The 205,421-nt window shown below is 45.6% G+C and overlaps 12 protein-coding genes and 2 pseudogenes across 23 annotated transcripts; 1 reads left to right on the top strand and 13 right to left on the bottom strand.

Annotated features, from left to right (window-relative positions):
- Positions 1 to 1,522: 1,522 nt before the first annotated feature.
- Positions 1,523 to 16,311, bottom strand: LOC120951351 (hornerin-like). Of its 3 annotated transcripts, none has more exons than XM_049605895.1 (6): positions 16,051 to 16,311; positions 12,887 to 14,532; positions 9,748 to 9,962; positions 4,523 to 4,621; positions 3,312 to 3,491; positions 1,523 to 3,141 (listed from the first exon to the last, which is right to left on the bottom strand). In XM_049605895.1, exons 2-6 carry the CDS (start codon positions 13,923 to 13,925, stop codon positions 2,629 to 2,631), a joined length of 2,046 nt encoding a protein of 681 aa, XP_049461852.1. In that variant the 5' UTR covers positions 13,926 to 14,532; positions 16,051 to 16,311; the 3' UTR covers positions 1,523 to 2,628. The 3 variants fall into 3 exon arrangements, with proteins under 3 accessions (XP_049461852.1, XP_049461855.1, XP_049461854.1); XM_049605898.1 differs by having other exon boundaries at positions 9,748 to 9,956; positions 16,051 to 16,310; XM_049605897.1 differs by lacking the exon at positions 16,051 to 16,311 and adding an exon at positions 14,794 to 16,034.
- A 9,730-nt stretch (positions 16,312 to 26,041) lies between these two features.
- Positions 26,042 to 27,950, top strand: LOC120950762 (E3 ubiquitin-protein ligase parkin). Its single transcript, XM_040369041.2, has 5 exons — positions 26,042 to 26,438; positions 26,521 to 26,931; positions 26,993 to 27,141; positions 27,208 to 27,544; positions 27,623 to 27,950. The coding sequence occupies exons 1-5, from the start codon at positions 26,181 to 26,183 to the stop codon at positions 27,935 to 27,937; spliced, it is 1,470 nt and encodes a 489-aa protein (XP_040224975.1). The 5' UTR covers positions 26,042 to 26,180; the 3' UTR covers positions 27,938 to 27,950.
- Positions 27,951 to 28,230: 280 nt separating this feature from the next.
- LOC120950763 (uncharacterized) lies at positions 28,231 to 30,303 on the bottom strand. Its single transcript, XM_049605619.1, has 4 exons — positions 30,142 to 30,303; positions 29,869 to 30,066; positions 29,267 to 29,448; positions 28,231 to 28,485 (listed from the first exon to the last, which is right to left on the bottom strand). The coding sequence occupies exons 1-4, from the start codon at positions 30,206 to 30,208 to the stop codon at positions 28,426 to 28,428; spliced, it is 507 nt and encodes a 168-aa protein (XP_049461576.1). The 5' UTR covers positions 30,209 to 30,303; the 3' UTR covers positions 28,231 to 28,425.
- A 260-nt stretch (positions 30,304 to 30,563) lies between these two features.
- Positions 30,564 to 32,351, bottom strand: LOC120950765 (uncharacterized; annotated as a pseudogene).
- A 1,667-nt stretch (positions 32,352 to 34,018) lies between these two features.
- On the bottom strand, positions 34,019 to 34,673 carry LOC125906526 (chymotrypsin-elastase inhibitor ixodidin-like). The gene is made up of 2 exons (XM_049605618.1): positions 34,434 to 34,673; positions 34,019 to 34,354 (listed from the first exon to the last, which is right to left on the bottom strand). The coding sequence occupies exons 1-2, from the start codon at positions 34,498 to 34,500 to the stop codon at positions 34,137 to 34,139; spliced, it is 285 nt and encodes a 94-aa protein (XP_049461575.1). The 5' UTR covers positions 34,501 to 34,673; the 3' UTR covers positions 34,019 to 34,136.
- A 1,439-nt stretch (positions 34,674 to 36,112) lies between these two features.
- On the bottom strand, positions 36,113 to 38,477 carry LOC120961418 (uncharacterized; annotated as a pseudogene).
- Positions 38,478 to 39,265: 788 nt separating this feature from the next.
- Positions 39,266 to 39,676, bottom strand: LOC120951304 (cysteine-rich venom protein 6-like). The gene is made up of 2 exons (XM_040369937.2): positions 39,580 to 39,676; positions 39,266 to 39,499 (listed from the first exon to the last, which is right to left on the bottom strand). Exons 1-2 carry the CDS (start codon positions 39,647 to 39,649, stop codon positions 39,294 to 39,296), a joined length of 276 nt encoding a protein of 91 aa, XP_040225871.2. The 5' UTR covers positions 39,650 to 39,676; the 3' UTR covers positions 39,266 to 39,293.
- Positions 39,677 to 41,084: 1,408 nt separating this feature from the next.
- LOC120947292 (uncharacterized) lies at positions 41,085 to 41,781 on the bottom strand. Of its 2 annotated transcripts, none has more exons than XM_049605472.1 (2): positions 41,648 to 41,781; positions 41,085 to 41,209 (listed from the first exon to the last, which is right to left on the bottom strand). In XM_049605472.1, the coding sequence occupies exons 1-2, from the start codon at positions 41,733 to 41,735 to the stop codon at positions 41,085 to 41,087; spliced, it is 213 nt and encodes a 70-aa protein (XP_049461429.1). In that variant the 5' UTR covers positions 41,736 to 41,781. The 2 variants fall into 2 exon arrangements, with proteins under 2 accessions (XP_049461429.1, XP_040218429.2); XM_040362495.2 differs by lacking the exon at positions 41,085 to 41,209 and adding an exon at positions 41,304 to 41,568 and having other exon boundaries at positions 41,648 to 41,732.
- Positions 41,782 to 42,697: 916 nt separating this feature from the next.
- Positions 42,698 to 43,848, bottom strand: LOC120947291 (SCO-spondin-like). The gene is made up of 4 exons (XM_040362494.2): positions 43,720 to 43,848; positions 43,442 to 43,642; positions 43,071 to 43,157; positions 42,698 to 42,982 (listed from the first exon to the last, which is right to left on the bottom strand). Exons 1-4 carry the CDS (start codon positions 43,787 to 43,789, stop codon positions 42,771 to 42,773), a joined length of 570 nt encoding a protein of 189 aa, XP_040218428.2. The 5' UTR covers positions 43,790 to 43,848; the 3' UTR covers positions 42,698 to 42,770.
- Positions 43,849 to 44,607: 759 nt separating this feature from the next.
- LOC120947288 (protein still life, isoform SIF type 1) lies at positions 44,608 to 143,413 on the bottom strand. Of its 2 annotated transcripts, none has more exons than XM_049605003.1 (30): positions 143,306 to 143,413; positions 142,855 to 143,039; positions 142,664 to 142,782; positions 141,554 to 141,725; positions 141,331 to 141,477; positions 140,885 to 141,150; positions 140,710 to 140,800; positions 140,407 to 140,620; positions 140,112 to 140,331; positions 139,807 to 140,023; positions 136,763 to 136,943; positions 136,432 to 136,686; positions 135,362 to 135,491; positions 64,918 to 65,063; positions 64,424 to 64,835; positions 62,882 to 63,493; positions 62,610 to 62,796; positions 62,411 to 62,525; positions 62,189 to 62,340; positions 61,708 to 62,021; positions 61,426 to 61,620; positions 61,232 to 61,340; positions 60,834 to 61,151; positions 60,475 to 60,632; positions 60,191 to 60,378; positions 59,073 to 59,247; positions 58,793 to 58,979; positions 58,556 to 58,706; positions 58,359 to 58,462; positions 44,608 to 49,892 (listed from the first exon to the last, which is right to left on the bottom strand). In XM_049605003.1, exons 1-30 carry the CDS (start codon positions 143,410 to 143,412, stop codon positions 49,813 to 49,815), a joined length of 5,907 nt encoding a protein of 1,968 aa, XP_049460960.1. In that variant the 5' UTR covers position 143,413; the 3' UTR covers positions 44,608 to 49,812. The 2 variants fall into 2 exon arrangements, with proteins under 2 accessions (XP_049460960.1, XP_049460959.1); XM_049605002.1 differs by having other exon boundaries at positions 141,554 to 141,752.
- Positions 53,719 to 58,352, bottom strand: LOC120947289 (serine/arginine repetitive matrix protein 1-like). The gene has a single exon (XM_040362492.2). It carries the CDS (start codon positions 58,315 to 58,317, stop codon positions 56,194 to 56,196), a length of 2,124 nt encoding a protein of 707 aa, XP_040218426.2. The 5' UTR covers positions 58,318 to 58,352; the 3' UTR covers positions 53,719 to 56,193.
- A 285-nt stretch (positions 143,414 to 143,698) lies between the features above and the next one.
- Positions 143,699 to 158,976, bottom strand: LOC120947294 (uncharacterized). Of its 3 annotated transcripts, none has more exons than XM_049605010.1 (3): positions 158,889 to 158,976; positions 146,202 to 146,916; positions 143,699 to 143,813 (listed from the first exon to the last, which is right to left on the bottom strand). In XM_049605010.1, the coding sequence occupies exons 2-3, from the start codon at positions 146,262 to 146,264 to the stop codon at positions 143,715 to 143,717; spliced, it is 162 nt and encodes a 53-aa protein (XP_049460967.1). In that variant the 5' UTR covers positions 146,265 to 146,916; positions 158,889 to 158,976; the 3' UTR covers positions 143,699 to 143,714. The 3 variants fall into 3 exon arrangements, with proteins under 3 accessions (XP_049460967.1, XP_040218430.1, XP_049460966.1); XM_040362496.2 differs by lacking the exon at positions 158,889 to 158,976 and adding an exon at positions 153,312 to 153,391; XM_049605009.1 differs by lacking the exon at positions 158,889 to 158,976 and adding an exon at positions 147,930 to 148,179.
- Positions 158,977 to 166,000: 7,024 nt separating this feature from the next.
- Positions 166,001 to 171,397, bottom strand: LOC120952461 (protein lin-28 homolog). The gene is made up of 4 exons (XM_040371791.2): positions 170,517 to 171,397; positions 166,668 to 166,771; positions 166,413 to 166,588; positions 166,001 to 166,327 (listed from the first exon to the last, which is right to left on the bottom strand). Exons 1-4 carry the CDS (start codon positions 170,623 to 170,625, stop codon positions 166,168 to 166,170), a joined length of 549 nt encoding a protein of 182 aa, XP_040227725.2. The 5' UTR covers positions 170,626 to 171,397; the 3' UTR covers positions 166,001 to 166,167.
- An 8,972-nt stretch (positions 171,398 to 180,369) lies between these two features.
- LOC120948310 (uncharacterized) lies at positions 180,370 to 205,221 on the bottom strand. 6 transcript variants are annotated; one of them, XM_049605005.1, is made up of 6 exons: positions 205,188 to 205,221; positions 187,515 to 187,739; positions 187,281 to 187,397; positions 186,068 to 186,106; positions 183,281 to 185,921; positions 180,370 to 183,211 (listed from the first exon to the last, which is right to left on the bottom strand). In XM_049605005.1, the coding sequence occupies exons 2-6, from the start codon at positions 187,725 to 187,727 to the stop codon at positions 182,775 to 182,777; spliced, it is 3,447 nt and encodes a 1,148-aa protein (XP_049460962.1). In that variant the 5' UTR covers positions 187,728 to 187,739; positions 205,188 to 205,221; the 3' UTR covers positions 180,370 to 182,774. The 6 variants fall into 6 exon arrangements, with proteins under 6 accessions (XP_049460962.1, XP_049460963.1, XP_040220443.2 ...); XM_049605006.1 differs by having other exon boundaries at positions 187,515 to 187,736; positions 205,188 to 205,220; XM_040364509.2 differs by lacking the exon at positions 205,188 to 205,221 and adding an exon at positions 197,669 to 197,755.
- Between the last annotated feature and the right edge of the window lie 200 nt (positions 205,222 to 205,421).

The raw sequence follows: 205,421 nt of genomic DNA on the forward strand, positions 1-205,421 counted from the left end.
TCTGCAAAACGGTTCCCGCGGCCCTAAAGGAAACGATACGCGAGCCTCACTGATACTCTACTTCAATCTGAATGTGGCAAGGGAAGCCAACCGTAGGGAAGTAGATGTATACCGGTGGAAGAAATCTCTAAAACAGTTTATGTTTCTGTAAACTCCACGTAACGAAGGAATATGGTTTTGGGTGTGTTTGTGTATGGTTGTGTTAAAATGATATCGTTTTTCCGGCCGTTCCCGAGTTAAGCCCTTTCTTTGGGACCGCTAAATGGCATATTGTGGATGTTTACTTTTCAATGCAGCTTTGGAACTTCTCCATTTTTGTTTCGTCTTTACTACACGGATTGGTTGGTTGACTATAATCGTGGTGTAATTGGAGCCTCGTTATCGCACAAACAAGAGATAGGGAGAGAGAGATAAATAGCTACGCTTTACACCTGACTGGTAAAGCTGACCCGCATTGGCTAGTCAGTGAAACGTGGGAGCGGTTTAATGGCGTCGTAGGCGCTACATGCACCTGTTGCTTACCGGCACACGGACCACACTTGCACGATGAAGTTGGCTAAGCATAGCGCGCGTTGGAATGTGTCGGGTTTGTGACGGATGTGCTCTAACGCATGTTATGTACAAAACACGTAACGATGTTGATGCTAGTAGGTTGAACATCGCTCTTACAATAGGTATATAGGTAATATGTCTAATGCATGAACTTTAACTAACTTTGGCTTTGCATCATTTCACTCTGCAGTTTCCTTTTTCCATCTTGTTTTAAATCGAGCTAGGCTAACGGGGTAAATATGCCAACGGTGGTGTAGTTTATCGTTGTTGAAACAGGTATATGATTCATTAAAAAAAGAGTAATAAAACTATATAGTGTAACATATATCAAAAACATGTTTTAGATGAGTTAGAACCACATGATGACACTTTTCTAATCGTTAGTGCACAATTGCACCATGAAAGTTTGCTTCACGAAAGTAAGGATAAGGGAAAATTGTACAAAGTATCACGAGAATGGAACTAGCAATGGAACGTTTGCCTATTTTAGTAGAAAAAATAAAAGATTTTACAATTTTAAAGATAGCTACGGAAAGCTTAATGTACTGAGCGCTATCGCAGACTTATGTATACTGGGTATTGTAGTCCGACTATAATAAGCAATGCTTCATAGGTAATTGCATACTTACTATTTGAGCTAACTATTCATAAAGGGCCACTTAATACATCGTATTCAATTCGTGTGCGATTTTTTCAGTGAAGCATCGTTTTTTTTGCATCGTTCAACATACTTTGATAGCATCAATCACAGTCCTGTTTTGTGATCAAGTTTCTTTTTTAAATTAGCCTCATTTAATCATTAATCAGCCAGGCTGGTGTCAAGACTTTCTACCCCTTATCGAATAAAGTGAAGTCGATCTCTAATGCAGCCTCAACGAGATGGATTGTTGAACATTTTGACGCCTTCATCGTTTTCCATACATATTTGTCTTTCTATAAGTACGTCAAGAAGTAAAGACACTTTTAAAAAAAAAAAAAAGAACGTTGTACAATGTCTTTCTTAACTGTTTGTCCCTTCGAGATACATTCTAAATAGACTTGACTGCATATTGCATATGTAAGAAATTGTTAAATAGGATACAAAATAGAGGTGCTTTTCGATAAGTTAGCTCAAATATAAGTATGCAATGTGCATTATTCTTGAAAACGTTTAAGAAAATTATTGTTTTCGAGCTATAATGCCAAGCATGACCTTCTGTTTACGCTGAGTACATTAAACTTTTGGTAGTTTTGTTGATAAATGTTGAGCTTAATCTTTTGCTGATCTAATTGTGAGCGTTGCAGAGGTCGCTACCTATCTTACACCAGGTTCTTGTAGGTTTGAATTATTCTCCTTCACATACGATAGTCAAACAAACCTTGAAATGCAAAAAACGGTGCAATTATCCACTACCGATTAGAAACATTGGATCAAGTGATTAAAATTAAACTTTTTCTGATTCAGTAACAAGAAATCAAATTAGGTGTCTTTTTCTGCTAACAATCAATACTATTGCAACGACATATACTGATACAGTAAAAAAAGGCAGTTTTTTTCTCGTTTACGGTATTTTTACAAAAGAGCAATGGTAAAATTAATAAAATTGACAAAGTAGTGTCAAAAATGGGACTTTGCTCGTATGAAATTAAAAGCAAACTGGAATTATGGTGTTACATTTTTGTAAATTAGTAATCTTTTCAGCCTTTTTTTGGATACTATTGGCCGTAAATTGATGTTTTCGACGCCTTAGGGAAGGTCAGAGAACACTGCATACTGGATTCACCACAACCACTATTGACACGTTTACCCTAGCGCCTCTAACATGAATCAATTTGAGATCTTTTTTACATGACACTTCTGCTCTGCCCGCGGCTCCATTGCTACCGTTGCAGAATATCATTTTTTTTTTTGCATTTTCGCCTCTTGGCGAGCTCCGTTTTGCCTTTGGCATTAAAACAACTCTTTGGATTACAGCTACAAGGTTTGTGGGAGTTTTTCCAGCTTTCGCCAAACTGTTCCTTTGGACGTTCCGTTATGCTGGGCTCGAGGTCCCAATCATCTAGCTTCACCAACTAAGCCCCGTTAAGGTTGTCTCTTTAGTTCACAAACTCGTTGCATGTCATTTCGCTGAAATAGTTTCCCAGCGGCGAGTCGACGGCATGGTCGGAGTAGGATGACGATTCGTAGTACGACGGATGAAAGTGGCTGGCACTGATCGGCAGACCGTACCCGCTGGTGCCCGGTGTGCTATCGTACGCGTCCACCGGTGGAGCCGCACCGTGCGCCTCCCAGGGCTGTGGGCTTAGCGTATCCACGTCGGATTCGTACGCATTGAGCGATTCCATGACGAGCTGCTGCATGGTGGTTGTGCCGTGCTGGGATTGATGAGCCACACCCGACTGCTGCTGGCCCTGCTGTTGCTGCTGCTGCTGATGTTGGCCGGACTGGTGATGTTGTTCTTGTTGCAGCTGGAGCGGATGGTGATGAGCCGGTGGCGTCGGTGGACTGTGGTTCGCTGACGTTGGACTGCTGTTGAAGAACACCTCCGAGAACTTGCCGATCTCGGTGGAACCGAACGCTTGCTGGAAGCCTGGCAGCGGAGTGACGTGCTAAAAATGGTTGAAAAAACGAAGTAATTAGTGCCACGGGCCACGAAACCAGTTCAGTTGCACCAAGTATATTTGGTTTTCAGGTGCAGTGGGGATGGCTGTGAATTAAAATCGATTTACGATGATAAAAAGTAACGCAGCGCGCTATTCACCCAACCCATCGTTCGTACCTTGATTTCTACCGGTGGCGTCACCGTGGTGGCACTGTTGTTCGTTTGCTTTTCCCTACTTTCGGCGGACGTTGATTTCGTTTCCTTCGACTGCTTGCTGGTCTGCTTTTTCGTGCGTCTCGTTGGGCCGGCAGTTCGGCTGGGGGACGCCGCGGGGGCACCTTCCAATTCGTTGGTTTCCTGCGGCAGGAAGTGAAATTATTGTCAGTGAGTGTGTGGGCAATCTGTAGGCATGGAGCATTTTTTTTTGTTTAGGATTTTTAGAGACAACAAATTGATTTCCGATTAGATTGCAGATGTTGCCAAAAGCATTCGAATCATTCTTCATTTCATTTGAATATGTACTGGTGTGATTTCATTTCAAATTTCAGGTTCGTTGTTTTGAATCCTTCAAACAATAACAATCTGTCCGTAGATACTATTACGGTTATAACGTTATGATTGATTTGTTTATGACAAAATATATAAAATTTTCAATTTCAATTATTAAGCCAGTAGTGTTTTCTCTTATTTGTTGGTTTTATGTGGTACAATATGTTGTTGTTGTTGTTGTTTATTCTTATAGGTCTTCGGTGGGGTTTCGTTCGCCTCTTATGCAGTACAATATAATTGCTGTAATCATCTAATAGTCAAGTATGCTCCATATCGTGCATGGTTATTGTTGAATATTGCTTGATTTCCTTCATATTAAAAATAAAAATTATTTAAAAACTGTTATGTCCGCATGTGGTATGGCGAGAGGTGGACAAGTACACACACACACATAAGATGTTTTTCAACAGCTGTATTTTTTTTAATTTCAAAATGAAATTTAAGTTTCAACACATGATTTTTAACACATAACAAATAACTGTCAAACTAAATTCAGCTTGAAGCGTGTTGAAAATCATGCTGTAGAAAATTAGCATGATGGAAATGAAATGTCAGATTGATGTGGAACAGCATTTTGCATGCGGTCAATAACCATGTTTGCATTCGAAACTGACTTGGAAAACCCTGTTTGAAGTAATAAGTAACTAAAAAGTTTGGTTTGAAGTAATACGTATCTAATAGAGAATAGTTAAGTGTTACGTGTGTTCGATGAATTTTAGTAGGAACATGTATATTTCCAATTCTTGGCACGTGTTTTGTTGTTGCTAACGTGTGTCTACCTTTTTGCTGTTGTTTTTATTCGGAAGGGATCATTCATTGTCCCTGGTGACAATAAATACCTTTCTACTGTTGTTTCCATCTCTGCCTTTCAATCCATTGGCGGTTGAGTATTTTCGCATTCGTCCAGGAAATTGATCCTCTTCGGGCCAGCACAAATTCTAAAAAAAAAACATAAAAAACAGTATAAGTGTAAAGCTCCGTTTCGCATGTAAAGCGGAAAGCAAACCGCAAAGCAGAGAATGAGTGCGGGATTAGATTAAGCAATTCCACACTACACAAGCTGATTAGTATGTAAATATTGCCTTCCTTTCTCGTCATAAAGCACGCGGTATATAATCGCGGCATCGTTATGATGCATTTGTTTGAGAGAACGGCACTCTCTCCGTTCTCTCTTGGAATGTTTTGCTCCCTAGGCATGTGCCGCGCAATGGTAGAAGCAACAAGTGTTGTTCCATTTTTGTATACAAACAAGATACGTAGCACCCGAGGGGATGATACATAAGCGGCAATGCAGCACATAGACACCCGGGAGCAGTGTGAGCGTTCTCCTTCAGCTACTGGAGTTTGTTTGTTTTAGAAATGCTCTCAGCGGCGCTGGTGCTTTGCTCTCTCTCTCTCTCTCTCTCTCTCTCTCTCTCTCTCTCTCTCTCTCTCTCTCTCTCTCTCTCTCTCGTAAGTTTGCCCTTAACATAGTTGTGCACTGATGGCGCGCGTTTTTTCGGCATTTCCCGAGTTATGCTGAAACGTATTCGTTTTCGCTTTTGCAGGGGTTTTCGGTCGGTTGTACATGTTCCTGTTGGGTATTTTGGTAAGCCTGATCTATTAGTTTGACTGTTAAGAAGAAGATTTGAATCTCCTGGTTTTTTTGTATCTAGTGTTCTAATAATATTAAACCTATATATACTAAATATGATACACTTCAATAGAGTGGAATTTCATATTCAGCCAAGATGTTGCTTTACCTTTAGCCGAAGAGGTGTTTAATTTGCGTTATTTGTATTCGTTTTATGTTTAAAACATAAAACATAAAAGCAAATGCAAACAGTTTAATTGTCTTAACTTTTTTAAAAGTACAGCGCAATACACACGACAACCTTTTTGCTGCCATGCATACACACCTAGACAACTCGTGCTGCTTGAGGCTTAGACGATCGATGAAATTATCCTACCTCGCAAACGGCGGCAGTGTTGGGTCGATTACAGGCGCCCAGAATTTACCCCTTTTCTGAGTAACAGCACACATTTTCGCACCCCAAAAGTGGCGCCTTTCTTGGCGCGCTCGAATCGATCGAGTCAATGCTTTCTTTCCCTCTGTTCGGCTCCGATGCGAGGCTTAAGATTTTGTACTGGGAGGCAGTGGCAAACGTCAAGGATACGTTGACGTCCATCCCGATGGTGAGGAATTGCATGTAAAACTTAACCAAAAGGGCGATACAACGGAGCGCGGGGAACGCGTGTGCGGTACAAAGGCCTAGGCTAGGCAAGGCCGCAATGTGTGTATGTGTGTGGGCAGAGACGGGCAGAACGCCAAAAACCTACGCACGAACACACCACACCCCGTCATTATCTCTCCCCAACCAGTCCCCCCCGGGCCGAGCGACTTGGACTGCGTTGGCTCGATCGATCCGGAGCGGGAGAAACAAAAAAACCTTGCTAGCGAGAAGTCGCCCACCGCGGTCGGTTGCGTTGGCGCGCGATGGATCGATCCGTTCCGTCCGGTTGGTGGTGGTGGCGCTCGCTGGTCATGGAATTGGAAGGCGATTACTGCACGAGCAGCCTCGGCAGCCCGGGAGCATTTCTGGCTGGAAACGGCTGGAAACCCAAAACCGTACTGCGGAAAAGCCAGCACGCTGTACCAACACCACCAAAACACGTCCGCCCCCCCCCCCGGGGGTGTCGCTGGGAGGCAAAAAAGGACAACATTTCGCGACATACCCACCGCACCCCTTACCGCATCCTTCCGGGGATGGTGGAGCCTACCTCTGCGTGTACCGGCGGCGGCGGTAGCAAACTGGAAGCAAACTGGTTTGGCCCATTTTTACTGCGCAGGATCGATAATGATTCGCCGAACCGATCCGACGACGACGACGACGACGACCACGAAGACGACAGGCGGCAAGGAGGACAACATTCACAGCAGGAAACAGCAGGGCTGTGTGCAAGTGGCATGAGCGATATGCTGTATGTGTGTGTGTGTGTGTTTGTGAAGAAAGGAAACAGGATCGATCGGTGCAGGAACTGTGGACAGATAAGGGCGAAACGCGTGGACGCCGGGCAGGCGATAACAAGGATTTTCCCGCTTTCACCCATCGGAATCTCAGTAGAAATGGGAGAGAAAGAGCAAGAGCATGAGAGCACTCCTGCGGGTGTGCGGGTGTGTGTGTGTGAGTGTCGTCCCGGTGCGATGGTGTTAGTGTCCCGTTGCCATGGAAGCTTTGCCGGTTGTACCTTCTTCCAGCCGTTTTTTTTTTCTTTGCTCTTACCGCTTCGGATACAAAATACCGCGCGAAGCTGCGTTGTACATAAGCAATGCACTTCCGGTTGTTTGGGAGGGAAGGCGCAGGGACGACACTTTGCCCGTTGCCAGCACGTTGCACATACACCTGTACATACACATTGTGCATAATGTGTGCACTTTCATCCCCCGTTCCATACGCTGGTTTACATTTGCAGTTGGAAATAACGCTTCCATCGATGGTGTGCAGCCCTCTAGTGCCCATAGTGACTGTCCGGAATTGTAAGAAGCTCCCGATGCGCGTTACAAAACAGAAAGAATCCCTCTTTCCCGGCAACGAGTTAAAGCCCCATTCGATGAAGCACACTTCATTTGTTTTGCGCTCCCCGACCCGACCGACCCGGGGAGGAATTGTGCTCGTGGCGTTTAATCGATCATGTGCCGTTTGTTCGAATATCGATCAGCGGCAATTGGGGAATGGGGCAAACACGGACGCGTCGCCAGCAGTCACTGGGCATCACGCGAACACAGTGTTGCAACTGTTTGTGTGTGTGTGTGTGTGTGTGTGTGTGTGTGTGTGTGTGTGTGTGTGTGTGTGTTGAAGGTGTGCTGGTTTCGGGCAAATCAACCGTAATATTTTAATCAACGCTCGAGGAGCTAAGGGATGGCGGAGTGGGGTGATTCCAGCTCAATTATCAACGCGCGAGTTCTATAGCGCATGCAGAGAAAAGGATATGTTTGGCACAGTATTTTGTGGTAAACATTGCTTCCAATGGTCTGTTTTTTAGTATAGTGTTTTAGTATATTTAAAATTAATTTAAATTTTAAGTAAAACGAGAGTTCATTATAATTAAAACATTTGTTTTCTTCGTATTTTGTAATGACGATCGGAACAAAAGCGTATCGGAGTCTTCAGTGGGTTATGCTTGCATGTTGATTTACCAACATAGCACATTTTATAATACGATAAATAGAAAATCATGTGTGAATCACTTTTTTATTTGTTGATACACCACCAAATCGTATATTTTTTTGAATTGTAGCATATTAAATAAATTTTTATCTTTAAATTCATCAATTTTTACCTCATTGTCATCAATATAAGACATAAATTTTTGACAGAATGCCAAGCGCATTGATATAATGTGTTCCAAAATTAATGACCATATTTCTTTAATAATTGATTATGAATAATTAATAATGTAAATTAAATTATTATTCAAATGTTGAATTATTGAACTAAAATAACAAACCATGTTATTATCATATTAATTAAAATGCTAGTTTTTTTTAAACAAAAGCACATACATTGAAAAGCTTTAATTCACGCTTTCTAGTTTAGTTAAAGAAAATTGAAAATTGAAAATACGAAAATTGATAAATACTGTCATAAATTGGTGCCTTAAAGAACTAATTTAACGGCAACGGCTAATTATACAGCAATAGGCCAGCAACTAATTCATGCGTTCATGACACAAAAATCGAATTAATGTGATTCTTTAAATGTAACACAAAATGTTACTAAAAGATTCGATCGAATGCGATTATTTTTAATTTTGGGTACATTGTCTTGAGAAATTACAGGTAAAAACCTTAAAAACAAACAACACAACAAGATACTGCCACTGTTCATTCGAATCAAAGCGCAAGGGCGGATTATTCACTGCCCAAAACTAAGCGGCTGCGTGGGTCAAGATCGCTAGAGGCGGCTAATAAGATTCTTTTCAATCTTCATTTGGTTAACAATATTTCAATCCAACCATTCCTCTGATCTCCCTTGTCGTGACTTACATGCGTGAGAGACCGAGTATGACCTCATCCCTTGCTCTTGCCGTCACTGATAAAGCGATAAATTTTGGCACTGACCGGTTTCTTATGTTGCAGCAAACGAGATCAGGTCTTTTCTATTTTTGAAATCGAGTTGACGGTGCGTGTTGGTAATTGTTCGGGCAAAACGGTGTACTATTGAAATCGTTCTGTTAACATGACGTAAACGATATTTAGATGATTTTGTAGTGACATTCTTACGTGTTTATCATACCGTGAGTATATTTTAAATTCTTCCTCCGTAGGTTGGTCTGTCGATTTGATGTGTATTTTTATTTCAAATGCCCGTCTCGATCGATCTGCTCCTATAGACTGGATTTTCATTTAAATAATAAATCAAATCTTCGAGCGGACAATCGATCATAATGTCCGGCATCAAATATAAAGTTTGAAAATGGAACATGCTTAAATGTTTTTATGTTTTTATGTAAAGGCGGCATTTTACAGAGAAAGTTTCTAAAATAAAAATCAAGTTGTATGTAGTATGTGGTAAAACATGTGTATACACAAACACTAACACACACATCAAGAGAAACTCCCAAAGCGCAATGTATTCCCATCCGGTACATGCAACACTCGCTACACCCTTGGACATGGCAGCGACGTGCGAACACCAGCGGGACGGGAAAGGACCACGAAATGACGCGCTGTGCAGACTTGTTGAAAATAAATCAATATTTGACAACGTTCGCTCGTCGTTCGCCGTTTTTTTTTTGTTGTTGGTGTGGAAGTAGTTCCGGGCGAGGCATAAAGCCACACCACTCTTTGCCGTGTTCACCATCCTCCGGGGGCGGGATAAACAGTGCCCAGGCGGAAAAGCAAAGGAAACAAAGCGGGCAGCAACAAAAAAAAGTTGTCCCGGAGGTAGAAAATAAAACTGCACAAACACAAAGCGGAGCGCACTCACGACGCTACGCTACGAAACAATCTGCATCGCACGGTGCATATACCAGGCAAAAAACCCGCCCCTGCCCACAAAACCCTCTAGTGCCATATACTTACTGTAAGTGCATCCAGCGATTTCATCCTTGTCGCACCGTTGCTCCCGCTGCTTAACCCGTTCACGGTTGCCGATGGGCTGCCGGACCGGCTGCCATGGCCACTGTCACCACCAGCTGCACCACCGTTTCCATTGGCGGTACGCTGCAGTTTGCGCTCCTTGGGCTTTCGCATACGGGTATCCTTTGTGCTGAGCGGGAACTCGGCTGCTGCTGCTGCTGCTGCTGGGCGTCCATACAAACACACACCGATGGGGTTGATGATGGTGATGCAAGTAGCAGAGTAGAAAATCCAAAAGAAAAGAATGTTAGTAGGAAAAAAAATCAAACATAACTGCTTCCATGAAAGAGTGTACGCAAAGAGCCCCTGCGAAGAAAAGCGAGGAGTGTTTCGACATTTCCGTTTGGGCGACCGTGGGGAGTGAGAGCGGTGATGGTGAAAATTCGTCTCGTCCCCATGACGGTGTGCCGTGTGTGTGTGTCTGTGTATTTGTGTGAAAGGGTTCGCATCGTTTGATGGAATGGGTGCTAGGGTAACGTGGGACGTTGCTGCCTGACGACGCAGTATATAGGACGGGCAACCTTCACCTCCGTGGCTTTTTCGGAACCGTGCACCGTGGGCGGTGGTATCAGGTTTTTATACCAACACCACCACCCCCGCCCACCTCATCCCACGGGGGTTGGGTGGTTGTGGGGGATTTCATTTTGCCATGTGGAGGATGTATGTGGGCTTTGGGAATATAAGATGATGCTCGCCAGCGCTGTACATAACAGAATGTGGCGATGCTGGGGACGGGATGTCACCGATAGACGAAAGCAAGCCCGGTTCGCCGAAGAGAGGCTGGGCATACAGTGTGAATCGATTCGTGTGTAATGGGGAGTTTTTGGAGCTGGAAAAAGAATATGTGCTCTTGGAATAACCTAGACTCGCCCGGGTTGATAGCGCTTTGCAGCAATGCAGCTGTACCAGCAAGTGAAGGGTAAAGAGTCTACTCCGATTCGACTCCGAAAGTTTCGGCACCGACTTCGGAAGGTAGGTTCGTCTAGCATTATCCGGAGTCGTCCGGAATCATCCGGAGCCGTCCGGAGTCGTCTGGAGTTGTCTGGAGTTGTTCAGAGTCGTCCGGAGTCATCTGGAGTTCTTCAGAGTCGTCCGGAGGCGTCTGGAGAGGGAGTCGTCCGAAGTCAGAGTCGTTCGAAGTCGTCCGGAGTGAGACGGAGGGGCCCTTTATCGTCTGGAGCGGTGTCGTCTGCAGTCGGAGTCGTTCGGAGTCGTCCGTATTCATCCGGAGGCGTCCCTCGGAGTCATTCAAAGTCTTACGAAGTCAGTCGGTGTATTGTTTTTATGGTCAGTCATTTCATATCCAACTCCGACTCCTGCTGGCCGTTATTCTCAGAAAGAAAAGTTTGTTTAAGAAGCGCACGAGCAGATTGAAGAGGGATAAAACACCAAGAAATGAAATGACTCCGACTCCGGATGACTCCAGACGACTTCGAACGACTCTGACTTCGATTCTGAAAGACTCCGGCTGACTCCGGATGACTTCGGATGACTTCGGTGGACTCCGGACGACGCCGGGCGACACCGACTCTGGGCGGAACTATTGGTTCCGATTATGCCAAGGTCGGAATCGGACTAACAATAGCCGGAGTCGCAGTTGTGGGTGCGCTCCAAAGAGACCAGTACAAAGTCCAGTAAGGCGCTTTTCGTCAATTTTTGGAATTGTCTTGTTTTGGAGCAGGAACATTTACTGTTTAATGCACTACAGCGGTGTGTGAAGTTCCACGACCAACTACAACTTCCTACAAAGTACCTCAAATCGTCACCTGTCGCATGTTTTATCAACAAAATTAAAAGGCAGCTGGCAGCACCACTTATGATATTCTCGATAATCTTCATCTTATCGTGGAGCCCCTTCAACGCGCATCTTTGGGAATGCCATTGTCCGGCCCAGCCAAATCCGCAATTCGCTTGACCGGTCGGGACATGATAATCGAATTGCAGACCACCGCAACATTGTCCCGTTTTTTGGACGCTAGCGCACGCCAGGGTTGTAGGGCTTCGGCTTTCTCTTGTCGCCCTCTAAACGACACGATTGGCACAAGTTTCGACTCGTTTCGGGGTGACGCAGTATGTGCAAAAGAAAGGTGGAAAGCAAACGCACAGAAGCACAAACAACACCCCCTTGCTCAAAGCATAAACCGTCAAATTCTCGCCTGCTGCTGCCACTGCCGAGTGTTGGCGTGCTTCTATTGATTTTTGTCCCATGTTTCTCTCTCTCTCTCCGTATCGAAAGTTCCCGGGTTGCGCGGTCGCTCGCTTGTCCAGTGGAAGCAGCAGCAGTAGCAGCAGCAGCAGCCGTAGCCGTTTGCTGGTCTGGTCGCACTCAGATGCAAAACAAAAACAGGTTCCATTCCGCCACCGCGCAAAGCTTCACACGCGCGCAATGTGTGGTGTGTAGCATGTGCCAAGCCTCTGATTAACTGAGGGCGCTTGGTGTGAGTGTGGTGGACTCTGGCGCTTATTTACTAAGGGTGCGAAATTTGGTACAGCACCATTACAGCAGGAGAAAGGGAGAGCGAGAGAGAGAGCGAGAGCGTGCTAGGTGAATGCTATCGATCGGTTGTGACAGGATTCAATGGTGCTACGCGGTCTCACCAATACCACCGCACTGCAAAAGCAAAACCCATCGGAGGGATTTGGGTGGAAACTTCTTCTGACAAAACCCACGGAGAGAGAGAGAGAGAGAGAGAGTGACGTGTGACGATGGAGGCGCATTGTTTTCGTTTTTTTATCGCTCTCATTTCCCTTGTCACGCTTTTCATCAAACACGCACACACAGCACTATCTGGAAAGTGACTGCTGGTTGCCATGCTAACGGAGTGTTGCTGTGTGTATGTGTGCATGTTTTACATGGTGTGTTGTGTGTAAGAGCAGCATAAAGAGCAAAAGGAAATGCGAATTATCACATCACGGAGAGCGGGGGAGAAAACGCGGACGAAAAGGGTAGAAGCGGTGTGGTAGCACTTGGTAGCAGCAGCAAAATGGCTGCCTTCTCGCTCAAACTCACACACCGCTGCGGTGTGCGGTTGTGTGGGTAAGCCAGATTCGCGATTGTTGGCGAGCGCGCGTGTGTACATACCTGTTGCTGCACCGAGAGCGAGTGCCGCTGCTGGTGTGGGTGTTGCGGTGGGTGTGCGGGAGGTAGCACTCGACTCCCGCTCATCCCCGCCGGCTGGTGGATGCTGGTGGGGTGGACTGTCCCCCGAGCTGTAGGAGGAACCGGGCAGCGTGTAATCGGTGCCCGGTGACCCATACCCGGACGAAGCAGTATTGGTGGTGGTGTTCGACGGTGGACCATCACCGACCACACTGCTGCCGCCGTTGCTGGTGTGGCTGTTACTGCTGCTGCTGCCGCCGCCTCCTCCACCCGTCGTCATCCCCCGTTCGTTGTGACTTCCTGGGAAGCTTTGGTGCGCTGGAAACTGCTGCTGCTGCTGCTGCTGCTGCTGTGGGTGGTGATGGTGTGATTTCCCCCCAGCAGGATGATCAGGATGCGTGCCGTTCCTGTACGGTGGCAGGTGAGGGTAGTTGGCGAAGCTCGAATACTGTTGCTGCTGTTGGTGTTCCCGCTGCCCGTGATAGGGGTACGGGTCGCGGGACCCACCGAACGGATGATGCTGCTGCTGCTGCTGCTGCAGGCTGGAAGTGGCCCCATAATGCCGGCCCGCCGCCGATGGGTACAGGTAGCCACCGTACATGGGCGAGGCCGCACCACCACCGGCCCGAGCGTACGGTGACTGCGATTGGTGATAGTAGTGGCCGTTGTAGTGCCCCGGACCATAGTCCCGGTAGGCCGACGGATGGTAGTTGCCATAGTAACCGCTGCCGTAGCCCGACGGTCCGTGATGCCCGTAGCCGCCGCCGTAGTACTTATCGTACCCATCGTACGGAGCATGCGGCGAGGCGGCCCCATGGTAGCCGCCACCACCCGGCAGCGGGGAAGATCGATAGCTAGTGCCGTACCGGGCGCCTCCACCGCCGCCGCCGCCGCCAGCCAACGGGTACGGTGACGCACTGCGCAGCATGCTGGGCGCGTACGGGTAGCAGAAGTTGCCGTTCATCGCGTGCTGCCTGTAGTCTGCGTAGCTGGCAGTAGTAGTGCTGCTGCAACAATCCATGCCGCCGCTCCTCCGGGAGTGAGCGGGATTGTTGTTGGTTTTCTGTTTTTCTCCCCTTTTTTTCCTTTCCCTGCTGGTGCGACCCGCGACTCCTGGGGCCTATTTTTAGCCCAATCGCTTCCCCATACACACACACACACACCCACTCACACAGTAAACCAATTATGCCACTATTTATAGGCAAACGGTGGCGCTTGCTAACCACCGCGTGAACCAGGGTTCGGGAGCTTTTCCTTGCATCGGTCGCTCATGAGGAGGGAGAAAGGGGAGCGACGGTTTGGCGGCTTTGCGTGCGTGTGCGGTGTGCGAAGGGTGTGGTGGCGCCTTAGCGGCGCATCCGGGAAGCATGAAACGGGTGTGCGTGGACTGTTCGGTTTCGGTTGTCTTTTAGCTGAGACGGGAGACAACACACACAGACACATGGGAAGGTTGTTACATGTTTATAATCACGGCTTGGTTCTAGCCACTCCGCGGCTCGGGGGGGAAACGGATACCACACTCGGGCTCAACACTTGTCCAGCAGTTTGTCGTAGCACATGGTATCGTTTTTCTTTCTCGTGTGTCGTTTTATGCTGGATATACTTAATTCACTTTCACCTTATGTTAGCTGGAATGGGAAACAATACTTAAAATTACTTCACACGGGTCACCGATCAGTTTGGGTCAATTTGTGTTGGATTTTTCGGGAGGGTTTTTTTCACTTTCACTTTCTAACACACATTCCTTTTTCGCACATGCATACACGGACACAATAGATGGAAAATAAATCCCCCATGCACACGTTCTAGCAGTCATCCACTGTCCGGTGACGTAGGTTGATAAGTACACCCTGTGTCTGGTGAACTGTATGTTCATTGGGCACACACACCTTCTGATGATAGTAACACCATGTTTTGTAGACTTGTTTTCATTCTCGATCCATGCATGGTTTCCACTTCTTATCACTACAGTTGGGTGTTGCTTTTGCAGCCATTTAAGTCGCACATGGCACAGCGCACATATGGCGCTGGCTAAACTTAGAACACAAGAACACACACAAACAAACACAACAGTGGGTAAATCACTAACGATTATCGTACTCTTTCGCGCACCGCAGGGACGCCTGCCGAAGCGACCCGTACTAAGCGAGCGGGTTTATGAATGATTGCCAAACCACGTACTGACCTTCTCATCGCTGACGGAGGCGCCTAGTAGCGGTGCTGGAAAACTGGCAAATAGTACAGCTTTTCAAGCAAACACACACACACACACACTCACGCACACTTACACAGACACCAACCCATCACCATTCTTTCTCTCTCTCTCTCTCTCTCGCTGAGGCTACTCTCTACCCGGTTAGGTTACTCACACTTGTGCACCGGGCGGAAAACGAGAACCTTTTCCTACGCGACCGGCCACATTGGAAGTTTATCGATCACAAGTGCCGGAAGGGTGAAAAGGGAAAGGGGCGGGCGTACTTTTTTCATTCATAATTGTGTGCTGTACCTTCCAGCTCTTTCTCTCCGCGAGTGTGCCTTTGTGCAAATTTGCCCACCCCGGGGAGCGCGCGGGGAGCTGGACCGAAGAAACGTCACTACATCGCGGCTAGTTGGCACGAATCGACCTCGGTTTTGGCGCGCAGAGTTGTCCTTATGAATTAACTGATCTGTCGGGATTCTTTTTCCTCTATCACGCAATAATTAATTCCTTTATCACACCCATGCTGAATGCACAACACTGCAGCAACATTGCTAAAGCACACCAAGGCACCAAGGAAGGAGAAACGAACCACGAACTGCTGCGCGCGTGTGTGTGTGGGTGTGAGCTGAGCACAAAGCTTAGCAGACAGAAGAAAGAGAGCGAGAGAGAGAGAGAGAGCACGATGGTGCTGCGGGACGACACACCGATAAGATGGAAAATAAATTTTCATCCCACCCCCGGAGGATGCTCCCCACGCAAACACATACGCGCGAGAGCTTGCACTCACACACGCACACGCACGCACCCACATATGCAGGAAACGCAGCTTCGTTGGTGTTTCTTGTTTGATGGACACACATACACAACCTGTTCTTGGACAAATCGGCACGTTTTGCTCCACTATCGCTGGCAACTGACCACGAGTCGCGAACGCACTTCCCATTACCATTCAAAACGTTGTTACGATGCTAGAAAACACACAGAAAACAGAGCTCCGGACACACTACCACTGTATAATATCTTTACTCTTCCTGCGTACGACTCAAACGCAGCGAGATTCGTGCGTTTTTTTGCTCATCCTGGCACGCGGGTTCCCACCGGAAATGGTGACGTATCGTGGCGGCGATTGCTTCTCAAGCTATGTGTGGTCTACGGCACAGCCCTATACTAACTAAATCCGTACCCGATGTGCAACCGGGCGATACCAGAGCGAGCTGCAGTTACAGAGAGAGCGCGAGCGTTATTCTGAGAGCGGAGCATGTGAGACAGGGCTCTTCAGCTGTGTTGTTGACGGCTAGTGTATAAAGAGAGAAAGAGTGTAAGCTGCTCAAATGCTCACAAAACGTCCAAACGCGGGCTTTTGCCGTCCACGTTAGGAAAAAATAGATTTTTGGTTAGTACCGACGAGACAAACCAGGCGTTGGACACGGGAGTTATTTGCATGTGTACAACCATGTAAGTTTGCCAGCTTCCGCATCGACATTCGTGTAATAAGTTTTATTATGTACACTTTATTACGGATACGTCTGTTGCTCTCTAGTTCCCAAGCACGTCTGCTGGATCATTCCCCAAGCAGCCAGAACTGTCATATGCCAGTGTTGCCAGCAACCTTGCTTATTACACGCTTTCTTTTTCTTTTTTTTTTTTTACAAATATTTACAAACTTATTATTAAAGCTAATTATCCTAATGCACTTAGTCTAATCCTATCAATATGAATCTATACTAACTAAACATCAAATATTCTTGGAGCACGAACGACGCGTCCACTTCGAGTTTTGTATAGGTTATCTGTATCTGACCCATCTGATTGAGATTCGTTATTTTCAAGGTCTTCATTTAATGTTGATTCTGAATCACTCGCTGTACAACACGTGTCATAATCAGATTCTGTCCCTGTAACTGTTTCGTTTGATTGATTTTCCAATGCCTCGGTATCTTGTGTTTCTATGCTTTCAGTTGGCTGATATCTATTTTCAACGTGACATGCGGCCATACTTATGGGTAAACCTACATGAATCTCATCTTTTTGATAGAATATGTCATTGCTATTTGGGATCATATTTGCAGTTTTCACCAGAAATCTTCTATTCCGTCGAAAATGATTTCCAAAATTGTCTTGAACTATGTACGATCTACTGTTTACCTGACGAACGATTTTACCATTATTCCATTCTTTTCCTGTCTTTTTGAAATTCACTCTATCTCCTATGTTCAGGACTGGCAATGGTTTTGAAGCTCGATCATAGAATTTCTTTTGATGTTGTCGCTTGGAAAATATTTTCCTTTCGATGAGTTTTTCATCAATGCAATTGCGATGTAACAACGCACTATTTGTGGGTAAGCGAGACTTAAGCTGGCGACCAAAGAATAATTGTGCTGGAGAAAGACCCATTGTCGCTACTGTTGTGGTGTTATACTCTAGAAGCCGATATTGAAAATATTTGATATCGTCAGCTTCATAGCATCGTTTGATTATATTTTTAGCAATAGCTACACCTTTTTCTGCTAATCCGTTACTTTGAGGGTTTCTTGGGCTAGAAAATGATATGTTAATATTTGTATCATTGCTATACGTTACAAATGCAGTAGAATTGAATGGAACATTGTCACACCTGATTTGCGTGGGATACCCATATTCACAAAACACGCGATCTAAGACTTCCAGGACACATCTTATTGATTTTTCATTTAACTGCTTAGAAATAAGATACCCTGAATATGCATCTATAATTACGATATGGTCATTCCCTGCGTATTCATATAAATCTATACCCACTCTCTCAAATGGATAACTAGGAGGTGCGTCTTGTAAAAGGGGTTCTTTTTGTTGGTTACGTGTAAACTTTTCGCAAACCTGGCATGCTTTAACAAGTTCAGTGATGTCATTCGACATACCGGGCCAAAAAAACTGGGACCTGGCTCTTGCGAGAGTTTTTTCTATGCCTAGATGAGGAGCATGCAACCATTTGGAAATAGTTGGTTGCATGAGAGTAGGAACAACCAATCGATGCTCTTTGAACAACAATCCATTTTCAAAATGAAGCAAGTGTCGATGCTTATAAAACAATTGTCCTAATGAATCTAGTTGATGATATGACGGCCAGCCCTGTTTGACATAATTGACAATTTGTTTGTATCTTTCATCATCATTGAGTTTACCTACATAGTAATTATAATTATCAGTCGATAAGCATGCTTTATTGGATATTGCATGAATTATCCCCGATAGCTCGTTGCTAAAGTCTTTATTGTCTGGCAGTGCTGCTCGTGAGAGACAGTCAGCTATAAGTAATTCCTTACCAGGTGTGTATTTTATGATCATTCCTGGATACTTCAATAGATGGAGGAACATTCGTTGCAAACGAGGAGTAACATCATCAATATCACGTTTAACTAGAGCTTCTAGTGGCTTGTGGTCCGATTGAACAGTGAATTCGTGACCATATAAAAAGTGATGAAATCGTTCACAAGCAAAAACAATAGCCAAGAGTTCTTTTTCTATTTGTGCCCACTTTTGTTCACTTTTGGATAGTGTGCGAGATGCATATGCTATGGCCTTTCCATTCTGCATTAAAACACTCCCTAAGCCATCTTTAGAACTGTCTGTTTGAACTATTATAGGCTTGTCAATATCAAACATTGCTAGCACAGGTTGATTGGTAATCGTCTCTAATATATCGTCAACCTCACGTTCGTGTTGTTCGGTCCAAGACCATTCAACATCATTGCGAGACAGTTGTCGCAGTAAGGCGGTTCGTTTGGATAGATTTGGGATAAATTTACCTAGATATTTTAGCAATCCCAAAAGACGAAGCACCTCTGACTTATTTTTTGGTCGGGGCATATCAACAATTGCATTTATGTAAGATTGATCTGGTCTTATTTTACCATCAGATAATATGTGACCCATGAACTTGATCTCATCAGTTCTGTATTGGGTTTTGCTAGAGTTAAATTTTATGTTATTTTGTCTAGCTCTTTCAAGAACAATTGATAGAGTTTTGTCATGTTCCTCAAAATCCTTTCCAGTAATGGCCAGATCATCAAAATATACTTCAACTCCAGGAATATCCCCAAATATTTTTACCATTCTTTGTTGGAACATTTCTGGTGCACTACTTATTCCAAACGGCACACGATTCCAACGGAATCTACCATACGGTGTCATAAACGTGGTTAGATCCGAACTTTTTCTATCTAGTTTCAACTGCCAAAACCCATTTTTAAGATCTAATACGGTAAATATTTGTTTTCCTGTCATACGACTTAGAAGATCTTCTGACTTTGGGATAAGAAAATGTTCCCTTTTGATACATTCATTCAATGGTTTCGGATCTAGACAAATACGTAAAGCACCATTAGGTTTTTCGACAATTTGCATATTGTTTACCCAATCTGTAGGGTATGCAACCGAACTAATAATCCCTAAAGATTCCATATTTTTAAGCTCATCTTTTAAACGAGAGTGCAGGCTAATTGGTATGCGCTTTTTGTAGTGCAAGGAGGGAGTGGAGTTTTCTTTAAGCGCTATAGTGCATTCCCCTGGAAGGTTTCCCAGGCCTTCAAAAAGATCTGCATTTGAATCAATGAACGTTTTCCTGTCTGATGGAAAAGACTGAGATGATTCTATACTATTCAAGCGTTTCAGCAATCCAAATGCTATACATGTTTGTAATCCCAATATTGGTTGAAGATTGTCATCTACAACAAAGAAATTAGCTGATAATGCGTTTTTGGTTTCCTCGTCAACACAAGTAAGACGAATCTGACCGTGTATTTTTATACGATTATTATTATAATCCACAACATTAAATGTACGCTCTTTCGACAACGGTAAGTTCATACGGGTAACCACGCTAACAGGAATGCAATTGACATCTGCACCGGTATCAAGCTTAAATTCCACTGGCCAATCCTGAATTAGGTATCGTTTAGTCCATTTGTAATTGGAACCCACTGTTGCTACGTTACAGTTTACTCTACAATAATAATTATTTTGAAATTCATAAGAATCCCTATTTTCCATACCCTCACAATAAACATCTCTAACAATGTTACCTGAATCAGCCCACGCGATCATGTTTACATCTTTGTCGTTCCTTTGCTTCACTTCATGCGTTGTTCGTACCGGTTCCCGTGAGATGTCACTGTTGCTGTTGATCTTCGGAGCTTTGCAGAATTTCATGAAATGTCCCCGCTTTCCGCAATTGTTACAGGTCACATTCTTTGCAGGACAATAACGACGATGACTCCCGTTAAAAGGTTGTCCACAGTTATAGCAGCTTGCCTTATGAAGTTTACTACGCTGAATTGTGTCTATTTTCCAATTTCCAGCATCTTTTTCTACACTATTGAGGTGATGTACATCGTTGGTCTGAATTAACTGCTTGTGTTTTGATGCAGCCTCATACGTTTTACACATTTCTACGACGTTTTTAAGCGGCTCGTCTTTTGCATCCAACAATTTTAGCTGCAACGTTTTATTCTGGATGCCGACTATAATACGATCACGAAGCATTCGGTCAGCATAGGATGCGTGACAATTTGCACACTCAAATTCGCAAAATGCCATTTGTTTTCGTAGTGCCGTTTCAAACTCTGCAAAGGGTTGATTTTCATTCTGCTCTATGAGGTTGAATTTGAACGCTTCGATGGCCAAATTTTTTCTTGGAAGACAGTAAGAATCAAAAGCAGTAATGACGTCATCCAATGTTCTGCCTATTTCTTCTTTTTTAGCAGCATCTCCTTTATCATCTTTTTTTGCATTGTTTTCGACAATTTCACCGAACATTGCCTTCATGTCTCCGTTGCTGGGAAATAATGTGTTGTATATTTCAACTCCGTGATCACCAACTAGCCATAAAAAGATCGCGATCTTGTTCCGCTCGTCCTCGTTGATTTTGTTATTCGCAATCATAAAGATGTGAAACTGCTGCTTCCATTTTGGCCATTCTTTTGCCAAATCTGAGCAATCCAGCGCTCTTGGTAAGCGGTCTGCTGAATTTGCCGCCATCTTGCTGCTTCTTTTCTTCTCTTGATACACGCAATATGCGACTTTAATATGCGTTTGTTCTGCTGGCAAACGACAATAAATCCACGATTTACCGGATATTGGACGATACTTTCCCGTTTGCTTTTAGGTTCCGAGAGTTCTTACACTTCTGACACCATGTAATAAGTTTTATTATGTACACTTTATTACGGATACGTCTGTTGCTCTCTAGTTCCCAAGCACGTCTGCTGGATCATTCCCCAAGCAGCCAGAACTGTCATATGCCAGTGTTGCCAGCAACCTTGCTTATTACAATTCGAACCCGTCGTTTTCACTGTACGTTGATGTTTGTTGCAGAATTTGAAATTGCTACGATGCTATATTTTTATTGGTTTATATACAACCAAACCATCTCATCATGCATACACAAACGCTGCACGCCCTTTACTGAGAACCCTACATGACATTATGCGTTATGTTTCCTTCCCCCAGGGGGGAAGAAAGCATTGCCACCTACCCAACCTCCCCATTACAGCGTCATCCAGCGGAAAATGGCAATCTGTCAGCACCCACGAGTCTCGAGGAACGGTTGTACGGTTTCTCGGGGTAATTTTTTTGGTTTTGTTTTCCACTCTGTCGCGCTCCTACTGCACGGCGCGCTGACCATGCCGCAACGGAAAAGGAACGAAAAAAGGACATGTGAAAGGATAGCACAGCAACCACCGAGTGTGTGTGTGTGTGGTCAAATCTGTGCGAACTGATTTCTACAATCCATGTGTGTGTGTATACATTCGTACACTCAGCTCTAGGCGGGGAATATACAGGCGGAGTGTTAAGCGGAAATCAGTTTCCAATCAACTCATACCCCTCATACCGGCGCGATGGCAGTAAATTAATCAATGTCCTTTCCAACCAACCAACAACGGCCACACGGTCGGCGAAATGATGCCTCGGGAGCAGCTATGCCCTTCTCTTCCCTTGTCAGCAGTCGCGTGATATGATCGAAGCTACCGGAAGCCGGCATCCCAGCCCTGGATTGTCCTGCATGATGTGGGTAGTAGCCGTTGGAAGTTCGTCGGTAGCAGCAAACGAGCCAACACAGCGAGCTGTGCGCAAGCGAGGACAAATGAGCAAGAGAAACTGGGGCCAGCGTGTTCAATGTAGTGATGGGAAAAATGAATCTCTGAAGGGATTCGAGTCTTCGATTTAGTTAGTGATTATAACTTCTCATTATACGAAACATTACACGAAGATTTCCTATATTTTGACTGGATACTGCGTGATTCGACTTCGGAAATTTGAGATACGCGGTTTCTACTCGACTCCCATTAACAGCGTATCTCGGGGACAGCCTGTTCTAATTTCAATTAAATTGTGTATTGGTCTTATAGATAATACGGGCATGTTAAAATATTTAAGTTGAATACACTGAACTCCATCTAATCTAAGAACTGTCCTATTCAAAAAACCGCTCTTATTTCGCAGTCCTATCAGCTCTCAAATAAAAGAGAATTGACTGTAAAAGATTGTGTATTGCTCTCCTTAAATATGTTCAAGATTTAGTGAATTGTACAATATATTTACGGAATAACACTGGTTTTATTGTGCTAGACTGCAAGACCCTTGTTCAATATATGTTTAACCCTTTAGAAGTCCCACGATTTAAAAAAAAGGCACAAACCCATAATGAAATTATGGAAATCGGCAATCGACGGGCGAAATCGACGGTTTGAATTTGTCGGAATCGGAGCCGGAGTAGCAATGCTCGGAAGCGATTCCGAGCCGTATTTGCGATTCCGATGACCCATCACTAATGTCAAGTGACGAATTTTCAAAATGCTCTAGATTCCACCAATTGATCTCCTTAATGCACCTTGCTGAACAACTTCACCTTGTCATGCTCATACACCTTGAATGTGACGCATTCGCAATCGCAATCCCAGTCGCATTCGCAACCCCAATCGCAATCCCAATTCTATTCAGAATCCCAATCCACCTCAGAATTCCAATCCCAAACAGAATCCCAATCCCAATCCGAATCGCAAACGAATCTCATTCCCAAACGAATCGCAAACGAATCCCAATCCCAATAGAATCGCAATGGAATCTTTTAGGGATTTAAATCCTAAATCCGATCCGACCGAACCTTGCTAGGGATTGAATCTTCGAATCTTCCGAATCCTGAATCTCCCAACACTAGTTCAACGCTCGCGTCTGTGCAAGCGGTGCGTTATGGCGTTACTTGTGTATGTTTGCCATCGGGGACAACCATCAGTTTTTGGGCGGGCAGTGCTAGGTTCTGATGGTCGATAATATTTCGCTTTCCTGTACAATGTGCGGTAGTCAGTGTATGTGTGTGTGTGTGTTGTTGGATTATTTTTTTCTCCCTATGAATTCGGGTTGGGATTTGGTTTCCTGTCCCTATGTCTTTTTGGTTTGGCTGTGGCGCCTTTCGGAGCGAAAAATTGCACTCGAAGCGATAACATTCTACACCGCATTGGTTGTGATTACGATGAATGATTGTGAGGAGAGGGAGAGGCCGAAGTGAATTGCTGTGTCAATACCGATTGAGTTACCGCCGTGGAGAAACCGTGGCTCCCCACTTGAAGCTGGCATGATCTTCGTGATGAACGTTAAGTTTTACCATTTGTTGATGATCGATTTCAGTGAAACCGATGTGGCTTTTTCTTGAAATGATCGTGAAATGATTTTTCTTAAATATTTGAGGGGATTTTTGCCTTAATTTTCCCATTTCTAATGAAACAGTGCCCATGGAAGCGGGCACAACTATGGGTCACATGTTGGACCTTTGTTTTCGGAACTCGCCATATTAGCAACAATCTCCCAGTAATTGGGAACAAGATCTGTTACCGCTCGATTATTACTCTCGATTGCTATTTCGATCGATGGTGAATCACGGGCGGCTTGTGAACGGGCAACAACTGCATCTAGACGAGCGTGTGTTTGTGGCGCGCGTGTGTAAGACACGTATATGTTTTTTTACATGTGATTTTTAATTCCACGAGTCGCTACAGCTGGGCACATATTCGCACCCAAACGCTGTTCGAGGTATCATTATAACATGACTCAGACACAAAAGGCAGCTCTCTATCATGTCGTGTGTACACATTTTCTGACCGTTTCGCTTGCAGCATACATTCCACCTGGTAAAGCGAACACATCATCGATCGTTCTATCACTATTCCCAACACAAAAGGGCGGACACACTTCGTCCGATAGAGTCCGGTGGCGTACGCAGTTTCCATCCGCTCCTGATGCATACAGGTGAATTGGAAGCGTTTTTGGAAGCCGCATGGCATTGCTATTTCTCTCCCGGTTTGAAACGGTCGTTTATTAGGCAGAGGGAAAACAGCGGTGGAGGAGTAATTAAAGCAACGCGCGTGCAAGCGGGGTGGTTGGTGTTTGTGAGCGTAAATCAGACGTCGGGAACCGACCATTTGAGCACTCTCTGGGCATGGCTTGTACTTTTGCCTGCTTTGTGTGCTCCGCGTGCATGCTTTCAGGCCTATAAAGAAAGTAAGAGAGAGAGGAATTGAGAGAAATGTTCGTTTCATAGGGAAGAAAAAGCAGTAGCAGTGTGATGCTATCGATTTATGTTAGTCTGTTTAGTTTGTACTCTGTATCGTATTGGCTCCGTGGCGGGAAAGTTTACGTCTTCAAAAATAGACCAGAAAAAAACGCGAGGTGGCTCTTGCTTTACAATAGATTATCTCTTATGCTGTACATCGTACGGATTTTTAAACCATCGGCTTGAATAAATAGCAAAATTATGAACCTACGTGTTTTGTATTGCGTTTTTCTGGGAGTTTTCTTCCGTGAGATTTATGACTTAAATTGAGAAATAAAGTTTAAAGGGTGATTTAGCACTGTATATTACCGTTTCAATTATTTAAAAAAAAGCCGGCATCGCGAAAGAAATGGTTAAAAATTAACATTCGTTAAAAATGTATCAAATTTCCCATCGCGAACGCATTGAGTACATTTGTTAATTTTAACGACTGGTCCTATGCCGTCGTTAAACGAACGATCGTCAAGAGCGTATGCGATACAAACCGTCGTTTAATCATACTGCTCGATTATTCCCACTGTATACACTTATATGTGATATCGATCAGTCGTTAATTGTTTTGACGATCGTTTATGTTAACAGGAATGAACAACAAATGAACTCGTTTAAATCAAAATGAACTACAAATGACTGTTAAAATGTGGCTGTTTATTTGCGAAGCCGGAAAATGTTTTCATAGATTGTCTCACTGAAGAAGATGACAATTGTTGTGTACTTTACGTCACTGAAGATTTAAACTTAGGCCGTATTTCGCAAAGTTAATAAATGAAGACGTATGCATAGATAAGCATGCGACTTGTGTTCAGTGTACAGTAGATTTTATTTATACATAATCATTTTATAAACATTTCCGGTAGTCAGTAAGAACACTAAAAGAAAACAAAAAACGAACTAGCGAAACCACAGGAACAAAAAATGGTAAAAATAATAAATTAACAAGAAAAGTAAGCCCAAATTTAAATAAATGTACAAAACATATCTTTCAAAACTTTGCTAAAATTAACTAAAATAATGAAGGATCTTTGCAAAGTATTCGTCAAATTTATGAAGCAAGTAGTGTTTTGTTATATTTTTTATTAAGATCATTAGAGATTACTACGATTAATATTAAGTTTGATTTTTATTAGTTTCGAGACAGCAGGAAAAAATAGCTTCGAAAGCGAGCTGCCAAGAGCATTAAAAAAATTATAATCAAAATTAAATTAAATTCTCTCTTTCACTACGCCAAGTCCATTCCATTCGCATAGTTCGCTTCAAATTGCATTGAAAAGGCTTTTTCGCGCAGTGAAACAATTTCCTCGCGTTGAAAAGCCTTTTCAATCAGCTGTTTTTGACAAAGGCGGTGCAGCATTCCGGGCACAAAATCAAAACAATGCAACTTTTTTTGCGCAGAACATAACGAAAGTGAACCAGCCAACGAACAGCAAGGGTGCATCGCATTAAATGCACACAGTAACTCCGTAATTCGCCCGCGAAAACGACCACCGGCGGTGATGTTCGATTTGTTCGGGTTTATTAGACAACTGATCGGCAGCATGTTGGCGATATTTTCCTTCGGCAAAAAGAAGCTCTCCAACTCGCTGAGCGTGTACGTGAAGACCAACACGGGCAATACGCTGGCGGTGGACCTCGAGCCGCACATGGACATAAAGGACGTGAAGGAGATGGTCGCGCCCCGGCTGGGGCTGGAACCGCAGGAGCTGAAGATCATATTCGCCGGCCGAGAGCTGTCCGATACGACGACGATCAGTGTGAGTGGTGGTGGTGGTGGCGAGCTTTCGTATTTCCCTTGTTTTGCTTGGTTACATCATGCGGGCTTTTTTGACACCGTAGGAATGTGACCTAGGCCAGCAGTCAATAATACACGTCGTAAAAAGTAGACCGACCGCCATTACGACACCGCAGAAGAGACAGGCAAAACCGGCACTGAATGCAACCATCTCGGAGGAACCGTCGCCGGAGGAACAGCAGCAGCACAACAAACCCCTCTCGGAGACGATGTCTGAACTGACGGTGTTGGACGAACGGAATGATGACCGGTCCATCTCAATCGGCCGCACAAAAGCACACTTTTTCGTGTACTGCTCCCAGTGCGAAAAGGTTTGCACCGGCAAGCTGCGTGTACGGTGCGGCATTTGTGGCAGTGGAGCGTTCACCGTGCATCGAGATCCGACATGCTGGGACGATGTGCTGAAGCGGAAGCGCATTACGGGGCACTGTGAAAATTATGAGGTTCCTTGTGTGGTAAGTGTGGCAAAGCAGGCAAGTCGTGTGGCTCGGGTTTATTAGCCTTAAATCGTTTTAGGAAAATGACGAAGGAGAACCACCGTTTACGGAATTTTACTTCAAATGCTCCGAACACTCGTCCGGTGGTGAGAAAGACTTTGCCGCTCCCCTGAGCCTGATCAAGACGAACCACAAAAATATCCCCTGTATTGCTTGCACCGATACAAGGTAAGTGTTCAATGTCACTGCTGTGTTTCTTTCTCAAATAAACCACTCCTATCTTGCTCTCTCCAGTGAAACAATTCTCGTGTTCCCGTGTGTTGCCGGCCACGTCTCCTGTTTGGATTGCTTCCGCCAGTACTGTGTTACCCGGCTGCTAGAGCGCCAGTTTGTGGAGCATCCCACCGGCGGCTACACACTGCAATGTCCAGCCGGATGCGACAATTCCTTCATCGAGGATGTGCACCACTTTAAGCTGCTGAACAAGGAGCAGTACGAGCGGTACCAGCGGTTCGCGACGGAAGAGTTTGTGCTAAAGAACGGCGGTGTGCTCTGTCCCCAGCCGGGCTGCGGTATGGGACTGCTGGTCGATCCCGAATGTCGACGGATTCAGTGCCAGAATGGCTGTGGTGTATGTAGCTACCGTGTATTGACTCCGATTGTTGCGCTCGCACTGCGTACTAATTCCTATCGCATTCCCTTTTTGCAGTACGTGTTCTGTCGCAGCTGCCTGCAGGGGTACCACATAGGGGAGTGCTTCGAAACGCCCACCCCCAGCACGCCCGGCAACGAGCAGGGGTACGCGATCGATCCGCTGCGCGCGTCGGAAGCGCGCTGGGACGAGGCGACCAAGATCGCGATCAAGGTGACGACGAAACCGTGCCCCCAGTGCCGCACCGCAACCGAGCGCGACGGTGGCTGCATGCATATGGTTTGCACCCGGTCTGGCTGCGGGTTCGAGTGGTGCTGGGTGTGCCAAACCCCGTGGACGCGTGACTGTATGGCGGCGCACTGGTTTGGATGAGCAGTGTTTGTTTTGTACGTTTGCGGTTTATTATCGTACAGAAATAGAGGATTTTTTTAAAAGAAAGGTTCATATACACGTGGTACAGCATTATGTTGCTCTACGGATTATTTTTCTATTATTCCCGACAGATCTTTGGGTCAATGCATTTTCCAGCCTGGGCACCCTGGTTGACAACCGCCGTAATTTTCCTCAAAGCGTGAATTAAATGCATTTGTAATTGAATTTTACGATGGATGCGATCGAATCGTGCAGGTGTAGCTGGCTTTAACCTTAAGCATAATCGCTGGGTGGGGGCCAAACAGTGCACAGATAGATTTATTTGAAAGATGGTTAATTACATATTGTGCGTTTGATGTTGCCAACCTACTTCGGACAGTCCTCCAGTGGAATGCATTTTCCGCCTGGCCAGCTATCTCGAATGTATAATGGTTTGCAGGTGCACCCTGGTTTACATCCAAGCATTATCTCGATTTGATTAGCGCAGGTCATCGGTTCCTTAGGGATACATTTTTCGTATTGTTCGTTTTCACCTTCACATGTCTCTTCTGTGTGCGAAAAATACATCAAAGGATAAGGAAATTAGATTGAGAATAGAATGGTTAGGATCACCGTGATCTTACCGTTAGCGTCCACACTCATCGTGGTAAGGATAAGCATGGCGAATGCGAACAGCACAGTTGTAGACTTCATCGTTCAGCGTTGGTTCAAGTGTAATAGCTCACCCGAAAAGACTCGTAGCCCTATTGAAAACAACTGCTTCTTTTATATGAAACAGCCTGGTAATGAGTGTGCTGCAGCGTAACTAATTTGCTGTTATTTTGTTGTTATATATTTTAGATTGTTTGCCGCCACATGGACCTCATAATTGAAGCTTATATTTAATTAGTAAAAAGAACAATGGTTGCGAGTAGATCAATAAGTTTCACCGCTGATGGTTTGTTGATTTGCTTTGGTAAGTTTGACCGTTTGATCTTGATAGAGGTTACACGTAGAGTGGCGGGCACACGAATAAGCGTTGGATAACGGTCCTCTTGATTTGCTGTTGTCCTTCCAAGACTTGGACTTGGTCTTCAGTATCTGTCTAATCGTTTTGTTGGTTGGGTGGTTTACAAGCTGGCTATTATGATCCATCTACAACATCAATATCAATCCTCTGCGTCTGGAGTCCTTGAATTGTTGCTGGGTACGTTCCATTTTGCAAAATTCTCCTGCGTGTATGGGAAATTGGGATGATGTCCAACGAATATTTAAACCGGCCTTTTTCCTCCTTTGACTTTTATGCTCCTCTTCACGCGACAGGGCCTCTCTCTCTCTTTATGTACTTACTCGGCTCACAGCTCGAATGTATCCGAAAGCAGCATTTTTATATCGGAAGTTCTCCATTCGATCCATGATGTGGTTTACTGGATTCGAGCCAATGTTAACACGTAAATACAAACAAGGTGTAACCAATCGAACGAACAGTATGGCTGTACTTGTTTTTGATAAGGGCATGTTTTCATTGGAGCCTAAAAGCATGAGTTATTTATTTCGATTGATTGCAAGAGAGTCTCGTAAAGTTGGTCAATGCGAAAGATTCAACAAGCAGTTTAGTTGGTGTGGTATTTATGAAGTGTTTTATTATTGTTTGATGAAATGTGAATGCGTGAATTACTTTGCTTATGCATTACTGTTCATGTGCATTCTCGTTTTCGACACACGACGCGTCTGAAACGCTATCGAGTGTTTACATAGGCGCGCTAGTTTAGTGGTTATCCTGACTCTTACTTCTTCAACGAAAGCGCTTTTGTTTGAACTCTACTTTCCCGCCCATGGTGATAGTTAACTGGTGCTATTATTGCTCAAAGTTTATTCAAACAATAACGCTCACAATGAGCTTACAGTAGCGCCAAAGCAAACTCTGCCATTCTAATAGCAGGGGCACTCACATTTCGGAATACATTTGCCTTCCTTAGACTCTCGAACAAACCCAGGTTTGCAGAAGCATCCCTGAACACATTGCTTGGTGCACGGTTTCTGTTGCTCGTTCAGATCGGCACAAGTATTAGGACAAGCGGTACCACACGTTTGGTACTCTTCGTTTGGTCCACACACGTCGTACGGGTAGGGATGCGCATAAGGACAGGCTGTAGATATAGTACAAATAAGTGATTTGAGTGATGATCATATGGTAGATGTGTGATGAAGTTTGAATAGCTTACCACAATGTACGTTCTGCAGAGTAAAGATCAGCACGATCAGACACGCGAACATTGCCACTGGTTTCATGTTGTTAGATTGGAATAAGTGTTGCACTTCTGTAACAGAATGTTCGATGTAGAATGATCATCTGATACAAGCACAAGCATATTTATACCTGTACAAACAATGCGTTCATCGAGAATAGGCTGGGCTGTGTAAGCACGTACTACAGTGGCGCATAGTAGAGGGATTATGGGTATGAAGGCATATCTTTATGCGCAAGGTTTACAGTTAGTAGTGATAAGTACATAGTAAGATGTGTTACAGCGAGTCTGATGATTAGTCATATTCATTCACATGGGAGATTTAAACGCTGGGTAACAGTTAAATGGAACATAGCCCCACTAGCGATCTCCATGCCGTATAACATCGTATTTTTGTTTACCGTAAAAACTGTTTTAAATGAGCGTTTTATTATCTGTGCTAATAAAACACATTGTTGCAATATAGACATTCTACTACCTATTACGGGCAGTTGTTTGTAGGGATGCATGGCCCCCATCCGAACTTCGAATGTAGCTCGGTTTACAGAAGCACCCTTCAGTGCAGTTATAGGTGTCCCTTTCATACCGTGAGTCGCAGGCCAATTGATACACAGGACCACACTCGAGAAAGCGCTCATTCGCATCATTACACGTATCTTTTATGTAAGGGATACAAATAAGAAGAAAATATTATTAGAATGAGGATAGAGCGTTTCTGATCGACAAGTTTTCACCTATAGCATTTACTATCGCCACACCGAGGATAAGCAGGGCGAATGCCAACAGCACAGTTGCGGACTTCATCGTTATGAGTTGGTTTATGTTTAATGCCCTCGTAAAGATTCATAGCGCTGCTACCGACAACGAGTTCCTTTTTAGGGAATATAGAGCGTACCCAGCAAATGTGAAACAACAATTCGCTACGCACGATGTACGCGGGTTGAGCTATAAGTTGTAAAGCCCGTTTGTTTGTTACTGTGAGTGATGATGTTGTTAGTCGGGGGAACAAGTTTTTTTTTTAATTTTATTTTGTCATGAGATTAATTAAATGATTGAGGAATTTGCATAAATTTGGCCACATTTTTAACAACTGGATCCTAATGCAGGAAGTAGGAAATAGTAGGCAGGAAACACCGGAGACTACTGACAGACTTCACATATCCTTCCTTCCACAAAAACGGAAGAATGGCATTCAAGGCACGGTGGTCTGGTGCAGTGCTCCTCGCAGGTTATTTCACATCTATCGCACTCCTCATCTATTCCACTCCTCATCCATCGTCTGTAAATAGTTAAATTACAAAGAGTGAATTACAACGGAAACAGCCTTCCAATGCAATTCCTTTTGGTTTCATGCCTACCGCCATCAGCGATAACGACGTTAATCAGCAGTACCAAAACCATCAGCAGCGACTTAAAAAACGAACAAGCTACAAAGGTGAAACCGACTTTTATACAGAGACGAATCGCCTTGAAAGGCGTGACAGAATCGTTATTCGATGCAAGGAATCTATTACTTGAAAACAGAAATATTATGAAATCCAATGAATGTATTTCTAAAACGATTCATTTGAACAACAATAGTATATTGCCCTTAGAATGCGTTCCTTAAGGCAGTTGCTCACATTTATTATTACCGTATGGTTGAATCAATGGCTGATCCTTTTCTTCTTTTGACACTTCAGTAGCAGGGACACTCACATTCCGGAATGCATTGGCCATGTAGAGACTCTCGGACGAATCCTGGCTTGCAGAAGCATCCCTGTACACACTGCAGTGTACAGGCTTTGGGTAGATCGTTCAGATCGGCACACGTCTTAGGGCAAGCAGTACCACACTCCTGGAACTCTTCGTTAGGTCCACAAAGGTCGTACGGGTAGGGATGAGCATAAGGACAGGCTGTTGATAGTACAAATAGGTGATTTATATGATGATCATATGGTAGGTACGTGTTCAAGGTCGAATAGCTTACCACAATGTGCGTTCTGCAGGGTGAAGATCAGCACGATCAGGCACGTGAACATCGCCACTGGTTTCATCTTGTTAGATACAATAAGTTAAAGGTGTCTTTTGATTGGATGTTCAATGCAGAATGATCATCTTATAAATAGACAGCCATATTTATACCAGTACAAACAATGAGTTGATCGAGAGTAACAGATCATACATTAGCTGTGTAAGCACATGGTACAATGATAGTTAATAAAGAGATAAATGGTATTTCTTTATGCGCAAGATGCACGATCAAGGTGACAACAAAGCTCATTAGGTGCAAAAAAAAACACAACTGCTTTACTGTTATCACTGGTTTTTTCTTATTTTATTATCTACACTAATACAACACACTGTAGCAATACAGACACTCTACTACCTATTACGGGCAGTTGTTTGTAGGGATACATGGTCCACCTTCCGAACTTCTAATGTAGCTCGGTTTACAGAAGCACCCTTGAGTGCAATCAACAGTGTCCTTCTCATAGAGTGAGTCGCAAGCCAGTTGGTACACAGGGCCACACTCGAGAAAGTGTTCATTCGCATCATCACACGTATCTTTTACAGTAAGGGAGACAAATCAAAAGGAAAATGTCATTAGATCAAGGATAGAACGTTTTTGGTCGACATGTTCTTACCTTCAGCGATTGTATTCGTCACAACGAGAATGAGCATGGCAAAAGCGAACAGCACAGTTGCACACTTCATTGTTAAGAGTTGGTTTACGTTTAATGCCCGCGTAAAGACTCATGGCGTTGTTACCGTTAACGGGTCTATTTATAGGGAACAGCTGGTAATAAGTGTAAAGTTCCAATTAGCTATGGCGCGGTGTTTAGGAAATTGAGCAAAACTTGTAACGCTGATGCCATGTTCGTTTGTTGTTGTGAGTTATGATGTTGCTAGTCGGACGTACATGAAATTTATATTGTTCTATGTGTTGTGCACTTGGCGCCAGATGTGTGTTGTGCAATCTTCGTCATATTTCAGTATCGTTAACCTAAGTTACCTACCTTAGACAGTCGAGTATTTAGTTAATTCTATGCACGCCGTGTACAAACATTTTCACTTTCTCGCTACCTCCAATTACTGATCACAAGTGTTAGAAAGGATCAACTTATTAAACAAGTAGGTCATTATTGTGGGGCTTATTAAGGATTACTTTATTAAAATTTAATTATATCTTTGAGTATGTTGAATGATGCAAGAACGTGAGCTAATAAAACTTGTTAAAAATGTAGTAAAACAAACTTGCATAAAGATCTTATTTATTGGTAAAATTGATCCTGAGGTGGAGAGTAGATAACATCGATACTATTGCCGGATTCAACATATTTAACTCTCAGTATGCTTGCACTAAATTTACTGTTTGATAATCTCACCAGGAAGTGGACAATCTCTGCGCCGAACGCAGTTCCCCCCATCGTTGGTTTTACGCAGAAATCCTTCCTTGCAAAAGCATCCTTCAATGCATTCCAACGAGGGACACACGATTGTTGCAGTGCTCCTCGCAGGTTATTCCATGTTGCAGTGCTCCTCGCAGGTTATTCCACACCAATCCCACTCCTCATTGGGAGGGCATCCATCGTCTGTTGAGGAGTGGATTAGAACGGGAATGGCCTTCCAATGCAATTCATCAGAAACTTACCGCCATCAGCGATAACAACGCTAACCAGCAGGGCCGCCAAAAGCACCAGAGCTTGGGTAGATTTCATCTGGAACATATGTGATTAGCAGGCACTTCAAACACGTGCCTTTTGTTACGAGCTACAAAGATGAAAGCGACTTTTATACAGAGACGAATTGCCGAGGCATGACGGAATCGGTATTCGGTGCAAGGAATCAATTAATAGAAAACAAAATCCTATTAATGTATTTCTCAAATAGCTCAATTGCCCTTAGAATGCATTCATTTAGGCAGTTGCTTGCCTTTATTATAAGCGCAAGGTTGAAATAGTTTCTGGTGCTTTTCTTCTTTCGACACTTCAATTGCAGGGACACTCACATTCCGGAACGCATTTTCCATGTTGGGACTCCCGGACAAATCCTGGCTTGCAGAAGCATCCCTGTACACATCGCAGCGAACACACTGCAGGTGGATCGTTAAGATTGGCGCATGTCTTTGGGCAAGCGGTACCACACTCCAGTAACTCTTCGTTAGGTCCACAAAGGTCGTACGGGTAGGGATGAGCATAAGGACAAGCTGGTGATAATACAAATAAGTGAAGTATGTGATGATCATATCATGAAGGCACACATATCATGAAGGTCGAATAGCTTACCACAATGTGCGTTCTGCAGAGTAAAGATCAGCACGATCAGACACACAATCATTACCACTGGTTTCATCTTGTTACAGTAATACAATAATACAATAATAATACAAGAGTAATACACAGTACAGTTGTATAACAATTGAATGTTTAATGTAGAATGATCATCTGATACAAGGATAGGGAGATTTATACTACAACGAACAATGGGTTGGTCGAAAGTAAGACATCACGCATAGGGTACGTGAGAACTTGGTATATTAAGACATAATAAAGAGATAATTCTTATAAAGGCATTTCTTTATGCGCCAGTGCTAGAGTGTGTAGCGAAGCGTACATGAGATGCGTTATAGCGTGTCTGTTGATGAATTGTAATCATTCTCATGAGAAATGTTTAATTATAAAGTGTTTTGAAACGCATCGTGCAGGGATATCCAAATGGCTCAAGATTGCGATCAATGGGCAGACGACCTTTTCTATGCGGCTACGGATCGTGAAGTGAACTACGAATGGTTTGATTGGTACGGATATGACGCAAGGTTTCACATCGTAGCTCATTTTCACGCATCGTTTTGAAAGAGGATTTTTTTCTTCTTCTTTTATTGCCTCACCAACACAACACACCGCTGAAATATGATCTTTCAAATTTGTATATCTAGCAGTCGGTAATTGGAATGCAATGTCCGCCTTCTCTACTGGTCAGTTCTATCTCAGGACCACACTCGACTAAATACTCCCTGTCATCTGTACATGCATCTTTTGGGTATAGTATATAAATCAGAGGAAAATTTCATTACCATAAGAATAGAACGTTTCTGATCGACATGTTCTTACCTATAGCGTTTACTGTCGCTACACCGAGGATAAGTATGGCGAGTGTCAACAGCACAGTTACGGACTTTATCGTTATGAGTTGGTTTATGTTAAAGGCTTATATAGAATCATGGTGCGGGTAGTGAAAACAGGGCTCATTTATAGGCAATTTACAGTTGGTAATAAGTGTGAAGCCACAATACGCTATGCACGATGTTTGTGAAGTACAACGAAATTAATTGTACCTTGAAGTTGAAGGGTGAAGAAAATTATCTGTAATCATAGCTAAAGCAATAGATAATGTACTTTCAACAAGCTGCGGACAGAATCAGTATCGCAGAAACGGCTATGATATGTTCAAAAGCCTTTTACATTACAATGTGCGATCATTCAATAGATCACAACATATTGCTATGTTGTGGTTTTGATATGTATGTTTGCATTTGTGATTGCATATTGAATGCTAAGACTCTAAGACTTACTAAGAGTGCTAAGAGCTTGATTGGATGTTCAATGTAGAATGATCATCTGACACAAGGACAGGCAGATTTATACCAGTACAAACAATGAGTTGATCGAGGATAAACGATCATACATTGGCTATGTAAGCACATGGTATAGTGACAGATCATAAAGGAACAGTTTGTAAGGAGGCATTTCTTCATACATGAGATCTCATATGGGCAGGGTGTCTGATGATGAGTCATATTCATGCACATGGGAAATCTAAGCGTTTGGACATTTGGCTTAATGGAGCATACTACTATTTGCGAACCTGAAAAGCACGTCAATTGTGATAATGGAACAAAACGAAATAAAGGAAATAGCAAAACTCCTGCTCGCTCCCTTACCGCATACGATTGTAAAACATTGACTTTACGTTTTGATTTAAGTCAGCCTCTCTTTGCTTGTTTTATTTACTGTACAAATTCAACTCGAATAGTGGTTTCTCCTACATTTCAAATAGTCCACCACGTTTAACGCCAAAATAATGCTTCTTTATCGCGCTTTTTCGATTGCTTACGATGGAATACGTTGCCGGATATTACACTAGTATGGATAGTTGTTACACTAATATGAGCAGACATTTATGTGTACACATAGTCCGCCTTCTGCATGTCGAATGTAGTCCGGCTTACAGAAGCACCCTTGTGCACAGCCAATGAGATCGTTCTCTACCGATGGATGGTCACAGGTCGGTTCTTGCACAGGACCACACGTAAGGTAGTGCTCGTTGTCACCACCACATTTCTCTGCTGCGCATGAAAGATAAATCAAAGGGCAACGAAATTAGATCGAGAATAGAATTGTTAGGATCAACATGATCTTACCAGCGTGAACACTCGTCGCGGCAAGGATAAGCATGGCGAATGCCAACAGCACAGTTGCAGCCTTCATCGTTCAGCGTTGATTTGCGTGTAATGGCTCCGTGGATAGACTCGTAGTACTGTAGAAAATAACTGGTTCTTTTATATGAAACAGCCTGGTAATGAGTGTTGGGCGGCTAAAACTCACAATTCGCTACGCACGATGTTCGTGAATTGAGCGATAATTGTTACATTTCGTTTGTGATTCGGAGTGATGTTGCTAGTTGGACGAACAAGAAGTGTGATTCATAATCGTCTTTTGGTGTTAATGTATGGAGCGCAAAAGAAATAGCAGAGAGTGAGAGCATATATGAGCCGGAAGAGCTGGTCGACAGTTGTTACCGAACTTTTGGCGAGGGTTGTCGAATAAATGTAGCATCGCATCTGTGTGAAACTTGGCCAGGTGGCACTATTGTAACGGACGAAAATGTAACATTCTGGGAGAACGAAGATTTTGATGTGTTTTTAATTAGTGAGGTGCGATCAATACAGCTGTTCCAGTTAATAACTCTCATATGTTAAGTTGGTGTTATTGAACACCATGTGCATCTGTGTTCCAGCTCAATGGCATAAAGGAATTTATGTCAACAGCAGTTGTGGTGTGTGAAACTTGAAACAGCAAGTGCATGAGAAAAATGGCAGAAACGCGTGAGCCCGGCTAAAATCCGTAGCATTGCCCGAACCATTGACCGAAGTGGGACAAACCAAAAAAAAGCAACTTTATTTGAAGGCCATAGCTCATACCGGCCGCCCAATTTCCGCTAAAAGTAGGCGCTAAAAGTCAACGATTGCTAAAACTTAGTCGATCGCCAAAATAAGCGACTCGAAAAGGTGTCACAAACGTATTCGAATAACCGGACGGCTGTTGCGAAAACGATCGCTTGTTCTACGGTTAGAGCCTGCATAGAAACAAGAGTTTGTTTTGCTTAAGCTGGCCATTGTCAGCTGTTTGGATTTAGTTGTGGTGATAATTCTTAGCATAGTGTTGTGATAATAGCAATATAAATGCTTTATCAATGGGCAGACATGTGGCCTTCATTCTGAAGTGTAGTGTATGCGGCCCTTCCAACAATTGTGAAATGATCTATATTGACGATATTAAATATCTATAACTAACTTACTACCAGATGCAAAGCTGAAAATTTTTAATCGTTTATTAACGCATGATTACGAACCACTTATCGCATCAAGACCGAATGTTACTCAAGATACATAGAGACTATCTCTTAAAGAAATTGCATTCAATGTAGCCCAGCGAGAATGATAAAGAATATAAAAAATATCTTAAATGAAGTATAAAAACTCTTAATTATTTTGTAACGCAAGTGAAGAAAGCTTATTAAATTAATGTATTGCTCGCATAACTCGCTAGAACAACTAGAAAAAGTATACCTTAAGGTAGTCGATCGCGTTTATTGAAAGGGCAAGGTTTAAATAATTGCTAATGTATTTTTTCATTGGTCAATTCAGTAGCACGGGCACTCACATTCCGGAATGCATTTGCCATGTAGAGACTCTCGGACGAATCCTGGCTTGCAGAAGCATCCCTGTACACACTGCAGCGTACACACTTTGGGTGGATCGTTCAGATCGGCACACGTCTTAGGGCAAGCGGTACCACACTCCAGTAATTCTTCGTTAGGTCCACAAAGGTCGTATGGGTAGGGATGGTCATAAGGACAGGCTGTTGATAATACAAATAAGAGATATATGTGATGATCATATCATGAAGGCACACTTATCATGAAGGTCGAATAGCTTACCACAATGTGCGTTTTGCAGGGTGAAGATCAGCACGATCAGGCACGCGAACATCGCCACTGGTTTCATCTTGTTAGTTGGAATAAGTGTTACACTTGCGTTGTAATTGGATGTACAATGTAGAATGATCATCTGATGCAAGCATAGGTAGTTTTATAGTTGTTGTAAACAATGCTTTGATCAGTACGAGAAGATCATCACGAGGTGCGTGAAAGTATGGCAGTATATGCTGAGATAATGTACTGGAATACTGGCCTTTATGTGAGGTCTTTATACTTTGTAAAGCTCAACTCATGTGTAACCATTGTTAGCGTTTGCCGTTGAGTCACTCTGTAACCGGTGCAAGAATGTTAGTATCTTTTGTTACAACGACTTCGGTGAGTTATTTATTAGATCATAATCGTAGTATGATGTCGGATTACTATGTTGCAAACTTTTGCTCTATCTGATGGGATCTTTACACCTAACTTAAACATTGATTTGTTTAAACATTGTTGTCCTCTTGCTTTGTAGTCTATAATGCCATCTTGGGCATCTAGAAACAGTAGTTAGACATTCGTTAAATTTGTGTTATTGTCTATCTTATCTTCATCCTCAATATACGGCAACTTAATTATGTGTTAACAGTGATTTTTACGCTGATAAACAATTCATCGAGTGGATGTTTTGATGATGTCTACCGATGTAATTTTGTATCATTGAACCATTTAGAAATACCTACGTGAAATACAGACAAAACTCTAAAGAAGGCTTTTAATGGGAAAAAATAACATTTGTTCAATGTTTATTTTGTTTTGCGAATCTTTGACTAATTATATAATTATACAACGCGTCAGAAGCAGAACCTCGCATTGCAAGTGTGACACAATCCATCAACAACATCTAGAAATTCTTAATCACTTATAATCAGTACAATTGGTTTGATTTATTAGTTGCTGAACAGAAAGCCTTCTTCTTTACAATCCTCATGTTTGATGCATTCTCCACCCTCTTTGCTTTCACGAACGTGCCAGGGTTTGCAGATGCAGCCGGCTTTACACGGTTCATCGCACGGAGGAAGCAGTGGGCCATAACAGTGCGGCTGACATCCGACACCGCACTCATGCCAATATTCATTGGCAGAACAGCCAAAATCTGTTACAAAGGACGACACTTTGTAATGTGGCGTAGGGAACGGTGGAAGCTTTTTGAAGCGATGTACGGGAACTACTTACCCTCATCGTCGGCCATCACTGCAACCACGACCAATAGGGTGACAAACAAACAAAGCTGCATGGACTTCATCGGGAAGATGCACGTTGGTATTTAGAAGCTTTTACTGTACTGTGGCCTATAGCAACGGGAATAGGATGTTTATATAGACGAGCGGCAGTTTATACAACATTCGATTTGCCAATACAGTTTCGAGAAGTGTAACGAAAGGCATAATACTGTTTTGGGTTTTTCTTTACAATTTTCAATATTGATTTTGATTGCTATTGTATCTCGTGGTAAATTTTGTGCAGGTATAGGCATTTCATTAATGATAGGTTTATATCTATGTACGCTGTTTTGTCCTTATTTACCTAAATGTCCTGAATATCCTCAAGTCTTTTTCTGTTCCAATCCGGACGATTGAAAGTGATCTGGCTAGTTCTCCCCGTAGCAGGCATCTACACGAATGCGTGTTACAAGCAGTTCTTTAAAGTAAACAAAAGTTCGGATGTTTAACAACCAGCTACAATAATTTTATAGCATCAGATGATTTTTAATTGGCAAGCAATTTCTCCCTAATAATATCTTCCTTCTTGTTTAACATTCATAGCAATCCAAGGTTAAAAAGGTGATCTGTGACAAGGTAGCAGCGATGATAAGAGTGGAGAGTTTAAAGAGGAGCTTGTTTATGCTCGAAAAACAAAAAGAAATAAACCTACTTTGATTAACGTCCACAACGACGACTCCCAGCAGCGTGAGAAGCAAAATAACTTGGGTCACCTGCATCGGGAGCATGTATGCTTGGGTCATAAGATAAGAGTGAACATTGTGTGCACCTTGCGCCGTGAAACTGTACTTTTATAGCGACGAATCGCTGTACCACCGAGTCCGATACGATCGACTTTGTTTGCCATACTTTGAAGGCAACGAATGGACTGGGTTGGGATGATGAATTACTCCTTTCAATGAACTTGTCAGGGAGCTGTGGTGAGGTGTTGAAGGTACTAGCGAGTCAGATAAAATCATTCTTCTCACGCATTTTAACGAACCCCACGACACTCATCCACTATCCCGTTAACCTTTATTCGCATTCTTACATGGAACCATGACCATCACCTGCGCTGTTCTATCAGGGAGATTGAACAAACTTCAACAGTAACTGCAAACACATATACCCTACCAGCTCTTTGTAGTGGAATAAATCAACAAACTTGTATATCCAATCGAGTAATAGCTACAGGGCAAAATCAATTCGAAAAATACGATAGAAAATTGTAGATGAATGAAAGCAACGAGCCATTCTTCTAAAGAGAAGCATGTTAGGTTACGCAGCATGGTGAGTAACGCATCTTTTTGCTTTATTTTTGCTTTTTTGAATTGAACGTTTAATTAGATGTTATAAAATATAAAATTATAATTTTGTTCAAGGCTAGGGTAAAGAGGATGAAAAGCAATAAGGTTGACCATTGGGTAGCTGTTCGACAGCGGTGATGCGTTTCGAATCCTCAAGAGTTAGGAAGTGCTTTCAATATACATTTTTCAGCACGAATACATACAACGTCTTGCGATCATCAACCACAGAACTGAACCGAAATTTAACATAGAAATAGACAATCCTGTTTGTACGATGATCGTTTTGTGTGGGCTTGCCTGTTAAACATTTGTGCATATTTGGTAGCAAAATGCATGCAAAAGCCCTTCGATCGGAACTATAATGCTCTATAATTGATGATGAAAACTCATGTTTTGTATATTTACATTCATGCATTTTCTTATTTATTGCACTACTCGAAAAACACTCAGAGTGCAGCGAGTTTAAGGCCCATAAAGACATTCGTCTTCGGTAATGCATGGTCCATAAAAGTTTTGTTTACGAACGTATCCTTCGTCACATTCGCATCCTGCCTGGCACGGTAATGTACAGGGCGACGGTCGAGGTGGTGAAAAGCAATAAGGTTGACACAATGCAGCACAGTCTGACCATCTTCCATGGGGTCCACAATCCGTAGCTGTTTGACAAACGGTTACAAGGGTGAAGCGTGATGGTGAGTGTGGAAACGTCAACGGGAATGTGTGCTAAAAACGTACCTTCCGTATTGTTGGCAGCATCTACGACCACCAGTAGACCGAGGAGTAATGTTACTAGCACAGACTTCATCGAGGGCTTGTTAATCATACTGAACAAATAGTACACAGTAAGGTGGATGGATTAAAATGCGGGTGTTTTATACACCGTTCAATCGTGGATAGGGTGGATTACGATGGAAACTGCGTGTAATCAATCGGATGGTCAATTTAATACACAAACAAATATTAACAATAAATCCAATGTAATCAACCATCGCAGCATTTCGAATGGTAATGGTATGTAAGTGGTGGACATTTTAGTATGTTTCCATATTAAGCTAGCAAAAATAGAATTAATCAATGAAGATCATTTTAGCAAATCAATCTCAACGAGACTGCAATATGTTTTCGTTTTTTTAAACAATTTATTTCCGTTTTTGGTTCTTGTGGCAATCAAGCAAGGAGATTTCCGATTTCGGATCTGAAGGTAAATATACACAGTGTTCAGATAGAATGCATTTTTCATCATATTTATATTCACGATCGTTTTCTTCTCGGCAGATGCAATCAATACGGAAATCTACAAAGGACAAAGTGGGAACTTTGGTTCGAAGCAATAAGGTTGACATGAATAGGCACAATAGCCCCAGCGTTTATTGGGATACCAGCACTCGGACCCTATTAAAACAGGTTAAACGGGCTTGCCAGTGATTATTAGAATTCAAAGAAAACAGTCATGACCAATTCCCAGTTTTAAATCGCGTCTATTTAACACGGAGCAACGTGAAGTTGATAAGATGTGACCAATGTGATATTCGATTTCGAGTGTGAGCAACGAGAATAAACATAACGAAACTGGAAATAGGTTAACCTGATCGCTGGTTTATAATATTGGGCCCGCAAAGGACGGATCTGTCTTTCTGGATGTGTTATGTCTAATAACATCAGGAAGCTTTTACAAACCACAGTGATGGCGTAAATAGTAGTTACACCAGAGAAGATGAGTTCAATACTTCATTTTAGTTCGGGGTTAATGTAATCTTTACTAAATAGCATGACTGAATACTACCGTACAGGAGCATAAATAACAATAGGAGGTAGAACAATGTTGATCACAAAGTAATGTCTGCACTGTCGCTTTAAGTTAAGAGACGGGAGGATCGTCCCTGCAACTAAATGCACACAACTCAGTACGAACGCAGTCCCCACCATCCTTATCAACACGAACGTATCCTTCATTACAGAAACAACCAGCCTTGCAAGCAGAATTACACGCTTGATCGTCTAGTTCAAAACAGTATCGCGGACATCCGGGTCCGCATTCCTGCCAGACCTGATTGGTACCGCACTTTTGATCTGTTATATAGGGAAGACAGCGTAGCAAGGATTAGCCTGTAGATTCAAAAGAGGAGCTTGTGTAAATTACATTGTTCCACAAACTTACCGGCATCGTCCGCCATCACTGCTACCGCCAAAAAGGTAAGTAGGAAGACGGCTGAGACAGATTTCATTTGGATTTGATCGTGTAAAGCAAGTCACAACTGAATAGCTACAAACGTAACACACTTTGTGATTTTTATACGTACTAGAAGCTGACAAGTGGTGATTAAAGTGGAACTGGATATAAATAAGCCATATTTTTTACACACGAAGAGAAACGAACCGTTGTGTAATATTTTGTTTAGATTACTGCCAATGCGATCAACGGCGATTGGATTTTTGAATTATAAAATTGAAGTTTTAAAAATAAAAGCAAATACCATACATAGAATGTACTTTTTTATTTTATCAACAAATTATTTTAGCGGGGAAAACTGGTTCTTCCAGTTAACCTAGACTCACAGGTGTCAGGGCGAACGCATTTACCGCCATCCAAATATTCGCGAACGTATCCTTTCTCACAGAAACAACCAATATTGCACTTTTTATCGCAAAGTTCGGCCGGTGGCTCGAAACATATATCCGGACAAGAACTTGCGCAATCGTCCCACACCTCATTTTTCCCGCACTTTGTATCTGTTAAACAGCGGATATGGTGTAGCAATGTTTATTCTGCAGATTTAAATGAGTTTAATGAGTTTCAATAAACTTACCGAGATCGTTGTCACCCGTCACTGCTAAGGCCAGCAGGGTGAGTAGTGAAAGGGCTTGTACAGATTTCATTTGGATTTTGATACTAAAAGAAAGCTAAAACAAAATAGCTACGATCGCAAACACACTTTGTAACTTTTATATACGCAGGTCACTGAAATGGCATGACTAACGGTAAATTCGATGTAGAGAGTTGGCAAGGCACAAAAGCTGTGGAAATAGGTTGTTTTATTTTCTCACACATAGTGTCAAACGAACGAATATGTTGTTAATTGCAGATTGCCTTGTAATTATAAAAGGTTTTAGTCTTGGTTTAGCGTCTAAGCTCGAGGTTCTGCGAGTGCATTTCGAGTTGCTCGAGTGAGACTTTACTGTACAATAAGCTGTTGTTTAAAAACAAAAGTCGTTGTGTTTTAAAATTGCGACCCTACTCAAATGGGATTGTTATTGTAAACAGATATGCTACCATAGCAACAACAAACCAAAGCCAATGCGCATACTTTGCGTTTGGTTGCTCGCTCGCGTGGTCTCACTTGCTGAAACTGCCGACAGGCGCGTGACACAGTTCATGTCTGGCGCACTCTAGTTTCATACAGCAATGTGTCGGAACCTCACGTACAAAATGATAGTCGTCAATTATTAGATTGTCGTCGGCTGAGTATGACCTCATAATTGTAATTGTGCTGCTCGTAGAGTCGAACAAGAAAACAAATTCCATAACTACCAGCTTACCGGTGACTCAACGAGGTTGAACTTACATAGTAACGCATAGTAACGCAAAGTAACGCTGGCATGGAAGAAAAAACGAAAGAGAACCAACACTACTTGCACTTACCGTTTAACCGTGAGTCATTTTCTTTCCCAAACAAATAACACACCAAAACCACACGTATTCTTAACGACTTCAGAACATTGGTTTTTGTTGTTGTTGGTTTTTGTTTTGAGTGTGTGTGTTTGTGTGTGTTTAGTTTTTCCATAATGCTGCATGTTTGGTTTGCATCCTTGTTTGTTTGCTTGTTTGTTTGTCTGTTTTGCTTACTTCTTTGTTATCTATTTCGTTTAACCCATTTTGCGTTGGCAGCTTTTGCCATTTTCATTCATGGGTGTAGTTATTGTGTAAGTGTGTTTGTGTGTGTCATTATTTCTGTGTATATTTGTGTATCAATTTGCGATGTTCTAACGTGTAACTGTGTGGTTGTGTACGTTTGTGTGTGTGTGTGTGTGTTTACATTATCTTTATTGAATACTTAGACATTTCCAAAGGAGTACAAAATCCAACTCAAGAAAGTCAGGAAACTCGTTCACGTGAGCGCAACCATTGATGGTGCTTTTACAATGCTACGTTTCCTACCTTTATGCTTTTTCTCGCTCTGTCTCTCTCTGTCACGCTCTCTCTCTCTCTCTTTCGCTCTTTCTTCACCGTTTTACCGTTTTAGCTTGTGGGATTTACCTTCTCATTGCTAGCTTTCGACACTTGTGTTTTATATCTTTTCCTTTCATTTTGAGTTTTTCCTTCGCCTCCGGCTTCCGCTTGTTTCAGCTCTGACTAACTAGACTTTATTCTCTGCTTGCTTGTTTCTTTTTTTTCTCGCATACCGTTTCCTCGTTCGCATCTTCATTTCTCGCATTGCGTTTCGAGGATTGTGTTTGCTAGGGTGCCGGTAGTCCGGCGCTTAAAGTTAGTTTTGCGGGTAAAATGAGTATTTAGTTAGTTTTGTGTTTTTTGTTTGCTTGGGTGCGTGTGAGTGTGAATGTTTTCATTTTGTTTTGTTTTTTCCTTCTCTCTAGTATATCAACGCTTATGTCGTCAACAAAAGTACGGACAGAAAAATGGGAAGTATACAAAGAACGTTTTGTGGATTTCACTCACTTGTTTTGGTATTCGCATTTCTCTCAATCTCAGCTGTTCGATTCTGCCTTTGTAAGAAATTCGTTTTGCATGTGAAGGTGTGTATGCGTGTGTGTAAGGTTGAGTGTCTAATTGTTTGGTGTGTGTGTGTATTGATTTTTACTTTTTTTAGTCTGCACCCATTGGCCCTGTTTAGCAAAAAACGGGGTGTTTCCATCATGCACGACGGGAGGGGAGGATGTACCACCAGCTTCGTACATTCCGTGTATCAATCGCTAGTAAATCTTATTAATAATTGGCACAAGGTTTTAAGTGGTAAGATCTGTGGTTCGTTTGTTTGGAGTGTTTGCCTTTGTGTCGTTCTGTTCATTTTGTGTGTGTGTGTGTGTGTAGTAATGAGTAGGAGATAACCGATACAGACGATAGAAAAGAATAAATTGGCAGCTCGCACTCGTTTCTGCTTTGGAATAGAACGTGAAAGTGCTTATTTACTTCGCTCCAGTTCAATGATTTTCTCTGCCCCTGGGTGCTCACTAAGCTGCCGTGAGGCAGTCCTTGGATCGCTGTGTGTGTTTGATCGACCATTCTCTCGTTATAAGGCTCCCAACACAATCAATACAAACTCTATCAAAATGAACACACCTTGAACAACAAACCTAATCGATTGCCGATGTGCTGCTTCAACGCTTCGTGCCTTTTGCTCTCTCTATCTTTCTCGCGCAGATACAGATGATGATCGATACGAAACGTCGTGTGGGTGTGGTGTAGTATTAAAATCCTAATGCCAAGTAGTGCGGATATCTGGCATACTTGCTTGGAATGCACAACAACGAACCGACTGTTTGCTGGGTAGCTTGCATATTTGGGGGTTTTTTTCCGTCTGCACTGACTGCCTGGTCTGGCTTCTCCTGTTTATTTAACTAATATATTTCTATAAACTGTCAACGTTTTGTGTTGCATTGTTCTAAGTATGTGTAGTTTTGCAAATATCTTAATTGTAGAGTGTGTTTTTGTTTGTGTTTTGTATCTTTTTTTTTATTTGCATTATTCGATTACTTGTGGTGCAATAAAAAGGAATAAAACATACTTTCTTTTTAAAGCAGGAGAGACAGACAAAGGAAAGTAGTAGTTTTTAATTTTAAAAACATTAAATAAACATTAAAGTTTACATTATGAAGCAAAGTAAAGAAAATATGAGAAGAAAAGGAATAGAAATCAAAGAATAGCTAAAAGAATTCAGACGTTAACAAGTAAAATTGATACATTGCATAATTTTAAATCAAAGTAGCCAAATTGCATCGCGCTATTTATCAGCGTGTTTGTTTTGTTACCGTGTTTGCTTCTACACTTTGAGTGTGTGAGTGTGTGTTTTTTCCTCCCTCTCTCTCTCTCTGCGTGTTCATGTGTGTGTGACGCGCTTTCGTGATTTTGGGCTTGTGTGTGGTAATCATAATAATCATTAGTATTTAGTAGTTTTAATAGTGTTTTAGTAATTTTGTATAGATTTGCCTTGTTATATTGTTTTGTATTGTGTTGTTGCTTGTTGCCGTTTTTTGCTCTTTATTTTATTGTGCAATGGTTAATTGAGTGTTTGTTTTTGCTTTGCGCATCGGATCGATCTGCTGGCCGTTTTGAATTTCGTACGAGCTGGCTTCCTAGTTCACTTGTATCAAGTGTATGTGTTCTGTCTGTCTGTGTGAGTGTATATAATTCTTTGCTATCTGTTAATTTGGCTTACTTTTTTTATTTCTTTTTGTTTGTTATAAAATTCAATTCCCTTTTCCATCGTAAATGTAGGTTGTTGTTTTTTTTTTAATGCATGTATGAGTGTCTGAGTGTATTGTATGAGTGCACAAGGCTTTTATATCCTTTTTATGCCCACTCATACGCGCTACGTCTTCACTGCTCTGCTCCGAGTGTCGCTCACACGATCTCGCATCGTTAGTGACCGTGCCATGAGCTGCTGTTTGGTTTTATCTTTCTCTTTAGTTTTATTTCCTTTTTTTGACTTCTATTTTTAAGGTATAGTACGATCAGTTCGTTAGTGTAAGTGTCTCTGACCGATCGACCGATGCAGATCGGCAGATAAAACCGAGCAGCTGTACTGAAACGACGGGTGGGGCAGAAGGGCTGACGGTCCATCCGAACTGATGGAGGTAGGATCCCGCTGCTCGTTTGCGATTCCGATCCAGGAAAACGGAAAATGTAAACACACACGCTAGGGTAAAACACATCTCGCTACTGGGGTTTGTCTCACGTACACGAAACGGAGCATTTAGTATAAGTGTTGCTTTTAAGATTGATTGATTTGCTTTACTTCCTACTAGTGGGGAGGGAACAGGGGGATGATGAGTACGCAATTTTCTGCAGAAGGAAGAAAGAGTGTGCAAATAGTGGGAGGGGGTGTCCTTCTTTCGCTTAGTTACTACTTTGCCTCCCTTTTCTTGCTCTTCCTTCGTTGCTAGCCACCTTTCCGCCTGTACTAGCTTCTCAATACGCGATGTCAAAGTCGATCTTCTTTCACTCGATTATATAGATTTAATATTTAAATTCTATTAGTTTTGTAGGATTAAAAATGATCAAAAATGTAAAACAAACTCTAAACATCTTTACCCTCCGTCTCTCCGTTCTCTCTTCCGCCTCTTGTAAGATCGCGCCCGGCGCAGCACATGCACTATCAACTGCATGTGTCTGCGCCATTATGAGTGTCTGTCGGTCGCACGAAAAGATGTCTTCCCTTACTATACCCATTAACTTTTCGCCGTGTGTTGCTCGTCCGTCCGTAGGTCTAGGTCTAGCTTTCCGAGAAAAGCTCATCGCGATCGATCGCGTTTATGTATGCTTCTTTACGTCTTTTCCCGTCCAGTGTTAAATGGTTTCGTTCGGCTTGTTTCAGCCCGTTTCCTTCCTTCCTTGTCTCCGGTCGTTGCGGTCGTCCGTGCCGTGAGTTAATGAAAACAGTAATACTTTTCTATCGCAATTTGCAAGATAATTCTCATTCACTATGTATCTACGATCAACGTGTTGATCATTATCGTTTCCTTTATCGCTAATACAAACATGCTTTTACGGGATGTGTTTCTCTTTTTTGTTGTTGTTGGTTGGTTTCGTTTAAACTTTACTCCCGTTTCTACTGCTGCTGAACCTTCTCGCTCTCACTATATATCGGTTTACTTACGTGTGATCAACAAACAAATGGCTGCCGACATTGTGTCACGCTTTCATTAATTACTCTCTCATCGGAGCTTTCCTTGCAGCTTTCCTGTTCTGTTTCAAGAGAAATATTGCCTCCTACACCTGTAGCCATGTGGGTAGTAGCGGCTTAGGTCAGGGTGTCAGCCTGTGCAAGTCGATCCTGTGCCATTTAGGATACAATCACACGTGCTGATGTGTGTGTGTGTGTCTTTATCTGTCTAATATGGCAGGGTATAAATGATTTCGATTACGATGAAAACGGTCATATCTATAAGAGATACCGTTCACTGGAGAGGGAGGAAAAATGAGCATCTCGGGACGACACCATGGGCTTCTCGTCGCCGCAGCTTCCGCCAGATACTTCCGAATCGGGAACACAAAGACAAGCTGCTTGCCTCGTTGTTTGCTGCCCATTCCAGGGCACGAGGTCAACCTGTAATGCCCATAACCATTCAACCCTAATGGTCTACGAGTTACTGCATCCTGCCCTTTGCGACACACGAGTGCATTTGTACGTGAGTGTGTTCTTGAACGTGAAAATTGGCTACGTGCACACAGCGCGCTAGACACATGGTAATACCTTCCGCTCTGTTGGTTTCATCCTCTACGCCCTAGCCCCTTTTACAGCTATTGCGCTATTTTCTCGAATCAACTGCTCTAACCGGCCGGTGTGCCGATTCCATTACAATTATTTGCCTTCATATTGTGGGACACCTATATTTACTTCCTCTTTATCGCTCTCCCTCTACCATTCCCGCACGGATGCATGAGCTGCTTCGTTGCTGTGTGCCGCTACGGGAACATGAGTATTAGTATTCGTCTCGCCGTCTTTTAGCCCACCCAACTACCAACCGCCCCAAAAGCCTTGTGAACGGGATGTGATTCCAATGAGTTTCGGGTCACGGGAGGTATCGGTAATTTGGGGATTTTGGTTTGGTTTTTGCGTTTGCGTGTGTGTGTGTGGCGTGTGTATGTACTTTTTTTTGTAACTTCCTCCCTTCTGCTCTTTTGCTTCAAAAAGATCGAGGATGAGTGTAACGAGAAAACGAGCTTATTTACTTTCATCTTTACGTGATGTCGACGGGGCGTCACTTAAACTAATCATGTCTCTAGGCTTCCACACCGGGGATCCTACAATTAAAAAAGAAAAACAAATGGCCAGATTTAATGACATTGTTCGAATGGTTGGTGTTTTATAAGTAAGAGGGGTTTTGGTTTGGATTTTGGTTTGTAGTATTGGTTGTATTTTTTTGTTGTTCTTTTGGGAATGGTTTGATTGTTTTAGTATCATTATCAATTTGGTGTAGCTTTCGCTTCGTTTTTTTTCTGTGTGTGTATTTTTTGGTGTTTGTGTGTTGGTATAATTTAGTATATAGATTTTTTGCTGTTGTTGGTTAATTTAAATGTATCCAATTTTTGCTAACTTAACTTAAGACCTAAAAGGGGGGAAACATTAGGAACAGGATGGATGTTAAGAAGGAGGATTCATGAGAGACAGTTAAAACTGTTGGAAAGCAAAGGGAAGAGAATGGTACATAAGAATAGAACACGGTCGAGAAAAGAGGGATAAATGAGATGTAAATTTTGGGTATAATGAAAAAAATATATAGTAAACGTGGCTAGTAGAATACGCAAATCGAAACCAAACGCACAACAAACAAACAGTAACAAAGCATACTTGTAACCGTGGAAAGTATCTGATCGCGTACGCAGCTAGCGCAAATAAACAGCATAGGGAAGGAAATGACAGTGACGTGGTTGCAAACTACAGGTTCGAGAATCTAAGAGCCTAAGCCAAGTGGGAAGTAACCATTGCTCACCTTCAGCTCGTATGCTTGGTGTGGCTTGGCTGGTGGCTTGCTAAGCGCAGTGGGTGAGTATTTGTACACACGCACACGCATGATGAATGGGGGAAGTTTTGAGTTTGGTGATCTATACTGCTATACAGGTTTAATGTGAAATAATCGCAAAAGAAGTACTTTTTTACTGCATCAAATCTTTATCAAACATACTGTTGTACTGCTAACGCTAACGATTCTTCACACGACAGGGTGGGACGGGAGTACTAGTTTGTTGTTAGTGTTTTTAGCTAACAATACTGATATATATAAGATACGCTAAGGGTTTGGGCTAACTATGTTGTTGGCTTATTTTTCTTGTTTATTTTAGTGAACTTTAAGGCAAGTACAGTCGCGCGACTCATCAGTCTCTATGCCGTTGGTATAACAGGAACGTACACAACGTACACAACTAGTCTTAAAAGCTTGAGGTAACAACGTACACACAGATACATAAACGGTAAGTAGGACAAGAAGAGCATCAATAAAACAAAATTATGCCAAAACTAGAAAAAATAAAAATAAACCACAATAACAAAAGTCATAAACTAATTGCACTATACTAGCAAACGAAAGGAGTTTCAGGAGGAATCAACAGGAAAGCTTTCCGATCGTTCGAATATACATTCAGGATGCAGAGGGCAGGACAGTCAATTCGATTGGAGCGGGACCGGGCAGGGAAGCTAAAGTAGGTGTGTTAACCATCGGGACACTTTCGTGCAAGTACCCGCCGTACGTTTCAGTGGTAGCAGGTCACTGTTACTTCGCAATTCTACTCCTATAACTTTGCTACATTTCTCGTTTACTTTGCCTGAGAGCGCGTGCAATTTATCGCGCAAACAGTTCAGGTTATTTATACCCCTTGCCCCTTGACGAATATGCATCGTTGGTGGTTAGTGGAAGGTTTTGAACAACATTGCCACCAGGGCTGGGGAGGGGCTACGCATTCGCACTACTACGCACTACTACTGGCCTACGGTGGGGGGAGGGCTGGGTGTCGGTGTTGCTACGTGTCGGCAAATAACAGTCGTTCGGTTTCAGAGGCAGCACGCTACCCGTCTGCATGTAAGGCTGTTGGGCATTAGGTTTCGGCATCTTTGTTGTACACCTGCGATCACTTCCGCCTTTATCCATTTCCTCTGCTTTTTGTAATGGTTCTACAAGGGTTGGGGGCGTCCGTGGGGACACGCTACAGTGCATGCAACTCACAAGTAGCTAACAGTAGCAACTACAGTCGTCTTGTCTAAGGGCTGGTGTCGTTCGCGTACAGTTCAGTCCCATGTCATGTCGCTAGCGTCGTGTACAGTGTGTTGTGTGGCGTTTCTGTGTTGTTCTAAATCGAGTTAGTGTTAAAATGGCGTCACCTCGTACATGCTTACACTACCGTTAATAGACTTCTCATCCGTATCTCATCTCCTGCTGCTGCCGAGGGTAAGGAGAAATTCGCTAAACAACGCATTCGCTCGTGACTTAGTGAATAGTTGCAGCGTGCAGTTTATAGTTGACCAAAAAGGCGCAGGAAACAGTGTAACAGCATAATATGAAAAATCTCTCGTTGTCCTAACTAAATCCCGCTTTCCTCTCAACCTAGTGAGCTGATCTAGTGTCTCCCGCTGTGGCGGCGTCCATTCATGCCATCAACACATCGAAATCGTAACAAATGCTAAAGGGTAGTAGTTCCATTCGATTAAAACTCTAGCTAGCTTTCCCCTCCTACCGGCTCTATCTAGTCCGCGTCTCCACTCCTAAACCGTGCAAGCGATAAAAAGATGCATTGTAGAAAAATAGAATTCCTCGTGAGATTAGTTAAATTGTTTTAAAGTGTTCTTTGCTGCTGCTTTTTTTCGACTTTTTGTTTTGTTTTTCATAATCCGTTAAAGAGTGCAATGTACAGTTGTAGCATTTGAGTTGAAAGTTACAAGATCAGTGCTGAATTGGGTTGCTTTACTTTTTGGTTTTTGGTTTTGATTTTTGGAGTAAAATGTCGCTGACAATTGCCGTTCCTTGTGGCATGACGATAGCGGTTGTGCATAAGGAAGCTGATCGAAGAATCGATTTTCTTACTCTTCTTTTCCTCGTTCAAAATCGTGTAAGTAAAATGTATTGAACGAACGAACCGGAATGTGTCTCTATCTATAAGTTACGCTACAAATTCTTAATGCTTGTAAAAAGGTTTAATGTTGTTTTTTTGTTCTTGTTGTTTTATAAAACGTTGATTCGCTGCTCTTACCTATGTATACTATCATTTAAACGGTACCGATCGATCCTTACCACTGTGTCCTGTGACTCTTACGCCTTAAATAGAGATAGAATTAGACGTTAAAAAACAAAACATCGAACGTAGCGGAATGGATGGAAGAGATGTACTTAATACACTTTGGCACGAACCGAAAACACAAACGCTTTTGTAATAATAAAAACACATGTTACGTGTCAAGCGCAGTGCGTTACCACAGCCGAAGGTAACAGCCGTAACGCTTTGTCGAGCTTACGCTTCTGTGGCACTTGAACAGTCGAACAACAACGAACAACGCAAAAGCACAATAAGACGATACAGTCAGTGCATTCTCAACCCACCCGATTGTCGATAAAGTGTTACATTTGGCAAATCCTTTGCTACAACCATTCCGATTCCCTACCGTGCGGGTTCGCGCGTCCGTTACGTCTACTCGACTCGACTCGCTGTGAACGCTGTTAGGGGGGCGCTCGCTTTTTTTTCACTAACGTTTTGCTAACGAAAACTGCCGCGCCACATCTGGTGAGGGGTGGAAAAATTCGTCTAAACTAAGTCGTACCTTTTCGCTAGTGTTAAAATCGTGTTACGCTTCTTTCTTTTTTATCATATTAAATACCGGTAATCAATCCGAAATCGGAAAGGTCTTACAAGATAATTGGCACAAAATCACAACATTTTTCCCGCTCCCCATTGCTGGTTAATATAATGTGTATGTGTATGCACACTGCACACCGTCAGAGTAGCTTTGGTAGCGGTGTGTTGCTTTGGTTTCTGTCCGCTGCACCCTGTTTCATCGATCAACTGATCATCGATCTGTTAGATCAACTCGGTCCCGCAAGGGCGGAAACTTAGGAACCCCGTGGGCCGTGTGCCTTGTGTGTGCCTTGTGTGTGTATGTGTGTGGAACTGAAAAGTGGTAGTAGGTAGTAGCTGAATTGTCATCTCACCTCAGCTCGCTTCAGCAAAACGAGAGGTAACTTGCGTGTGGCGTGTGCAATTCAATTCCCTTTCGCTTACTCGAACGGTTCGTCGTTGAAAACGGGGAAGGGCTGTATTTGCTCTATTTGCTTCTGGTGCAACACAACTGCACTTACTAGTATTATTGTTGTAGGTTTTTTCTTGCAGTTGGTAGTTCTATCTGCTCGAAGGGCTACGAGTTTCGCTTCGCTACGTTAACATGCTAGTTGGAGGGGGGGGGGGGGCTATAGTTGCGTCGCGTACGCGTCGTCGCTTTGACTATCTGTTGTTTGTTGTATAAACTCACCTGTATTACAATTGTTACTTTGGTATATATGGTATGTATATATGTATATATTAGTACGAATATTGTTTTTGTTTTTGGCTAACAGTTTGGCTCTAACAGACACGCGATACGGGGTACGGGTACCACACCACTATTGCTCTAATCCATCTCAGTAGAAAGTTAGGGAACTGTCCCGCTACGGTAAGGATGTTTGGTGTATAATTGCTTTATATGTGTATATATGGGTGCTGTGTATGTAGCTGTGTAGTACTGGATTATTATTAGTATATTCGGTTGCTGTTTTGCTTTTCTTGTTTGATTAACACGGGCTGCGCCATTGTATTTATTTTGGTTGTTGTTTGGCTGTTGTTGTTGCGATTATATAGTGTGTAATATATGTATAGAGATATTGTTTGAATATTTTTGTTGTACGGGGTATACGTATAGCTGTTTGATTTGTAACCTGCAGCAATGCTACTACCTTCACCTATGCGTCCTTGTGTGTGTGTGTGTGTTTGTTTGGTACGGTATATATGGGAACACATTAGGAACCTCCCTACTGGTTCATCTCGAACCGAACAGTTAAGTGTTGTGAGGGTCGTCCCGGGAGTTTGTGGACCTGGCACAAGAAAGGGGTTAGCTAGGGCAGGGAAATGAATGGGACCACACCGAGGCGAGCAGAAGCCAAGAGCCAATCCACGTTGACACGTCGGTCGATTGGGGCGACTGCGGTTTGCGTTGCAGTTTCGTAATTGAATTCCTGAGCCAGTCACGGGGTGGGGATGGGAGCGGGTTGCAAAGTTTCGTTTCCGTGGTCATTCAATTTTCTCACGTCACCACCACCATCCACGCTTCGGAAGCAAGCAGCTCTGGCTGAAGGGCAAACTGTGCGGTTTTGCCGGTAATTTAATTTCGCAACCATATTACCCGCTCCGTAGGAGGGGAGATGAGGTCCTGCACAGTGCAGGACGGGGCTTGGGCGTGTACCGTGAATCGTTCGCTGTTGTGCCCGGTGCCTGAGACGTTAGTTTAGGGCGAGGGATGGAGGTAGGAAGGAGGCAAAACCAGATTGTCCACCGTCACGCTAGTACGCGCGGCGCTGGTTTACTTGTTGCAAATTTGAATATTTAACCCAATCGACGGGGGAGATCTAGCTTCGCAACCCTAACCGTGACTGGTACACACAACCCTGGGAAAGGGTCAAACCTCTGCCCAGGTTGAAACTGCACGGCGCTGGTACGGTAGTGTCGAAATTAGTGTCACTTTTGAAACAAATTTGAATGACTCGATGCTTCCGCTCCGGTCCTCGGATCAGGATGTGTCCCCAAACAAAACAAACCGTACCGTGAACCGAACCCAAACACTGAAGCGTGATAGGCGCGTTGAAATGACACCGATACCAGTGAAGTTCCAGCAGGGCTTTTGCGATGTTGTGGTGGTGAAGTAGGGGATGATTTGATTTCGTTGCGACAGCAGTTTGGGGTGAACTACTGCTTTGATTATCAGTTGTTTACACACCAAGCTGTCTAGGTGTCGTGTTGATGACACCGTACGGACATTAGCACCTTGTTCAACACCTGTCTTCCTTTGTCCGCACGGTTGTAGGATGAGTATATTATATTGGGCGTACTGCGCGTACACTAACTATTTCCATCTGTAGTTGTTTGATTTGACGCTAGGTGGCGCGCCGGAGCGCTGCTGCACTGTTCTCTTTCTCTTCCTCACTTATTCGTGCGGTTTGATTTACTATTTTTGATTAAGTTTAGTTTTGATTTTACTGCTACAAAGCCATTTGACGGGGGAAAGGGGTACGATTATGCTTGGATGTGTGGTGGAAAACCAGCTGTTGCTGTGCATTGTAGTATTCCGGGTCTATATTTCCTTTGGATGTATATGGTATTTTGGGAAGAGTCATCATACACTCTTGCAGACTCATACTCTTCGTGGAGTGTGTTTGTTTGAAAGCAAAATCGAACGTAAAATAAAACGAATGCAAGCTTAAACGTGTATCTCGTCGTGATCGAACGACGGCGACTTGTCGAAGCTGGCCTGATGGTATAGTCGGGCCCGGGACGACTTCTTCCGCGCACGGCTCTGCCGTGCGCGGGCTTTTTGCTATGGAGGCTTCATGTTGTCCTGCATGATGCACTCCATACAAGAAGCGTGCGTCGACTGGGAAGCGTATTGCTGTTGCTGCAGATGGTGCTGGTGTTGCTGCTGGAGCTGCTGCTGGTGCTGCTGCTGGTAGGCGCGCCGATCGTGCTCGATGCGGGCGTAGTGCAGGTTCGGATTTTGATCGTAATCCAGAAACGAGGAGCTGTCGATCGACCGGGACGAGGTAAGGCGGTACGTGCGCTGGGGCGATGCACCGCGGCTGTGGCTCTTCGGTAGGGGCAGTGGGCCTCGGGCTCGCTCGTAGTGCCGCTCGGGCGACGGTACCCGGCTGTAGAAGCGCTGCGGCGACACTGGGCCACGCGAGGAGTGGTGCTCTTTCGGGGGTGAGTAGTGGCGACTACCGCGCCGTTGTGGGGATAGCCCTCGTGGGTAGTTGTTGCGAGTTGGGGACGGCCCACGGCTACTGTAGCTTTGCTGCGGGGATAAACCTCTACCGTAGCTGTGGGGGGAGGTACTACCGCGGTAGTACGCACCACCGACACGCATCGGAGAAGCGCCGCGGCTGGCGTGTCCAGAGGAGCGTTGGGGCGAGGGGCCACGACTGTTGTAACCGCGCTGCGGGGAGGGACCACGACTGAATGAACTCTGCGGCGAGATGCCTTTGAACGAGGACTGGGGCGAAAGGGATAGACCGCGCGTTAGGGAAGTTTGCGGGGAAAGACCACGCGCGTAGCAACGGTTCGGGGACACATCGCGACTGTACACGTTGAGAGGGGAGCTGGAGCGGCTGTACGAGCCCTGCTTGCGGTACTCCCCGGTGGACCGCTCGGACGAGATGCTGTACCGCTTTTTGCTGCCCTCGACCGAGGACGCATCGAAGCTGGTGTTCGGGGAGTAGCCACAGGACGACTCGTACCCTTCGACCGAGCGCATCCGCTCGGTGCTACCGACCGAGGCGCTCCGCTTCGCCCGCCGTACCTTCTCGTCGCGCGTCGCATTCTGGTAGATATGTGGGTAGTCCTTCTCCACGCCAAGATACTCGCTCGACAGCGATAGGTAGCACCGATTGCCCGTGGCCGTTTGATACTGCTCGTAGTCGGACGACAGATTGGCGTCCGTTTTGGACGCCGTGCTGTCCGAACTTTCGGACGGTTTGCTCCCGACGGAGGGGCTCACGGAGCGCTTCAGAATGCCTCCCACGACACCGCCTCCGTTCGGTTGCTTCTTCTTCAGAATGCCACCTTCGGGGGGCTTTTTGTTGGAGGTTGCAGCAGTCGCACCAGCACCAGCAGCCGCACTCGGGCTCGATGCACGCCGGGCCCGGTCGGGGCTCTTCTCGATGCGCACGTGCCGCTCGATGTCGATGCTGTTCCGCGGCGACTTGATCTTGATGATGCGAATCGGGCTCTTCTCACGCTCGACCGACTTCATGCGCTTCGGTGACTTTGTCTTCTCGGGCTTCGGGCTGAGCGTACCGTCGGGCGACGAGTTGGCCGACGATGCGCTGAGCGTGTGGTAGCGCTGGTCGCCCTGTGAGCCCCCGTCACCCTCGGACGAGCTGAGCCGCTCCTTGCCGGGCGCTTTCTCGCCCGCCCGCTCTGAGCAGCTGTCATCGCTCTTGCCCGAACCGGAACTGGACGACATCTCGGGCGGTGGCGCCACGGCGGAGTCACTGGAATCGGTGGACGATTTCAACGCGCACTGGTTCGGCTCTTCAGCTTGGGCTTTGGGAGTGGTGGAGGAGTAAGCGATCTGGGGAGGGGACGTTGGATGGGAGGCGGTCGCGGTCGGTTGCGTCTGGTGTGCGGTGGTGTGAGTAGTGTCGTGTGGGGTCGCCGGCGACCGTGCCCGTGTCGGCAGTGGGGAGGCGCCGACGGCCGGCGTAACGCTGCCGGGCTGGGACGGCGCCAGGCTGCCGGTGGTCGGCAGCCCGGTCTGTTCGCGCTCGTAGTGCTGCTCCTTCAGATTCTCCATGTACTCTACTATGTCCGTCTGTATCAGACTGTCGAGATTGAGGTTCTTGAGATGCTTATCCATCGCACTGTCCACCTGGTGGTCGGTTTGGGTCGGTTTCGGCCGCTCGGCGGTGGTCGCGCCGGCCGCACCCTTGGTCGGGTCAAACATCTCTACTACACTCTTATCGCTACTGGGAGAAAGTCGCTTACCTAGATCCTTCATCAGCACCGGATGGTAGGTGGCCGGCGGATGGGACGACTGTATCAGGCGCGCCTGGCTGCCGGTGCTGCCCACGGACAGCGTCGAGGTGGTGCTGTGAACGGGAGAAGGTGGAAGAGGCGGACAAAAGTTAGCAAGCGACGAACCTTTCCAAAAAGCGAGCAGAATCCCTGCCACGACATCATACCTCAGCGTCAGATGGTTCGGTGTTTTGCCCAGGGAAGATTTCGGCTTCACCGTGCCCTGCTGGGAATCGTCCTCGCCCTCCGATTTGGTACCGGGGTCCGGTTTTTCCTGCTCACGCTCGTTCATGTTTCGTCGGCAGGCGGCCACTTGCTCTAGAAATTCCACACGGAAGAGCAAAGGGAGAACAACTCACGTGTTTAAAATGTACGCAAAAAGGTTTGATGGTTCCCTCTCTTACCTCCAACATCGCCCACCGTCTTGCTGCGCATGCGGAACTGTCCACTGTACTGCGGTACCGGCGGGTCGTCCGCCTCCTGGCTGCCCGAGGTCGTGTTATCGTAGTCGATGTTTCCGGACGAGTGGCGCTGATTGATCTTGGATTTCTTCGGCTTGCCGAGCGTCTGCGAACCTTGCATGATCTGGGGCTGGGAGGGAAAAACGGGGGTTAAAACTTTGCCGCATACTGGTTTTGTTGGTTTTCGCAACCCAAAAAAGGAAAAAGTAACAAACACACTAACCTGCTGCTTTGGTCGCTCGAGGGTTTGCGAATTGCCGGAAGAAGAGTTGCCGACGCCCGTCATCGAGTTGGTGCTGCCGCCCATACTCTTCAGCGACGGTATCGACATGTTGCGGACGCTTTCCCTTATAATCTGCCGGATCGTCTTGAGGAACGCGTTACGGAACTCGGCGGTGCTGTAACAGGAAAGGAGAGATTTGTACAAACACATGCCCCGGATGAGACGCATTACGCTAGGAGGCGTAAACACGGGGTAATGTAACAAGCGCTCATGTCGATGGAAAACGGATGTTTGGGGGGTAAAATGGCGCCGGAATACTGTTCAAAGTATTTCCGTACACTTGCAGCATCTTCCGGCGTGCAAAAACAACTCCTTCGCCCAAGGATGATACAAAATCACTCACAGAGAAGAGTGTTCGTTCCAGTGATTTACTTTCCTGGCGTGTGTCGTGTACTCGCGGACCGAAGCGGATGTTTGCGACGGGTTTGAGATTGAGATTGTTGAGAGCAACTGAGGCGCTGGGAGTTTGTTTTCTTCAATCATCGTTCAATGCGGGAGCTATTACGCCGGCTTCCCTCTGCTAATCCGCAAAAATTGCACAGAGTGGCGCGGCTCTCGTCTCTTGGCCGGCAGTGAATTGGATTGGCGCTTTCTTCCCTCCAGCGCGACAGTTTCTTGTAAAGGAAGCTCGCAACAGCGAAGGAGAAAAACATGCTCCAACTATGGATTGGAAAGTTTTCCCCTGGCAGAAAACGGTGCGTGGAGCGTCCGAACGGGCAACGACTCACCACCTTCTTGCGTGTGTAATGCCCTTTCAGGGCAAGCATCGAGCTGCATCGTAATCCGATTTAAATTAATAGATTTCTGTTATTCCGTGCACTTTCTACACGGTGTACCAGCTTACAGCGCCGAAGCAGCAGCAGCATATGTGCGCTTTGTTTGTCTTCGGTAAATCCCTGCTTTCAACCGAGACGTTGAAATTGTTTTTTGCCTTTCTTTCAACTCCGGCACTCTTGTCTCTACTATGTATTTATGTATGTGTGTGTGTGCTTCAATTGAAACTTTCCATCCATCGAATGAGCAACTTGCCAAATCTAGTTTAGTGGATTAGCGCTTACCTGTTCGACAGTACGTAGACTTTCTCGGAACGGCGCTGCAGCTGGGACCGGAGGTGTATCAGCTCCCAGAGGAAGTGCGAATCCATGTCCTTGGCGGAGGAAGCCCTTACCTGTACCTCGGTGACCGGTATCAGCACCTGGTAGCGGATGATCTCCACCTCGTTCGTGGCGTTCTTGCTCGAGACGCCCTGTTTATTTTGTTTTGGGAGTAGCAAGAAGACAGCAAAGTTTGTTAAGTAAACTCCACTCCTTTGCTGTGCTGCCACCATAAGCGCTACGCTTACCATGAGCTTTTTCTTCTGCCGCAAGCGCTCCTTGCACAGGAAGACGACCGCCGACTTGAAGACGAAGCACATCGCGTGCAGCTCCAGCCCCTTCTTGATCTTGCCGAGAAAGTCGCTGATGTTGAGCCACTCGACGCCACCGTAGTAGAGCAGATCGCCTAGGTCGTTTGGTGGGTAAGAGAATGGGCAAGATTGTAGATCTGTTGTAGTTTTTTATTTGCAATCTCAAAGAGGCAAAACGAGTGGAAAGATGGCGATGGTGGAATAAAACGAAAAGCAGAAACCAAAACAGGACAACCGGGTAGTAGGAGCGCGCGGGATAGTCAAAAGCCTGAGGGGACGGTTTGTGTCCATACTACCAGGGCTGAGATCGATCGGCTGCTTGCAGGACTTCTGGTGCTGCCGGAACAGATGGTCAAAGATGGCACCGTACTCCTCGTGGATGCGCTGCATCTCGTTGATGTGCTCGGCCACCTTCTCCATGCCCTTCAGTGCCTCGACCAGGTGCAGATGCTCGGCCGCGTTCGGATCGGTCAGGTTGCGCAGCTGCTGCAGCAGCAGCGGATACTTCAGGATGCGCTGTATCGGTTTGATCAGGAACGACTCGAGGGTGCTGCTGTGCTGCTGTTTGGGATTTCTAGCGGCCAGGAACTCCTGCAGTGCCTGATTGCCTTCATCTGAAGGTTGAAGGTGACAGAAAGCAGAGCGTTAGAATGTGCTTGAGACATGAAGATATGGTCCAACAGCAGAGTCTTACTTGGATGCAGCACTTTCTGGGCCTTGCTGTGGCTGGCACAGAAGGACGAGTACAGCTTGAAGTGGTTGACGTAGTACAAAAATGCGGATCCAATGGCAAACAGTACGTTCTGAGGTGTAAATGTTAAGTTTAGAAAACAGAAATGTTCAAGAAAAAGTAACCGCAGCAAGTCATCGGCACTGCAATATCCCTACCTTAAACTGGCTCGGATGCTCCAGCTGATGGAAGTCGGGCTCGAGATCCAGCGCTTCCTCGAGATTGTTCAGGAACTGGCGCTGGAATGTGACGATCTCTTGAATGTTGCCGAACAGTGCCGTAATCTCGGCATTTGACAGGAATGTTTCGCGCTTCAGCGGCTCCAGATAGTACTCGAGCAGATTGTTCAGATGCTGCATCCGTGGGAATCAATTTGAAATGGTTCAAGCTCACCGTACAACCTAGCTCCCGTTGTTGTTGTTGTTCCGCCCCTAACCTACCTTAACGTACGATTTCTCCGTGTCCACCAGCTCGAGGATGACCTTGCGCAGCTTCTCCGCATCGGTCAGCTGGCGCGACGGTGTGAGCATGACGTTCGACACGGACGATGCCACCGAACCGGTGGGGCTGGATTTGCGCGTCTCCTGCGGCGAGCGACAGAACCCGGTCACCTGTTCGGCCGACTTGAGCAGATTCTCGATCTCGAAGCTGCTGGTGCGCGACGACGGCTTGGAACGGTCCATCGACAGCAGGTGCGGATCGTTCGACGAAGGTGCGGGTGAGCTTTCGACCTCCGGCGAGTACACCTCCTTGCCTGCAATACACGAACGTCCTTTGAACGTCAGAAGCGGCAGAAGAGCACAAGGTAGGAGTGTGTGATTGTTTTTGCGGTTTTGATCATTGTCGGCCATAGGCAACTTGCACGCACAGAGAATAGGAGAGAGAAAGAGAGAGACGTAGTGCTTTGAGATGGATACTTACGCCAGCCGGGTGCGGGAACGATTAGGCCTGATATCATCTCCTCGCTAATGACGGGTGGATCCGATGGTGGCGGTGGACACACCAGCGACTCGATGATGTCGTCGGTCGAGCGCATGATGCCGACGAGATCCGGTGGTTCCGTGCGGGAAGATCTGGTCATGAGAGGGCGAATAATGCATTAAAGTTTCAAGCGGTGGTGCGTTGAAAGCACTTCGAACCTACCTCATCATCATGCATAAGGCTTGTTCTTCCTGAAGCACACTTTCCAAGTACATCATGTCCAGGTCGGAAACGATTGCACCGTTTATCACAATTATTTCATCACCTTTAATGACACCTGGTGTGAGAGCGATTGGAGAGGGGAGAAGAATAGGTAAGACACCGTAGGATTGAGCATTAACGCTCCTCTGCACAGACGTACCGTTCTGCATGGCAACACTCTTGTCCTCGACGCGGCTCACGTAGCAGCAGAGCTCGTCCTGCCGGTCCGCATTTTCGATCAGCTCCGCCTCCACCGAGAAGCCCCACATCTGCTCGAGCGTTGTTCGTTGTAGTTCTACTTGATATAAAATTTTCGCGCACACTTCCACTACCTCATGGGTGTGTAGCTGAGGGATGAGTTGAGACATGGAAATGAGGATTAGAAGATGTTGCCACTCGATCTCCGTTCCTGCCCCCGTTCCAAACACTTACATATGTTTCAATCAAATCGTTTCTGTGAGGAACAAAGTAGTTGTGATCTTCCATATCCCGGCGCTTCTTCACCCGCACGAAGTGCTCCATCGGGTTCAGGTTCTTGCGGCTGCAGGCGCTCGCGAGGAACTCCTCCACCGACATGCCCTCGCGCAGGTATACCGTGGCGAAGGTGTTCTCCGGCAGCGCCACCTTGTAGCTCTTTTCCGGCTCGTCGCGCGAGTTGATCTGCATCGAGCGCCGGCTGGAGCCGCTGTTCGAGCGCGACAGGATCGGGGGGCGCCGCTTGGTCGCACCCCGGCCCGCCAGCAGGTTGTTTAGCAGCGAGGGCGACCGGGCGCAGATGAATGCGTGGAACGACGACACCGTAAAGACGCCGAGCTTGTTGAGCGTGTTCTTGGTGGGGCGCGACACGTGCGTCAGCAGTGACTTCGGGTTCGGCAGCTCGCCGTTCTGGAGCGACGCCATGTAGCAGCGCAGGCGGAACTGTTCGCAGTGCAGCCGCTCGAGGTTTTCCTCCCACTGCAGTATCTGCTGCTGGATCTGGTGGCGCGTGTCCGCATCGGTGACGACGCTCTGCTGCAGGTCCGCCATGTGCTTCAGCTTGTGATCCTGCGGGATGGGGCGGCAGGGTAGGGGTAGGGAATGTGGCCAGAAGAAGGAGGCAACAATTAAGTTATTAAAATATTGAGAATGTTTTTTCTTGTTATAGCTTTAGGAGGTTCGTTACTCAAACTATAAGAATAACGAATTTGCCTAAAAGTATGCAACACGTATTGCCTTATAAAGCGCTATAGCATTATTTTGGAAAGGATCAAATATTCATTAAGGTATGCAATTTGAACAGCAATGCTACTGAATACAGTTACTCATTAGTAGTAATATGTTTGATTTAGTATAAATTCTGGCATTTTCTTACAAGAATTGCATTAAAAACAAAGCTGGTTAAAAATATCCATTATTCTATACATAAGAGAAGTAGTACTTTTGCTGTAGTTTAAAGTCTATTTCACATTTTAATGTTGAATTGTAAATAAGCCTAAAAGTATGCAATGTATAGAAGTATGTGCGCTTAGATACTATAACATAGTATAATAGAAATAGAGTTCTAGTTATAGTCCTACTTTAGGCGGTTTGTCTCACAATTAGCTTGAATGAAAAATCCGCCTTAAAGTATGTGATGTGTAGAGCAATATGGGCTAAATAATTGTGTTTGGAATAGTGACGTCTTTATAGTAGTATAAGTTTAGGCATTTTGTCATACGATTTAAAACAAAAAAAATTATAGGGACTTTGAGTCAATTGGCATTATTCGCCTTTTAATCATACGACTGCAATGAATTGCAGAGTGCCTTTAGATACTACATGGTACTAATACCATTTTTGATATGTTATGACTTGAAGCGTATTATCACACGAATTGCATGATCGACAAGTACGCCTAAAAGTATGTGATTTGTCGAGCAAAACGCCCCAAGTTATGCATTTAACAGCACAAAACGTTCACACAGGTATGTTGTCCGCACTCACGTGGTCACTTACCGATTCTATTGCTTTTTCGAGGCGGAAGATCTCCTCCTGGAGCAGATGCAGCGTACCCGTCTTGCCGCGGTGTCGAGCGAACGCGGCCGCGCAGGCACTGTGTATACTGTTGACCCAGTTCTCCAGCTCGACCTGGCAGGGCGCCTGGAACAGGTACGCGTCGCCGAAGGCCGTGCTGAGGCAGAAGATGTAGTCCCGCTTCGGATGCTCCGGTATCGGCTGCATGATCGCACCGTCGACGATGATCAGATGCTTCGGGGCGGCCTCGACCGAGCGGCCCTCGCGCGAATCGCACGGATAGAACAGCAGGGTCGTACCCTTCAGGCACACCCAGTAGCCCTTCCAGCCGCGCTTGCGGGCCAGCTCGATCTGGTGCTTCTTGCGCAGCAGCCACTTCTTCACCGACAGGAAGCTGCAGGTGAGGCAAAGCGAAAGGGTCGCGCGATGGTCAGAACATGGCTCCAAGGGGACCGTTTTACCCTTGCGATACTTACCCCGCCTTTCGCACAGCGCCAGTACAGTTGAAGGAGGCGGCCGCCGTACCGGTCGCCTTCGCTTTGTACGGTGAGGCCATCACGCTTTCTCCGTCGTCCTCATCCGAAACGGCTGTCGTAAGGCTCATGCGATCATCGTCCGATATCTGGAAAAGAGCGGAAAATGGGAGAATGCAAATGTAGAGCGGATAAGCAGGTGGAGGCAAACGAGCCAGAGGCCTTTTTGAACGGCTGGCGTGTAATCCTGTCGTAAGTAATTCCCTCACGCCTCCGGGGCAATCCAGCAATCCAGTACGGTGGCGCATTATTTATGCAGCAAAGGCCGGGAAACGAAACGAACGGGGCGAGAACGAGACACGGCTGAGCCAAGAATTCATTGTAATTTGTCACCGTGGATCAGCGCACGGCAAGCGCAGGAAATCCGTGTGATCCGAAGCGTGAGCATACATTTGCATTATAGGGCGGGCTTTTGCCTTTCGGGGCGGGGATGGGGAATGATTGATTAGGGACAGGCGCGCGTACGCTAGCGAATCCACAGCTGGCGTGCAACAAAGTGTGTAAAGTGCATTGTGTAAATTTGTGCCCGTGCCCCGTGGCGGCGGCTATCGATGGCGGAGATTGAAGGCGGAGAAGACGCACGTGACGCTCTGTTCCGCGGATATAATAATGATGCCCGCCACTGACTGCCAGCGGCACGGTACAAAGCATCACGCATTCAACCGGTTGCAGCGCGGTGCGCGATCGGTATGCGATTGGAAAATGTGGTAGAAAATGATAGTTTTGCCAGTTTTGCTGGTTGATTAAGCACGTAGAGCACGCTCGATGACTTGGGGAGGAATTGAACTGGAAGCTGGAGCTAGTTTTAGAGGTTGATTGAAGGGATTGAAGGAAAGGACGGCAGCAGGAGGGAGTTCGATATCGTTTAATTAAAAGCAGCGGTGTGCACTGAGTTCGGTTGCAAATGTGTTGGATTTTAATTTGATGCTAAATTTAATATCGATACGAGATAGTTTCCAATCGAATGATTCATAAACTCCTGTTAAATGTGCAGGATACAATTATTCATTGCAAAACAAACAAAACAAAAAACAACGTGAAGCAGCAATATTTTTATATCGATAAATCATCTCGTCGTCCGTTTGATTGGTTTTGAAAATGAGAACAAAATCATGAATAAATAAACAGACAGAATGAACGAATCCATTAAACCAACAATGCAGTCGAGTTGCATGCCCAAGAAAACTACGCTGCAATAAACAGTGCTCCTTTCACGGGGCACAAACTCGAAACAATGGCACAGTTATGGAAAGAAAATTTCTTTTGTCATTCCGCTTCCCGCAGGGTAACAAAGCTGCGGCAAAATGTAAATTTTTGTCCTACATTCCAGGATCAGTTTTGCGAAAAAAAAGACCGGGAAGATATGATTACTCCTTCAAAATGTCAGCAGCGCTTTAAGTAGTGCGCCGAAAAGGTCAAGCACGTTGAAAATCTACCAGGAATGGGCGGAACAGGTCTCCCAAGGGAGAAAGGTAAAAAATGTAACCTGCGAAGCGACAGTCCAAAAAGGTGACAGCTGGAAGGAACCGAATACGTATGAACGGTAAGTAAGGTTGAAGAAAAAAAAAACTCATAAATCTCTCCTATCATATTTCCATATCCTTCCACTACAACACCAGCAGGAAATCGGGTTCGGCATGGTATGATTCGAGTGGAGCTTCAAGTGGATTGCACAAGGTGCGCAATATTGTGCGATTAGGAGTGGAAACTCATACGCACACGCTACTTGCTACGCCGCTGCTTACTGTCGCAGCCGACCGGGCAAGGATGAAGGATTTATTTGTTTCTGGCCGTGGAAGCCGCGCACGACGAACGGTGAGTAAATACCGCTACCGTTCACGGTTGCATCTGCTGGGGCACGTGATTTATGGTTCTGGTTCTCGGTTGGCAAGAGTAGCAGCAGGCATAATGTTGCGCACGTTGCAACATCCCGCACCTGCACCTGCCACAGTATACGACCCCCGCTCTCGACGATGGGTAGGGCCTGTCTCTGGACCGGGTTCGGGTGAGATGCCAGCACGGAGCGCCGTGCCATTGTGGTACGATGTACGGGATAGGGGACAGGCGTGTAGGGACGGAAAAAGCTACCTCATGTGGATATGAGCAAAGCTGTGTAAACAAGATAATAGTCCACTATCTTTTTGCACGGTCGTCGTAGTTGTCGTCGTCATCGTCGTCGGGCTCCGTCGTCGTTGGTGAAGTTGCGATCCCGGAACGCGGGCCAGAAACAACAGAAATCATGTTGACGACGTTGACAACAATCCTTCTTCATATGCTCGCTGCCCGAGATCGCTGCCGTCATTTATGTACAATCTCGGGCGATTTTTTCCCTTGTTGTTGCTGCTGCTTCGCTCGCTGTCGACGGGATGGATGGATTCGTTGTTGACAAACTCAGCTCGTTTGGGTAGGCAGGAGCGGGGTGGGGTTGCGAAAAAAAAACAATATTCCGCGCACTCAACCCGAGCGCGGCTCAAATCATGCCGTCGTCGCATGGTTTTAAGCAATGCACCGTGTCGCGCTGTAGTTTTCATCACAAATGAGGAAACTTTCAGGGCTGTCAAAATACTTTTAGTTTAGGGGGAGTTAAAGATTTGAAGTTTCTTGCTGGTAACAGTTTGGAGGAACTGTTCAGAAAGAAATGCAATTTTCTTGCCTTTTGGAAAAATGGTTCTTGGAACTTGTTGTGCTGAGATACATGTTAGTGCGGAAGTTATTTTTTACTAAGCAATACGCTTTTTCATTTCAGTCTAGTGAGTGCTTTACTTTGAGTAAACTATTCGTTGAACATGAAAATTGAAAAGCCGGAAACGTGAAAATTGGAAAAAAGGCAAAAAGTCAACAGATGCAAGTTCCTAAATTTGGACTGCAGTTGCTGTTGGTTGGAATTTGTGATGCTTTACAAGGCTTTTAAAATTCCTCCCGAATAAAAAAAGACTTGCAAAAGATATTCGAAACGCTTTTAAATGCTTTGATTTTTTTCCGAAAGTGTAATTTAATACAACCTTATAGATAAAGTGATTCAATGAGAAAGGTGACACAATATGTAAAATAGTAGTTTTGTAATGTGATATTAACAAAATAGCTGAAAACTCATCTTTAAATCATAATTTTCTATTACTCCGTTCAATCTGTACAGTAATAACTGCAAACGAAATCGAGTTTGACAGCACTGGCCGTACACCGTTGGCATCGCCGAGCCACAGGAACGTTTGGGATGAAAAATTGCACACAAAAACACATGCAGCACACACACACACCCACCCATTCGCGAAGCCGGTGCCGGTGGCCGTTATGCAAGCAGCAGAAAATTGTCCGCCATTAATTTTCACCCCGCTGTGCAAAAGGAAAAGCTCCCAGAGTAGCGTGCAGTAGGAACGCTGGCGCCCAGTTGGCGACCAGTAGCAGTAGGTAGTCCGGTACGGCAAAGGTTCAAAGTTTCGTTTGCGTACGTCATCACTTTCCGAACGTTTGGAGCGTTGCTTGGAATTGGGGCGGTATATGGGAAATGAAACCACCAAAGAGAAGAGGCTGTCAGCAAAAGCCGGTGGGGATGTTATTCTTAGTGTATATGCCACCCGGAAACTTTGGTCCTGCCGAAAATTGGGCCAGCCTCTTCGGGGTCGGTCGGTCGTTTGAGGTGAGCAACAATGTGCCTGCAGCCTGCGTGTGTAGCTTTGTGATGCACCTGCTGCTAGGGGGCAGCCCATCCGTTGCAGCTGCTGCTGGGGTGCGGGCGCTGGTGTTTTGTCAAAACTTCACCCATGCGCTCGCTGGGAAAACGAGATCCTGCCATTGAGTCGGTGCCGTCGCACTGGAAGCAGCGGCTGATGAAGAAATCTCCTGCCAGCGTGCTACTGTTGAGCGCAGTCCTGTTCACGCAAGAAGTGCAGGCAGCGGAAACAGATAGAAGAATGCAAAAAAAGCTCTCTTCCGCTACGGCGAGGAGACGAGCCGACACGAGTAAAGAACACACTCGGTAGAAAAGAAGCACTCTACATCCGCTACCGTAGCAGCATTCTTGGAGCTCCTAACCCGTCTCCAACCCACCCAGGATATGCTACTTTAATTAGCACTGTGGTACTGCGCTGCAATGTTTTTCGCTCCCTGCTTCGCATTGTTGCAGGCATTATGCCCCGTTCCCGCGTGCCACTTGCCACCGTTCCACCCTGCCGTAGGCCTGCGTTACGTATTTACAGAACGGATGCAACGGCAAACGTTTGCCAGGCTTTTGTGTGCTGCTGCTGGTAGCTGCTACAACCACCGGCCTACTGTTCTAATTTTGCTCTGGTTGCCTTGGTTGCTCGGTGCTGCTCCTCCGACACCCGCAACGGGTCACTTCCGATAAGCATTAGCATATCGGGTGCGAAAGAGCGGCCACTGTTTGTGGGAAGCATCAACGTGTGCACAGGGCTGCTGATGATGAAACACAATGATAGATAATATTTGCTGTATGCAGATGCAGATTGCGGGGCGGCGCATCTACTGGCACGTTCTACCCTTCACGCGTGGCAGTGCGGACTTGCATTTCTATTCCACTTAATATGGAAAAGTGAGCGTCATGTTTTATTTATGTTATGCAACAAATCTTACGCTTGCCCCCCTGGTTGTCTCACGGCTCCACAAATAAGCATACCGCTCCCCCCCCCCCCTCCACCCACCGTCCCCAAATCGTTCACCTTATCGGGAAAATGCATCTCTCGACACGGTGTTCCACCAGGACGGTTCGGTGTGTTATGGATGATGTTTTAAGAATGAATCAAACAATAACATGGAGCATTTACGGAAGAGTGAAGCATTTTGCGGGAAGATGAGCTGACGATGTTTTTGTCGGGCAAACACGGGAATGGGTAATTATGGAATGTCATTTCAGTCGCAATGATACTGGTGAAGTGTTTAGTTAGCACTATTGTGGCTGCAATTGTGATGGTGCTTGGATAAAGGCTTAAATTGGGATGGTCTCTGTTTGGATCTAACTAGGTTGCGTAATATGAGGGAACAGATATCCTTTTTTTTTACTATGCAGGCTAATGTGCCTCGTATGCATTTGAGTGTAACGAAAATGATAAAAATGAATTCCTGGTATGAAGCATGACACCCTAAATCTGAGAAGGTTTAAGAGAAATTCTGGGCTTAGGATCGCTTGTTACATCGTATATTGATATCGTAGCGAGTACATTTAAATTTACTAAGATAGAACTTTCCCGATAAAATGGAAAAAAAAAACATTCTACAAAACAAGTCACGATTGAAGAGGAAAAATATTAACCTCGCTAATCATGAAATTTGTTTCCATCCCCGTAAGTGCATTGACTTCGAACGCAACGGCACACAATCGATTTCAGTAAAAGGTTTATCAAGCGGCACGGAATTGTGATGAAGACCGCCTGCGACCTAAGCTTTTCCCAAGAAGAATTGAGGACCTATTTCCCTGTTTTCAACCCAATCTGGCAAGGGAAAAATAAGCTGCTTCCTTTCCATCACAGATGTGGCGCTTGTTGACAACCAATGGCGGCGCCATAGCGCGTACGGGACCGGATGCTTGTAAGCTTGGTGCGTGAAGCACACTGGTGGAAATGGAGATTGGGATCAAGCAAGAGGCTCCGGCTGTCGCTGTATCGGCATTGCTTTGTCCTTTGGCAAAAGTGGTTTTGGTTTTGCACATTCATTCGCTTGCAACGGCCGGCGTTCGATGCCGTTCGAGTGACACTCAAGGCCGGTAGCTTCGGATTTGAAAGCTGTTCGGGATTGTGCGTTAACCGTGCCTGAGTGGACGAATGCGTTTCTCTTTTCCCGTGAAATAACGCCTACCCAAGTTATGATGCATACGAAATCACTGGAAATTGGATTGCAGCATGGTGCTTAAAACAAACAAAGTGGATGCATGTAAAGAAGCTGTCGCTTTTGGCCAAGAAATCAGATCAGCACAAATTCAAGAACTGATTCATATAAATTTAAATCGTTACACAATGTTACCTTAGTGTGAAATTTAACCGCGCAAATCATAGAACAAATTGGAATGTTGCTAAATTGACAGTTATTCCGGTGAAAATTTCCGCATCAGTCAATACAGCCACACACTCACAATCACAGTAAAGGTGATCATTAGGAAGCGCAAATAGACGGTCGTACTGCCAATTTTTCACCATCTGGCTAGAACAGGTGTAACCATCAATCTATATTTTACGTGTCTGAAAAATGGTGTGTCTGTGTGTCGGAGAGTGTGAGCAAGTATTTTTTTTATTCCTGCGAATGTCAGTGTGAAAGCTTCAAATCTACACCATTTGGATCGATTTTTATCATTATAAATTCCCATTTCTTGTACGCTGTATTCCCTGTTTCTGCTTTCTGATTTCGTTTTTTCGTCTTGCTACGATGGGATGCCATTTAGTCTGTATGTGTATGTGTGTTTAATGTGGATAGGGCATGATTTATTCTTGATTTGAGTTTGATTGAACGGTACGACTGGAAGCAGTGTGAGTGTGTGTGCATAGTCCCAACACGCCACACCTGGTGCCTGGATGGGTAGTAAGCTAGGCTGCCATATTTCATCCAATTCAAGTCGAACACTTCACCATGGACACGAACCGAAGTACGTATGCGGAATGGTAGTTGGAATTTTTCGATAATTTCTATCCTATGCCCTCTTCCGAATTTCCTCCCCTCCACAAACGCAGAGCCAGAGAATCGAACCGAATCGATGCAATTCCGTTTCAATCTTGACTGCAGCGATCTTGTTCTTTTTTTTTTGTTTCGAAAATCGTTACAACGTCAAGATGATGCAGCACCACTTTGCCCTCCTTGCTATAGTGTTCGATTTTTTATTACTGTTGAACGTCATTTTTTTTTTTTGGTTGATGGTATGATAGTAGGAAGAAGGGCATCCTTTTATGGACGTTTGCGAAAGTGAACATCGTTACTTATTGCTCCACGATCTATGGTACGGTTAGTTGAAGTGACAAGAGCCCATAACCCTGGGGGCGATCCTACTGAAGTGAAATCGATGGCTATATACGCCTCTTCGTAGAATGAACGATTTGGACCTTCCATTCCTTCATTTCCCCAATTCCAATGATGTTCTGCTTAGAGTGCTTGAGCGATGTACCGTAGCGATTACTTCAGAACATGGTTTGGTTTTGCTTTGTATTTAGTTGTCTAACTAACTAAACAATCTTTTTTTCGGTTACTTTTGGATGTGATTTTAATCCTCTTTCAATAATAAGAAATCGATATGATTCGCTTATAAATAATAAAAAATATATAGTAATATATAGTAAATAAACCTAAAGCTGTACCAAACGTACGACACAATATGTATGAATATCTAACACAACTTCTGAACCAGCAAGTAGCACAAAATGTGCTCCCGCGCTGTGTGTAATTCTAGCAGAAAATATTGCACCACAGTTGCACCCCAACAAGCGACATCTTTCACCAGCAACGAAGACTTCTTTGTCCAGGTTCGTCCTGTTTGTTTGTGCTGCATCCTCCGCATCTTCTTCGCATCCCTGAACACTGTACCTCATGCCATTTTGCACGCTGTTGCTACGAGTTTCTATTCAACGTTCCTTCCTTCTGCCATCCTTTCCCAGCTGCCCAACCACTTCCCCTCACACATTCCCCAGGTGTCATCTATCTGATTTCTCCCCTTTTGCGGGTTTGATTTAGTGCCACTAGTGTGCTAGTTGGAACAAAAAAAAGGATATCTCTCTCTCTCTCACACACACACGCACACACTGCAAGAGCCTTTTTCGTCCCCATTTTTTTCTTGCTCCACTGCACCCGGGTGTGTGTCGTCCGTTGTGTTTGCCTGTTGTCATCCATTTCCGGGCTAGGTATTCTTTTGGCGCGCGGTGAATCGAAGCAATGGGGTAAAAAGAATGGAAACAAGACACGGACCGACCACCCGGCAAGGATCTGGAAAATTCATTGGACAAAATTGCAACCAATGGTAACGGTACGGAACAGAATCGATGAGCATGTTCCTGCATGTGTGTGTGTGTGTGTGTGTGTGTGTGTGTGTAGTTGTGCATGACCTGCCAAAGGAAATGTGAAAGATGACGGTAACATACTGCACCCAGGTTACGGCGAGTGCTTATCGCCGTTGAGCGATATAGGTAAGGGGATTCGAGTCCATCCGACAATCAATGACCGTTGGGAGGGGAAGAAGAAGAAAGGAGGCGAATTAATTCCACGTGTTTGAGCTGTTTTTCCATTTCCATTGCACCTATCTCGATGATTGTAAATTGTGCTGCTGGCCCAAGCGTCTCGGTCCTGACAGCAACCGGAAATGGCAGCCTTAGCTGCGCTCGAGGCGCTGTTGATTCAAGTGGGTTAAAATTAGCCCATAACTTTGAGCCATTGCCATTGAGCTTTGCTAACAATGCTAAATAATCATTAAAGTGCATGGGTAATAAAAATAGTGCACTGAGTGCGTTATGGGAATCGTTATGGGAACGAAACTACATGTCCGAAATAATTGCTGTATCGTATCCAGTACATGTGACGGGAAACAATTATAGTTTGAGTTGAAAAAGCATTACAAAGGCAAGCTGCAAGCATTCTATTATCAGCCATTTAAGCATTTGATCGTGCTATTTCTATTAATAGGGACGAAAAATATAGACACAGGTCGTTGAATTATACAGTTTTACTGAAGAAAGTGTTTGTTTTGCGTGAATTTTTCGAAATAGTCATGACATTTGCTTTAAAAATAGTCGTGGATTTCACAAGAGCATACAATATATGAAAAAAGTACTCAGTTTCATCAACTACGTAGTAGCACTGCGGCTAATTGTTGTAGATTAAAATGTTCTGATAGATCGTCTTTGCCGTTCATGCGTCAGTTTAAGTAATTTCTCTAATCATTCCTCTTTTTTAATCTTTCTCTCCCTCCCTCTCTTCTTAACTCTCTAGCTATCTTTATTCTTGGATAGATAATAGATAATAGATAATATAACATTCTATATTATCTATTTATTAGGCATGAAAAATAAAAATAAAAAAAAAAACAATTAAAAACAACCGTAACGTGAAGTTGTTTCTGAAAACTGACACCCTAAAGATATCAAAGGAACGTTTTGCACATATCGTTCACGGCCGTTCAGATATGGGAAAGCTCTATGCAAAAAATGCTGCCGCGCGAGCTTACATTTGATCAAAAACAACAACGAGTTCATGATTGGCAGCAGTGTTTGGAGCTGTTTAAGCAAAAATAAATCATTTATGCGTCGGCATGTTGCCATAGATGAGACCTAACTTCACGTAACGAAGTAAAAACGTAACGATCAGCTGGCAGGGTTATGGCGTAAGCTTCTGTTTGGGACTCGCAAAGAACTATCTTCATCGACTCTCTTGAGAAAGGAAAGACAATTAACAGTGACTATCACATCGAGTACTCATTGCATCGTACCGGTACTCTGAGACATGGACGCTGTTCAAATCTGACGAAACCCTCTTAGCCGCGTTCGAGAGGAAGATGCTCAGAAGGATTCTTGGCCCAGTATGTGTGAAAGGGCTAGGGAGGAGTTGTTGTAACGACGAGATATACGAGAGCTATGGCGATCTCACTGTCGTGCGGCGTAGCAAACTCGCCAGGCTCCGGTTGTCTTGCCATGTTGTGTGCATGGAACCAGACGACTTAGCCCTCCGCAAAGTCTTTTTAGGCCGTCCACAAGGATAGAGGCGTCCGCCCTTGTACGACAGAGGTTTCGGACACTCCTGAGCCAGGCCAAGACCGAAAAGCGGTTGTAGTGCCGGATAAGTAAGTAAGTAAGTAAATAAGTAGGAAAGTAAGTAAGTAAGTATTACATTCAGTTATTGGAGCGTTTGAAAGATGAAATCTCCGAAAAGCCAAAGCCGATAGTGAGGCCTATTTGGAGTCAAAAAACAAATTGTACTTCAAAAATGGCATCGAAAAGTTGGAAATTAGGGATATCACTGCTCAAGGGATGTATGTTGAATAAAATAATTTACTAATTGCCATTTTAATAACATTGCCAAACAATTTTGTTTAATTATCATATGCCAAACGTTTTTCAGCCCAGTTGTTATTTAGAAACCCAACTCTCAGCTGTTGGATAAAATTCCGGAACATAAAGCTGCCTTGTTTCCCCAAAACCCAATCACACAGTACGTGCACCATCCTTAGAAAGGGCCAGCAAATCAAAAGGTCACTAAACGCTGCCTCCCTGACCCTGTACAAAGCACCGTAGTTACTGTTTCGCTTAAATGAAAATTGCATCTAACCGTAAAATGCGTACCATCGCCTCCCACCCCGTCCGGCGGTGCTTAGATAGGGTTGGTAGAAAATGGAGGAAAAATCTATGAAAATAGGTACGAAACCCGCCCCTTCTTTTTTGCCATCCCAACACGATTGGGGGCGCAACAAATACAAACAGCGCAGCTTACAGACGCGAGTTGGTGGATGCAGGGCACGAAAATGGGCAGCCGAAAAGAAGTAAAAAGGTTGTTCGCATGTGTTCAGTACGCTCAACGTTTCTGATACGCTGCATGCATGTGTGTGTGTGTGAACGCGCCAACTGTTCATTATTAAAACATCAAAGGTACACCCGTTTCGGTTGTCGCGGGGGGCGGGAGGCGAGGCTCACCTCTTTTTTTCTCGTATTCAAATGAGACCAAATCCGTAGATTGAATGTGGCAGGTGCGGGTCGGTGCAAAGGTTGGCACGTGGTAGCAAATGTAGCGAAAGCGAGAGTACTAGAAACCGTTTCCGCACCAGCGACCGGAAACGTAAAATTGCCGTCTCGCAAAATGAGTGAGCCTTCCATCATCATCATCATCATCACCACCACCTGCACATGGTATGGCCGCAGCATCGCAACCACGACGAGTGCACCACGGCGACGTGCGGCACCAGGCATGATGTGGTCCTACTTCCTGGCTGCAAAAAGGTGACTCCCCCTATTTATCGTCGGACGGCGACCTCGGCGCCGGGTGCGGAGAGCATACGCTGGACGAAGAGGGGCAGCAAAGCAACGTTCCAACGGGCGGGGAACGCGGGCACAGAAACGTCAAGGGTCTTGCGTCAGGATAATGGCACAGGAAAGGGGGGAAAAATCTCCCCATTTTGCTACCTTGGGCCGAAGGGGGAAAGGTGTAGCGGTTGCGGCCAGGGAGAGCGATGTATGTCAAGTAAGACAAATATTTATAGCCCGAGAGTACACGGTTCGGCCGACGCAGGGATCACTTGAGCAAGGAATTGAATATAATATGATGTTTGTACCGGGGCATGTTCTTGGCCCCGGGTTTTGCGTAGGCTGGCTTTCACGTTGGGCGCCCAAGAACCCTTCGCAACCATGTATGCAAATATATACCGGAACGGAAAATTTCACCTGGCTTCACCTCCGCGCCTCTCTGTCTCTCTTTCACTCGGACCATGCACCACCGAGATAAGATATTCAGCGAACGACTACCAAGGGCGGCCCATGAACCGAACCACCGACAGTGGCAGAATTTTACTCTCAACTTGCGTGGCACTGTACCAGGGTGAGCATCCCTGTCCAGTATCCACCAACAAAAAAAAAAAAAACAAACCCTTTTCCTGCAGAATCGTGCACCGGGAGTGGCCCTGGTAAAAATTAAAGAAAGACACGTTTCAGGTACAGGGCTGCGATAGACGTACAGTTGCAAAAGGGGAAGCAACCAAAGACGGTACAGACACTCACAAGCAGAAACACCAAGATCTTCAACTTCTAACGAAGCGTTACCGTCCCGGTGCATTTCTTACTTTTACATTGTTAGGTTGAAGGCTGAGCTGTTTTGTTGGTTTGTTTTTTTTTCTTCTTTTCTTCCCTTTTCGGGAGGGAACAAGAACACTTGTCTCTATCGTTGCGTTTTGTGAAAACACATCCGAACAGATACCATCCTGGCGCACAAACAAGGGCACCGTCAACCGCCGACGTTCGTGGCCGGGGCGAGCAGCAAAGATACAGGGATACAAGGTGTCACATTACGTCAGGGACTCCCGGGACTGACACTGAGCACTGACTGACTGACTGATATGGTTCCCCGACATGGTTCCGACCGGTGTGTGTGTGTGTGTGTATGTAAACAGATCTTTTAACAGGATTTTTCATAAATGTCGGATAGCCTCATGTTTGTGTGACGACGGCCCGTCCCACCTTCGCCCATCCAATAACAAACAAATGGCATTGGAATGACTTGGACCGGACACGATGAAAAATGGAGGCTTAGAGGCGGTGCGGCACGGTGCATCCGTCGAGAGCACTGGCTACGGCCGGTTAGGTGTGCTAGTTGCTCTGCTAGTTGCGCTGGGAAAGTTGCAAAGTCGGGATGGTACAGGAAATGGATAAAAACCGGATGCCCAAACACACACACACATCCTCAGCCTAGGCACCACCTGCACCACCCGCTTAGCACAACAACATGTGAGTAAAATATTTGATCGTTACTGTGCAATGCAGGACTTTTTGACTCTCTCTCTCTCTCTCTCTCTCTCTATCATCAGCTTTACGCGTACGGAATGCGTGTCGAAGTCCTTGCCTTTGATTGCGGCAGCTTTGTGGGATTGTTGTGCGCAGCGTTTCAGTTCATATTTGTAAATGGGCAAAAGGGTTTCCATGCCTTTTCCTTCCGGAAACCACTGGCACTGGGGCGAGTTTTCCAGAGAGCTTTTAATTTCATGCTGCATTTATGGGGCGTGCCGCATCTCCCCGATCAACGGCAATGGGGCTCTGGGGGGAAGAAAAAAACTTTGGGCTGAACCCTCCCCCCCACACAGATCGTGGGGAAGCGCTCTGCCTGGGTGGAAAACTGTTGGAAATTACATTACCTACTGGTGGAATGGAATGAAGCAGGACCAGTTTCAGCACGTCGGTTGGCTGGATTTTGCAGTAAATTAAATTTTCAATTTGGAGAAGTTGTATGTTTAATGTTGTTTTGTTATCAAATTGCCCCATTAGGAATGTTCCGTGCTGTGCTGTGAAGCTTATTTGTGTAGAATGAAAAAAAACTAGCCAAAAGTAGGAATTTCCAATGAAAACTGAGACCATTTCGCTGTAGATATTGTTTTAGTGAAAAGCATAAATGTTTTCCGCATAAAAATACGATCGGTTGGAATGCAGTTTCCAGCTCTCTTGTACCAGTAATGCAATGGAAAGTTATCTTACAGATTAGTTCAGTTCAGTATCTCTAAACTAGCAGCAAATTGGAAAGGTAAATAGTTAGAACAGTGCTTGCAAAACTCACTTAACCGTGCGCATGAATGTGACAGCTGTTCAAACATACGGCGAAAATTTGCAGCGATAGTTAAGTGGGCAACCAGTTTTTTGTGCAGCTCTGTAGTGTCTAGTTGTATTTTCGAAATTCAGTTTTGTTCATGAGCAGTTGTTAAGCCTATAGTTATTGATTAAAAGAATATTCTACTAACGTTTTATCGATTGATTCAAGGTGAATTAATCATAAAATTAGTGGATTTTATAATTTTTATATGAATTTGACATTTCTTGGACCATTATCCGTGCAAATCGATTAACCGGCATCCGTCCGGTCCCGAGCTGCCCGGATAATAGACGTTCTACTGTACTTAAAGCCACATCTGCACACAATTCGCAACCAAAAAGCTCTAAAGAATCATTGCGTATAGCGTAGCATTGAACAACAAGCTTTAACAACGGCAATAGGCTGATTCAAAAAGTGTACGTGTTTATCCTACACCACTAATATGCCGCTGTATGACCACAGCAAAAATACTCTTAATGATGGTATAATTAAGATAATGATTCAAAACATTGTATACAATTAATTGATTGCAGAAATGAAAAGTCACCAAACAAAAAAAAAAGCACAATTCATAACATCCACCAATGGGTTGTTGGATGTAGGTTAAATATCGATCGTATGATGCTAAAGAGATAGAAAAAATGCTTTTTTTACGATGAAAAGTGTGAAAGTTAACAATGTGGTGGTGTGCATTTGGGCAATCCGTACTTTACAATCGATTAAATCTATCCTTTGTCACGCGGAGCGAGAAAAACTTACGTGCGTTTTACATTCACTACCAACCGACCATCAGCAGCGAACTTTAGCACCCGGAAGCAATTTAATCTGCACATAATCCACTTGTTAGGTTTTTAGGAAACGTAGACGGTGAGCTGACGCTGCTGTATCCCGGTGGTAAAATGATTGAATGTGTTTGAACTTTCCGTTCTGGCGAGGGGTTCGAACTTTGGCGTGACCCAAAATGATACGCTGGATAGAATGTGCACACATTAAACTCAGGCTTACTACCCGGGCACCGATATCACTTCGTGTACGATCCGTGTGAATCGTCGCTTGACGATTCATCGAATCGGAATAATAATTCGCTTTGTGTGCGGAAACTTTCACCCAAATGTGCACGGAACATGATGCTGCTTGGTCCCCGGTAGCTAGTAGTGTGACTGTTTCAATTCCGCTGCGCTGCCCCGAAAGGCAATGAAGTAAAAGTTTTGGACAGCCCTTGCCCTTGCCGCGCCGCAGTGGGAGCGCAGTTTATTACCTGCTGCAACCTCTCCATGGCCGAGGTAACTTTCATTAGCACCGGCGCCGCGCCTTGAGCAGCAGAACTTTTGCCACCGTAAATCATTCGATTTTACCGCCTCCCGAGGTGCTTCTTAGAATGGGGGAGGGCGGGCGCGTCGATCGATCAGATCAGATGCCACCCGTGCCGTAATGATGTAGCACAAAGCTCAGGTGGCATGTGTGAAATTACATTAGCTACGATTTTCACCCGGCAAAGTTTGGGTCCGAGTGTTAACTTTTGCAAGGGAGGAAAAAAAATTCGGAAAATCCCCTTTTTCTCATTCAGCACTTTCTAGTGGGCCCACTACCGCTGAGCGAGAAAACCGTCGGATGCGGACGGTAGCAGCTCGTGTTAGATAATTATCATTAAATATCTATTATGGGGCGAATGGTTATTTAACACGGTGGCATTTGACCCATGTGTGGCATTTCCAGCCGGCAGCGGGTTTGCGGGTGAAAATATTTCAAACGCTTCCTTGGCTTGGCTTGCCCGCAAGCCCGCAGCCGACGACAAGCCGTGGTGCGAAATGGTGGTGGGGTAAAAGTAAACACACACACACACACACCCTCTTTATCCGTACGTTGTTCGGGTACGGGGGGGGGGGGGTCAAATGAGGTGTTTCCAGGAGCGGGGGATGCGATGGGCGCTGGAGTTGCGGATTTTCTTCACCTCGGTTTCATCTTGCGTCGACCTCTGTTTAGCGACCTCGTCGCAGTAGACTGACGCAGTGGCACTATGGGAGTGTGTTGAGGTAAACTTTTGATGGGGAAGTTTGGCGAAAGTGTTTAACCATTTATCTTTTTTTGTTATTTTCGTAAATACATTGTAAAAATAACACCTTCATTCAACATTTATTATATATTTAAAGATGCGGTTTTGCACCAAATTTAAATGTATCTTTATACAACAAACAGCAAAGGGAGGGAATAATAATTATTATCATTGTTTTTTCTTGACATAACGATATACACATTTTAATTATCTTAACAATTTGTTATACAAAACCCCTTTTTTAACAATATTCTAAGCACAACGAAATGACCAAACGACTTACAGCACAACTATGGCAACATATGGTCATCGTGTCCCCCACAGTGCGTTGGTTTATCATCCGGATTAAGACGGCTCACTTTACGTTGCGGGTGAAGAATTGCTTTTACACACACACACACACACACGCGCATGTTGGCAGGAGAAAAAGTCCATGTGGCAAAAAAGTCCCAAACATTCAGACCTTACAAAAAAAAGAAGAAGAAGCAGAAAAAAACACTTCCCATCCAAGCTCTTTGCAGCTTTCCGCCTCGAGCCGGGCGAGAGACAAGAAGCCAAGCGCAGGCCAAACCATTGCGCACGCTGCGTTCGTTTCGGGTTTTGTGCTTGCCTTTCGGTTGCGTTTTGGTTCCCACCGCCCATCCTTCCACTCTTTCCGCCTTTTTTGCACGGTCCATACCTAGACCGAAGGCCCTTCCAGCCGCACTCTAATCTTTTTGCGCTCGTTCTAATTACTTAGTCAGAAGGTAAGAGGCCCGTACCGTGGGCCCACGGTGTACCGATGATTTAATTACACCCCCCGGAAAAGGTAGAGCACGATTTTCCTGGCTGGCGCCGACCGGTGAAGCTTTTCTTTCGGGTGTTCAACCGTATAGTGTTACAATTTTCCGTGCAGTCAGGCTTAACGCTCGCACGGACGGATCCTGCGTTCGTTTGTCTTTTTTTTTGAGTGTGTGTGTGTGTGTGTGCTGTTTGTCCGTACTACTGTACGCAGTGGAGAGAGAGAGAGAAAGGGAAAGGCTCTGAGAGGACTTTCACACCAAAAGCAACAGCAACAACAAAAAAAAGGGAAAGGTTGAGCCCTTGTTCTCTGTAATGATATGGTGCAGCAGAGGCGAAATGGTTGAACGGAAATGGGAAAGAAGCAAAACGGGGCAACAGTGACGAAGCACGGTGGGGTCGGCCGACGGTGTGCTGACACGCTTCGTTCTTCCCATCACCTTCACCACAACAACAAGCACAACAACACGTCCGACAATCACGTTGGCTTTGGGATAAATCGTCTCGAGTTTTTCTCCTTTCTTGCCTTGTGAGGGAAAACCGAAGGAGTCGGCTTCGTTTGTCGACCGTTTTTGGGCGGGAGGCAACGTTTGCGTCGTGTTAGAAAATCTTCCCAACCAGCTGCGTTTGCAAGTTTTTTCATGCCGTTCCACTGGTGCCGAACCCTAAGCAGGAGCAACCGAGCAGCGAGCGGGGCCGTAAGAGATGTGCAATATTTGCCGAAAGGATATTTACCTCCCCCCAAACCCTCCCTCGGGACCGGTCCCGGTTGGGGGGCCTGTCCCGCCCTCGGCCGGATAATAGAGAGGGATGATAATTTATCTCGGGAGGCAGGATGAGCAAAATAACTCAAACGAGCTGATTTTCACGCTAATATAATATTTCATGAATATTTATCCGCTTATGTAGGATTGCTTTCGTTGACGGCGCCGACCAAAAAAAAAAAGGTGGGGGGAAAGGTTTTCGGAAGGGTCGAGTTTTCTTCCCGGGCTGGTTCAATATTTGCAGCAGCTCTCTAGCTTCAATTCTCACACGGTCCGCTTGCTTGCAAGGGAGCTGTTTGGCTACGGAGGTTGGTGGGGAAAATGGGGTGGAGGGTGGGATGGTTGTGAAGGTAAACTGAAATGAAGAGGAATTTATTTGCGCTTCTCGTTAGTGTACTGGTAGCGGAAGCAAATCGAAAAGCTTCCAAGGGGTAGACAAAATCACCATCCTACATCGGTGTGACATGTTTGCGGAGACCGAAAACACTGCTGGGGATATGTGTAAGGTTAGTGTGTTTGCTTTGGATGTTTGTTTTTTTTTCGCACAGCACAGTGGTCAGGGACTGCAAGCGATTTGCTATCTAGTGAAACAGATTTTAAAAGAAACTCTTGGACGTCGGAGTGAAAACCAATTTTTGATAATAATACGTCAAAACATAAATAAACTTTCAGAATCGAAGATGCTAAGAAAAACCATAGATAATTGCCGGCTCAAAAAGAAAAAAGTCTACAGTAAGAAGTTTGTCAAAGGACTTTGGAAATTGCCAACATTTTTTGAGGTATTGGAAATGCTTAGATTTGGACCAATATGGGCTACTGGGCAGGTTTTAATAGAAAAATCCTTCACTATGGGCTCCAGTCCAGTCCAGTTGTTTGTGTTCATCAATATACTTTCGATGATTATGTCTGTACTTTGAGGAGCTTGAAATTAAAAGTGATCGGTCAAAAAGTCCGTGATAAAAATAAACCACATACAGTATTAACGAAATACTTTTGACATGCTCTTCAATATACAATGCCATAAAGAATGAATAATCTTCTTCTTCTTCTTTGGCTCAACAACCGTTGTCGGTCAAGGCCTACCGCCTGTACCACTTGTGGGCTTGACTTTCAGTGACAGTTCTACGTATGGCGGGCAAGGTCCATTTAAGGCTTGAACCCATGACGGGCATGTTGTTAAGTCGTACGAGTTGACGACTGTACCATGAGACCGGGGAGAAAACGAATGAATATACTCCAATAAAAGAATGCTATACACGACTTCATCATTTATGGGTTTATACTTATTGCCTCCAGTGTACCGTTTTGCCGAGCCATGTTAGAAGCTAGCCGCTAGCAATTGGAATAAGATGGCGAAGAAATACGACAGCATAGACTAGCGACTAGCGCGACCGAAGATGAAGGAGGCGTAAGGGATTGAAATCCGATGCGATCCGCCATCTTGGGTCGCAGCATTTGCGAGTTAGTGAAACTTTGCGGTCGAAAAGCGTACTAAAAAAGAAATATTTTGTTTTCTCCCTCCTCTTGGTTTCGCTCCTTTTTGTGTGTTGTGCTCTGTCCGGCCACACGGGAAAGTTGTCCTGGTTTGGTGTTCGCTTTTGAAGATACCTTCACCGAAGAGGGCTCTACTTCTCTTCCCCAACCTCAAGGTAAAGGGTGTGCCAGCTTTCAATTGCTCTCCTCTTTCGCTGGAGCAGCTACTCTCACACACATACATACCATCCCGTAGACGACAAGAACCCTTTGCTCATTGCCTGGCCTCCCAGCAGACCAGGTTGGTGGTAGGCAAATTGTATTATTTCTTATTGCTCTCACCAAGAGCAGCCACCGGGGGCGGTGTACGGGCAAGCAAGACGAGCATGGACGGGGGTTTCGGAGCGAAAACGGCAGCTAGGCAAATGACATTCGGCGTCTCCATCGTATTTCCCGTGTACCGTTCTACAACAACAACAAAAAAAGGCCAAAGGGCGTGGGAATCTTGTGACAAACTTTACGCCCGGAGCGCTACCACCAACAAGAAGAAGGGCAAAAAAAACAAAAAAGGGACACGGTGAACAAAGCGAAAGGTGAAAAATAATGTAGCAAAAAATGAAATGAAGCGATCTGGCGGGGATTTTTTTTTTGTTGCGAGCAGCCATTGTGGTAGTAAATGGAACACACGCAAGAAGAGGCAAAAAATACAGTGTCCGTGCCACGACAAAAGTGAACAACTTCAAACCGTACATTCGCGTTGTGCGGGAAAATGGAAACATTGTGGGGACAGTAAGGGAAATCCCCCACTGCACCACGCTAAGGGGAAAGCGATCCCTCCAGAAAAGCCAACCAAAGCCCCAGCTTGTATTGGCAAACAGTGTGGCCCTGGCTGTACTGACGGGAGCATATGCATGTATGTGATGCCGGGGAGGGGGATGGTGGTTGCAAGCAGCAGCAGCTGGTATAAGGATGGTAATTTCTCTCCCCGGACCTCCCTATGCCGGCACTCGCAGGCCGGTCGCAGGGCAGCGTATCCTTCATACCGTTTGATAAGTGTGCTTTAACAGAGTACTTGCTCTTGTTTCTCGATTATTTGCACCGTCTTTCTCGGTGTTGCTGTGTCTATGTGCCGTTCGCCGTTGCTTCAGTTTCTTGTGCGACAATTTCACACCAGGATTTGTTGCTTGCTGCCCTTCGTTTGCTGGCCTGGCGGGACCGACCGACCGACCAAGCAACCCGAGAGCTCGAGAGAAGGCGAAGGGCCCAGGATACCCGGTTTCCGGTGTATAATGATATTGTTTGCTTCCTGTGTGCGGGTTTCCCCATTTCAATCCGCACAGTGCACAGGGCACGAGGCCCGCTCTCTAGTATCCAGGGCAGAGCTCCATAATCATCATTACCGTGAGCGGAATTTTAATTCCGATTTTTTTCGTCTTCTTCTCGTTGGTGTATGCTTTTAGAGCTCGCTCTACCGTGCTCCATTTACAAACAGTTTGGTCTCGCAGGAGGTCATACAACACTGGCTCAACAAAAGGTAATGGGTGGGACCTGTCGTTTGAGGGTGGTACGAACAGAACAAAAAATAAATGAGTGGAATGTAGTGCTGGCGCTAGTCGACGCACGTCTTACACAGCTCCAACCGGACAGAGGAGCGATCCAGACGAAGCGGGGTGTGGTTCTAGTGTGGGCCAAAATTTTCACCCCCCAAAGCCCTTGCAGTTAGAGCGAAGGTTTTGCTTTTGTTTCTGTCCCGAAAAATGAAACATAGACACTCCCTAAAGGCTTTTCCCAAGCCTGATTGAGCGCTTGTTCGTGTGGGACAATGTAAACCCCTTTTTCGCGTTGTGGGTGGCTCTTTGTTCGGGTTCTTTTTTTTGCCAAACCATCACAAGGCTTCATAATTTGCAATCATAACGATATATCTCGAAGTCGGGTGGGGAGGTTGGGTATCTGCCATTATCTGCTCCTTTACCCGATGGCGATCCGACGCTCTCCATACGAGATGAGCCAGGCCCGGCGGACGGATATATTAAGCACGTATTTGAAAGATTATTATGCCTGATTAGAGTTGCGTGAGCGGTGAATAAGGCGAAAACAATCAGGTCGTTACTTATAACGCTTCTATCGCCGCGGTAAAGCCCGTTTTCATGGAATGGTAACGCTTCGCTTCTTTCGCTCGCTATAAATCATCGAAATCCAGATAAGAACTCCGGACCGGGAGCTGTAGCTGATTGTGGGAATGAAATTAAATTACAACTTCATCATGCGGAAAGGAACTAATCTCCTGGCGGGGTGGCTTTTTTCTCTCTCCCGTTTTTGGTTGCTACTACTACAGCACAACAAAGCAAGCGCATCCACACACCCACACACGGTTTCTAAACAATAACCTCATTTACATATCGCGTCTTTGTCCTCACAGTTTCCTACAGAAAGTACAGCTCCCGCTCGAGCCACAAAAGTGTGAATGGAAATTCATTTTTAATACCACCCAATGGAAAACCCAATGGCTTTGCACGGCCGCGTGTATCAATATTTGATCTAAACATTAAGCGTGTCTGGTGCTGCGGTCAGTGATACCCGCCCCTTGGGAATGCTGAAGCGGTCCGGCGTGATAAAATATGTAGCGCCGTAAGCGTAAAGCAGGTGTGCCGCGCTTAAAGCACAATCTTTTAAAGCTCATCCTTTCATCTTCGCGCTGGCTTAAAGCTGTGAAAGCGGTGAGGCGTGCACAATTTCTTCGAAACCGCCGCTCAAGGCAACGTATAACTATTTCCATTTAGCTCGGGTTGGCGAGGAGGAGCAGCACACTGTGAGATCACTGGGGCAGAGGGGTTGGGCGAATAATTATAACTCAATTAATGTCGACTGATTAGTGAAAAAGGGCTAGCCCCTTCTCGCCGCTACATCTTTCCGGACGACGACGCATCCACTACTTAATGGATGGTGGATGAGGACGGAATTCCGGACATGAGCAGTGCCGGTTCAATAGGTACGGAATAACTGTGCAAGGAAATGTGGGGATGCTGTGTTGGATAGCTGAGCGGTATCACCGAAATGGTGGGATCATTATTTTTTATGATTTCAAATAACAACCAAACACAACTTAATTTCAAACGTAATATAAATATTCAAGAAGAACATGTGACTCAGTACCAGGAAACAAGTTTAATTTAAACAGTGCCGGACAAATAAGCTTCATAAAATGAGCTTGGGATTGCAGTTTTGAAGAACTTGAACGACCTCGTTTATTCTTTACTGCACTTTATTTAAAGCTGTCAACGATATCTGCTCGTTCTTGTGTTCTCGTTTGAAAATCTTTGTCCGCTCGTTCGTTCATTCGTTTATGCTGCCAAATGTAGCGTTTATTGAAGTAAGCAGGTGAACGCAGTTCGTTGACAGATGTCAAAGAGCTAGTATTAGTATTAGTAGTCCATTAGTAAACGATTTTGACGGCTCCAGCTGACTCCGGGAGGAGCTGTGAGTTTGATTTATTCCGAATTCGATCTGGAGTAACAATTTTTGGAAGCTAATCAAAGTCATGGTTGCTATCTCTAATCGACTTGCTCTTAACCTCTTAACCACTCAATACTGCCTCTTTGACTTAACGACCTTGGCGGTCATGTACTCAATAAGTCATCCACAAATGCCAGCATAAGTTGAGCTGAATAGTATTTTAAATTTAATTTATACTGCGTATTAAGAACACATACAAGTCGGGCGTTACTGCAGGCGAAATAGTTAGCTTGTGCGTGGCATGTTGACACACGGCAGAGTTAAAATTATGATCCCTTGCAAAGCACTGCCTTACCGACTGTGCCACACCACCATTGCTACGGTTCGATTGCTCAACCCTAGCCTGCGGTAATATTTTGTCGCTTCACTAGTTTTCGACCCCCCCATCGAAGCAGGATACGTACCGGTCACAAATTATTATGCTCAACCTCTTAACCTCTTGTCTTTTACAAGTGGCGCTGGAAAGGGAATGAGGACGAAACAGGCAAGCAAATAATAATTAAATGCCCTGTTCAAAAATCACCCACCAGCGGGCATCAGAACAATGTACCCAATCAATTGAGCGATGGCAGAGTAAGGTGGAAAGCAGAGAATGGGCTAGCGCACGCTAGGCCGGAGCTTTGAACTCAATTAGGGTCCATCTCGGTGTCGGGACAAATGGCGCAAACACCGGCGTCACGCTTGAAACGGTTGGCAAATGTCAAAGGTATCATTACGGAATCAAAGCTGCAGCTGGCACGTTGCGCTTCTTCCCATCGAGTGCTACCTTCTCGAGGCCATTCGAGGGGACCAGCAGTTGTAGTGCACTACCAAAGGTACGTTCGAAGGGGGGAAAGAAAGGACGACCGGTACCCGCAGGGCCTCTAGAAGCGGCGATGCGGAGGGTGGGTGTTTTTCCAGCGTACTGTTTGTCATTGCAGCAAAGGGACGGAACAACATTTTACTGAAGTAGATCGCACGGTTCAGTTGCAGCACCGCCGGCCGGTCGGAGACTTTGATGTTCCGACAGGCTCGTACCGTTCGGTGCTTCATCATGCTATCGGTGACGGTGCCGTGTCTTCGGATCGTCCACCGAAAGGCACCGTTCGATGATTGGCGCTCGTTGATTAGAATGGCAAATCATCGATTGATCGAACAGGCCTAAGCACACAAATCACTCGGCCGCTGATCGAATCGTACGGTGGTGCTGTTTTTAGCGAAGCGTCTCGGGTAATTAATCTCGTCGTGCCTTACCGCACCAACTGGACTGTATCTCGGACGTCCCAGACAACAACGGTACCGGGCCAACGAGTCGATAATTCCAAGCGTGGCAATAATCATGGCGATAAGGATATGCGGTGCGGTATCGTTGATACCGTCGTCCGAATTGAAGAGGTTTCCTGGCTCTTTTCTGTTCCGATGGCAACGAAGAGCTGTCCCGTGGAAACAGCGCTGGGAAACATGAAACACAAATAATCAATCCATTAACCTGGTGCGATTCAGCTGTTGCACGGCCAGCTCAGGCCCACCGGTGGATGTCCCCGGAGGGGAAGCGGAAACGGGACGGATGTTTTGTGATTTACTTTCAAAAGCAAAGGAGCACACCATCTTCCCCGCTACACGAAAGGAGCGCGTTCGTTTCAGCTTTTGTGTTTCTCATCAAATAATCAGCACAATAAATGTTTTCCACCCCAGCTCTGCGCCTTGTTCTCGCTCGCTTCCAGCGCGCTCCGCCCACCGACCCAACCCTAACGACCGATTCAAAATGGTCAATAAAAGGTACACCGATTAGGCTTATCTCTGGAGGTTGTTTTGGAGACAATGTTTTTCCCCGCAGTCGTTTCACTGAGTGTGTGTGTGCACATGTTTGTGTGTCGTTTCTGAGAAATCCAAGACACGGGGTATGTTAAAAGCAGTATCAAAGTGGTTTCCGGGTTTTTTTTTTTTGCAAAAGCAGAGTGCCCCGTTTATAAGGGTCCGGCGTTTGCCTGCCTCGGATGCTTTGCCCCGATGCTTGCCTCGCTCGTAAGCCGATTCCATAAATAATTTCGATTCGGTTGTCCCCGCCCGCTGCAAAAGAGCACAAGCAAGGGGTGTAGAAGTGGGTGAGCAAGTCCACCACCTAAGCACATTTTGCGGTCGAGCGAGCTCACCAGCTTTGCGTACGGGCCGCGGATAAGCGTGGCCTTTGGGATGGGGATAAACGCTGCTTTTTCACGATATCGCATTTGTATGCAGAGAGCACAATGGGCGCTTAATGGGAGAGCGTAGCGATCCATCCAGGTGGTACAAATGCTGGACGGCGCTTCCGACGGTTTTGGTATGGCAACGATGGAGCACCAAAGCAAAGGGTTTAGGCGGTGGAGCTACCAAAAGGGGACAAGGTTTTTTGAGCGATGGAAATTGTATTTAGTAATGTTGAGCGACGCTTACGCATTGAATCGTGTGCGTTGTGTTTGTGGTGAGTTTGTTGCACACTTGTTTTTTTTTGGTGATTCGTCCGCTATCGTCGTCCTTTTTGCTTTGCAAAGGGCACTTGTACACGTGGCAAAAGATGAAAGGCAAAAGTGTAGATAAAAATTGAAAAGAAATGTATAAATTATATCCGTCCCGAGGCGCAAAGATTGGCGGGTTACCCGTCTATTCCATGTTGCCTCTCTCATATCCCATATAGAACGCAACTGGGAAAGAAGGAGCATACCGACAGTAAAGGGCAAAATAGGGTCAAGCTCCCGAACAAACACAATTTAGAAGGTTAATAGGTTAGGAATTGAATGGAATATTATTTTCAAAGTAATTCATATTTACTCTATTTTGCATCACATCTGTTGTGCTTGTTAACTGCACCGTTTATCGACTGAAATAATTTAATTTGTAGAAAAAGTTAATTGCTTTCTGCTAATTGAGTTTTGCTTGCCACTATTGCCTGACACAATCATCACTTTTAAAGTAGTATCCTCTTCTAATATAATTCTTGATTTACTTATTTTTTATCAACTACAATTACATTTCTTTGTGTAGTTAAACTGCTTCATGTTCCCATACCAGCGATCACGTCACAACGGCCAATGACGTTATCGTATCGGAGGATTTTGCCTCTTCACCCAATGCTGCCAACACACCTTCAGTTGGTTAAAAAATTTCAATTTGCATCCAACAATACCCAACAATGAAAGGTCGAAAAAATCGACAACAAGGCATAAACAACAGAAGGAAAGCGTGGGACGTGCTTGGTAAAAAAAAATTAGCGCTTCTCGAGTAAATGGAAATGATGAAGAAGAAAGGAAAAAATCGTCCCCAGCGTACATCATTCCCTATTCCTTGTTTGGCGTGACACACACACACACACACACATGCACAGCAAATACAAAAAAAGGAAGAACCGGATACGCGAAAATAGGAATCCTACCAACACTAAATGCCAAACCTCGGGCACAGAGGGCACACATAAAAGAGATCAAGTGGCTTCTCCAGTGTTAGACACTCACCGCTACGAGTAAGCAAATGAGAAGCGTGCGTAAGCGTGGGCCAGCGGAAAGGAACACCCGAACAAAACCGCTCCAATTCACCCTAACAAAAGGGCAGATGGGTAAAGGTCAAAGGAGGGGAGGAAGGAAAGCGCGTCGGTGTTAAAGGCGGATGTCGCGGCACAAAATAGCGAAAGGCGCACACGAACGGCGGCGACGGCACAAGTGCTTCGTTGCAAATCGAAATAAATTGATATTTGAAAGCGGAACGGTGTACGAAATAGAGTTAGCCCCGTCGTCCTCGTCTCGGTGTGCCGCGCTGCCTTAACACGCTCTCGTCCGCTTCCGCTCTCCGTCCCTTTGTCCCTTTTCCCCGTAGTTCACTATCACCACGCGCCCTTTCCGTTTCACGGAGCAATCGCAGGCGTGCGAGAAAACGGAACCTCAAAACGCCTGAAGGTAGGCAATATAGCTTAAGCAATCGAGCACCGTTTCTCCTTTGGCTGGGGGAAGGACTGGGTTCATCTCCCGGCAGCAAGCCACTTGAAGCAAGCTCATTCTCCAGAAGGTTTTTTTTTATTTGAGAAACACCCGCAGCTGGCAGATTCGAGGAAGTGAGATTTTGGAGCCTAAAAAACGAGGCTCCGCCAAAATTCGCACGACTGGTGGTGGCGATAGGCGAAACTCATCGTCACGCACGGATCACACGCACCAAGGTTTGGGAACGTAGCGCGTTTTCATTCGAACATTTCAATGCTGGCGCGTCAGCCTCAGCATGTGTTGGGAATTTTAGCAACAATCAGCAACTTTTGCAGATTTTGGGTAGGAAAGCTTGAAGCTAAACCACCACCATTACCAACAGCACGTGGAATCGGTGGTTGGCAGACTTTGTGTGCGTGTGTGCGTGTGTAGTGTAAATCGCAAATTTGCTTCCCCCGTTGCTCTGTGTGTTCCTGCGCTGGGATGGTGGGAGGCGGCTTTCCTTGTTCTGCGAGTGTGTCTTCAGGAAGAGTGGCTTTCACCTTTCACCCTTTGCCTGCCTCCTCCTTCCCTGCTGCTACAAGCTTTCAGGGGCTTGGAAAATGAGTGTGGCGGTTTTTAAAGGGCGCTTTTGAGAAATGATTTCGCGCAAAGTTTTAACGATGCGTAAAATCAAAAATAGCACTCAAAGACGTCGCAGCGTGTGTGTATGTGTGTGTGTGTGCGGATGTACTACACAAGTGCGTGCGTGCGCGCGTGTTTGTGTGTGTGCAAACCAATTTTACTTGGCTGTATCCGGGTGCTGGTGCCGGCGGCCTCCATTATTGGATTTAATGTGTGTGAAGCACCATAAAGCTTTATAACGTTTCGGCTCGAGCAGGGTGTCGGGTTGGCTTTTGCGAAAGCAATAATGCTCAAATGAGTGTTTAACAGAGGGAGGGGGCCTGGAGGGAGATATATTTATTGTACGGTGGTGTATGTATGGTGTGTATGGTGTGCGTTGCTTGCCGCACCCCGCTCCCTGCCAGCCAGCACAGATAAAACAATAAAATGATTTTGCAAACATAAAAGCTGTCAGTGTAGGGTAACAATTTAATTTGAGTGATTCGAGTGCTCGAATAAGACGAATAAGCTGCTCATCGGACCATATGTGCCGCCACGTGCGTCTGTGTGTGTGTGTGTGTGTGCTTATTTGGAGTGTTTTTCCTTTTCCGGCGCTGTAAGAGAAAACTTTTCTCTCAAACAATTCACATTCAATTCACAGTTCGCACGAATCCATTTGCGAGCCGGCTTTGGTAAGGCTTTGCATTTTTGGGACAAGTTTTAGCAAGCCAAACGAAAAAAAAAACCCGAATGTTTTCAATTTTTCTTCTTCTACCGAGGGAAACTGGCGCGCTTGCCAAAATAACAGCCAGCAAACGCAAACATGAAACAGCGCCTGTAACGGAATTGATAAGCATTCGACAGTCGGCTTAGGCGGGAGCAAAATCATACAAAAAAAAAAGGCATTCCCAAATTAAAACTTTTTCCTTTCTTGTGCTGTTTCTTGGAGCACGAATTTCGCTCGCTGTGTGTATGATCTTCTTCGCTATTTGTTTCCACTTCTCCAGCGCTAAGCTGATGAGCACGACCCAAAGGTCACCGGATCTAGCGAACGATGGCAACGATCTCGTGGACCGGAGCCGTTTGGGCGTTTTTATCTGGGTGAGAAAGTCTGCAGCACGCGCACGGAACGGCAAATGTACACATTTTCATTCGCTTTCAGTTGTTTTTTTTTCCTTTTTTTTTTAATGGAAAGAAACAAAACAAGTTGCTACTGCCGCCAGCCGTGGGGACACTCTAAACTCCCCCAAAAATAGCGCAAACTTGCCACAAACGGGACACATCTTACGGGAGGATCTATTTCTCGCTGGCGTTCGGTGCCCGATGTCTTCATTTGCTCGTGATGCTCACAGCGGGGTGACTTTCATGCAGACGTTGGGGGACTAGAGCACCGACTGGTTCGAATGGTTCTCAAATTTCTTGCCACCTCTTCCCCGAATGTATGACCCGCTGGGAGGCAAGGCACCAATGCCGCAGGGCCCAATGGTCGTCGGTGTTGTTATTGTGGCTTACCGGATTCAGTTACGCTCGAGTGTGTGTGCTTTTTTTGTTCCTTTCTCCGTAGTGTTTAATTATAGCGAAACAGTTTGCTCTTCCGGATTCGAAAGGTACACCCATTGTATTAATCTGTGTGTGTGTGTGTGTGTGTGTGTGTGTGTGTGTGTGTTTTTGTGATAGAAAAATAGCACACTTTAATGGTGCGATGGTATCGGGCAACCGGCAAGAGCAAAACTCTTGCCCGAGCTACACCGGACCGCTGCTTAGTAAATGAGGGGCCACTGTGGGAGAACCATCGGGTTTTTTGCTTGGGCGAACGATATCAATGTCCGGGAAATGATAACAATCTCGACCACTGCGGCGGTGCAAAAGGTTATACGCCTTTTGGTCGGGCTGCCCGCCCATTCGACAGTATAATGGGCGTTGGTTTTTAGAAAAGAAAGCTTTTAAGACTGACTGCAGATGGGGTGGAGCTTTGTTTTTACGTTTGGGTTGGTGTTTGATTCGGTCCGGCGCAATCATGCGGCTGCTGTATCGGAGCAAAATGTTGCGCAAAATCAGAATGAGCGCTTTTCGTTTGGAAGGAACTGATGGTAGTCGGAGTTCACTTTTTTTTTAGAGTTTCGGTCATACTTTGCAATCAATTTTCTAATGGACTACAAAAACGTGGAAATTATTGTTGGATCCTACATTGTTGGTAAAGTACTTGACTTCTAGTATGTACTGCACTTCAAAGATTTTCGTTGCGTCTAAAGGATAAAAATCCAGTTTTTTAGCTTTCAACAACTAAAATTATGTTGAATAAAAGCATCTCTTGATGGTAACATTTAACAGACTGAAGCATAAGAATGCTCAAATACTTCAGACAAATTGAATGGCTTAGTGCTCTTACTTCCGATTCGTGACTTTTAAGGTGCTGCGTAGTATTTTATATTAATTTATCGTTAAAATTCAGAAATTTAGTATTTAGGTGCTTATTTCCCGATTCTACATGCTTCCAAATCCCGAACATAAAGTGCTCTATGTAGATTCTGATGTGACATTGATAACAAGACAATGTTTTTCTATGTTTTTCTATTAAAAGATCATTTGCCATTTTCAATAAGCTGTCAAGAATGGTGACAAAGATAATCATTAATGTCCAATACGTTGTCTTATTTCTTCATGCTTTAAGTATATTGGCCTCTGTTTCTTAAAGTCAGTTAACAAAAACAACCAACAATAAGAGAAAACCCCGTGATGCTATGGACAGTATCTCACCGTCCCAGGGGAGGAATATATCTTTGAGAAGCGTATACAACGAATGTATGTATCTGGACAAGATTACAGATTCACAGATAACAACAAGAAGAAGAATAAAAATCTCCACCAAATAGTGCCAACCCAATGGTGTGGGAAAAGGACACATTAAACTGAGGCTTTTGAATTCAAAATCAAATCAAACACGATAACCATCCACAATCAGCATCGTGTTTTGCCTCGTACAGTGTGGTTGTTTACACTCTCCCATATATACACACACATACACACACGCACATGCTCCTTAAACCGACCTCTTCAAAGGAGGATCGCAAATGCAAATCGAAATCTGTTGCGAATGCTGTCACCTTCCGTTGATGGGGTTGGGCTTTCGGTTGTATGGGCGCTCACCAAACGAGGGTTCTGTGTTCAAAGCAAGCACAAAAACTCGCCCCGTAAAACCATCTGTTGGGTGGAAAAGTGACGAAGTTTCGAAAAGTCGTCCAAGCAACATCGAAGTGAGCTTTCGTGAGCAAGGGTAAAATGTGTTAGTGACATCTATCCTTCCTTTCTCCGAACTTTTTTGTTGTTGTTGTTTAGCCGATTGGCCAATTTTATCTTGGAAAAGGCAAAAAGGAAGGGTTCTTTTTCATGTAAACGTCTGTAGGTGTGTGTGTGTGTGTGTGTGTGTGTGTGTGCTGGTAGTGCTTGTGATGTATCACTTAGCATTGTAAGGAACGGTCGAAAGTTTCTTTCGCAAAACCGGTAGGGAGCGATAGCGAAGAAATGCGATTAAGAAGCTTTAATACGATATGGCCCCACGCTCCTGGTTCGTCGCCTGATGTCCCTACCTTCCAGGAATGGAGCTACCGTGTACAGCTGGGAGGGAGTGAACGAGTGGAAGAAACCCACCACACACAGCCCGAATGTGAACGGGGAATCGACCCGTGTCACTCAAAGTCGTCGGAAGGACGGAAACGATTGCGTGCACCTCGCCCGGTAGCTTTCCGGCCGTGTCTTCCGGTAGCGTTTGAAGCTGTCGAACAAGCACCATCAGCAGTAGGATGAGCGGGGGCCGCGAGATCGCCCATAAATATCACCGAAAGCATCGCCGAAGTCGACGGGTGGAAAAGATGGATTGGATTTTCGCTTAACCAAGCCACCCAAAACCATGTCGGGCGCTGCTGACAAGGGTTTCCCGGGGACGACCGGGCGCAGAAACTTTGGCCGGACGAGCGGATGTGCGTCTTTTTGGCTTTGGCTCGCTCGCCGCCGGTACAATACAACATCTACACGGGCCAAAAAAAAAAAAGAAGAAACCCTGAGCAGAAGGAAAACAACTGCGTTGGGGAAGATGGACCCGATTCGGTGGAAAAACCACCTGAACCGAGGCACGCAAAACACGCTCTCCCCGGGGTCGATTATTACGATGTGGGAATCAAATTTCGATCGTCAATATGATTCAATTCGCCAATCGCGCAGATAGTTAGCTGGAAGCGGCCTGTCCCTTTCCCAATTTTCTCATACCCATTCCCGAAATCGCTCATCTCATCCGCGCTCGTTCGAATCAAATCCAAGAGTCCGGATTTATCAGCATCATCAGCCGAGGTCGCGAGAGGTCAGCAGTGGGTGGGATTGGTGGTCGTGATGGGGGGGGGGGGGGGGGCGGTTATATGGCTACAGGCGATGATGGGCTGGCTGGGCTGCCCAATTTTCGCCCGTAATTGCATTAGGCGAGTGGGGACCGGCACACCGGGCGAGAGTGTGCCGAGAGGCTACGTTACCTGATCGAATCTTTAAATCTAATTATCAAGTGCGAATCTCGACCAAGGTCGAAATGCTATCGAGTACCGGTCACATACCTGCAAGGAAGAAACCGAGAGAGAGAGAGAGAGAGAGAGAGAGAACAGGAAGAGAAGAAGAGAAAATATATAATTAGTAAATGGCAGATAGTTGCGCTCGGCGAGCAATAATTTGTGTTGTCTTCAAGATATGTTGCTGTTCGATTGAAGTTTGAAAGCGTAAAAATAGCATTCCAAATGAAAGTGTCGGGTCAGTGATTCTGTTCGGACTCATCCAACCTTAATCAAATGAGCATACGCGCGCGGCTACGGCATGAGATCGTTCTGGCTTGGTCAGTTTGAAGGGCAAGCTGCTGTGCTAGATGCCGAAAAATTCCTGTTCGATTGTGGGTACATTTTTCATCATTGCTGCACGCCACATCTCGCCCACAGAGGGGGCAAGAGGGCTAAGTGATTACAAAATGGACGGAAATAACAAAGCACTGGATGGCATTCGGCACGCAACGTGCCATCGTTTGGGCTACGCTTCGGGAGAGTAGGCAGACCCCCTTCGCCACGACCTGTCTTCCCGCGATGCTCATTAGAAATTATTCCAACACGCTCCGACAGCTGTTTGATCTGCTGGGAGAGCGTAAAATTCCAATCGGAAATGTAATCAGCAGTCGTTTCCAGAACGACTTCTAATTTCCATTCTTTCACCGCTGCCTTCTCTCCCGCACCCTCCCGTGGTCTTAGAACAAAAGCTAAAACCACCACAAAGTTTCACCAAACACTGCCATTGCTCGCTTCAGCTGGGTCAGGGTGATGTAAGCCGAGCGCAGCAGTGGAAGGTAGCGATGGTTTTGAGTGTTAGACAACAGTCAGCATCCTCGGTCGCCGGGCTGGTCGGCCCAGGCCAGCTGCGCGTGCTGGAACTCATTTGAATTCCGAATTACAATTAGACACGCTGAGGCACGCTTACGCGCGCCCCTCGCTCCAACAACACAACACAACAGGGACACGCCAGGAAACACAGGACCGAATCGAAAGCGATCCACAAAAGCAGCACGAACACTTAGGAAACACTGCTACGAAGCGAAAGCAAACCAACCGTGTACACCGGGACCAGGCGTGGTAAATCGCGGTGTAAGCCCGTTCTGGCGAGAGAGAAAAAGTCAGCAGCGTTCAGCAACAAGGGGGAACTTTAGCACCGTGAGGTCGCTGGATGGTTGGAGATTGTTGGCAGACGTGCAGCTTGCAACTTGCAGTTGGTCGGTGGAGCCGTTCGGTAGGAAGTGAAACGCATGCAAATGATGCAACTGTTGCAACAAACTGACCAGGCAGGAAATGTGATAGTGAAATTAGGGAAAAACCATTGCCGGGCTGTTAAAAATCTGTGTAAAGCACGGTGGGAAAACGTGGTGTCATATGTTCACGAATTGAACTTTGTAAATTGTATATTTAAAGAAATTACAATTTAGATCCTTTTTTTTCAGGAGGAACAGTATTGACATTCAAGTATTGACATACTGAAGTAAAATATATCATGTAATCAATCACCCAATTTTTGTGAGTTCCTACATTAATTTATAATTTTGACGAATTATTTAAGAATTTTACAAAGTGATACATAAATTTCGACAATTAACTAGGAATCTATAATGAAAAACGAAAAAAGCCAGAGAGCAATCAACGACAATGGAATATAGGAACATTAAACAAAATAGTATGAGAAAATGGAACAAGAATTAACCAAAAGAAGCTTTTGGCACTTAATTGAAATTGGAAAATGATAATTTTCTCTCAACTATACCGTTTTCATGAATTGCAGAAAACAATAACTGTATCAAGCATGCACATGTGTTCCAATTCACTTATCTTCAGATGAAATTGTTTATTTTTCTTCTTCTCGCAATAGATTTGTTTACATGCAATTTTAGTTTTATGAAAACATTACAAAAAATTTCAATTTTTGCTCTTTCGTTTCTTGCATTTTTTATCAAACTTTATATGCTCTAGCTCAACACTGCATTGCCAACTGCTTCAAAAATTTAGAACGCTGCAGTTTGTCCCCTACTTTCCCACTGTGGATCTGTGTACCACAGCACGTAGCAGTGACCAGCGAGGCAAGCAACCAAAAAGCTGGCAAGCTCTGTCCGGACATGGGCCACCGGAAAAGTCAGCAAAACGCATCGTACACCAGACGTGCATGTTGTCCGTACTTCCGCTCAAACACCCACACACACACACACACACGCGCGTGTTGGGGGCCGGTACGGTTCGGTGTCACGGTTGCTGGTGTCGAGATAAATGTGTACATTATGCGAACACGCCTTGCGCTGCTAGCTTGTTCTCGGGCACAATGTACACCCGCCACTCCCCACGACTTTTACTGGCGGCGGTGTGATGCAACACTTTAGCCAAGCCAGCAATGGGCTAGGCTGCCCGCGTACACTTTCCCCCCCTTCGCGCAGTGCAACCAAAGTGAAACCGAGATAGCCAACGTTGAGGCTGCGATAGGGCCGTTGCGGGCTAGCTGATGGTAGACCAGTTTCCCGACCAACCCATCCCGTCCCCGGGGGTACGTTCGCTGGCAACGTGCGGGAATCTACGTCATCAGCTGCTGCGCCGCCGAGTGCATGCGCCGTACCGTACACAGCCGCGGCAGCGTGGTATGACGTAGCTTGCCGTTCGGTTTTGAACTGAGCGTTGGAACGGGTTCGCCGCCACCGGGAGCCTCTTGGGCAAAAGGGGGGAGTTGCATATCGAGCACGCACAGGATAGCACAATTTCGAACGTGATTTAATGTGTGTTTGTCTGTGTGTGTGTGCGGTACTCGTTCGCCAAATTATCGACCTCGAGGGTACCATGAATCAACGATTTCCTGCAGGGTAAACGATTTCACGTTGGCGGCGTCGTCGTCACACACACAGACAAAAATAACGAGCCTCCGAGAGTTTGAACCGTTCCACGCAGCCTGACACAAATCCGAAGCGATGAAGATGGATTGTGGGGCGGACGAGATGGAGAGAGTGAGAGCAAAAAAAAAACAGCAAAAAACGGAACGGAAACTGCCACTAGCTTCCATGATTAGAACAGGATACGAAGATGTTTCGTTTCGAGAATCTGTCTCCCATTACATCCGTCGCAGGAGCGCCCGGGCTTTTCCGGATTACCCTGCTATACACAAACAGCATGATGGAACACCCGCAGGGCACATGGCATGGTTTCCTGCGCATCCCGCCATCCCGAACAGCTGCCCTCTGTTCGGTCGGAAAGCACAAGCTACACAGCACCAGCCCAGGGCCAGGACCAAACCAGGGGGCCCGACCTACGCCGTCGTCGTCACAGCCAGTCAAGGTTTTTTTTTTGCCAGCTCGCCGAAGCTTAATTAGCTTCCGGCAAAGTTAATGAAAGGCGAGCTTCGACGAGTCGAGCCCGACGTACGGTGTGGTGTGCCGGCAGCGCCGTTCCAAGGTCACGCTCGAAGGATAAGGCCAATGCTAAGGTGAGGGATGCTGGGTGCAATTTTAGGGCTACCGATTAGGGTGAATTAAACTATTTTTAAACTGTACGCTGTGGCAAACTGCAAGCCGCTTGGAAGATTGGATCTTTTTATACCAAACCAGTCGGCCAAATTATGCCTCTCGTTTTTACAAGCCGTTCAAGGAAAGCAGTGCCCGACCGATACTTCAAGTGGTATTTTCAAAGCACATTAACAATGCGCTGCTGGCAGACGGTTCGTTGCAAATCGGGCCGATGTACATCCGTAACCGTTTCTCTGCGCTGGCATCGGGCCTGATGATGATGATGATGATGATGATGCTGATGGGCCGCAAGCGATCGGATACGGCACGACAAACATTGGCTGCCTTCCTGGGCAGCTGGGCGAAGCCTGGGCTGGCATAAAAATATAACATATCTTTCCGTTCGATTGCATCTACGGTGCTGTCCCAGTTATTCTTCGTCTCCCCCCCCCCCCCCCCAGGATTCTTCCTGGAATGGAATCTCGGATTGGATTTTCACCAAACAGAACCGATTTGCATACCCGAGCATGGGGCGTCATTTTTGCAAGTCATTCGTTCCAAGAATTTTTGTACGGACCTTGGGCAATCGATGGTATCGCCAATTTGGAGCAACAAAACTAGTAGGGGAAAGGTCTTTTTTCTCTCTGTGTGTTATCAGCTAGTTTTATAACAGGGAATTTGACATTTGGCAGCAGAAATTATGTCAAATGTTCATAAGAAAATAAATATTAGCAATAGTTTTTGTTTCGTCTGAGAAATAAAACAGTTCGTTTGTTGGTTGTTTCAAACTAATATTTGTTTAAATTTGTTCCTTGAACTGGGTTGTGAAAATGGGTTGGGAGGTGTTTTTCAAAAGATGTTTTTTTTTGGATCAAAAGTGTTAAAGACACGGGAAGCTAAATGAATACGAACTGTCAAAATGGGTATGAAAATCAGTTCAGTTGTTTTGAAAAGGCTCAAGTACTTCTATCGTTTCTCGTTGGTTCCAACATTTTCCAACATTTTTTTTGTATGGTTGGATTTATGCTGTAGACGTATACAGCATTACATCTTCATTCTCAATAGCTCAACAACTCGATCCCTCGAAATCGATTTAGATTTTAAATTGGAGTGTACAGCTGTAAAGTTTTAATCATCTATTTTGCCATAAAAACACAACTAATGTTCATCATGTTAGCTAAACGTACGAATCGAGCAGTTGTTGGTCACTACAATACCTTCCCCAGGACAGAATAAATCCAACAATGGGGCCCTTCATGATTCTAGTCAGTTTTTTATATGGAGTTTGACAGTTGGAGGCTGAAATCATGTAAACCATACAAAACCACACATAAAACCAGCCTGCAATTTTCAGTCTAGATTATTCTAGCCTCAAAGCTAGAATTAGATTCGAGTACCTGCTCGAAAAAATGGCAAAACACGGTGTTGTTTACATTTACCCCAAGGTGCATTAAAGAGATCAGGCGGTGGAATCTAGAATCAAAGTGTATGTAGTCCAGGTGGTCTCATAGCATTTTTTTATAACCAATTTTGAATATCACTTTTTGACAGGATGGGTGAATACTTTTGTTCAAACAAACTTTCTGGAGGCTTGACGAATACTCAAAACACTCTTAAAATCTTCATTCAGAAGCGGAAGCGATAAAAATTAGCCTTCAAAATTCATACACCTTGGGATAAGCCCACCTGTATATTATACCCACTTGAATAGCTGCTCGAAAACTGCTATACAATGCAAACAGCTGACAGGCTGAAATTTCAGCATACGAGCTTAATACGGAAAGGACCCCATTATCATTTATCTTTGGTTGGAATATCAATTGCCCACCATTCCGTAACAAAGTGGCCAATAACTTTCTATAATGTTAATACATACTCTACTAAAACTGTTGCAAAATCGATATATCTTGCGGAGTAATGAATCAATATTAAATTCAAAGTTCATAGTAATCTCTACACAAAGCTGTTACGATCAAGTGCACGTCAAATCAGACTTTAATTCACAGTTGTATTTTAATTATATTCACTTCAGCTCTCGATTCTTGTTCAATTCTTATTGAGCCTGTATGAGCCATATTCCCATAATGCTACTAGTCGAGCAGTTGATAAAGATTAATTTTTGTACGTGTATACAAAGCATGTCAAAGGTTTTCCAAATAAACAGTCAACAAATGCAATAACTTTGATTTCTTTACGGTCCGATTGGTTACAAATCTGTTATCCTTTTATAATATTCCCCAACATTGATACATTTCCCCTGAGTAAATCATGCAAGTCTGTAAAAGAAGAAACAGAAAACCTCCCGCCAACGTTCGCACATGCAAAACAACGCAAAACTACCTTGCGCAGAAACCGCTCGTTGCAGTCCTTGGCCGTGCCGCGCCAGTGCCGATGCCGGTACCGCGAGTTGCCCAGCCTGGACGAACCCTTCAGCTCGGCCGCCTCGTTCACCACGCGCCGTATCGTCTGGAACCGGGCCCGGTTGCAGCGGTGCATCGGTTTCAGCACGGCCCCGCGCTCCGGCTCCGACTCCGGCCCCGACTTGTTCGGATCGTCCTCATCGTCGACCCACGCACTGAGCACGCCCTCGACGAAGTTGTACAGCATCTGTATGTTCGGCTGGAGCGGGGCCGACCCGGACGGCGTTTCCTGCAGCGGCTGTATCAGCTTCCGGTTTTGGCACACCTCGCGTAGCAGATTCTCCCCGAAGTGTACGGTTTTGTGGCGGCGGCGGCGCGAATTCAGCGACGCAGCCGACAGCGATTTGGTCAGCTTGGAGCCGTTCGAGCCGGACCCGGACGCGGACGCGGACCGCTTCTTCGACGACTTGAAGGACGAGCGGGGCAGTGAGCAGCGGCTTTCCTCGCGCGACAACCGGCCGGCCCCGCGCAGGGCTGGCTGGCAGGGTGGTGGCGCCGCCGGCGCTTGATGCTGCGGCACAGCCGGGTACATAGCAGCAGCTGCAGGGTAGTGGTGTACCGCGGCATTCCGTGGCAGTGAGTTGCTTTTCGCCTTGGTGGTGGGGAGACCTCCACCGCCACCACCACCACCACCCCCCATCTGGCACCGGGCGTCGGTGCAGCGGGGCAGCGAGTTGCACTTGTTGTTGCACTCGTAGCAGAGCGGCCCGCACTTGGGTGCGCTCTTGGGCAGTACGCGCGGCAACGAGGCACACCGGGGCGTATCGTAGTAGCTGGTGGTGGCGTTGGCGGTGCCGACCACTGGGGCCAGCGCGCCGTCCTCCCCGGACCCGAACAGGTAGCAGGTCGGATCGTCACACAGTGACATCACCGAGCAGCTCGGATCGGCACAGCGCGTCAACGAGGCACTTCGTTCGGCGGCGGCGGTGGCACGGGCATGCGGGCCCGCCTTCGGGTGGTGGAGGTAGCCGCCCACCGGGGGCTGGGCGGACGGCTTGTTGAACTGGTTGATGTCGCCGACGGTGGCGGACCGCTGGGTCCGGTGCCGCCGGGACCGCTCCTTCTTCGCCGACCGGTGGCCGGCCGCCGGAGGCACGAAGGTCGATGTCGACGGTTGCGGCTGCAGTGCCGGCGGGTACTGGAAGTGTAACGGTTGTTGCTGCTGCTGCTGCTGGTGAAGCGGTATCTGCGGCATCGAGTGTTGCCGGTGTGTAGGGGCGGCCGAGTGGGCGGAAGGCGCTCGCTCGCGCGAATGGTAGCGGAACGTGCGCTCGGGCTTGGCCGGTGCAATACGCGTCTGGGACTGCGAGTGAACCGGCAGGTCCGATTGGGACGAGGTGACGACTTCGCTGGCCGAGTGGCGCAGCTTGCGCTCCCGATGGCTGTGCCCGTGCTCGCCCCGTACCTCCTTCCGTCGCACATCCGTGCAGCTCGACTGGGTGGCCGGATCGAACGTGTGCTTTTTCAGCTGCCGCAGCGGATACTGGATCCAGTCGGTCGTCGTCGGCTGCTTCTGGAAAAAGTCTTCGTTCGGGCCGAGCGAGTGGCGCTTCAACAGTTTGGCCGTGCTGGCGGAGGACGGCGCCGGTCCGCGCGGCGCTCTCGATGGGTCGTAGTGGTGCAGCGTAAGCTCCTCCTTGTCCTTGCACTTCTTCGTGGCGCCCGTTTCCTCGTTCACCTTGCTGAAGATCTGCTGCTTCTTAAGCCACTCCAGTATGTCGTCCCGGGTGAGCGCAATCTCCCCCGGCTGCTGCCCCGTCCCACCCCGCTCGGCCGTGCCGGAGGACGTTTGCCGCTGCAGCGGCTTCTTCGCCGCCAGCTGCTGCAGCTGCAGCTGCAGCTCCTGCTCCTTCTCGTACTGCAGCTGGGCGCTCTTCGCCTTCTGCAGTATCTCGACGCTCTTCTTCAGCGGCAGATTGAGCAGCCACTCCGAGATGTCCGACTTGAGCAGCTGCAGATCGCTCGGGCCGGACGAGTGCCGCTGATGGCCACCCTCCTTCCCGTGCGCTTCCTCATCGCGGCGCGCCGTGCTGGCGTCGACCGAGCGGGACGAATGGCGCTGCTTTAGGTTGCGGTCGAAAAACTCCGTCTTCGAGATGGCGCCGGTGCTGGGGGCGGGTGCGGCCACCGTCGGCAGCAGTGGTTCCGATTTCGGCTTCCCCAGGTGCCCATTGGCAAGGGGTGGGACCGATTGCTGGTGCTGCTGCTGCTGCTGCTGCCCGGTCGGTTTGTTAATGTTGCGCGCGTTCGTCTTGTCGGTCGAGGTGGACTTTTCGATCTCGTACTTGTACTGCTGCAGCTGCTCGATCCACTTGATGTCGGCGTTGATCTGCTGCAGGAACTTGATCAGCTCCTCGTTGCTCAGCTCCTGGCTTTGGCGGGGCGGCGGCTGGGGCGGGCCGGCGCCGCCCGTCGAGTAGGCGAGCGATTGGGAGGAGTGCTGCTGCTGCAGCGGCTGGTGCGCCCGGTGCGCGTGATGGCCCGACGTGGTGGTGGACGATTTGGCCAGTATGCCCTGCAGCGGTGGGGCCGCCGCGGACGCTCCTCCTCCCCCTCCTCCTCCTCCCCCCGTCCCGATCGCGTTGATCGCGCTGGTGGAGGCGGACTGGGCGGCGGCCAGCCTTTGCTGCTTCTGCTGGGCGGCGGCAAGCGCCTTCAGGTCCTGCAGCTTGTACTGCGCGTTGCAGCGACAGACGGGCGTCCTGCCGCTCGCTCCTCCTCCTCCTCCTCCGGCGCCTCCTCCACCGTCGTCACCTATGGTGGGCTTTTTGGCGGACGCCGTCGTTGTCACGTGGCTCCGGCCGGGCGCTACGGGTGTGATTTGCACGATCACGCAGCAACAGTGTAGCAGAAGGGTGTTGGGTGACTTTCCCTGTGGCGGCTGCTGCTGCTCGACGTAGCCCGCCCGTCCGTTCTCGCCCGCCGACCCGTTACAGGCAGTGGTGGCCGTATCCGGGGCCCGATGGTTTGGCTGCTGCTGCTGCTGCTGATCAGTGGCGGTGGTGTATTGCTGTAACGCTGCCAGAATGAGCAACGGTGCGGTGCGTAAGGCGGTGTAGTAGTGGCGCTAAACGATGGGCCGTAACAGTGGCGGCGGCGGCCTCCGGTGGTCCCGCGGTGCCGGGGACGTCCTGCTCCTGTGCTGCCTGCGGGGCGATGCAGCTGTACGTGCGGGTGCGGTGTGCCGTTGGGTGCGTGGGGCTCGTCACTGCCACTGCTGCTCATGTCATAGCACGCTTTGTTAACTGGTTTTTGCACAATCGCACCACACACTACGAACAGGAGGGAGGAGGGCGGGAAAGACGCTGGGGTCTGCCGGGGGCGTGCCAAATATCGACGACCCTGGGGCCGAGAGCCTTGGCAACAGAACAACAGCAACAAAAACACACAATTGCTTTACACAATGCACTCACGCCAACCGGCAGTACCAGATAGCGCTTGAGCAGGCACTCCAAAAGGACATCGCACACGAAGCACGGGCACGTACCAGGGGCATCGCAAACCTGGCGGGGCACTGTCACTAACAACCGTATCCGTTTCTTACACTTTAACAAACAGCCAAATAGCGTGGCGGAACGCCTTTTCTGGGGAAATATACGAATGGACCTAGGCAAACAGGCACACCAAGAGAGAAGCGAAAAACACAAACACTAAACACACGATTCCTTTCTTCAGACAAAAATCACTCGCTGCAGTTGTCGTTTTTTTTTGCTGATGCGTTTCGTTGTCTTGAGCGAATGATCTCTGTAGAGTACACCTTGGACACCTTGGTTCAGAGATCTTATTCATAATGCTTGATGCTTCAAATTTACTCAAACTTGCGGTAGATGTTGCCGTAAGAGATTGGATCTTCCCGCGCTAAGTACGACCGGGCTCAAGGGTACAACAATTTCACAAACACTTTGAGCAACGGGCAAGGACGCTGTTTTCCAATAGCATTGCTATTGGATACTAAGCTCCATGAAATCTATTTCATGACCTATTCGTGGATTAATAAGTGCCAGATTTGCATGTATTCGGTATCTCTGATCTGTGCTACGCTTGTTGTGTTAAGCTCACAAACACCTCACAAACACTTGCTTTGGAGGTCCTTCAGACAGGAACTCTCCCTGTCACACAGCTTCGCCGAAATGTCGGGAAGGATATCTTTCCGCCATTTCTGTACTCCTACTGCTGTAGCGTAGTTACGGGCGTTGGTGCCAGCCGCAGCAGCTGCTGCTACTGGAGTGGCAAAACCGCAATGCACTCGCTGTGCACAATTCCGGGGCACAATTATGTAAACTGATTACGGCACAGTGCCGAAGGAGATGGCCGAGAGGTGCGAACCGTGCCGCGCGTCTAGGTGTGGTTGTTGTCGAGTTGGTGTCACTGTTTGTGATGGCGCGTGTATGTGTGCGTGTGTGTATGTGTCTGTTGTGTATGAGTTTTGTGTGTGTATATGTGTGTGTGTGGTGTAAGACGCACGCGGACGCACCCACAGCACGTCATCGAGCGACGGTACGCCCCTTGTGTACACTGACGCCCCAATGTCAATAGCAGGCGCGGATCTTGAACTGCCACGCTGCGCTCTTCCCTTAACAGCACACACTTCCCTCTGCGAGGTGCCAGCTCAGCGCAAATCACGCTCAAGGACTGCGGACTCGTCAATCCCTACCGAGTGATTGCGGACAAAACTCAGCACTTCCCCTTTCAATCGTCCACCAATCGAATGGGGCTACCAGCACGAAACACCTCTCCGGTCGCGCTTGGTAAAGCCTGCACACAGCACACAGCCAGCTCATCGGTGAAAGGTTGAACCGCCCGAAATCTTTGCACACTGTTTTTGGTTTTTGTTTTTCATTGCCCCGTTTAGCTGTTGTTGTTTCGCCCTTTCACTACCACACGCGGAATCACGCAGCCAAAACGCGGACGCAAATCAGTGCCTGTGCGTGTGTGCGTGCGTGTGTTTGTGCCGTTTATTCCGTCACACGTTTTCGCGGTGGCCTTCGGGGATGTTTGCGGCTGTTTTACAGCATCCGTGCGTTTGGATGAGGGCTTGGGCTGCTGCTGCCACCCTCAGCTGCTGGCGTAACGCGCACTGCACACGACGTCACACGGAAAGGTATCCACTGGCCGCACCACGGACAGAGATGCTTTCCCACTTTCCCCGCAGGGCAAGGGCAGCGTTCTTGCTGGTTGTGGGACACACGGCTCCGTACACGCACGGGGGGAAAATCGAACGCCACGCACCGAAAAACCGGACCGGATGGGAAGGAATTCGCCACGGGCACGAGTCACTGAGGCCTTTTTGCTGTCACCGTCAGCAGTAAACGCGTGTATACGTGTAGCTTTGCTATGTGTGTGTGTGTGTTTGTGTACGAGTGTGTGTGTGTCTGTATTTTTGGCCTGTTACAGAACCGAGAAACGGACTAGCGAACCGTGCGTACGGGCTCGTATAGGCTACTGCAGGAGGACCGCTATAAAACTAAACGCTTGAAAAAGGTGGTTTTTGGAGCAGCAGATTCACGGTTATGATGACATGACGCCCTTATTCGCTGGAAAAACAGGTTCCGCTCACGGTGAGCATCTTGGCGTGCGAGATTTGCCCCAAAAATCTCGCTCGCAGCTCGCGCCCGAACCAGCAATCAGGTAGTGCGAGTGTGATAGCGACAGCGCCTACTCTCTTTGAAAGTTTTTGTCGCTCTCGCTTTCTCTCTCTCTCTCTCTCTCTCTCTCTCTCTCTCTCTCTCTCTATCTCTCATGAAGGGGTGCGGAAAGTGTCATCCAGTGTACGCCATCTACCCTTTTCATTCGTACCAGTAGCTTTTCCTTCCTTCGTTCACTCGTTCGGTCGTTCGCTGCGTATCCTTCGCGAAGTGTCCTTGCACTCGGGTAAGCTTTTTGTGCTCTCTTTCTCTCGCTCTCCCCATCTGTGCTCTCTTTGGTTCGGCTCATTCGCTCGCAGCATTTCCGACCAAGGTTACTTCGGGACGGCATCGACGTGCTGATGACGTTTGTGCCCGCCTGTCGGTCGAGTTGATGGCTGCGAGCAGCTTGCGAATTTTTATCCCAGAAAATTGGATCTCCAGCTCTAGCGCGCCTTGAACGGTTCAGCGAGCGGGAGCGAGGCGCTTTGAGCGAGATTATTGACGGGTTTTGTGCACATTAGCAGCGCAAGAGCCTGCGGGAGAGTGCACGATGGACGGTGGCAGGGCGTTGCGAGCGGGACAGAGATGAAGCCGTTTCGGCAACGAGCGAGCGGGCAACTTTTGATAGAAACATATTGCAAAACGTTCGATCTTATCTCGGGTCGTCTGTGAAGTCACAAACACACTCACACACATACAAACAGGCAAGCGTATGCACAGTTCGGGAGATCAATGACAGGATAGTGGGGTCAGCACTGTTCACCGTTGGGACGATTGGAATCGTTTTTATTTTGCTGTGTTTTCATGACTGGTTGATATAAGATTGAGGTGTACGTTTAGCTTAGAGAAACAATGAGACTTCATTTTGAAAACCCAGGCCAATTAAGCAGCCAATAACATCCGAACCGTTGCGTTCAATCCCGGTTTGCATCGGATGGAAAATAATTTTCCAACGGAGGGAAAAAGCCCGTTCATTGCAAACGGCAGCTCGCTACTGCGCAAAAGCTCAGCTAGCTGTTGTTGGTGTGCTTTCTTTTTCCCTCGCAAAAAAGAAAGCACCAGCTTCTTGCCTAGCCCACAGCGTCGATGTGTTGGTGCATGCCACTGGTGCTTACGCTGAGCGGTTCAAATGCAGCAGCAAATGGAGCGAACGGGGAAAAGGTTAGCGAAAGGTTCATACTGCCAGAGCAGCAGTCGGTTAGATGTTGCCAGCTTCCAGCTGGAATGGTGTATGTGTTTAAAAGGTTTGGGATACACCGACCTTTCCTGCCAAATTTGGCGCCTGGCGGTGGTGTATTATTGTAATAGATTTTGTTTGTTCCTTTTGTTTTCATGACCGAATGGGGCAACGTTATGAAACAGTTGAGCTATTTTTTAAAAGTTCCTCAATATATTTTTATGGAGAAATCTATTAGGGGCATTCATCCGCTTCCTGCTAAATTTTATTTTTTCTTCAAAACTTCAAATAGATGGATGTTGTAACGGTTTTGTATATCGGATTCAATGAAATACCATGCGTCTCCATCGAATACGATTAGAAAGGTAATAAATTCATAAACTGTTTGATTTTTATAATGTTTGAGTTATTTAATAGTTGAGGAAAACATTTTATTTAAATAACTGATGGTGGACAACTGCAATCAGTTCAATCAAATCAAATCAATAATTTTAATAAAGTTTTATCATCTACCATGCGTCTCCATTACAAAATGGTAAGGACATTACTGCTCGTAGTGGTTTCAATTGCAATATTTGCACTGGTTAAATTATTTGATCAACAAGTGAATTTTATCCTTCTCAATCAGTAATTTTCAGTATCCAAACCTTAACGAACAATTATTCCTTGATTTTGTTTATGCGTGTTTTCGAAACACCAGGCGTCTCCATGGTGTAATTGATTTCTTTAATTATTAAAAACAATACTACAGAGCATACAAAACAATGATGGGAAATTATGTGTAAATTGCTCAATATTCAACTATCTCTACATGAACATTATGTCGTTAGTATGTTTTATTTCCGAGGTGGAACTTTCCGCATTATAAAAGAGCAATAAAAACAGTGCACAAAAATATCTCCTTTATTTTAGCAGAAAACAACAACCGAGCAGCATAGTTTTAGTAACGGAACAAAGAGATTCACTGCATCGTAAAATGTGTCACATCCAGCGTAAAATAACACACCACCCGGGACAATGTGGCGATGGTGGCGGACCCAGCACACCGTTTGCACCGTTTGCCAGCGTATGCGGCGTGGGCACTGTTTTGATAGAGCATGTGGTGCTTGGGTAGAACGAGAGCACGGCCGGGCGCAAAGCACGCGAGAGAGGGTCTCGTAAAGTACCGAGATTCATCTCGAATTCGCTCACGTGCCTGTGCAGGTGTGCGTTACGGCTGTGCTGTACGGTGCAGTGCTACCAGCTACCACCACAACCACCATCACACAACCTATCTGCTGAAATTTGGCCACAAACAAAGCGCTCGGCCAGAAGCATGGCACCAACACTAACGCACATAGTGGCAGATGCAACACGCTCCTGCTCGCTGGACGATTTTCTGAGTCGGAAAAATCACGTGGTTTATATGGCAGTGTGTGGAGATGTCGTGCTACAAACATTGTGTGTGTGTGTGTGTGTGGGGGAGGATGAGATACAGCGTGAAGCATATCAGCATCCCCGACTGAGTTTGTGTTGGTGTATCGAACGAACCTGGAGTAAATGTACGCTTTGCGCGTACACCGTTTGAGTAATGACCCAAGCAAGCCTCCAGGAAACGTGTGCGAAGAGTTTAAAGACCTTATTAGTGCGGGTTAACGCAAAATGCTAACGAAAGTGTGATGTCACAGACGACAGGCGGCCAGTGGCGACATGCTGCGCATTTTTATCAACTGATTAAACCGACGCACGAACTGTATTCGAGGATGGCGGTAATGTATAAAATAAAGCAAAAAAAAACCCCGTTTCCACACACAATTTACCCGATATGGGTCATAATGGCGGTGCGGATGCAGGGAAGGAAAAAAAATTGATTTACTTTTATGCGGCTTCCTGCTGGCACGGAACGGCTACGGCGGCGGCGGTCGCTCCCGGGATCGACGGTGGTCACTGAACTGTGCGTACGCTCAACGCTACGACCGTTGCCTCGAGCGGGAAAAGCTGGCGAACTTTCCGAAGCACTTTTTCATCGTCACTATGCAAACCGCACTGTGCGCACACGAGCAGGCACTATTCTTCTTCCGGCCGCACTTGCTAACACTTGTCCGTCACGCACGGCCAACGCACTGGGGGAAACTGTTTCGGAAAACAATAAATTGACAGTAAAACAGCTTCGGAAACTGCTTCGATCACGGATGCAGGAAGCGCCCGTTTCCTTAAACGTTAAAGCACTTTGCACACGCTACACCAGCAGCAGCGTTTGTGACACAGCGAGTGTGTGCCCTGCCGCCGGACGGGATCGAAAGAAAGCTACCTTTTTGGACAACACGGAGTCCACACACACACACACACAGCATAGCACACGCATCATTCACGCACCACGCAAAGGGAGCGCAAAGCGGAAGCGGACCGGAGCGGAAATGCGTTTTCGTGTCACTGGTATGGCTTCCTCCGATGGTTGAAAGCACACAACGGTGCGCACTCACACACCAAACCAAAAAAAAAAGGAACACCGACAAAGAAAAAACGGCTTTCACCAACACTGAACGGCCGTCGAAAGCCGTCGTGCTCTTGCTCCGGCCGCTCTCGTGTGCAACCGTATATACATAAACACACACACACATGCACACACCCACACAGTCCCAAACGCCCACACAGACACGAGCAGCGCGGTTTGGTCCGCTTTGGGGCTACAGCGGTATGGGTTGCCGCTTCTCACACACTGCCATTTTCATACAGACAAACACACAGACGGAGAGTTGTCGCCTTCCGAAACGATCCCATCACGCACACAGCGATAAGCGATGCTCCGATAGTGTCGAACGGCGGGAAAGCACTAGTGCCCCGGGGAAGGGAAGGTTGTTGTCCAGCTCATCGCAATCAATGTTGTGGTTTCTGTGCTTTGCTGTGACCGAACCGGGTAATGGGTTTGTATCACAGCAGAAGAAGAAAAAAAGCAACACACACACACACAGAGCAAATCTATTGTAATGAGCTTGCGCCTACACTAGTGACACATTTTTTCATTTGGTTTTATTATTTCGCACCGAATCGATACACGCACCGAAAACTATGGCGACCTATATTAACGCACGGATCAAGATGGTGTGCCACGGCCAAGGTGGATAGCGATGAGTCCCGCTGGAACAGAGCGCTGGCGCTCTAATTGAATTGTTTCCGCTGCGAGCGATGATTTATGATTGGCTGGCTGGTGAGCCTACCGGTTCTGGCAACGTTTCGATTCTGTTTCAGCATTCCGCCGGTCTGGATGTGTCGACCGCACGGCTCTTTGCGAGCGCTTCTTTTTTTTCTTCTTACCCCTGATCAATGGCGCGCGGGGGTTCCGATTGCTTTCCAGCCCGGTTTAAGGAATGCTCGGGGGTTTCTGCCCGTGTGTATTTATAGGCTCACAGGGACCCTTTTTCGCAACCCTGCCAGCAGTGGACAACAAAGGGCGAACGACCAACACTAGCACCACCGTCGGCGGTGTATCATTCGGACAGTCCAGCAGTGGCGAGGGACAGGACATGTCATTGGCGTTCTAAATTTAAACACGTACGACTCGAGTGATATGCTCTCTGTGCTTTTAAAATAGCTTTTACTCTGTTGGTGTGTATGTGTGTGTCCGTGAGAGTTGCGATGTGTGTGTGCGTGTTTGCTATCAGCAGCTCATCCTGTATTAACAGAAAACGTAGATTCAACAGACACAGGTGAAGGTTTCAATTTGTTGAATTTTTCAAACTCCCACTGGAAATAATCGACATACTTTTTGGTTTTCCTCAGCATCGGTCATCAAACCGGGCTTTTTAATTCGAAATTCAATCGATCGGCTCTATCAATTTGTTTTACTTTTTTGTTACTTTCGAGAGGTTAATCATTTTTATGAATGCATACACTCGTCGAACTCTGATCTGTTTTGTAAAATTAATAGTTTTGATATTTTCTATGGGTTGCAAAGCCTGTGTGAGTGTCTTGAAACTTTCTCATTTAATTTACAAAATTTTAGGATCGTTTTCTGCATCAGTTTCAAATGTTTACAGCATTATTCAACGCTCGTGAGCAGATTTTCAACTTCCCAATAGTTAAAAAGTTATCGCAGCTGTTGAAGATGATCTCGTGTGCGTTAAATAATATTGTTTAAATAGGAAAGAGCCTCAGAAAGCAGTGTATTAATCTTTATTTTGCTTCTTTATTTGTTATCTTACTTATTCTTACTAAAGTTGTGATAAAACTTATCCTTCACTGCATCATTTTTTAATCCAAGACATGCAACATTCTAATTTATTTATGCAGTATTTGATTATTCATTGATTTGCTAGAAAAACTATTTAAAGAAATGAACCAAAAATGTGGTTCATTATCATCTTCTCTCCATAAATAGTATTTTCAGATTCAGGTTATGCACAATTTTGTCTACTGGCACGAAACAAAGAAGGAAGGAGGTGGGAGTTTACAAATGTCAGATAGTATTATTTTGAATTTCTTCCACCATTACTACATTTTTCCCGCACAATTAGCTCCACACAAAGCGTCTGTCAGCAGTGGCTTGGGTAACAGTTTTCCCGCTCGCCATAAATAAAAAAGCCAAGCAAGCGTCGTCCAGTGTTGCCAGTACCAATACCATCCTGCGCTCGCTGGGACGGTTGGCCTACTTTTGCGTTACTGCTCTGCGTTAAGGCGAGTGGGTGGGCAGCGCGGCCAGCGAACGGGATGGTTATTGTGTGCATGCAACAATGCAACCGGAGAGCCTGTGCGCTCATAAACACTGCAGGTGCAGGGCGAAAGTGGCCCAACCGTACTCGCTGTTATCCTTTCTCTCGCATTCTCTCTCTTGATCGGGATGCCCAGTGCAACGTTGCTAGGATACGGCTCTCGCATGCTCAAAACTACCCCCACACGGGTCTGGTATGGAAGGCGGTGTTTCGACGGTAACGAGCTGTCACTGCTGTCATTCGAATGCGCCCATTGAAAGAAGCTTCGGATGCATTCGTTGCTACAAGGCCACCAAAGCTGAGCCCCGAGAACCGACCGCCTGAAATTGTTCTCGCGAGAAGAGCAGCTCTCGGCCAACGTTGCTATGATGGGGGGGGGGGGGGGGGAGCAAGAGGGGGAACGGCATCGGCTGTTGCATCATCAGCCAGCACAATGCCAGCTGCACTATATTTAGCTCCCGTTTCGTAAATCGACACCGATCATCCTTGGATCGGGTGCAAGGTTCCGAAAGGGAGCTCGGTGCGATGGATGGTGGGTGTACATTTTTCTCTCATTACTTCCTGCTCTTCATCAGTTACGAAACAGCACGGCGGTACGGGAAGGAAGCGCTCAGCATGATGGATCGGACCGGGCTATCGTTCACGTGTTTTGCAGATTTTACCCGGGACCTTCGAGCTGGGACGGGGGTTAGCAATCAGATGATTGATTGCTTTTGAATGGCTTCAGTGTGCAGGGCGAAAGTAATAATCAGCCCTTGCTTGGTCGGTTATGCACAAGAGAAGGGGGACCAGGGGGACGTTTTTGTGGTGAAGAATTATTCACTGTGAACGATTTGCGTGCTGTGCAAAGTAAGCAATTGATTTTGAATGGAGCGCAAATGGGAACGTGAAGTTTAATGTGGTCATTGCATCACACCGGCACGCCCAGGTTTTAGTTTGAGATTAATGCATGATTGCTTATCATTGTATTAGCTCCTTGATTCTATCCATACCACTAAACCGTCCGTTGAACTTATAGCAAATGTAATTATGGTATAGTTACTGTATTGAAAGGTGTATTACTGCGAAATATTGAAATTCATTGCCTTGATACTTAGCTATGGGATCCTTCACGATTAATTCCTTACAGCTTATTAGAGAAGATATCGGAATTCAGACATAACACTTGATTGAATTCAGACGTAGCATCTCTTCATCAAATGGTCTTTTGCACCAACAGGATCGGAATACAGGGTTTTACAGGAGTTCTTGTAGTTGTGGACTCTTTCTTATGGGAAGTGGATTTCATGTGATGGAAGTTGGATTCCATGGCACCCTTTTTGAACATGTTCGTTCCTATTGGACATTCCTATTGGATTTGTCCAACAAGGTTGCTATAGAGTCCGATTCCCATTACATTAAGCTCATTTCACGTAAGAAAGAATCAATAAAGTGTCCCACACCTATGATAACTCCTGTAAAACCCGGTAACTGTCTTCTAATCCAACAGCCTAGAGAAAACTTCCGGAATCATCTTCTACAAGTCAACCCTGGATACTGGCACACGCTGATGATATAAATATGATTGGTTAACTCTTCTATGCAGCTGAAGCATACCGATGGATCGATCAGGCACCAGAGAACTACGGATTGAAGATAAACGATAAAAAAAAACTAAACTGACTGATGGAACCAGCAGTCGGCCCTGGTAACATATCTAGGGCTAACTAGAGGTGACTGTTCAAGACCTATGTGTCACATGAAATGCCACCTATCACTGGTCAAAGGTCAACATTGACAACAGCATCGAAGCTAAGTTGCACGCAAGGATGCTGTGGCCCGTCAATCGATCAGTATGTAGCCTGAGGAAGCAAATCACTCCAAAGAAGCTCTCATTACAAACGAAGCTAGCACTATATCCTTTATTGTATACATATGTCAGTGAGATGACGATGATATTGCCACACTTTTCCAAAACTGTATTGCTGTTTCAAAAAACAAAATGAACCCTGTCTCACTAAGCTCATGCCAGTATAATTAAGGCTAAACTTCGCATCCAAGTAAATTTGAGTTGATTGAGCTTATGGCTGTAGGGTTAATGCTATACGATTGACAAGCATTATATTGTTTCGCCCTAAACCTAACGTGCAGTAAGCGGTGGCCATCAATTTCAGCTCGAACGCTTCTAACCAGGACAATGCGAATGATTGATTATTATCCTGGCACGGTGTTCAGCGTTGCAAAGTTCAGTCCCAATTGACTGCCCTGCGGCACGGGAGGCACCGTTTTCGTCCCACTCAGGCAAAGCAATACCCTTGCCCCAACATCCAAACAAAGCTGTCACGCATCGTGCCCACACCAGTTCATCAAACCGGTGTGGTGCCATTTATATCACCCAAGAGTCACAAAAACAAAAACACACACGTACAATGACAAAAAAAAACATTCGGTTACAGCAGGCAAACAAAACCACATGCGGATTTATGCACAGCTTTCATAGGGGGCTATCGGCCAGCTGCTGGTTGCAGCTTTTAAATCAACTTTTACTATAAAAGCTAGCAGGGCGATTGCAATTGTCGAGTGCAAAGTGCGTAGAGATAGCACAAACACAGGCACACAGAAAAAAAAACGCAAACAAATGAAACCAATTTCAAAACAAACATGATTGTGCAATAACAATGGAACAATATTGCAGCGCGTTCGCTCACCATGAAAGCGCAAAAAAACAAATAAAAAACAAAGCACCCCACAGAGAGCAGTAAAAAATGGCGGACCTATTTTAGCTCGGTGAAATATTACCATCAATAAAAGTGCACCGCTGTCGGGTGCAGCGTGTGTGCCTATGCGTTTGCGGGACCGAATTTTATTATTGCGTGCTGTGGCCGGCTGTGATAGGCCTTTGCTGGGGTGCATTTGTTTCGCTGCGCGTTTCTAATTTCTCGCTCACCTCGTGCCGCCACGATGGCCTGATGCGAACTTTTAGGCAGCACTTTGATTTGAAGTGGTTAAAAATTCTGTGCAGTGTTTTTTTTTTTTGTTATTATCATGGAAAAGTTAAAACCGAAACTACCACTCTGTTGATTGGCACACTATGCATCTATGTTGGCGAGTGTGTGGCATGCATTTGAATGGTAAAAGTGGGCAAATATTGAAGATTGCAATAGCGGTGCAACAATGCAACCGAACGCAACGGAGTATTGTGGAGTGGTTATAAAATAAATTTGACCCAATATGTATGCGTGCGGGCCAATGTCGATTGCTGCATCGGTTTCAATGCAGCAGAGTGGTCTCCTTGCTTAAAGGTACGCACTCACAGACAATCAACGCACGATTTTGCTTCCCACCACGGGTTTTTGTATCATTCCACCCACTGCCACAGCCAATTTCATCCCACCACCCTGGGTTGGAGGGTTGGAGGTTTATGTCGAAAGCAATTTGAAACTGCGGTCAATTATGTGTTGTTGTTTGGCAGCCACCACCCACCTACCGAAGCACGACGCGCTGTTTTGGGGCTTTGGTTTGGCGGAAACTTAACCAGCTTACCCGTCGTCCTCTCACCTCGGGCCGGAGCGACAATAGAGAAAGCCATCAAACCCTCTTCCCCTCCGGAAAGGATTATAAATTAATTATCTTAAAATCAACATTCAAGCAACCACGCGAACCACCAACTTGTACACCCTTCCCACCCTCCCTCCCGAGTTGCCCCGGTTCACTTCCGTCGATCCGTTCGGTGAAAAGCCCCATCACTTGGTTTTAATAGCTGTTCCTTGTTTCCCCCCCATTGAACCAACCAGCTTCCGAGAGCCATTCTGCGAGGCATCATTTTTGGGGAGCTCGCCTGTGACACTGCCTGCTTGGGGCTGGAGCAACCGTCAGTGGTTGTTTTGTGTGCCACGATTACGCAATCCCCGATCGGGCGGGAGCCGAATCGATAACTCTATCTATAACCGGGCCGGGACAATGCGGTGCCGGGGCGGTTCCGTTGCCCTGCCCCGCGTTTGCGAAGCGTTGTCACCCATTGGGACGGATATTGTAGCCGGAAACGTAACCAGCTGGGGTGCGAGTTTGGGTTGGTATGGGGAGGAGGAGGAGGAGGATGAAAAATGATTGCTAAATTCAAGATTTTAACTAAATGAAGAGAAACGAATAAATCGTTTTCTACCTGTTCGTAGTAAAGGCACACAGTTTGAGGTTAGTTTGTTTTTGTACAGAAATTGCACAGGAACATAAATGTGTCAATGCTATTTTATTATATTTGACGCCCATTCGTTCACTTTACAGGGTGTAACATTTATGAAGGACTACTTCAATCTTTACAAAACGATAATAAAACAAAATAATTAATGCTTCACAATTCATTTTTTTCTTGTTTTCTGTTATTCTTACTAAAAGCTTTAATTTATGCCATGTTTCAATTTCGATGAAGTTTGTTCAATCGGGAGAAAAAACTCGCTTTGTTGCAATATTGCAAGACATTATGCATTTTTTTTTGGCTTTTCGTATTGTTTTGTTGACCTTGAAATATAAACTACGTAAAAAAGCGATAGTTTACCTTTTGAACTACGGTGTTGAACGTAATGTTAAACTTATCATCCAATTTATTTGTGTTAATTGTCTTGTTTAAGGCTTAAAAATGTCAACCATTCGTCAATGTGGTACTTTGCTACATTTTGCCAGCCTGTTTTGAGCGGGAATTGGTGTTAGAAGGTATGTTTGTCCGATACTACTAAAAGCGCATCATTCATGATTTTTGGGAGAAAAAATTAATTTTTCCTCATTCAAACCAATATTTTGATCTTTTTAATGAAATAAAATCAAGATGTTACTCATGTATTCAGAAAACATAAAAATCAAGTTCATAGTTTAGGTGATCATTGAGCATTTCTATAGTGCATATAATCATATTGTTTAGCTAATTTAAAATGCTTCCCATTTGGATTACATAATTTACTTGCAATGTTTCAAATGAGTTCATATAGTATTCGTTTGATTAAAATTATTTATCCGATAGTTTCAGTGACCTGATAAGGGTCTAAATGTCTTGAATCCAAAACCCAAGCCTACAACAGTTCCTCTAAACCAGCACCATTTTCACAACCCACCCATAGTACGAACCTAATCTATCTACCAAAGTATCTTAAGTTTGCTTAGTGGTTTTCCAAATGTACGAAAATCATTAAGCACTACGTTCGGCCCGTCTAATATTTATGATCGTGCATTGTTTGCAACTTTTCCATTTTACCGACTCACCGGTGCACACTAACAAGCGCACGGAAAAAGGGGTGTGTTACAAAAGAAATATCGCCATAGCATGTCGATTTCAGCCCCCTCCTTTCGAACTGCCTCGCTCGCTCTCCGCTGCAGCACCGATGTTGTTGTCGAGGGCTGATTTATGTACATATTTATTTTGCGCTCGAAAAAGTCACAACAGCAGCAGCGGCAGCACCAACGGGAGCGTTATCCCGCTCACGATCGCGCCTGCCTCCGCGAACTATTATTTGTCCGTCACCCAATTTTGCCACCAAATGCTTACCCTTACCTTGGATGGCGGGCAGGGAGCTCGAACAATAAATAGATGTAGATTTATATAGCAGGGTGAATTTGTTCATGGGTGTGAGTGAGTAAGCCACAGTAAAGCCCGATTTGGCTGCCGCTGCTGCTGCTGCTGCTGAACACACCCGAGAGTTTCGGGGAGGAACCTCTCGATCGTGATGCTGCACCCGAGCAGCGGTGGGAAAACGATTTCCGCGTGTACAAGGGACAGGGGGAGTGTTGACATTTGTCAAAGTGGATTTCATCTCCGCGCGGTCGGAAGTTCGGTGCGGTACAAGTTCGATGATACGCTCGGCTTGACGTTGACTGGTGTCGCTCTTGGTGAGGCTCCGAGAGGGGATCGCGTCGAGGGTGTTATGTCTTTTTTCCGGCTTTATTTGGGAGGCCAACTGTTTCCTGCTCCTGGGACTCCCGGGCACGGGGATGGTGAACGGAGCAGCATCGGAAACAGGCACGGAAGAATATTAATGTACTTGGGAGTTTCCACTGCACGCGGAGGTTGCGGAACGATCAGCATCGGCGGATAAATAAACATTACTACGCCTCGAATCCGATGTTCGACATGCAGATTGATGGTTCGGAATTATCCGTCCATTGTTGGGGAGGCGGAAGTTGAGTTTGCTTTTGGTAGAAATGTTGGGGTTTCTTCGGACTTTTTGGCCAAAAAAAAAAGAGAGAAGCAAAATAGCATTTGAGGGAAGATAAAAGGTCACAAGGTGGCTGAGCTTATTTTAATGGAGCTCTTGCGTGCAACCAAATTGCATTTTACAAAGTCAATATTATCAAACAGAGTCAGAGAGTGCGAGAATGCTTTCAGCAGTTATTCCGCAGGCTCAGGAATTACTTTATCTTTATTAACTACGTGCTGCCCTTTTGCGGGGGAATGGGAAGCATTTATTACTGCAAGCTACCCTGCCGAAACGATGCATGTGTTTGGTTTCCCGCACACTCTTCGTTTGTTCTTCATTTTGCGTATCATTGGTACGCTCGGCTAAAAAAAAAAAGTTACTCCTAGTGATTGGCCCTCAATTTTCGTCGAGTGCTTTCGAAACTAAAACCCCTCCAAAACATACACTTGGAGGCTTTCACTTCTCTGCTTTCCACACACACACACACACACACTTATTCTACGCCTCTTACTTAAACATCGTTACTTTTGCTAGCACAATGCCTCTCTGCCCCGTCTACCACCACTTCATACACTTAATGCCTCATAAGCGGATGTGCACATTCCCGGTACTTAGTCAAGTTGCTGGGCCGTCAAGATTCGGTTTCGCATCAATCTTCTGCCCCTCGCGACCAGCCTCTCTCCGAACGCGCCTCGTGTCACTGATGCTCATTGGCATCCGCTCCCATCAGTCTTCCCACGGCAAAACCACGGCACCACGTACTCAAACAAAAAGCTACTTGCAGGCCTAATTTGTTGCCGCATTCGTTTCGGGGGCCAATCGTGCCCGACTCAAAGCTACTACTAAGTAGCAGGGTTTGTGTGTGCTCCGAACGTTTAAAGCGGATGGAGAGGCAGCGATTCCACGGAATCACAGTGCGAGTCAAATGATTAGGTCTGTTGGAAAGTTTGTGTGCATTTTGTTTTGTTTTTTTTCGATTGATTCAAAAGACATGTTCCTTGAATTGGGATTTTTTTTCCTGCCAGGGAGTTTTGGACAAAGTCTGTTATTGCAAACATGATTGATGTTGTTCTAGGTTCGCTCCGCGTTGGCACTGTCACGGTTTTATACCGTCATACTTTCAGGATAGCCTTAAAGCACACCTAAAAATAGCAATGCCACCAACCAACCGGAAGCCACGACCAAGCCCAAAGTAAAACTAAGAGTTTGGCAGTCAGCAAAAAAAAAAGAAGAAACGAAAAATGGAAATCCACGTCAGAAAAATACACCAAGATCACGACAAGCACGTGACTTGCCACGGGTATCGAGCAATCAGAAAAATACGCAAACACACACACACACACACCGTAAATAGCAGAGTAATCGGAGTGGGAAGGCGAGTTTGGTAGAAGAAAAACACGCAAATCACCCAATGAAGCACACGCCCTCGCACCGAAACAAAACACACAAAAGTAAAAAAAAAAGTAAAAAAAGATCCAGGAAAAGCCGTACCCCACCCCCCTCCGAAACAGGCCCAACCTTTGCTACCAGAAGGAGCGCCATAAATGGTGGAAGAAAATTTTGACACAAAAGGAAATGATTGTTTTCTGCTTTCCAGTTCGTTAGTTGCACCAAGTTTTGCGTTTCCCTGTTTTCACGGCTCGTGCACGGTTGCGGGCCCCGTCCGTGGCCCAACCGCGAACATTTCATTTAGTGATTTTATATATGTTTTTGTGCGTGTGTGTGTGTGTGTGTTATTTCTTGTTCGGCTATTGCTGTTTATTCTTGCTTCCATCCGCCCACTATCTCCATACGGTTCGATAGGTGGAAGGTGAAACTTTGCTGTCCTGATTTCCGTGCATTGCTGCTGTTACTGTGGCGTGTGGTGGTAGCCGCTGGTGAAAGGGCGAACGGATCGATGATGCTCGAAATGATGGGAGGGGGTGGTGAAAGAAAAAAGTGGCCGTTTACATCGATGGGAGCGATTTTGCGTGCCGTTAGATACCATTACGCGGGCGAATGTTAATAAACGTTTGGTGGAAGAAGGCATGTAAACGAATTGGGGAGTATGGCGATTTTTATAACGATAGCTAATGCTGCTTATGAGTGGCAGTGAAGAAAAGTAGAAGAAGAATTTTTATTGATAATGTGCATACAGATTTTGCATTATCTCCATGCATTACACATGTAATCGAGAAAGTTCTCATACCTGAAAACTTGTTTGAGCAGGGCTTACTTCATTTTATTAACGAACAGATTATCTCTGGTTCGTTCATTTACGGTTTTTCAGGGATTACTGTATTTCAAAAAGATGTTTGTACACAATTCTTTTTAGCGCTTGCCAGGGAAATGTGTTCAACAAAATTAGTGATGCCAAAAGTAACAAAAATACAGGACTTCCATAGAATTTCGAATGCTTTTAGCATTTTCTTTCTATTCATATTACCATTAATTATCACTAACAACTCGTCACTGGCATGCAAAAGATTGAATTCCATTTTTACTATACAAAAAGTTATAGCCTGTTAGGCATATAAGTGAAAAGAAATAAGCTACAAACCATTAATTAATAAAACCATTACTCATTCTTTTATCGATTTTGTGCAGTTTCTACAGATTTTCTTTAAAGAAATGGCCCCCTGGCTATTTGCTAAGCGAAAAGTTCAAGCTATGGCCAATGACCACATGGGCCCTAGAAGATAGATCAGACGAAGCTGACGATGATGTGCTAACAATATTGAGAAAGTTTTTCAAGGGAGAACTAGAACTAGAGATAACGCATAGTTTAGAAGACGTTAAAATGCTGGTGGCGTTAGAAAGTGTTGTGTGGCTTGCAAAATATTCATTACCACTTCATTACCACTTTATTATTTTGTAATGCTCCAGTTTTAACCATTTATTCTTTAAAGAATAGCCCAGCAGATTCCGTTCCAAACTATTTCTGTTTTTTTTTTAATGAAACTAAGATGTTTCTTCATTGCTTTAGGATCTTCTGTAGCGACAAAATGCTCTCGATTCGATCAATTTGTCAGATATTTTTGTCGCTCTTGTAGCGGGGTGTCAGTAGACTGGTTTTATCTCTCATCTATTTCTGATGTAATCCTTGCAAAAGCAAAACTGGCTTACCCATAAACCTACCAACTTTCTTTCCTTTTATAAAAAGTATGCAGAACAATAGGGTGAAAGCATTCGGGGGAAAAAAGAACCTTCACTAATAAATCCTTCCACCAAATGCCATCCATTTTGAGTGTGTAAGTGTGTGTTAACGGGGCAAAAAATAGGCCACATACATGCGTACACCCAAAGGACATTCTTTGTGATCCCAAATGCCACCGCTCCCATCCACACAAAAAAGGAAACGGCCACAATAACGGAAGTGAAAATGAAGAGAGCCGTTCGGTGGGAAGCGACCATGCGACCCTCGGACACTGGTGCTGTGTAGTTCATTAAATCAATTAGGATTCAACGTCCGATGCCGGAAGATCGAAATACAACGATCCGGCTACGGGCGATAAAATCGACCAAACTTTTTCCCCGAACTTTGACCCGCTTTGCCCGGGCCCTGTGCAGGCGATGACCAAAAAAAGGCGCACACCAGAGAAGAGTTTGGAGCCTGCCGTATGGAGCGCTGTAGCCATGGGAGGGCAGTGGCAAACGAAGGGAATGGTTGGAGGGAAACAAATAAAAAGGATAAATATTTCCCGCTCATCTTTGGCCCGGGGTGTGTGCTATGGTTCCGAGCAAAAGCAACAACAAAAAAACACGTTTTGGGATAACCGACTACCCCTCTTAGCTCCCTCCCTTCCATTTCCACCCGTGAAGGGGCGTGATCGGAAAAACGAATGTACGCGCTTTATCCGGCAGCCGCCCAAAACTCATCCGGTTGGAAAAATAAGGTTTTGGGAACAAAACATGCTTAAGCAAATAGACACGCGCTCGCACGCACACCCTTGTGCTTCGCTCCACACTAGATGACGTAAGTTTAGTTATAAAACTTAATTTGATCTCCACATCTTCGGATGGGAGGCGTGGAGAATCATCCCCCATTTTACGGACAATTCTCGTCCCACCCCTCAGCAGCAAACGGATGAGCTCCGCAGGTCAGGTGGCAAAGTAAATATTTTCACTCGATAACCCCAAGTTGAACTGTGCCCCATAAAAGGACGGTTGGTGCTATGTTTTAGTTCCCCTTTTTTTTCGCTTCCCCCTTTTTCCCAGCTTTTTGTGTGTGTGTGTGTGTGTGTGTTGGTATTGGGATTTCGTCTTTTTACTGTGCCCCTAAATCTGCCATCTTTCCCACGCTCCGTCCACGCTCCCTCCCTCTCTCATCGTCTCGCGCTCGGTGATACCAATTGAAATCGTAGATGGTTATCCTCTTCCTTCTGTTCTTCAGCCACCTCTGTACCGGGTAACCGTCATTTGTGTGTGCGTGTGGGTACGATGAACTAAAATTTTCCTTTCCATTGAAGCGGGGAAGAAGAAGGTGTTTTTGTACGTATTATTTTTCTCCACCCCTACCCATGTACAGAGACAAGTTCGGGGGGTTAACGAATTGAAACGGACGGATGTCCTCGTTACTGCGTTGCGTTCGTTATTTTGGCTAAGCATCGATCTAGCGCTTGGTGCGAGTGGGCTTCCGTCCCGAACCGTTAGGAAACCCGTAAAAAGCACCCACTTTTTAGCACCTGCCAGACTTGCTCCACCACCTTCATTACAGCTCCATTAGGGCGACATTCCGCGTAAACAAAAAAAAATCATTTTTGTATGGGTATGTTTGTCTCTTTCCTCGCAGTGCGCTATTCCCCAATCCGAACCCAGCCGTCTGTCTGGCTGTGCGCGAACGTGTCACCTTGCTGTTGATCCGCTCTATTCCAATGAGGCGCGCGTGTGCGGTTTGCGGCCTACATTTTAAGCACTTAGTACCGGTTTACCCTCCCGCTGGTTGCTGGAACAAGTCTCATCAGCAATTCAATTTATCTTTCCGTGAGCCATTTGTTATTATTACCGTGGGCGAGTGCGGCAAATGTGCACGATTCGTTGTGAAATTGTTTTGGAGTAAATGTCGTGGGAACGAATACTTTGCAATTGGTGTCCCTCTACATGGGCTAAGGTTCTACAAAGGTTCATAAAATAAGAAAATTGATTCAACATTTATAGATTAAAATTGTTGGCGTAAGGGATTTTATGTTTCTTACCGAATGCAGTACAAGTATTTTATGTAAAGGTTCAATGCCGATCAAAACATTGCTTTACTCCTTCAACTATGTTTGTCAATACCCAAGATGGCGGTATGTCATAACAGTCAACAGGCTCGGAAGATGCTACCTGTTCGATGATTGTTGCAATAATCCCATTTCAGTTTTGAAATAAACAGAGTTTTTCTTCTGTTTTTTCATAGTTTAAAACACTTTTTGACCTGTTTGAACTGTTCGATTCCTTGTGATAATATGTTGGTTCACTAAACACTATCACTATCAAGGCATGAACCTAATGCCACAAAGGATTCAGAAGGTACTCCCACTGCATAAGGTAATTTGCAAACCTTTTCATTTAAACTTCAAAAACCACCTCCACCATGTGCGTAAACATTTGATTTTGTAAGTTTGATCGAGATAAATAGAACTTTGAAGCTTTGAACGACTTTAGTTCTGTCAGTCATATTTATAAAAAAACCAAACTGGGTCTGGATCATTATGACGATGCTTCCTAGTATGATGTGCATCCTAGTATGATTTGATAAGAGAGAATTACAAAGCTTATTAAAATCAAATAAGCATTTAGGATAGAAGCATAAAGTGCTTTATCTAGATTGTGTACAGAATTTTGAAATGCTTGGTAATGTTGTTGAAATAATTATATTTTTTTCAAAACAACAACTACAACAACAACAACAAAAACTACGTACAAAACAACTTGTGCAGTATATTTGCTTTGGGATATTTAACATCCTTTTCCTTTAGAACCATGTACCGAAAAAAAACAACAACCAACCCTTAGCGCGTTCAAATTAGGAAACCGTTTTAAACTTCTCCTTTCATGCTCTTTGTTATCACTCTCCGCCGTTTCCTGCTTTTATTCGCTAACAATTACACACCCACTTCATCACAGGCACAGGGCGAGCGAAAGAAAGAAATATTCATTAGTGACGAAAATGTCACTAACTTTAATCTCTCTTTCTCTCTCTCTTTCACACTCTGTCCCCGGCCGGAACGCATTTCCCCCACAGTTTCCTGGCCGCTTTGTCTAAAGCCGCTGGCTGAAAATTGAAATATCAGACGGCCGAGCTGAGCGATGCTGTTGATGGAACCGGCACAGCACAACGTCCCGACCACTCTCGTAATTGGGAAGTCAGAAGTGAGTGACCAAATTGCATAATAAAAGCATTAAAAAAAACAGAACGACGAATCCATCCCACACAGCGCTGTGTGTGTGTGTTTGTGTGTGCTCGCGCTTTATAAATCGTAATCTACGGTCGCGCTTCGCACACTGGAGCCGCACATGGGGGTGTTGTTATCCGTAATAGATATTTACCCCCTCTCTCCGAGATTCGCGGGGCGCCAAAGCAACAGGAGCGCTGCGCCCGACCCGGCGTGCGCGCTAACACAACAAGTCAATTTTAATTATCCAACGCTTGGGAGCTACGAGTGAAAAGAAAAAAGGAAAACACGAGACCATCACCGACGCAGTCACTTCCACTTTGCGCGTGCCGTAGAGCAGGAAAAGCACTTCAGCTGGGCTGGAGGAAGGGATGAAGGGATGCGATCTTTTTTTTTTTTTCAATTCATCCAACAGTTGAAGCACTTTTCCATCTGGTCGTACGTCATTTCGTACACTCCCCCCCCCCCTCTTCCTTTGACGTACCACGTTCCCACCACCCGAACAATGGGGCGGCATTGAAGCGCAAAGGTATGCGGTGCTTCTTTTCCGTGCCCTTTGCGGCTCTCGTCCGTATCGGTGACAGCTGGATAAGCATTACGTCATATTTTTATAAAGCTCTCAAGAGCACACGCTGTAATTATCTGCCGCCCGGGTACGGTAGAACGTTACAGCATCATCCGCAACCTCGAGGCTCGAGGATAACGGCATAAATGCCATTTCGGTGTCTGGGCCACGAGACGACGCCGACTGTGTGCTGAGAATTTATTTTCAACTTCATCTCGCCCCCGCTCTTCTTGAATGATTAAGTTACAGCAGCGCGCTGTGTGCACAGTTTGAGTGTTGCCCCGACACCGGTAATGCTTATTTGCTGTGCTTTCTACAACACACAGTCGATACACGCGAATGCGCGTCCACGGAAAATGGTGAAAACCACGGAAAGCGTGAAACGAACGTAACGCGCCAGAAGGGAAAATGATTTGCGTTTCCGCCTTTTTTTCTTAATGAAAACTAGATTAAAAATCGCACAAAGTAGGGAGCGGAAAGGTAGCTGGACTCGATGTAATACACCCCACCCCGCCCGACATCGATTGATTTTGAGAGCGTCCGCGATCAGCCGACGCTGCCCTTTTTTCAAATTAAATTTCAAAATTAGCAATAAATTAAAACCAATGTCCGTGTAAAAAGTCCGCTCGCACCGCCGCCCCACCCTGCGGACCGAGTCTCCCACTCCACACTTGGATGTAGCGGAAGCTGTGGTTGTTGTATCGCTCGCGGGAAGCAGCAGCAGAAAGTAATGGCGAAACGGGCGAAAGCGTCCTGCTTGGGATGAGCAATTTATGGTTCGGCACGCAAGCCCCGAGAATGCTCATTTTCATTGATATTCAATCAGCGGAATATCTATCTTCATTCGGGCTAAAGGTTGCGAGCACGTTGATTAATGCTATGTCCGCATTGAGATTGGACCGCGTCTTGTTGCTTGTTTGATGCTCGTTTGGTAGCTGTTTCGGTAGCTTTCTACGAATGAATGGATGGGTTTTTTTCAATGATGGCAGGTTTTCCTTTCTACAGCTTCAGTTATTCCTTTTAGCTTAAATAGGATGAAACACATTCTAGCAATGGAAACATTAACCACGTAGAGTGTGCAAAAACATAAGGATTTGTTTTTTTTTTTAATTTTCATTTGATAAATGTGTCGCTCTCGCGAATTGTGACAGCTTCCGTCTTAAGTGACCTTTCAAGAGAGCCCCAGTGAAACTGGACTGGCAATTTTGGGGTTTTCTGCTATATTTAAAAAAAATTATCAGGATTTGGCTAACCGTACGCCAAAAGAAAGAATATTCAATTCCTCAACTATCTAGACTATACACAATATTGAAATAATATACAAATTAAATTAATTAATTAAATTCTTGTGATTTCCCGCTTTGTTCACGATGAAAAAAGAATGGTCAGCGAGGAACTACAAGGAAATTTGATTTATTAATTCAATATTTTTTAAAGTCTAGATAGTTGGGGAATTAAATATCCTTTCTTTTGATGTGCGATAAGCCAAATTCTGATAAAAAATATTGAAATATAGCAAAATAACCAAAATTTCACGTTCACTTTCACACAAGGTCTAAAGCAACCTTTAGTCAGCGCGAAAGCCAAGATTGCTGGATTGCAAATGTTATTAAATTAAAATATATTCCAGCAAGCAATAATATTGAAGAGAGCTATATTTTTTTCCTGAAAAAATTATTTAATAAACCTTCAAAGGATTCACGCCACTGAAGGAAGAAAACGTCATCCAAACCTCTGGAGAACTCATGTTTAACTGGTGCTGCAATCAACAGTTTCACCGAAATATTCAATTGAGCACCCCGAGCAACCTCGAGCTAAATTACACTGAACTGAAATAATAATTGTTAATAAAGAAAACCATAATGCTTTTCTGTGAGCTATCTCACTCGTTATCAAGCAGCACTGCAATTTAATGCTTTTCTGCGTTCCATTCTGTATAATGGTCCCAGTTGTTCCGCCCGCTCGATGCGATGCCAATGCGGTCGCACTTCATCAAGGACACATTATTTCACGCACAATAACATTAATTATGTTTTATCTGGTCAATTTTATTTATCGCAAACAGTTAACGAATGAAGGAAAGCGCACGGCACACGACGCACACACACACACATCCCGGGCCGGGTTTGCAATTTACGATACATGTTATTTTAATGCAATTTTTTTTTTTGTTGCGTCAACATTTGCGTCCCATCGTAACCGTGAAGGAAGAAACTGTCCCCGGCGCGGTCCTTGTGCCAACCATAATCATAAATTATTTTAACACAATTTCCGCCCCACAATACGCAGGGCAAGCTTCCGGTTTTTTGGTGTACAGTCGGTGGCACCAGTGGCCACCAGTACACCGTGCACAAGCAGCCTCATTAATCAACCGAGCTTTGGGGCTATAAAATCATTAAAACAGCCACAAACTTTCGCCACACTAATTTGCATCCAAGTGAAAGTGTGTTATCAGTTCTTTTTGTTTTTCTTATTCAATTTTTCCTCTACTGGTATCGTTCACTGTTCTTTTTTTGCATTTTTTTATATTATTGTTAATTTCCATTCCACTCGATCACATTTGTCACGCGTGAATCGAACCGTGGGCGTTGTGTGTTGTGCTTGTTTTCCATTCATTCGGTGTTATTTACCTTTGGTATGCTTTTTTCTTCTTTTTCTTTCGTTAGTTGTACCGCCCGGATGAACGGTATAAAATGAAGACACATCGCAAACCAGCAAGCGCCAGTCGAAAAAAGGACAAATTATCGTGGCACCGTTACGCGACAAATTATTACGCAACGGTTGTGCGGAAAGGAACATTTTCAGGAACAGAAAAGCAGCCCCCTCCCCCTCCCAACCGCTGAGAAAAGCGGGAAGCAAAAGAAAATGAACGAAAGCAACGAGGCAATTCCCATTTAAACACTACACCATTAGTCCCACAGGGGTTTTGGATCTACCATCGTCTGCGGCCATTTTTCAAGCTTCACGCATTTGCCCCCAATCGTTTTGTTTTATTGTACGACTGCTGTATTCCGAAATCGTTTGAGACTTTCACCAACGCACCACTTATAGTGGTTTGCTCTTCTTCTGGCTGTTGTAACGCACACTTTCCAGAAAGCAGAAGGGAGAAAAGAAAAGCTTTGACAGCTTTTCATTTGATGTCCACCTAACGATAGGATTTCGGGTTTTTTTTCATTCGTCGGAACGATTTAATGCTCCTTCTGGGCGTTGGTCTGGTCTGGTAAAATCGCGTACCCAACCCACTGTGGCCAGGACGCTATCGGGAACTAAATATCGAACCGTAGCAATAAGTCTACCAGTTCGCATTTAGCGAAAGACAATCGGATGTGCTGGCACCGCTTTTGTTTCGCTTGTTCTGGCTCTTTTTACACAAGCGTATCATGGCACTTCCGCAGAGTGTTCACATTAGAGAAAGGAAAGCAGGAAGAACAAAGCACAAAAAAAAAAAACATCGATGATGGATTGGATGGGAAGCAATTATAACTTTAACACTGGCAGTTGTAAACACATCAAAAAGTCCAAACTCAATTACGCGGCTGCACTTTGGCCTTGGCGCTCTCCCGTTTGCTCCCTCGCTCGCCCTCGCGGGTCGGTGTGTTTCTCATGACACTTCTCGATACTTTTATCCACGCTAGTGGTGGTGATATTGCCATGCCACCTATTCCCGAGACCCGAATCAATCCCACTGCCAGCCATTCCAGCTGCACTGTAAGCGTCTCGAGCCGGAACACGAACTCACGAGTTGTGTGTGCTCGACAACTGGTCTCGGCAGTGTATTTCCGAGTGGCCCCCCCATAAACCGGACCCCAGACCATCAATCAGCGCGAAGAAATTAGAAATGATACGTCCATTTCCCAAGATGGGAAAGTAAATAGGGAGCCGGCGCGTGGTTGGCACGATGGTGCACTAAACTTTGAGCTTCGCCATCCATTTGGGTGGCAGTGAAACAATACACGACAGGGCAAAGTAATGGCAAGAATGGGTGAAAGTTTTCCCCTTCGGACAATTGGCATCCGGCTACAGCAGCTGCAAACGGACTGCCGGGACAGGAGGGTGGCATTAGCTGGATCTGGATCTGCAACCAATTCGGCTTCTTCCGGAATGGGTTTGACATGTTCGAGAAGTTGTAGAGAAAGTCTTCCACACAGGCTTTTGCAGACGTGTTTCAAGATGGATCATTTGTTGGGTAAGGGCTTTACCATCTAAAAGGGTTTTTGTGTGTGCTCCATTGAATGAAGTTGTTTGTCGACTTAAAAATGAGATTTGAGAGAAACCACCCTTCAGTCTGTCTGTGGTGCTATCTTTCTTCCCGAAAATCTGGTGCTGACTGTTACTAAGAAGGTTGCCAGGTCGATCTGAAGCGCAATTAAAAATCAAAAGAAAGCTCATAAGAACCCGTCAGTGCAATCGATGTCTTGGATGATATTGACGCTTTGTATTGTGATCCCAAAATCATGGCATAGAGTGACTTCAAATTTACTGGATAGAATAATAAAAAATCTCTTCAGTAGCGGTAGACTGTCACTTTGCTATCCATTCGCGCTTCAGCACAGCGAGGGATCAACGAGCCCCAGTACCATTCCTATATCAACACTCTCAAGTGCGTTATTTTTAGACTTTCTGGAAGGGTACAAGATTTTGACTTTTAACCTTTCCCAACAACTCCAGCGCTATTTGCCTGCACTTTCAGCGTCCCAGGCAGGCGTGCGTTCGGTTGAACACCCTTCGAATGCCATCGGTTCGACACCCTTTTCGAACACTCTGGAGTGTTCCGGTGGTTCGCATTTTCAAGCCGTCGCACGACAAATTCGCTCAATGGCAGCTCCATCCGATGGCAGCTGCCACTTACATTTTGGTACACCTTTTCATTTCGGCCTGCACTGGCAGCAACCTCGCTCTCTCTTTCTTTCTCTCTCTCTATTTATGTTTCTCTTTCTGGCTTTCTGGCTCTTTCTTACATCGTTCCGAAAGCACTTGAACAGGGGAAAAAAACTGAAGATACTATTATACTTGACTATTCTCTCGTAGGAGCGAACGGATGCTGAGGGAATTTCTTCCAATTCTAAACCCTTTGCACACTCACACACATGAGATTTTATTCTTTCCGGTTTCTTGCTGGTTGAAGCAATAGGGGAAGTTGTTGAAGGAATAAAGTCAGCTTTACAAGGTACGTCAATAGAACGGGCTTTTTCCTGTGCTGTGTTTCACTGCAACCGTCGCCATTGGATGTGGTTTTGCTTTGGTCCCTCGATGGTTTAAACACAAACACACACACACACGATCACAAGCACACTCACGTATGTGTATCTTCAAACAAAGAACAAACCCATCCGGGACGACATATGCGGGACACCAGCGGATGTGGAATGACAGCAACGGGTTGGTTTGCTTTGCCCGATCCAATCCGCCGTACCGGATCGGCGTTCCTTGTTTTTGTGACCACGGGAAGACACACCCGGTGACGAGCGGAGGAAAATCATTCAAAACTTTTCAACGCCCAACCGCAGGACCCAGGCAGGCTCGAGTGTACCACAAGCGATGAAGAAGCATCCTCGTGGGGTAACAAAAAATAAAGGATAACAGCGAGACGCAAGATAAAAGGAGTAGAAAATCCAAAATCTCCAAGTTGTCATAGATTTGTAGCTTCATCCGGAGCGACCGGCCGGCTCGCTGTGGCTTTTCGGTCGTTCTTTTCTTTTTCTTGCTAACCGTATCCCTTTTGTTAGATGTAGGAGTTCCCCAGCAGCAGCTGGTGCTTTGTGCACTACATTGGCTAGAGCAGGCAGCAGGATTGATCGGTAAGGCATTGATGTGACAAGGCTTCACTCAACTTTGGCTCGGAGGCGCTGTACCGTGCGTGCCTGCTTTGTGCCTGCTGTTACAAAGTTGCGTCTGGTTGGTGGCTACACTTTGCAATCATGTAGACTTTTGTGGAAATTCTGAAATACTTAGTGGTCGCGACACAGTCTTTTGTTGTGGCCTCGGAAGTATGGCGCACATTGTCTCTCAAATCGTTTCAATCGACATTCAAAGGAATGTAGCTGCTGCTTCTGTTTTTTCCCCGTTCAGCATGGGTATATTGCATTTAAAGGGTTAAAAGTGTTGAAGAATAGACTTACAGAAATGATTAATATGGATACATGTAACAGAATTTATGGTACATAGGTTAAATGTAGATGTTTTTTTCTTCAATTTTTCTTGAACAGTACCCAAGCGAGACTAAAATGTAGATGCTGTTTGAGGCTTGATTTCTTCAAACATGATGAATGATCCGTGTTTCAAGATCATGCAATCTTTAGTAGCAACGTGATGACAGATCGACGAACATGAAGATGTAAAAGTTAACAAGCTTTCATACATCCAATTTTAAGCTTAAATATAATGTGTTAAACTCTTCATAATCTTCATTTCTTCCGAAATTATACCAGTGGTCAACTTCAACTTCAAAAATGTTTGGGATACATCATATTTATCTTTATTTCAACTAACAAAAGGAATTCCAAACATAATGTTGTTTCAAAATATAAGACAGTCAATAGAAATTAGACTTTATGGACCTTGTAAGCTATCTCACTATGCAAAGCTAATGTAGCTGTAATGTACCATAAATTCAATGTGTCGCTAAATTTGTTCATTCGTCTTTAATAGGATGGATACGATACAGATCTATTAGCTCTTTAATGTCTTTATCTTTAATCATCATCACTAACAAACACACATAAACTAGCAACACTTTAATTGGACCTTCCCTTACTCAGGTTATGCAATACGCTGTACACGGATCCTCCATTTCGTGTGAGCAGTGTGACATAAAGAGGCAACACAACTCAACTCTACACATTCAACACTCGAGCTGGAGTAGCTTTTTTTTCGCCCCTTTTTTACGCAACACTTCAGTCCGTGTGTCACATTACTACGGTGGGGTTCGACACATTGCGGCACAAAGTTTTCTGCACCCAGCTTGCTCCCTCACCCGCCACATTCGCAACTAGCTTTATGGTTCGTCCTATTTTCGTCCCTACTGCTGCTTCGCACCAAATTGTCTCGCAGTGCTGCAATCGGGTGCTCAAATGCGGTACGAGGTGAAAGTTTTCTTTTTTTTTGCTCATTAATTATGTTACATTTCATGGAAATTATTGTAATTAGATTACTCTTTACAAACCGGTGGGGCTGCTCAGTGCCACCCATTCGGGTGAAGCGTTTCGCATAAATCCAACCACCCCAGCCGGAGGGTGCCAGATCCGGGGAACGGCGAAGTCGAGTGGTAGGAGCAGCCAACTTTTCCATCACCCGTTGCAGACGTCGACCGTGTCCCGTGGGTAAAGTTTTTCGGTGAAACTATTTGCCGACCGAAAACTACCCCGAAACTTCCGGGCAAAGTGAAACATAATCACTCAATCGTGCAACGGGCGCTAAATTACATCAATATGCGTCACGTAATGAAGCTTTATAGTTTTAATAAATACGCCACGGTGCGGCGGTGGCGGGGCGGTGGGAAGCGTTTTGTGGTTTTTGCTAACTTGTAACGTTTCACCCCTCGATCCAAATTTGATTAATGTTCAAAAAAAGCTCGATAGCATCGAGCTTGCGAGCTGGTGTTTGGAGCTCATCAAAAGCTACCGTTCAAATGGGTTAGCGACGCCGCAAGGAGCAAGTTTGTTGTTGGGGCAAATTTTGTAACATTTTAGCACAAAATATAGTTTGCTGGTATGGTCGGTTCTATTCATCGACGCCTCGTCCTCTCTCTCCCTTTGAATGTTGCTTCAAAGCACACGCCAGTGGTTTGCAAAGGTATGAAGCGTTCCCTTTGAATCCCCTTACTAATCTCCTGATAGGATTATTAATCGCAAATCCTCTGATCAATAGCACCAACCTTTCGGCTTATACCACTCAAGACACCGGAGGGCTAGTGAGCCCGGCGGTCTCTGGCAAGCAACATTACGGTTGGCAATCCCGCACCCGCACCGCACAAAGGCATCCCACAGGAGGTGGGATCTGGGGCGGAAAATCACCAGAGCAATCAACAGCGAGCGCATTTTGTCGACCCGATCGAAGCCATCCCGATGCCCCGGTGGCCGGGTGGCTGTTGCAAAATAGTTTAACGAACAGCTATTCAGTCGCTAAGCCGGGCTGGTGAGTACGGGGGTACGAGGGCACGGGCTTTGCACGTGCACGGCGGGTGCCCATCTGTCGGACGAATAGCGAACCGGGCCAGCGCCTTTATCACCATCGGAATGTGTACGGATTCTTGTGCCATTTGCTTCGAATGTTTCCAAGTTAATCATACAAGGCACACCCCCGGGTATGGGACCGGTGCGCGAAACGGCTTGCAACAAATTCCTCGCCATTTTGTGGATGTAACTTTCCACCGAATGCAGAAGCTCCTTCTCCTCCCGTTCAAAGGGCCCGGGAAAGTTGTGAAAGGTGCAATCGGGCCATCGATGTTCTCTGGGGGGATATTTCTGGAGGGGGAACAGGCACAACGCTCCCAATATATCGATGCAAGGCGAACGAGATTAAGTGGAGTGAAGGTGCGGGAAAGGTACGCTCGAGAATGAATGCAAACTTGATTCGATCCGGAAACGGAAGGGAGGTGTGTTAGCTGGGATAAGTAAAACTGGCTTTCAATAGGGGACGAAATTGCATTGCTCTGTTCCAGTGTGGTGAAGTGGAAATGGTTCACTGGAATGTATCTGCTGGATACGTTCAGCGATGGGTAATTTTAACCTACATTGGCGAATGCGAAATTCATTTGTGTTTTGAAAGAATAGCGCTTTGATTTAGCGCACGGGAGCGTTTCGTAACTTTGTTTGCAGGAAACAATTGTGTGTGTGTGTGATATGGTAAAATGTCTTGTGGTAAAGCATGTAAAGGTCAAATCACACTGTCAGACAGCGTGGGACACTTTCGGATGGTTTCGAACAGCAAATTTAATTTTGGAGTGTGATGAGAGAGCTGCAGAATGTGTACCACTTACCTCGGATGATGTCAGGTAGCACAGGCGCGAGTCGGTGCTGTCGATCGATGCTTGCTGCACAATTCCGTAGCGTGGCTCCCGGTCGCTCATGTAGTCCGAGCGCAAGCTGTCTTGTCTGTCGAAGACGCCTCTGCAAGAAGGAAGAAGATGCATAGATCATTTTGTTTGTTAACAGTATATCTATTTGCTGTTTTTTTTATTTGATTTAATACCATATAGTCTGAAGTCATTATTGCGAAGTGCATTAACAACCTTACTAGATTTCCTCGATGCAAGACTATCTCGGAAGGTCAAAATATTTACTTAATATCTCTACTCTAACCGAAGCTCACTTAAAATATCACAAAATGAGGAAGATTACGAAATGATATCACTGTATCATCTCATAACTATGACCTAAAATAGATGGATTTAATAAACTACTCTCTCTCTCTCTATGGATTAAGAATATGTTTATCAATGCTACATTTTACTCATTAGAATCACATCCACATCCTAGCCAAGCTTTATAGCGCAAAAGCTGCTTAAACCAAGAAAAAGGAGCAAAAGATATCTTATTCCATTGACAACTTTCATCTACCCTCGTTTCGATTTATGTTTATGGTTATGACCTAAACCCACTGGTTTCAAACCAGAGCCACAATGCTGCCCATAATTATATATTGGTTAAGAATAGCCCTCATGAGACATCTGTATCTATCTACCCTTCTGTAGCAAGAATTGGCACATCAAATAATAAATCGTCTATGCTAGACAACAAAAAGCAATCAGCAGTAATCAAGCAAGTTCAACATTTCAGAGCAAATTGTGAAACATAGTTCTTAGAGTCCAATTACACCCTTGAGACGTAACATGTAGATAGATTGGTATGTAAAAAACATGGGTGAAATTGGTATCGATTATTTAATACATTTTTTGCTTTATTTTTTTAAATTAAATTTACCCAACATTTGGTAAAGTTGTTTTGCACCATATTAAATCGAGACACTGCATAAACTAAAGGTTAGTAACTACCAAATTAAATCATTGTTGTTTGTTCTTCATCTAATGAAATGTGTCAAAGATCCTACCTTTGCTCGAATGAGTCCGCTCGATTGCTCTTGTAGCCGGAGTCGTTCAGGCTCGAGTCTTGGCGTAGCGAGGGCAATGAGTCCCATGGGGACCGTTTGTGGCCACCCCCGGCGTTGCTCTGTGACGAAACCAAACCAGGTCCGGAGCCGGACCCAAAGGTGGAGCTGCCCGAGCGCCAACCGTCCGAGTGGCGGAACCACTGTGCCCGGGCCGACTCGCCGATGCATGAGGCACAGCGAGTCGTCGTCGAGTAGCTGCTGCGACGGAAAGAATCGAAAATTAGTATTTAAATTCAATTGAAAAAAGTTGACAATGCAGAGCTACACTTACTTGGAGTTGTGATCACTGAGATAACCTCGGTCCCGGTCACGGTCACGCTCACGCTCACGTATCAATTCATTGCGATCGCTGTAGTATCCGTCGCGGTCTCGATCACGCTCCCGTACCGTCACCGGCCGCTCGTTGCCACCGAGACGGTGTGGTAGCGGAAGTGTCGACGATTTGGCACTGCCTGTGAAGGTAATGAAAGAAAAACATGAGAAATGAACGACAGAACACACACAAATCGGTGCTTCTGCTTTGTCAAAATTAATTTCCCCAAGAAAGATCCAAAAGGGATTTGTTCCCAAAAACGATAGGGAAAATTCCACGAACTAATCCTTCGCTTTCTGTGCTGGGATGCCGATGGATGAAAGACATCTGGCAAATTACCTTTCGACAGCAGAATGCTCTCCTCATACGCCCCCCACCTTCTATGCACCTCACATCGCTGGCAACAAAATGTCAACCCGAACCGAAGAGAGCGCCCTTGTCTGACGTTCCGTTCAAATCAAATTTAATCAATTATTCAAAATTTTCAACTCCATTTGCTACAAATTGGAGCGGAGGCGTGCAACGGCTGATGGGTAACAGGTGCCCTTTCAGAAGGGTTCCGAGCGCTGCACGTGCGATAGGTAAAGGAATGTATGTGTGTTGTTGTTGTTGCTGTTGATGTTATTAAATTGTGTCGTTCTGGGCACTGTCGCTGTTAAAGGACCGTTAATCCTTTGATGGTCCGTAATTAAACGCTCGTGCCTCACACGAAATTCTATTTCCAGGGTTTTGCACATCAGAACAGCAAACAAGGCTGTGTGCTTGTTTTGGTGCCTTTTTTGTACCTGCCGCATACAAATTCCATTTTCTTCGAGGACCCAAAAGCGGATCAAAAAGGTGACAGAAAGGGTTAATTTTTAATCAGTTTATCGATGGTTCCACCAATGACGATGATGGCTTCAAAAAGATGTAATATGAAAAAAACAAGCTTTGCAACAACTTATTTTTAGCAAAAACTTTTCCATGAAAAGTTGCATGTAACATTTTACACGCTTGATTGGCCGTGAAAGTATCCCACCAGCAATGAACATTTTCATATCATATGGTAGAGAGTTGAAAGTTATGGAAAGACTATTTACAGTTATTTAGCTTATATGACTAAAATACACAACTATCCCTTTGATTATCAAAGTAAGACATATTATTATTACGGGGATAAACTGTATCCCGAAAATAAAAGTTTTTTCCCATCGTGATGCGGATGCATCTAATTGTATAACTCTTCTATAGGTAATAGAAAGATTATAAAAAAAACTTTAAAACACGTACATATGCGTACGAGGATAAACTACGGTATTATTATCAGATGTAAATTTCGCTTGCAGCAACAGGGGTGTGTAACGTACAGTTAGTTTTCTTGCAATCGTGCCTGATCGTTATGCTTGTATCAGGAAACAGAACTTTGAGGGATCAGCTGTTGATTTGGCATTCAGTTTAATAGACACACGTATGACAGATACACCAAAGATGACAGGGTTTCTAGACTAGAGTCTACAGGTTGCTTTCTAAGACAACACAGGGATTATAGAGCATAGACGCAATGAACTGCAAAACCTTTAAATTTTATATCTATCATCTATTTCAAGCGATGATATAAAACATATTGTAAATTATTATATCGTTATTTATTGCTCTTTGAGGCAATCGATACTGCCACAATTTACAATAGAGTCGATGCCTAGGTGGCAGTCGATGTAGAGGCGTGGTGTTTTATTGATTTTATAATAGAGTCTTTACACTAACTGGCTTTAAGCATCTCTAGAGATGCCGCATAATTCAACGTTTCATAAAATTTGAAAAGGTCCATTAACATTTGATGCTAGGATACATAGCTTACAAAAAGTAATGATATTATTCAGACTATTAATGAGATTCCCCTATCTGGATGGGAAGTAGCTTTAAAAATCAATTACTTTTTTTTTTCACTATCTTTGAATTGCATTCGTTTAAAAAAGAAGAGAAATGAGAGATAGAAATATTAAAACTTTAATGTCTTATAACTTAAATAATCAACATGTTACGAAAAAGTCATCGCGGTGTTCTGAAAAGTCACTTTATCTCAAAGGATATGTGCTGATAATCCCAACTGTACCCAAAAACGCTACCACCTTTATAATACCACCTTGTACAATTCTGTCAATTTACTGTTAGGTGCGTGTATAAGCAATACAGAGATGCAGCACATTCTCCTAGTGTATTGATTATCTACGTCCCAATCTGATCAAACATTTTTTATTCAAAAAGTCCTTTGATTGAAAATCCAAGGTGTCCAAGGCTAGGATATGAGATAGGAAAATTCATATACCAACAAACAAATAAAGAGCTACGGTGGAATCTCTCTAAGAATAAGTCTCTTCAAGATGAATTATTTCTTTAAGATGAACATTTAAACGGTCCCTTCATATTCCATTAATGTTATGTCTCTTCAAGATGAATATCTCCCTAAGGCGTATATTCTCCTACCTACATATGCGATTAGGCAGCCGAAATTCTCTCAGATGAAGTTTTGAGTGGCAGTTCACAAAAACATGTGCCAAAGGATGCCATTTTTTTCGTGGTTTCATGGATATTTCATAGAAACATTTCATTATTAGTTTTCCTCAGCATGAATATCTCAGTAAGCTGACGGTCCCTTGAAGATTCACTTTAGAGAGATTTCACTATACCTCAAAAATTTATGTATAAGATGGTTCCTACTAGTTAAGTTGTTGCTTGTTTTAAAATATTTGAATCATGGATTAGATTTTGCACCTTACTGATTAACCAGCGATTTAGTTATCGATAATAATAATATTCTGGTTATGATGAATGCAAAGATACTGGATGATCCGGATAATTTTGTTGCAATTGCAAAATACTTTGTTCGATGTAACACATCATAAACGTCCTACCTTGGCAAGGATATCTTTTAAAAACTTTTGATAAATCCATGTGACTTCGATGTTGTATAATTTTAAATTCCGAATGTACTACCGTTCATTTAACTATTCCCATATACTTACTTCTTCTAATTGGATACGGACTGCGCTGGTTGGACCCGGGCAAGCTTTCAGCCAGCTCCAAGTTTTCCATACTCTGCGACAGCAGCGCCTCAAACGTATGCAAACTGTACGACTCTGCGTCCATGCCCTTCGCCAGTGTGTTGCGCAGATGCATCTCGTACTCCAGCAGCAACCGCGACGTTGGTGAACCCGGCGTTGGAGTAACGTTCGGAGGGTTCTAAAAGAAGGGAAAATAAGCATATTTCGTTACACGGGTTAGGTACACCACGCCACCATTGAGGTGCAATCGGTCCCGCCAATCCTACCTGATGGTGATGCGAATGTCGTCCACTCTGCCGTCCGTACGGCGGCTGATCCTGATCCGAGTTGCCGTTGCTCGAGCTGGGCGTGGTGGCGTAGCACTGATTGTCGAACATCACGTTATCCGATGGTGGTGAGCCCTCCACGCAGCTTCGATCACGCTCGAGCTCCAGATACAGCCCGCGTCCACCGTGCTGATGGCCTCTGCCTATTTCGTGCGATGATCTGTCGATAAAGGATGATAGTGGCATTAGCATTAACCAGTAGTTCATTTTCTTAATGATAAATAAGGATACACACCTTGAGCCAGAGAAACGGGAGCTCTGACTAGCGTTACGTGAAATGGTGCCGTTATTGTTTAACATATGTGCATTGTGAATAGTGTGCTGATGCGTATGAGGAGTGTTGGTTGCAGAGTTATAGTAATTGTAACGGCGTCTGCCCATCTCCGGCGATGTCACGGGACTTTCGGCACTTGGCATTGGCTTCAGCATGCGCTTCATGGTAGATGAATCTGGGGAGCGAAGTAATGCAAGATCGTTAATAAGGGAGCGTTCTACATCGACCGTTTGCAAGTAACTTTCAGCAGCTGGAAACACTAACCAACATTCATATCCTCTGTGCTCTTGGACTTGTTACGTCTAGCCGTGTTGTTGTTGATGATGTTGTGATGCATGTCGTGTTGATCGCGGGGCTAAAAGAAGTAGAGAAGAAGCGGGCACCAGAAGATGAGCGGGTTAGAAGAGCCTGACAAAGCGAACAGTGCAGCAACACCTACCATCTCTTCATTGAAGTCCTTCGTCCTGGTGCCGGTACCGGTGGAGGTGGTCTTGGTTGAGCGTTCCGGCTGCTGCAATGTACCGCCGGCCTGGGTCCCCTCCGATTTGGATGTTTCCTCGGGACGTTGATTACCCATGGCGGAACCTGATTCATCCTGCCCGATCTGGGACCCGACATGATTCTGCGTGACGGCTGTACCGGTGACGGTGCCAACATTAGTCATTGTACTTGTTTCTTGGGACTTTGTCTGTCTGTGGCCAGCTTCTACGATAGAACATACAGCAACAAGAAAGATGTTAACGCATTGACTACTCTAAAGATCTTAACATCTCTTGGTTGAATTGACCAAAAATACTAATTTTAGTTCGCAAAAACTCAAAAGGAACTAATATTTGCATTCTTCTTGCATTCACAAAACGTTAATGACACTCTCTTCTGCCATACCTTGACTGTTGATCGTATTTCCCTGAGTATTGTTTGCTCCAACATTGTCGTACAGTGAGGTGCTGGAGGTGGCCGTCGCAATCTTTTCACTACGCAGCGTCTCCGTCTCCGTAGCCCGGTTGGTAGCCCTCGGAAGGGTGGATGATCCTACAAAGGTGTGCCATCATGTATTAGTCAAATAGCAAGACGCTCATCTCGATGTCAAATTCGGCGCAAAACTTACCACGATACCGTGGATCCTGGGCCCGAATCCTAGCGTACTGTTCGGCGGTCATGCAGGTGCACTGGGGTTCCCGGGCGCGCGACGGGCTCGCCGGCGTGCTGAGCGGTTTCCTCTTCGTCTTAACCTTGCCCTTCCCAGGTGGATCAAGTTTTAGTGAATAGCTTGAGGAGGCCTTTCGTGAAAATTTGAAAGAAGGCGACTGTAAAACGTCGCACTATTATTAGGGTGATGAATGGCTATGGCAGGGAAGACGGCGCGCAACTGGACTGGAACACTGGTGGTGAAGGTGTGTGTTTGAAAGGTGGAGGTGGGGGCAGGAGCTGCATGACAGGAGTTGGGATGGGGGAGTAATTGTGATAAGGGACCCGGTGGGTTTTTGTTTATCGCTTGCGCGTGATCGCAGGCGCCCTCTGGGTGCGTTTCCGCACTCGTACTTTCTTGGATTCAGATTCGAACGCGAGTGGCGCAGGAGTTGTTGAGTTTGGAGTTTAGTTGGACGGTGTCGCCCGGAGGTGGTTGGAGTTGGAGGATGCTCATTTACTCACAAATAATAGTGCAACATTTTATTAGCGGCATAGTTTAGAGATAGAACAGGTGTGATAGCGATAAGTAGAATGGGGTGAAAGGTAAGAACATAGCTACAGCCGCAGAGCAGCCGCTTGGATGCGGTAGGTGGGTCGTGAGTTTGTGTGTGTGTGTGTCTGTTGAGTGAAGACAGAGCATTTGTGTTGTTTGTGGGTGCGAAACGTTCGGATCGTGCGATCGTACGGCTCAATCAGTGTTGAGCCAGACTCACGATGTACTCATACACACATACATACGGATAGTACAGACAAACACACACACATACTCGTAAACAATCAGGCAGTGTAGAATAGTGGGCTGAGATATAGCCAGACAGCAAGAGAGCTTAGACAGAGAGTTTCGTGAGGGTTACCTCACGCGTACACATATGGCGTACACTCATAGAAACACAAACCGGTTGAAGTAGCAGTAGTAGTAGAAGTAGTAGTAGTAGTAGTAGTAGTAGTAGTAGTAGTGGTAGTAGTAGCAAATCAGCAGTAGAAGTAGCAGTACAACACTGGATGAAAGATCGTTAGCTATACTTACACAACATTCACGGAACTGTTTCGCATCGATCGGGGATGTAAAGTTCAGGCCCCAGGTATCGTTCGTCATCGGGTCCTTCCAGTAGATGAAGCATTCTGAGGCCTGCCCGATGCGTGTGCCTAAAACGAGAAGCAGCTGGGTGTCAGTTTGACTGGACGCACGGCTGGTCGGTGCGATTGTTTCATTCTTACCCGGTTGCACTAGTCGTACGTCAAGGATCTTATCGACTTGGCTGTTGTATGCGGTGATGTGGAATACGCACTCGGGCGAGTCCTGAATGCAGGTGATGTTCACCGGTACCAAATCCTCCGACACCTGCTGCCATTTTACGGTGCCGGCACCGCTTGCCGATACGTGGAACACTTCTGCCCACAACCTGTAATGATGGTTCGCACGAGTAACAAAAAAAAACCCGGATCAGCTAGATTAACGATCTTTTCCAATGATAGAAAGAACGGCGCCCCACTGTACGAGGCCATTTCCGACGTATTCTCCCGGAGAACGGGGAGGAATATTGAGCGGAAAATCGTTTTTTCGGCTTTCCCGAAATCCTTTTAATCTCGAACACGAAAAAAAACAACAGTGGAACTACTATGGCACCACCCCCTATGACTAACATACAAACACAAACGTAAACCTTACCTCAGGAGATGGCCGTCCCGCCTACGGGATGCTTGCCAAGGAGAATCTTCATAACGATATGCCTTCCGCATAAGCGGCGCACACGAGCAGCTTAGTTTATTACCCATAGCGCAACTTGGGCACCCAGCCTGTCCTCCTGTCGTTTTCCGGAAAGCAGATGTGCGAAAGAGACATTGTAGAGATTGTGAGCGAGTTCACGGCATCGGGCAAAAGGGGGGGGGGGGGGGGTGGGGGGGGTCCCGAGGGTTACGAGAGCGTTGGAATTTAGTGGCGCTGCGAAGGATTACGAAGACGCAGTGGACCGCTGGGAATACGGGCTTTGCCCTTTCGCCTTCGCAGCGCCATCTGCGCCAACTGGTTCGGGGCGGGATGGTTTGGGGATCGTATTGTTACCTGAGGTTCCTTGCTGTCACCACATCCCACTGACATCGGCTCGTGAAAGAGCTTGGCCTCGGTTCAACGACTGGGACCGCTGATTATGTCTGTGGCTGTAGTGACGGCTGCCACGCTACAAGACGCCAGTTTCGGGCGAGGGAGAAGAGAAACGCAACGAAGTGTATTAGTACGGCTAGCAAGGCGCGGGCATTCGACGGCTTTCGGCATCGAGTGAAAGGATGTGTGCAGAGAAGTTTTGGGAGCCACGCTCGGTGCATTATTGCGGGCGGGTGAGTTGGTACCTTAAGGGCGTGTTCGGCGCACCGTACCGAATGAGGCAGGGTTAGTAGCACCGCGTTCGTACGTTCAATTCATGGCACTAGCAAATACATTCTTCATCGGGGGCATTGTGTACGGGTTTAAAAGTTTAAAGCTCTATAACCGCCCATACCCACACACGCGGACTGCTTACAATGGGGATTGCGTTCGATGCAGCTTTGCAAAGTGCAATCTCGAGATGGGTTTTGCTTGCGAGAAAAGGGCCTGCACTCACTCCCTGGCACGCTCTCTTTCTCTCTTTTTCTCTCCGCTGCGATCCGTCCTGGGACGGTGTCCGGGGGCGAGTTCCGAGTTGACCTAAATTTATATTTAATACAACTCCCCCGCCACACTGGCATTGAGCAGTCATCGACAGGAAGCAGAATCACGGCGGTGAGATTAGAACGAAGTCGGCTCGCTACCGACAGCGGTGGCGGCGCCTTTGCTGCTCACCCTCGCTCACTGAGCGCTGGTGCAGTCTCACTATGCATGCCGGATGTTTCGTAATTGACATTGAGTGCTCAAGTACTTTGGCGCACGAATTGAACGTGAAGAACGGGGCGTTCTCTCCTTTTTTTTTGGGAGGGGTGGTAGGAGCTTAGGATATTGAGATTGGCATTTGGTGGTGGTTCGGAATAATAATTGAGGTTTTTGATTGTTTTGAAATCTAATGAAGTGCATGCTTAGGACTAGGGCTCAAAGTAAAGGATTAGATTTAAGGGAGGAATGATCAACTTTGGTTTGTATAACGAAGAATTGGTTTTTTAAACACGAACTTGTTTGTTTATCATGAGCTTGTGTTAGAGTTAATGAGGCTATACTGTTGGCTACGCAGACTTTACAAAACTACGATGAACAATAGTACAAATGCTGTACAATCAGGTATGAGAATGATGGTTTTTGTATTTCGATTATTGAAAGCAATGATTTTATGTGTCTTCATGAACGATACTCCATTACCTCGATACTGATCGAATTCTTTTTTCGAGCTATTTACACATCGGAGAACGATATGATATGAACGCGCTAACCAAACTACCAAAAATAATACGCTTCAAATGCTTCAAAACCAGCACGAGAAAAACGCACATCGTACGCTGTATACTACTGTCTGGGTTGAAAACACACACATAGATATAAATATTACACAACTTGATTACGAAAGAAGAATTTGAAATCGCGTTTGGATACAGCAAAATTAGGAAATGTTAATCTTTTGCGATGCATATTTGTTAAAATCAAAAAAATAGTAGTAGCTAATAGTAGTACACACAATCGAGTAGGATTATGCTTACAGTGTTAGCATAATCTGTTTTAAAAATACTATGTAATGCCAATATAAAAAAGAAAGATTCTTCTACAGATACAGCACAGTAGCAGCAGCAGCAGCTCCTACGCTAACACACAAAAAAAGTCAAAATGAAAAGAAAAACAAAAACCAGACAAACACACACAAACAGCGGCTTTTCAACGTTTGTACACTAAGGTTAGAGAAACGAGAATGCGGTGAAACGAAAACGCGAAATGGAACGAAATCTCAAGACACTTTTGAAGGGAGTCAAAAAAGCTGCAAGAACCTGTCGCAATACGGGCTAGCGCTTGTGTTTGCAGGCTGCACTATTTACCAAAGCTCATTCGCACACAGTGATTGGTTCGCATCATTCTCATAAATTGTAGCGTAGTTCTTTTTCTTTGTGTTGTTCGTTATTGCTGTTCGCACGTTTTTTTTACGTTTTTGCCAGTAGATGGTCGTAGTTACCGTTTAGCGGGATCGGTAAGTGTGGATTTAAATTAATTGTTTATTCTTTTTTTATTTTCCCCTTTTTACAAACTAGCCCCTTAAGAAAGCGTTTACACACTGGCGTATGTTGTCCGGGCCCCTACAGCATATAAAGGTCTAGCACACGCGTAGTACCAATTTTAGCGTTTAGGTTTTATAATTTTGTATTTATTTTAGACTGCACAGCACAGAGAACATAAACGGGAGTGTGTGGTAAGCTAACAGTGGTAAGGAAAGTAGAAAGTAGTGTTTTAAGAGCAATAGGAAATCAGAATAAGAAAAGGAAAATCAAGAGAAACGAAAGGCTTATTATTTAAAGAATGCTACGTGTGTGCGGTGGTCCTGGATAAAGTAAAACCGAACGAATAACAAAACAAAAGCATAAAAAAAACGAAAAGGTGGATCCGTGGTGGAAAAACATACCTCGAAGTGGCCCCAGCCATCGGCGTTCATCTTGGCAGCCTCTACGCTACCCTTAGCTCCCATTTTGTCTTACGCGTGAGTGTGTCTTTTTCGCACCGTGGCCGCTCTCTAGCCGGGGTTTTTGCCTGTTGGCACCGTTTTGGCCACCGTTTTTACTTTCTGCCAACCCTTTTTGTTTTGCCACAAAACGTCTTTCAACGTTCTTTCGAAGCTTTCGTGTTTTGTGTTCTCAAAATGGGGTGTCTTTTTTTTTTTTTTTGACTGACTGCTAGGGGAGGGGAGATTTTCACTGTATTATATTACGCTAACGTCGAAGGGGGAGAAGGAAAATTGTTGTCGTTTGGGTTCGATTGCTTGCTTGCTAGCAAATGACATCAACTTTGGGGTTGTTGTTGAGCTATAAAAATGTTCACTATTTTCGGTGTTTTTTTTTGTTTTTGTATGTACAGCAGGTGGCGGGTATGAAATACGAGGTGTTTTTTTTTTTTTGGTTTTCGCTTATAGATGTAGTAAAATTTTAGCACTTTTCAATCACACTTTTCTCTCCATTCGTTCTCTCTTGCTCTCGCTCACTTGTGTTTGGTTTCTGCTCTCCTGGCTGTTTGTGTCTCGGTCGGGCAGCTCCTTTCGAATTCGAACGTACACACACGCTCGCATACACTCACACAGACACACGTACACTATTTCTCGGTCGCTCTCGCTCGCTCTATCTCAACTGTGTTGTCAATTAGGCAAAGGAAAACAAACGAAAAATTAAGAGGAAGAAAGCGATGCGTCAAACACACCCATCTTAAAGAAAACTATAAATTGTGCAAAATGCACCCATGAGCAAGAAACTGCACATGCTACGAGAGGGACGGGTAAAGCTCTGTCAACAAATTCTTTTTGCCAAGCGCCAACAGTATCTGCTACCGAAGAAAAACTACACTTTTCCACCGTTTCTTACTTGTTTCGTTAGTGACAGAGTTTTAAATCCACTTCGCTTTCCCTTGCTCGACCACTGTCACCCACTGCCTCGCTCGTGCCCACACGATTCGCCTCAGAATCGGCAACAAAAAAGGAAGAAAATTCGCCCCCTTTCACGGTGAGTCGAGAACAAACCAACACCCCAAATACGTCACCGAACGGAAAAGGCATCCGCATCCGCCGACCACACGAAAAACGGGCAACTTTTCACGCACACGCTTTGCACGATGAAAACCGCATGTGAAAACGGTCGACAATAGCCCCACACACACACACACACACACACACACACACACACACACACACACACACACACACACACACACACACGCGCGTTTGCCTGAGTCCTGCTTTACAGAGCTCGCACAGCCAAAAAAGAAAACCACGGACACTACACACAAGCACAACCGTACGTCGAAGCACACAAACACACGCGCACGCATTTGGCAGCTCTCGCTCGACCACCCTTCAATCGATCGGGTGAGCGGATGAGCAGCGAGCCAGCATCCCTTTCACTGTGTGCATCACAGACACGGTCACCGACACACCGTACGCTCACCAGGCAGGTTGTTCATCTCACACTAGTCACCCCTATGGCTCATCGTGAGAGGGCACTGACGACAGCTCACCGCTCACCGAAGCCACTCACGAAAGGGATGCTGTGACGAAACGGTGTCGGAACACGGATGCTGTTGTCGCTTCTGCTTTGATCTGTAGTTCTACAAGACTTATTTCCCTCCCGGCAAGCTACAAGCCACGAACCTGCACTGCACAATACCACCTAAAGCGTGCGCTTGTTCACGGCAAGGGATGGCTGCGACTGTGGCCGTACCAGCTTCCAAAACCCAGCGAGACGTGCGTGTCCCAATAAACGACTCACGAGCGACTGACTCCGACTGCTCACTGCTGCTCCCAAAAACGCAGGGAGGGAAGACAGCACCAAACTGTCATAACCTAATTTCCGTCAGAGTCGAAACGAACGGTCCACATCGATGGGCTACAACACTACACTATCCTGGCCACATACACACTGTGTGTGTGTGCGTGTGTGTGTGCACTCAAACGCAAACTACCGTGTCTTGATCAACTATTTTCCACCCGGACGACGTTCGAGACCAATGCTTCACCGTGCATGGGCGCTCTGACCGACGAAAAAAACTCCTCCGTTTCCTGCGAGCTGCTGCGAGTCTTTCGGGGGAAAGCCCTACTTTTTTGTCCCTACCTCGGTGGCACAGTGGCACTGGCGCTCACCACTACCAACATGACGATTACTACACGTACACGCGCACAGGTTCGCCCATCACTCGGGAGAGCGCGACCGAGGAAAATGTTGCTCGCAAGAGCAGAGATTTCCCAACACCGACACAAAACCACTGGTGGAAAATCCCGTCCGGATGCTGCGCTCGGCGACTGCACACGCTCACGCACACACGCACACGTGGTGACGGGAGAGAGAGAGAGAGAGAGCTACGAGAGCAAGAGATGTGCCGAAGAGAGTGTCCTGACACCACCCTTGCCGAAAGAGCACGTACCGCGCAGGCCAAGGGTTGCTATGGTGCCGTGTGGATGCTCTCCGACTGAGTGGTGGGAGGAAATGAGAAGGACTGTCAAGCTATGCTGCCCTTCTAGCACATTGCATTCGATCCTTTCGTTTGGCAACTTCGCGAGCTTTCGAGAAGTGGACGGTTAGAACCGAAATCCTGCTACAGTATATCTGCCGTGGTATCTCTCTCGCTCTAGCTTTTTTTTTTCCTTCAATTTTCAGCATATCTCCCTTTTTCTCGTTGATGCTCTCTCGCAGCAAAATTGGCCCCGCGTTACTATCAGTCACTATCGTTCCATCGCGCTCTTGCAGCAGCAGCAGCAGCAGCAACGGTTTCTCATCTATTTTGTATCCTGCAGTAAACAAAAATTTCATTCACGAATTCGCCCCACCGATGACGATTCCGATGGACGGATGGATGGATGGATGGAACGAGCTGCTTTATGCTGCGACGGAACCACATACCAGTCGCGCAACGTACCACATGGCTGGCGCTGACGAAAGCTAACGTTTGAATGTTTGATCTAGTCTGATTGTTTGTTTGCTGTTTGCGCGTACACTTCAATTTGCTGAAGCTGCTTCATTGTTGGGGTTGCTTTGTTTTTGCAGCAATCCTGTGTTGCAATAAGGATATTATGTTTTATGTTTAGCACGCTACTATTATTGGCTCTTTGAATAAGAAGTATTCTCAGATTAATAAATCATTTCTACTTCCTCAACAAACTATCTCAATTGTATAGCTTTCATAGAAATTGTATGCCAATTTACACTTCTTGGGGTTGTTCCTTTCACAAAAAAAGGCTTACGAAGAAGGAAAACAACATTCTTCAAGAATTGAGTTTGTTTAAGGTATAAAACAACTGTTTTGTATGAACAATAATGGTAATTGAACACAGAAAAAGCCATTTTATACATCATTGACTTACAAAAGCAATTCCGGCGTTGAGTAACTTTTATTAGCACCACGCACTATGACCTAGTTTGACTGAGGTATTAACAATTAGCATCTCTAGCTTTCTTCCTGACCAAAGTTTCTAAGCTTTACAATGTGTCTGTGGTCTGGTTCTGGTGATACCGGCTAGATTCTAGAAGAAACTATCCCGGCACCTCCAAACTACACCAGAAGTAATTATGCTTTCTTTAGCTGAACAATGCTTCCCCAAGAATACAAACTTTACTCGTGTGGTGTGTGACTTTTCTGCGGGTTTTTGTGATTCAAAATCCAATTTAGCACCGCGCGTCACTGTTGTCCTTGCTGCACTGCCAACCCGACTGGCTTGATCTGTCCTTTATTTTTATGATGCTTCATATATCGTGCCTGCTACACCTATCACTAACGAACGAATTCATTTTCATTTACATCACAATACATCGTCCCTCAACATCGAGCGACGCGTGTGGTGAGCCAGCACTGCCAGCGATGCCACCGCACCATAAAGCGATAAAATCATTTGTCCCCGGTGCATCCTCTTACGTGGCCCATCACCGACCAAACCGACCGAAAATATTTCCACCGCGAGGTAGCCATCCTCTACCCCCCCCCCCCCCCCTTGCGAGCGCGGGCTGATGAAGGGCGGTAAATCAAAAACAACTCTATTACGGTGACTCCCAACTTTTGGGGCGTTTTACGTCTCCTTTATTGCATCGTAAGTAGCGCCGTGGTGTGGCGGCGATCGGGTGGTTGTGTAAATGTAAGTACATTAAACAACACTAAAACAAAACAACACCACCCATCCGTGCACGACCGGGTTTGTGAAGCCGACATCGGAAGGTCGGTCCCGTTCCGTGGCGTGTTTAGATTAGCGGGATTACTTTTAGCTTCACTGTCTTGATTTGAGCAGTGTTTAATCTGCAAAAAAATAAAAGCTAGACCAAACTTCAGCGATCAAAGTGGCACTGTAACGTCAAAACGTCACAGTTAATCACGTGTGTTTGTCCTGACGGCACGATTTTTTGTTGGGTGCAGTGCACAGGAGCTTAGTGCTTATGTTTCGCACGGCCTTATCTGGTTTGATTATTAATATTAATATGTATGATGGGAAGGGCAAGATTTGCTGAAACGCATTGTTCGTCGGCGATCTTGACCAAATCTCTTCTGCCGCTCTTCAAACGCGATGACGCTGTGCTTCTTCAGTTTGCCTCGAGCTGACGAGGCTACTTCGGCCCAGGCACGGTTGTCCTTCCGCTTGAGCGCCTTCTTCACAACCGAGGGTGCTCGGGGCTGCGAGCTTTAGGCTGCAGTCCCTGCTCAAGAGCCCATTGCTTGGAGGAGTAACACGGTGCGAGCTTGAATGGAAAACTACGCCGTTGAATTGAACTACGCTTACAAATATCTCTATTCGAGCAGCGTTGTGTACGATATGATGTGAGAGCTTTCCCATGGCGTTCTTTAAAGACATATTTTCCAAATCGAGTTTTACAAATAGAATGTGGTGTATGTGTGACCTATTGTTGGGTGCATTAAAATCCATTTTCGTATTAGCATTATTTTTCCCTTATTTACAGCATTCAGTTCCATTTTCAGTATGTTCCGTTCGTGCAATTTTAAACGCTACAACCCTGACGTTGAACGGCATCGTTTGCATCATCTTTTTTTTTGTGATTAATTTTTGCACTAACTAACACACTCTACCAAATGCGTCGGAAATCCAATCGTTACGCTTCTGAAAAAATAAAATATCATTCGCGTCCAATCAAACTCAACAAACAACTTTGTACACAAACACACGAACACTATGCACTTTCATTACGCTACGTTTTACGCGGAACACATTCTCACGACATACAACATGGATGGTACTGATGCGGCTAGATACAGATGCAGTAAGTAGTGGTATGATGATGGTGATGGTGTACTTGCAGATGATGGTGGTGGGTTTGGGATGGAATTCATTCAAAATAAATTTGAAGATGTTTTTTTGCGAGATATCCAAACAAATTTGATCATCCTCAAATCAAATTTGAACGCTTGAATCAAGAACGAGTATTATTTAATGTTTCCTTACATATTTCATCGTTTAGGTTTATTTTAATTGAAGTCTTTTTATGTTAATTTAAACAAAAAAAACATAATTTTGTTACCACTGCTGAATGTCAAAACTACAATAAAAAATAACTCTTTTGCAAATTTTTCTAGCTAAATTAAATCATGTAATGATTCAGATCAATGAAAAGGAGTCAAGTGTCAATCCTAATTATAAAATCCAATGATCCAATATAATTATCCAATGATTTAGTATGTAAGTTAGCATCAAATAACTCTGTAATTTAACAAAAACTGTGACTTTCTCTCGAAGCCATATAGAAAATCATTAAACAAATGCAAATAAATTGTCTTAAAACAAGATGGATTAATTGCAATTAGTTCCATCGCTTCCTACATAATTATCCTACCAAACACTGGGAGCAAGTTTCACCACAGTCGACAGATGAAATACAATCTGCATAAAACGAAGAGAACTTCCAGATACTCACATACAGATAATAATTTAACAAAACATAAACTTCTTCAGTATATTTTTGCCAGCCTTACTAATGATAATTACAGTCTTGGTCCTTTTCCCAAACAAAAATTATCCTCTCCTGATTAAATCATGATTAGCAAGTAGCAAACCCTCTGACGCACTAAAGTCACACACAATTGCAAACGCACACACACACACACATACACACACACACACACACACACACACACACACACACACACACACACACACACACATTCACACACCTGTCGACAAAACCTCCAGCAAAAGAGCGAGACAAACGAAAGAAGGTGAAGAACGAACGTTTAAAACATGTACATTCACTAACAGACGAGACGATGGGCGCTACTTTGGTTGCCGATGTAGTCGAGTGAAGGCGTTTCTAGCGTGCATGCGTGTGGGTGGGGTGGCGAGCGGTCAACCGCCGGCGATGAAAGGTTAACGATGATACGATTCATGAAGGCAGGATATGGTTGATGAGTTGATGGGATGTCGATGTTGGTCACACGCACAGTCACACGCATAAAACAGCAACAAAAACACATACACACAGCCGGGCAGCACAATGCACAGCAATCAATAGTGGCGGCAGTGCCCAATGTGACATTATGTGGCACACAAGTGAAGAGCCGGCAGCAGCAGTAGTAGTACGCAAGTTGTGATGATGGTGATGGTGATGATGATGATGATGATAACCATCGCAGTAGTAGTAGTAGAAGTAGTAGTAGAATTGGAAGTAGTAGTATCAGCAGCAGAAAAAATGACACAAACAGGAAAGAAAAGAATGGAGAAAAGAAGAAAAGAACAGATCAACGGGACATTCAACATCGAATGCAACAGGAAATGCTATGTATATATAGGAACATATAAAGACGTCACAACAAAACATCAACAAATTCGCTCTTTGCCAAAACGGCTTGCGCAACGGGCTTTAAAAATTGATAATTTAGAAAAAAATAAAATGAACAAATAAGCAACAATGGCACACATTTAATTAGTATACATATAAGCAACTGTAACAGCAACACGAGAGCTTAGCAAAAAGTTGTTGGCACAAAACTCGCTGCTTGATTATTACGCCTCTAGGTGCGCTGAACGATGGACGCTTTGACTTACTGGTTCAAGGTGTATACAGGAGTTGAACAAAATCGAGCATGACGATCTATTACTGCAACAGCATCTCATGAATTGGCGGGTGGTACTGAAATGGTTGAAAAAGAAGAAGAAGAAGAAGAAGAAGAAGAAAAAGAAACGACACAAACACACGATTAGCGACTAAGCAACATTCCAATTCCGTAGCTGCTACGTAACAGTATGCGATTGCAGGGGCTCCATCCCAAGCCTAATCGAATAAATAAACGATAAAATGTTACCCCTTTTCCTTCACCCCATAAACAACCCCGTTACACCCCCCCCCCCCCCCCCGTGCATGTGGGATCCATTTTGTGCTATCGCTCACTTCCCACTCTCCTTCTTCTGCCATCCACTTTTGTATTCCTCTTCTTTGCTCGGACAAGTGAGCCTAATGTAGCGTAAACGAGATCAAACGCTGCCTTATCTGCCCATTTCGGTGAGAAAACGAGATAAAATCCGTCGCAACTGCATGCTGGCGGTGGTACCGAGGTGGGTTTCGTGTCCTGCTGCTCCTCCTGAGTTTTTTTCATATTTTTTTTTTTATTGCACCGCCATCCCTTGTGGGGCGGCGTACAGGGAAGATGCGATTACTGCTGCTAACGAGCGTACTCGTGCGCGCACACTACTACTACCACCACCTCCACCCACCCGGCAGAACCCGTAGCGGAGGCGGCATGATTTGTGCAATCGTCCTCCAGATCGTGCTGCCACAAAATCCACTTCACTCGGGCCACTTTAGCATGCACATGCACATTATTGCATAAGCGATGCGTTCCCGGCTCCCGACACCATCCCACCACGACCTAGATCTGTGTGTGTATGTGTGTATGTGTGCATAGGGATATGCATCGTTCCGACCTTACCAGGTCCCGTCCCGACCTTGAGTATAATTGAAATAGGCTGATGACATCCACCCGCGCTCAGCACAAGTTTGCTCAGCACACACGCTGCAGGTGCCGACACATCCGGGTGGGGGAAGTTTTCCTATTTCTTTTCTTTTTTTTTTTGGTGCGAATCGAAACCGCCACGATGAAACACCGGCATGACGTGACGTGCTGCAGCCCGTTTGCTCAGGATTCAAAAGCGTACCGTCTGCGAGGGCGCGAGTGACGAGTTTCTTCCCTTCATTTGCTTCACCACTTTGTATGGCTGTTGTTATTGGTGGTGGTGGTGGTGGTACGGCCCATTGAACATAATTCCAATGAAGGATCCAATTTTGAAAGCGCAGGGACGGCAACAAGCCGGGTGGGGTGATCAGTGACAAAAAAAAGCGCACACAGTGCAGTTTGAAACATGCAACATCGGCAACGGCGCTACAACACGAGCTTCCCATTAACCTCTCGACACAATTGACTTGTCGTCGTCGTCGTCGTCCTCATTGTCGTCTCGGTCGTACGGAAACGCGAAAGGGATAAGAAACCGGTTCGCGAATCAATCTACCCACCCCCTCGCTACACGTTGATGGGAACAAAAAGAAGGACGATAGAGCAGGCAGGGTGTGGCGTCCATCACGATGTCCTTTTTCTGCTGTTTTTATTTCCGCTTTACACACTCAGACACACACTCACTCCTCTCTCCCTCTTATATCTACCGTCGAATGTGTGCTTGTATGAGAGAGAGAGAGACACAAATAGAAGCGTAAGAGAGAGAGAGAGAGAGAGAGAGAGAGAGATAAAAAGGAAAGGGAGAGAGGGTTGCGTGTTCCAAAGTGCTATGAACCGCGCCCCATATAGTCACGGAAGAAGTCACACGGAACTGAGCGCTCCAGGCTGGAGCGCTTTAATGTTTCAAACACTGACGCCCACCCTATCTCTCTCTTTCTCTCTCTCTCGCTTTCTCTCTCTCTTTCTTTCTCTCGCACCATCTTCACCGGGCACTGTGCAACACAGGGACAGTACGGTGACATGTGCACGGTTGGCGCTGACAAATGAATGCATCCGGGGTTGGACGCGTTTCGGTACAACCACTACTGCCCGGGAATGGGAAATAGGTTTGCCCGCCCGCCCGGAGGCATCGGGGGAGTTCGTAGTTCATTGTGCTGCTGCCATGAGCATGTTGCAGCTCGGCGGCGATACACTTGCACGGCGGCAGCACGAGCATTCTAATTAGCTGAACCAGCGCTCGCATGATCACAAAAACCGGAATACCCCATCATCGGACACATCACAACACACCAGCGCTTGACAAACTCAGTTGGTCGGTTGGGCCCGCGTGGCCCGAGTGCGTATCTGTCCATTTGATGGACTCGCTGCGTTTATGATGAGTGAGGGCTCGTTGCATCTTCGGCCAACCGGAGACCATTGAAGTTGATAAGCTGTGTTTTTGAGTATACGGGAGAGCGAAGGATGGGGGAGAAAAGTGAAATTATCCTTTGTGGATATTCAACATCAGGTTGCATTAGCAGTGCTGATTGGAAAGGTATTCTTTTAAAAACTCTGAAACTAATAATTGAGCATCATGGAGTTGCCTAGACATGAGGTTGATGGGGAGTCTCCTTTTTTGTAATATGAGGACTCTCTGTACCAATCCATTCCAAACGTGTACATTGAACGAATATTATGTTCTGTTGTGATTTTGCCGTTGTTGCTTAAGGGGTTCTTTTTGGTAGGTCTTTCATTCATTAAACATCAAAGATTATTTGAACTGGAATCTCTATACTGACAATCCTGGATATGAATCTTTTAATCAGAAATGGTTTGAATGAGATAAAGTGAAATCTTATGTTTTTTTTTTCATTATGTGTTTAACAATTGTTTCAATCATATGGTTTTAATTCACTGACGTTAAGCTCATGGAATGGGACTTTCAAATATGTACGTTGTGTGCGTTCAACACATGAAAGATAACTTCATGGATAGACCAAGAACCTTCCTTTATCCTGTGTACTTAATGATCCTAGAGAGCTACACTTTTTGTAGGTAGACCAGATAATAATGTTCCTAAGCCCAAGGCTAAGGCGTCTATATTTAGCTGTGTGCTCCACTCGTTAATATCACGGACCAGCAAAAACCCTTTTCTAGTAATTAAATCTCAAGGGACTCAGTGACCTCATACACAGCGTTAGTCATTTGACATATTATAAATTAATGATTCTAGTTACCTCTGGTTTCAGAATTCAGTAGCTTAGGAATGCAGTTTAATGATCTTAGCATAGTAACTCTCAGTGTGGAATTTATCATATGTATGTGTTGTGTACAGACCGCTGCCTCATCCTGAGGACTCACCGAGAGGTGGTCAGTCGTCATCTCTCCGTATTGCATGTTATTGTGTGGCTCATTTATGTGTAACCCATGTTTCATGTAACAACAACAACAACAACGAAAATTAGAAATATTTTGGCTGCTATTTTTGAGACATTTTGATGGTGACGAATTGAGCAAAAATACGGGATTATTTGGCGTATTTTGCGACCGTTTTCGGTCCTCATTGATAGTGTATTTCAGAGACCGTCTGTATTATGTTTGGGTCGTATACACGTGTTACTTTCATTTGTGCGGACACAAAAATATGGATCATAAATGATGATTGTATCGATGATGTGGCAGCTCCAGGAAAATCAAGTTTCCATGGATATGAATGCTTCCAAAGAGAATTGCTTCAAAACAAAATATCCTCTTGAATAATCTATTCTTCAGTTATAGCAAAACAAAAAGATATTGAAGCATTTTATGAAGATATTGAAGCATCATTGATATCAAGAATTTATGAGTGTTAATGTCTTTCTGCTTAATAGGTCCAGAAGCATTGAAGATACAGTCCATTAACAAATAACGACCTAATATTCATATGCCACAGTCATTTGTTTGCAAAATAAGTTTCCTCATAATAATGAACTATATACCAAATGGTACGCAAAGCTTAAGGCCTTTTTTCATTCTTACCTCAAGAAGATTTTCGATACCGACCTATATAGTCGCTCTACCCATGACGGAGGTCTTAATTGACTTCTGACACGACAATCAGTCAACAAAGGTGTGTTAATCCATATAATCCACATTGAGGTCATGGCAGCCCTGAATAGCTTAATGTTCACGTTAAGCTCATGCATTTTAATACTTTTATACTAGATATAGGGAGCATCTGTTTGAAGGGATGTTGAAGTAAACCTTATTGAACAGGAAATAAAGGGCAGCTTACGTAATCTGCTGCCAAACCTAATGCAATGCTGTTTTGTTGTTTTGTTCTTGTGATGTTTTTTGCACTTTCAATGCATTATAGATGCAATTCCGCTTAAAAGACAAACGTTCCACACTACCATTTCACAACAAACATGCTTCTTTCTGCCCTCCCTTTCATCGTTTCCATTGACTTAGCAAACGAGAATCTTTGATTTCCAAATTCGGTTCGCTTTCGGAAGGAACACAGCTACAGCTTTCCCTTCCTCTTAGGCAAACCGAACCCCCTTCACCTTAGCAGAATAGTCGCTTGCCGCTTCCGGACTTTCGGAGGATTTTCTATCCTGCTTGCCTCTGCTTGATTATGTAGTCTCAACAACCCGCATCACACCCCTACCGAATGGGCAGAAATGGGCAATAAAGTTTAATGTACACACGGATCCACCGGCCAGCAAGGGGAGGCGCGGGGAGGCAGTGTCACTCGGTGCTAGAACTCGAACGACATCCTGAATGCTAATGCGTTACGAGTTCTCGCCTACTTCATCTTATTACACGATGTCGGACAGCGCAAGGAGCGGCACATAAACGATAAAGAGAAAGAGCGAAATAGAGAGAGAACGAGTAAGAGAGAAAGCTCTGCTACTCTTCCCGTCTGTTCACTTCCACATGACGTCACCTTCTGGCAGGATGTTGACCTGCCGCTCCCCGGATCCCAGTGGCTAGCGGTTGTGGGACGCCGAATCGAATCCTAATGCAGTCCTAATCGTTGGCCCATTCCCATAAAACCCACATTCCGCTGCAAAGTAACAAATAACCATCCAGCACGGAATGAGAGTGGGGTGAGGGGGAGGGGGGTGTTATGGAAAAGGATAAAAACCACAACAACAAAAAACACTAACAACAGAAAAAGGCTTCGGCTAGAACATGAGGTGTATCATGCCACGTACGTAGCAAACCGAGACCGGATGACGCCACCTACCTCTACGGTTCCCGTCCGTTACCGAGTGTAAATCGAATCCGAGTTGATCGTACCGGATGGGACCGGTGTGACACACGACGACGTGCGGTGGTTGTTTCGAGAAGGGGGATTTTTTCTTTTCTTTCGGTCCCTCCGTCTACCTCGGACTCGGAGCAATATTCGATATTAGCGACCGGGGTATGTTAATTGGATTATTGGCCGATTGCCTTATTGCCCGATGTCAAATGCCCTTCCCCGGGGCGAATAGCCGATGATACTATCAACCTCAGTAATAGATACACACTGTCACACACACACACGCTCATGCACGCGGTCACACAAAAGGACAGGGAAAAGGCTTTTTGGTGGCCCTTTTGCTTGACCGGTGCGTTTGCTGCGTTCGATTTCCTTCTCTGCACGGTTTGCGTGTTCTTCCCACTGGACACAACTGGCTTCGTAGTACCGAACGGAATTGTTGGTTTTTACCTTCGCTAATTTACTGGGCAGCTTGCAACGTTTTGCAAGCCGTGATTTGATTCGTTTTAGCTACGATTTACACACACACACATGCACACTCATACACACAGAATCACAAACACTCTACATATTCACACGCTTATTCACAGCGAGACGAATTACTGCTTAGTTGGAAATGTTTAAATTGGATGCAAAATAATAGTAAAATAATTAGTTTAAAAAGCTACCACAAAAGAACTGGAAACCACACACACACACACTGCACTGTATCGCGCATCCTTGTGGCTTGTGCTGTAACAGTCAGTGTGTACTTTGATGGACCCAATGGCTGTCCGTTTGACGCCTGCTGCCACGAACGACGACGCCCGTCAAACGCTATCGCAACGGTGTGCGGATATGTTTTTTTTTTTGTTGGCACTGCCAAAATATGCCGTTGCCCCACCTGTTTGCATACACCTCTGCCCTCCCTACTCTGTTGCCTCGTTCACCAATCTCCGCGTCATCAACTCCACTCCGCAAGTTTTGTAAAAGCACTCCCTAAGCCGGCTGCACCGGCTGGTCGATTTCCGCAGGCTCCGTGCAATAAAACAGTGTGCCACTGTATAATTTATTACAATTGTCAATTAGGACGAAAATATTATGTAATTTTCTCATCTCCTCCCAAAACCCCCAAACCTTCCGCTTCATCTTCACTCGCCTGCTCACCCTCCCTCCTTTGCTCACTCCCTATTTCCTCCATAATTCTCCAACGCCGCTCCCACACACGCGCGCTCGGGCTCTCTGACTCTCGTGCTTTCGCGCTCTCCCTTTCGCTCGCCCATAGACACACACACACATACACGCACAGACTCCTTTCTCGACGGTGAGCATGCGAATGTTCCTCCCCGTGTCGTCACCACCGGTTGTGATGCTGTGCTGTGTGGCTGGTCACTGGTCGTCCCCACAGCGAGTCCACACACGCCAGTACCTTTAGCCCGCCAGCAACCGCCATCACCGAAATTCGTGTCAAACGCATTTCGCGCTGATCTCGGTGCGATCTCTTACACCACCAGTACACGCATACAGCCGCTCTCTCACGCACGTATGTAACGTGGCGTGGCAGGGTTCACATGTTTTCCTCTCCGTTTGGCGTTTTGCACCTGGGCAATCTGGGCGGTACAAAAACAACCGAAACACCGCTTCGCTTAGTGTGATTGTGTGCGGGTTTGGTCCATCAGCATCGTACAGCTTCCGTGTGGACGCCAAAGGGTCGCACGCTCTGTTGGAATTCGGTTGGAAGTTTTCCAATAGCAAAAAAAAACTCTCATGGGGTTTTGAGTCACAATTTACAGGAAAATCACAAGTTTATTTCTCTTCTGTAATATCGAACCGATTGAAGTGAGACAAGGGAAAATGATCCAGTTCTTTTTGAATGCCAAGTGTTCGAGAGTTCCTTTTCGAACCTAGAACACTTTAAACACCTTAAACGTTGATTTTCAAAAGGAATTTCCTTATAGTTCGCCAGAGTTGTGTCAAATTCGAACTAAAATGGATCCTTTACACACAAAAATACCATACCAGCAACAAAAAGACCTCTCCAAAAACTGACACAATAGCCACCGCCCACTAGGATGAGGCCACGATTCTAATGACGTCTCAGTTGTCAACAGCTGGAGCTGGACGCTTCATCAAACCAACTCTTTGGGCACAATCGAGTCGAAACAATCTCAACTTTTGTTATTTCAAAAACTCTGTTACGCTACCAAACGGTCCTTACACACTGCGCCACAACTTCACAGATTTGGGCGGGTCACCGTACACCGGAAGTACAGCGGAAGGCGCATCTCTGCGCTCACGCTCACCAGGCCACCAATCTCTGTCGAATACCAATTGCCAAACAATTATAGCACCAATCGGATCGGTTCCTAAAACTAGCTCGATGCGTATTTCACGCACAAAATCAAAACACACACACACGTTGACACTCTTTCCTTTCCGTGCAGGATACTCGATGCGCAACAACGGCGTGACAGATGAGCAGAGTACACCGCCTACTTTAAGCCCTTCTGTTTTGACACGGATTGACACACAGGTCCACAAACACACGCACGCCCACACTGGGTCTCACGAAATACCTGCCCAACCCTAACACTTCAGCTACAACAACAAAAACAAAAAAATACACTGTTGTAATGAGAATGGGAAGTACACACCACCGAAGTGTCACCACTGTGCGTCAGCGTCGAGCTGCTGATTGCCACTGCCCTGCCTGCCTGTCGTACTGGTCCGGCTGTGCTCTGGCTGACTGCGGCCGATTTTTGGGTGCGTCCGCGTCCACGGTGAGAGTATAAATAGTTTTATTTATTTAGTTTGACGCTCGCAAACCGACACCGACCGAGCGGACGATGACTGCTTGGCGTAATCGCGGCTCGATTCGGTCCCCAAAACTTCCCTCCTTCGGTCTTTGGACGCAAACGAACAGACAACGCGATGCCGCGAAACAGAGAGAAAGAGAGAGAGAGAACGAGGAGAGCGAATACTTCTTTCTCGCTGAGAGCGACACTTCGCTCACGCATCCCCATTGCATTGATGGGTTTTCTATTATCACTAGCATTTTTTATTTTATTTTCATTCAAACTCCATCCCGTTGATGTGCAACCCTAAAAACACGTCCCAATTTCCCGAACTGTCTTCGCTCTTCGCTCTCTCTCTCTTCCCACTCTCTCTCTGTGTATCTATTTCGGACACTCTCTGAGCCGTTGAAAGAAACCGGAACAACCGAAGCGACCGCTCTCTTCGGTTTTGGGTCTTCTTTTATGACGATGTAATAACCGAAATCGGATACTAGGGAAAAATCGGCCAGCGTGGGAGATCTTCTTTCCGCGGCTCGATCATCTGCCACCTAATACTGCGCTGCTATGTAGGTTATTCGACGGGTGCGGCTGATGGGTTGTGTGTTCGTGTGTTTTTTTTTACAATGTCATTGCATTTTTTGTTGTTGCCCGTTACTGTCCAGATGCTTGCTCAATCTCGTACGCGCGTACACTGCGCTGTGCATTCGGTTCGCACAAACGGAACCCGTGGGTTGGTTGGAGCGGTGTACCGATGAAGGAGTAGCTTTCGATCATAATTTGCTATCGGACGGTTGTGATTTCGGTGTGCTTTAATGAGCTTGTTTTTACAAAGCAAAGGGTTTTACGCGCTAAACCACGTGGAGAAAGAAGCAAAGCGGACGCCTGGTACTTCATACAGTTTTTTTCTTATTAGTAATTTAAAATGACACAATTCTGATTGGTAATTTGTTTACAGTTGGAAAATAATGGTAAATTAATGGTGCTTTTTAAAAACAAAAACTTTTTTTAACTAACAACCACATTACAATTATTTTATAAGAAAAATACACTTACAAAATCTTCAACTTCAGCTTCTAATCTAATACATGCATCATCTCACGCCCCTTTCGCATTATGCAACGCACCTTAATGACCTTCAATTTTAACCAGTCACAACCCCCCCTCCCCCTCCCCCCCTCTGAAAAACTTCAAATCTTTGTACTCCACTTACTTACATAATGCCTGCCAGCAACAGCACCGTCTCGGCCGATCCGCCGAAATGCCGAACCGCTCTTCCCCTAAAAGCCGTGCAATGTCCCGCATTTCCGGCCGGATAGAGCGTACCGCACGGCGTACGGCGCGGGGCAGCGCACGGTGCGGGCCAGTGCCAGCGCGCCAGTGTAATGCGGCACGTTACGGCCACCAGCGAAGTAGAAGCGCGCAGTGAAGCATCGGGCGATCTCGACATAGTAGACATATTTTTGTTCCGATGGAAACTTTCCCTCTAAAAACGGGGGCGAATTCCACCTTGCAGTGTGTGGTGGAACATTTCGTGGGACGTGTGTGGGTGTGTAGGGGCTTAGAGAAGAGACACCAGAGGAAGAGAGAGAGAGAGATCAAGGGACAAAGGGAAAGAGATTTCGAAGAAAACGACTGAGGCTGTCTTTGTGGCTGTGGGGTGTGAAAGGTGCGACAACACGCAGTGCTTTTGATCCTGGGTTAGTGGGCGCTTTGGCGCAAAAGCTCTTCGTTTCCCAGCGATTAAAGGTACGGTGTTACTACCGAAGGGAAACCCGCATACAATTTGTTTATAGTGTTTTCGTAGGATTTTTAGTGCAATTAAGTTTAATGGTTTGTGTGTCATACTGGCTGCATTTTGGAGTTATTTGGACTGCACTTTCCTTTAATTTTGCTCTGTTTCATATCGTGCAATGACCGATAACGGTAAGTGGTTTATCTTATCTCTTCAATAGGTATCATTGGTGACATTACTGTTACACCGTTTGACGAAAAGGTCGGAAATAAACTGGAGTTTGCTTGATATTTGAATTATGATCATGATTTCAATAATTTATAGCAAAACATATCACTGATTTTAAAAGACTATAATCCGTCCTTTTCTCAAAAATTGATTTGTAAAACTTTCTTATGTTATGTTTCATAGTGCCTATGTACGTAAATAACACAAGTAACAACCATTGTCTACAATTGCTAACCAATCAGAACATGCTTTACTACAAAAGTGTGTGTACCCTTCTTTCAAACCTGCTTATGAGACATTAAAACATGTAACAACAAAACCAAAAACGTTCCAAAAGTAAAAAAAAAAACAAGAAATTTAAAAAAATCATATTAGTCTCCTGCAACGCACAAAAGATCTAATCCCATTTGAAGATGATCTAAGGTAAATTATCTCCCGCACCGCGTCCTCTTTCATCATCTCTTAAGATGCATTTCACCCTATCCGCACCGTTCAATTGAGTGTCATTCGGGAGTTAACGGTGTTTGCCGGAACGATGCTGTTCACAATAGCATGCTACAGCAGTTTTCAATGGCGCAAAGAAAACACCAAGCACCCACTCGAAGCGACACAAATTTGCTCGCTCTCGTGTTTCGCCCAAAAAGAAATCACACCTTTGTACGTGAGCACACTCACACACACAAACACACACAAACGGCAGTAGCGGAAGGATAATGATAAGGGTGAAGGATCGAATGAAAACTAAACACCCTAGCAGGCTATCTTCACCGGCTTTCTTGCTCTGCCCCTTTGTGCTCCCCCCCCCCCACCCTTTCACAGTGGAATCATGAATCGATCAGCAAACCGCAAACCAAGCCATGTGGAAGAATGTAACAAGGCCAGGAACAACGGAATCACTTTCCCTTCCTTTCGTGTTATTTCTCTTCTTTCTTTCTTTTTTCCTTTCCAACAAACGTTCTTTTTCGCTCTTCTCTCGCCCCATCGTGCTTATCATATGTTTCTTCCTATACTTTACTCCCCCTCCCCCCCCCCCTTCCCCTTTTGCAAGCTCACGGTGTAGCTGTGGCACACAGCCTTCCCCCAAAAGCGTCTCATAGGCGGCATGTGGCGGCCGCAAAACGCGTGGATAATAAATTGAAGATGAAATTATGACTGCTGGGAAAGCGCCGTGGCTCCCCGTGGTGAAGGAGAGCGAGAGAGATAGAGTGCGTGGGAGAGAGTGGAAGAGTGAGACGCGTGACGGTAAACTTGAGGAAACAGGAACTGCCGCGTACTCCGTTATTCATTCATCGGGGCGTCCCTTGTGAGATGAATTTTATGGTTTGCTGCATCCTGGGAGGGAGCAAAAAAAAATTCAAACTAAATTTATTAGTAGGCTTTGAAAGGTGTCACGTGTTGTTGCGTTGGGTGGGAGCCGTTTGTTGGTAGCCTGTTTTCTTTTCGGTGCGCACACTGCAAGCCGTGAGTAGCTCATAATGGGGAAAGTGTTTGATGATACGAAGAAATGTGATCGGAAAATAACAAAGACGAGTTTGAAATGAGTTACTTTGCCAATTTTTGGACCTTTTTTTGTGATATAATATTGATTATTTGTTCATTTTTGTTTGCACGGTTTGTCTCTATTGTCTGGGTAGGAATGTTATCTATTCTATCGTTAGAAAGAGGTTTATGTTGGGGCAATTTCTGAGGCTCTAAGGCTAAACACGATAAACAAATTGCTTAAGGAAAAATAATTTCAGAAATATGTTTAATTAATAAATTAATTCTTCATTCTCCACTCTAAAACATTGAATTTTGATCTTCACAAAAAATAATTAGATAACTTCTTATGATCTCTACTCATTCGTACAAAAAAAAAACCGATCCATTACGGGTTTTATCCACGATTTGGCTCACACGACGATGACTACGAGAGGTTCTTCTTGAAATGATCTGGTCTCCACAATTCTTTTTCTCAACATCTTCTCTACTCTCCCGTTGCTCCATCGCACACCTTTCCTCTGCCATCCATTAACTCAAGCAGCCGGAAGTCGCTTGAAGTACGCATCAAACCCACTTCATCATGGTGATTGGGAATTTCAAGCCTTATCGGCGCACAGTTCATCGTGCCGGTTCGGTATCGATACAAAAAAAAATCCTCCCCAAAAGTGACACATTACCGTAATGAAAACCCGTAACTCGCCCATTCGATGGTGGAGCTTTGGCGGTTCTGGAGGGTCGTTTCATATGTGTGACGGTAACATAACTCAATATCGGTGTAAAGTGTGTAATGCTGAAGAGATGAGGAAGTATGTGCGTGTTAAAAGCATGTTGTAAGCATTTTGTTGCGGATTCAGTCAAGAGATTATTGTTGCCTACCAGAATCAGTCTCTTTTGTTTGATGTTCAGCGTAATAAACAAGCATTTCCTTGACATCAATCGTACTAAACATACTAGTACCATTTTTGGTTGATTTTTTAAAATCCAGAGATGTGTATGAAATACATTGGTTGTTTTGTGATTTGTGAATATGATTAAAAATCTGTTGTTAAATAAATATTAAATGCAATAAAACGGACAAACCCCTTCGCAAACAATCTAAATCGGGTTGAATCCGATCTAAAAATTATTGTGCGCTCGACAAAGCGCCATCTATGTTTGAGCACACAAAGCTTATTACTGGATGGCAGCGCCATATCCGGCAAAAACAAAAACTAACTACGTTGCTTGGCCCAACACTAGAGGGCAGCACCAGACTAGCACATCCACGCGCGTTGCTGTTTGGTGGAGCATTAAACATTTTGTTCAAATTACCACTGAAAAAACATCATTTAATGACATAGAACATGTAAATTTCTTATAAATTAATCTTTATTATTTGATTTCCAGATAGGCTTCGCTTACGTTCTACACTTTTTACTTCTATTGTACGAGAAAAAAAGGAGGTAGCTGTTTAAAGCTAACGACCCTTTTGCACCAAATGCAAGGAAATGTATCGTTTCCAGTGGGGAAAGACTCATTTTGGTGATGACGACTGTGGTGGTGCTGGTGGGGGTTTGGTCGGACAGTCCGCTATTAAATGATCCTCGCTTCTGCAGTTATGGCAACGCTTTGGCAGTGGTCCCAGCTCACACTTTGACGCGATGTGGTTCGCAAACTCGCCACAATTGTAGCACCTGCAGTTGGGAAAGGCCAAAACAAACAATTTACCCATTGAGTGGTGTATTACGGTTTCAAAATTAAGCTTTTAGTTCACTTTACCTCACTTTCCGAAATCTTCGCTTTTTACTGTACGGCCGAAAGTCGCTCCCTTTACACTCCGCGTGCGAAGGGCCGTAGACGCTCGTCGCTTCGTACCCTTTGGCTGACAGTTTCGACTCGAACTCGACCTCTTCGTTTTCACCCAACGATCGAAAGCCACCCATCTGTATGACGCTCTAATTAAAAAAAGGGGGCATTTTACAAGAATAAAGGGCGTTATTTTTAATATAAATAGTAGTTGGTTGGCTCTCATACCTGATGCACAAACACCTCCTGGCCACCGTCGTCCGGTGTGATGAAGCCCCAGCCTTTCACCACGTTAAACCATTTGCAACGTCCTCTTCGTGGTCCGACCAAGACTGGAGAATGGAAAGTTAGAGAAGCATTAGTTTGACGGTAACAGTATTCCCTTTTTCAAGGTCTAATACACATACAGCAGGGAATCTAATCAAAGTCGATCGCCCAGAGGTCACAAAAGGCGCAGATTAATGTCAATCCATTCCGTACCCTCCTGCCGAGCGAACGAAGCAAGGACCTTTCATTCCTTGTTCAATTTTTTTTTTCATTCTCTAAAGGAACAGAACACGTCACAAGCTGACCAGCCAGCTGGACACGTCTCGCGTGCCCGAAATTTGCATACGCCACGAGGACGAGCGTTCTTGCGCGCTTACAGTGATTCAGATTTGAAATAGATCCGTTTTTTTACTTGCTTTTGATAAAAGGATTCCTCCACCTAACGGTACTCTGTCTCGCGCGACCGTGCAATCCCGTAAAACCGCGTCATTTATGACAGGCAGCAATCTTTTCGGCAAGATCGGGTTCTTTCATTCTTGTCCCTTGAAGAATGCACAGTCACGAGAAAAAAAAAACCCTTTTTCTGTCGCTTTTCTTCAGTTCATCATCGAACCGGGAAATGAGAATTTTTTGGTGCAAAAAATAGCGAAAAAAAGCAAATTGAAAGAGCCAGGAACCGGTTTGTCTTCCACCATGGATCTGATTAGTTGCTTTGTTCCATTTACTCTGTCTCTTTCTCCCTTTCTATGTTCTTTTGTCTGTTTCTTTCTCTCTTTTTCTCTTTCCCTCTCTCTCTCCCTCTCTCTCTCTCTTTCTATTGCTTATTAGTCTAATTTTGCTCCTTGCAAGGGATGCGCTGTTTACAAGCATGTGAATAAATTATGATTAGAAACACATTAGTCCGATCGTGTACGCGTCCCCGTCCAAACTGGAAGACGATTTCACTTTTCGATTTATACCCGGCACAATAACGAGCGTACAACAACAACAACTTGTCCATTACAGCGGGATGTCTATAAATTTGCACGGCCCAGAGAAAAAAAAAAACGCTCCCCTTGATCGTTTGGAACGACCCCGCGGCAAGCCCTGACAGGAACGGATTTGCACCTCGTTGCTGTGAACCTGCTTTTTCTGTGCCTCCTTTCTTTTCTTACGCTTACGCGTACGTAACGTAAGAAAAGCGGGACTTTCCCGCCTGACATTTGCTGTGGAAGTTGGGTCCCCCTGTCGGTCTGTTTCGAGGCAGGTTTCTAATTTTCCTAATAAAGGATTATTTAAATGAGGTCACAATTGTATCGTTTCGCGGCTCAGGCTTAGGGGTCCTTCTTTTTTTTTGTTTCGTTTTCGTTTGTGCAACATTGAACTCGTTACAATTACCGATGGACAGCGGGTAGGGCTCGTTTTTCTTCGTTGTATTTTGTGTTGAACTTGTTCGTCCTCTTTTCTGGCACGATTTCGTCGTGATTCTTGTGTTTTTTTTCTTGTTGGCATACACGGTATGTATTGTTTATGTTAGGGCAAAGATATATTTTCTTCTTGGGAAAAAAGGAAGACACATGTGGAAGAAATTGAATGCGGACATAATATTTCATTTTTGGCCATTCATTTTTGGTCGGTAATGATTGAGGCGTGTCGCTTGTTTAGGAGGTTAATCTAAGTCCTAAGAAATGTTGTTGAAGAGTTGCTCAAGATGATTGACTTAAGCTATATTACTAATACTAATAACATTTATAATACTAATAAAGAAGAAGAAGTTCTAATGCTCAATAAATTTTTAATGAGAGTTATGTTTGATATATATTTTTTTTAATATGCTCATTGTTATATACGCAACACAGCGCAAAACACAACGTTTGTCGAATAGTTTGCTAATATTGACATTAACAGGCTTATTGTATACTTGTAGTCGAGATGTCTTGACGTCTAGTTGAATATTGTTGAATGGAAATCAGGTCTAATTTGCAACTAACTATCCTACCACTAAATGCGTTTTCGAGGCTTCCATAGAAATGAGTCAACTAGGAAAGTTTTATGAATGAAAGCGTCTACGCGTTCTTTCGATTCCAGAGTCAATTCATGCCGGTCGTTCTCGATACCAAAACCCTAGCCCTAAGAATAAATCAAAATCGATATTTGAGCAATTTCAAAGCAAAATATTAGTTTTTTGCTATAAAAAATAAAATAAAGATATGTTTTGTAAATAATTAGTTAAAATTATTTGAACGCAATGAAAATAACATTGTTTTTATTTTGGGTATTTATTTCCTAGGATGAGAAGTGGTTGAACTCGTTGGTGTAGCAATCAAAAGGAACTGTATCTTATGGTCTTGTATCTTATTTGTTTATAAATTTTCGATTTGTTTTTTAGAACTAATATCAAATATGTTACGTACGACTTAATAACGTGCCCGTCATGGGTTCATGCCCCGAATAAACCGTAAATACGTAGGACTGGCTATCCTGCTATGGTAACAATAAGTAACTGAAAGTCAAGCTCACTTCACTAATGAGTACAAGGCAGGCCAGGTTGTGCCAAAGAAGAAGAAGAAGAAGAAGAAGAAGAAGAAGAAGAAGAAAAAGAAAAAGAAGAAGAAGAAGAAGAAGAAGAAAAAGAAAAAGAAGAAGAAGAAGAAGAAGAAGAAGAAGAAGAAGAAATGTTTAAATTTTTAATGACACAGTGTGTAGTAAATTAAATAAAACAGAAGTATCTTTTCTTTACGACATTCAATAATTCATGCGATCATTCTTATGTATTGAATATTTCAGATCTTATCCTATTTGTTCCAGGCAAAGATGAGTTGCAGTCTTGCTAATTGCGAAATGCAATTCAAAAACGTCGTTCGTAGTAGAACGTCGATTAACTGGGGTGGTTGGAACCAAGAGTTTGATTAATATCTAATGGATTTCCACGGTTACAAGCTATAACTACCACTTTTGGCTTTATTAAATGTTTTCAGGATACATTTTTTCTACACGATGCAGTCGATGATAGAATTTGCCTGTACTATTCACGTTTCGTAAAGTTAAACAAAAAGCACAATTGATTGGATTTTAATTTTCACTTTTTTATCCTCCTTTGAAGAATATTAGACATAGTTTTATATGAATCAAACGGTTTTTTATCGTGTTGAAGTGTTAAAGCTATCGAAAACATACATGCAAACTTTAAACCTTAAACCCTTAACCTTAAAATATTTTTTCTTTTCATACTAGTCGTGAAACACAGTCGTTACGGTTCATTGCTAACTAGAGCCGGCTCGCATTATCATTATTTTACTGTGTTTTACACAGAACAATAAATAACTAGCTGGCAGCATTTTAGAACATAAACAGAATATAAAGCCTTGTAGAATCCTATGAATTAGATTTATTTAATTAATATCTATAAATTCACTTTGAAAGTCAAACGACAAATGTAAAAATAACAAGAAGGGAGGAGTCTCCCTTTGAATTTTACACCATTTGTGCGATCTTTTGACCTCATCTTTTTCGAATGCCGCTTGCGGACCAATATTTTTCTTTCTCCATCTATAAGCTCACTTCCATCAATCCCCCTCGAAAGAGCAAGCAAGATCCGTTGCAGTGTCCAAAAATAAAAGAAGAAGAGCATTAACACCACGTGCCAGGAAATGGTTTGTACGCGCACCGCAGTGGGGAGGAAAGAAGCCGCGAGAAGTTCATTCCCTTTCCCTGCATTAGGGTGCATTTTCTTAGGGCGGCCACAAAAGCATGCTCCCATCGCCGAGCGCAGCAGTGCCGGTGACCCCTTGTTGTCACACCCGGAGAAAGGTGACACCTTTCTTCGCTTACCTTCCTGGTCTGGGTTCGGTGAGGTTTGCGATGCTGCGTGCTGTTCGCTACCGGGTGGGCAACCGCCACCATTGTCCATTGACTGGAAGGGTCCACTGTGTCGTTCCATCGTTTCAGGTACTGGTGTTGCTGTGTTGTGAAATGTGTCACCTTCTTCGGGAAAAAAAGCTTTCCCTCACATCCCGCACGCACAGTTCTAAAGTGCACACTTGCTCTACACTGGCGCAATGCAACCACTCGGCCACGCAACGACTCTATTGGCAGCGGGCCGGCGAGTTGCTTCACTTCAGGCCCTCACTTTGGGAGATTGGAATTTCAAGAATGCACCATCGTTCCCTTTGCACCAGTGCACCGCGGGTGTGTAAACAAAAGCCTCCCCGCAGCAAAAAGGGTGGGGAAAGCCCACCACCATAACATCCGAAAAACTAGCACACAGTCACTCGCACACAGACACACTCCCGCTGTTCCGTCTATTTGGTACGAAGAAGAAAAAAACCACACACACGCACACACAGTACGCACTTTTCATTCACAAACGCGCGTTTCTTCAAGCGTTGGGGAGCGTTGGGGAAGCGGCAAGATGCAATCAAGGGGTCTGTTCCTCCTCGCCACTCCGCTTCATCAACCAACGCTCTAATCTTGCTAGTGTGCTGCAGCAACAAGACACTACCACTAGCTACCGTCACCGCGTAACCCCGTAACGCAAACCGTTCCCCGATGCGTGCTGTCACGACCGCGCGTGAAATTCGAATGCGCGCGGGGTCTCGCTCGCGGAATCTACGCGGTTGCGTTCGCACCGCACCGTCTCCCTTGGTAACTGGCGGGGCTGCGTGGTGCGCGAGTGGGACAGCAGCTAGCGCTACGCACTACACGCACTATACAGTTTTGCTGCTGCTGCTGCTGCTGCGTGCGTGCAACCCCAAACGCGCCATGCTCGATCGTACGCGTACGCACACCACGACTACACGTGGTCTAGCGGCCTTGCTCCGATGGTGGTGGTGGTGGTGGTGGTGGTGGAAACGAAATCGTTCTTTTCAGTTCTTCCAAAAGTCCATCCACCAAAAGTGTGTGAAAGGGAGAACGTATGCCGTGCGACCCCTTTTGTAGGATTCGTCCCGCCATCGGGCCAAAGAACCGTTTTCTGTTATCGGATGCGAAACTGTCCCTGTTGTTCGGCCGACAAGGGAGTTTTTCTTTCTCTTTTTCGCTCCCAGTAGAGGGCTGTACGGGCGAGCCCTTTCTGTGTAGGTGAGAAAGCGTCCCGCAGATGGGAAGGGGAGGATGGTTTGGCGACGGGGATAGTGTGTTCATGGGCGAGTGCGTAGGGTTCATGTTGGTTGTTGTTTTTTTTTTGGGGGGATTGGGGTTATGTTGCAATGCTACCGAGCGCAGAAGCGCCACACATGTGAACGCATTCCAAGAGGGGCAGTGCTTTTGGGTCGATAGAAAGATGATGGAGTGATACAGAAAAAAAACGGGGGAGTGTGGATGGGTGGTGGCTGGGTAGCGTTGGGAGCGAGCGAGGAAATTGGTGGCCATTGAAGACGAGTGCGCCTGTGCGGGGCTGACATATTTGTGTGGCAAAGGAGGAGGTATGGTTTATGGTGAGGGTATGTTCGGATGGGTGATGCTATGGAACCTCCTTAAATCATATTTCCTTGTAAAATGGGTTTCGTGCTCGTTTGTTAATTTATTGTTGAAGAAAAGTTCACACGCACAGCGCAAGTTTGAATTATTTTAGTAGTTTAATGCAATTGCAATTAAAGAATACAAATGAAAATAGCTGTTTGTTATACTTCGATGAACTCTTCTGGTTTTAATGTGAGCAAATTGTGTCATTCTATGAACTGTTTTTGATATTTTTCATCAATAAATGCAAAAAGATTAGTAAAGAACTAATATTTCCAACAAATTCCTGGATTCCAATTCTGCCTCACAACGAAATTTCCATCAAACCCATTAACACAAACGGCACGCAAAACAATCGCACACAACAGCAACACTGCGTACCCGCATCTAACAAATCCCTCACCACCTACCCTCACATACACACACACACAGACTCACGTCTGTCTGTCCCTGTTTGTGGCGGTCACTGTGTTTGTTGTTAAACATTATTGCGTCGCGAGCTGCGACAAAAACCTCGACGGTTGCGTCGTCAAATCGCGTCTTCGCTGGCTGAGGTAGCCGAGCTCAAGGCTGGTCGCCATCACCGCCATCTCCAGCCGATTGCCACCTCCGAAGCCGAACTGATTGGACGCGTCTTGGAAAGCATCTGGTCGCTTCAGGTCGCACACAACACACGTTCCGTTGTCCTCCCGGAAGTTGGCTTACACAGTGCGGAAGACACGCACCTTAGCGCAAGACGTCAGCGTTGCGTTTGGACGAGAGGGTTACAGTTAGCGGGAATGGTAAGACAGCCGACTACGGATCACTTTCACGGATGCATCGTAGCGTGATGTGTCTGGGCCGGGTGGGAGCCGGATGTTTTCGTGATTTTGGATCTGTGCGCAAATTGGATTGCCTCACCGCACGGAGAAGGGAGTTTTGGACAGTTTGGTTTGGAAAATGGTTTCATTTTGATTCTATTCGCGTGTGAAATATTGGTGATGTTGTATTGATTGGGAGTTGTTACTAGACAATTATTAAACAGTACTATATTTGAATACTCGATAAAGGAAGAAACATCAATAAATACACAATACAAAGTTATCACATCCAAAGCTTAATAAAGTATAAAGCCACCCATGGAAGCAATGTTTAGTTGCTTCAAACATTATGTTACAATTAGAAAGCAAATGATACTATCTAAATAGATACTCATATCTTGTGGGGCTTTGTTCGCTTTCGTTGAATAGTTGTATGGAGTTTTGAATTGCAAAATCCATCCCTCTTTGCATTTGAGTAACGCTAAAGAGTAACGCTGTATTTGAGTAACGTTAAAGTAAGGCTAAAAGTTCGAACATCAAATCTAAACAATTTGTTTAAGCTGCATTTCGCTGTAGCGTTTTCCTCATGTAGATCTAGCATCGAATGATATATTTTGCTCGTCTATTACTTAGTTGGGTTCAAGCCCCGAATAGACCGTGCCCCCATACGTAGGACTGACTATACTGCTATGGTAACAATAAGTCACTGAAAGCCAAGCCCACTTCAACAGTGGGTACAGGCAGGCCTTGACCGACAACGGTTGTTGTGCCAAAGAAGAAGAAGATTACTTAGTTGATTTGGGATGGTTGTTGTGATATTTAGCAGCCAACGTTAATGTCCTCCAAGTACGCTTTATATCTTAAAAGTTGATCAATGTCTCAGTCAAATTCTGAACAGCAGTTTCTTCCTTTTGGACTTCGGTCTTGGGAATAGTGACTGTTTCTTCTAATAATGGCCCCAGGATAGTTCCGTGATACAGTTAACAAATGTACCGGATATCAGCAAGGAAGTTTTTGATTTAATCCTCGAAAAGACCATGCCAAGCCCTATATATGGTTAAAGCGGACCTAAAGCAATAGTAACTGTTGAGAATACACGGACACAGAGACTATCCTACGTAATATTCCCTTTCTTCGTTTACTAGTCGCTAAATCTAGCTCAGATTGATAAGTCTCTCTGCGTATAATCTTGTTTTTGTACTATTTTCGTATATTTTGTTGGGTACTTTGTTTAGTGCACTCAATTATACGTGAGTCTTCTATGTTGTGTACAGAAAGAGTAACATTTTCCATTTGTAAGTAATAGCACTAATAATATGTACCTCTGGGTTTGATGAAAGGATAGATTTCAAACATCCTCCAAAGCAAAGTGACACTCTTTATTTAAATCTCTTTACCCGAAACTGATATTGAAAGTAATCGATATGCATCCGACAAAACAGACGCGATCACGCGATCAAACTCTTGGCGCAACTGGTACAAACGCATCCCGCCCAGCATCCAACATTCGATAGCCGATCCTGCTTTGTACAAAAAAAAACAACAACAAACGGAAACTGGTAGCAGCAAAGTTTCACTCACAAAAAAAAAAAACACGTCCGCGTAAGGTGATACTCCTGTAGACGTTCGAGCGATATCCAGGAGCCCGCGCCGAGGTTTTGTTTTCCCCGTGACCTAATTTGTGACGAAACCTGAGGGCGACACGTGTAGCACTACAAGGACCTCCGACAGGCACACGAACAGAAATGGAAAGCCTGTCAATACCGCTGCCCAAGAGTGTGTGTGTGTGCATCGAAAAACGTCGGCCCGTTAATTCATGCATGCATGCAAATAAGCTTTGACGGGGCTAGTTTGCACACGCGTAATGGAAAATCAAACGGTCCTTACGTTCGTCCGTTCTAATTGACACTTGAACAGCGATGCAGCTGTCAATCAACTGTCCGAAAACTGGGACCGTACCAGAGGGGGTCCAATAAAAGCCGATAATATCGTCCGATTTTCGATCACTGCATTTGAGGCTTTTGCTACAATGGTTCAGTATTTTGGGGGAGAACATGAGAAACAATCCATCGAAACTTCACCTTACTGCGGGATATTATTTTGCTGATGCTGTGTTTTGTTGTTGCTGAAACCCTCCTGCCCTAGATTCAAGCCGTGTTAATGCGATGATATGAAAATATTGCTGAAAAAACGAATACAAATAAAAAATTAACCTCCCCGGGACGGCTTTTTTTCTTCTTCTTCATCTCTCTACCCTAGGGTCCGACACAAGCCCGCTACCAATTGCAATTTGAAGCAAGCGCAACCTCAACAGTAGATCGGTGGACAACGGCCAATTTGCCTCTGACCGGTAGCTACCGGTACCACCGGTATGGATGAGATTTAATCCGCTTTTGCATTGACAGGACCTTCGCTGCTGCGAGAGGGAAGCAACGGCAAGGATGGGATGCATGAAAGCATTTCGGATGCAATGGACAATGGGCACGGGCCAGTGCAGTGCAGCTGGCAGCTTCTCCGCCCGCAGAGAACCGTACAGAGAGGGGTCGCTTTCGATTAATGGTTTGGTTTCATTCTGTTCTCTGAGTTTGAAATAGCTCTTTATGGCCTTAAAATCTTTATTTGAAACGTTGCAAACACCGATATTGAAGAAAAGCCAACTTTCACTTTCATCCAATGCTATTTTGTTTAATGGCTTATTTACATCAACTTTTAACAATGAATGTTTGAACACTTTACACTTAGTTTATGGTAATGGAAAATCTAGGACATTTATTTGGCACCAATTAATTTATTGGTATAAATCTCACATAACAGATTACACCACAATAAACCTTTCCCGAAAACTTCCTATCGTGACAATAATCAGCAGGACTTTGAAGAATGCTGCCATTTTGGATCCATTATTTGCTGGCTGAAGAAAGGATCTGCGCATGAGCTGAATGAAGTGCATCGTGGTAGTTGTGAGACTTTCCATGACTTGATTGTATTTTTTTGTTACTGTTTGAAGTGAGAATAGGCCTACTTAATAATCATTATTTTTGCTTGTTTATTCTTAATGAGCTTAAAAAATATAAAATTATTTTGAAACTAGCATTTTATTTTTTAATTTTAATTATACAATATGAAAAGGACATGGATTTAACTATGATAAATATTCTACGTTTATTATGATAAATATACTACAGAACGTGAAGATTTCAATCATTTTACAACAGTCAAAAATAGATGTTTTATACAATAAATACTCGCTCGAAAATATACTTTTTCTAGTTTGATTCGGGTTATGATTTTTTTGTCAATAACATTAGAATTTTTCAAAGTTAATACTTTTTTATATGATGTTTTGAAACAGCAACACGCGCACAAGGATAATCATCTCTGTTCCGAGAAATACATCGTACCGAATACGTACCTCACACTCCGACAGATCTATAATATAATATGTTATCTTCTACGCTTAAGATCCTTTAGACCTTGCGTGAAAGTGAACGTGATATTTTGGTTCTTTGCTATAGTATATTGAACATATTGAAATAATGAATTAATAAATTTCCGTGTGATTCCCCCTTTTGTTCACGTTAAGAAAATAGTGGTCAACTGGGAATCACAAGAAAATGTATTTAATTCATTTCATACTTCATTTCGATATTTTGTACGATTAGCCATTTTCTGATAAATATTCATTGCAATATAGCAAAAAAGCAAAAATGTATCGTACATTTTTACGCAAGGTCTAGAGCGACCTTAATCCGGGCTAAATGAAAAAAAGTCACAATACTGGAAAATGCAAGCAATATGGTCTCTACTCAACAGTAAAAACATAAACAAATAAATAAATAAATATAAATATAAACAAAATAAAATATAAAATGTTTCTTACTTTACAACATATGGCAATTATAAATAAGATATTTAGGATATATAAATAGGAATAAAATAGGAATGAAATAAGATTAAATTATAGTTAAAGAGGATTTAAATGTCCATAGTAAATTATGTATCATTTCCTCACTTTTTTTTTACATTATTGACACTGAACATTGTGACTCAAACAAGTTTGTCTAAATAAAACAATACGAAGATCTTACACAATAGGTAAGATCTTAAACCACTAAAATAGAGTTATCATCCGTTGTGAAACTTAGCTTTATTCTGCTCAATTAAAATTTTAATTGCAATTTTCTAAAATATTTCAATTAGAGGTTGGTTTCTGCAAAAGTATCTTTATTTCCTGTTCTGAATATTTCAAAGTACTCCTTAACATTCTGTACTGATTATTGATCTGTAAATATTAGCTCAACCTTTAATGAGTGACGAAGGCACAGGGACACACACGCACATCATTACCTTGTAACTGTCACGTGCCCCTTGCATAATCTGTCAACGGATGCTTTTCTTCCGTCAAGTGATCTTACCGTTCACTGGTCACAATGCAAACAATTGGCCTCCGGTCGGCTTTTGCTGACGCGCAATGATGATGTCTTGGATAAGGACAGTGAAAGCACTTCACAAACCTTCCTTTACAACCATCCCAATCCAATCGTTGCTGTGCATCTCAATTAACTGTGGACATGCTAACTTACCGGGTAGCTCATCCTATTTAGTAGCCATTTTGTTTTGTGTGGTTTTTTACATCCTTCCGAGGGCTAAAAAATGGGGCGTTGAATAAAACGGTGTCGATAAAAAATGCATCGGCCGTTGATTGGTCGCTTTTTTAGCGTTCCCAAAAACGCAACTTTTCCCATTCACGCCGTAGTCGGCTGTAGCGTTTACGCGAGTGAACAAACGAACGGCATGGATCCGGGCTGTTGGTGAACGCACGTTCAAAATCACCCTCCTGCCATCGAGGGTGCGTTTCGATTTACCCCATCGAGTATTTGCCCCTATGGCAGCGTACGAGCGTGCTGACTGCATGCGCTGAACACCGAGAAGGGGAAAACGGTACGAAATGCACCGCATGTCGACAGCCAGTTGGCAATAAAAACGGATAGAAAGGGGAGGATTAAAGGCAGGGATGCAAATACACCAATGCAACGGTGCACGGTTCCCGGTTCGGGGTCCGAGCAGTGCTGTTAAACCGGTGCGTTTACGAAGAGGGTGCACAAAAAGGGAAATGGCAAAGCAAGCGAATGGTGGTGGTTTCTGCTGGTAAGCTAGACTCGGGCACGGGAGAATAGGATAAAGTCCGTTTTGCACCGCATGTGGGTGCGAGGATTGTTGTCAAATTTTCGATCGAACAGACATGTAGACATAAGTTCAATGATTTCGGTACCTTTAACGTTAGAGTTCGAATGTTTGCATAAATAATACATTTTGACAAGGCATAAATCTTTACCCGGGCTTATTTTGATTTGACCAGGTACATTTTTATGATAGTTATTTGTATTTTTGATGCAATGTTCTGCCGAGTTTAGCCTATCTTATCTTACGAAAAATAAATTTCTTTTGGTAATTTCAATTTTTCTTCTGTTTGTAAATGAATTACATTCAACGGAAAAATATTGAATAATGCATTACCCAAATTGCATATTTTATGTGAAACATTAAACAGTGTAATTGTTTCATTTCAATTCATAGCGAAATTATGCCTAATGACTTCCCTTGCCTCTACAAATGGTACAGAGAATTCAACCATACATTCCAGCAAGCAGGGGTGTAGAACCCCGTTAGACGTTATACGTTAAGTGCTGTCGAACTGTTTCCGTGTTTCGTTACATTGTCACAATCAGTTCAAAAATTATGCCATATATTAATAAATAAAAAAGTCTAAACTTGTTTGTAATGTTGCATGGATTAGTTTTTTTACTGTTTTTTTTTGTTTTTTTTTTTTCAACACGGTAAAATTCTCTCAACCTCTGTGGACAGCACTGGCTGCAGGTTTAACCTTTATGCTCCCAAACAGTTTTTATGGTATGGTTTATAGCTTCAAAATATATTTATGGTATGGTTTATAGCTCCAATTTCTGTAAAAAAACACAATTTTTTAACGACTGGATTTTGTGGGAGAACGAATCGCGCTTTTATTAATAATTTTTTTTTTTTCGTTGTAATCCCTGTAGCTATAATTATTTGCACCATAACAGCAGCACAGTAACTAAAATTATGTACATAAATATGTTCAAAAAAGGGCAGTTTTAGATGAGAAGAAATGCAAAAGCTTAAAATATCTCATCATATGTATTTCAATACATAGTTAGCCAGATATTTGGGTCACCCAATAAATTTCCGGTCTCATACTTACTCATCAAACTTGTCGTTTTTCGGAAGTTTTGTTTAATTGTACAGTCACAACACATCATGTGGTGTTTTTTTTCAGTAAAGATTTTCTGTATTTTTATAAAGAGTTCCACTCGTTTTAATCTCTTCGCCTTTCTCTCTTCCTCCCTCTTCCCCATCCTGGTCTCCTTCACAAACACAGACAGTCACACACGCATATTAGCTGGGCATGGGTACAACCGTTGCCCGTCGCATCGCTCACTAGCATTTGCATTCACTTATCAGCTACAGCAGTTATTTATCCGTTTAAGTCTTACTTCAAATATGTGTTTTTGTTTTAAATTATTATCAGTTAGGTAGCTGTTCGTATCGGCTTCACGGGACACTCTCGGTTAAGGATTATTTCCGTTGCTCCGCGTTACTTCTTCTGTTTTTTTTTTTTTTTTATAATATATAACATTGTTGCTGGGTTTCTTTTTTTGTCACTTTTTCACCCCATTTATACAAGATCCCAATGCCAACGAGGGTGTATCGTTTCATGTTCTACTATCAACTAAACTGTTGTCTTCAACCCTCTCCCTATTTATTTCTCACTTATGCCCCCTCTCCCAAAAGTCAGTGGTCCTGCGAGCTATGTTAAGCTACGGGGGTTTAGCCCGTTTACTCTAATACTATTGCGCTAATATTCCACTCCGTTTGCGTTTGCATTCGTATGCTTGCCTGGGAGTGTGAGTGTGTGGATTTTGCTTTTTATGTTGTTGTTATTTCAATAAAAAAAACAAAGTCTTACGCTCACACAAACCTACCACTCTGGTGTCAGTAAACGAATTTAAAATGCTTGTATCGTGAGCTTCACCGCTAGTACACCCTCGTTTACCGTACCCCGCTTCCTATAACTTAGCTCGATGTGAGTTTGCAACTTAAAAGAGGCTAAAAATTAACACACTAATTCAATTAATCAGTCAGTTTTGTTGTTCTCTCGCTCGCGTTCCAGGTGCCCAAACACCTTGAAACAATCTTACAATCGTAAAAAAAAAACATTCAGGAAGGAAAACGTCTTGTAAAATGATCAACATTTCTCTGTTTTCACTGTATATACGATCGTGTAACTGTGTGTGTGTGTATGTTTGTCTGTAAATGTAACGTATGATAGTGCGCGTATAATTATGCTTTTATCTGTTTTTTTGTTATTTTCGTTTTTATCCTCTTTTTTTCCCTCTATGCCCCCTTCATCGCTTTTATTGTACAAATATCCTGTTAATGGTTTTGATCGGTGCTCCCACGCGATCGCCACTATTGCAGACTTAATGGCTAAACAGACAGACACAAAAAAACTGCTCTTTATACTATAAACACAAAAAAAAAACACAAACAAAGATCAACGAGCAAAATTGCAAACGGAAAAAAAAACAAATTAAACAAACAAAAAAAAAGTGTTCCTTAAGATGGGGGAAACTGAAAGGGCACTGAACTGAAGGATGATCGGTTCGTGACAATTGCAGCTCCACGAGCCTCTATGTGTGCCTCATGTGCGCGTCGCTCGGTCCACACCCACGTATGCGTGTAAACGTTCCAAGCTACGCCATCAATAAAAAAGCAAATTGGTGGAGATCGGTTGAGGCGCGAGAAAAGCGGAAGGGGAAAGTGCTAACAAAATAGAATCGATCAGTCTGTCAAGGATCGTCATCTTAGCTAGCTGTCTGCCAGCCGCTGTGCTGTGCAGAGAGTCAGGTTTGGCCACACACTATGCCAGAGCGATGATTGCCTTTCTTTTGCTTTGCTTCCGCTGTCGGGCCCGGCGCCTGAACGTGTTGTTGTAGCGTGTCTGTATAGATTGGCTGTAGGCTGCGGTCTATGCGCGATTAGCGTTCTGCGTTTGTTAATGGTATTTAGTTGCTTTTCTACTGTTTTTGTTGTTGTTTTGTTTCACTTGTATAAACTTCACTTGTTTGCTACTTGATATCATTTGTTTGCATTTCTGCTGCGTTCTATTGTTTATTTTTAAACTGTTTTTTTCAGAACTGCTTTTAGCAATAACATAAATGTCTTGACTCTTGCCTCCTTCTTTATCCTTCCCAATTTTAGCACCAGCGTACGTATTATTTTCTAATTCGTATCATTTCTTTTTCATTCCTCTTACACACACTCTCCCCCTTCTCTTTCTCTCTCTCTCATCGTTCTTTCTTCGCTCTCTTGTCTTAATCTCCCAGAAAGTTTAATACATAAATTTGTGTTGTTTGTTTTCGTTTCTCGTTCTTTTTTTTATCATCTGCTTGATATACGTTCTTTTATATATTATTCTAAATCTTAACTCTGAGTAATAGTATTAGTACCGCGATCCGCAGAGGAAACCTCCATCCGGGTATGCGCTGGTATTGAAAAAGCACCGATCTTCAGCTAAGTTGTGAATCGTAATTTTCAATTACACTCTCACATCTCCTACCTCCTTCTCTGTGTTTTCTGTTGTTGTTGTGTTTTCTGTTATGTATGTGTGTGTTTTTCGTCTGATGTTTGTTGTGTTTTATGTATTGTTTGTTTAGGTATTTACTTGTAAGGTTTGCTTAGATTTAAACATCTGCTTCCTATCCCTTTCTTATCTCGTATATGCTACTAAACTCCCTCTTCCCCTCACTTAAGACCTAGTCTGTTTTCCTTCCGGGAACGAATATACACCAAACAACATGTAAACGGAACATGCAACGGACTGCAACAAACACTGGTCACAGGTCAAATGTATGTTACAACACGCTCTCTCTCTCTCTCTCTCTCTCTCTCTCTCTCTCTCTCTCTCGCTGGTTGCATTCCATCGCTCGGTGCAGCCCTCCTCCCGAGCCCACATAGGAAAACTATCAGTCAGTCTGGTTGGTTTGGGCCTCTCCTCTCCACACACACTTGTGGCAGGAAAATATCGAGCAAATATGAAACGAGCAAACAACCTAAATATCCCTAATTGCTATCAGACTTCAATTTTGATCTTTGATGCGTTTCGTTTACTAAATGTTGCCGTAATCCTAGCCGCCGTATCAGCCAGCAAATTTGCGTTTGCACCGCAGCCACAAAACGATCACCGTTCCTTACGTGCTAATGTCGCCTCACGCAACACAGAAAACAAACAGTTTACCCTCAGCGGGAAGAAAACAATTTTGATCACAAATTCGAACCTAGGGTGCGTGCGTGTTAACTTCCCCCAAGGGAGGTCGAACATTTGTTTCTCCTCCCCCCCCCCACCATTCGGTGCCACTTCCTCTTGCAGGATTACAGCCATTATTTACAGATCTTCTTGCCTAGCGGGAATAAGTTACAGTGCGGGCGGGGGTTTGTTGCTTAAGACCACTTAATTAGTACACCCTAACAGCTTAATAGTATACCGCCAGTGTTGCGAGTGATGATCATTAGTATAATATTTAAAAAAACAAACAAACAAGCTACGCTTCCTTCTGCGCTCGCAAGGGCAATAAATATAGACCGGAGTGCGGAGACCTGTTATCCTTCTTTCCCCTCTTTTGTTTGTTCGACAGAAGTGTCCCTTTTGTTTACCCCAAATCACTCGATCACTCACTCATGAACGGAGCAGCTGCTGCTACGGTCCGGCTGCGTGGCGTATAACGCCCGGCTACGTGCACTCGATCACCATCGGCTGGCTCGACTCGATCACGCTCGGCCGGTTGGCCGGTTCGTGCTGGCTTTGGGCCGGGCCGGGGCCACCGCTCGCCGTACCATTCCCACCGCCACCCGACTGCACCAAATGGCCACCGTAGTGTAGGTGCGGCGACGGCGCTAGATTGTGGTTGGTACTGTTGGGACTGTTGTTGTTGCTGCTGTTCGGCGGGGACGGTCCCTGGTGCTGCTGCTGCTGGATCTTCCCGGCCGACACCTTGTGTATGACCTGCTCGGTACCGTGGTGATGGCCGGCGTGCTGGTGATGCTGGTGGTGCGACGCTGGTGACAGTGCGGCCGCCGTCTGCTGTACGACAACGGCGCCCGGCGAACCGTGGTGAGACATTTCGTAGAACTCGCGGCCACCTTCCCCGTCGGGCTGGCCGTCCTTATCTGAATGGAGTTGGAAAAGCAATTCGTTAGATGGAGAGGACTTCCGGGCACAAAGCCGGACAAACTTACCCAAACACTCCGAGGTGGCGGCCGCCGCCATCGCTAGCTCCTCCTCGAGATTGTTCGGCTTGCAGCTGGTCGTCTTCCAGTGCGTGCGCAGCCCAGACGCACTGATGTACTTCTTATCACAGCCCTGGCACACGTACGGCCGGTCGTTCGTGTGCAGCCGCTTGTGCAGCTTCAGGTGCACGAACTGGGTGAACTTCTGCGGGCACAGGTCGCACGCGTACGGCTTCTGGCCGCTGTGCAGCCGCAGGTGCGTCTTCAGGTTCGAGGTCGAGCTGAACCGCTTCTTGCAGATGTCGCACTGGTGCGGCTTTTCGCCCGTATGCACCAGATGGTGCTTCTGCAGATGGGCGAGCTGGGTGAAGGATTTCGTGCAGACGTTGCACTTGAACGGCCGCTCGCCCGAGTGCGTCCGCAGGTGCACCTTCAGGTTGGACAGCTGGCCGAACGTTTTGCTGCACACGTTACACTCGTAGTGCATCTTGCCGTCGCGCTTGCGCAGCGGGTACGGCAGGCTGCGGTAGCCGCGCGAGTTCGGGCTGCCCGGGGACATGGGACTGCCGCTGCGCGAGTACGAACCACCGTCCGGGCTGAGGCTGCTCGGGGGCGAGATACGCCCCGGGGACATGTGCGTGAGCGGTGTTAGGGGCTGCATTAGCGGGTGGCCCAGCGGTAGCTGCCCCTTCGACTGGAGCTGCACGTAGCCTGGGGCCGGCGCCGGTTGCGTTGGTGGTGGCGGCGGCGGCGACACCGAGCGGATGGTTGTCGTGGTCGACGAGGTCGTCAGTCTCTCGTAGTGGCCACCGTTCAGCGGCGGGCTGTAGGTGGAGCTGGAAGCGCTGTTGATCACACTAGCCGACCCGTTCGAGGTGGAGTAGAGGCTGCCGCTGCTGCTGGTGGCGGTGTAGCTCGGTACCGGGGACTCGTACGCCACCGGCGAGTGCGTTCGGTGGTGATGGTGCGGCGGCAGATGGTGATGGGGATGGTGCAGGTGCGGATGGTGCTCGCCCGGGTACACGATGGGCGAGGGCGAGGGAGAGGCGGCGGCCGTCGGCTCCTCCCGCGACTCGTGCAGCCGCTCGTGATGGTAGCCGCTCTGGTGCGGTTGCTGATGCGGCTGCTGCAGATGATGGTGCGGGTGATGGTGCGCCTGCAGATGATGGTGGTGGTTGTGGTGATGGTGCAGATGATGCAGATGATGATGCAGATGGTGCTGGTCCGCGTGGTCCGCCTCCTTCGGCTCGGGACCGGCGGCGCCGTGATGGTGCGGCTGAGATCGGTTCGGCCCGTGGCCCGGTTCGGCCGGTTCGGGGGCCTGCGGGTTCTGCGAGCTCGAGTCGGGGCTGCAGGCCGTCCCGTACCGCTGCGACTTCTTGTACGAGTAGGCCATCTCGGTCGGGGAGGTCGGGGGCGGGGTCGCGTTCGGCTGCCGCCGGTGCGGATCGTCCGCCGACGGGGACGCGCGCTGGCTGCCGGTCAGGATGGTTTCCAGGATCGAGCTCGAGCTGGGCGGCGTGTAGCGGATGAAGGTCGCGGGCGAGGTCGAGGTCGGTTCGGCTTCGTAGTAGCTCTTGGTGAGCGGCACTACCACCGACGACTCCGGTGTCGTGTCGAGCACGATCACGGTGCTGGTGGCGGGCGTTACTTCCCGCATGCTCGCCCCCACCACCACCGGTTCGCTGCTCGCGGGCACCGCCGGCTCCACCTCGCGCTCGGTTGGCTCCAGCTCCGGCTCTACCTTGAAGTTTTTGCTGTTGTTCTTAAACTCGTACTTGAGCGGCATCTTCATCTTCACCTTGCGGTACTCGTTCTTGTCGCACGGCTCGCTCGTGCTCACCTTGTGCTGGCCGACGCTCGTCTCCTTCGGCTCGATCGCTTTCTTCGAGCAATCGAGCACGTAGTTGTGCTCGCTCTCGCTGTCGCTCGAGTCCTCCGGGGGCGTGAAGCCATCCTCGTGGTACCCGTGGCTGTGGTAGCCCTCGTCCGACCGTACCGACCCATCGTTCGGCGTCAGCTGATGCTCGTACGCCGTCTCTTTCGTCTGTGAGATCGGAGAGTCGGCATCGACCTCCTTGACGCTTTCGCGCAACAGTGGGCTCTGCTCGCGGATCACTATCCTGATGGGCGATCGGTCCCGCAGGGACTCATCGCCGGTGACGGCCGCCGCCGAGCTGCTATTGCGAGGCTCGCGCAGTACCGTCTGGTGCAGGGCGTGATGCTTCGCGGAAGGAACATGACCACCGACGGTTGCGGGCGCCGGTGGTGAGGGACTGGGCGTTGGCGTACTGCGCACCATCGCCGGCAGGTAGAGGCCCATCACGTGCTTCACGTGGTTGTAGGCGATCTCCGGCGGGACGGGCTGCTTGTACGTCTTCTTCACCACCTCCTCGCGGCAGATCGAGTAGGTCGCCCGCTCGGGATCGATGTCGTAGCCGAGCCGCTTGGCAAAGTCGCGACAGTACCACACCATCAGCTCCTCGTTCGGCATGATGTCGCGTATCGTGTAGAAGTAGATGTGCTCCTGGTGCTGGCAGGCGACCAGATTCATCACGGAGAAGCTGTACGCGGACGCGACGTACCGCATCCAGTTCGATTGGGCCGTATCCGACCCGTCGAGATAGTAGAAATCACTGTCTTTGAATATCTGCGAAGAGGGATCAAAATGGGAAGCTCCAGTTTAGACGAGAACGTACCAAAGAGAGAGAGAGAGAATTGCTAGAAGAGCTTGAAGGAGCAGAAAGTTCGGAAGGGACAGTTAATTTATCATACAAAAAGATTGTTCATAAGTACCTTGATATTCCCATAGGAAACGTGTCGCAGTTCCTGCACCTGCTCGTTGCGTTTGTTTTGGTTTTTATGTTAGATGTGTTAGATGGCGATAGAGATGGGCCGGGTTGAGGGTTAGAGGTAGGTTTCAGTAATTTCATAGTTGAAGGTTGGTTGGTTTTTTGGTAGATTTTGTTTTTGTTTTTGTACACGTCAGACACGAGAAGCAGGAAGTTGATGTTATGGAAAAAAGAGAAAGAAACATAAAGAGACATTATAGACAATGCAATTAAGGAGGATGTTTGCTGCTAATCTTAGTGCTACAGTTCATCTACTTGGTGGCATGCAAGGACATTATAGACATAGTGAAACCTGGGAAATTGCTCCAGACACTCCAGACAATGGCGGACAATTCGATTCAAACACAAAACGATCGTTCAAATTTCCCCGACAACAAAGAAATTGGACAGAGAAAGTTATGCTACGTTGTACCTTTGCACGGGGAAAAAAGCGCGTCGTCTGCAACAAACTGCTGCTTTTTCATTTTGTTCTTGCTCTCTGGTGTCTGTTGAGCACACACACACCGACCGGCGCTCTCTCTCTCGCTCTTTAGCTGTCAACGAACAGTGAGAGTTTTGGGGAAAACTACACTTCCTTATGGCACGTCTAGCGCTGGGCAGCACGAGGCGGGAGGGAAAGAGAGCCGTCAGCGTATCAAATTGCAACGCATCCATCAACAGACATAAAGGAAAATCCTGTTCGAAGTGATGGTGCGAGTGAGATAGATAGCGCACCAAGTCGAGGCAAAGGGTCCTATCCTGTTTCATTTCACAGTGAGGTAGGTCTGGTTTGGCCAGTAGAATGCATTATTTACACAGAAAGGAAAAATGGCAGACGCTGTGCTCTTTTTCACAGCAACGGATTGAATAACGAAGCTTTTTTGGGGGATTTTCGTATATAATTTTTGCACACTGTAAGAGTGTACAGGAGACGAATATTTCTTAAAAAAAAACACGTAGAATTGCATGCGTCCAGCGCATAACTTGCCCACTTGTCTTCGACAAAGGGGATGCTTTAGAGTCTGAGGCAACCACACAAAGACAAACCACCACCGTTGGATCTAGCCGCTAATGTAGTGACCGATAGAGCAACGAAAGGAAGGAACGGGACGGTTCCTTTGTCTAGCAGTGCTAACTTGAGCTTAAGAAGTAGGAGTAAGAAAGCTCGCTCCACTTACCCTCCAGAAGTACCGCCACAGCTGCTTATCGCTCGGGTGGCTCGGTGTGCGGACGCCCTCGAACGGGCCGAACCGGGTGCCGCGCGGGATGACACCCGTACTCCATACGCCCTCAGTCTGTTTGGAAAGATTGGGAAACACACAAAAAGAGGGATTTTGTGATTATGAGATGGTTTTTTTTTTTGTTGGGATTTTGCACTCCAGCACCGTCGGCAACGGGCTCGAGATCCTTACCGTGGAGGTGGGCGTCGACAGGACGAGGGAGGGCTTGAGCGTCAGGCTGCGGGGGAGCGTTTTCTCCGCCCGGCCGGGCACACCCTTCTCGCAGGGCATGTCCGGCACGATGTACACCGCCAGCCGCTCGAAGTCTTCCTCGCGCATACGCGTAACATCGTAGTCCTGCTGCGCGTTTGGCGTAACGCTTCGAGGGGGATTCGCTCCAGACATTTTGATTAGCTGCTGTAGTACCGTGGCAAGAGTTAAAAAGAAAAAAAAGAAAAATATAATAATTAGTCTACGTGTGTGTTTGAGAGGGTACGGCAGGAGCAAATGGAAAGAAAGGCACCGAGAGAGAGAGAGAGATAAAGGCGTCATAAGCAGTAAGAATCGATTTCAGTTTCCACCTGCACGTCATGGGCGTGCGACAGGGCCCGACCCCCTTCGGTCACCTCCATACTTGTACCCCCATCCACCAAAGCCCGCTTTGTTGTCTCAAGGTGAAGTGCCAGTGAAAGGATGCATGGACGATGAGCGTACACGATGCGGATGTCCAATCCGTTCCGCAAGCAGCGTCCTTGCGAGAGCAGGCGCGTAAAGCGGGGGAAAACAGAATAGGGAACGGGAGGGGAAGGAAGAGGAGGAAGTGCGAGAAGGTGGGAATGAAAAATCCGACTCAAGGTCAGCATTAAACGCGCGTACGCTAGAGCGCGATAGCGCTTGGGTGAGCGGTGAGAAGACAGGAGAGGACGCACGAGCGAGTGCGATGTGTGCGAGCGAGAGCGGAACAGTGCAGTTATGCAATGGCTTCCTAATCCTGAATGCAGCAGCAGCAGCAGCACGAAATTGTCGGTGAGCGCGTATGCGCTTCTCGGCCCTCTCGTCGCTCGCCGCAACGTGTGTGTGCCTCATTTCCGTCCATGCTGCTTGCTAAATGGGACTACCGGGAAGAGTCCATTGTGGCGTGACAACAGACGAGAGAGGAGCGAGGGCACCATTACGTAGTGAAGTGCCCAGAGTGGGTGAACTACTGCAGAAGCGTAATTTATCGATTCGGTCCGATTCGGCCCAACAAGATTAGAGTCCCGGAGACGCGTCGCGTGAAGGCTCACCAGCAAAAACCTGACCTCACACACTACGCGGAGGTAGTGGGGGAAGGCGTCACGATAATACAAACACACACACACACACACAAACACATACACACACACACACACACACACACACACACACACACACACAGAAACACACGAAAGGTTGACTGATTTACAACGCCAGCCATTGGAATGAAAGTGAAATATCAAAGGTCAGACCAAATTAAGCACGTCACTACCGTGTTACACTGACCACCTACGGCTTATGCAGGTTGTTCCCACAGTTATGTTTGCCCAAGTGAACCTCCCCCGAACAGCGCCAAGAAAGGTTGGATTTTTATCACCCTTCTACGGCCGCCGCTCAGCGCAAAGCTCAAGGATAGCACGCGATAGCACGGACGGTGATAGCCGTATGCTTATGCAACTGCATACTGCAGGCGACCACAGTTTATTGGTGCGGGTCCTTGCAACGTGACAGTACCCACCTAAGGTTGCGGTAAGGTTGCGGCCGGAAGCATTGATTTTGGATGGAAGCGCTTTCCTGTAGTTGTAGTTGCACACAGTCGCTTTGTGGGGAAAATAAAACACTTCTTGCAATTGGAGCGAGTAGTCTAACACGAATCCAACAAGAATTATTGAGGACAAATCGTTATTGGAAATCAAACGACACCTAATGGCTCCATTCTATACAGACACGCACACACACACACAAACAGACTCTATACTGTACAGCTCCCGACTGCACTATCCCACACTGCTGTTCTGCTCGTGCACTGTGGACAAATGGATTCGACAGTGTCACAAGCCAGTCGCAGCATCCACCCGCATGCACGCACGCACAGACAGTAAAAACTGCACTCCTGCCTAAAAGCGACAACCACCCACACACACACACACACAGTCAGAGGCAAAGGAACAAGAACAAGGAAGCGCACCACCACCGAGGAAGCAGGCAGGCGAAGTGCTTTAAAACCATCCGCTCGCTGTGCGATTCGATCGATTCACTTCCGTGTGTGTGGCAGCCCGTTTCGCTCCCGCAGTACGCGGATGCTGTCGCCCCGAGTGGGGGGGGGGGGACGAGCGGACGGACGCAGCCTGTCGTATGTCTTGTCTCTCCTTTCGCCAACGCGCTTGACAAGGAAGGGCGGACCGTTTTCCGCCCGGACCCAGCCCGACCCGACCCGACCCGAAGAGCCGAAACTCCTCTACTGACCCAGTTTGCACTGTTCCTGGCTGCTCCTGCAGCAAAAAAAAACCCACGACACACCGACAATCGGTGACTTCCACCGCTCACTCTCACTCTCGTGGGGGGAGCCCGGTTTTGCGGTAGGTCTGGGATGCAGACATCTCTTATCTTGCACTCCTTGTTCGTGTTCGTGTTTCGCTCCGCAAAACCCGGGAGCCGAGTCCTTGCCCAACTGTGGAGAGGATGCATTCGGGCGCGGTGCACGATTGCCGGACTCTCCGGATGCAGCATCCGCATGGGCGTCGGGTTTGTTGGAGCGAGGATTTTGAGGAGAGATTTTCTCTCGGGAGAGAGCCAAGCCGAATGGCATGCGAAAGAGCGTATGCTCGTGAAGCAGGCGGAAATGGTTTTGTTTTCACGCCTTTATCGTGTGCACCCGTTTCACTCTCGTTTTAGGTGTGAATTTTTCTGCCTGACTTTCCCGTCAAAAAGGGATGCATCTTCCCTTTTTGCCTTCCCAGAAAAAAAACACACACACACACTAGACAATCGAAACTAAACCCGAATGCACAAACAGGGCAGTGTTTCTTTGTGTGTCTACATAACATCCTTTCTGCGGCGCACGGTGAGATGAAATTGGCCGCAAAAACCAAAACAATGCGCTCGCTGTTGTTTTGCTGTTGCTAAGAAAGGTTTTACTTTTATCCGTCTTTACTTAACCGAACAGGATAGAGAGCGAACAGGGAGAGGAGGTAGAGAGAGGAAGAGAGAGTTTTGTTGTTTTTCTAAATGCATCCTTGCACCCCCAAAATACACCGCTGCATTCGGCTACGAGCCGGCGCTCTCTGTACGCTCAACCCAGGGTGGGGTGCGTGCACGAAAAGGGTGCAGCCCCCCGGCCGTCTGCTGCGCCAGGGGTGCAATTGCGTCCGCGCGCCCGGTCAGTGGCAATTTGAGATTCCTAATAAACTTTCATCACTTTATTTTTAGCCCGCGCGCGGTTACTGTGCGCGCCACCGGGCGCCCCCATCGCAGGTAGCAGGCAGAGCCGCCCAGACAGATTCACGCAAAACCCGGCCCACGTTCAAAACGTCCGCTGATCGGATCAAAACCACCCAGACTACTGGCAGCCAATGGTGGTGGTGGTGAGGGTGGTGGTGATGATGTCGGTGCAGCACCAATTCCTTCCCCATCACATCAAAACGGTAGCCAAACAGGAAAAACCTTCAAATTCTCATCCACTTTGCACTAGTTTTGCCCTGCTTTCCCGTTGCCGTTCGACCGACTTGCAGCCGATCGTTCGGCTTTTCCTCCGTGCGTGTAAGTGTGCCGGTTGTGCCGTCGGCCATCTTGCGTGTTGCGCGGTGCGAATTTTCACCCCATGCCAGCCGGATGCTAACCCCGCGCAGTGTCGTTTGCCAAGAAAAAACGCAACCCGTACCCGATGATGATCGTGCGATGATGATCAAGGTTAGGGTAAGTTTTGTGTTACAACCATCGCTATTGCCCCGTTGAATGACCGGTCTCAAGTTTACGAACGGTTTTTGGGGATGTGCGAAGCTTCCTTCCTAGGGCTGTAGGCGGAGAGGGATAGTGATGGCGGAACAGGAATTTGCACGCTGAATGTACGCGCGAAAAGTGAAGGTTAGCGCTCGCGAGCGGTGATCATGTGAGTGGCAGAGGTTCATCTCCCCCCTGCCGTTTTTGTAGTGGTATCGGGAAGGAAGCTGCTCTCCGTTGATGAATGGTAATATTTTCGGACATGCTCAAAATTGTGTGAGGTAGTGAAAAGTATATCAATGGGATGGTAGAATTTTGCTTGAAATTTTCTTTCTAATGATTGCTTTTGTTTTTTAATTTACCATAATACAATACACATTTCTCTTAATTGTATGTAAAATGGCCATAAACCAACGTAAGATTCAGCGAGCGACAGAAAAAACTTTTTACATTGAAATGCACAAACCAGTCGCGGCGAGATTTTGGTACACGACTCGACGTGTAGAAAACAGTGCATCTATCTGCTCCACTAATTTGTCTCACTGAGCAATGGCAAGTTAAAAGTGAATAAAACTAGTGAAAGCAATGCATTTTTCTTCGAGCAAGGCTTTTATCAACATACTAAAACTATGGTTTGTCAATTCTCATAAAGAAAATGAATTTATACAACTATTTTAACTACGTTATGATCGTTATAAATCTTAATAATTACCTGTCTGATGATCACTAAATATTTGATACCAATTATATTCACTCGTTCTGCCACCCAAACTATAGCTTAACAATCGCTACACGATCACCACACAGGTACAAACGCTTTCCAGTACTGCGTTCGTTGTTACACCTTTGATCACCCTTCGATCACCAGTATCACCAGTAACAAAACGAACAGAGCGTGGGAGCCGGCAATCATCAGTAGAAGATACCGGCAGCAACCGATTGCATCGTCAACGATATTAGTGTGTTTCCACACACACATACATATACACACACACCCGCTAAAAGGGCGCAAAACCGCACTCGAAACTAATCGTCGCGCGAGTCGCTGCTGTACTGGCACTTTCGTACCGGGTCTCGGGGTGCGCAACCTCCCCCAAAACACACAGCGCGGCGCAACAGCATATCCGATGCTGCTGCGCGACACCACGCGAACCAACGCATCCGAGCTGAATCGCTGGCGTAAGGCAGAGAGAGAGAGAGAGAGAGTGTGTGGCAGGGTGACCACCCCGTAGCTGCCGACTAAGCTGCCAAAGCGGAAACGCGGGAAAAAGTGCCTACCCTCATCCGGCAACTCAACTGCACCAGCAAACCAGGGGGGAGTTGTGTGCAAGATGCAGTGGGAGTTCAACAACAAACAGACTGCTACACGCCCGAAACATTCGGCTGTGTAAATATCCAGCGCAACCGTGGCTGGAGGAAAATCTTTGAAACAGCATTCCTGTGTGTAGGGAAAACCTTGAGTGGGAAAAATCAATCCAACGTCCCTGATTCCCCCCGTTTTGTAACCGTAGCTTTGCAAGCGTGTTTGTCGTAACGCCGTTGTCAATTGGAAATCTCTATCCACAAACACCACCAACACCAATGTCGGCCCCCGTGTGTTTTTGTCGGTGTTGATCGTTTGCGGCCGTTTGCATTGCACACAGATGTAGTGCAAACTGCACATGCACTGAGCAGGGGAAGAAGTGTAGCGGAACGCGAGTCCCGTCATTCCGTCCGGCCGGCCGGACTTTTTATGGGTTATAATTAGGCGCAAGGTTAACCTTAGCCGCCACAGCCACAGCGAGCGCTCCCGAATTTGCACCCACCCAAGTGTAGTGGTTAGTTTTTTGCTAGTGGAAGGTGGAGGAAGGAGTGGAAACGGGTGGAGGAGGAGTGCTAGTGTGTGAATGATCGCGTCACTGTTCGTTTGCAAATGGCGAGCTGCGAGAAAAGTGGCAATAGTGTTTGTTCGTCCGTTCGTCGTACGTCAATATTTGATGGTCGAGCCGGGTGGCGTCAGCGATGCACTTATGATGTGCACGGTCCGGTTTGCAACAGCCCGCTCTGATGATGGTCACTGTAACTGTGAGGGAATATATGAACGCTTCATATGGAGCGAGATTGAGCGGAATAAAACAATGTAAAGTGTAGCTCGTTTAAACACAAAATTGGAAAGATGGAGACGCCCAGCCTTTTGTTTACTATTATTATGTTTAATGATGTAATATACTGTTTATTACAACTAAAACCTCGTACCAGTGCACTCAATTCAAATGAATGAGCATGCGAAAGCACAAACGACCTTGAGCAGCGGGTGCCACGCGCCACCCACTCGCGGTCGCATTGCAATTCCACTGTGCGCTCCAATCATCCAGGGCACGTGACAATGGAAAGCGTTTTTGCGTAGCAGCACCACTCGGGAATGGGAGATCACCAGCTCTCAGCAATAAACAATGACTTCCGAGCGAGTGATACGCGATATCAGCCATTGAGTTTTGTTGTTTTTGTTTTTTTTTTTCTTTTTCCCATTTACTGACCTTGAGAATCGTTTCGCGTCGAAACCGAACCATTGATTTAGCTGCGTAGCTTTCCTCTACGTTTTATTTTCCGGGATAGGTTTGATCGAGATTAGCCGACGTTGTGTGTCGCTAAAAGCCACTTGTAGTTGCAACAAAGTGGCCCCAAAGCCGTAAGATTGCTTGAAGAGGTTTGTTGAGGTTGAGGGCTGCGCTGAGGGAATTTACTTTCACTGTCGACAGAACGATGGCGCCCGGACGTATTTTGTAATAGCCGAAGCTTGAACCACTAGCGCGGTGATTTAACTTTTCTTTTCAATGCACAACCCTTCACGACGCTTGTGAGTGTGAGTGTCATGCACTGTCAGCACTGCACGCAAAATGGAAACACTAAAAATAGCACCCACCAACAGGACGGTCACTCATGTCTGTGTCTTCAGTTTTGTACGCAAAACAACATTTAAAATATGGATTTGCTGTCTCTTTGAGGAACTTGCAGGGGATTCGGTAGCGACAACAAAGACACCGTTTGATAATTCCATCTAGCGATCTTGCACACCGTAACGCAACTGATCATCTTCGTGCGCACAGCAAAATAAACCGTCCTGGATCGGTTTGAGTGCCGGTGAGTGTCCCGTGAGCTGCTCAATTCTAGCACTCACTCGCATTCCCATCTACTGTTACCCGCATTCCCTTACATCATAGTTCCTGTGTTTTTGCTAGAAAGAATTGTTTCCTCCGGGAAGAGTGCTTTCCTAAACCAGAGTCAAGTGAGTGGCTTGCACGATCCTCTTGAGTGGCACGGAAATTTACGGTGCTAGTTGGTGGTTTCACTTTTCACGCTCACCCACCCATCCCCTTTGTCTTTGTCTCTCGCCAGGGTAAACAAACGATCCAATCACAATGGAGTCCAGTCAAAGCAGATTGGCGCGTGCACTGCTGCTGCTGCTGCACCTTCCGCGCACTGTGTGCCATGAGTGTGATGCACCAAACCGCTGATAGTGTGTGGAGTGATAGGAGCGGAGACTTTTCGCAAGCGCAGCACAATGTCAACAGGCGCATCTTGAATATGTGCACCACTCACTCACTCACTCACTCACCCTCCCAACCCCAAGCACTCTAGTGTGTGAGTAGTGAGGCTTACATACTCTTATCAGTAGCGTTTAGAAGTAGCGAACAAAAAATAAAAAGTGCTTGACAAATGAAGCATCCCGCCCGCTTCAATCGATGCAAAGGGTTTTGGTTGCAAAGGGGTTTGGAGGGAGCATGGTAGATGATTAGCGCGCGGGCGGGTAGTGGGCGACCGTCCTGCGACGATGCCACGAGGCAGTCGAGGCCTTGGCGAGGGCCGGACGGGCGCAACAAGCGAAAGTAAATATTTTTCTCCCAGCGCTTCCCATTGCATTGCATCAGAAGTAGTTGCATCGGCGACCCCGCTTCACGATCATCCCCTCCTTTCCCAACACCTCCCACCCCCCACCCCGTCAGGGTAAACAATCGGTCCGAACAATAAGGAACTATGTGCATCGCAGCACACACACACACTGGCACTCACTGGGAGCCGCACTGGGACTGGACACGGGCGCTTGATTGGGCGGTTGACAATGGCGGCGAAGTTCAAGGGGCGGGTGGTGAGCACCAACACACACACACACACACACGGAGATCAGAGTGGGGCCGGTTGTCACGTTTTCCGTCGACCTACACGTGATCATCGAATGTCATCTCGACGGTTTTGCGCTCATTGTTTTCTCATTGTGGCGCGCGTGTGGCATATATCTGTGTGTGTGTTTGTGTGTGCTTGCAATTTGGATTTTGCGACGAGGCTGATTAGACCCATTCCGCGAGTCGCGCGTTTCGTAATGCAGCGTAAATCTCAATCGGTGCATCCCGCGGCGGCACGTCACGGCCCCGGCTGTATTGGTGTGCCCTTCAGTTATGCTGTTTTATATGTGTGTGTGTCATTGAAAACTGTTTGCAAATGAATGCGTGTAGATACATATAAACAACGCAAATGGGGTTCAACAGATCAGCAAATAAAGTGTAAAAATAGCATCTGATGAAGTGTGCCTTCTACTCCAAGCTTTCTGCCAAACATATTGTGTCTATTTTTTGAGCACTTCACCACCCAGTGCACGCAGTGCAAGCGGTAATCGAGTGAAATTGCCCTCACTTGTTGTGACCCTTCCGTGTGTGGGCCCCAACCTGTCTTCCCTCAACACACATTCCCCTGTCCAAGCGGCCCTTCACAATTGAGATCTTTCGAGCGGCGCGTGGCACCGTTGGCCGCTGTTGCCTTCTAGCGAAACGACTGGAACTCCAGTTCAGAGTATGTGTGTGTGTACGTGTCGTTGTTTTTAGAGAGGAGGAGTAGTGGAGGTTTGTTTTGCTCCCCTTTTTTGCATTACAATATTCGCACTCCGGAGCAGATGATTGGAAACGGTTAGGGTGTGAGCAATCCCCACACTTATATAATCAATCGCACGTGTCGCTTATTAATGCACCGATCTGGAGTGTGTTATGCAAAAAAAAAAAACAAGGAGGCGTTTGATAAGAGAGACGCATTGATAACGTTTGTGAGGCATGTTTTTATATTACGAAATAGAGATTAATGTAGCTGGATTTTTTTAAAATCGAAAAACATTACTTATTTAAAATACATTTCTGTATTTTTCTAGATCGTTCAAAATCTCTGATTTTTACTTTTATTTTTTCAGATCTTTCCATTGCAGTAAACCACCGATCAATCATCACACGATCGTTTACAAAACAAAACGGAAATGGGTTTGCAAATTCCCGAACCTTTCGCAAATCAAAACAAAGCTCTGTTGTTTGCACAAACAAACGCTCCAACCGGTGAACGGTAAACAGTAATTAGAATCGGTCGTTCTGCCGGACTTTGCTCGCCTGCAATCGCGCCTAATCAGCGTACATTAATCAAACGAAAATGCAGCCTCTAATTGGTACGGTTTGAGTCAGCACGCTATGTGCTTTGGGTAGTGTCCCGAAACGAGTAACAAAACCTGCGATAATTCTGGAATTTGTTGGTAAAGCTTTTCCACAGACACGCACAAGGGCTGGTTCTAGTTGCATCGTGAGGTAGAAGTAAATGGTTCCTTCTCTTTTCTTTTTTGCATGACCAAATGCGAAAGTGAGTTCGCCAAAGCTTCTCACCGTGGGCGGTGGTGGTTTTACATTTACCAAACCACCAGCGCGCTTTGCTGAAAGCGAAAACACATAATCCGATTCTGACACTCCCTGGGTTTCTCCCGTCCCGGAAGTAAATGGGAATAGCTGCGGTGCTTACTTGGCGGAAATTCACACACACACACACACATATTCAGGGATATACATACAGCCTTTGCAAGTATATAAAGAAGCACGAGAGTGTGCTTTCATTTCTCTCGATGCCTTAAATGGTTTGTTTTTATCGTGAACCACCATGCTGCTCCATCGTGTTGGAAAATTTCGCCCGTCCGAATGGAACCATTCGTGTTTCGGGTGCCTCTGTGTGTGTGTTTGTGTGTGTTTGTGTGTGCATATTTACTCTCGTAAAAGAGGGCCTGGGGTGCGCAGTCTAGGGATGCATTTTACAACCCCACTGCAGCAGGTTTCTGATGTCCCCTTTCCCCTGCTCCCAGCGCTAGTTGAAGCTGAAATGGAAATTATCGATTTTCTCATACTTGTACGGGTCCGCGTGCAGCACGATGTAATGGACGGTGTGATGCTGGTGTTTTGCAATACATTGTAAGAGAACGAACGTATTCTAGCATTCAATTTAATGGTGAAACAGTTTAATATTTTGCAATGATTTTCATTTAGTATTTTAATAAAATAATATTACAAAAAAACCTATACAAATCCCAATTTTCATGTCCATCCCCATCTACTACCTACTTGCTTTCATAGCCAACAGTAGCGGCTCCGTTGTGGGGTAGGCTTAGTTGACTTCGAGATCGGAGATGGCCTGTGTGTGTATTTGTTTTTTTTTTCTTCACTTTTGCTCGCACTATATGCTCACTCGCCTCCCTTTAGAATCATTTCAGTTCACTCTCACTCATTCAGATCCTGCCCGGTTTTGCCCCCAGGCAACCGTACACACGAACGCACACATTCCCTTTCCGCATGTGTTGATGCACACCAAGCGATCCGTGTTTGCGGTGCTGTAGTGGTTTCACTTTTACTCAGCCTCACAATCGAATTTCATCGCAATCGCTCCTCGGCTGTATGCAGCGAAAATTTGCAAAACACACACCTACACAAACACACAACACACCATTTACACATAGCAAAGAGTGTACCGGATGTAGCTTACATCCTTTCGTCCCGGGGAATTTGGAAACCGAGAAGGGAGTGTGTTAAGGGGAAGCAGCAGGTAACACGATAGCCGGCCGGTCCCGGAAACGAGCACGAGCACACCCTAATTTGCTTCTTTTTTTTTCGCGTTCTCGATAATTTTCCGTTCAGTGCAGAGATCGTTGGTTGGAAGTTTCGAGCGAATTACTACTCTCTTACAACAGCAAAAACACACACACTCAGTACTAGGTATAACCGTACAATCTCGAAAGTAATTAGAACGTACGAACTCCTTGTTTTGTACAAATTCCACCTTTCAGTTTCACTCGCTGCTAGTTTTCAACCAACTATTCTTCCCACCACACTAAGCCTCACACTCGAAATAGACATTTTGAACGAAACAGAAAAAACTCTATCCACTACAGTCAGAGCAAGCAGTACACCGTCCCGGCCTACGCGAGGCGTCTGCTAGAGCGACGATAAAACCCCGGTCCCGGACCTACGACAACAATATTTACGGTTCGACTGGCACGATTGGCTTGCATGTGGTTGCAAGCAGCCGTCTGCCGTCCGTCGTTTGCTCTACAGTGTGTCTCTATTTGTGCGTGTGTGTGTGTGTGTGTGTGTGTACCGGTACAGCAGGATCGGAAGTTCTGCATGCGACTGACGGGCGAAAGCAACGCCAAACCAAAACCTACCGCACACGATACAAAGTTGAGTCCTCGTTCGGGCAAGTGGCGTTCGGGCCCTGCCGCCGTTCGGGCCCAAACCCAGTGCCAACTTTTCACGCTACACGAGTGTATGTGTGTGGACTGTTTCTGACAAGGTAGAAGAAGAAATAGATCACACACACACATACAACACAGCCACTGTGCGATACACCATGGGGCGAAAAGCTCGCGGAAGGGCTTTTTTCCCATTTAGCAGTGCAAGCGAAGATGCGCTGCGCATCCTAAAAAGCATCTCTCCATGCTCGGAAAGGGCTTTCCTGTTTCTCCCCCTTTTGCAGCAGCCATCCATGCCATTCAAACACACACACACACATACACACTTACACATATTGGAACCAAACTGGATGGAATGTGTCTTCCGGTTTTTGGAAGGGAAAAGCAGGGCGGTTATATTTTCCCACGGCACCGCGTCTCTCATTTACACGACGGCAGCCGCGACGGTCCTGACGAGCTGCCTTGCCTGACTTTCGTTTTCCGCAATGTAACAATTGTGGTCGTGGGGAGTGGGAGGCAAACTGCCGTCGTTTGTCCGCTGTTGGGGTAGTCCCTGTTCTGGGCGGAATGTTGGAGAATGTGTCGTGCTTCCGTTGTGTGGAGTGGTTGAGAGTTTTTTTGCATCCTTTTTTGTTAGCTATTTTGCTCATGAATGTGGACAAACATTTTTGTGTACTAGCAATGGTATTCTATTTATATTTTAAATAGCCTTAGAAGTGGCAATTTTTTAGTATTATATATTATTTTAAATATACATTCTTTAAGTATATAGCTTATGATTTATGTTTCTAGATTTTGTTTGTATATTGTAGTTCTTTTCAGTCATTTTTATGTTGTTTTATCCAAATAGTTCCCGTATATCATTTCACCTTTTTATTATTATTAAGTTTTGTGTATTTGTGACTTCATTTCCAAGCCTGCAAAGGGTTTCGTAATAATAGTGAAACACTTGTGTCAACACATTCTAAAATTGAATCATCATTAATTGAACACTTTTCACACTTTCTAGAATCGTGTTAAGTTGTAACACAGCACATGTGCCCTTCCAAGCACACATCCGAACATTTTCAATATTTAATTGTATAGAAATTGCAATTACAGCCTTCCTTCCGCCCTTTTTGCGACGGTTCAGCAACGAACCGCCGCTTCTGCTCGAAAGCAATTTCGTTCATTTTCCATCCCGACCACACACCCACAGAGCAGCTCCCTAAATTCCCTAAACGAGCGTGAGCGTTAAAAAATGCATTACAAACCGCTCTTGCGTTTCCTACCACGATGCAAACGGCCCCCCGTTTTTTTTCTGCAGAAGCGGCCGCTCGGTCGGTGCAGGAAAAACACAGAAAACCTTCAGGCAAAATGCATGTGTGTGTGAGTGTGTCGTGTGCAGTCAACGGGAAACGCAAAATAAAACAGCAAGCATGAGGGAAAAACAAACACACCAGACGTGTTCCCAGTCCGCATGAAACGCACTCACACACACACACAGGCACAAGCCGAATGCTCACCCGGACCTATCCCAATGTGGCGAGCGAAGCGGGCGGTGGGATGGGATCGGTGAGGACGAATCCCCGACTCGACTCGATGCTTCCGCCGGCAAATTAGTCGTCGACCGATGGCCCCGGGGAGGGGAGACCGGCCGGTGGCGAGAGGGTTTTTGTTTCTGACTGCCGTGCGGTTCCTGCATGTCTAGCCGTCTGCCCTCATCCCACACAGAGTGCATTTCCTTCGCACACGCTCCTTCTTTTTCTTTCCCTTTCTCTCTCTCTCTCCCTCTTCTGGAGCTTTCCATCAAAACAGCGCTGACCTGTCTTTGGCAGGTATTGTTCGATGTAAATGAGTTTGCCAATGCTGTTGGTATGATGAAAGCAGTGCGAGCGGGGTGAGAAAAACAAGGCCTACTATCAGGGGAAAAAATGTGACGGAAAAATGACGCAGTAAGGCAGCCGTTGGTGGCAATTTCGGTACACCAATGCGCCTGTTATGCGCATGACCTCCAGCACCAATTCGTACTGTGCGGGAGAAATAAATGGAGTGGAATATGCGGAATGGTTTGGCTTTTGTCCACTGCATGCTTCCCAACAAAAAAACAAACGATTCTTCCAAATTGTAAAATATCTACATACTCAGTTTAGGTTGTCGAGCAATCAATTGGCGGGTTGGTAGTGGCAAACAAGAAGAACAAAAAAAATCGCCCTACCAAGACAAAATTGACGGCGCCCCCTAGCAGAATAATCAGCGAAGCTTGAACGTCAACAACGAACACTGCCCGTCTGCTCCTGGCTGACTGTTATTGCTATTGTTGTTGTGTGCCCTTTTTTGCCCTTTTTTTGCATTGTCTTCGCTGTCTGCCTTCGCCTTCTGCGTTGGCACCCCTTCCGCCGCTTCTCGGCAGCCCTGAAGCGGCGGCTTTCGTGCGGAAGCGGAACAACAAAGCGCACCACACCAGCACACACTGACGTTTTCCATTTCGATCTGCGCAAGCGGAATGATGTTGTCCTAGGTTCTGGACCGTTGTGTGCCTTCGCCACCAGAAGGGGAAGCTATAAAAAGGGTTGGCTGTGAGTGGCTGGCACTGCACTGAAGCGTGCGGTAGTTTTTACTGCTTAATGCACTCCGACTCCGGCGACTTTTGTTTCGAAGCAGCAGCACAGTTTGTCCATAAAGAAAGCTCCACACGATATCGATATCGTTTGAGCCATTAATAGAGTGTCCTTTCTTGCCGTTGCTTTATTTCTAGTTTTTATTTGTAAAAAGACAAGAGCTGGCAAAGGGTAGGGAGAGACTATATGTCTGCACTGTTCAAGCAAATGCTTGCTCCAACGCCCCAGCGCCACAGACGCCCCAGCGCCACAGACGCCCCAGCGCCACCGAGGCTAGCGTTCGATTCGCGTCGAAGCCAGACGCGTTAATTAAGGACAATTTAATAAGGAAGCAAACACCGTTACCATAGCGTTATGGGCAATCAACTTACTATCAACTGGGGAGGGCTGGGTCGAACGTTTAGACGCTCATAAATATCCTGACACGAGCCGCTCAGGCGTGTGCCTTATTAGAATGGCGTTTCTTAGAACCAAAGAGAGTACCTCGTTTTTGGTTTTTTCTTTTTGTAAACTAAAGTTGAAACTCTTGACAACGCTCATTACTACAGTGTCGATAAAACGTCTCGCTAGACGAACACAAAGACACACTCCCTTGTCGTCTGCCGGGGAAAAGCGTTTCGGTGTAACACTCTCTTGTCCAACACCACCTAATTTTACACTTCTTCCCATTCAATCGGGGTTTTTTCAGGAATGGGAAAGGTTTTCATGAGCTTCTCTTTTTGCCAAGTGTTTTCCCTCCTAAGGCTACAACCGGTGCATAACTTGGTGGTGTGGAACGTGCAGAACCAGCTCTGATCTTTTCCGTTTTCCGCAGCATAGAATGGTACGGGGTTACACTCTCGTACACCTCCTTCCACATTGTACAAACGTTCAGCCCAATGCAGCGACGGGCTGCACCTGGTGTGCACTCACAGACGCGATGAGCAGCAAGAGCGAACCCCCCATTCCCAGACAGATGGTCTGGTGCGGAACTTTTCTGCTTTTGCTGCACCACATTCCCCCACCCCCTAGCTCCATCTCTGCTTTGCCGAGAATGGTTCTGCCTTTTTTTTATTCATTCAACACACACACAGCATGAATGTGGCGGGGATGCACATGCATTTTACATGCGGCCAGGACAGCGTGTGTATGCAGAGTGTTGTGAGCCATAAGGAACCACCAACCAGAGGCGATGGTAATGATGGTGATGATGGCGATGACGACGCCACCTCACAGCCAAGAAGGGTTGAGTAGTAGTAGGTCGGTCGATGAACCGATACGTCTCGCCAATCGAGACTTCCGCATCCGAGACGTCCTGTCTCGACAGTGGTGGTGGTGGTGGTGTTGTAGCATGATAAACCGGGGGAGACTTTATTTATGACCAATCCTTGTCCTCCCTCTTCTCCCACCTCGCTTTAATCGCTATCAATGTTGTTTTTATTTGCCCCGTCTAGTGTTTCGGTGCCGTTTTCTCTACCGTTTCTGTGGCTATGAATGAAAGGTGGTACTGCGAAAGCCTCACAGGTTCCGTTCGGTGAGGTCAGTACCACGAGGGCCTAAAAGGCTTCTCGGCCGCGTGGAAAAAAAAGCAAACAGCAAAGCGGTGTGTTTGTTTTCCCACCGTCCCGTTCGCTCCTGTAGAGTCCCTGTTTTTTGCGTGAAATTTCGCGCAATGACGACGGCCTGTCTGGGTTTGCATATACACACACAAGGAGGGGCTCGGGGCAATTTTCATAGGCTTCCTCCTGGCCTATGAAGTTCGCTAGTTGATTCCGTGAACAAAAGGGAAAACTTTTCACCCCCAAAAGATTTGGTGTGGAGTAGCGCACAGCGAGAACTGGCGTGCGTGGAGTAGAACTGAGGTAAAGGGGAAAAGCGTCTGGGCATTATCGATTCGTGTGTTGCTCCGTCGCCATAGTTGCGCGCAATTTTACTTCCCTACCGGGGGAGGGGGTTAGGCGACTGGAGGTGGTGCATGTAGGTGCAGCATATAGTTTCCGCCCCTTTCCTCTTTCTGTCTCGCACTGGGAGGGATCTAGCAGGGAAGCTACCTGCACCGAGCTCTAGACAGGGTACCAATTACTGGCGGCGGCTGCCATGACTTTGTTAGCATTCTTGCACCAGCGAACACTGACCTCGGTGAAGCGCGAAACTGTTACCGTCGAATGCGTGCAAAACCAAATCCAAAAACAAGGAAATGGAGACAGAGAGAGAGAGAGAGAGAGAGAGAGAGAGAGAGAGAGAGAGAGAGAGATTGAGGACGACTTAATGCAACAGATCTCCCAAAAAACTGTGTCATTTTCGGTAAATTGATTATTTTTATCAAATAAAAAATACAACAAAATTCGTATTTTTGTAGTTTTTCAACAGAAATAATCAAAAAATATTTCAATAAAACACAATACAAAAAGGAAGTTTCCAAAGGTGGTTGCATCAAACGCTTTGCAAAGTGCACCACAAATGCATCCACTGCGAGTATCCTTTTTCACGCCTCTGCCACCTCACCCCATTGAAAAGTGAAACTGAATCGGAAACTACTTCAGACTGCCTCACTGAAGCGTAAAGTGCGGCACTACTCCTCTCACCGCGCTAAAGAATAAAACACTTCACAGTGGACGGGTTAATGAACCACGCTTCCTCGGTTGTGACGTTTCCATTCGTCCCAGCTCGCTGCTAACTGCCGTTTTACGGCACTTTTCTGCTTAACTCTCTCTCTCTCTCTCTTGTTCATGGTATCTCGTACAAGGATGCAGGTGGCGTATGTTTGCTCTTCCCACTTCCATATGTGACGTCGCATAAAGGATGCCGAAAGGAGGCACGAATCAAGGAGGAGCAAAAATCTGGCTTTTTTGCACCCCCTTTTTTCTATTCCACGCTCTGTTTGTAGCTGCCACTGCAACATAATACACGGCGGATGGTATTTCATGCCATTTTGTGTTGTGTTTGCTTTTTGAAAACATATCCAATTCCAGCCAGGACGGCTGGGGCCCGCAACCGACCTCAAAGGGACCAGAGCCAGTGGAAATTGTTTAGAAATATCGGGCTCTTCCTCATGTCGTTCTGCCCCGGCAGATGGGCCCCGCCATTGATAGTGTCGCCGGTTTTAAGGTTGTTGACACCTTGAGGCAATTGTTTGCATTTTCCTTTCCGTCCGTACCTTTTTTGCCCGCGCCAGTGAGAGTGAAAAGGTACAGTTCCATGACCTCCACCTCCTGTGGACCTGTGGGCGGGGTGGGGGAGGACCTCTAGCAGCCAGGACAGTGCCGCCCTGCCGTGGTCGGTGTTTTGCATTGCACTTTAGCGAACGCCGGTTTGGCCCAATGTTTCACTTGTTCAGAAATTAGTTTTCCACCATTCAGATTTTGTGCAAAGAAAGCGGGAGGAAACACAGGGCGGATGGGTGGTTATTGTTGTGGTTGGAGTTTGTTTATTCCGGGTAAATAATAATAATGGCTCGCTGCGAGAGGGGGGGAGGGGGAGGGGAGGAGGAAAACCCGCAACGGCAGGATGCGGTGTTGGGATAGGTCATTCTGAATAGGGGAGGAGCAGTTTGAGCTGTGGGAGAAGGAATAGGAGGAGCGTTCTTTAAAGCCAGTTGCGGGGCTAGTTTGGCTCCTGGTTTGGGGTAGGTTACGGTCATCGACACGATCATGGTCTTGCTTGGCCGAGCGTAGAGAAGGTCAGTGACTCTTTTAGGGGGGGGGGGGGGACGATGCATTCGGGAAGTCTTCGATGGCGAATTTTAAGTACCCGGGCAGGGGAAGTTTGCAAGAATTTAGGGGTTCTTTTGTAATGTTTTTTTAAATGATAACTTACCTTAGTATTTAATTTCCATAAGGTTTCATTCGACTGTCTGAAAGTAAGAAAGAAAACAACAAATAGTAATATTTTAATAACAATCAATTGACTTTTCCTACAAAAGTAATAATTTGATAGAAATGTTATGTAATCTCGTGCATATCCCGGAAAGTAAAAAGACACTGATAATAATATTTTATTTTTTTGCAAACACGTGCCTCATATATCCCAAAAAAAGCTTTTCTCTTGTAA

Source organism: Anopheles coluzzii, chromosome 2, assembly GCF_943734685.1.
Source record: "Anopheles coluzzii chromosome 2, AcolN3, whole genome shotgun sequence".
NCBI lineage: Eukaryota > Metazoa > Arthropoda > Insecta > Diptera > Culicidae > Anopheles > Anopheles coluzzii.

Excerpts from the sequence above, each read along its gene's own strand:
- LOC120951351 (XM_049605895.1), bottom strand. The coding sequence starts at position 13,925 with ATGGATTGTTGCAGCAGCACTACTACTGCCAGCTACGCAGACTACAGG. Across the intron at positions 4,622-9,747 it reads AATCGCTGGATGCACTTACA|AATTTGTGCTGGCCCGAAGA; the intron begins GTAAGTATATGG and ends TTTTTTTTTTAG. Across the intron at positions 3,492-4,522 it reads ATGGAAACAACAGTAGAAAG|GAAACCAACGAATTGGAAGG; the intron begins GTATTTATTGTC and ends TTCCTGCCGCAG.
- LOC120950762 (XM_040369041.2), top strand. The coding sequence starts at position 26,181 with ATGTTCGATTTGTTCGGGTTTATTAGACAACTGATCGGCAGCATGTTG. Across the intron at positions 26,932-26,992 it reads ATTATGAGGTTCCTTGTGTG|GAAAATGACGAAGGAGAACC; the intron begins GTAAGTGTGGCA and ends AAATCGTTTTAG. Across the intron at positions 27,142-27,207 it reads ATTGCTTGCACCGATACAAG|TGAAACAATTCTCGTGTTCC; the intron begins GTAAGTGTTCAA and ends TGCTCTCTCCAG.
- LOC120950763 (XM_049605619.1), bottom strand. The coding sequence starts at position 30,208 with ATGAAACCAGTGGCAATGTTCGCGTGTCTGATCGTGCTGATCTTTACT. Across the intron at positions 30,067-30,141 it reads TCTGCAGAACGTACATTGTG|CCTGTCCTTATGCGCATCCC; the intron begins GTAAGCTATTCA and ends CTATATCTACAG. Across the intron at positions 29,449-29,868 it reads AGGCAAATGTATTCCGAAAT|GCTCCAATGAAAACATGCCC; the intron begins GTGAGTGCCCCT and ends TCATGCTTTTAG.
- LOC125906526 (XM_049605618.1), bottom strand. The coding sequence starts at position 34,500 with ATGAAACCAGTGGTAATGATTGTGTGTCTGATCGTGCTGATCTTTACT. Across the intron at positions 34,355-34,433 it reads TCTGCAGAACGCACATTGTG|CTTGTCCTTATGCTCATCCC; the intron begins GTAAGCTATTCG and ends TATTATCACCAG.
- LOC120951304 (XM_040369937.2), bottom strand. The coding sequence starts at position 39,649 with ATGAAGTCCATGCAGCTTTGTTTGTTTGTCACCCTATTGGTCGTGGTT. Across the intron at positions 39,500-39,579 it reads AGTGATGGCCGACGATGAGG|ATTTTGGCTGTTCTGCCAAT; the intron begins GTAAGTAGTTCC and ends CCTTTGTAACAG.
- LOC120947292 (XM_040362495.2), bottom strand. The coding sequence starts at position 41,668 with ATGCTGCCAACAATACGGAAG. Across the intron at positions 41,569-41,647 it reads TGCTGCCAACAATACGGAAG|CTACGGATTGTGGACCCCAT; the intron begins GTACGTTTTTAG and ends TTTGTCAAACAG.
- LOC120947291 (XM_040362494.2), bottom strand. The coding sequence starts at position 43,789 with ATGAAATCTGTACAAGCCCTTTCACTACTCACCCTGCTGGCCTTAGCA. Across the intron at positions 43,643-43,719 it reads GACGGGTGACAACGATCTCG|ATACAAAGTGCGGGAAAAAT; the intron begins GTAAGTTTATTG and ends GCTGTTTAACAG. Across the intron at positions 42,983-43,070 it reads AGTGATGGCGGACGATGCCG|ATCAAAAGTGCGGTACCAAT; the intron begins GTAAGTTTGTGG and ends CCTATATAACAG.
- LOC120947289 (XM_040362492.2), bottom strand. The coding sequence starts at position 58,317 with ATGTTTGACCCGACCAAGGGTGCGGCCGGCGCGACCACCGCCGAGCGG.
- LOC120947288 (XM_049605002.1), bottom strand. The coding sequence starts at position 143,412 with ATGGGTAATAAACTAAGCTGCTCGTGTGCGCCGCTTATGCGGAAGGCA. Across the intron at positions 58,980-59,072 it reads TCGAGCGACCAAAGCAGCAG|CCCCAGATCATGCAAGGTTC; the intron begins GTTAGTGTGTTT and ends TTTCCCTCCCAG. Across the intron at positions 49,893-58,358 it reads GGTGCTGATGAAGGATCTAG|GATCCCCGGTGTGGAAGCCT; the intron begins GTAAGCGACTTT and ends TTTTAATTGTAG.
- LOC120947294 (XM_049605010.1), bottom strand. The coding sequence starts at position 146,264 with ATGGGAGCTAAGGGTAGCGTAGAGGCTGCCAAGATGAACGCCGATGGC. Across the intron at positions 143,814-146,201 it reads ATGGCTGGGGCCACTTCGAG|CGTGGCAGCCGTCACTACAG; the intron begins GTATGTTTTTCC and ends GGCGTCTTGTAG.
- LOC120952461 (XM_040371791.2), bottom strand. The coding sequence starts at position 170,625 with ATGGAACGACACAGTGGACCCTTCCAGTCAATGGACAATGGTGGCGGT. Across the intron at positions 166,772-170,516 it reads ACCGAACCCAGACCAGGAAG|TCTTGGTCGGACCACGAAGA; the intron begins GTAAGCGAAGAA and ends TCCATTCTCCAG. Across the intron at positions 166,328-166,412 it reads CGAAGATTTCGGAAAGTGAG|GTGCTACAATTGTGGCGAGT; the intron begins GTAAAGTGAACT and ends TCCCAACTGCAG.
- LOC120948310 (XM_040364502.2), bottom strand. The coding sequence starts at position 193,825 with ATGGTTCGGTTTCGACGCGAAACGATTCTCAAG. Across the intron at positions 187,740-193,792 it reads GACGCGAAACGATTCTCAAG|CAGCTAATCAAAATGTCTGG; the intron begins GTCAGTAAATGG and ends ACGGTACTACAG. Across the intron at positions 183,212-183,280 it reads CGCCACCTCGGAGTGTTTGG|ATAAGGACGGCCAGCCCGAC; the intron begins GTAAGTTTGTCC and ends AACTCCATTCAG.